The following is a 272,111-nucleotide window of genomic DNA, read 5'->3' on the forward strand; positions in this document are numbered from 1 at the left end:
CACAACTGGCTGATTAGATTGGAGATGGATGCTTTTCAGAAATGCAGCATGGTTTAGTGGAGCAATGAATGCCAACAGATGTGATGTAAAGAAGATAACAGTTAAAGAAACACAAACTTAATTTACAATTACAGAACGAAGCCAAATATTACAACATTGGATATACTGAAGGATATTTTTGAACAGTGGACTCAGAATTTAATTTTAATACAGGAAGTCCTTGACTTACGACCACAATTGAGCCCAAAATTTATGTTGTTAAGTAAGAAATTTGTTAAGTGAGTTTTCCCCATTTTACGACTTTTCTTGTCACAGTTGTTAAGTGAATCACTGCAGTTGTTAAATTAGTAATACAGTTGTTAAGTGAATCTGGCTTGCCCATTGACTTTCCTTGTCAGAAGGCTGCAAAAGGGGATCACATGACCCAGGACACTACAACCGTAATAAATATGAGTCATTTGCCAAGCATTTAAATTTTGATCACATGATCAGAGCATTGCTGCAAATGATCATAAGTGTTAAAAATGATCATGTCACTTTTTAAAGTGCTGTTGTAAGTTTGAAAGGTGACTAAATGAACTGTTGTAAGTTGAAGACTACCTGTATAAGGGATCCATAGCTATGTATTTCTTTCTCATTGTGTACCGCACAGTGAATGCTGATTCCCTTGTTACACAATTCCAAGTCAATACAGTTATTCTCACATTTGGAAGAAAAAATAAATGAGTTTGTAATAATGAAGAAAATCCAAATGGAAACTTAAGTTATTAATAAATAATAGCCATTTATTTGTCCAACGTTTATCATATTACTAATTAATAATCAACATCTCCTCTCTGTCCCGGTTCTCATTTACCAAATTAGTAATATTCTTCAGGAACTTCACGAATTCCATTCGAACATCTTCAGGATCTTCTTCAAGGCTGGAGTGTATCAATGTCAGCCTGTTCAATGGTGAAGCTTTGAAGTTGAAGAGAGAAAACAGTGAATCAGGTTTGTAATTTGAGAAAGATTACACAAAAGTGGGGAAATAAAATTTATGGTCTTACGCAAAGTGAGATTGTCTACATCTCCTGGAGTGCCTGGTTTGTGATGTGCAATGAGCAAGCACTGATTCTCAAGCAACTGCTGCTGTTGGACAAAACAGGAGTACCACATTTCAATTTCCTTCACATGGCTTGGCAAGTCTGGATTAAAAATAATGACGACACCATGGGAATCTTTCATCAGGGCAGGCCAGCAAGTCTCAAATCTAGAAGTGCAAAAGAAAAAGAATGTGGCTGGAAACAGTATTGTTTGATAAGAAATTATGCAACCCAGTTGCAGATAATAACTGGTTTCACACTGCTTCAAGCCACAGTTTTTCAACTACTTAATATGCAGCCCATCTCGCTATCAAAAGTATAAATATTAATGTAAAATGTCAAGCATAGTTTGCTAATCACATCAGTTGGGTTCATATAACACAGTATTTCTCAGCCTTAGCAATTTTAAGATGAGTGGACTTCAACTCCCATAATTGCTGCCTGGGGAATTTTGGGAGTTAAAAGTCCACATATTTTAAAGTTGATGAGAAACATTGACATGTTGTATAACCAGCAAGCCAAATTATAATTTAATTAAGCCTTAGTGTTATATGTGAAATTCCTATATGGCTACAGATGTGCATATCTCAGTTTCTCTTACAGCCCAACATAATTCACAGGGTGGTTGTAGCTTGAATGATGGGAGAGAAACTCTCATGTATAACATTTTAAATTCCCCCCAAATAAGAAGCATACTGTAATTGCAATAATAAATAATAAAAACATTATGTGCCTTGAGCATATCCTCTTTCAGAATCTAATTTACATCAGTTTATGCCATAATGCAAATACCCACCAGACTACGGTACTTGCCTGCAACAAGGTGCGTCTTTATCTGTGGAGGCTTTCTATGTGATTTTAAAAAACTGGTTTTTTAATCGATGTATCATACCAAGGTGTAGGTACCAAATGTCATGGTGTTCAATCTCCCTTTCAAATCATAATTTCTAGCTCTATTTTGCTAGCTGATTACAAATCATCAATTCAGCTACCATGCCAAATCATAGTTAAGGTTCCTTAGCTTAACGGTCTGGCCCAGGTTATGAATGGACCTACACTGAGAAAGCTGGCAAGATATATAAGAAACTTGCTCACTTTTGATCACCTCCACAATCCCACAGTTCAAACCGACATCCAGGTCCTTTGCTGTTTCCATTGAAATGTGGCTTCTCATATTCTAAAATCCTAAAATGTAAAATAGGTACTACATTTGAGTAAATAAAGCAGGCGTGCTAGAGAAAAAGGAATCCTGATCTGGATACTGACAGAATATTTTTCAAATGAACTGTACTGTATCATATTACTTGCCATGGTTAATTTCTCTTCTTTCCAATCAAAGTCTAGTTAGAACTCTCTCAGACATTCAATCTTCTCTGCCCACTGGCTAATATCAGCCACTACTACCGCTTGTTTCAACAGAAAGAGGCACTCATAATCTTGGATTTATGCATTAGCCTGTCAGTCAAAAACTACATGTTGACAAATGTACTGCATGGAATTTGAATGAAAAGGGGAATGGAAAGCTATTCCCTGCATCCTGAGATTAACAAATCAAACAGGTTGCCAGAGAATGAAACTCCTTGTTCTGTTCTCAGCAGAAAAATGCAGCTATCTCATCTGAGCCACACATTTAGCAAACCTTTTTGCAGGATAGTAAGCTTTGGGAGAGTTATGTACAAGCAAGATAATCACATTCATTTCTGCAGTGATCCACATGTATTAGACTGGGTATGTACTAAATGTCAAGATTTCATTATTGAAGAAGTAAGTTAGTACAGGTAGTCCTCAACTTACAATTATTCATTTAGGCACTGTTCAAAGTTACAGTGACACTGAAAAAAGTAAGTGATTTAATAACTGCCTTGTTTAACAATGGAAATTTCTGGTCCCAATTGTGTTATAAATCAAGGACTGCCTGTAAATCAGTATGATCTAAGTTGTTTCCAGACAGGGAGAAATTACTAACAATGATTTTAATGAATGGTTTCAGACATTTTAAAGTTTGCTTGTTTAATCAGGTGCACAGTAAATAAGTCTATTCCTCCTCACCTTACTCCTTGTGTGGGGATGTAACTGCCAATACCTTCAATGGTCTCTGACAAGAAGTTTGCCAAGACAGATTTTCCAGCCTATCACAAACAAATTCAGAAACAAAATTACCTAAGCATCAGCAGGAATTAAATTACAACAAAAGTATTATGATGCACCCGACAAAACTATACCTTTTCATGGCTGCTCTGACAAGTTTGGAACAGAGGTATTTTTTAATACTGGTTGCAGCTTAAAGAAGATCCCACCTGGAATTCTTCCCCACAGTGACTGATATATTTTTAAATAGTTTTGAAATGTGATGCATGAATGAGTGCACACAACTGGGATTAGTTTCAAGGAACATTTTGACATTGTTTTCCCCATCCAAGGTGAGAGGATATTTTGGACTCCAATTCCCACCTGCCTCAACCCAAATTGGCAACGATTAGGCATCTTGAGAATAAAGTAGCAGGTAGTTCTCAATTTACGACCACAATTGAGGCCAACATTTCTGTCATTAAGTGAGTTTGCTCCATTTTTACAACCTTTCTTGCCACAGTTGTTAAACAAATCACTGCTGTTGTTAAGTTAGTAACACAATTGTTAAGTAAATATAGCTTCCCCATTGACATTGCTTGTCAGAAGGACGCAAAAGGTGTTCGATCACATGACCCCAGGACACTGCAACCGTCATAAATATGAAGCATCTGAATTTTGAACTCATGACCATCCATGCAACGATCATAAGTGTGTGTCACTTTTTTTAGTGCCATTGTCACTTCGAACCGTCACTAAAGGAATGGTTGTAAGTCAAGGACTACCTGTAATAAGTAGAAACTTGCTGGATCAGACTATCTAGGAAACCAGAGAAGAAAGACGCAGCAGAATACTAAGGAATGGGATCTCTTGTTCGCAAAGATAGACTGTTTCTTAACATGAAGGTTCTACAGTACTGTTTTAATGGCCGTTGTCAGTAGGAATAGAAAATGCATTGCTCGATTATGCCAAGCTGGCATCCAGTTCTTCAGCATCCTGTTTCTCACCCTTAGGCAACCCGATGCCTTTGGGAGTCCACCGAGGCAAGTGAAGGCAACAGAGCTCCATCCTTCCCCACCTGGCGATCTTCGGAGGAGTTTAGTAGGCTGTAACTCCGGTTTGCCTCGCAGCCTTTCCCGTCCGATTTTAGAAAAGGACGAGGAGTCAAGAGACAAGACCGTGAGAGGTTTCCTTTCTTTGAGAAGGTCTTGGAAGCACACACTCACCTCGCTGGGGCCTACGAAAAGGAGTTTTACTTTTAGCATCCCTTTCGGACTAGGCCATGCAGCCTCGGCCTTGCATAGAAAGCCGACCCGACGCTCCAAAGGACCGAAGATCCAGACAGCTCCGCCCAATCCAGCCACGCGCGTGTTGCTAAGGGCGGTTGCTATGGGCGGGAGAAGGAGAGGCTGCCCTGACAGGCTCTGTTTGCAGGTCTCTCAGGGCGGGGCGGAGAAGACTTTCTTTATCTTTGTCTGTAATTAAATTGTTTGCTTCTGTTGCAGATCGTAAAAAAAACAACCATTCGTTAGACTTTTGGTTTAAAGGCAACAGAGTATATTCTGGCAACTTGAAGTTGTTTCCTGCTTGCCTAAATCACAGAATCGCACTGCACTAGTTGCAAGGAATACGCTCCTAAGACAACGTTTTCTTTATTTTCTTTTCCTTTTCTCATGACTTTATCCCTGCTTTTGCTGAACCAGGCTGTGATCCATGAAAGCCTAATGGAATAAGTTGCCAGAAGGATTTGCAAATTGAATTCAGTGGGATATTGCATCCAAACAAATATATTTTCTTTCTATTCCCAAATCCAAATCTATTTTTCAAAACAGTGCCCAAATTTCCTGATTCTTCCCCCCCCTCCCAAAAAAATCAGATAAATTGATAAAGGAGAAAAACCTTTTTAAAAGGTTTCTCATTGAAAATTTTTGGGTGAACTAAGCAGTGATGAGAATCCAGACGGAGTCCTCTGATGGGTTAAAGTTTGGCGAAGAACTGAAAATAATAAGAATAAATGCACAATATTCGCAATGAAGGGAGATAAGAAACAAAGACTCATTTGTAGGGATTGAGATGACAACAGGGCTATGTAAGTATACCTATGAGAGTCTGATTGCATCTTTTTCAGTTCTGAAAATTGGTCTGCCCCTCTGTAAGGTACCTTAAGTAGAGGAAGAACACAATTGTTATTACTGTTACTAAGAAATATTTAATCCACAGTAATTACATTTCTGTGGACAGTTTACACAATGATTTCAATCATAAAACAGTAAAATGATAAAACTGTAAATCATCGAAAAAGAATCTATAGGATTATCATCTTAACCTTTAACCACAAGTGTTGTTAGGGCAGGAAACAAAAAATGAGATGGTAGATTTGTTTACTGCTCAGAAACTGAGAACAACCTTTGGACAAATGTAATAACAGGCAGCACTCTTCTAGATAGATCTATATATACAGTATATATAGATATATCAGTATACATAGTGATGATATCAGTTCTAGTTTCCCAAAACTGGGAGATGCTTGCAGCAAGGCAATCAGAGAGCAGACAAAATTGACTTTGCTTTCATATTCATATTTATATATTGTGTATGTTTTTACATCATTTTACTCTTTTTTGGATTTATTGTTTGCTTTTTGTTGTTGCACACCACCCTAGAGTCACATTGAATTGGGCAGCCTTATAAATCTACTGAATACGTAAATAAATGTCATTTAGGAAGATTACTCTTGCACTCTCAAACGAATTCTGTTTTTTTAAAAAGAACAAAAACAAAATCTGTGTTTTATTTTACTTGTGTTTATAGAACTGGCTCAGAGAGCATGCTGTTTCTTCTCAAGTGAATATTTCACTGAATTGATTCTTTCTTGGAAACACAGGTCTGCAGTGTGAATACTGCAGATTTTGATTTCTCCAAAATGTTGTCCAGATTTCTCTCTATCACAAGGGTCGGTGATAAAGAAATGGCAGAAAAATTAAAACCGTGATTGCATCTGAAGCGGTAAAAGTTTTCAGCTGAAAACCTAGAAAGAGGGTACCCAAGAGGACACTAAGAGCAGTTTCCCTTTCTTAATAAAGCCATTCTAATCTAAAAATAGATAGAGCAACAGTAACCTCTAGTGGCTGAGTGTATTTAAATTAATTTCCTTTCTCTCTGTTTTCCTTAACTTAATACCACTGACAGGTTTTCATTGTGTGTAGCAGCCCCCACTTTTTCTCCAGTCCTCTCCTGTGTTCTGTTTTTGTTAGGATAAAAAGTATCCCATCCAACTGACTCTCTCTCTCTCTCTCTCTCTCTCTCTCTCTCTCTCTCTCTCTCTCCCTCCCTCCCTCCCTCCCCCCACCCACCCATTATCTGGTTCAGCAAGCAGAATGCTGGATTGGTTGCTGATTTAGCCTGTGAGTGGGTGGGCTACACACTTCAGTGACCTGCTGGCACTCTGATTTCCAGTACACTTTCTCTCTTTTTCTTTTAAAGGAGAAAGTCATCTCACTGGCGACAAGATGGTGACTTCATTACATTCGAAAACCTGACCCTTGTCTGTGCAACTCAATACTTCCTCAGGAATAACACTTCTTCGAGTTTAGCTCCAGGGTGGTTTGTGCAGTTATTTACTTCTGGAGCAAATCACTCATCAGGTAGCTAATTCATAGATCATTCCCTTGAAATCCTGTTGGCTTGAGTGGAATAGTGTGGAAGGGATTCTCAAACTCTTCTTGGCAAAATGGCCTCATTCTTACTGTGAACCTGGTGGAGTCTTTGAGGGTGGACGGCAAAAAAAGTCAAGATGGCAGCTGCCAAATTGAAGTCCTGCCCTTTTTTCATGTAAAAATGGGCAAAGCTTCAGTTATGATTACCATCTTGACAAACCTTGTTCTTCAGTTTGAATTTGATAGGCCATCATGGGTTTTACGATGCCGCATCGCCCCACAGTCCATGTGACTACATTTTGGGTGCATGGTAACCAGCTCACTCTTACAACATCATGTGACCATGATTTTTGATATTTTGGCTAGTTTTGGGCATTTACTTTTTTTTTTTTTTTGCAAAAAACCCCACCCATTGGGTAGTATGGATTTGCTCAGTGATAACAGTATTTGCATAATAATAAAAAAAAATCAGGTCTAGCCATGTGATGCCTTGACTTACAACCATAACAACCTACAACTGTAATTCCAGGCTCAATAATGGTCTTAAGTCGAGGACTACCTATACTCTGAGAGATTCCAGGATGTAGCCACCTGAGCCTCTTCTTCACTCCCTTCCCCATCCAGTTTGGGACTTGTTCAGGAAGTATTCAGAATAGTCACTTATTTGGGGTTTCTCTCTGGAACTTTCTGCCCCCCTCCCCCCTCCACATTTCTTCTCTAAATGCACATTGCATGACACTAGTAATTACTACTCGTGGTTTATGCTTCTTGTCCGAATAACCTCCAAGGGATAACAATTCCCTAGAACCCGAGTCTGTTCCAAGTCTCCTTTATTTCTATTTATTGACATAGTTACATAAACCTTTTTCCCAATTCAGATCTCACAAGGGTCCCTAAAATGTGGGAGTAGATTGCTAGAGGTTGGAGCTACTGCCCTCTCTTCTGTCTGTTTCTATGTCACATTGTACAAAATCAAAACACAAGTGGATGGTTGGGAAGATTTCTTTCTTTTGGCTCACATCTCCTGTGCCTAAAATACTGGCAAGTGGACAAGATGATAAAATTCTGCTTAGGCTTGTAAAAGCCTGGTCTGTTAAGCTGCAGGTCCCTGTTTGCTGCCTGAGTTACATTTTTTCCCCTATCTTCGCCTGTGGTCTAAGAGAGCCCTGGCTGACATCTGGGCTTGGAGACTAATAATACATTAAAAAAAAAAAGTTGACAGTGATTGGGACGATATTTTGCTTGCAACCCAGGCATACCTAACTTTTTCTTTGTTCACTGCTCTGTCTGGCAAATTACATTTGCAAACCGTTGTACGTATTGCTTGTGTTTTTGGAACAGAAAATAATAAAATCTGATTACTGGAAGTAAAATATTATGTCTACTTGTAACTAACTCATGTTCTCTTCAGTTTCCAACTAGCTGCACTCATACGTGGTGCTAAAACAATAATGTGGTATGTCTGATTTGGCTTAGCACACAAGGTAGATCCTAACCATTATTGAGATGGTTATCATCAAACCATGGTTAGCCCACAAATTTGAAACTGGATGCTTACATTAATCAAAATAAAAATGTCTAATGCAGCATCTCAGCAGCTGGCTTCCAATTATTTAGCAATTATGTTTCTCACTCCTAATTATTTAACAATAGTTACAGTAAAAGTCAAGCTGCTTAAACTTTTGATCTGTAGTCACTCAAATGTTTACAGCCAAGTAGGCCATAGTTTGTTTAATAAAGATTGGATGAATAAACCAATGGCTGGGCTCATACAGCATATTAAATGTAACCTAAATAAACCGACTTCATACAGCATGTTTAATGAGAGCAGAGGAGATAGCGGCTGCATTCCTTCAACATGCTAACAAGTAATAATCTTGGTTATTTTTGGTTGTGGTTGAGTGGGTAAGCACAGTCTTCATACCTGTGTGTGCGTGTGTGATCCTAGTTACTCCAACTTCTTTTTCCATAAAGTTAACAGCCCACACAATATTTATTCCTCACTTCTGGTTTGTTTCATATCATGGTCAACCACCAGTTGGCAGAAAAGATGTGCTTTTATTGCCTCTTGGCTGTCATCTAATGGTTATTTGGCTTTTTGCATCCAACATATTATAATCTTAAACTGGATACTATTTTGAAGCAGACAAATTGTGTTCTAGAAACATTAAATCCTGAGTGAGCAGGTTATTGTTTTTTAAAAAATAAAAAATATATAGTACTGTGTGAAGGGATAGACTGTATACTGTTGAGGATTTAAGAAAACAGCTGGATTCACACATTGTGAATTTAGCCATAATCTGGTTTGAAAACCACAGTCTACAGTATGTATGGCTTAGCAGGTGGAAGTCTATGGACATTTTTAGTCATCCAGGTCATGATTGTCCCAAAGGTGTTTTTTCAAGAAGCAATTGGACTTTCTTGTTTTTCTTTGAAGACGTTCTGCTTCCACCATCCAGTCAGAGCTGAAGAAGTTTCTTAGATGAGAAGATCAGACGGGCCCTGACCCTTGGCATCCTCAAACCCTTGAAGATGTGGCTGTGTCACCAGACATGGAAACCCAGGTGTGTGGTAGAGCCTGTGCAGTAGCTTTGTTGAAAGTTGTTGTTTTTATTTTATTTTATTTTATTTTATTTTATTTTATTTTATTTTATTTTATTTTATTTTATTTTATTTTATTTTATTTTATTTTATTTTATTTTATTTTATTTTATTTTATTTTATTTTATTTTATTTTATTATTTAATTAATTAATTAATTTTTATACTGCCCCCTCTCCGGAAGGACTCGGGGCAGTGAACAGCCAAAATTTAAAAACATACAATATAAACATTAAAATACTATAAAACAGAATTAAATTTATCTTCGGCTCCCCCCAATTTAAAAACCCCTTACCCATAAAATTCACCAATTAAAAGATTTTTAACCCAGCCCGGCTTGCTGAAATAAAAAAGTCTTCAGAGCCCGGCGGAAGGTCCGGAGGTCCGGGATCAGTCGTATCCCTGGGTGTGGCTCATTCCAGAGGGCAGGTGCCCCCACAGAGAAGGCTCTTCCCCGGGGGGGTCGCCAGCCGACATTGCCTGACAGACGGCACCCTGGGGAGGCCCTCTCTGTGGGAGCGTATTGGCCAGTGGGAGGTTATCGGTGGCAGAAGGTGGTCTCGTAAATAACTGGGCCCTAAGCCATAGAGCGCTTTGAAGATGAGAACCAATACCTTTTATGCCTTGGTTGCCAATTATATATTTTATATGGTTTTTAATGCTTTTATATATTTACATTTCTTTCTTTTTTTTCCCAATTATTTTAAGCCACCCAGAGCCATGTATTTAGAATGGGTAGGTGTGTAAATTGAACAGACAAATGAATGAATGAATGAATGAATTTCAGAGCTTCAGAATGTCTATGGAGATTCTCAGTCATCCAGGTCATGGTTTTTCTTTGAAGACATTTTGCTTCTCATCCAAGAAGCTTCTTCAGCTCTGAGGTTGGAAGGGGATGTTTTGGCACTGGCGAGAGCTGCAGATACCTTCATCCTTAATTGTTCTGCTTCTGGTTCTGCCAGTTTATTGTTCCTGATGGCTGACTCTGTGGCTGTGAGGAGATCTACAGCTGTTACTGCGAAATTTGCAGCTGTTACTGCAAAATTCAGTCCTTTGGCGAAAACATTATTTTCTGCCGAAGAAGCTTCTTGGATGAGAAGCGAAACATCTTCAAAGAAAAACGAGAAAGTCCAGTTGCCTCTTGAAAAATCACCTTTGGGAGAGCTTCAGAATGTCACCAGCCAAGCTGTATTTTAGCTGAAAGATAAAAAAGAGGGAGGAAAGATTCTGGCATCTGACTTAATTTGCTCAGAGAATTCTCTGGGGCTCAGTCATGATACCGCTCAGACCGGTGAGGGGAATGAATCAAATTGATTTGGACAAAGCTTATGAAAACAAGACAAGATCCTCCGTTGGGAATAATAAGTATGAGAAAGAAACAGAAAAGCAAAGGGTGGTGAAGGTGGAAGGACTGATCTGGCAAAGCTGTTTCAGTCCCCATGTGAAGTGAGTTACTGGAGGGGGAGAATCAGGGAGAACCCTGAGAATCTAGCCAAGCTGGATGCCTGAAATGAAGTGATGGCAGATGGGCAGGGAATGGAGTGGAAGAGGCCCGACCTGGAATAGCAAGCAAGACAGCATCAGCAGCTGAAGAAAACAATTTATAAGCCACCCAGAGTTGCTTGACAATGAGGTGGGTAACATACAAACTTAAGAAATAAGTTTAAGAGGGCCACTCTGGAAACAGCGAAGGACCGGTCTGTAGTGCCTCTGTGTTCTGCCCCAGCTACGGACCCCAAAGAACACGGCACACACAAAGTCTGTACAAACCTTAGTTTACTAAATTAAATCAGTCTTTTTCAAACAAAGGCTGTTAATTAACTGTCTTAACAGCCTACAAGAATCCAAAGAATAAATAATCATAATCTTACTATGGTTGGCAGAAAACCCAGAAGCAATTTGCAGGTATCTGATAAGAGAACTAGGATCCAGACGCGAAGGAGAGTGAACGAAGTTGTTCCCTGCAAATTGCTTCAGTTGTCCTTCCTTAAATAGGCTAAGGGAGTGGCCAATTAGCCCCAAGCCTTACTCTCGAGGAGACCTCCTCCTGAGGAGCCACTCCTGCCTTTTGGCAGCTCTGCGCGCCCGTGCATCGAGAAGAGGCTCCTCCTCTTCTTCCTCTTCACTTATGGGAGCTTCTGGAGGTTCTGAAGGCCCTGGCTGAATCCCCGCTTCTGGCACCACATCTTCTCCAGCCTCCTCATTGTCTGACTCGAGTGCCAGCTGCACAGGCTGCTGGCGCAGCACCACACCAGCCTCCTCGCTGTCGGAATCAGCTACTAGCTGCACAGGCCGCTGACGGGCCACAACACTCTGCCAGCGAAAACTGACCCCTCCCAAGCTCCGTTTTCAGCTGCAATGGCCTCCTGCAGCCCTCTGACAGTGAGAACGGAGTTTGGGAGGGTTGCGCGCGGCTCTCCTGACCTCTGTTTTCGCTGGCAGAGCGCTTGGGCCACCACAGGTGCTCCCAACACGAGTGATGTCAAGCTGGCCACACACACCCTGGCCATGCCCCCCCCAGCGCCCCCCCAAGGTCAAATTCAACCCTGATGCGGCCCTCAATGAAGTCGAGTTTGACACCCCTGACCTAGAATAAACCCAATAAGTGCTCAGAAGAACGGTAACATCTCAAGGGTCATCTAACCATCATCTACAATATGGTAAATTAAATAAGCTCCTTAGGCCTTAGGCCTTGGAGCACATCCAGATCTTTAGTGCTTTGCAAACAGCTGGCAGAATCAACGACAATCTAATTTTGTGGGGTGTGGTCTTCTGGAAGGCAGACCTGCAAGAGAAAAGGAGCACTGGTATCTCCTGCCTAAATTTAAAAAAAAAAAAAAATCCGCCTGTAGGCAGAATTATGTTATTCATTGGAGTTTCAAAGATTTTCTTTTTTAACTTTTTTAAACTACATTTTACTTATTTAAAAAGTGCTTTTTCAAATTTAATTTAAAAAATTATTTATTAATAGTACTAATGTAATTTAGTACTGATTTTTTAAAAAGCTACTTTTTACTAATTTAAGTTTTTAACTAATTTTTTTTTTTTTTTACTACTTACGGGCTTATAACTGTCAGCCACTCTAGTCAGCCAACTCTCAGCTCCCCAATGCACAATTGAGATGAATACCAGTACAAATCTAATTTAAAAATAAAACCATATATTATAATAACATAAAACTGAGAGAGACACTCAGGAGAATAAAATCCATTCATCTGCAGGAGGGGTATACTACACTTACTCTCAAAACAGGAAGCATGGACAGAAGGCTGCGAAGAGGGGATAGGCACCATGTAGCTGCACACTCAGCCATCCCTGAAGTAAGCCATGTTTTGTGTTGCAAGCCATTAAACCAAAGATAAAATGAATCACCTTTTGGCTCAGCATGGTATGTGAACCCAGACACAGAAAGCAGCAGTAGCTACTTTTCATCCAATGAAAAGGTTGTCTGCATGGTTATTGTGTAGCAAATATTTAATCAATACACTTAAAATACATTTATTTATTATTTATTTACTCGTTGTCCAAGGTGACTCTTCAAATTAGTAGAAAAACTCTCCCTTTTGTTTCTGTTACCTTATTAGTATACAATGTTTTTTATGAATTGGCCTGTTCATATTTCTAGGTTGCTCTTCTTTAAACACAGAAAAGAAATCTTCCTGATAAATGGAATGAATGGGTATTTTTGTTGGCTGCTTCTGCTTCCAAACTGTGCTGCATCCAATTTATCAACATAGCTTTAAGAAATTGTTCCGATAGACAGTTTTGAAAGACACCTTAGGGGGAAAGAGGGAATCCATTTATTACTCCTGATATAAGTCATTATATGACATATCTCAAAAAGACTAAAGAATGTATGTCATCTTCAATTTTCCACTTCTAAAAGGATCATGCTGCTTTCTTTCTCTTCTCCAAAACCAACCCATGTTACCTTGAAAAACAGGTAAGTTGCACTTAGATTTTCTTATAAAGTTTTTTTTTTTTTAAAAAAAATCTATTTACTGTCATCATTTTCTTAGCCCAATATCTTACTTCTCATACTGTGCAGGATATCAGAATCTATAACCTGTTTTCCCCAAAATAAGACATCCCCTGATAACAAGACCAATCGGGCTTTTGAGCGCATGGCAATAAGGCCAAGCGCTTATTTTAGGGTTCAAAAAAATATAAGACAGGGTCTTATTTTTGGGAAAACACGGTATTCTATATTCATCCCCCAATGGAGCTTGGAGCAGTTTAATTAAACTTGGTTATTTTCCTGTCAGAAGCAACCAGAGCCACTCATGAATAATAAAAGTCAGTAACTTTATTATATACCACTTATGTTACAAGAATCTTACCAGATTGCTTGCCTTCCCCTGGGAACAACCAGCTAAGGCTTCGTGGATCATGGGGGAAGTTAAGTTTATCCTGCTTGTGGCTGTGTGAAGATTTCAAGCTAGGCCCTTGCTTGACCCTCCTTCCAGCTTGGCTGGCAGTTTCCCAATATCCCAGTGGTGAAATCCTGCCGGTTCTGTCTGGCTCATGCGAACTGGTAATGAACGGTAGTGCGTGGTTTGGCGAACTGGTAACAGCAGCAGTGTGAGGCTCCGCCCACCCGCCTGGATGTAGTCACTTCCTGGTTGGAACCCATTTTTGACCCTCTGCACATGCGCAGGCAGCTTTGCGCATGCGCAGAGGGTCAAAAATAGGACATGATGATGGCACGCGCACTTCCGAACAGGTAGGGAAGGTAAGTAGATTTTACCCCTGCAATATCCCCAAACCCATTGAGTGCAACTCTTATAATTCCCATTGCCTATCCTGACTAGAAATTGCATTCGGAATATATGTGATCTTCAATGCCATTCATTTGAGATGACCAGTTAGGTTTCAGGGATAAGCAGTTAAAGAAAAAAAATTGGGATTTTTGTTTCTATAGATGATAACTGCAGCAAGATTTTTGTGTGCTCAGAGATGGAAAGACTTAGAGTGTCCCACAATGGAAGAATGGATGCCGAAGATAATGGAACTGACTGAGATGGCAAAATTTACTACCTTTTTTTTTAAAATGTCTAACTTTGTTTCCACGTGGGAACTGCTTTTTGACTTTTTGTTAGAAACTGAAATGCTACATTAATTTTAAGATTGACAAATAGAAGTGTTTATGATGATAGAAATACAGGTATTACTGAATTTTAGATCAAAAGTTCAATGCATTATATATTTATAACTATCTTGAAAGTTTAATTCTTTATTTCTTCTTGTTTTACTTTATTTCTTTACACCTTCCCTTAACCTATCTTTTTCCTTCTTAATATTTTGTTTGTTTGCATTTTATATTTTAGCTTTTATAAAATTTTAATGAAGTATATAAAAAAGAAAAAAATTGGGATGACCAGTGGTAAACATAGAGACCAGGATCTTTCAAGCTGTTGAGGTTCCCTGAGACATCACAGGGAAATAAAGAGTTCAGATGTAAACATCAAATTTCTATTACTAGAACTTTGCCTGCTGATCAAGATTTATGAGATATTTTTAAATTAAAATTTCCATAGTTGAGATTTGAAAACTCCTGGTATTGACCAATGCCTAACATCTCAGCCTGGCTCAGATTTAATCTGTAAGTCTCCAAAATAATTTGTTGATTTCCCTTATCCCATTCATCATTATTTTCTGCTGTCTTCCCCTTTTTCTATTTCCCCAATTTGACAAAGTATATTAAAGTCCATCATCCATTTACAACAATCACATAATTAGCTAGTTCTTCTTCTAACCCATGATACTTCAGTACATAACTAACTTTAAATCTATAATTCGGAAGCTTTTATTTTCTTTCTCTTGTTCTTTTTCAATATCCATGTCAGATGTAAATGCCTTATTCCCTAATGTGTAAATAATGTATATATGGGATATCAGGGGTTAACTTATTCTTTGACTCTTAATGTATTCATAATTCACCACTCCCACTCTTGGCTCCACCCTTTGTATATATAAGGAGCCACCTTCACCATTTTCTTTGCTTCTATCTGTGAATATTCAGTGAATATAGAATGCCTATTATAATTAAAGAGAAATATATTTAAACCTCTAACTCTTATTATTATTATTGAGTCTGATCCTGAAAATATTGCAACAAGCTGGTAGCAGAGGATGGTTGATTGACTCAATAAATACCTAAAAATGTCTAAGAAAGATAGGCCCAACACCAGGGCCTACAGCAAAGAAATAGAAACTGAACAAGAAATAATCAACGAATCCACAAACGCGATTTCGAGAGAATCCGGAGAATACACCACTGAAGAAGAAGAATTAATAAATGAAAATGATGGCCAGGAGGAAATCGAAATAGAAAATAACGAACTCAGGTCAGAGATATTGAAGTTATTAAAAAGCCAGAAGAATGATGAAAGCCTCATCGCGAACCTCCAAGAAATGCTGAAGAACAGCGGAGCAGCGAGAGAGAAAAACATCGCTAAAGAGAAACCCAAAGACCAAAAAACTGTGAGTGATATGACTACAGAGAAAGTCGTTATGAAAAAGAAAAAATGTGATCCCGCGCGAAATTTTGAATGGCAGCCATCTTGGTTTCAACAAGCCTCCAAAGTGAGCGAAGCAGAGCCAATCAAAATGCTCAGTTCAAAATTTCTGGCGCGAAAAACGTTATCAGACAACGAAAGTGAAAAGGAGGATTCAAACTCTTCGGAAGAGCCAGAATCAGAAAGTGAAGACGACTTAACGAAATCCCAAGTAAAGTCAGCAATGAAGACGCTTTTTGCTGCATTTGGGCCAAAATTAAAAATTTCCAAAGCGCCAACGAAGAAGCAAGCGAACAAGCCGATACTTCAAGACCTGCACGCTCCCATCCTGACTTCGAGAGCGACGACGCCCGAGCCCAGAGAGCCATGTCGATTCCGCCCTACACCGCAGACCGAAGCAAGTGCCAACGCACCCAAAAGAAAGAGAAGAACAGTCGCCGCCATCAGAACTCCTAAGACCGAGCCAGAGACCGACTCGTCTGAAGAGGAGCGGAGCGAGCGAGCTACAATGGAGAGAACCTTCCACGACGACGCCAAAGAAGAAATGAACAACGCGCATGTGCGAAACTACGTAGACGGTCCGGAAAGACTTGAACTGGCCAGAGAACCGCGCAGACTCGTTGCGAGCATCCCCATGCCGTTTTGCAATTTCCTACACTTGCGAGACCACGGACTACCTCAGGTTGTAAGTAATGGACAAAATAATGTGGGAAACTTACCCAGTGACTTCCCAAAACTTAGGGTTGATGGCATTAATTTGCAAGAATGGTATCAACAGCTCCAGGTTGTCTTTATGAAAGAAAATTTATTATTTTTTATCACTAGTCCCCCAAGAAGACCTTGGACTTTAAAAATAGATTGTTTACACCATAAGGCATTTTTCTTAATAATATCTAGCGTGTCTCCTGCAATGTATCATAGCATCAAACCAAATCTAACTGTTTCAGAAATAATTCAATGCATGTTTAATTTGTTTCACAGCGATAGTGTAGCTACCACCACAAGAATGTCTAAGGACTTCTTTTCTTCCAGAGTAAAACCAGGGGTTTCCATAAGTGAGCATTTAATATCTTTAAACAAAATAAGAGCTGAGCTGCATTTGAGGGGGGAAGTGATTTCAGATCAAACAATGAAAAGTGTTATTATCAACTCACTTGATTCATCATGGGATAGTTTTATGTCACACTTAGACACCATCAATCTAGGATATTTATCAATAGAAAGTCTGTCTAACAAATTGATAGCAGAAGACAATTCAAGAAAAAATCGTTATAGCAATCATACAGAACACAAATCTTTTAGGAAGGTAGCTTTCCAAGAAAAATATAATGAAACTTTTAAATGCCACAATTGTGGGTCCAGGGAACACAATAGAAGAGATTGTCCCAAAATTTCAAAGGAAAGACATAGGTCAGAATATAGGAATAAATACAATTATAGACAGTCTTCCACAGATAGACATAAATATAGAAGCCCACCAAATTACAGAGAAAGTAGAGGGGGCAGAGAAAATTCAAAAGAGAGAAAATCTGGTTCACTGAATGGACTAAATAAACAAGACAGCACTAAAACGCAACAAAATGAGAACAATAATTGGCTTATTGATTCTGGGGCAACTAATCACACCACTAATAACAAAAATATATTGTCTTCATTTACAGAAGATAAGTTTGTAATAAAGGTAGCTAATCAAGAAAAAGTTCAAGTATTAGGCAGAGGGAATGTGACCTTGCCTGGTCTAGGAAAAATAGAGGGGGTATTGTTAATACCAGAAATACCTCATAACATACTAAGTGCCATAAAACTAAGCAGAGATTCTGACATCAATATAGTTTTCTCAAAGGGAAAAGCAACTTTAGAGAAGAATAAAACAAATGTAGGCACTGTGATGATTAAAGGAGGCCTACCCTATCTGATAACAAAAGAAAGATGGTTACATAACATTGATTCAAATATGGAAGATTGTATTGAGGCAGATGATGAAAATATTAGTAACAGTGACAATGATGAATGTAAAATATCTCATGATCACACAGATACACACAATGAAAAGAAACCAAAAATAGGTAAACCAATTCATGACGAGTGTGCTCACATCTTACATAGGAAGTTAGGACATGCAAGTTTTCCTGTAGTACAAAAAATGACTGAACACGCAGAAGGTGTCAAAATAAAAAATTGTGAAAATTATTTGGAATGCTCAGTATGTAAATCTACTAAACTAAAAACTAGTCCCAGGCCAAAAAAATCCACCAGATCAACTAACAAAATTTTTGACTTAGTACACATGGACTTAGTTGGCCCATTAACTCCATCGATCACTTATAGAAAACGTTACTTCCTAACAATAGTAGACGATTACAGTCGCTATGGTTTTGTTTACACATTAAAACACAAGGATGAAACCTTTCAAAAATTTAAGGAATTTTACAAACGCATAGAAACACAACATAATATCAGAATAAAACAAATTATGACAGATAGGGGATGTGAATTCATGTCTAAAGAATTCTCCCAATGGTTAAAGGATAGAGGAATGCTACATTACACGTCTAGTCCATTTTCTGCGTTCCAGAACGGGATTGCAGAGAGAAAGAATTCCACATTACAAACCATGATTAGGTGCACATTAGAGGATGCTGGTTTAGGCAAACAATTTTGGTCAGAAGCCTTACATTATTCAAATTACACTCAAAATAGAACCTGGTCCAGTATTGTGAATAAGACACCATATGAGGTGATGTATAATAGGAAACCAAAATTAGCACACATGCACATATTTGGGGTCACTGCAGACGTACACATACCTAAACAGTTGAGAAGAAAGGGAGAAAACGTATCCAGAAGACTAAGATTTATGGGATATGAAACTGGCACCAAAGGGTACAGATTCATTGATAATAATAACAAATTTATAGTTTCCAGAACAGCTGTGTTCCATGAACAGGCCAACTGGTCTAAATTACATCTTAATGAAATATTTCCAAATAAATGCAAAGATACAAAATCTCGTGAGGAAGGGACAATAGAAAATCAAAATATCAACAAAAATAAAAACAAAACCAAAACATGGACAAATAGTCAACACAAAATAAAGACAGACACATTAACAAAAAAGGAAGCAAGATATTTGCATGACTACCATAGCAAACCTGAAAGAGCTATTAGGAACAACAGAAATCAAATACCAAATAAATACAGAGATTACATAATGCATATGGATGGTGAACAAATAACACCTAATACATATGAGGAAGTATTAAAACTCCCTCGTGAAGAAAAGGAAAAATGGGAACTAGCTATGAAAAAAGAGATGGAAAGTTTGCAAGGATTAAATGTATTCACACCTGCGATTGCACCTAAAGATAAAACAATTATTGGTACCAGGTGGATTTATAAAATTAAGAACCTAGAAGGAGGCAATACCCTATACAAAGCTAGATTGGTTGCACAAGGTTATGCACAAAAATATCCGGAGGACTATACTGACACGTACTCCCCCACAGTAAGAACAGAGAGTGTTAAAACAGCTCTAGTAGTAGCATCCGCACTCAATCTTGATGTATTTCAATATGACATACAGACTGCGTATCTACACGCAAAACTAGATAAGGAAATATATGTAAGAGCACCTCACAGTCAATACACTAATAAAAATGAAATTTGGCTATTGAACAAGAGTTTATACGGATTAAAGCAATCTGGCAAAAGATGGTACGATTGCTTGGTAAAAGTACTTAAGACCATGGATTTCAACGCTACCACTGCTGATAACTGTTTCTTTGTCAAAAAGAGTGATGATTACATTGAATTTGTATTGATTTATGTAGATGATATTTTATATATAGGAAAACACAAAGAGAGAAGAGAAATCTTTGTAAACAAGCTAAATGAACATTTCTCGTTGAAATCTCTAGGTAAAGTAAACAAATACCTTGGTGTACAAATTAACAAAACTAGAAAGGGATTCAAACTTACTCAGAAAGATAAGATTATTGAACTTCTAAACAAATGCAATTTAAACAATGCCAAACCCTGTGACACTCCTATGCAAACTGATTTCCTTAGAAATACTGATGAATCTTCCCCTGAATTCAAGGATAATACATTTTATAGATCAGTCATAGGTTCACTTCTTTATATATCTAATTGGACTAGGCCAGATATTGCATTACCACTCAATTTATTATCAAGGCACGTTAGCAAACCAACAATGTATCACTGGGAAGCTGTCAAAAGAATTTTAAGATATCTGAAAAGTACATTAGACTTTTGCCTAGTATTAGAACCTAGTGATAATAAAGAACCAAAACTTACATGTTACGCAGATGCGGATTGGGCTGGAGATATATCATGCAGAAAAAGTACTTCTGGTTATATTTTTCTGTTAAATGACTGTCCAGTTTACTGGTACACTGGTAAACAAGAACTGGTAGCCACTTCAACCACAGAAGCGGAATATGTTTGTTTATCCAAAGCTGCAAATAACCTTGTATGGTTTAATGATTTAATTTCAGATGTTTGGAAAAAACCTACTTTGCCTTTTGTTATGCATGAAGACAATAAAGCAGCCATTGAAATATCTAGATCCGATGCCATTGGACAAAGATCCAGGCATATAGATATAAAATTTAAGCATGTGAGACAATTGTCTCAAGATGGATTTATCAAAGCAGTGCATTGTGATACCTCTGAACAATTAGCTGACATATTGACGAAGCCTTTACCTTCTAAACAGCACAAATACTTAACTTCCAAATTGTATGTCTTATATTGTCCTGAATCTGAATGTAATTGGTGTTGTATAGCGAACCGGCATTTAGAGGGGGATTTGTCAGATGTAAATGCCTTATTCCCTAATGTGTAAATAATGTATATATGGGATATCAGGGGTTAACTTATTCTTTGACTCTTAATGTATTCATAATTCACCACTCCCACTCTTGGCTCCACCCTTTGTATATATAAGGAGCCACCTTCACCATTTTCTTTGCTTCTATCTGTGAATATTCAGTGAATATAGAATGCCTATTATAATTAAAGAGAAATATATTTAAACCTCTAACTCTTATTATTATTATTGAGTCTGATCCTGAAAATATTGCAACAATCCAGCTTTCATCCAGCTGCCTATTATCACTGAAAAAAACATTTTCTTTAACAATTCTAACTTTGTCACAGAAATATTCTTCATGATCTTGCCCAAGTTTGTAATTCTTCCCCTGAATTGATCTCTTTGCTTCTCCATTATATAGTCCACCTTTATCTATTCTTGAGTCTATAAGAAAACAAAACTATTTATACCTTAATATCTTTCCCATTAACTGGGAATGAACCAAGTCTGCAGGTTGACATTCCCTTTGTCATCTTCTTAATTTTTAACATTAACAAAGATTTGTTATTTTCATAATAAGCTTTTCTATGTCTTTGCTATTATTCATTAAAGTGGTGTCATGTATGTTTCTCAAACTTACTTAAAGATCTAGGTGAAACCAAAACCGTGCTTACTATCTTACTTCAGCTTTCCTGTCACTAAATGAGGACTACCTGTATTGTATTAACTGGATAAATTAAACAGATATAGGGCATAATTTATTTTCCTTTTCTTGTTATTTTCCACTATTTGTTGACTTTCCTGAGATATTTTCCTTGCCTGTTTCTTTCCTTGATTGATGTTAAAAGTCTTGAGTCATTTTATGTTCTTTTTGGCCAGGCCTTTCATCCTTCATCGTATGAGCTTTTCTTGAAATTTGGAGAACTTTCTCCTACTTTTTCACAATGCTTAACTCTTCCCATTGTGCTTCAGATTTTTTTATGTATCAGTACTGAATCTCTTCCATTCCCTTCCCTTCCTGTACCACTCAGCTCCCAAGAATCCAGGAATATCCTCCATATGTAATCTTCCTGGCAAATCTACTCTTTAATACTCTAATCTTATCCTTTACATATGAAACAATAATTCATAGTCTGTTCCAAACCTTGCACCTAGAAATGTTTTGGCTGACTAGAATGCAATATCTTCTGTTTTGTATTATGTATTTAAATTTACTCCAAAGTCTGCTGGTAATTTATGATGCTTGAAGCAACTATTGGTAATGAACAATGAACTCTTTTTACAATACCCTATGAACCCAGGATATTTCCCGCCCCCTGAATTACAGCTCTTATATTTGTATCAGCTGAGTAGACAGAACACACTAAATTCTAAGACAGGTTAAGAAAACAAGATTGCTGCCTTTGTGTAAGATGCTATGCCCTCCAAAAATAAAGTACTACGGTATAAGCAATATTGCTTAAATAATGCTCTTACACAACGTAATAAGATAGTGGCTGGTTTACTACAGCTATTTAAAGTAGCCATATACCTCAACCAAGGGTGAAATCCAGCAGGTTCTGGAGAACCGGTAGTGGAAACTTTGAGCAGTTCGGAGAACCGGCAAATACCACCTCTGGCTGGCCTCCAAGTGGAGAGGGAATGGGGATTTTGCAACATCCTTCCTCTGGAGTGGAGTGGGAATGGAGATTTTGCAGTATCCTTCCCCTTCCATGCCCACCAAGCCACATCCACCAAGCCACACCACACCACACCATGCCCACCAAGCCACACAGATCTGGCCTGTGGGGCCACTCTGGAAACAGCGAGGGACTGACCCGCAGTGCCTCTGCCAGCAAAAATGGAACTCATGAGGGCTCTGTTTTCGCTGACAGAGGGTTGCAGGAGGCCGTTGCAGCTGAAAACAGAGCTCACGCAGGCCTCTGAGCTCTGTTTTCGGTGGCAGAGGGTTGCAGGAAGCCATCGCAGCTGAAAACGGAGCTTGGGAGCCTGTTTTTGCTGGGAGAGCGCTCGGGCCACCACAGGCATCCCCAATACAAGTGATGTCAAGATGGCCATGCCCACCCCAGCCGCCTGAGGTCAAACACAACCCTCATGCGGCCTCAATGAAATTGAGTTTGACACCCCTGCTCTATAGCAACTATTACTAAGGACACCTTTTACCTTTGAACATGAAGGTTCCATATTACCATCAGAACTAATTACCTTTACTGTAAACTGTTTGGGAATACTCACTTGCATATTAATTCTCCAGCCAAAAGAATAAACCCAGCATCAAAAAGAATGTCTCATATTTCATATTTAACTTGTGGTCAACAAAGAAAAGAGCCAGTTTGGTGTAGTGGTTAAGGTACCAGGCTACAAACAGGGAAACCATGAGATCTTCTCTCACTTTAAGCACAAAGGCAGCCGAGTGACCTCGGGCCAGTCATTCTCTCTAAGCCCTAGAAAGCAAACAGTGGCAAACCATTCTGAAATCTTGCCAGAAAAACCTGCACAAACTTGCCCAGGCAGTCACCAGGAGCCAACATTTACTCAAAGGCTACACACACCTTTCATACATATTACTGCCAATGCCAGTCTCCCTCATTCTATACTTGTCTTTAGTTTTTCTTTCTCAGATGAAGAACATTGCGTTTTTCCCTGTTAAATTCCATAATCTTTATTTCAATCCAGTGTTCAAATTCTGTTTAGATGTTTCTGAATCTTCCCTCTTTTATCTAAGGCATTAGCAACAGCTGACAGCTTTGTGTCATTTACAAACTTGATAAGCATCCCCTCAGCACCTTTGTCCAAGTCATGGTTAAAAATGTTGAACAGCAGAGCACCTAGGAAAGAGTTCTATGACATTTCCCTCTAACATCTCTGCAAGCTGGAGCCATTATGAAGCATTTTTGTGGTATGGTTACATCAGCCAGCTGTGAGTTCATCTAACACAGTATCATTTAGCCCATATTTTATCATTTTATGAAAGGAGAATATCATGAGGCATTCACTAAAAATGTTAATACGCTATATCTAAATGATTTCTTTGATCTACTGAACTACTAACTTTATTAAAGGAGTTGAGGTTATGATAGTGGGTTGTCCCATTCCATATGATAATCTGCACAATTCATTTGCGACAAATCTATGCTGGGCCTATTAATTGTCACAGATCTATCCAAATCTTAAGAAACATCACCAGTAAAGGAACCAGCAATCAAAAAAGGTGCCACAAATTAGCTCTCGGCAGAATAGCAATGAAGACATTTGAAAGATTTTTAGATGCTGTGATGTGTGACACCTACAAAGTTCAGAATCATGCAGGCAATGGCTTCCCTTAAAATACTCTGTGGCAGAAGTCTCCTGAGATTACCATTGATAATCTGGAAAATGAATATATGGATCCTAGAACAAATCAATACAGAGTGTTCACTTGAGGCACAAATCACCAGGTTAAAATTATCCTATTTTGGTACATTATGAAAAGATCCAGTTCTCTGGAGAAAATTCCAATGCTGGGAAAGATGGAAAGGAGGAGGAGGAGGAGGAGGAGAGGATGACCGGCAGCAAGATGGATGGCCCCAAATACAGTGGAACTGAGTGCACTATTGGACGATGTGAAGGGCCAGTTTGGCGTCCACTGTTTGAAGACCACAATTGAGAAGAGAACTTCCATTGCTAGGCAAGGTGTTTGTTAAGTGAGTTGCACTCAGTTTTAGAATAGCTTTTTGCAATGGTTGTTAAATTAACAGATTAACAGAGTTGGAAGGGACCTTGTAGGTCATCTAGTCCAACCCCCCCACCCCCGCCCAAGCAGGAGACCCTACACCATTTCTGACAAATGGCAGTCCAATCTTTTCTTGAAAGTCTCCGTTGGTTGATTGTTCTCACTGTCAGAAAATTTCTCCTCATTTCCAGGTTTATTTATTTATTTTATTTTATATCCAATTTATATACCGCCCTTCTCCCTGAGGACTCAGGGCAGTGTACAGCCGAATAAAAACATAAAGTACAAACATTAAAATAGTATTAAAAGAATATATATAAATTTGGCCCCGTAATTTAAGAACAATAACAAACCCATTTAAAACATTTAAAGAATTAAGAAAAAAAGTTAAGCCAGCCCGGCTTGCTGAAAAAAGAGGGTTTTAAGGGCACCGTGGAAGGCACCGAGGTCTTGGATTCTCCTAATCTCTGGGGGCAGTTGGTTCCAGAGGGTGGGTGCCCCCACAGAGAAGGCCCTCCCCCTGGAGGGTCACCAGCCTACATTGTTTGGCTGATGGCACCCCGAGGAGGCCCGCTCTGTTGGAGCGCACAGGTCGATGGGAGGCCGTCGGTAGCAGCTTGAATCTCTCCTTGTCCAGTTTCCATCCATTATTCCTTGCCTGGCCTTCAGGTGCTTTGGAAAACAGCTTGACCTCTTCCCTCTCTGTGGCAGCAGCTCCTCAAATATTGGAAGACTGCTATCATGTCTCTCCCCTGGTCCTTCTCTTCACTAGAGCAGCCATGCCCATTACCTTTACTCCAGTCTGCAGCCAAACCACCAAGCTCAGAGAGCACCAAGGACTCCACCGTTCAATCCTGAATTGCACGTATACTCTCTTCTACGGGAACAATGACATCTGCAGCAGCAGCAGCAGCAGCAGCCTCGTTCCTGAAGGGTTAAACCGGCGCCCCCCACCCACCCCACGCCCCCTTTTGCAGAATGCTGCTGAACCAACCTCGCTTGAAAAAGCACCCTCAAAGCACTTGTGCGCCTACAGCGCACGTACCTCTCCTTAAAGGCGGGGTGGCTTTAAACCCAGTTTTTCTTCAGCTCCTTTCTTTTTTTAAATAATAATAATCCAGCATTAGTTCCCCCCCCCCCACTTCTCCCCCCTGCATTTGGCCTTAGCCCCGGAGGATGAGTCTCTAAGTCTCTCCTGGGGTCCTTCCCGCGTCTCCTCCGCGTCCTGTTCGTTGCACTCCGAAGCGCCAGTCCAGACTTCGTTCCCCAAAATGTATCTGGTTTTCTTGTGGTGCTCCTGCTGCCTTTGGAGATGTTCCTTCGGGACCGGATTTCTCTATCAGTTCCCGGCATCGACTCTGCAACACAATTATCCCGAGCAGAGCTCCGGGGGACCGGCGGCGGGCAATGCCTTCGCCAATCGTCGGTGAGTAAGCCAGACCCCCTCCGTCGCTGGGAACGGCCCGGCGCCTCTTAAGAACGAATGGCTACCTTAGAGCTAATGGGACCAACAGCCGGGGGGGGGGGCTCCGTTTCTGAGGAAGAAAAAAAAAATAGAAGTGGGGTTTTTAATTTTGCCTGCACATTTCTTCGGTCGAGCGGCGAAAGTCGTTGCCCTCCACGCCTCCCTCCTCCTTTTCCAGTCAGTAATGGGATTTTTGGTTTGTGGTTATCCTGGATTGATCCACTATAAGTTACATACATGGACTATTGCAGATTTCCTTCCTTCACTTTTCCCTTGTTTTTTGCTCCTTAAGTTTTGTCTCCCTTTTTATCCCTAGTTTGTATTAATCTTCTTTCTTCAAAAGGAAAAGGTGTGAGGGACTATAAGGGAGAAAGGCCAAGCCATAGTTAGTTAGACTGCACCAAAGGAGATGTGATGCCAGAAAGCCGGACCCAAATTGTTCTGTTTTCAAGTTTCTTTTGTACAGCTTTTCTCTCATTGAATGTGTGAATGCATCTACAGTTAGGTGGTAAGGTTTGCACATAGTGCGCTTCACTAACCCAATTAAAGTCCCAAATGGTTGTTGCATTTGCATAATATATGCAAGCTTTGTTAATTCATAGAGTTCATAGAATAATTTAAACCTTGGTGCTTGGCTTTCATTTTGTATTTTAATTTTAATAATGTTGCTTAGCGAGTTCTGTTTGATTTAGTTAGTGGTTCAGTGTGGACCAGAAAGCATTAGTTCAGTAGCCTACTTAAACTAATTTAGTATTTCAAGCATCAATATTTGTCTGCCAGCTTCGGAACTTGGGGTCATTTTTGAGAACTCAAATGATTGCAGTGCAAGGTGAACCTGCCCTGGAGATTTGCTTCAGGTGTTCTATATTTCATACATTACCAGCAGTGTGAAGAAGAGGGTTTATAAGGTGTTTGCCTATGAATCATGGGTTTTTGCTTTTCTACCATCATCCTATATAGTCCCAAAGGTGCTTTTTCAGGAGGCAACTGGACTTTCTTGTTTTTTCTTCAAAGACATTTTGCTTCTCATCCAAAGAAGCTTCTTCAGTTCTGACAGGATAGTGGGGACTCTACGGACTTTTAGCTATACAGTTTGGGATGAACACCCTTTGAATGGTGTGGGAGTAGGAATGGATTTCCAGAGGAAAAGAAAAAGAAAAAAAAATTGCTGACTACAGGAACCAGGGGCACTACTCAGGTGACCCTGAGGACACAGATAAACCTCCAAGTACTTCAAGGACCTTCTAAAAGGATGCAAATTACCAGCTGTCTGCAAAGAATATAAATCCTTCCATCCCCCACTATCCTGTTAGAGCTGAAGAAGCTTCTTGGATGAGAAACGAAACGTCTTCAAAAGAAAAAACAAGAAAGTCCAGTTGCCTCCTAAAAAAGCACCTTTGGGACAACCATGACCTGGATGACTGAGAATCTCTGCAGACTATCATCCTATATACTTGGCTGCATACATAATCAGGTCTGTGCTCCTATGAAGTTTAAAATCTAAAAGCAGACAAAAAGGACGTTGAGGGAGAAGTAGAAGTACGTTCTACAAAGGTTGGTTGCAACTGAGGTGCAGTCATTTCACGCTAGTGATTAGTAATGTCCTCATAGCATCATCCAGCCATCTTTGAAGTCTGACCACATTGCTATTCTTCTGGGAGAGTGATGGTTGGATGACACCAGAAAATATTGTGAATTGCTAACCAAGTGCCATAAAAAAGCCAAGTGCCATATAAAAAAGAAGCATTTTGAGAAGGGATTTGAAGTAGCGGAAATGGAGATAGCCTATGCATGTCAAAGGGCAGTCCCAGGGAATTTGCTGTAAGTAACCTGGATCCCCACCATGGCAATCATGGATACCCACCTTGGAAGCCATTAGGCTACATGCTTCACATGCTTTCATTTCATTAGTTTTAGATTATTGTAATTAAAAACATAAAATGGGACTAAATCTCTGCACAGCAGAGGTTTAGTTACAGGCATACCATTTTCTGGAATTTTTTTGAGTTTGCATATACTTCAGATATATTCCTAGAGAGCCAGAGTTATAAGAAATTGCAGTCTAATGTTTTGTATGGATGTGTGTCCATTAACTCAGAAAAAAAGATCCAGAGATGTTTATATTAATTATTTATTTATGGAAATTGCCAATGGTGGCTCCCTTGGCCGAGAAACAGAGATGAGCACCGTGCCCCAGAGTCAGACACGACTGACAGGGGAAAAAATCTTTACCTTTTTTATTTATTAAACACATGTAAATCAGAGGTGGGTTTCAGGAGGTTCTGACCAGTTCTGGAGAACCGGCAGTGGAAACTTTGAGTTCAGAAAACAGGTAGTAAAAATGCTGACTGGCCTCGCCCCCATCTATTCTCTGCCTCCCAAGACCCAGCTGATTGGGAGGAAATGGGGATTTTGCAGTAACTTTCCTCTGGAGTGGGGAGCGAATGGAGATTTTACAGTACCCTTCCCCTGCCACACCTACCAAGCCACGCCCACCAAGCAATGCCACGCCCACCAAGCCACGCCCACAGAACCGGTAGTAAAAATTTTTGAAACCCACCACTGATGTATATGCCCATCCAATTCACATATGGTAACTTCAAGATATAGTGAAGTATCTTCCAGAAAAGCTAGAGTAAGCGATGAGGACCAACCTCACCATTTTGCCTTCTGGAAAAGTGACTGGATTGGCAATCTGGCAGTCGTTTTGTGAGAGCCACAGCATGCTTTTAAATTCTGAATGTATCTGCTAGCCTAAAAGGATAAGGAATGTTAACATTGCAAGCCACCCAGGGTCACTTTGTGGTTGAGGTGGGCAGCAGATAAATTTAATAAACAAACTTCTCTGTGTCATTCTTCTAGATTTGTCCCTGCTGAGAACAACTTGCTACTTGTAGCATTGTAATGTTCAAGATGCAGAAACTTAATTTAACAGAATAATAGAGCTTGAAGGGACCTTGGAGGTCTACTAGTCCAACCCTCTGCTGAAGCAGGAAGCCCTATACCCGTGGTGGCGAACCTATGGCATGTGTGCCACAGGTGGCATATGTAGCCATATCAGTGGGCACGCGAGCTCAGCACCAGCTCATTTTCGGGCCTTCTGGGCCCACCAGAAGTAGGGAAACAGGTTGTTTCTGCCTCCGGAGGGCCTCGGTGGTGGGGTGGGTGGGGAAGGCCCTTTTTTTGCTGTCCCCAGCCTCCAGAGCCTCTCTAGAGTCTGGGGAGGTTGAAAACGGCCTTCCCCATCCCCCCAGAGGTCCTCCGGAGGCCGAAAATGGCCCATTGGCAAACAGGCCATTTCTGGCCTCCAGGGGGATGGAGAAGGCCGTTTTTGCCCTCCTGAGACTCCTAGAGAGGCTCTGAAGCCAGGTGAGAGAGAAAAACAGGCCTATCAGGCCATTGCGTGCCAGGAGCGGGGTGAGGGGGGGTCGTGTACGCATGCACAGGGGGAGGGCTCACAGAATTATGGGTGTGGGCACGGACGCGCGTGACCCCCCTCCCCCCCCTCCTGGCACGCGATGGCAAAAAGGTTAGCCATCACTGTCCTATATCATTTCAGAAAACTGGCTGTCCAGGCTCTGTCCAGAGCTATGGTGGCTCAATGGTTAGAATGCAATACTGCAGGCTGTTTCTGCTGACTGCTGGTTGCCTGCAATTTGGTAGTTCAAATCTCACCAGGCACAAGGATGAGTCAGCCTTCCATCCTTCTGAGGTTGGTAAAATGAGAACACAAATTGTTGGGGACAATATGCTGACTCTGTAAACCGCTTAGAGAGGGTTGGAAAGTACTGAAGTGGTACCGTGTTTCCCTGAAAATAAGACCCTGTCTTATATTTTTTTGAACCCTGAAATAAGCACGTGGCCTTATTTTTGGGGAGGTCTTATTATTTTGGGGCCTGTGGAGCAAGACGTCTTACCTGATTTCTAGTTCTGTCTCCCTAACCCTAACCAAAGGAAATGGCGGGGACTGGCTGCGCATGCATTTAAATATTTTCGGGAAGGGTTTATTTTCAGGGAAGGGCTTATTTTTGGGAAAACCCAGTATATAAGTCTAAGTGCTATTGCTATTGAATTTCAATCTGATATTGTGTCAGGCCTGGAAGCCATCTTTTGCATTGGGCTTTCAGGCCTGCCACACTTCCTACTGTGGAAAGCTGGGAGGGGGGGATTGTATGGAGCATGACTGATATATAGTCATAATATTCTTTTCTCAGAGAGTCAAGGACATCTTGCCCTGCACCTGGAGGGTTGGAATTGGGAGGCCTCTGTAGTTGGGACGGTGCTTTGATTGGGCCATGTGATGGACTTGTGGGTGTTGGGCAGGGACCTGGACTTTCCTATGGGCGGGGAAAACCTAGAAGCTTTCAGATTTGGGTTTTCACAGATGTACCAATATGACATTTCTAATAAAATGGAACTTTGAGGAATTTCAAGCCTCAGAGTCTTCTTTCGTTGGGGGTGTTACTTGGAACCCTGACATATTGAGGATTTGTTTTTTGGAATAAACCAAATAGAAGCAGATCCATAGCTCTTTCTAAGTGCAACATCTCTGTTTCTGAGTTCCTTTTCATTACTGAGTTGAGTGATGCTCTAGAGAAGATCTCTGTGTGGTCTTGGGGAGAATCAAAGATCCAGAACTTCCTGTCATCCATAGAAGCAACTGAAAATGAATAAATAATGGTTGTAGCATCCAGTTAGAGAATTATACCCCATTAAAGCAGAAAGCAAACGTAGATGTACCCAATTCTAATTAGAATTCAGATAAAAAGTAATCTAATGCTTATTATTTTAAAACTAATTTGATGTCCTCCAAAATTACAGGACTTCAAGTACTTTTGACAGTGTTGTCCGGAGGTTATAGAAGATGAGGTCCAATATATGTAAAGGACAACAAATTGAGGCAGGATCATTTCCAAGAGACAGGGTCTTTCAGAAAGAGTAGGCTTTCAACAAAGCTTGAAGTAGTTAAGAGGGGTAGACATGACAGCTGATAGTAGCAGAGATGGAAAAGCAAATCCCTGTTGGAGATGTAGCAAATACATAATATTCATGACACAATATGACAATAATAAGTCTGCATTTCTATTGCATGGGGTCCAACTTATATGGCTTATTTGTTTAACGTTTATTTGGTACTCCACTCCAAAATGATTCCAAATGGCTCATTAAAGTAATGAGGTCAAATTAAAGTTAAATCAATATTATTGAAACCAAATGGCAGAGGCAGCAACTCTCATTTCAACACAGCCATACCTGTCAAACCACAACAGTCACTTAGTGTTAGTTCTGTAGGAGCCACCTAATATTCCTCCATTCCCAAGTGCTCTGAGGAAGCTCTTAATTGCATTATGGAAAAAAACATCTTGGATGGGGCTGATTTTAATCCTTGTGGATTGTTCAAGAGGAGATCTCTTTCCAGTCCTTCAAGGTACTGTGGTCCAGACAAGAAGCACATGTTTTTCTTTGATATCAAACACATTAAACATTATATATGTATGCAATGGAAAAATAATGTCAAATCAAGGCTGGCTTCAGAAAAGGCAGAAGGACACACGATCAGAGAGCTACAATATCATGTAACGGGTAATGGAGAAGGAAGAGAATGGAGAAGGTTTACCTTTGCCTTTTTGACTATAGCAAGTTTTTTTTTTTATTCTTCCACAACATGGAACACATTAAAGCTAAGGGGAATGCCAAAACTTGTGATAATTCATCTAGGAACCATTACAATGAATAAGTAGCTACTGCAAAAGGATTAAGTTTGGAGAGACAGAGTGATTCAGAATAGAGAAGAAGTAAAACGAGGATGTGTGTGGTTACAATTCTATTTAACTTAAGCAGAGAATATGGTATGTTATAAGAATGACAGGCTGGGAATAAAAATGGGAGGTCAACATGGTAATAATTTGAGATTTTCCCATGGTTCCACTTGGATAGATGAAAGTAAAGAAGGATTAGAAGAGCTCATTATGAAAGTAAAAATAGAAAGTGAAAAATCTTGGTTAATGTTAAATGTTAAAAGGATAAAATATACTCTGTCAACCAGCACATTTACTTTACCCGCTATTGATGACAAAGAACTGATTGGGGGGGGGAAGGGGCAATAATTTTGTTAACATTAACTAAGATCGCTGAAGTTCAAGAATAGATAAAGATGGATACTAGAGGTCTTTGTGCCATGAGAAAATGTTTTGTTTTCAAACTAAAGCAAACCTTCAGGTTTCAAGTTGTGTACTGTATTTCAAGACAAATTTCAAGAGACATTTTTGGCCAGGCATAGTTTGGCATAACTGAAACATTGATTGTTCCTGGTTTCAAACAAAATCTAGAAGGGTGAGTGGGCGAGATTGATGCTGATCTCGTCTTCTCTTCCACCCCTCAATATTTGTTTGTCTGTTTATAAGATTTGTAGGGCTGCCCATCTTGGAGTTCAACTATGGGCACACACAATAACAATAAAACCACAAAACAATAAAACCATAAAAACTACAAAAGCCAAGACTAAAACCCTACATCTCAAACATCCTCTTGGGATGTCCCATCAACCATCTGAAGGCTTCTCTCACACTTTACCCCCAGTGTGAGGAGAGGGGAGGAAGGGCCAGGTCTTATGGCCTTCCAGAAGGCCAAAAGAATGGAGGCTACCTTGTGATATTTCACAAGGTAGGGGCCATCATGGAGAAGGCATGCTTCCTAGGAATCACTATATGGCAGCATTTCAGGGAAAGGACCTCCCTATCTGACCTGGTTGGATGAACAGATACTGTCAAAAAGAGACAGTTCTGCAAATAATCTGGCTCTATTCCATGTAGGTCTCTAAAGGCCATAACCTACACCCATGATGGCAAATCTATGGCATGCATGCCAGAGGTGGCACGCAGAGCCCTCTCTGCTGGTATGTGTGCCGTCGTCCCAGGTTCAGATCTCTGTGGCATTTCTTTTGTGAGCTTCTGTTTCCCTGCAAATGATGAAACAGAAGCTCGCGAAAGAAGAAGATCTTACCTCTTACTGCGCTGCCAGTGTTGGGATGCCCCACCTCCCGCTGACCAGCTGGTCTTCGGGTCTCTGCTGCGCATGTCCGCACATGTCGCATTCACATATGTGTGTGCACACACCTTTCAGTTTGGGCATGCGCACGCACAGTTTGGGCACTTGGTGTCTAAAAGGTTCACCATCACTTACCTACACTTTGAATGTATCTGAAAAGAAATAGGCAGCTCGTGCAACGATGGTGTGACACGGGAAAACTGAAGGGTGCACAATAGTGGTGCACCATCACATTCTCTGCCAACTGTAACTTCCAGATGATCTTTAAGAATAACCCATGTAGTGTTGCAATAGTCCAACCTAGAAGTGAATAGGGCATGAAACTCCACTGCCCCTGGTTTTCTCAACACCTTCCTTCCCTCCTCTTAATTGTTGCACTCTTGCACACCCCCTGAGCATCTGCTCCCCTTCTTCCCAGCCTTTTTCCTCCATCACCACTGCACCAGATATTTCAGTGTGGCATATCTTAGCAGCCATCACTCATTTTCCAGGCATCTTCTGACATCGTCCCCCCACCCCACTGCTTCTGCTACCACCGCCATTGCCATCATCAGAATGTTCTTCTGCATACAGAAGAAAGGGTGATAAAGAAATTGTATAGCTATTTATTGAGTATTAAACCTGAAGAGGAACAAGTGAAGGAGATAATGATAGCATGGGCAAAAAATTTTGGTTATACAATAGAACTAGAAAAATGGCAGCAATTATGGGATAGAAACTATAAATTAACAATGTCAACCGCATATAAAGAAAACTTGTATAAGATGTTTTATAGTTGGCATTTTTCACCAGCAAGACTGGCAAAGATGTTTAAAGACAAATCAGCTAAGTGTTGGAAATGTCACCAGACACTGGGTCATATTATCATATGTGGTGGAAATGCACAGAAGCCAAAAAATACTGGACAAAAATACATACGTGGTTGGAGAAGATGATACAACAACATATTGATCTGAAACCTGAAATATTTTTGTTGGGGATTTGTCCAGAAACTTATAGTAAAGAGAATGTATATTTGATTATTCATGTAATAACTGCAGCTAGGATTGTATTTCCACAAAACTGGAAAAGTGAAGAGATTCCTATAGATGAGAATGTGATTAGGAAAATATTAGAATATGCAGAAATGAATAGGTTAACACTTGCAATTAAAGAGAAGGAACAAACTGAATATTATAATGTATGGGAACTATTTTACCGATGGCTAGAGATTAAATATGAAAGTTAAAAATAAAAGTAGATTAGTGAAATATAGAAATAAGTTAAGTGAATTGTTACAGTATTAGGCATGCAATGTATATCAGTATTAAGTTAAGGATAGATAAATAATCAATATGGCTGTAAATTTTAATTGTTATTGCGCAAGACATTTGTACCCAGATGACACACTGTTTAATGGAAGATGGATTGTATTAAAATAAAATAAATTTTGTTAAAAAAAATGTTCTTCTCCATACAGAAGACGTTCTACATACCTACAGAACATACAGTGTTCTGTTGTATATCATTTGCCACCTGCCCTGTATTTTTCAAGCATCTTCCCTTCTTTCCCTACTTTCCATGGGTAGAAACACCCTGGTCAAAATAGCCTCATGTAATTCTATGCATGGACCAAAATACTCCAAACTTTAATTTAGGCATAGACCTACTGAGATCCATAGTAATGTGCACCAAACATTTTGTGCATGCAATATTTTGCACCTCTCTAATGGGCAGTAGATAGCCAATTTGCTATAGTATTAAGACATTGGGGCAGAACCTGGGAGACTGTGAGTTCTAGTTCCCGTCTTAGGGACAAAGCCAACTGGATGACCTTAGGCCAGTCACTCTGTCTCAGCTCTAGGAAGAAGGCGGCAATGGCAAACCACTTCCAAAAATTTTGCCAAGATAATTGCAGGGACTAGTCCAAGCAGACATCAGGAATCAACACTGACTAGAAGGCACCCCAAAAAAATCTCCTGACAAAACCACAGAAAATAGAAAAATTCCACTACGTTCGATTTATGGCCATATTGCAGCTTCCTACTAAGGCAGCATTTAACATCCAGCTGCCTGCAATTACTGCGAGTTCAATTCTCACCAGGCTCAAGGTCGACTCAGCCTTCCATCCTTTCTAAGGTGGGTAAAATGAGGACCCGGTTTGTGGGGGCAATAAGCTGACTTTATATAAAATATACAAAAGTATGAAGGCTATTGCTTAACGCATTGTAAGCTGCCCTGAGTCTCCGGAGAAGGGCGGCATATAAAAATAAATAAAAAATAAAAAATAAAAAAATAAATATTGCAGCCTGCTTATCATTTTTTTTTAAAAAAATTTTTTTTGATTTATATGCCGCCCTTCTCCGGAGACTCAGGGCGGCTTACAATGCGTTAAGCATGGTCTTACATCATGATGGCTGCAAAACAGATCACTGACAGTACATCACTGACCTGATTTTATGAACTTTTTTTTTGCAGTGGCCATTAAGTGATTGCTAAGATCGTAAAATGAACCCATTGTGTGCTATGGGCTGGTTTTAGGCAAAAACATTGTAAAATGTGGTCACACAACTACAGAATGCTAAAAATGGCCATAAATGCAGGTTAGTTGCTGAGCACCTGAAGAGTGGTCACATAAGAAGGGAGACTGACCATTGGAACTTTGGAATCAGGTTGTAGGTATCCCCAGGAAGAAATGTAAGTTCAAACGATGTAAATGATTAGTCATAAATCAAGGACTAACTGTATACTGGAGAAGAGATTAATTCTAGGGTGGAAACAATTACTAACTCAAACAAGATCATAAAGAATATTTCTTGGATAGCAAAGAATAACAGAATAACAGAGTTGGACGGCACCTTGGAGGTCTTCTAGTCCACCCTTTGCTCAAGCAGGAAACCCTATACCATTTCAGACAAATGGTTGTCCAATCTCTTCTTAAAAACCCCCAGTGTTGGAGCACATAGAAATTCTGGAGGCAGGTTGTTCCACTAACTAATACCGTGTTTTCCCGAAAATAAGCCCTCCCCTGGATAATAAGCCCTCCCCCAAAAATAAGCCCTCCCCCAAAATATTTAAACGCATGTGTGGCCGGTCCCTGCCATTTCCTCCGGTTAGGGTTAGGGAGACAGAGTTGGAAATCAGGTAAGACAGCAAGAGGATCCCCGTCTTGCCCCAAAATAATAAGACCTCCCCCAAAATAAGGCCAAGCGCTTATTTCGGGGTTCAAAAAAATAAGACAGGGTCTTATTTTCAGGGAAACACGGTAGTTCTAACTGTTAGGAAATTTCTCCTTAGTTCTTGGTTGGTTTTCTTCTTGATTAGTTTCAATATCCAATATCTAATCTCCTTGATTTGATCCAAACATTAGAATATTTTTTCCCCCTGTGGTAACGTATAGTTGTGAAAGCAGGATATTGAGGTAGAAGTAAGAGAGGAAAAAAGTAATTCCTTTGAATAATGAATTTGGAAGAATACAGTGGATTGCCAAAAGAAGCAGACTTGGAGCAAGCAGACTGACCGCCTCGCAGAAACTTGCATATTTGGGGTGTATGATGCAAATAGATGATGCGCTAGAAGCAAATGAAAGTTAGCAAAATTTATTGTTTGTCTTGTTCTTGTGAAACCAGGTCAGAGCAGAGAAGCCATCCAACGCACAAGATTTATCAGGAATCCTAATTTTATAGCAGAATTTTACAGCTTGAAAATTGGGCCAGTCCTCGCTTAAAATGAAGACATTTATCAACGGTGCAAAAACGAGGCATGGTGTGCTGATGTAATTATTTTATAATCAGGCTTATTTTGCTCCGTTGGATTTACCACCGAAATGGGTACAATACAGAATTGTTGCCTGGCAATTTTACTTTATGTAAGAATAACAGATGCTGAATTAAGTCTCAGTGTCCCCAGCGTCGGTCAAAAGGACAAAAGCAACGTTGTGTCACCAGTGCTACCCTTTGCGATGAGCGTGTGATGAAGGAGGCATGTGGAAAAGGGATGGGGGCTTGCAATCACAACGATGCAGTGCTGCTTTCATCAGACTGGTCAGTTTGACACAGACACACATGCCACCACACAGTTGGAGTTAAGGCTAGTTCACTGGGAACAGTTGACAAAATGGTTGGATTCACACATCACACTAAACCAGAGGACTTCAAACTTGGCAGCTTTAAGACTTGTGGACTTCAACTCCCATAGCTGGCTGGAGAATTCTGGGAGTTGAAGTCCACAAGTCTTAAAGCTGCCAAGTTTGAAGAGTTCTGCACCAGGGGTGAAATGCTCCTGGTTCGGACCGGATCACCCGACCCGGTAGCGATAGCGGGTGGTTCAGAGAACCGGTAGCAAAAATCCCTGCGCGCCCCCCCCCATGCCCAGCTGAGCCGCACAATCATCAGAGACTGTTTTTTTAACTTTTAAAAGCATTTTTTCTACAACCTCTTCGGCTGAAAAAATGCTTTTAAAAGTAAAAAAAAAAAAAAGCCTCTGATGATTGTGCGGCTCAGCTGGGATCGTCAGAGGCTTTTAAAAGCATTTTTTAACAACCTCTTCGGCCGAAGAGGTTGTAGAAAAAATGCTTTTAAAAGTAAAAAAAAAAAAAAAGTTGGCCATGCCCACCCAGTTACATTACCCCCCCAAGCCACGCCCACAGAACTGGTAGTAACAAATTTTACATTTCACACTGCTCTGCGCTAAATCAAACCGCAGTTTGTTTGCCATGAGCTTAGCATGTTCATGGACCCCAGGGTTTTGGTTTGCAAACTGTCGTCATCTGGGAACCCAGCTTAATGTCGGTTGTTTATCAAAGCACGATTAAAGAAGTCATGATGCCGCATAATAGGTTGCTGTGTACTATTGTGTAATTTGCTTTTCTCCTAATTGCTATGCTGCCTCTGGTGAAATCCTGTGCATGCATTTGAGGGTAAGTCTCATTGAATGCAGTGCGCCTTTCTCTTTGAGGTCCATTTGTATTTCTCTTTTCTCCTCTTGACTTTATGGTGAGAAGCCTGTCTTGCAGAAAGCCATGCAAAACTGCTGGCTAGTTCAGTTAAAGAAAAGGTAAAGAAATACAACTTGCCAAGTGTTCGAAAGAAATGGATTTTGGCAAGTCTTCAGAAGGTCATCAGGGTTAAATGTAAATTTCTTGCAAAGAGAATTCTCTGAATTAAATAATTCTGGGAACTGTTCATCGTGCCTAGTGGCATCATTAAAACTCAAAAAATAAAGGGATTTGAACAAAAGCAGCAGAGGAAGGAGAATTCCTTGGGATAAGAGAAATTGGAAGGATGCCATTCTTCCTTTGAAATGCAACAGGGTGTAATCTCATCTTGCAGACTATCAACTGTGTCTGGCAAAGGCAAGGCAGAACTAGACACCAAGATACTCCTGGAAGTTTGTAGGGAGTAGATAGATGGAGTAGAATGGAAAAGAGGGAGTTTGTGATGGTTCAAATACTTTCATTTCTTTGACTGGCTTCTATGCACAGGCCCCTGTTGCTGGCTTGCCTTCACCAACTCCTCCTCCTCTCCCTCCCTCAGTTCCTTCTGCAAGATATTTGGAAGGCATCTCTGTGCATTATTTGGATGGCATTTCTTTCATTTGATGTCACTATTGTTCATTATCTTCCATTGTGCTTTGGAATCTTTCATTAGGGCTTCCATTCACCCCCTGCGGTGTCTGCAGGACAGAGTCCACATTGGCAAGCTGCTGACATTGGCAAGAGTCAGCGATGGCAAGATGGACAAGCCCCAAGCGTGGATGTTCAGGGCCTTCATAGCAAAGCTTTGGGGCCAAACTATTTGAAGGTTCGTTTCTCCCCCATTGCATCTACCCAGCCCATCAGGATGGGAAGGCAGGGCACGTTGCAGGTCCCATTTATTATGGGACCACCAAGAAGGGCCTTCTCGGTGGTGGCCCCTTTCCTATGAAATATCATTCTCAATGAGATACAATTGGCCCCCATCCTGTTGCTTTTCCAAAGGGCCCTGTAGGTAATGGTTTTGTCAGTGAGCCTGGAAGCCCCAAATGGAGATAGAGCCAATGAAATGATTGGTCTGATTGTGTTGCTTCTGCCATGGGGGTGTGGGTGGAGTTTTATGGTTTTTAATGCTCTGAATAATTAATGTTGTTAAGCTACCCAGCATCACTTGAGTGTGAGTTTGGCGGCCATGTACATTTGTTTAATAAATAAAAGGTACACCTCCCCAGGGGTGAAATGTAAAATTTGTTACTACTGGTTCTGTGGGTGTGGCTTGGTGGGGGGGGGGTAATGTGAGTGGGTGGGCGTGGCCAACTTTTTTTTTTTTAACTTTGCAAAGCATTTTTTCTAATGCTTTGAAAAGCCTCTGCCGATCAGGCAACTCAGCTGGGATCGTCAGAGACTTTTCAAAGCATTTTTTTTACCATCTCTTCGGCCAAGAGGTTGCAGAAAAAAATGCTTTGAAAAGCCTCTGACAATCCCAGCTGAGCCGCGCGATCATCACAGGCTTTTTTTTTAACTTTTAAAAGCATTTTTTCGTGGGAAGAGGTTGTAGAAAAAATGCTTTTAAAAGAAAAAAAAAAGCCTCTGATGATCGTGCGGCTCAGCTGGGCATGGTGGGGGGGGGTGTGCAGGGATTTTTGCTACCAGTTCTCCGAACCACCCGCCACCATCACTACCGGATTGGGCGATCCGGTCCGAACCGGGGGCATTTCACCCCTGCACCTCCCCCTCTTGCAGACACCACTGTTCCCCCTCTGGTCTTTGGCCCCCATAGTCAAAAAGGAGTTTTATGAAATCTGAATCTTTTGCCCCAAGGAGCATTCCTAATAATTCCAGTGTGTAAGATGTAAAGTTCAAAAGAAGGAACAAGGTGAGTGCATTTCAGACAAGGAATTTGTTTTCAGTATCAGAAGTGAGATGATGAAGATTATTGTACTGTAGTGGTTACTTTTTATTTCACAAAGCAAAACAATCTCTAGGCTAAAAACTTACTAGTGCATGAAATTTAGTTGAGCATGGATTCTGGAGAATGCCAAAGCAACGGAAATGTGGGATCATATTTTATAGAGGGAAAAAAAGTTGTCTTTTTAAAACTGCTTTCCCTAACTTAGCATACTCCAGATGTGCTGAAATCCCACAATTCCCAAGCAAGATGACAGTCCTGGAAAGGAATTTTGGGAGTTACAGACTTGACATATCTGGAGGGCAGCAAGTTAAGAGAGACTGTTCTAGTTTATGTTAACATAAAGACCCCCTCCCATCTTTCTTTAAGATTAGTGCTGTTCAGGCTGTTGTAAAATGAATGAATGAAACGGAACGGAATGGAATGAAAAGATAAGATAAAGCAAGATAAGATAAGATAAATAGAGCTGTTAGAAATAGTCTGGCTGATCAGAGATTTGGGAGGCTTATTTTAAAAAGGAATTCCACCATATGCCCCTTTTCATCTGTGAAATATTAATGGGTGGGTTTACATATAGTCACACACATAAAAAAGGCCTCTGGAGATCCCATTACTCAGTGATGGAAGAGGGCAGCTTTGCTTCTTTTAAATGCAATCCCTGCATCTTCTGCTAGCCTAGTAGGAGGTCTTGAGAAAGACCCCCAAGAGCCACTGGGGTCTGTTTTAAAATAAACAGTAATGGACTCAGTGACCTGGAGGCTTCACTTCATATAAGGCAGTTTCCTATGGTGTTGAATAAATAAATGATTGCTTATCAGCAAAAAAAAAATGCACATAACCACTTTAGTATATGTAAGGAGCTGGTTTGAGCAGAACAGCAGCCTGCTGCTTTTAGTTCAACATCCTGTTTTTGTTTTTTGTTTTTTTGTGCCACCAAGGTCTGCCAGAGGCTTCTGGGATGCCCACAGGTAGCTAGAGTGGCTCAAGTGCACTCCCTGAGAGAGGGGAATTGCATAGTACAGAAGAGAAGCCAGAGATTTGCATAACTATTGTGCTTGTTAATGCATTAGTTTGATTCAGTCCTGTTGATTAACGCATGGAGGGCAATTTGGAAGTCATCGTAACAGAAACACAACGCATTGTAAGCTGCCCTGAGTCTCCGGAGAAGGGCGGCATATAAATCAAATTAAATATATATATATATATATATATATATCGTGCTATAATGGGGAAAGGTACAGCCACCAGGCATTGTGCAGTTGTTAATTCCATTTGATTAATGGAATCCCTTGTTTCCTAAAGCTGATTGGGCAGAATTTCACATAGAAATAAAGTTTCAAGAAGGGCTAAGGAATTGCTGATTTCAAGGACACATTCATGTAATTTTCTTGGCAGCAAGACAGACGTGATTTGCTGCAAACTGCCTTCTTCTAGAAATGTTTGCCCAACTTCCTGGTCTGGCCTATAAACTGGGATTCCCTGGAGTGCTAACTAGGCTTGACCTTGTTTAGCTTGTGAGCCTAGATAAGCTTGGCCAGGATCTCCCACCTGTTTCAAATATTGTAGAAAATCCCTTCAGACAGAGGTTAAAGGAAAGTAGAGCACATGGCTAACTGGGAATAGAACTCTCTCATAGCTGCTGCTATTTGTTGCTGAACTTGGAGATTCTAGTTTTATTTATTTATATTTATTTATTTATTAGTTTGTCAAATATGTACAAGATGGCAGGTATGAATATGAACATGGACATGAATGAAGGAAATTAATATAGATAAATGGGGACAGTAGGACAGAGACGGTAGGCACGCTGGTGTGCTTATGCATGCCCCCTTTACTGACCTCTTAGGAATGGGGTGAGGTCCACGCTAGAGAGTTTAAGACTGAAGCTGTGGGGGTTTGAGGTTGTAACAACGGAGTTGGGTAGAGCATTCCAGGTGTTGACCACTCTGTTGCTGAAGTCGTATTTCCTGCAATCGAGTTTGGAGCGGTTTACCTTGAGTTTGTATCGATTGAGCCGAGGTGGCGCAGTGGTTAGAGTGCAGTACTGCAGCTACTTCAGCTGACTGCTAGTTCAGCAGATCAGGGGATCAAATCTCATTGGCTCAAGGTTGACTCAGCCTTCCATCCTTCTGAGGTGGGTAGAATGAGGACCCAGATTGTTGGGGGCAATATGCTATTTAGTATACTGCCTTTGGTGTAAGCCACCCGGAGTCCTCGGAGAGTGGGCGGCATAGAAATATGAATAATAAAATAAAAATAAAATAAAATAGATTGTTTGCCTATGTATTATTGCGGTTGAAGCTGAAGAAGTCGTAGACAGGTTTAGATGTTGTAGCAGACAATTTTGTGTACTGTGCTTAGATCAGACCGCAGTTCCAGATTGTCCAAGCCCAAAATTTCAAGCCTAGTGGCATAAGAGATTCTATTGTGAGCAGAGGAATGGAGTACTCCAGTTGTGGGTTGCCCCTGGTTTGGACCGGTTCTATAGAACCAGTAGTATAACCGGTGGGAGGCTCCGCCCACCGACCCTGACATCATCAGGAAGCTTCTGTGCATGTGCAGAAGTGCGCGCAGCTCCGTTGCGAACTGGTAGTAAAGGTAAGTAGAACTCACCCCTGGAGTACTTTTCTCGTGAAATACCTCTGGACCCACTCAATCGTATTAACGTCCAATATACAGTGTGGATTAATTAATTATCCCTAAGAATTATTAGTTTGGTTTGGATGATCATATCTTGATTTCTTACGATGAGATAGGATACCTTCTTTTGCCCACGCTTATAACCCTTTCAAGTCAGAACTCAGCCAAGAGTTAATCATAATCTCTGCAGCTGACCATGGCTTTCTTGTTTAAGTCAGCCAAAAAAACTATAATCATCAGCTCAGGAGTAAACCAGGATCTTAAACTAGCATCATACCATAATTTGGGACGCAGTTCCCAAATGGTCAGCAAAGTTCAAAAGAAGGAATAAGGGGAGTGCATTTCAGACTAGGAATTTGTTTTCAGTATCAGAAGTTTCAGGTGTAAGAAATGGAAATATGATAGTTTCCCCCACACAAACATTATTCAATATCTGGGCCCAATAGCACTATCTGTATTGAAAGAACTACATGCTCTACAGAGCAAGGATCCCCAACCCATGTGTTATGGACTGCTACCGGTCTGCAGCCCATTGGGAACCAGCCATGCAAGCAAGCAAAGCTTCATCGGCGCATGCATAGGATCTAGGTTGCGTGTGAAACCATTCCCTGGTCTGTTTTTTGGGGGGAAATTGTTTTCCACCGAACCAGTCCCTGTTGCCCAAAAGCAGGGGTGAAATGCTCCTGGTTCGGACCAGATCACATAATACAGTAGCGATGGCGGCGGGTGGTTCGGAGAACCAGTAGCAAAAATCCCTGCCCCCCCCATGCCCAGCTGAGCCAAGCGATCATCAGAGGCTTTTTTGTTTACTTTTAAAAGCATTTTTTCTACAACCTCTTCGGCCGAAAAAATGCTTTTAAAAATAAAACAAAGAAGCCTCTGATGATTGCATGGCTTCGCATGCAACCTCTTAAGGTTGTAGAAAAAATGCTTTTAAAAGTAAAAAAAAAAAAGTTGGCCATGCCCACCCAGTCACATTAACCCCCCCCCACCAAGCCACGCCCACAGAACTGGTAGTAACAAATTTTACATTTCACCACTGCCCAAAAGATTGAGGACCACTGCTCTACAGCAAGGGTGTCAAACTCGATTTCATTGAGGGCCGCATCAGGGTTGTGTTTGACCTTGGGGGCTGGGGCGGGCGTGGCCAGGGTGGGCAGGGCCAGCTTGACATCACTTGTGTCAAGGGCACCTGTGGTGGCCTGAGTGCTCTTCCAGCGAAAACGGGCTCCCAATCTCCATTTTCAGCTGGGACGGCTTCCTGCAATCCTCTGCCAGTGAACTCCATTTTCACTGGCAGAGGGATTGCAGCAGTGGTGGGTTCCTCCTGGTTCGATCAGGTTCGGCCGAGCCGGTAGCGGTGACGATATGACGTCACCGAACCGGTTCTCCCCCCCGCTCCCCACCCCCCATGTTATTCTTACCTTTTATTTGGTCCCACCCCCAATCTATTGCTGCCTGCTGAGTCCCAGCTGATGACTAGAGGGGAAAAAACTGTTTAAACTCTTGCCGCGGGGCTTCAAAGGGCCGTCCTACAGCTGATCAGTGTTAAAAGCAAACAAATGAGTTGGGTCGTAAGTGCGAGGACTGGTCATAAGTGCGAGGACCTTCCAGAAATGACTCTGACCAGCTAGCCACGCCCACCTAGTCACATGACCTCCAAGCCCCACCCACAAAATAAGCCACACCCACAGAACCGGTAGTAAAAAAATTTAGAACCCACCCCTGGATTGCAGGAGGGCGTCCCAGCTGAAAACGGAGATCAGAAGCCTGTTTTCGCTGCAGAGGCACTATGGGCCGGTCCTTTGCTGTTTCAAGAGCAGCCCCGTGGGCCAGATCTAAGCATCCCGCAGGCTGGATCCGGCCCACGGGCCTTGAGTTTGACATCCCTGCTCTACAGAGTGTGTTCCCCTACTCAATGCTTGGCAGTTACACCTTTTCTGAGCCTGTCAGCCCACTTCGCCGGGGCTGCCATTCCAGTGGGGACGGAGGCAAACAGGTTGCGTCACTCCACATTTCAGCTGCCTGGGAAGCCTTGCCTTGTCTCCGCCTGCTTTCTCCTGATGACAGCTGGTAGTTCCCTCTTCTGCTCACTGTTCCCGAGGCCACCATCCTCTCCATTACCACCGGACGCACTACCGCCCCTCAGCTAAGAGGTGGACAGGACCACACCTGCGCAGAGGCCAAGCCAGCCAAAATAGCCAGCATTAATCGGGGCTTGCCGAGAATATCTACGGTTCAATGGCCCCGACGGCCCAGGACTGATTGTGGCTTGCTAGCCCAGAAAGTATTGTAGCCCGTCACCGGCCTGTGAAGTTAGTAGTTGATTCCGACAGCGAGGAGGCTGGTGTGGTGCTGAGCCAGCAGCCTGTGCAGTTGGCACTCGAGTTGGACAATGAGGAGGCTAGAGAAGATGTGGTGCCAGAGGCGGGGATTCAGCCAGGGCCTTCAGAACCTCCAGAAGCTCCCATAAGTGAAGAGGAGGAAGAGGAGGAGCCTCTTCTTGATGCACGAGTGCACAGAGCTGCAAAAAGGCAGGACTGGCTCCTCAGAGAGTAAGGCTTGGGGCTAATTGGCCACTCCCCTAGCCTATTTAAGGAAGGAGGACAACTGATGCAATTTGCAAGAAACAACTTCGTTCAAATTCTTAGGCATCTTGATTCCAGAAAACATTTGATTTGGCTCTTGTTTCTCTCTTATCAGTTTTCCTGCAAATTGTTTCTGGGTATTCTGCCAACCACAGTAAGATTATGGTTATCTGAAATACTATGCCTCAGAACTGAGTTATTATTCTTTGAATTCTTGTCAGCTATTAATGAAGTTAAATTAACAGCCCTTGTTCAGAAAAGATTGGTTTATTGTATTTGTGTTCAAACAACTACTAAGAAAGCTCATTAGAAGTCTTTAATTAGTAAATTAAGGTTCGTATGGACTTTGTGTGTGCTGCGTTCTTTGGGGTCTGTAGCTGGGGCAGAACAGAAGGGATGCAGCTGGAGCCCTCCATCGGAAGCAGGGTTTGGGGGTGGAGTCGGGGTGGAGTAGCAGGGTGGGCCCCAATTGGTTTAAAATGGTGGTAGGAGCACGAAGAGGCTAGAGCTGACAATATTTCACTGAAACTGCACTGGGTGATTATTGGAGCGTGCTGGATCGCAGAAGGTAAAGCTTTCCTTTCCCGTCCTGATCCGGAACCTGACACAGCCTTGCTGCACAGAGCCATGGGAGTCTTCCAGCTTCAGAAACAACACTGTCTACTAATCCCACAGGGAAAAAGCAGATTTTAGGCTTGCAAGTTCAGGAACATGGCTGAGATGCACCAACTAGACCCCAATGCCGAAAGCTTGCTCAGAAAAGATCAGTGTGTAATTGTAGACCAAGTTGTCTTCAAGCAGATGCACAGCTCAGCAGGGATTTATGTTCATTCCAGAACTACAGCCTGCATACACGTATTTCCATCCATGAATCTGTTTCTGCTTTCTCCCACTATTTCTTGGTTAGGCATCCTAATTTAAGAGAGTGAAGTAAGGTTATTTACTGCTGCTACTAAACAACTGGGAGTGGAAAATGCATGCTAATCTTCCGCAAAGTATCTTGAGATTTACCTTCCTCTGCTGTACAGAACCGAAAAGACCTCCTTGGTCCTTGACTCAGAAAACTTAGGTGATTTCATTGCGTCTTGTTTTATTCCAGTGCGGAGTAGAATTAACATATGTAGTGCATTAACTCAGAGGGAACCAGATGTTTCAAAACTAGAGTTTCAAGTTTAGCTAACAGATCACTCAACTTTGGGTAGGGAAGGATTAAAGACACACATGTGTAATTTTTTAAAGACTTGTTGGTTCTTCTAACAGTGAATGTGATTTTAATTATGGCCTTTTTCATTCTTTCAGCAGAGGCCACCATTTGCAAAGTGATAAATCACAATGAACAGGTACTTCGTTTATGCCCCAAATTACAAGCACTCGTACTTTGATTTTCTAACATGTAGGAGCTCTAGTCCTACTTTGCTCTAAACCAAAAAAATGATTTGCTTCTATGTATTTTAGCTTGCTGCACAAACCCAGCCATTGTTTTAAACCACAATTTTCAGCACACAGCAATTCAGTGAGGTCTATACAATAAACCATGATAAAAAAAAAACCACGACAAGGCAATGCATAAATTCAACCATTATTTAAAATCAGAGTTCACAGCATGTTGCATACATGCAGCTGATTTTAATTTACTCAACAAATCATGATGCAAATTCCATTACTTACATATTTGTATCTGACGTTGGATTGCAAATAAATGAAGATTTGCTCAATGACTCATGTTTTCTTTTTTGTCCCCATTTGATATCTATGGTATTCTGATATACATGGATTGATTGATTGATTGATTGATTGATTGATTGATTATGTGCTATCAAGTCATTTTCATCTTCTGCTAACCACATAGATAGATTTTCTCCATGACGATCTATCCCTAATCTGTTCTTTCAAGTACAAACTGATACGGAAAGGATTCCTGAAGCAGGAAAATTCAGACTCTTGTACTGTATAACACAAGAGCATTAAATCCTGTTTCTGCCAGTAGAGGGAGCATGTCTATTTTTAGTTCCCAAAATCGAGGAGAAAATTGAGTTCTCAGTTCTTAATTTAACCAACTTAATGATTTACCACCTAATTTGTTTCAAAGAAATCAAGACTGAGCACTTTGGAAGTAAAATATATTGCTCTGAATTAAGCTAGCCTAAGCCCATGTAATTATGAAATTAAAAGGGAATGAAACCAAGCAAAAGAACTGTTAGTTACACAGAAAAAAAATGATAAGAAAATGCAGTGCTGACAAGAAGTGGAAGTATGATAGGGCAGAAAACAAAGTGTATTCAACTGTAGTTAATAGGATTTTGGTCATTTCTAATACAAATATAGCAGTCCTATTAATAGCGTTGAAATAATCATATCCAAGGGGAAGATGATCCAACAATACATGTAGCACAGTGTTGTGATTAAGCAGATAACACATATTTGGATTGCTAGTAGAAGAAAGTTAGTTTTGGGTGTTCACCACTTAGAGCAGTGATGGCTAACCTTTTTGCCATCGCGTGCCAGGAGCGGGGGGGGGGGGTGTCGCGCGCATGTGTGCCCACACCCATAATTCTATGTGCCCTGCCCCCTTCATGTGCGTGCGACACCCCCCACTACTCCTGGCACATGATGGCAGGGTAGGCCCGTTTTCTAGCATTTCTAGGAGTCTGCGGAGGGCAAAAACAGCCTTCCCCACCCCCCTGGAGGCCATCCGGAGGCAGGAAACAGACTGTTTCCCTTCTTCTGGTGGGCCGAGAAGGCCTGAAAATCAGGTGGCTGGCACGCACATGCGCACCAGAGCTGAGCTTGTGTGCCCACCGATATAGATATGCATGCCACAGGTTTGCCATCACAGACTTAGAGAAACAAATACAGCTAGTCTTCGATTTACAACAGTTTGTTTAGTGATTGTTCAAAGTTGCAACATCACTGGAAAAAGTGACTTATGACGGTTTTTCTCACAACAGTTACAGTATCCCCATGGCCATGCGATCAAATTTCAGATGCTTGGTAACTGACTCATATTTATGACCGTCGCAGTGTCCCAGGGCCATGGGATCCCCTTTTCCAACCTTCTGATAAGCAAAGTCAATGGGGAAGGAATAAGAGTCACTTAACAATCATATTATTAATTTTCAGAAGTGCAGTGATTCACTTAACTGTGGATAGAAAGATCGTAAAATGAGATAAAATTCACAAATGTGTCACTTAGCAAGAGAAATTTGGGGCTCCATTGTGGACGTAAATCGAGGGCTACCTCTAACTTCCTAATAAAGACTGAATATTCTCTGATCGTTTCAACTGTTGGGCTCCACAAACCAGAAATGGTGCGGAGAGTTTTGGAGGCCCCTAGGGTGGCACATGTAACACTACTATTACATGAGCTACACTGTCTGCTTCTGGGTGCAATTCAGTATGTTGGTTATCACCTTTAATACTTTCTATGGATATCTGTGAAACTGTCTTCCCCCAATGGGATTAGCCCACCCCGCTTGTGCTGGCAGAAGGGGCTGCCTACTGCAGACCTCAGCCAAGGAATTTTGGCTGGTGGGATCCAGGAGAAGAGTCCTTTCTGTCAAGGCCCTTGCCCTTTGGAACATCTTGCCACTGAATGTGAGATCTGCCCCCTCTCTTAGACTTCAGGAAAAGCCTTAAAACTTGACTAGGCCATGTCTTGGAGCAGGGATCGGCAACCTTAAACCCTCAAAGAGCCACAAAGGTCCTAACCGGAAGCCCCCCGTTCAATTCTGGAGCCAACAGGAAGTCCGGTTCCCCCACCATAGAGTCTCCTCCTAATGCGGTGTTCTTTTTCCTCTACTTGTCCTAACCAAAAGCCCTATCAATTGTGGAGCCGACCAGAAAACCTGCCCCTTGCCATAGAGTCTCCTTCTGGGACGCCATGCTTTTCCCCCCTTAACCAGAAGCTCCTCTCCACATTGTGGTGCCGACCAGCGACAGGGAGCCGCAACAGAGGGATGAAAGAGCCACATGTGGCTCCAGAGCCGTGGGTTGCTGACCCCTGTCTTGGAATCTGGAAGAAACTGTTGGTTGGAAGGCGGTTGGTGCAGTAATAGAGACGGCACCAGCACCTCTCCACACTAAACCTAGGGCTTTTAGTTTGTTTGATTATTTTGTAATTTTAATCTGTGGCAAAGCTTGCCTTCAGAAATTGTGAGTGCTTCATCACTGGAGGCTTTCAAGAAGAGCCACTTGTCGGAAATGGTACTATAGGGTCTCCTGTTTGAGCAGCAGGTTGGACTAGATGACCCACAAGGTCCCTTTTTCTGTAATTCTAATTCTCCATTTGGTAGCAACATGGCCAATTGCAAAGCAACAATATTAATGAAGGAAAGGGATCAGTGATGGGTTGCTACTGATTTGCCCGAACCAGGGCGAACCGGTAGCGGGAGCTCCACCCACCCGCCCGGACGTCATCAAATACGATCTGCACATGTGAGCGAACTGGTAGCAAAGGTAAGTGAAACCTACCCCTGAAAGGGATGCATTAAGCTGCTTTGAGACAAAACATTCCCATTTCAATCACTGAAATTCCTGACACTCCTGGAATTTTGTTTTTCCTAATTAGATTTAAAATAATTTCCCCTCTTTGCAATGTGTTGTGCAAACTTTGTCAGGAAAGGATGTCACCTTACTTTATGAAATCCATGTTATGTCGTCCTGAAGGCACCCATCTACCTGGAGTTTTTGTTCTTGTTCAGTCGCTAAGAGCCTTGATAGTACAGTGGTTTAGTGCACCCTGTTATTAACACAGCTGCCTGCAATTTCTGCTGGTTCGAATCTCTCCAAGGCTCAAGGTTGACTCAGCCTTCCATCCTTTCTAAGGTAGGTGAAATGAGGACCCAGTTTGTGGGGGCAATAAGCTGACTTTGTATAAAATATACAAAAAAATGAAGGCTATTGCTTAACGCATTGTAAGCCGCCCTGAGTCTCCGGAGAAGGGCGGCATATAAATCAAATTAAAAAAAAAAAAAAAAGTTGTATCTGACTCTTCACAACCCCATGGACAGAGAACACCAGGTCCCTCGTTCTCCATTGTCTCTCTGAGTCTGCCCAAACTATGCCCACTACATCGATGACACGATCTAACCAGCTCCTCCTCTGCCATCCCCTTCTGCTTTTGCCATCTGTCTTTCCCAACATCAGGGTCCTTTCCAATGAGGCTGGGACTGCTTTATCCTTTTCCTTAGGACACCTTTTCCCAGGGGTGGGCTTCAAAAATTTTAGCAAGGGATTCTCTGCTCGGTTGCTGGATGGGCGTGGCCATGGTGGGCGTGGCCTAGTCTGCTTCCTGCACCATGGGCTCTGGAGTCTTTCCTTGAGCCTCAGGGAGGGCAAAAATGGTCTCCCCAAGCTCCGGAGGCCATCTGGAGGCTGGAAATGGGACCATTTCTGCCCTTCCCGAACTTCCGGTAGGCCCGTTTTTGCCCCCCCCCCAAGCCTCCGCGTGCACCCTGCATCCAAAACGGGCCATGTGGGGACTCCTGGGAGGGGCGGGGTGGGGGTGGGTGGGGCCAGCCAGGAGTGGGATTTGGGGGTTCTCCAAACTGCACAGAATCTTAGCTAGAGGTTTTCCCGAACCCCTGCGAACCCCCAGCAGCCCACCCCTGCCTTTTCCCCATCATGTAAAAAGGATAGATGCTTAAAATTGTCCCTTGCCTTGAGGCAATACTGTTTAAGACAAAGAGATCTAGAAGCTTGTATTTGTGTATGTATTTGCATGCATGTGCCTGTTTGTATTCATAAGTGTATGGGTGGATGGAACATCCCTACCTAATTGAGAGCCTTTGAGGTTTTTTTTTTGCTGGTATATAAGATTGTGTTGGCTTCCTCTCAAGTCTAGCTCCAGAATAAATAAACGTAAAGCCATCCTGATTTCCGTCTGTGCAGATTTGAAGTGTGTGTGTGTGTGTAATGGAACTTGCTTTTCTTTTCTTTTTCTTTTCTTTTCCTTTTAATTCCTTGATGCGGTTTATCCTCCTGGGAGTTAGTCTTTCTATTTGACCTTTCCGCAGAAGGCTTAAGTTAGGAGGTCAGGTTGAGCCTGTCAGAAGAGGGAGAAGGAAATTGGGGAGGGGATGGAATGGAGAAAGTCTGGAGCTTCTGCCTGGAGGGATAACAGCAAGCCACGTTCAAGCCAGGCGAGCTCCTTCTGGGATTCAATAGCTTTTTTGTCTGGATCTGAAATCTGCACTAGTTTCCTGTATCCCTGAGGCTTTCTTTGGTCATGCTTGATAGTGAGTCTAAGTGGAAGTTGGATCCTTCATTTCTTCCTTGTTAGCTCTGAATAACGACAGCAACAAAGCCTCTTAATGATATTCAGCCATCTTTCACATTTTATAGTCAAGTGAGGGAGCTTCTATGTAGAAGACAGTACAGTAGCATCATTACTCAGAAGATGAATTTATTTCACACAGTCCAAGCTAAAGATCCTGATTAAGAGGCACATAAGCGCACGTGGTGCCATCCCTCCCAATTGTGGTCGTAAGTTAAGGCCTACCTGTATAACATACCGGGTACCATAAATAAGGTGACCAACTTTTTTACAATGAGAAGGAGGACGTGTGTGTGTGCCGTGTCGTGTTTCGTTAAGAAGTAAACAAAGCCACTTGCGTGCAGCGCACTCTCTCAAAACAATTCTCCTGTGCGGAGCGCATGCGTCTCATAATTGCGTCTCGCTGCACTGTACCGAGCCTTGACGAATCGTCATGTCAAATACAAATACGTCACATCACACGCAACGGATCGGATCAGATCGGCATCGATCGAATACGGAGATTTACAGATTAGTCTTCAAATATCGAAAAGGAGGACATGTAGGAGGGCACTTTTCGAGAGAGGACAGAACTTACAAAAGAAGGACGGTCCTCCCTAAAGGAAGATGATTGGTCACCTCACCATAAATGCAAACCAATCATATTTGGACATTGTGCGATGTTTGAATAGAGATGTGCTGAATTACATTTTCTGATTGTTTTCTCCAATTAAACTTTCATGGACATAATGTTAGAGTGAAAGCAAGAGTAATGATGTACACTGAAAGTAGACAGAACTAAGCCAACTAAGACAGAACTTTATCTTGTTTAAACTAGTATTTGGGCTTTCCAGTTTGTAGAAATGGAAGGCTGATTTGCTTCCTCATTTATAACTGAGCCATTTCAATTGAGTACGGGTGGTGGTGGTTTGAAAACATTTCCATGCATTTTTGTCTGCGTGTGTTAACACCCAGGCTTTTGGAGAAGGTGCTCTATTTCTTCAAACAGTCACTCCATTTTCTCTCTTTTCTGGCCACGTTTCTGCATCTATTGTCCAGCTCACATTCTGCACTATCTAATAAATACATTTTTGTAAAAGAAATTCCTGTCCGCCCCTTTAAATTTAAGAGTACTTATATCTTAACAGCAGTCAAAACTAGCTTATCTCTGCAAATGGAAGTTAAAGGCGCTGGCTTGTGTATGCCAAGTTCAAATAATGAATTTCCTCTCTCTTTCTCTTTTTTAAAAATGAGTTATGAGGTGTTTTGGTTCACAAGCTCATAGCGACTTTGAGGTTAAGTGCTTTGGGGGTTCTTTTTTAAAGTTTTGTTTAAATTAACTTCAGTATTCAGTAAGAATAAGTACCTTATGTTTAAAATAAGTTCAGTATTTACCAGAAATGCCTTAGAAGTGGCAAAGGACAATAGCAATACTTAGTACTAATGCAATAGTTTTTGAGTGCTCGTTGCTGGCTTGAGTGGAAACATTATGGTTTGAAGAGCCTTCCTGCTTAGCTCAGAATTATTACTGCGTATTTGGTGGTGAAGAGAGTTAGGTCCAAATCAGAACCGAGAAACAGTCAGACTATAAGTAAATGGCAATAACGGGTACAGTGGCCTAGCGGTTAAGTCGCTGGGCTTGTCAAACAGAAGGTTGGCAGTTTGAGACCCAAACACCACATGATGGGTTGAGCTTCTATTCTTGCCCCAGCTCCTGCCAACCTAATAATTCGAAAGCAAACAGATAGATATCACTTCAATGGGAAGATAACAATGTTTCATGCACCTGGGCGTAAAGGTAGAATAGAATAGAATAGAATAGAATAGAATAGAATAGAATAGAATAGAATAGAATAGAATAGAATAGAATAACAGAGTTGGACCTTGGAGGTCTTCTAGTCCAACTGTGGACAGGGCAAGAGGTTCAGAAGAAACCTCCCTAACTCTTCAAGATGTAAAGGCAATAGGGGGAGAATTGTACATTCAGACTTGCAAGATTCTCTTAAGGAAGCCTTACAATAAAGTAGAATTAGCTCATCTGGTTATGTTTCCTATCTGGTCCATCTAGGTAGGCTGACAGTGATTCGTTGGAGTAGAGAAGACTGAATGACCCTTAGATGTCAGCAAAGCATTTTCTGCCTTCCTTTGCTGCTATAGAGTGAATTGGCATATTGTTTGCCCTTTTTGAATATGAGCCGTGGTGGTGCAGTGGTTAGAATGAAGTACTCAGCAAGACTACTGTATGCACACCATGGACAAATGGCTACAGAAGTTGATGGAACTGGCAGAGATGGATAAATCGACTGTTTGGATTAAAGAAAAGAATATAAGCAGTGGTGGGATTCAGCCGGTTGAGACCGGTTCGGGCAAATCGGTTGTTAAATTGCTGGCTGGCCCTTTCCCTCCCCTTCCCTCCCCTTCCAGAAGTCCCCACATGCCCCATTTTGGCTCCCAGGTAAGTGCAGGGAGGCCTACTAGGCCCAAAACAGGGCGTGGGGGGGAGGGTGTGCCCCCCCAGCCTTTTTTTGCTCCCAGGAGGCTGCAGAGAGGCCTATTAGGGCCAAAACGGGGCACGGGGGGGGGCGCGGCACGGCCTCCCCGCAGCCCATTTTTGCTCCCAGGGAGATGCAAAGTGCTGCCTGTCACACCTCCTGGCCATACCCACCATGGCCATGCCCACCCAGCCAGTCATTAGGGCAGAGAACCGGTTGTTAAATTATTTGAATCCCACCACTGAATATAAGCACTTTTGTTGCTACATGGAGACCACTTCTGGACTTTGTGCTTGAGGTGGAAAAAAAAATGAAACTTTGAATTTTGGGTTTTACTGATTAGATTCATTTGTCGTTATAGAAATGGCTAGTTTATATTATTTTGGAAAAGTAAAAAGTTGAGGTTCGATGTTAGTGCTTTATTCTACTGCAACAGAGGGAGTTGGCAGTCAACACTTTTTCTTTTTCTTTTATTTTCTTCCTCCCTGCCTCACTTTTCTTTTCCCCTTTCCTCCTCATTTTGTCCTATTATTTGCTTTCATATTTTTTGTAGTTTATTCTATAATCTAATAAAAAATGTTTTTTGTTTTTTTTAAAAAAAAAGAATGCAGTACTGCAGGCTACTTCTGACTGTTGGCTGCTGACAGTTTGGTTCTCACCAGGCTCAAGGTTGACTCAGCCTTTCATCTTTTAGGGGGTCAGTTAAATGAGGATCCAGGGGGCACTAGGTTGACTCTGTAAACTGCTTAGAGAGAGCTGGAATGCACTGTGAAGCAGTATATAAGTCTTAAGTGCTATTGCTATTGAAGCAAGTTTAAAGAAGCAGGATAGGAAGAGTACTGACACCTTTGAACTTTGGTGTTGGAGAAGACTTCTGAGAATATCATTTATTTTATTTTATTTTATTTTATTTATTTTGTTTGTCAAACATATACAAGATAGCAGGTATAGGTATAAACATAAACATAAACAAAGGAAGTAAGTACAGATAAATGGGGACAGTAGGACAGGGACGGTAGGCACACTGATGTGCTTATGCATGCCCTCTTTGTGGACTTCTTATTTTCCTCCCCAAAAACTAAGGTGCGTCATATACTCCGAAAAATACGATAATAGTTCTCTCCCCCTTTTCAAATGAGGATAAGATTTGTCTGTCTTTCTTTTTTTTTTTTTTGTTTGCAGAATTCATGTCTTTTGTTAATTCCTAAAGCATTTTATACACCTACCATTTATCCCTTTGCAAGGTTGTTTATTAACATTTAGCATTGATTTGAATATCTTTTTTAATCTAAAAAAATTCCCAATTGCGAGGAAGGTATATGAGGGGTATATACGGGTTACTGATTTCCGGGGCCTTTCCCTACCCTGCAGGATCCTTTCTGAAAAGTTACAGGTTTCCCTTTTTTGCTTTCTAGCACCTGATATTTGAAATAAAACACTTGCTTACCTTAGGAATGCTATGCTCCCTGGTGCGTCTCAGATATTGCAAGGAATAATTGTGTTTCCCATTTCCTGCAGGACCTTCCACCCATTCCCTCCTTGGCGAGCATTGCTGCGCTTTGGCCAAATACCTCGCTATTATATTTCTCTGCAGGGGAAGCCTGAGTTATGCAGCAACCCTAACCTTTCCATTCAATGCCATGGTACTTTGTGTGGGTGGCAGCCATCTTTTGTAATGAGCATTTGGAAAAGGATTGACTCGCTTGGCCGTCTCAGCCGGATTTGGAGTGGGGGGGCAGGGGGGGGAACAGCTTGGATGCAAGGCTGGCTCTCGCTTGAGGCAGGATGAGTCTCTTGCTTCAAGCGGTGGGTCTGGACTGGACCCCAGTCCATTGCAGCATCTGCTGTAGCTCTCCCACCTTGCACTGCCTCGGAGACAAATCTTGCTTCCATACTTCCCACTTATTGCTACTTGTCCAGCCCAACAACTGTTTACTACTGTGATTTTGCCACCATGGGAACAAGGGCACATGAAGCTGCCCAAAACCCTATGTAGACTAGACTAGACTAGACTAGAATTTATATATATAAAAGCGAAAACCACTCATGCATTAATCATGAAATCTCCAGAACCATAAAGCCTACAAACTTGAAATTTGCCACGTATGTTCCTCTAAGTGCTCACTAAGAAAGGATTTTTCGAAATGACCATCAGAGCATTAGTATTTCCTATATTATTATAACACGCTCTGATGCTAATTAGTTAGACGTTCTACTCCCCACCCCCAACTTGAAAATAACTCTGGAGAGAATGGGATAGCATAGGACAGGCTTCTGTGGGGCAAGCCTCATGGAGAGAAGGGGTTAGAAAGCCTGAGGGAGAGAAGGGGGATAGGATAGGAGACGTTTCTGTGGGGCAAGGCTGAGGGAGAGAAGAGGAGAGGCTTCTATGGGGCAAGCCCAGAGGTGGGTTTCAGCAGGTTCTGACCAGTTCTGGAGAACCGGTAGCGGAAATTTTGAGTAGTTCGGAGAACCAGTAGTAAAAATTCTGACTGGCCCCACCCCCATCTATTCTCTGCCTCCCAAGTCCCAGCGATTTTACAGTATCCTTCCCCTGTCACGCCCAGTAAGCCATGGCACACCCAACAAGCCATGCCACGCCCAACAAGCCACACCCACAGAACCGGTAGCAAAAATTTTTGAAACCCACCACTGGGCAAGCCTGAGGGAGAGAAAGGGAGAGGAGAGGACAGGAGAGGCTTCTATGGGGCCAGCCTGAGGAACAGAAGGGGAGAGGAGAGGATCTATGGGGCAAGCCTGAGGGAGAGAAGGGGATAGAGAGGAGAGGCTTTTGTGGGGCTAGCTTGAGGGAGAGGAGAGGCTGATCATAACTACTCATTAATTTTCAAACTCTAAGTGTCGATTTATCAAGCCCGATCAAATAGTTTCGTAGTGGAGCATGAGTATTCAGCGAATGGAACGGAACGGAACGGAACGGAACGGAACGGAACGGAACGGAACAGAACAGAACAGAACAGAACAGAACAGAACAGAACAGAACAGAACAGAACAGAACAGAATAACTTTATTGTCACTTTGAATGTACACTAACCAGCATATGTTAAAGTGAAATTTCATTACATACAGCTCTCAAAGGGCACCACCTCCAGTATACACTACATAATATAAATAAATACAGATAAATACAGAATTAGGCATATATACCCACATATATGTCACAGAGAAACAACTCCAAGGACCCTTCCAACTCTGTTATTCTAAGTGAGCTTCCTATGATCTTCTTGGCTGTCCTTACTGTATGAGCTTTCTGTCTGAGGCACTGCTGCCACCAAACCAAACAGTGATGCAGTTTGTTAAAACACTCTCAATTGTGCCTCTGTAAAAAGTGGCCAGGACAGAAGGAGAAAGATGTGCTCTCCTCATCCGACGCAGGAAATGCAGACGCTGGTTTGCATGCTTCACTAAGGATGACCTGTGGAGAGAACATTTCAGATTGTCTCTATGTCTGAGAAAGGACTCATTTGGTGCAAACTGGCATAAAGCCTAGTCTTTGATGCAGTTCACATGACATGCTGAGTCAAAAGCAAACACATTGTACCAGTGGTGGGTTTCAAATTTTTTTACTACCGGTTCTGTGGGTGTGGCTTGGTGGGCATGGCAGGGGAAGAATACTATAAAATCTCCATTCCCACCCCAATCCAGGGGAAGGTTACTGCAAAATCCCCATTTCCTCCTGATCAGCTGGGACTTGGGAGGCAGAGAATAGATGGGGGCGGGGCCAGTCAGAATTTTTAATACCAGTTCTCTGAACTACTCAAAATTTCTGCTACCGGTTCTCCAGAACTGGTCAGAACCTGCTGAAACCCACCTCTGCATTGTACTATGCTTTAGCACAGCGTTTTTCTAAACTTGTCAACTTTAAGAGGTGTGGACTTTAATTCCCAGAATTCCCCAATCAGCTTTAGCATAACGTGAAGTTCCTTCTAGCACTTCCTTTTTCCTTATTTAGAAATTCTTGAAAGGGTGCATCTTGTTATCATAGCAATACAACGGTAGTGCAAGAAATAGCTAGGGTCAATATTCACAGTAGTGATGTTCTTCCTCCTAGTAAGCTATTGGTAGCTAACATTGCTGGCTTGCTATCAATAATGCAACGGCCATATCACCTAAAACAAAGAAAAGAGGGGAAAGCAGCTAGTCCTCATTCCTTACACTTCCTCATTTCTATAAGTACCACCATCTTCACAATCCACTCCTCTGTTGTGCGTATTTTAATATTTTTTCCATCTTTGTGCATATAATAGTCTTGCTGCAGTTATCATATATATACAAAATCATTTTTCCGTAAGTCTTATCCAAAAAGTTCTGTTTTCATCTGAATATTGATCTTTAAAACTTAATCATTGTTTGTACGTGAATCTGATTTTCATTTGGTTTTTTGCAAATCTACTATGCATAATAAAATGCCTCTTCATCTTCTTCACATTTCCAGCATAGATTAGAAGTAATTTTATACGTCTGATTGTTTCTCTGGAGTCATATACTGATGGTACATCATTTCATAAAAGTTCTCTTTTAAGTTGGAACACAATGTGAATTTCTGTCCTTTTTTCTACATTCTCTCCCGTTGGTCCATCTGTATGTTATAACCAAAATTCTTCGCCTATTTTATCATGCACTCTTTAACTTGTTCCTCTTCTGTTTCAAATCTCAATAAAAGTGTATACATTTTAGCAATAACATGTTCATCATTTGTACATAATTCAGTTTCAAACTTTTTTCTTCCTTTTGGCCCTCCCCCAAAGTCTTGCTTATATCTTTTTTTGGAATGTGGGTTTTGATTATTGGGCAAAATCTAAAATGGTTCTCAACTTGATGGAAGTGGGGCACAAATCCATCCGAAAAAGCAGACAAGGCTGCTGCACTTAACTCTCTTCAGGCTAAAGGAACAGGTATGAAGATATGTACAGTATACAGGTCGTCCTTGACTTACATCCACAGTTGAGCCCAAAATTTCTCTTCCTAAGTGTTGTGGCCCATCAGCGGCCTGTGCAGATTGTAGCTGATTCTGACAACGAGGAGACTGGTGTGGTGCTGCGTCAGCAGCTTGTGCAGCTGGCGCTTGAGTCGGACAGTGAGGAGGCTGGAGAAGATGTGGTGCCAGAGGCAGGGATTCAGCCAGGGCCTTCAGAACCTCCAGAAGCTCCCATAAGTGAAGAGGACAAAGAGGAGGAGCCTCTTCTCAATGCACGGGCGCGCAGAGCTGCCAAAAGGCAGGAGTGGCTCCTCAGGAGGAGGTCTCCTCGAGAGTAAGGCTTGGGGCTAATTGGCCACTCCCTTAGCCTATTTAAGAAGGAACGCCACTTGCAACAAGCTGTAAATAACAACTTTAGTTCACTCTCCTTCCTGTCTGCAAAATTGCTTCTGGGCTTTCTGCCAACTCTAGTAAAACTGTGATTATCTTATCTTAGAATTCTGGTAGGCTGTTAAGAAAGTTCATTAACAGGCTTTGAATGATAAAGACTAAGTTATTTGAATAAAATAAGCTTTGTATAGAGTTTGTGTGTGCTGCGTTCTTTGGGGTCCGTAGCTGGGGCAGAACACTTAAGTGAGATAGTTGTTAAGTGAATTTTGCCCCATTTTATGACTTTTCTTGCCCCATTTCTTAAGTGAATCAGTGCAGTTGTTAAGTTAGTCACATAGTTGTTAAGTGAATCTGGCTTCCCCATTGAGCTTGCTTGCCACAAGGTCGCAAAAGGTGATCACATGACCCCAGGACACCGCAACCGTCATAAACATGAACCAGTTGCTAAGCATCCAAATTTTGATCATGTGACTGTGGGGAAGCTGCAATGCTCATAAGTCACTTTTTTCAGTGACATCAAGCAGTCGCTAAATGAACTGTTGTAAGTCGAGGACTATCTGCAATAGCAATCCTCACAAGTTGGTGAGCAGTTTGATTTATGAAACGAATGACCTCCACACCCTTTTTTAATTTTAAAGTTCTTGATGGCTTTTGTTGATCATCCCCTTTCCCATTCTGAGTCCATGACCTTTTGAGTTTTTATTGAAATTCCAGTCCTCCCTTACAGAGAAACCAGATATTTCTGCAATGAAACACCAGGGAGTAACTCAAGAGGGAATAAAAGACAGACACTGGCCTTAGCAAAATGCTCCTACCATTTTTTTCCTGTTCTCAAATATTGCTCTCAGTTGGGTATTGTACAGAGAACTTTTATCTTTAGGAAAACAAGAAGATAATTCAATGCAGTAGTTTGTGCTGATAACATGCTTTTAAGATACCCTGCTATTAAATTTTCAGAGCTAAGGATCCTTCTATTCCTAGATTCCTAAATGCCAGGGCCATGATCATTTATTTATATAAAGTACTTTCATCTGCATCTAGATCTGAAAAAGCTCCCTGAGCGGCATACTTAAAATCACTAGCAAATAAGATGTACAGATTAGTGGTGGGTTTCAATTTTTTTTTCTACCGGTTCTGTACTGGCTTGGTGGGCATGGCAGGGGATACTGTAAAATCTCCATTCCCTCCCCAATCCAGGGGAAGGTTATTGCAAAATCCCCATTTCCTCCCGATCAGCTGGGACTTGGGAGGCAGAGAATAGATGAGGCGGGGCCAGTTAGAATTTTTATTACTGGTTCTCCAAACTACTCAAAATTTCCACTACTGGTTCTCCAGAACTGGTCAGAACCTGCTGAAACCCACCTCTGGTACAGAGCTGATGGGGCCTGGATCAGATTTTGAATACAGGTAGTCCTTGACTTACAACAGTTCCTTTGGTGACCATTTGAAGTTATAGCAGCACTGAAAAATAGTGACTTACAAACATTTTTCACATTTATGAGTGTTGCAGTATTTCCCGTGGTCAAAATTCGGACACTTGGCCACTGACTCATATTTAGGATGGTTGCAGGGTCCCAGGGTCATATGATCCCCTTTTGCGACTTTCTGACAAGTAAAGTCAATGGGGAAGCCAGATTCATTTAAAAACTGTGTCACTAACTTAACAACTGTAGGGATTCACTCAACAGCTGTGGCGAGAAATGGAGCAGAACTCACTTAACAAATGTTTCGCTTAGCAACAGAAATTTTGGGCTCAATTGTGGTCGTAAGTCGAGGACTACCTGTATATCATGATACTGACAGAAATCTTTCACATCCCAGTAGAGTGGAGAGCGGTGAAGTCTTGGGGAAGGGCGGGTTGGTGGGTAGGTGGGTTGGCCACTTCACGATTGCAAAAGTAAGGCCATTTTCTTTATTCATTTATTGGACTTCTAAGCTGTTCCAATCACAGCTGGCTCTGAGTGGGGTATGTATTGAATGAGGTTATATGTAATCCTTGACTTAATAATGGCAATAGAACTTGGAATTTCTGTCGTAAGTCATAACAATCATAAATTGAAGACCAGACCAGATCTAATTTTATGAGTTTTTTACAGCATGCCACACTCGTTGAATGAATCCATGTATTCTTAGGGCCGTTTTTTTTTTTTACTGGAAATTGTCACATACAAGAGCTGACACACACATATTTGGGGGTCATCATAGTACCACCCAAACTGTATCATCAAGACTGTTTCATAGAAGGACATTTAGCATTTATAAGGATCAGCTCCACCTCCAAATTCACAGGACAATGATCTCTTAAGCTTTCCAAACTGAATTGGCTCATTAGTTTGAACAAAACTGTTGAATTATTCTTAACAAAAGAAAAGCTACTTATATGTTTGGACAGAAATAATTCAACTTAGCAGAAGACCACTAATGAGATTGCTCCCCACCATTCCTTCCAGTTTTCCAGAATGTTCTCTGCTTCCGTAATATAGCCCCTAATTTTGATTTTCTAAGGATGCCAGGTAGGGATTATTGAAGGTTTCGAAGTATGCTTGAAATAAATGATCTGGAGACTGGCCCTGTGTTTCATATCCTGTCAGATTCCCAAAGAAGGTGTTGGCAGGCAACGTAGTAGCCTTGGAGATGAGGGATCTTTTTGTGGTGATGTTAAATAATGGGAAAAGCCTTCTCAATTTGCCCCAAATCTTCCTTGCTCTTGTTTTAGATATTTGGCAAAGAAAGCCTGAAGAAATTTAGAACTAATTATTTTTTATTTGCTCTATCTGCTTTTTAAAAATCTGGATTTTATTTTCTGGCTGTGTTGTTTAATTCGCTCTTCTCGTTTTATTGTTCTGATTTTAAATCCTTGGGGTGACGGTCCAAAAAATGGGCTTTTGTGAAATTCTGTGTACTCACTGAAGTATGTCCATTGTATGATCACTTATCTCTTTTGCAACCACTGGTTTTAGCTGGATGCACATGACTGACTTTACACTCAGAAGTTAAGCAGGACTGGCCTGATGAGTATGTGAATGTGAAATTGTTAGGAAATTCCAGGGGTATAGTCTAGACTGGGAAGTCAAAAAAGCATTATGAAAGAAGACAGTGGCCAACCATTTTCTCACTTTTGCTGAGAAATTGCATGGCAAATCAAGAGGCATCTAGTTCAACACAAAGAAGACCTGAAATCAGGAGACTGTGAGTTCTAGTTCTGCCTTGGGCATGAAAACTTACTGGGTGACTTTGGGCCAGTCAATGTCTCTCAACCAACTCACCTCACAGGTTTGTTGTTGTGGGGAAAACAGGAAACAGGAGGAGGTAGCAGTACTAGGCATGTTCACCATTCTGAGTTATTTAAAAAAAAACACAATAAAAGGTGGGATATAAATAATAAATAATTAAAAATAAATAAATGGTACCTGGAATTTTGAAGTACTTTTCTCCCACAACATCTGTGACAGGCAGGTTGCTTACTGCATTCTAGCTGCGATGTCAGGGGTGTCAAACACGATTTCATTGAGGGCTGCATCAGGGTTGTGTTGACCTCAGGGGGCTGGGGTGGGCATGGCCAGGGTAGGTGTGGCCAGCTTGATATCACTTATGTCGGGGCGCCTGTGGTGGCCCAAGCTCTCTGCCAACGAAAACAGGCTCCCGAGCTCCGTTTTCGGCTGGGATGGCCGCCTGCAATCCTCTGCCAGTGAAAATGGAGCTTGGGAGGGCCGCATGCGAGACTCCCAAGCTTTGTTTTCACTAGCAGAGGCACCATGGGCCGGTCCTTCACTGTTTCCAGGATGGCCCCATGGGCCAGATCTAAGCACCCCACGGGCTGGTTCCATCCCACGGGCCTTGAGTTTGACACCCCTGTGCTATGTGAAAAATCATGACAGGTAATTCTTAACCTCTCAGTGCTTGCTTAGCGACAGTTCAGAGGCATGACTGACCTCCCCAGGGCTACTTATGACCCAATTCAAATTACCCCTCACAGTCACTTGATCACATTTTTTTGCCCCTGGCCAGCATTTACATTTACAGCATCCCAAAATCAAGTGACCTTGATTTATGATTCCCCCCCACCCCTGGAAACCAGCATTTATTTCCAGTTTCCGGCAAAATAAACACCTATTGTGGACAATGGATTATGTTAATGACTGTGCCCCTTGTTTAACAATCACTGCAAAAATGGCCATAAAATTGGGCGCAGTCGTATGATCTGCTTAAAACAGGCAGATTATGACCATAATTCTGGGCTCAAGTATACGTAGTTGTAAGTTGAGGACATCCTGTATTGTCTTTCTACAATAGTGCCAAAAGAACAATGTTTTTGAATATTTTGCTCAACAGTCAAAAACCTATTTTGATGGTTGTTTTGAAATTTCATATTTTGTGCAATCAGCTTCACTAGCCCAGCTGAACCCTCCAGATTTGTGAACTTCAATTCCCAGAATTCTCACTAGTGACCATGCTGTTAATGGGAAATTGGGGAGCTGAAATCCATATGTCCATATAGCAATAGCACTTAGACTTATATACCGCTTTACAGTGCTTTACAGCCCTCTCGAAGCAGTTTACAGAGTCAGCATATCGCCTCCAACAATCTGGGTCCTCATTTTACCCACCTCGGAAGGATGGAAGGCTGAGTCAACCTTCAGCCTGGTGAGATTTGAACTGCCAAATTGCAGGTAGCCGGCAGTCAGCAGAAGTATCCTGTAGTACTGCACTCTAACCACTGCACCACCGTGGCTCATATCTATTATAGAAGTTGCCTAGATTAGGCAAAGCTATTCTACAGCCATTCAGGAGGCGCCAACGTGTTGCAGTAGTTATTACGACATTTATGATATCTCTCCAATATTCCAATATTCCTGTGCTGTAAAGAGGTCATTGACAAATTAAACTTGAAATGTGATAAATAACATAAATATGTATAGCGATAAGAAATTGTATTTGTTGCAAGGTAAAAATTGATGAAAATGTCTAAACCGGAGAAGTCAAACCATGTCCAATGTTTTTAAATTTGTATTATTAATAAAAAACTTTTTTTAAAAAAAGACAAATTAAACTTGATCTGCTCAGCACAGGTGGAATTCTATATGTTTAAGACAGTTGCTGAACCTTGTTCAGGCAAACAAGCAGCTATGAGCACTAGCGCAGGGGTCTCCAACCTTGGCAACTTTAAGACTTGTGGACTTCAACTCATAGAGTCTTTCCCAACCACAGCAACTTCCAGATGTGTGGCTTGCAATGGCAAAGCTGGCTGAGGAATTCTGGGAGCTGAAGTCCACAAGTCTTAAATTTGCCAAGGTTGGAGACCCCTGCACTGGAGACTTAAAACATGAATCAGTACATTTTTCTCCACATGGAGAAGCAGCGCTATATCTATTGCTATAATCTGGGTTTGTGCCAATTGCATTTTTAACGATGTCTTGCACTGGGACATCTGTATGTAATGCTGATGGTAGAACATTTGTGAAGTCTGGAATTTAAGATGGTGGTATTTTATTGCCTTTTGATGAAAAGCTTTGGAATCTCATAAGAACAGTTAAGATATTGGTTTACAGAAAGGATAGCAAATAATTTTTGTTGCTTTTAATGCATATGGATAGGCTAGTTTGTATTTAGGATGTCCACTTGCATTTTGTTAAATAAGATAATACACTGGTATGTGAATGCTGTGCAGATCTGCTCTCTTTTCAATCTTTCTCGCTTAGCATGCAGTATCCCATAGTACTTGTTACATTTCCCAAATATATGTGTGGGAATAATATCTGCCAAAATAAAGAACCTTAATATATTTAGTACTATTGGGGAAGTCTGTCTCCAGTAGTTAAAGTAAAGAAAAAGCCTTGAAGAAATATTGGGTGGGTATTCCTATACTCCTATACTCCTTCTTGTTTTCAGAATAATTGAAATTACAGGTAGTTCTCGACGTACCACAGTTCATTTAGTAACCGTTCAAAGTTGCAGTGGCACTGAAAAAAGTGGCTTATGACCATTTTTCACACTTATGACCGTTGCAGCATCCCCACAGTCACGTGGTCGAAATTCAGATGCTTGGCAACTGACTCATCATGGTTGCAGTGTCCCGGGATCATGTGATCATCTTTTGCAACCTTCCAACAAGCAAAGTTAATGGATAAACCCAGGGGTGGGCTGCTGGGGGTTTGCAGGGGTTCGGGAGAACCTCTAGCTAAGATTCTGTGCAGTTCAGAGAACCCCCAAATCCCACTCCTGGCTGGCCCCACCCACCCCTCCCCTCCCCTCCCAGGTGTCCCCACGCAGCCTGTTTTGGATGCAGGTAAGTGCAGGGCACACGCGGAGGCTCAGGAAGGGCGGAAAATGGGCCTACTGGAAGTTCAGGAAGTCCTCCATAGCCTGGGGAGGCCGTTCTCACCCTCCCAGAGGCTCGAGGAAAGCCTCTGGAGCCCGGCGAGGGCAAAACCCTCCCCCCACCACCACCATGGTGCAGGAGACTGACTAGGCTACATCCACCATGGCCATGTCCATCCAGCAACCAGGCAGAGAACCTCTTGCTAAAATTTTTGAAGCCTACCCCTGGATAAACCAGATTCACTTAACAACCATGTTACTAACTTAACAACTGCAGTGATTCACTTAGCAACTGTGGCAAGAAAGGTTGTAAAATGGGGCAAAAGTCACTTAACAAATGTCTTGCTTAGCAACAGAAATTTGGGGCTTAATTGTGGCCGTAGGTTGAAGACTACCAATACTTGTTACACTTCCCAAGTACAGACTTGGCAATAATAGCTAAGAATCCTAATATATTTAATATTATTGGGGAAGTCCATGTCCAGTAGCTGGAATGTTAAGAGTGCAGAAAAATTGGGTGGGTATTTCTGTACTGCTTTTTGTTTTCATAATGATTGATATTACCTCCTCATATTTTGTTTTAAAATGGCAAGTTAAAATGTTTAAGAAATGGGTTAATCTTTTATTAGTGTTTACTCCTCAATTTTATTTCCAAAAGCTATGGAATAGGAGGTTTGTATAAGGCTAATCACACAGTTAAATCTTTACAGTTCCTGCATGCAGAGGACAAGTTAAATAATACAGTTCTCAGGAGCAACATAATACCACTCTTTCTCCAAAGAAACATAGCATTCATTTTCACAAGAGGAGGTCTTGGTTTCTAAGCTCATGGCCTTGCTTGCTTTTGTTAACTTTTGATGTAGAACAGTCTTTCCCAACCACAGCAACTTCCAGATGTGTGGCTTTTAGCCCCCAGAATTCTCCACAATGGCCAAACCGGCTAGGGAATTCTGGGAGTTGAAGTTACACATCTGGAAGTTCTCCTGATTGGGAAATACATATGTAGAGATAGGTCAATATGTTCCTGTCTTATACTGAATCTCCAGGCACTGGGAAATGGGATAGGCCTTGGCAATAGCATCCATTTATTTAGAAGTGTAAAGCAGTGTTTCTCAACCTTAGCAACTCGAGGATGCATGGAATTCTGGGAGTTATAGTCCATTTATCTTCAAGTTACTAAGGTTGAGAAGCAGTGCTTGCTGGCTGGGGGATTCTGGAAGCTGAAATCCACGCATCTTAAAACTGCTAGGATTGAAAATCACTGCTATAAAGGGTACTTTAAAAAGTAAGTACAGTATTGCATATATTTCATTTTGTCCCAATGTTTTCAAGAAAAATACAGTGATACCTCGGTACTCATCCTTAATTGGTTCCGGGAGGTGCGATGGGTACCAAAAACAATGAGTACCAAACAAATTTTTCCTGTAAGGAATAATGTAGTGAATCACAAGGCAGCTGACACCGATAAGTTCTAGCTTGTGCATTGAGTACCAAAACAAACAATGAGTAGTGGGTCAAAAATGTTATATCAAAATATGTTCAGTATTAAATTTGACGAGTTTCAAAGCAGTTGAGTACCAAGGGACCAAAGTAAGAGGATTTCCCCCCTTATTCCTGAAATTTTACATTTTTATTTAGTAACCTGTGAGTCTATCAGTGTTGTGGTGTGCCGGCGGTCTGCGGAGCTGGCAGCAGAGTCGGACAGTGAGGAGGTTGGGGAGGAATATGGGCCAATCTTGGAGTCTGGGGAAGGCTCGGGCGAGGGCTCTGCGCCAGAGGCAGAGAAGGGGCCAGGGCCATCTGGGAGTTATGTGCTGCCTCTGGAGCCTCCAGAGTCAGACATCAGCGAGGCAGAGGAACAGGGGGAACCTGTTCCCAGTGCACACATGCGCAGAGCTGTCAGAAGGCAAGAACAGTTAAGACAAAAGGGATAACTTGGGAGTATCTGAGGGGCTTGGAGATGATTGGCCCCTCCCATAAGACATAAAGGAGGAGCAAAGGCACTTGAGACTTTGCAGGAAGCAACTTTGTTCGTTCTGGTTGGTTTGAATTCTGAAGCTCTGTTTTGACTGCTCCGTGTGGCCTTGCAAAGCTAATTGCCAATTAGGTCTTTGGCAGCGTGTCAAGGGAGATAAAGGTGGGTGCTTTTCAGCCTTATCCTGAAAGACTGTGGCAGACTTCTGTTGGATTCTTTACAAAATATTTCTGACTCATTATGGGCTGTGAATGAACAGAATTCACAGCAGTTGAAATAAAAAGAGGGTTTTTAGGACTAAGCGTGTGCTTTTTACTGTCCCAGGAAGCTTGGCTCAGAACAATCAGTATGTTAATTTTCAACAGTTTAAAAAGATAGAAAAATATTGGCATCCTTTTTTATGTTTTGATAATGGTTTTTCTCTCTTTAGACATCATTTAAACAGTTATCTTAAGTGTAACTTTTGAGGAAATCTTTCTTGTCCCATCATAAATTTTCCTCATTCACTTTATATGGAGCAGAAGAAACATCTGCCCTGCCCACCATCAGAAATGGGCCTAGTTTTGTTTGTTTTTTAGCATTTAACTATGATATGACCTTTTCTTACATTTAGCTGTGTTTGGAATTGTGAAATTATTGCTTCCATTCTTCATTTTTGCTTATTCTTTTTTAAGGTGATATTTAACAGATAATAAATTAGTAATTTTCCTTCACCATTATCTATTCTTAGATGTCTCTGTGAAGCATGGAATAATACATTTTAAAATCTCCTTTTGTATTTTTTTTTAAACTTTAATGTCACTACATTAGAATCCATTTAGGGTAAATTTAGAATCTAACTATAAGTGCTGTATTAAAAAAAAGGTGTTCAAATAGAGAAGGTTGAAGTGAACTGGGCATTTTTGTCTTGGATGTTGCAGATTTTTTTTTCTGCACAAGTCCTCATTCACTTGAAATATTTTTTTTAAAATGCATCTTCCTTTGTCATAAAATTACAGTCCCATGAGGTCAAAGCCATGAGTCATTCCCTTAAAGATGAGAAGATGCATCCAAGGGACCGAGAGAAGCTTTTAATTATCTTGTTTGTTTTATTGCTAGGAAATCCTTCATCCCAGGATGCAAAATTTTAACTGCGTTGGGTAATGTAAACACAGCTAGGGTCTCCTCCTCAGTGTCAAAACTTTATAAAGTTTAATCCTCCTGTAGTATACTTTCTACTTCATCTTCCTATCTCAGTGTTTCCTGGCAAGGAAAAGATGGCCAGCTAGTCAGGCTCATGTCTGAGCCAGCGATATTGAAGGCTTCCTGTAATGCCATACATTTACTAAATGTAGCTCAGGGATGGCCAACATTACATTTATCTGGATATATGTGTCAACCCTGAAGCTGACCTGACCGAAGCCATCTTGGATTCTTCAGTGTTGCCACACTGGAGCTGAGGGATAGGGAGGGTGGATTTTAGATAGCTGGGATTTTGTAGCCAAAACAAAATACTTTCTCTTGGGAACCAAGGATATTCTCACACCTGGCAGAGGAAGGCGGAGTGATGTTATCAGACAACCAGACAGCGCCGTGATTGGACCATGTGACTGATTGTTTTGAGAAAGTGACAAACTTTTAATTAGGAGGAAACCGCTGTTGAATCTACCTGCCTTGGAGTTTTGCTTGCTATGGGTCTATTATTTGGAACCCTGACAATATGCTCAAGATGACAAGAGCATAAGAAATATTAGCAGAGAAATGTTAGCAGACCAACCACCATCTACAGATAAACCTTTATTTCCGTTGCTGGGTAAGGCAGGTATTAAATGAGTTGACCCCAATTTTACAACATTTTTGCCACAGTTGTTAAGCAACTGTGCTTAACAACACAGTTGTTAAGGGCAGAGAAATGTCAATATTTCTCTGCCCTTATTACATCTCCAGATAGCTGTCCAGTGGCCTGGTTTGTGTGACCTCATGCCTTCTGGGTGGAAATGATTCTAAGATTCACTAACAGGACTATGTAAAGAATATGTTAGGCTAATGGACAAAGTTGATCAGATCTGCTCTGAGCTGGTCTCTGGCCTTGAGGCAGGTTGTGTGGAAGTTACTTTGGCTGGTTCTAGCTTGGCTATCTTTGATCCTGTTGAGACTGAGAAAGTGAACATGGTCCTTGAGGCTGTTAATGCAGATACCTCCGTTAGATCCATGTCCCTCCTGGCTGGCTGAGGCTTCTTAGGAAGGGACATGTGATTAGGTTCCAGTGGTGATTAACTGCCCCTCGAAGGAGAGGGTAGTTCTATCTCTTAAGAAGGCAATGGTTTGCCCCCTCCTCAAGGAGCTATTACTAAACTCCACCATCCTGTACAATTTTAATCCAGTTTCCGCTTTTCCCTTTCTAGGAAATGTTGTAGAGAAAATAGATGCATTGAAGCTTCAGAGGAAGAAGTGGGTTATCGGGAGCATTTTCAATGATGGTTCAGGCTTAGGTATGGGACTCAAATGGCCTTGATCATGCTTTTCGATGACCTTTGCCGGGAGCAGGATGGGGGTAGTGTGTCCATTTTTGCTCTTCTTGACCTCTCAGTGGCCTTTGATGATTATGATAGTCTTCTGGACCAGCTCTAGGAGTGGGAGTGGGTGTCAGGGTGTTGTGTTGATTCTCCTCCTCCTTTTGGAATTGGTTCCAGTAAGTGTTAATGGGGGAGAGATCCCGCTGGCCACGCCTCCTTTGTGGGCTGCTTCAGGGCCCTTGGTACTCTCTCTATTTAATATCTGCACGAAGCTGCTGGTTGAGGTCATCCAAAGTTTGGGGTTATATCTCTACCTCAGGCTGCCTGAGTGATACTATCAAGGTTCAGAGCTTGGAGCCTGTGGGGGCCTGGATAGGGTATAACAAGCTTCAGCTCAGCCCAAGGAAAACTGAATGGCTCTAGGTTGCAGGTGCTGTCATGTGATGTTTTGTGTCATTTTTTCTCTTCGCGGAGCTGGGATGGCCGTGGCCTGTGCTTGACGCATCCGACCTGTGGGCTGCCAGTTTGACACCCCTGCTCTAAGTTTTTGGACCTTCTGGTTTCAGGGACCTTTCATCTTTGGTTCTGGATGGGGTGGCACTGCCCCAGACAGACGTGATGTTCAGTCTGGGGGGTCTCCTGGACTCAGATGATAGCCATGGCCAGGAGGTCCTTTACAGAGCTTAGGCTTTGGGCCAATTCACTCATTCCTGGATCAGGGAGCCCTGTTTAAAGTCATTCATGTGCTTACGACCTCCAGATAGGACTGCTGCAATGTGCTTTACATGGGACTGCTCTTGAGGAATATTCTGAAGTTTGAACTGATGCAAAATGTGGCGGCTTGTGGTATATTGGTGCCCAAGTGTGCTTATGGGTGCAACCTTTAAGTCTTAGTTTAGGACTGAGTCATTTATGGGACTTTTTCTCTCTATCCTATCTAATCTGGCAGGAAGGAAGGGCATGCTCTGGGAAACATCCAATAGGGAGTGTTGGCTGGCAGGGCCCAGAAATCAGCCTTTTTTTGCAACAGCCACCCTTGCCCCTTGGAATATCATCACTACCACCTCCCCTCCCCAATATTATATTGGCCCCATTCCTGTTGGCCTTTAATAAAGGTAAAGGTTCCCCTTGCACATACGTGCTAGTCGTTCCCAACTCTAGGGGGCAGTGCTCATCTCCGTTTCTAAGTCGAAGAGCCAGCACTGTCTAATGACAATTCCATGGTCATGTAGCCGGCATGACTAAACTCCGAAGGAGCACAGAACGCTGTTACCTTCCCACCAAAGTGGTCCCTATTTTTCTACTTGCATTTTTATGTGCATTTTTACATGCTTTCTACCTGCATTTTTATGTGCTTTCAAACTGCTAGGTTGGCAGAAGCTGGGGCAAGTAACGGGAGCTCACTCCATTATGCGGTGCTAGGGATATGAACAGCCTAACTGCCAACCTTTCTGATCGACAAGCTCAGCATCTTAGCCACTGAGCCACCGCGTCCCCTTTTTAATAAGGACTTGTAAACCTGACTTTGTGCTGAAGCTTTGGACCCTGGGCATGCATTCAATCTTAGTCTGGTAATTGGTACTTGTTGACTTGTCTTTGGAATTTGCAGCGAACTACAGCTAAAACAAATAATTAAACTTGAATAACAGAATTTGTCTTCTGTTCTATTCCGCAGTCATTGGTGCCACTACACAGTCACCCGGACAGTTTCCTGTCAAGTGCAGAATGGCTCGGAGACAGTGATCCAAAGGGTTTATCAGAGCTGCCGGTGGCCGGGACCTTGTGCCAACTTAGTGAGGTAATGGACTGTGTTTTAGACCTGTTTTTTTGATCCAAGCCACAGAGAAATAGCGTTGGATAAATACTCTACTGTGTTGACAGAAGCCAACGGTTGGCAAGACTGCAGCCCATTTGAATGATCTGCTGAATCTGTATAGTTGTTTGGAAATGGTTTCATTCTTTGACATCATCTACACTTCCGTTCAGAGACATCTGTAAACATGTGAATTGAGGTCTACCTGAAAACCGGAGCAATTCTTGTGTTATTACCTGGTCAGCTTGAATTGCAGTGATCCCCAACCTTTCTGGCTTGGCGGCCCAGTGAGGGATTCTGTGTGAGCGGCAGGCAGGCGCACAGGTCCATTTGCACGAGCGTCTACCGCTCACAGAGCTGGAGTTATGGGCGAGCGTGAGTGCCTGCCACTCGTGCAAATGGAGCTGCCTGTGCGCACGTGTTCACTCACCACTTGGGGTCCCCTGGTATACGTTATAATGTTGTTAGTTTCTTTTAATTCATTCCTAAAAGTATACTGTAGTGAAAGTGATTACCTTCTGAAGGTGATTCAGCAGAACTGAAAAGTGTGCTGGTTCCTAAAGGCCATAGAGTTCAGAAGTCTATCATACTCCACAACTCTCAAAATATTATCTTTCTTTTTTTACACAAAACATCAATGCAGATGCTGCAGATATAAACGTGTCAATACATGTCCTTGAGATCCACAGCAAAAGTGTACACAGAGATCCTTCTATGTTTGTGCAGAGAAGAGCAACAAAGATGATTAGGGGACTGGAGGCTAAAACATATAAAGAATGATTGCTGGAATTGGGTATGTCTAGTTTAATGAAAAGAAGGACTAGGGCTGACATGATAGCAGTGTTCCAATATCTCAGGGGCTGCCACAAAGAAGAGGGAGTCAAGCTATTCTCCAAAGCACCTGAGGGTAGAACAAGAAGCAATGGGTGGAAATTAATCAAGGAGAGAAGCAACCTAGAACTAAGAAGAAATTTCCTGACAGTTAGAACAATTAAACAGTGGAATAACTTGCCTCCAGAAGTTGTGAATGCTCTAACACTGGAAATTTTTAAGAAGAGATTGGATAACTATTTGTCTGAAATGGTTTCCTGCCTAAGCAGGGGGTTGGATTAGAAGACCTCAATGGTCCCTACCAACTCTGTTATTCTATTCTATTCTATTCTATTCTATTCTATTCTATTCTATTCTATTCTATTCTATTCTATTCTATTCTATTCTATTCTATTCTATTCTATTCTATTCTCTATGGCAGATGAGGGTCTCTTCATCAACCATATTTGCCTGGCTTCTATGAGGTTGTTGTCCAATGAGGTCAGAGGGAGGGGGCGTGGAATTACAAATAGTAGTAAAATCTCCTCCTCCTATTATTTCCTTCGTGCCTCAACTCCTCAATCATCTGCTGATTAACACTCTTATCAGAAAGTCTTTCCCAAACTGGTCAGGCTAAGATCGTTCTAAAGACCACATCTCTGGCGAACAACAGGAAATCACCTCTAGATAATCCTTGAGTTATTACTAGTCACTTAACAACTGTTTGAAGTTATGATAGATCTTGTCAGAGCCACTTATCACCCATTTTCTGAATTACAATGTCCCCCCTGAATCACGTGATTGCAATTTGGGCAGTTGACGTTTGACGTTATGTCCCTTTGTGGCAGGAGTGAAATGCTCCTGGTTCAGACCAGATTGCCCAATCCGGTAACGATGGCGGTGGGTGGTTCAGAGAACCGGTAGCAAACATCCATGCACTCCCCCCATGTCCAGCTGAGCCGCGCGATCATCAGAGGCTTTTTATTTTACTTTTAAAAGCATTTTTTCTACAACCTCTTCGGCCTTCAAAAGACTCTGGCGATCCCAGCTGAGCTGCCTGATCATCAGAGGCTTTTAAAAGCATTTTTTCTTCAACCTCTTAAGGTTGTAGAAAAAATGCTTTTAAAAGTAAAAAAATAAAAGTTGGCCACGCCCACCCAGTCACATGAACCTCCTCCACCAAGCCATGCCCACAGAACCTGTAGTAACAAATTTTACATTTCACCACTGCTTTGCGGTGTCCTGTGGTCACATGAACATGATTTATGATTTATTTATTTTTTTGCTGGTTTGTGGAGTTTATGTCCAGTTTCCAGCAAAAAAACCCCAACCATTGGTGAAAAAGGATTTACTTAACAACCACATTTGTTTAAAAAGACCATCATAAAAATAGTTGTAACTTTGAATCTGGTTACGTGATGCCTCTGACAAGGTCATCTCCTACAGCCTCAACGTATGACCGCAACAACTTACAATCGTAATTCTAGGTTCAAACCAGTGGTGGGTTTCATTTTTTTTTACTACCGGTTCTGTGGGTGTGGCATGGCTTGGTGGGCATGGCTTGGTGGGCGTGGCAGGGGAAGGATGCTGTAAAATCTCCATTCCCACCCCAATCCAGGGGAAGGTTACTGCAAAATCCCCATTTCCTCCCGATCAGCTGGGATAGATGGGGGCATGGCCAGTCAGAATTTTTTCTACCGGTTCTCTGAACTACTCAAAATTTCCGCTACCGGTTCTCCAGAACTGGTCAGAACCTGCTGAAACCAGTTAAAGACTGCCTGTACTCCCAAATTTGGCAATTTCCATGCTTCAGTTAGTGACTCAATTTTCTGTAGTTCTCCTGGCTGAAAAAGCAGCTCTAAATCTTTGCATGAAGTTGTGGCAATTACCCACCAATGCATCATTGCCCTCAAGGAATGGCATATCTCATTTGACTGCCCCTTCTTTTAGCAGGCTAGGAACAGAGCCCACCTTGGACCAGTCTGTAGGCAATTCCACTGGTTGGCCTGTCCGAAACAATTCCCACTGCATAATGATATTCAGGAATTGATTGTGAGCTCTTCCCCCCACCCCCTCCCCAATTTTTCTGGTAGGTTTCCCAGAGAATGGAGACTGGGTGTACAGCTTCTTGTGTAGTTGCTCCAGTCTTTGGAGAACTTTATAACTGTATTTCAGTAGATGAAGGTAAGAAACAGGAATGGCAGAGTTTCTAGGAATGATCTTTATAGTTATAGGGCAGAATAACACAATTTGCCTATCAATATTCCTCTCTTCCACATCTTATACCAAACAAATTCAAGGCAGGGTTATTTTGAGGTTCTTTCTCACATTTGCCTCTTTCTCTGGAAATATTTTTTTGAATGTCTCCCTTCAATGGCTTGCTTATCTCTTCTATGAGAGAAAGTCCACTTGAGTTCTGTTTTCTAGCTCGAGGGGATACAACTAATGTGTTATGCCACATCAAAATGAAAAAAATAAAAGGTGCTGAGTTCTGACAAAAATGCCATCATTCTGATGAGTGGCCTTGCAACTTTCATGGATTGGGACAGTGTACTGGAAAATGTCCAGGGCCAGAAAAAGTTGCTGTTCTTTTTGGATAAGTGAAAAAACATCCATACTGACAGCTATATACCCTCCTGAGTATGAAGAAAAAATAGCGAAAAAGGAGATTAGGTTGCAACGTTAATGCAGTTATATGGCTAAAGATTAAATACACAAACACACACACACACTATGCTTTTGGTTTTTTTAACTGTTTCCAGAGAGTTACCATATTTTTCGGAGTATAAGACGCACCTACCTTTTTGGGTGAGGAAAAGCAGAAAAAGAAATCTCCCTCTGCCTCTGAGCATTTTTTTTTTAAATTTGATTTATATGCCGCCCTTCTCCGGAGACTCAGGGCAGCTTACAATGCGCTAAGCAATAGCCTTCATTTTGCCTCCTTGCAGCAAACAGCAAACAGCCTGTTTCAGTTTCGTTTTCAGCATAGCTTGATTAGCACAAGGAAAAAAAAAATCTGCTCCAGCAATTTACCTCTATGCAGCAAGCAGCAGAGACCTGTGCAAAACAGCTGAGAGTTGGGAGGCCGATCTAATCAACTTGTGCTAATTAGACTGTGCTGAAGCTGAAAGGAATGGTTTTTTCTTGCTGTTTGCTTGCAAGGAGGTAACTGCTGCAAGGCAGAGGCCAAAGGGTGGGGGCCAGTGGGTGGGCGGGGCTACATTCGATATATAAGACGCAGCTAGATTTTCACCCCCTTTTAGGGGGGAAAAAGGTGCGTCTTATGCTCCGAAAAATATGGTAGTTGTTTCATTTTCTTGCAGCAAAAAGAAAGAGAAAAATTTACATATTAAAAAAAAATTGGCTAATGTTTTTTATTCTATGAAAAATTACAGTACATTTTGCCACGAGTTTGTTGCATAATGTATGTAATTGTGACATTTTGTGGCCATGTACTGTTGATAATGTAAGCTAGGCTTCTCATCTAGTAATGCACATGCCTTTTGGTAATTTATCCTGAGCGTAGAGCTCAGAAACAGCCCTGCATGTGACTGTATTTCATTTAGTAGATTTCTAAAAAAAAGTAAAATGCAGGGAAAATCCATTTGAGAGCATCAGCATAAGAAAACCATGGAGATTATTTTAGTCTAACCAGAAATACCCAGGAGGCTTCATTCAGATGTTGAACTTGAAACAGATACTGTAGTGCTTGACTTACATTCATTCATTCAGTGACTGTTTGAAAATACTATAGTGTTGAATGAAGGAATGTATAACCCCTGACCGAAGTTATGGATCACCTTTGGAAAGGAGAACTGGGAAATTTGCTCATCAGTCTATGGAAGTCATGTGGTATCGTCCTAGAAGCTGACGCCATTTTGGAATAGACACAATGAATTGTCACTGGTCCCAAAACCACGTGGTGGATCAGCTGCTTCTAGAAAGAGATCTATGGAAAAGGTGAGTAGACCAAGCTGTGACAGGTGGGGTTGAGAGTGTGGGTCCCAGCGGGGCCAGAAGCAGGCCCAAATCCTGGGGGACCCATGTGGCAGGAAGTGGAACATGGGTTGCCTTATGGAGTCTGGGGGGCTCTGGGAGGCCCAGGGCAGACATAAGCGGTGTGGGCCTGGACCTGTGCTAAGCTTCTTAGTGTCTCTCCCATCCAAGACACCTTGTGCTCTGCATAATGACCTGTGCAGTCACTTAATAACTGCAATGGGGAGAGCAGGAATTTTGGTTATTAAATTAGGTCACATGGGCAACTCATTTAATGACTGCCATGACTTAACGACTGTAATGGAGCCTGCCCTGTCATAAGCCAAGGACTACTTGTATTAGTACGCTTATATGTATTTTCCAAAGTATGCAGTGGCTCAGTGGCTAAGATGCTGAGCTTGTTGATCGAAAGGTCGGCAGTTCAGCGGTTCGAATCCCTAGTGCCGCGTAATGGGGTGAGCTCCCGCTACTTGTCCCAGCTTCTGCCAACCTAGCAGTTCGAAAGCACGTAAAAAATGCAAGTAGAAAAATAGGGACTATATTTGGTGGGAAGGTAACAGCGTTCCATGTGCCTTTGGCATTTAGTCATGCCGGCCACATGACCACGGAGATGTCTTCGGACAGCGCTGGCTCTTCGGCTTTGAAACGGAGATGAGCACCGCCCCCTAGAGTTGGGAACGAGAAGCACATATGTGCGAGGGGAACCTTTACCTATGTATTTCCCATCATGCCTAGCTCCAACTGCTTATATGCAACTCCCATCATATCCAACTCTCACCAGTCAAGTTGATACTGACTCTTAGTAGCTATATAGACAGAGCTTCTCCAGAGTGACCGCTCAGGAAGATGAACAGCTGATGCTGGAGGAAACACCACAGGTGCTGCTAGATAAGAAATCTGGTTTGATGTATTGTCTTAGCAGCCTTTTTTTTTTTACATTTCATCTCTAATGGCCCATTTGGGTTATCCAATAAGCCCCTGATGTACTATATTCAGATGTAATTTTTACACATGCTTAAAAAGTATATTTGGAGAAGCTTAAGGAGAATATAGTGTTGCTCTCAGTGCTTAGGAAATAACTGTGTGAGCTGTGCCAGACACATTTGTTATGGTTACCCAGTGTAACACTCACTCTAGCCTTCCCAGTTTGATATCCTCCATATGTGTCAGCCTGCAATTTCCAAATTTCCCAGCTAGCATATGCAGCCCAGACATATTTGGATCCACGTTTTCCTTGGCAACATTTTTCTAGCACAATAGTCGATGTACAATATTGCCACAATTTGAAATTGTAGGCATGGGGTTTCATCTCTCTGCTGAGGATGGGGCTCACTGCAAACATAAAACAGAAGCCCTGATTCTTTCTCCATAGCAAGGGAAGTAAGAAAGTTCCTGGTATAGACTTAAATTTCAATTAGTCCCTAAATTGATCATTTAAGTAAAGCTTGAAAAAAACTCCTATGTGTAATAGAAACTTTATGTGTGTCAGAGTGGTGGTGGTACAGTATGAATATGTATGCTGAGAGCTATATTTGTTTGAGGAATTTGTCAATAGGGAGTGAAGCCAGAGTTAACAATGGAAGAACTATTTTGTTTCTACCATCTTCTTTGTCTGTCTCCCTTTCTCTTTTTTCCACATGCATGCATATGTAATCAGATCAGGGGTGGTATATCATTTACCTTCGCTACCGGTTCGCAAATGTGAGTGTGCGCGCACAGGGCCTTCTGCGCATGCGCAGAGAGTCAAAAACGGGACGGATGACGGGATGACATCCGGGCAGGTGGGTTCTTGCCTGAACCGGATAGAACTGGCTGAATACCACCACTGAATCAGATTTAGAAACCATCCATCTCCCTAACAGAGCAACAAGTCTCCCTTTCCTTTTCCTTTCCCCTTTTCCCTTTTCCCTTTTCCTTTTCTTTTTCTTCCCTTCCCTTCTCTTCCCTTCTCTTCCTTTCCTTTCCTTTCCTTTCCCTTCCCTTCCCTTCCTTTCCTTTTCCTTTTCCCTTCCTTTCTCTTTCCCTTTTCCTTCCTATTCCTTTTCCTCCCCACCCCTCCCCTCCCCTCCCCTCCCCTCTCCTCTCCTCTCCTCTCCTTTCCTTTCCTTTCCTTTCCCTTCCCTTCCTTTCCTTTCCTTTTCCTTTCCTTTCCCTTCCCTTCCTTTCCTTTTCCTTTTCCCTTCCTTTCTCTTTCCCTTTTCCTTCCTATTCCTTTTCCTCCCCACCCCTCCCCTCCCCTCCCCTCCCCTCTCCTCTCCTTTCCTTTCCTTTCCCTTCCCTTCCTTTCCTTTCCTTTTCCTTTCCTTGTCGGCTGGCGACACCCAGGGGGAGGGCCTTCTCTGTGGGAGCCCCAACCCTGTGGAATGAACTGCCCCCGGAAATACGTAAGATCTCCGACCTCCGGGTGTTCTGCTGCGCACTGAAGACCCTGTTGTTCTGCCAGGCAGGGCTGTCAATATAATAATTTTAAATTGGGGTATTTTAATTTTTTGGGTTTTAAATCGGCCAAATCTATTTAATTATTTTAATTTTTAATTATTGTTGTGTCTTGTGTTTTTAAATTGGCTGTACACCGCCCTGAGTCCTTCGGGAGAAGGGCGGTATAGAAATAAAATTATTATTATTATTATTTATTATTATTTCCTTTTCCTTCCCTTCCCTTCCCTTCCCTTCCCTTCCCTTCCCTTCCTTTCCTTTCCCTTCCTTTTCCTTTTCCTTCCCTTCCCTTCCTTTCCTTTTCCTTCCTTTTCCTTCCCTTCCCTTCCTTTCCTTTCCCTTCCTTTTCCTTTTCCTTTTCCTTTTCCTTCCCTTCCCTTCCCTTCCCTTTCCTTTCTCTTTCCCTTTCCCTTTCCCTTTTCTTTTCCCTTTTCCTTCCTTTTCCTTTTCCTTCCCTCCCCTCCCCTCCCCTCCCCTCCCCTTCCTTTCCTTTCCTTTCCTTTCCTTTCCTTTCCTTTCCTTTCCTTTCCTTTCTCTTTCCCCTTCCCTTTCCCTTTTCTTTTCCCTTTTCCTTCCTTTTCCTTTTCCTTCCCTCCCCTCCCCTCCCCTCCCTTTCCTTTCCTTTCCTTTCCTTTCCTTTCCTTTCCTTTCCTTTCCTTTCCTTTCCTTTCCTTTCCCTTTCCCTTTCCCTTTCCCTTTCCCTTTCCCTTCCTTTCCTTTCCTTTCCTTTCCTTTCCTTTCCCTTTCCCTTTCCCTTTCCCTTTCCCTTCCTTTCCTTTCCTTTCCTTTTCCTTTCCTTTCCTTTCCTTTCCTTTCCTTTCCTTTCCTTTCCTTTCCTTCCCTTCCCTTCCCTTCCTTTCCTTTCCTTTCCTTTCCTTTCCCTTCCCTTCCCTTCCCTTCCCTTCCCTTCCCTTTCCTTTCCTTTTCTTTCCCTTCCTTTTTCCTTTCCCTTTCCCTTTCCCTTTCCCTTCCTTTTCCTTTTCCTTCCCTTTTCTTTTCCTTCCCTCCCCTCCCCTCCCCTCCCCTTCCTTTCCTTTCCTTTCCTTTCCTTTCCTTTCCTTTCCTTTCCTTTCCTTTCTCTTTCCCCTTCCCTTTCCCTTTTCTTTTCCCTTTTCCTTCCTTTTCCTTTTCCTTTTCCTTCCCTCCCCTCCCCTCCCCTCCCCTCCCCTCCCTTTCCTTTCCTTTCCTTTCCTTTCCTTTCCTTTCCTTTCCTTTCTCTTTCCCCTTCCCTTTCCCTTTTCTTTTCCCTTTTCCTTCCTTTTCCTTTTCCTTCCCTCCCCTCCCCTCCCCTCCCCTCCCCTCCCTTTCCTTTCCTTTCCTTTCCTTTCCTTTCCTTTCCTTTCCTTTCCTTTCTCTTTCCCCTTCCCTTTCCCTTTTCTTTTCCCTTTTCCTTCCTTTTCCTTTTCCTTTTCCTTCCCTCCCCTCCCCTCCCCTCCCCTCCCTTTCCTTTCCTTTCCTTTCCTTTCCTTTCCTTTCCTTTCCCTTTCCCTTTCCCTTTCCCTTTCCTTTCCTTTCCTTTCCTTTCCTTTCCTTTCCTTTCCTTTTCCTTCCCTTCCCTTCCCTTCCCTTCCCTTCCCTTCCTTTCCTTTCCTTTCCTTTCCTTTCCTTTCCTTTCCTTTCCTTTCCTTTCCTTTCTCTTCCTTTTTCCTTTCCCTTTCCCTTTCCCTTTCCCTTTCCCTTCCTTTTCCTTTTCCTTCCCTTCCCTTCATGCATCTTCAGAAATACATTCCAATGAGGTGTCTCCCAAGCAGACAAACAAACAAGGTGAATGAATAAAGAATAATAGAATAACAGAATAACAGAGTTGGAAGGGACCTTGGAGGTCTTCTAGTCCAACCCCCTGCTCAGGCAGGAAACCCTACATCACTTCAGACAAATGGTTGTCCAATCTCTTCTTAAAATCTTCCAGTGTTGGGGCATTCACAACTTCTGCAGGCAAGTTGTTCCACTGATTAATTGTTCTAACTGTCAAGAAATTTCTCCTGAGTTCTAGGTTGTTTCTCTCCTTGATTAGTTTCCACCCATTGCTTCTTGTTTTACCCTCAGGTGCTTTGGAGAATAGTTTGACTCCCTCTTCTTTGTGGCAACCCCTGAGGGTATTGGAACACTGCTATCATGTCTCTCCTTCTTTTCCTTAAACTAGACATACCCAGTTCCTGCAACCGTTCTTCATATGTGTTAGTTTCCAGTCCCCTAATAATCTTTGTTGCTCTTCTCTGCACTCTTTCTAGAGCAGCAGTTCTCAACCTGGGGGTCACAACCCCTTTGGGGGTCGAACGGCGATTTCACAGGGGTTGCCAAAGCCCTCTCTCGCCCCCCCACACCTTCACTCACCCTCACTCTCTGCTCTGTTGGATCGCCGGCCGTTCGCTTACCCTGCCCACTCTCAATCTATTGCTGCCTCCTGAGTCCCAGCTGATGGCTAGAGGAAAAAAAACTGTTTAAATTCTTGCCGCGGGGCTTCAAAGGGCCACCCTAGAGCCAGTGGTGAGATTCTGTGTTTGTTAAATTGCTGGCTTGCCCTGCCCCTCCACACCACTATTTATTGCCAATAAATAGTGGTGGGCGAGAGGCGGGCGAGCCAGCAATTTAACAAATGGTTCGGTGTTTTTTTGTAATTTTATTGGCCCGCGGAGCTTCAACATAGGCTAATTAGCCCTTGATTAGATCGGCTCCCGACTCTCAGCTAATTTGCTCTCAGCTGTTTTGCTCAGGGCTCTGCTGCTTGCTTGCAAAGAGTGCTGATTTTTTTCCCCCTAACTATGCTGAAAAACGAAATGGAAAGTAAAGCAGGCTGTTGGCTTTGCTGTTGTTGCAACGTGGCAAAATGAGGCAGAGAGAGATTTCTTTTTCTTTTTCCTCACCAAAAAAGGTAGGTGCAAACAATGGGAAATTTAGGGGAAAAGAGGAGAGTTCAAGATTTTAAAACACTATTAAAATACTATTAATTGTATATTGTGTTGAAAGCAGAAATGGTTAAGTTGTGGTTTGGAGGAATATATGGGGGAAATTATTTGGTTTATTATTATTGGTAAATATAATTAATTGATTTGTAAGAAATTGGATTGTATGGAAATAATAATAATAATAATAATAACCCCGTAGGGCCTCCAAGGGAGTGGGAAAGGCTGTTTTCGCCGTTCCCAGATACACAGAGAGGATCTGAAACCAGGTAAGAAAGAAAAACGGGCCTACCAGGCCATCATGTGCCAGGAGCGGGGGGGGGGGAGAGGGGGTTGTACACACATGCGCGTGGGCACGTGCGCGCACGACCCTCCCCTGCCCCCCCCTCTCCTGGCACGCGATGGCAAAAAGGTTAGCCATCACTGTTCTATACCATTTCTGACAGATGGCAGTCCAGTCTCTTCTATATATATATAATATAGAGTGCAATTTTTTAGTCACCTCGGAATAATCCCATTGAATTCTATCTGTAGACGTATATTGAACTGGGCTGCTTAAAACTGTACAGGTAGTCCTTGACTTACAAACATTCATTTAGTGGCCATTCAAAGTTGCAATGGCACGGAAAAAAATTCCTTATTTTGTTTTTCACACAATAGTTGCAGCATGATCATATGATCAGAATATGGACGCTTGGCAACTGGCATGTATTTATGACGGTTGCAGTGTCCTGGGGTCATGTGATCACTTTTTGCAACCTTCTGGCAAGCAAAGGCAGATTCCGTTCACAAAAGTGTTACTAACTTAACAACCGCAGTGATTCACTTAACGACTGTGGTGAAAAAAGGTCATAAAATGGGGCAAAACTCACTGAGCAACTGTCTTGATGAGCAATGGAAATTTTGGGCTCAGTTGTGATTGTTAATCAAGGACTCCCTGGATTTGACCTTGTTCCTATGAGCAGCTACTGATGTTGGCAGGTTTGGACTGAATATTGTGGATGACGTGTTGCTTGTGTTAGTTACAGGACCCTCATCCGACCCACGTACAAGATAGCTTACCGAACAGTAACTGCTCTTGAATGGCGATGCTGCCCTGGTTTCACTGGAAGCAACTGTGAGGAAGGTAAGACTCCTGCATACTTGACAGACACTGCCCATCAAGAGGCTGTGTCTATGAAGCTGTGAGTATATACATCCAGCCTTCTCCCATTTGGTGTCCTCTAGTTGTGTTGACTTGGATTCTTACAACCCTATTCAGCATGAATCTCAGCATGGAGACTATGGATGTAGGCCCACCTTCTATGGACCATGGGAGACTGGAATATGCTAGTAGTTAGAAATGGGAGGATTTACTGGTTTAGATTAGAAATACTGGACTGTGATCCTATGAGAGTTTCATCTGTGTTTACCCTTAAGCAAGAGTTAAATTTCTGAGGATTTCATAGATGTATGCTTTTATGGCTTGTAAGCCATACTAATTTTAAGTGATGTATCATGTGCTATTTAGATTTTTTTTCTCCCATGTTGCATTAGTCTACAACTAATTAGGAAATCTCAGTACATGGCACTGAAATTGAACTATCTTTATTGTAACTCCCATGGCAATGGACAGAAGCACTATGCATCTCATGTTCTATACACATTTCCACCATGTTAGTCTCTGTTATATGACCAAATATGTTACAAGATGGCTCCTAGCAACTCACATGTGGTCAAACAGATAGTAGATGTATGCCACTAAACACCCTGACCAAACAGTGACCTATAGTAACTACTGAATATTTTTATATTTCTGTATTCTATAGATCTACATGCCTATTTTCTTAATATGTATATCCTTTATTGCAAATGTCTATGAAGATTCTCAATTATCCAGATCAGTGATGGCTAACCTTTTTGCCATCGCGTGCCAGGAGACGGGGGAGCGGGGGGAGGGTCGCGCATACACGTGCCCACGCGCATGCGCACGCAACCCCACCCACCCCCGCTCCTGGCACATGATGGCCTGGTAGGCCCATTTTTCTTTCTTACCTGATTCCAGATCCTTTCTATGCATCTGGGAAGGTCGAAAACAGCCTTTCCCACTCCCTTGGAGGCCCTACGGAGGCTGAAAGGGCCCATTTCCCAACTCTTGGTGGGACAGAAAGTGATGTTTTTTGCTGTCCCCAGCCTCCAGAACCTCTCTAGGAGTCTGTAGGAGCCTCTCTAGGAGTCTCTGGAGGCTGGGGACAGGAAAAAAGTCACTTCCTGTTCCACCGGGAGTCGGGAAATGGGCCCTTTCAGCCTCCGTAGGGCCTCCAAGGGAGTGGGAAAGGCTGTTTTCGCCCTTCCCATATCCATAGAAAGGATCTGGAGCCAGGTAAGAAAGAAAAACGGGCCTTCCCCACCTCCCACCAGGCCTCCAGAGGCAGGAAACAGCCTGTTTCCCTACTTCTGGTGGGCCCAGAAGGCCCAAAAATCAGCTGTCCGGCGCACGCATGCGCCCCAGAGCTGAGCTGGCGTGCCCACTAATATGGCTCCGTGTGCCACCTGTGGCACGCGTGCCATAGGTTCGCCAGCACGGATCCAGATCATCATCATAATAATAATAACTTTATTGTCATTGTACGTGTATACACAGTATACCCATACAACGAAATTCACTTAACACCCAAAGACCAGGTCCAACACACATAACAATCCCCAAACACCCCCCCCCACCATAATTCCCCACCCCTAAATCACCCAAACATCCACACAACAGACTAAGTAATGCTGTCCAACAGCTCACTGATAGTGGCCCTTTAGTTCATTGTTAAGTGCAATTATAGTTGTATCAAAAGTGGATTTTATTTTGAAAAGGCAACTGGCCTGATTTTTTGAGAAAAAAACAAGACGTTTCGCTTTCTATTCTGGAAGCTTCATCAGTTGTATCGGATGCTGTGGGAGATGGAAGGACAGTTATTGACAATTATTAGTTAGATTAGTTGGTGGGAGGGAGAATGATAGGTTCTAACAGGATGGTGATTGTGGGGAAATGGAAATGGAAAGATTGTGTTTTCTTTGCAACTAATCTTAACTGTCAATAATTATGCTTAAAGGTTGCCTCAGCTTTCCAAGGTCGGTAAAATGAGGTCCCAGATTGTTGGGGGCAATATGCTGACTCTGTAAACTGCTTAGAGAGGGCTGTAAAGCACTGTGAAGTGGTATATACCGTAAGTCTAAGTGCTATTACTGTTGCTTCTATCTCCCACAGCATTCAATTCAACTGATGAAGCTTCCAGAATAGGAAACGAAATATCTTGTCTTTTTCCTCAAAAAATCAGCCCAGTTGCCTTTTCAAAATAAAAACCACTTTTGATTCATCTATTATTACAGTTATAATTGCATAATTATTAAAATACACAAGAGGAAAACCCACTGTTTTTCAGTAAAGGTTGCTCTGCTATGAATTTTAAGGGTGAGACTTGCAATAAAACCCATTGATTTGCTATTTCTCAATTCTCTTCTCTCTCTTGTTGCTGTTTTTTTTTTTTCTGTCAACCCTCTTCTTGGTTCTTGGTTTTTCCATTGTTTGTTCATTTGTTTATTAGTTTCTAAATGGCTGCAATCATGCCACTCTTGGCAGGGTATGAAAATAATTACAAAATGTCTAATCATAAAAATACCAAATAATAGTACAATACCAAAATTAAAAACAGCAACTTAGAGCAATATAAACACACATGTTGCGTTCCCTCATTACATCAAATTTAAAAAGACTTTCAGAAGATTTTTGTTTTATCTTGTTTCCAGAAAGGCAAATAACGTCAAGGCTTATCTAGTTTCTTGGGTGAAGCTGTTCCATAATGTAAGACCATTAGCTGCCCAGAGTCAGTGATTGAGATGAACAGCCATAAAAATTGAACAAATAAATAAAAATGCATTATTGTACTGAGAAATAGCTTCTCCTAGCCTCGGCTCACCACCCATTTAAGATAAGGTAACAGGTAAAAGTCTAAACATAATTTGAATACATGAAAAGAGTAAGTAAAAAGGAATATTAGGACAGGGATGGTAGGCACACTGGTGCACTTATGCACACCCCTTACAGACCTCTTAGGAATGGGGTGAGGTCAACAGTAGACAGTTTAAGGTTAAAGTTTTGGGGGTTTGGGGAAGAAACTACAGAGTCAGGTAGTGCATTCCAGGCATTGACCACACTGTTACTGATAGACATTACTAATTTTTTCTGAGTTGTCTTTAGGTTGGTGGGTTCTATTTGAAAAAAGTAGTCTTGAAGATGCTGTAGCATCAAACCATGTAAGGTTTTATAAATTAAATTCACTCCTTTAAATTGCATCTAGAAACATATTGACAACCAGTGAAAGACCCCTAACACAGAGGGATGTGTGTCCAGAACCCATTAATATATGAGCTGTTCTGTTTTGGATGAAGTGCGATTTGTGAGTGGTAGTTACGCAATATGAGTTACAAAGTCCTCTCACTCCAAGTCGGGCCACAACTGATGTATCAGCCAAAGCTAGATGACAGCCTTCCTAGCTAGATTTTCACCCATCCATCTGGAAATTGCTTTTTTTTTTTTAAATTTGATTTATATGCCGCCCTTCTCTGGAGACTCAAGGCGGCTTACAATGCGTTAAGCAATAGCCTTCATACTTTTGTATATTTATACAAAGTCAGCTTATTGCCCCCACAAACTGGGTCCTCATTTAACCTACCTTAGAAAGGATGGAAGGCTGAGTCAACCTTGAGCCTGGTAAGATTCGAACCTGCAGTAATTGCAGGCAGCTGTATTAATAACAGGATGCTTTAGACCACTGTACTACCAAGGCTTTCAGTTCAGGAGGAGCCCCAGTTCATGTAACTGCTCCCTCAAGGACAATGGTACCTATTTGAAGGATAATACTGGAGTTGACAGAGAACCTTGCTGAATAAACTCACCTTATTTACCCTGCTGTCAACAAGAGCAAGGTCTAAGACAACTCAGTGCGGGCCGACTTGTTGCAGGACAACTCATTGTCACCGACTTGCTGCGGGACAACATGCCGTGGCCAACGCACCATACTACTCACTTCAGGACCAGAGTTACACTACTATTGATGAAACGGTGGGACAGAATCATTAAAGAAAGGACGCAAAAGGAGGGACAAAATGAAATGTGAATGACAAAAATTAAAATAATTTTAAATATTTAAATTGAATTATTGAGCTGCCCCACAGTGAGTTGTCCTACAGTGAGTTGGCTGTGGCGAGTTGGCCTCACCAAGTTGTCCCATTCTGACAAGAGCATGCTTCTAGTTCTTTCCCTTTTTTTTTGCTTCTGTCAAGTCCCATGCAGCACATCAAAACATAATGAGATTTCGGTATATTAGGTAAATACATAATATTGGAAACTATAAGAAGAATTTCCCATCTTCTTTTATAGTGAGTTAATTGAAGTACTGTAGAGACTGTTTGAGTACAGTAATTTAAATGTTCCTTCCAAAATATCTTACTATCTAGGCTAGCTTGCCATTTATGAGATAAGCTGCCTGAGGATTTTCATTCTCTCTCTCGAATGTTTATGTCTACTCTCCCTTTGTTGTGGCCCTCCAGCGGCCTGCGCGGATCGTGGCTGATCCCGACGATGAGGAGGCTGGTGTGGGGTTGTGCTAGCAGCCTGCGCAGCCGGTGCTCACGTTGGACAGCGAGGAGGCTGAAGAGGATGTGGTGCCAGAGGCAGAGACTCAGCCAGGGCCTTCAGAACCTCAGAGGTTCCTTCAAGTGGAGAGAGTGAAGTGGAGGAGCCTCTCCTCAATGCTCGAGCACGCAGGGCTGCCAGAAGGCAGGAGTGGCTACTTAGGAGGAGGAGGAGGTCTCCTCAAGAGTAAGGCTTGAGGATAATTAGCCACTCCCTTAACCTATTTAAGTCGCATGCAGCTAGTGCGTTCTTGCTGAAAACAACTCGTATTATTATCAGAGTATTTTGGTTTATCATATCTTGTTTTCTGGGCTGGTTGCCAACCTTTGCCGGTCTTGTTTATTCTTGCTACTTAATATATTTGATAAGGACCGTTGGTGTGTGTCAATATTCTCAGAAATCCGGAGCTGGGGCAGAACACCCTTCCATCCTTTTCCCAGCCTCCTCACAATCTTTCGCAGCTTCCCCACAAGGCATAGATCAAAAGAATTTCATCTCTGTTGTTCTCTCCCATATATGTTTCCCCTGGCATCACCACCACCACCACCACCACTACTCACTTCTTGACCTAACAGGCTACCTATAGGAAGTGATGGCTAATCTTTTTCTCGTCATGTGCCGAAAGCGTGTGCACGTGCGACAGCACATGTGTGTGCTGGCACCCACAGAGAGGGGCTCCTCAGGGTTCCGTTGGCCAAACAATGTCGGCTGGCGGCCCCCAGGGGGAGAGCCTTCTCTGTGGGGGCACCGACCCTCTGGAACGAGTTGCCCCCGGAGATACGGCGGATCCCGGATCTACGCACTTTCTGCCGTGCCTTAAAGACTTTTTTGTTTCATCAAGATGGGCTGACCTGACCATATTTTTTAAATTGCTTTAATTATGGGTTTTTAATATGGGGGTGTTTTAACTGTGGGCCAAATTAATTTAATTGGTTTTTTTAATATGTTTTAATTTTTGTATTTTCTGTATTTTATCTGCTGGCTGTTCACCGCCCCGAGTCCTTCGGGAGAAGGGCGGTATATAAAATTAATAATAATAATAATAATAATAATAATAATAATAATAATGATGATGATGATGATGATGCAATGCGCCCCCCTGCGCATGTGCCCATGTGACCCCTCATGGGTCCCCCCGCCCTTCACACATGCGCACGTGACACCCCCCATGCTCCCCTCACCCGCCGTGTATACGCACGCGACCCCCCAGTCCCCATTTTTGGACTAGCAGGCCTCCCTGTAACCTCCTGGGCCCAAAAATGGGCTGTGAGGGGGCTCGTCACATCCCCTGTGCTCCACCCCCACGCATGCACCTGTGACCACCGCTCCACCCAACAGAAATGGAATTTCTGTTGGAATACAAAGTCTGCCAAGCACAATCCTTCCAGTGATTTCATGAAAAAACAAACATACCATGGAATAGCAGATGAAATCTCAATACAAGATTCCATTGCAGGATTCCATGGCAGGTATGTTAATGGGAAAAGATCTCAGAATTTGGTGGGACATCCTCAAAAAGGAAATACTGAAAACATAATTGCAAACAATTCCACAGAGGATAAAAAAGAGAATAACAGAAAAAGCTAATATGGCTTCACAAAATATTAGTGGAGATTTGAAAGCCAAAAAGATACATAAAGAGGGATAGATCACTTAATATAAGAGATTATAGGGAAGCTGAGAAAGAAATGGAAGGGAAAGCAGATCTAATGAAGAGATAAAAGGTGAGGCCATTGGCAGTTTATCTTACAAATGGCAACTCAGCCCAGATGCCCGAAAATTCAGACTCTCTTTTGAGTCGGACATTTCAGACTCTAAAGCTAGCATAATAAATTCACTCTGTTTTTCACATTTGGTAACTTCAAGCTGTGTGGATGTCGTTAATTCCCAGAACTCCCCAGCCAACCTAAAGGAGGGTTGGAAATTCCTCTTGTGGTTTCAAGACTCTGTGTTTACCTCAGGACTACCATTAAAGGTACTTTACTGAAATTGATGTAGTTCTGGCTTTCTTAAACTTGCCCAGGTGTGTGGGAATTGACCCTGAGCATACTGCATGCATACGGATGGATGAAAACTACAGAAATGGTGTAAGAAATGTGAGAATGAGCTAAAATTGACAAAGGATGCTAAAAACAATAAAAAAGGCTTTTATAAAGGTTTGTAATATTAGAGTTGTTGAAACCATTATAAGTGTGAAAGCTTTTGAGTTTGAAAGTTGTTTCAAGTTTAAAAATGGGCTGTTCCATCCTGACAGGAAGCCTTCCAACTTTCCTGGAAACATTCTGAGCTTGAAATGGCTCCGATAAATATTTTAAGTTTGGAATAACCAATCCTGATCTTGAAACAGCTGTTTTGAATTCAAGAAGTTTGCTCTCGACTATCTAAAATAAAAAGAGAAAAGAATCAATAAACCAACAACTCAATGAAGACATAAAAATGTTAACAGGGTACAAAGAAAAGCCAGAGCTCTTATTTTGATTCTGTTGTCGCCAATAAGAGCAGGCCTGTCAAACTTGCGACCCGCTGGTCAGATGCGTCATGCGTTGACCACGCCCATGCCCGGTTTAGCGAAGGGGGAAAAAGTCCCGTATGTCACATGGCACCACCATGATGCCGCGAGTTTGACTCCCCTGAATGTAATGTGTTTCACCAGGTAATTGTGAAGAGCAAGATTAAAGAACAGAAAGGAAGTTTGGGATTACCTGATATATAGCAATAGCACTTAGACTTATATACCGCTTCATAGTGGTTTTACAGCCATCTCTAAGTGGTTTACAGAATCAGCCTATTGCCCCCAATAATCTGGGTCCTCATTTTACCTACCTGGAAGGATGGAAGGCTGAGTCAACCTTGAGTTGGTGAGATTTGAACTGCCGAACTGCAGCTAGCAATCAGCTGAAGTAGCATGCAGCACTGCACTTTAACCACTGCGCCATCTCAGTTCAAATAGAATATAGTAGAATAAAATAGAATTTTTTATTGGCCAAGTGTGATTGGACACACAAGGAATTTGTACTTGGTGCATATGCCCTCAGTGTACATAAAAGAAATATGATTGGGGAATACCTAAATCTCCAGAGGAATTGAACTGAAGGAACCAGCTAATGGTCTACCTTTTTATTTACATCAAACAATCAATTTATATGTCACTTGTAGTATCTTTGAGAAATTGTTGAAACTGATGAAGGGTCAGGCAACTGGAGGAATATTGTCTCTTCCTTTCAGAAAGGAGGAGATAAGGGTGTGGGGAAAGGAAAAGAAAATCATTGGAACTAGACTAGCCAGCCTAAAATCAATAGCTTTTAGATCGAATCAAAAGTGTTTTTTTTCCTGGTTTGTTCTGAGGATGAGATAAAACCAATATAGAGCTCCAATAAAAACTGTAAGCCTTGGAATTACAAATCCCATCTTGAAATGTTCTAAGATTGGAAAACATTACACATCATATTATTTTTCTCTGGTAAATTGTGATTTGCTGAAATGACCTCCCCGCTCCCCTTTGAGTAGAGTAGAGTAGAACAGAACAGAACAGAACAGAACAGAACAGAACAGAACAGAATTCTTTATTGGCCAAGTGTGATTGAACACACAAGGAATTTGTCTCTGGTGCATATGCACTCAGTGTATATAAAAAAATACATTCATCAAGAATCATAAGATACAACATTTAGTGATAGTCATAGAATATGTAGGCCAGCAGTGCAAATCTCAATAGCCTGTAGAACACTTATGGCTGCCACATTTTTCTTTTGGGCCTGTTGGATCAGCCTAATTGTTTGGTGAACAATCCCCCTCACAAATACCATTAAGAAGAAAATTACATATCTAGGTTTGTGGGGAGGAAGCAGGTCAAGATTCTCTCCTCATTAACTCGGCTCATCTGCTTTATTACTGGAAAAGGTATCTGTGCAACCATTAAGTAAGCAGTGACTGAGGTCTTTGGATCTTAAAGATGGCCCCCAGAGTTTACTTATCATTCAATTATTAATTCATAAATGTGTTCTCTTTTTGCATTAGTGAATGGATTTTTTTAAAGTGATAATTTTATTAAAATGTATAGACCACATTCTTATAAGTTGCACATTTAGAGAGAGCCATAGAGGCACAATTGTTAGAATGCAGCATTGCAGGCAAACTCTGCTCACAGCCAGCAGTTCAATCCTGACTGACTCAAAGTTGACTCAGCCTTCCATCCTTTCGAAGTTGGTAAAATGAGGACTCAGACTGTTGGGGGCAATATGCTGACACTGTAAACTGCTTAAAGAGGGCTGTAAAGCACTGTGAAGCAATATATACCGTAAGTCTAAGTGCTGTTGCTATTGCTATTTAGATGAGGATTTTACTTCAACATATACTTTTCTAGATATCTTTATACTGAATTATGTATTTTGAAAAATTGCTATATATTTGAAGTCAAAGTGCTTCACAGAATTTGGAGAAAGACCACTATGATCCACATATAAGATGCGAAACAAATCAGCATGAATTAAAGTTTGTTTAATTGATTTCTCAATTTACTTTCTTACGCTTCCCTAGTTGGCCCTTTAGTGATTTATTTTCTGAACCTCCTTGTCATGGTTTGAATGGGTATACATAATTTTTTAGGTTAGCATTAAAATGGGGTTGGATTGTTTTCAGTTCAGTATGTTGTGAAAACCTAGCTATTTTCTTAGTCTATTGTATGTATTAAAGTCTTGTGTTACTCCAGGCTTGTTTGGTGCAACTTATTGTATGAGTGCAGCAATTGTATATATTTTTTTTACTTAAGTTTAGCGTGAGCACCAAACTGGTCCAACATCATGCCTTTTTTTACCTTTTCAAGACTTATTATTGGGTGAGACCTAATAATTAGGAACTCAAAATAAGAATTGGGAACCCCAGAAGTTCAGCTGCATAATTTTAGTTTATAGCCTGTCCCATTCTAAAGGTAAAGGTTCCCCTCGCACATATGTGCTAGTCGTTCCCAACTCTAGGGGGAGTTCCAAAGTCAAAAAGCCAGCGCTGTCCAAAGACGTCTCCATGGTCATGTGGCCGGCATGACTAAACGCCAAAGGCGCATGGAACGCTGTTACCTTCCCACCAAAGATAGTCCCTATTTTTCTACTTGCATTTTTTTTACGTGCTTTCGAACTGCTAGGTTGGCAGAAGCTGGGACAAGTAACGGGAGCTCACCCCATTACGTAGCACTAGGGATTTGAACCGCTGAATTGCCGACCTTTCGATTGACAAGCTCAGCATCTTAGCCACTGAGCCACCATGTCCCCATCCCGTTCTAGTAAATTGTAATAGAATGTGGGAAAGAGAGGAAGAGATTTGCTTAGGAAAATCAGCTAAAAGAGGCAGGAGCCCCAGTGGCTTAACAGTCAGAAAAAGAAACTTAGAAAGGATCCTCCCTAACGGACCAAGCAGTTAAAAGTGGTAACAGGAAGTTTTGTTCTTTCAGATTTGCAAAATTCTGTCGATGTATCTTACTTTAAAGTAAGAATTACCTCATCTAATTGTATTTCCTGTCTGGTTTAACCAGGAAGCCTGAGATAAGCATGGAGAGATAAACTGCCCAAACTCACTTAGGTGAGATTGGGGGGGGGGGGGTTATAGAAATGTGATAGACAACCAACACTTGCATTAAAGTAGGATATTATAGAATTAATGGACATTTGCTTCTCTTTTGTTGAGGGCCCAGTTCTGGTGCAATTCAACTAAGAACAAAAGCAAAAGAAGGATCGGCCCATAGTTTAGAAGGCCAGGAAAAAAAAAGTCTCCTAGAGTGGGATTTCAGAAAATAGCTCTGTGAAATTGCCGTGTGTCAACACAGACATGACATATTCCATAGGAAGGAGAACATCTCATGAATATAGAGGGAACTCTTTCCCTAAAGAGGAAAACGTGATGATTTAAAGCTCACATATGACATAGAGTTGAGTGAACTGCCAGAAAGATTTCTTCACAGGCTGGAGGTTTTTTTTTTTTTGTCAGCTGCCTGGTTAAGAATTAAAATTCCTGAGATAATTATAATCTAAACAATCTGTAGCCTTTAGCATTAAGGAGGTGCCCACCAGCTGGTGATGGTTAAGTGGTTACTTTTCTCAAAACCTGAACCTATTAACAAAGGGTCAAGACTTTCTGTTTTACTCTAAAATGAGATTCAACAACGTTCAACTCTACAAAGCATAAAAAAAAAAAGAGTCACTGGAATGGGGAGAAACAGATTTTTTTTCAACAACAAAAAATAGGATAAAAAAAAAAGGAATGCCAGAGAATCCAGTCCATGGGAACAAAATCCATATGAAGTAGATAAATAAATACACTCAGGCAATAGGCATGGGGTCTGGTTATTTGAGGAACTGCCTATCTTTCATCATTTGGGAGGCAGGGAGATACACCTGGTGGGACCCAGAAGAAGGGTGTTCTCCGTGGTGGCTCCCTTTCTCTGGAACATTATTTCCCCAGAGATTCCCCCCACTCTAACACTCTTCCGGAAGGCGCTGAAGACCTGGTTATACCAGCAGGATGGAGCCCATTAAATGGCTCGTGTGATCTGCTGTTGCTGGGCCAGGGGGTGGGGGCGGGGGGTGATTATATTATATTACATTACATTACATTACATCAATTTATTTGATCCTTTTTATTAGTTTTATTCTTTTAAATGAAGTTTTATATTCTCTAAGACGCCTTGAGTTGCCCTGTGTGAATAGGCGGCAATATAAATTCAATAAATAAATAAATAAATAAATTTTTGCCCAACTGATAAGATTCAGCCCAGTTTTGTGAATGTTGTGCCAAGTGACCCACCGCTCTCCTAGACCCACCGCTCTCCTAGAAAAATGAAATATTCTAGGAAATAATAAAAAGGCAGAATATTATACCTTCCTGGATGAGAAAAGGAGAAACATGCTCTTGGAAAGCAGACCCCACCTTTGTTAATAGCCCCAGAAAGACAAAAGACCTTCAGCTCCAGGGTGATGGGATTAAGACATGGCCCTCAGGATATGATAGGATTAGCTCTCTATGGCACCTGGGAAGATTACATCACCCAGCAAGGTTAACCAAGCTTGGGACTCAGGACAGTCTACAGAGTTGCCCCTGCATGGCTCCATGGAAGTCTGACAACCAATCAGAATACAAGCTCAAATTCAAAGCCCAACAGAGGGCATAAAACCAAGGCAATCTCAGCATCTCTGCCCTTTTCTGCTCAGGAACTCAAGCCATGTGATCTTTTTCATCAATAAACCTTTCCAAGCAACTTCCATGAATCCAGTGTCCTTTTTCCCACTCGGAACTGAACCCAGAAGCAGTGGTGAAATGTAAAATTTGTTACTACCAGTTCTGTGGGCATGGCTTGGTGGGGAGTAATATGACTGGGTGGGCCTGGCCAACTTCTTTTTTTTTTTACTTTTAAAAGCATTTTTTCTACAACCTCTTCAGCCGAAGAGGTTGTAAAAAAAATGCTTTTAAAAGGCTCTGATGATCCCAGCTGAGCCGCGCGATCATCAGAGGCTTTTTTTTTCTTTTAAAAGCATTTGTAGAAAAAATGCTTTTAAAAGTAAAAAAAAAAAAAGCCTCTCATGATTGTGCGGCTCAGCTGGGCATGGGGGTGGGAGGGATTTCTGCTACCGATTCTCCAAACCATTCACTACCATTGTTACCGGATCGGGCAATCTGGTCCGAACTGGGAGCATTTCACCCCTGCCCAGAAGGATATTTCTTCCAACAGTGCATCACAAACTTGTACCTGTAATCATCTGCAGGAAATTACCTGTGAAGCTTGTGTTAGAGGAGAGACAGTTATGTCCAATTAAACTAATTTTAGATAACAGATTGATATATTCTTTTTCATCTTTCCAGGTACTGACACAAATTACAGATTGGCTGTAGTTTTGTCTTTTGGCCTTAACTCCTGAAAAGTTTTAGGATGTGATGGCAGAAAAAGTAATTAGCATAGCAGCTACAAGACCGATTTGCAAATAAAATAGATTGACTCATATTCTTCGTTTTGCATTAGGTAGCTTCACATAAGCAAATCCTTCTCAATCCCTCAAGCCTGCAAATCTAAGTCTAATTTAAGGTTAATTTTGTTTGCAGGGTTATGGCCAGATAGAAAAATATCATCCATATATGAAGCAGAAGCTTTATAAAGGGAAGGGGTTTTGAAGAAAGAAGAGAGATTGTTTGTTTTGACATAGCTTCCTGTCCCTAGTGAAATTTTATTTTGAGTGCATTTGGAACTTAAAAGGATATATATTTTAAACATTCAAGTGATTTAATTTTTCATTCACTTATGTTTGCTTTCGGTTCCCTTTATTTTTCTTTTATTTTTGACATCAGTTTTAATAGAAAACTGAGCCAGAACTTTGGAACTTTTTAACTTTGATGTTTTTCACTCACAGTATGCAAATGATTTTGGAGTTACTAATTTAATATCTTCCAGCATAATAAAAGGAAAGGGCCAATCTTTCTCATGTTGGTGCCTTCCAGCTATGTTAGATGATGGCTCCCAGTATTCTGCTCCAGTAAGAGCATTCATTATACACTTTGTCGGGGAAGGCTGCCATAGGCATGAAGAAAGATACCCGAAACGTAAAATTTATCTGCTTCCTCCTTCCCCCAAACCTTGAAAGTAGTATTTTTTTCCTTATGCTCAGCAAATCTCTTGAGATAGTAGAAAGACCTTGGGATCAAAAGAACTTGTCTAGCCGAACCTGGAGAGAGCTTTACTGATTTTGTCTCGTGTCAGAAATGCAGGAACTAGAAAGGGGAAAAATATTAATTACATTTAAAAACATTAAAAGCTTTAATAAAAGCATAGAATTATATAGTTCTAGCCCAGTGCCTGGCTACATTAATGGCAAGGATATTTGTGACCAGCAAATGTTATGTATGTTGGTCCCAGGAGGCACTGTAAAAGATGGATAGTTGTTTGAATATGTGACATTTATTGCCACATTCGCACTAAATGTCCTGTGAGAGAAGCCCCCATTTTTCCAGGTGGTCTTTAGTCCTAGCCAAACCAGTGTTCAGTCTATTTAAACATCTCCAAAACGTCCATTTCTCTTCCAAACCTCCAGGCAACTCCTTAAGCGGTTCTATCCAATTACGAAGATTTTTTAACTTGAAGTTTCCATCTTTTTAATCGTTCTTTTTGAGGTGTAAGAACAATCTTACATGGGCTTAGGGCCCGGGTATTTACGAGACCACCTTCTGCCACCGATAACCTCCCACCGGCCAATCCGCTCCCACAGAGAGGGTCTCCTCAGGGTGCCGTCGGTCAAGCAATGTCGACTGACGACCCCCAGGGGGAGAGCCTTCTCTGTGGGGGCACCCGCCCTCTGGAATGAGCTACCCCCAGGAATACGACTGATCCCGGACCTCCGTACTTTCTGCCGAGCTTTGAAGACCTTCTTATTTCAGCAAGCCGGGCTGGCTTAAAATTTTAATGGGCTATTTTATGGGTAAAAGGTTTTAAAATTTGGGGAAGCCAAACTTATCTAATTCTGTCTTAATTTATTTTAATTTTTATACTGTATGTATTTTAATTTTGGCTGTTCACTGCCCTGAGTCCTTCGGGAGAAGGGCGGTATACAAATTTAATCATCATCATCATCATCATCATCATCATCATCTCCTTGGGGCAATCTAAAGAGCTCCTTCTTAATTTCCATCTTTTTGTGGGGAAGACTTGGCCAATTAATGGGTGTGCTGAATCATGTAACCCCTTTTCATATTCCATGTCTTGTGCTCCTCCTAACGCATGTAAGAACTTTATTTACAGTATAAGGATACAAAATTAGTTAAATTCCTAAGAAAATTTCTCCATGTTTTTCTCTGTTATGCTCCTTATTTTGTGATGATGTATCATTGTTGTTGTTGTTTTTTAAATTATTTATTTATTTAAGAAAATTTATATGGCCACACAACTCACTGGGCTTACAAAAGCCTTTTCTTTAGCAGTTTGTCAAATAAATGATTGTTTTGTTTGAAAGCTGTGCAGTCATAGACCCTGAAACCTCATCCCCTTGGATTAGGGGTGGGTTCTACTTACCTTTACTACCGGTTCGCAACGGGAAGCTTCTGCGCATGACAACATCCGGGGCGCTGGGTGGAGCGTCCAGCCGGTTTTACTACCGGTTCTTGCGAATCGGTCCAAACCGGGGGCAACCCACCACTGCCTTGGATGGTAGCTATCCTAATTGTTTTCTCCTGCCTTGTCGGAGTTGTTCTGACCCAGCCATAGCAGAAGCAAGAAACAGACTCCTTGTCACGAAAAAAACCCTCTTTATTTACCTCTTGTGAATTAATTGCATTCACCCACTGAAAAGTCCAGGCAATAGTTCTTCAAGGAGTTAACTGCAGTAACAGACCTTATCAGTTCCTTGCGATAATTGCAAGGCCGTGAGCTGCAAATTTGTGGCACAAAACACAATGAGCAAAATCTTCAGAAATATGAACTGTTGTCTCCTACGACAACCACTCCCCTTTCCTTCTATTTATTCCCCAGCCAGGGAGGGGACATTCAGAGTCCATGTGTCCTTTGCTTCCCGAGTCGACGCCTTGTCCTCCATTGTTTACCTCTCCTAACTGCTCTGCACATAAGTGCATCTGGAACAGGCCCTAGCTGTTCTTCCTCCTCACTCATCTCAGCCTCCAAAGGCAGCTGCCTCTGCCTTTGGTGGCTGGGAAATGTCGGACAGCCCTGGCTCTATCTCTGCGTCCGATGCAGAGCATCCATTAGAGCCTTCCCCAGACTCCAGAACTGGCCTAAGTTCCTCCCCAACCTCCTCATTGTCCGAGTCTGCCGCCAGCTCCGCTGGCATCTGGCAGGCCACAACAGGAGTCTTACAAAAAAGAGTTCAGAAGCCAGCAAGCAGGAAAAGGGCATCCAGACCAGACCAGGCTTCTTACTGGTAAAATGTTCTCTGTACCATGCAGTGGTGTTGTATGACCACATTTGTTATTTTAATAAAACATTAATGGTTCAATGATTTTTTTAAAGGACAGCAGGTAGCGAAAGGAACTGGGGAGGAAAAAAAATAGTTGGAGGCTGCACATTTGAAATCTTAAGGAGAGATGCAAAGTTTTAAGTATATCAGCATGACATCTCGGATCCAATTCAAAGTGCTGGTTTTGACCTTTAAAGCCCTTCATGGTATGAGGTCAGGTTATCTGAGGAACCACCTCTGCCCGATTACATCTGTTTGTTTCAAAAGAATCCACTGGTTCTTGTCCCTCGGGAAATTACATTCAGCGAGTCCAAGGAGGCGAGCCTTCTCTGCCATGGCACTTGCCTTATATGGAACATTCTCTTCCTTGAAGTGAGAACAGTTCCATCCCTCCTTATTTTTGAGAAGTCCCTCAAGACCTGGCTTTGTCATCAACCTTAAGGGTCGCGGGACCGGTCAGATCTTGAAGTGACTCCATTGCTGAACAAATCTTGTTAGTGTGGGTTTAATATAACTGCAGTTGACATATTTATACTTTTTTTTTTTTTTGTTATATGTTGCCCACTGTCATGTCTTGTGAGATGAGTGGCCATATAAATTTGGTAAGTAAATAAGTAAATAAAGCTATTAAGCAGTGGAACAGCCTCCTTGTCGGATTTGCAGTAATTCTATCAATATTTTTAAACAAAGGCTAGATAGCCAATTGCCTGGGATGAGGATTCCTATCTTGGGCAAAGAGTTGGACTAGATCAGGGGTGTCAAACTCAAGGTCTGCGGGCTAGATTCGGCCCACGGAGTGCTTAAATCTGGCCCATGGGGCCGGCCTGGAAATATCAAAGGACCGGCCTGGGTGCCTCTGGCAGCTAAATTGGGCCTTGTGCAGCCTCCCCGCGCCTCGTTGTCAACCTGCATGGCCTCCTGCAGTACTCTGCTGGCCAAAAATGGGGGGCCAAAAATGGCTCCATGGGGGCCTTGTGGCCCATTTTTGGCCAGTAGAGTGCTGCTGGAGGCCGGGGATGGCAAAAACGAGGCTCAGGGGAGCCACACATGCACCCCCACATCCCTTTTTGGTCAGCAGGGTGCTGCAGGAGGCATCTGTCCCGTCTCCCTGCCGCCCCCTCTCCCCACCAGCCCATGACACCCTGGTCTAGATGATCTCCAAGATCCCTTCCAGTCCTGATTCTATGATATTCAGTATTTTTAACCAGAGATCTTATAAATAATCTGTTAAAAATAGTTTGTTCATGAGAGCTAAACACTGAAGGCCAAATTTGAATAAATCAATCTTTACTTAGCAAACTCCTTGCTATTGTATAAATTTCAGCCATACTAATTACCAACCTCTTTAATTACTACTGATCCAAGGAGAATTGCTCTTTCTAATAATTATAATAATAAAACTGGCAGCTAGCAGCAACAAATAAAAGTTTGAGTGGGCAATGTGTAATGGGACAATTCACCCCGGCCAGCTAGCCCCAGTCAACCTGCCCCAATGTCTCGCTGCAGCCAACTCACTGTGAGACATCTCGCTGTGGCATAATTCATTTGTCCTTGTCTTGAGTTATCCTGCGTTGAATTGTCCCATGGTGAGTTATCCTGCAGTGAGTTAGCCACGGGGAGTCAGCCATGGCAAGTTGTCCTAGACCCTGGGTAATGAGTAGGCAGTGTAAGATGTAGCCTGTCAAATGTCTTCTTAAGTTGGCCACAGTTGGATGGGATAGAGAATTTTGGACTGTCTTCAGTTAGAAGAAAGAAATCTAACCAATTTCTTTATGTGGAAGGAGATTACTATTTATCTTTCACCTTTGATAGCAAAATATCTGGACAGTTTCTTTGCTACTTAAAGGAATTATTTGATTCCAGCTGCCTGAATCCTAGATTCAATATTTCTAGCATCCTTCAATTTGGGGACCTGGATCATGGAAGATGCTGCAAATTAATCTGTGTAATGAAACGTGTGAGGCATACTAGCCTTGGGGACTCATCAGTATTTATTTGTTTATTCCTTTTGCTTGTATCTAGTTAGGTTGGTAAGATAATGAAGAACTTAGCAGGAATTGTTTTTTTGGCTTTGAAGGCCTTTATTCAAACAATTCTGCTGTATAATAAGCTTGACTTTATTTCTCTCTCTCTCTCTTTCTCTCTCTCTCTGTTTGGAGCAAAAGGAGTTTTTAGCTAGAACAGGAAATGAGCCTATTCAGCCACCCAGACTGCTAAATCCTAATATAAAGACCATATGGAAGGGGGCAGCCCAGAGGTGATGTGCACTAATTATTGCAACATGCATCAACTTGATTGATTTGAATCCAAGATAATGCTGACACCTCAACCTAGTCTGTTTCCCTTCTCCCATGTGCTTAGAAGTTCAAAGACGAGGATCTTCTCTGGGGAGGCTAAAATGTCCCCGATCAACTTGGAATCTTGGCACCAATTTGATGCAGCCAGCTAATGACAACTGTTTTACGTTTGCTCATATAAATGTCAACCCTGTCTTCTGTCCTTTTTAGATACAGATTCTTTTTATGTTTTAAAGGAATAGTAGCAATTCACCAAGGACGACAATTGCTCTACCTGGTTATTCTGGGAAGGGTTGTTTGCAAGCTGTGACTTTGTGGTAATTCAGGATATATATATATATGTCAAATGTACTTTCCTTAGCATATTTTTTTTTCTAGAATGAAGCATCTAGCTTTTATGAAGGTATGCTTAAGGGTACGTCCATATTACCTGCAGTTTCACGTAATACAAAAAACATCAAGAGAACTGATTTAAGTGGTTCTGCTTAAGGATGTTCCTGCTACCACTATTTGCTTCTTCTCATAGAAACTGGTCTTCATAGCTATTCTTCAGTTTCTCTAATAATTGTTTAGGAAAACAATCCGTGTTTCGGAAACATGAAAATGTTTAGGCCTGTCTTTTAGACATGTATTTTTCATTGACTACCTAAGCCAGGGGTGTCAAACTCAAGTCCCGCAGGCTGGATCCGGCCCGCGGGGTGCTTAGATCTGGCCCATGGGGCTGCCTTGGAAACAATGAAGGACCGGCACGCTGCACGCTCTCCTCCCCAGCTCCATTTTCAGCTGCAATGGCCTCCTGCAACCCTCTGCCAGAGAAAATGGAGCTCCCCTTTTTACTGGCAGAGCGCTTGGGCCACCACAGGTGCCCCTGACACGAGTGATGTTGAGCTGGCCACGCTCACCCTGGCCATACCCACCCAGCCAGGGGTGGAATGCAGCAGGTTCTGACAGGTTCTGGGGAACCGGTAGCAGAAATTTTGAGCAGTTCGGAGAACCAGTAGTGGAAATTTTGAGTAGTTCAGAGAGCCGGCAAATACTACCTCTGGCTGGCCCCAGAGTGGGGAGGGAATGGAGATTTTGCAATATCCTTCCCCTAGGAGTGGGGTGGGAATGGAGATTTTGCAGTATCCTTCCCCTGCCACGCTCACCAAGCCATGCCCACCAAACAACACCGCGCCCACCAAGCCATGCCCACAGAACTGGTAGTAAAAAAATGTGGATTTCACCACTGCACCCAGCACCCCAAGGTAAAACACAACCCTGATGTGGCCCTCAATGAAATCGAGTTTGACACTCCTGACCTAAGTTAAATACAGATTCATATTAAACATGAATATAGCATAATTTTGGATGCCCTTCACTTTCTTTGGCACACTTTCTTTGGAAACAATAACAGCTTGCAGATATGTCTTGTAGTCCGCTAGGCTAAATTCTTGCTTTTGGAGTTTTTTCTTACTCCTTCTTGCCCAATTTTTCTTGCCCAGAATTATTGCCAAGTTTCTTTGCATGCATTGTTTTTTTGAGATTTCCCATTATGCTCAATTCTGGGTACTGTGAAAGGCATTCCAAAAACCTTTACCTTTCTCCTCTCTAATTAAAGAATTTCAGACATTAGCTTTTTGGATATGTTTATATTTAGCTGAATGCATTCTGTCTTCTACCTGCAAAATGTTTCCTCTGCCACTGGTTACTACAACATAATCTCAAAGCATAATAGAACCACCCCCGTTCTTAATGCTTAAGTGCAAGGAGAAGTGAAAAAATTCCACAAGCAAGCATATAAGGGGTTCATTAAACATATACTTTGATCAGAATTTATAAGCCTATGTAAACAACTGTAGCTTTTATAGCTAATTGTTTCTAGATCAATCCTGTGTGAATATATCTTAGTTCCTTCTAAGAATCCAAGAAACCAGAAATGTTGAAAATATCTATTTTTGAATATATCAAATAGTATACATATTTAAAATTGGGTGGAATTTTCGTGTCACTTTCGGCATCTTTGTCCTGCTTGTGATTATTTCTGCATTTATTTACCGCATTTTATGCTGCTCATTCATATATTTATGGAATGTATGCATCTCAATTTCAAGACCTTTAGGCAGTATACAAGCACAAGATAACATAGCCAATAAAATAACACAATAATACAACAAACCCAAAGGATAACCATATATAATTACAGTAATGCTTGCATTTGTTGCCAGTAAATATAAAACAGCAAATTCCAAAGATCTGTCAGAACAGTTAAATTTATACAGACTCTCAGAATGCTATTGGGAGGGGGGGGGTCACTTAAGCCTTTGGGGGTGAGTCATTCCAGGAAGGGTGGTGGTGGCTGCCACACAGGTTGCCTTTTTTTAGGCCCCCTCCTTTCTAACCTCTCAGCAAGTGTTCTCTGGCTGGGAATCTTGGCACTGTATACTCACTTTTCTCTTTCAGACAATATTGTAGAGCAGGGAGATAAAAACTGCATGGGATACCAAGATGCATCAGTCCCTGGATCCATCCAGTTTAGTAATTTATATTTTGCAGAGCTCAGCTATAGTCGTCTATTCTGGCACAGCATGCTAATTATCAGTGGATTAAACTGACCTCGCTTAGTTGATATTTTGATTTAGGTATTTATTTCCTCCATTATCTTTGTAAAAAGAAACATTTTTTTTTTTACATTATTTATTTTGGAATCTTATTGCCTGGCCTTTTGCCTATTTCTCCATTTTGGTCAACATTTGATTGTGTTCCTTGCCTACTAGATAATCCCAGTTTTCTTATCATGCAAAATTTCATTTAGCATTTCCCCATTTTCAGCCACCAATCTGGAAAGAAGAGCTTTTATATGGTTGGGTATCCAAATCATAGTTCCTTTGCTTTTTCAGCTTCATTACTTTGCCTGCACTGCAAATTACAATAGCTATCAGGCTCTCAAAAGAGGATTTTACAAGAAAGAGAAAAAAGATCTGGAATTCATTTCCAAGTGCTTGACACAAAGTTGGAGCATTTGGCACAACAGATGTTTAATTCAACTAGCATGGGCAGTGGTCTTGAATGCTCTGGCTTGTAGTTCTATAAATATTTAAAGGCCGTATCCTCTTAAGCCTTGGCTTACAAAAGTGGCCATGATACCTTGCCATTCTCATGAACAATATTTCAACTTTGGATTCAGTTAAATGTACATCATGCTTTGTTCATTTTATTGAGAGGCTTCACAAATGTCAATTATACTTTATGACCATTCCCAGCACAGTACATGTAATGAAACTTCCTCCCATCTATTATCTGCAACCTAAGGTTTATTTATTGATTTATTATATAGAATAGAATAGAATAGAATAGAATAGAATAGAATAGAATAGAATAGAATAGAATAGAATAGAATAGAATTCTTTATTGGCCAAGTGTGATTGGACACACAAGGAATTTGTCTTTGGTGCATATGCTCTCAGTGTACATAAAAAGACAAGATACACTCGTCAAGAATCACAAGGCACAACATCCAGTGACAGTCATATGGTACAATAAGCAATCAAATCATACTAGGAAACAATCAATATCAATATAAATCGCAAGGATACAAGCAGCAAAGTTACAGTCATGCAGTCACAAGTGGGAGGAGATGGGCGATAGGAACGATGAGAAGACCAATAGCAATAGTAATGCAGCTTAGTGTGAATAGTTTGACAGTGTTGAGGGAATTATTTGTGTAGCAGAGTGATGGCGTTTGGGAAAAAAACTGTTCTTGTGTCTAGTTGTTCTGGTGTGCAGTGCTCTATAACGTTGTTTTGAGGGTAGGAGTTAAAACAATTTATGCCTTAGGCTTAGGACCTGGTTATCTACAGGATCGCCTACTACCACCAATAGCCTCCCACCGGCTGGTACGCTCTCATAGAGGGGGGCTCCTCCGGGTGCCGTCGGCCAAACAATGTCAACTGGCGGCCCCTAGGGGGAGAGCCTTCTCTGTGGGGGCATCTACTATCTGGAATGAGTTCCCCCCAGAGATACGGAGGATCCCAGATCTGCGCATCTTCCGCCGTGCTCTTAAGACCTTTTTATTCCACCAGGCGGGCCTGGCCTAATCTTTTCCCTTTTTCTTTTTAATATGAAAATTTTAATCTGTTTTTAAATGATTGGGGTGTTTTAAATCTGTCTGGGCCAAATTGTTTAATTCAGTTTTATTCTGTTTTTTAAATTTTGTAAATATGTATTTTATCATTTGGCTGTTCACCGCCCTGAGTCCTTCGGGAGTAGGGCGGTATATAAATCAAATAAAGATAAAGAAAGAAGATGTCCAGGATGCGAGGGGTCTGTAAATATTTTTACAGCCCTGTTTTTGATTCGTGCAGTATACAGGTCCTCAATGGAAGGCAGGTTGGTAGTAATTTTTTTTTCTGCAGTTCTAATTATCCCCTGAAGTCTGTGTCTGTCTTGTTGGGTTGCAGGACCAAACCAGATAGTTATAGAGGTGCATATGACAGACCCAATAATTCCTCTGTAGAAGGAATATGTAGAATATGAAGAACAGTATGCACATGCTTCTGGCCGAGATCATTGTTGGAAATTCGGCTACACGTAATTCTCGTAGTAACATATAATGGGTAACTTCATAGGAACAAGTTTACTTAGTGGGTGCGCCCAACCTTGGAATGCCCTCTGGTAGTGAGATAGCCTTAGACCTTATTTTAGTATCTTTTTAGCATCAGGGAAAGGCACTTTTATTCTTCCATGACTTCTACTGTAACTTTAATGCTTTAATATTCATACAGCAATGGAGTTTTTAAGTTTATTTTCTTTCTGCTGTTTACCACTTCATTTATTTTTATTTTATTTTTATTTATTTATTTATTTGTCAAGCATGTATGAGAAAATAAGTATAAGAATAAACATAACATATAAACATGTAAGTATAAACAGGTATAAGTATAAACGTAAGAAATGAGTATGAATAAACGGGGACAGTAGGACAGGGATGGTAGGCACGCTGGTGCACTTATGCACGCCCCCTTTACGGACCTCTTAGGAATGGGGTGAAGTCCACGCTAGACAGTTTAAGGTTAAAGTTATGGGGGTTTGAGGATGTAACAACAGAGTCAGGTAGGGCATTCCAGGCATTGACCACTCTGTTGTCGAAGTCGTATTTTCTGCAATCAAGTTTGGAGCGGTTTACTATGAGTTTGTATCTATTGTTTGCCCGTTTATTATTGCGGTTGAAGTTGAAGTAGTCATTGACAGGTAGGACGTTGTAGCAGACAATTTTATGTATTTTTGTATTTATGTTTATATGCTTTTATATCAATTTTGAGAGCCAATATCATGTAATAGTTAATAGACCATTCCTAGTCCAGTTAAGGTGCTGGACTAGGAATGGGTCGAACTTCAGCCATGGAAGCCAGCTGGATGGTTTTGAGCCAATCAACTCTACTCTGGGAAGTAAAAACCATCTATCTACTAACTTGCCCTGGACCAATATGGTAGCTTACTCTTCGAAACCATTAATGAAGTATATAAGATTAGGATCAGGGTTTTTTAAACATTATAAACATTAAGCTATATTAATATAGCTTAAGAAAGCTATATTATGAAGTACAATGTGTACATTTTTCAAATAAATAATGCAGAATGCTAGAAAATTACAGTGGGAAAAAAAATAGAAAACCAAGGAAGGGTTTGAGACTCTTGAAAGAGATATGACTGGGTGGCGGAAATCTTGCATAATGTATTAGGTTAAAAGTCCCATTTTTAACTGTATTACCTAGGTTTTTCTCCTTCTCCTACCCTGAATTAAGGGATTACAGAGTCATAAAAGCTTGATCACAGAATATCAGAGGTAAATGAATCTCTCTCTCTCTGTATGTATGTCTGTGTGATGTGTAGGGAAGAAGCAGGACTGAAGATCAATAAAGTATTTTCATGGAATTTGCCATAAATTCTAACAGTTTCAAACAGTCTAAACAAATGGTTGTAAGTTGAGGACTACCTGTATCTTCACACAGTCCTTGGCATACTAGGAAATACTGTAGCAGGGATATCTGATGGAATCATTTGAACCATGCTAAAGCAGAAATCTGCTTCCACGAGCAGCGTGACTGGTTGGGAAAATACCAGGCTCCAAAGACGAATCGTCTCTGGGGGAGGGGTTTTTGGACCGGATCTGTCCTGTAGGGACAGTGAAGAAGGAGAGGCAGCTCGGTAGCTATAGAGGAACAGGCAAGTTCCTTGGAAAGCCCAAGAAAACTCTTCGATCCGGCAATGGGGGGCGGCAATCAGTGCGAATCGCCATGAAGCCGGAGCATCCGGAATAAGTGTTGTGCAGGAGTGAAGATTTGGACAGAGTACTGGTACCGGATGAGTGATTGGTCAACTCACTGGTAATAAAAGAAAAATTGGAAAATTTTAGAATTACCCCAGTGTGGAAATAGCGGCTAAATAGCGACAGGGGAGACAACTGATAGAGAAAAAATATGGAAGTGACAAGCGCGACTAAAGATTTAAAGTTGAATATGAATGAAAATGTGAAGTTGGAATTTGGACTTTTCAGGTTTGGATTGGATTATAAACAGATTGGTTGGATATAAAAATTAAAGGAGAAATGAAAGGGGGAATAAATTTAGAATTGTAAGATTTAACAGATAAGATGAGTGTTAGAAAAAAGATAAAAGTGATACTAATTAAGTGATTTAAAATAATGGGAAATTATAGAGATGTATGAAGTAAATGAAATAAGATTTATGTTTGATGTTTTATGTTTTAAACATGCTCTATTGAAAATTTGAGAAATTGAAAGAATTGTCAAAGTTTTAAGTGCAGTGTTAGAGGTTTATAAAATGATAAGTTGTAATAATATGAATAAATTTAATTGGAGGAATTGTAATAAATTGGAATATTTTAAACTATATATTTGAAATGTAATCAAAAAAAGAAAGAAGGCAAATTAAGATTAAAATAAGAAGTAATTAGATTGGGGGCAATTAGAAATGATTAAGCTGTGAATTATAAATATATATTGTTAACAATTAAAAAAATAAGAATTTTGAGAAAGATATTTAATAAATGAAAGAAAGGTCGGGGTTGCCTGACACCATAGTGAAAATATTAAATTGAAAATCTATACAGCAATAGAGAGAGATGGAAGAAGAAGTAGAGAGATGGGAGAGAAGGGGAGAGAGGGATAGAAGAGGGGGAGGAAGAAAAGGAAGGGGAAATCAGAGTAGGAGAGAGGGTTAGTCAGGGAGGAAGAAAGGAGGAGAAGGAGAAAGGAAGGGGAAGTAGTAAGGAGCAGGAGAAGAGGGAAAGAAAGTAAGAAGGAAGTGAGGGAGAGGGAAGAGACTGAGAAGAAAGATTGTTGTATAACAAAAAAGAGGAAATGGAAGAAAGGCAACCCCAAACACACATATGAATATATGAAGATAAAGAAGAAATTGTTAAAAAATAAAAGAGAATAAATGTGAACAAACAGGAAAATTAGAATTTGAGAGCGAATGAAGACGTTGTTTATATAAATAAATATAGAAATATTGAGATATGAATTAAAGAAAAAATAGGGAAAAAAGGAAGATTTTGGCAAAAATTGTAATTGAGTAAAATGTATTTGAACTTGAAAAATTGTATAAGATAAGAAATGGCCAATACTCTGTTCAAAAAAAGATGCGGGGGGGGGGGATCAATAAAACTTGATTAAAAAAAAGAAAGAAAGAAAGAAAGAAATCTGCTTCCAGCTTTCCCTCTTAGAGAATACAGGTTGACCTCAGATTACAACCACTTATTCAGCGGCTGTTCAAAGTTACAACAGAGTGATGAATGAAGGAGACTTATGACCAATCCATAAAGTTGTGACTGTTTACAACATCCCTGCGGTCATGTGATTGGAATTTTAGCATTTGACATCCAACTCACAATTACTATAGTTGCAGCATCCTGCAGTGATATCAACGCCATTGGTTACCTTCCATTCTGTCTTCGCACAAGCAACTGGGAAACTGGCAGAAGATGGGTCTTGCTGTTTTTTTGCCTGCCTCTATAGTCCCTGCCTGCAGCACCTGCCCACCCACCCACCCACTTCATAGCACCTATAGCACTTGCTCATCTGCCCACCCATGCCTCTGCTTGCCAGCACCCATTCATAGCACTCATCCCACTGCCTGCTGGGTTGCTTGCCTGGGAATCCCACTTCTTCCCACACTGTTATGTGAGGGCCTTGTTTAATGACCTCCATATTCCTGGGGCTTTGACCGCAATTGGGATGGTTGTTGCTAAGCAATTCAGTCACATGACATCAAGCTTTACAACCACATCCCAATTGCCTTTGTAATTTGAGGACTGCTTGTAAGGATGGGGAGTGAAACTAAGTGGATGGAGAGCATTTGTATGTGGGCATGCTCTCCTCTTCCTCATGATTATTGTTGATGTTATTTGTGAATTTATATGACCATCTATTTGAAATGATTTTTAGCCTATTGGAATCTGCTGTATCTAAGTTGCACCTGTTTGAGGAGTATTTTGGAACAAAGGCCTGAAACACGCTTAAGCTTTTAACGAGAAACTCAGCCTGGTAATCAGGGGTTGTTTTCTCTCTCTCTCTCTCTCTCTCTCTCTCTCCCTCCCTCCCTCCCTCCCTGTTTGTAGGTCTGTCTGTCTGCCTGCCTGTCTTGTTTTCAGATGTGGAAATTAGGGGGAGAAAACCCATGTGCTTCCCGAAGTCCTTGGAGAAACAGTCAAATACAGGGGTGCTATTCAGCAGGTTCTAACCGGTTCTGGAGAACCGGTAGCGGAAATTCTGAGTAGTTCGGAGAACTGGCAAATACCACCTCTGGCTGGCCCCAGAGTGGGGTGGGAATGGAGATTTTGCAATATCCTTCCCCCAGGAGTGGGGTGGGAATGGGGATTTTGCAGTATCCTTCCCCTGCCACACCCACCAAGCTACACCATGCCCACCAAGCCATGCCAACCATGCCACGCCCACAGAACCGGTAGTAAAAAAAATTGAATTCCACCACTGGTCAAATCAAAATGTCTTTAGTAAAATTATTCAGTAATGTGGGATTGGCTTAAAGCTTCTACACAGTAGCTCCTGGGGCTTTCTTAGATGAGATCTGGATCTCTTGACTATGCTAGTGAGAATTAAAAATAGAATTATTTTTAATTGTCTGGAATGAAACTATGTACAGAAACGAATGTATTAATTTAGATGGAAGAAAACATATTGACAACTATTCTAAATCCTGTATTGCTTGCTTTTCTCCTCTTGCTTTATTTCTGTGTCCCAGTATGGGTAAAGAAGATTCCGCCAGGTGAGAAACCCAGCTTTGGAAACTCGGATGTTAAAATGGCCTCATTTTATTTATTTATTTATTTATTTTATTTAACTTTGTATACCACCCTTCTCCTGGTGGACTCAGGGCGGTGCACAGCCAAGTAAAAAACATCCAATACAAAAGTTAAAAATTTAAAAGAAATATATCCTTTGGCTGAAAAATTAAGAACCTTACAACTAAAACCCATGAAACAATTAAAAATCTAATATCTCAAAAACGGGGGGGGGGGGTGTTCACGCCAGCCCTGCCTGATGGAAGAGAAAAGTTTTTAGGGTGCAGCGAAAAGCCCGGAGATCTGATATCCTCCGTATCTCTGGGGGCAAATCGTTCCAGAGGGCAGGTGCTGCCACAGAGAAGGCCCTCCCCCTGGGGGTCGCCAGCCGACACTGCCTAGCTGACGGCACCTACAATTGACATTGTAGTGTTCTAAGTTGCATCCCAGGCTTTCCCTCCAAGTTTCCTTACCTGAGGTAATAAACCTGCAGTCCTTGGCCTAACATTATCAGCCTTGGGGTGGTGGTGGTGGTGAGTTAAGATTTATAACAAAAGAAATTTGTCTCTTTTCCAGCAAACTGCAGGGCTGAAAGGAAAAAAGTATCGGTAAAACAAAAGTGGTGAGGAGATGAGGATGAGAAAAAGGCAGAGAAAAAATGGAAAAAGAGAATAAAAATGGTTATTTATTCCTCTCTATATAAGGGATGACCACTTTTATGCCCCAGGGCCACATATGGACTTAGAAAACCTTGTGTGTGGCCCCTTGTACAAGCATACCTCATTTTATTGCATTATACTTTATTGTGCTTTGCAGATACTGTCTCTCCCTCCCTCCCTCCTTCCCTCCCTCTCTCTCTTTCTATGTGTGTGTGTGTGTGTGTTTTACGAGACCCTCCACCAACAAAATAATTATGGCTTTGAAGGCTCAAATGATGATTAGCACTGTTTAGCAATAAAGTCATTTTTTAATTAAGGTATCCACATTGGTGGTTTTTTTTAGACATAATGCTATTGCTCACTTAATAGTCTACAGTTCATTGTAAACATCATTTTTATATGCCCTTGGAAACCCAACACATTTCTGTGACTCACTTTATTGCGATATTTGCTTTATTGCAGTGGTCTGGAATTGAACCCACAATATCCCCAAGGTATGCTTGTACTTCTTCAAAAGTCACCCTCCCCAACTGTAATGCTTAATGGAAGAGAAGAGGAAAATAATTCAGACAGGGAATACTATTAACCACATTTATTGAAGATTTACAAATTAACATTAACTCAAATTTAAAATTACTCCTCCTTGCTCACCCACTCCTTTGGACCTGTCTGCTTTCAAAATGGCATGAAACTCTGCTTTCAAAGTAGCACAACCCTGGCATGCCAGTCTGTGGCCGGTTACAGTCTTCAGCTTGAAAAAAGCCGCCCTGTTTATTACTTGGCATGGCAAAGACAATGTGCACCCAAGATTTGATAGAAAACATTATTTACGTCTGGCAGCAAGGGGACCAAAGGCAATCCAAGTTGTAACTGAGGCAAAGCAAAATCCCAGAACTGCCTCTTCTTGAGAATAAAACCAAGGAAACAACGGTTTGCTGCATTTTTAAGCTGCTACCTTACTCCGTCCAACGGTAGAGCTGGCTCTGACAGGAAATTCCCCATGGAAGCCCAGTGGTCCATTGCCTTGGCAACCTGGTGGTCCTTTTTCTCAACAAGGGACTTGTCGTTGTCGTGGCAACAGCTCTGCCAACCTCAGCCGGTTTCCTTTTCGTTGCAGGTTAATAGCAAGGAAATGGTGTCCGTCTCCGCCCATGCTTGCCTGCTATATCTTTCTCTGGAAATAGTAATTCAATTCCACCTCAAGATACTTGTCTACACTTTGAAAGTGTTTAATGATGATGCTGGGTATTCTCCTGTGTGCCTCCAAAGGACACGTCCATTGAGACTGACCTGCAGGGAACCCATTGTGTTGTTCAGAAAGGGACATTTCTTTTTCTCCTGGTTGTGCCAAGCAAGAATTTTGAGTAGAAAGTTCTGTTGCTCTTTTCCTTCTTCTTTACTTTCTTCAGTTCCCTTTTGCTCTCAGGTAGTCTGCTAGTTTCTCCACTGCCTCGACGCAGACACTGGGGTACATGCCTTGGCAATATGTTCCGACCAGGACAAAGCTTGCTGTTTTAACTAGTATCACTCCCTCTTCTTTTGCTTTAAGGTAGATGGAGTTGCCATCTGCTCGGAAGCATTTATAATACCGGTCATAAAAGTACTGCCCTTCCTTTCGCATTTGGGCCGGGTTGTTGAAGAAGGCTTGGACAATGACTGAGGCCCAGTTCTGAATACCAAAGCCTTGTGTTGATGTCATCACATTCATGTCGGATAGTCTGATAAGGGCAGCTTTGTGGACATGCTTTGTCTTGATGAGACCATCAAGCAGCAGAGTTTGTGCCTGGTTCATCTCCCTCTGAGTTTAGTAACTAAGGCTTTGGCTTCTCCCTGGAGAATGTAAACAGTTTAGTTGCCCTGGTTTCTCCCAAGGGATTCTGGGAGCTGTAGTTTATGAAGAATGCTGAGCTCACATGCTCAGCCATAGACTAGGTAAGGAGTAGAGTTAAGCCCCGCCTCTTCTATGAAATTGTAAAGTTTGTTTTATTTTTAAATCTCTTTCCTTTTTAAAGATAGAGACCCAGAGCAAAGTGTGCAAGGAGAATTTTTTCTAACAGATTGAAAAGAGAGTGGAAAATCACCCTGTGTTCTAACCTCCGTCTCTTAACCTTGTATTGACTGCACTGATGCTTGAATATAACTCCTACACTCCTTCTAATCCTGACTTAAATACCAATTGCATCTCAAAGAAAAATGACACTGAAGATGTCAAACAAAAAATAGACCACAGGGATCTATTACTTCCCTTATTGGATTTTTAGCAAAAGTAAAATGACTTATAAATTTAATTTTGGGGAGGGCATAGTTTTCCTTTCGGGTAGATATAAAGTCAGAAATAAAGAATTAAGAATGATACCTCTATTAATCTTGGATCTTTTATACTGGTTCAAAAATCTGCAGAATTTATTTGATTAAAGATAAAAATGAAATACAGTAAAATTGTTCTGATTTTCTTTAATACTTCAATTATTGGTCCTTAGAAGTGCCATCCACCAAATAGACATTTCACAGTGTTTGTTCTTAAATAAAGCCATTGACATTTCTAAGCAATCTTTCTGAAACCTGTAAATAGACCAGTTGAGAAGTGCTTATTAAACAACATCAGATAGGTTTCCACAAAATTTCTGAAACCATTAGGTAGACAGATTCCCAGATGAGTCTGCCTCTGCCTGTGCAGCTTTCAAAAACAGAGTTTTTCCTTTTATATTTGAGAAAAATCTAATTTCTTGCACTCAATATATTGATTTGGCCAAAAATATGCAATTATTGCCTTTTTGGGAGGTTAGTAGCAATAGCACTTACTTATATACCGCTTCACAGCGTTTTTTACAGCCCTCTCTAAGCAGTTTACAGACTCAGCCTATTACCCCCAACAATCTGGGTCCTCCTGGTTGGCTGAGTCACCCTTTAGAGCGCTCCATGGCTTAGGACCTGGTTACTTTCGGGACCGCCTACTACCACCAATAGCCTCCCACCGGCCGGTACGCTCTCATAGAGAGGGGCTCCTCCGGGTGCCATCAGCCAAACAATGTCGACTGGCAGCCCCTAGGGGGAGAACCTTCTCTGTGGGGGCACCTACTATCTGGAATGAGCTCCCCCCGGAGATATGGGGGATCCCGGATCTGCGCACCTTCCACAGCGCTTTGAAGACCTTTTTATTCCACCAGGCGGGCCTGGCCTAATCTTTTTCCCTCTTTTCTTTCTAAACATGTAAATTTTAATCTGTTTTTAAAATGACTGGGGTGTTTTAATTTGTCTGGGCCAAATTGTTTAATTTGATTTTATCCTGTTTTTAAATTTTATATTTATGTATTTTACTGTTTGGCTGTTCACTGCCCTGAGTCCTTCGGGAGTAGGGCGGTATACAAATCAAATAAAGAGAAAGAGAAAGATTCAGAAAAAAACGTTTTTGTGTCTAGTTGTTCTGGTGTGCAGTGCTGTATAGCGTCGTTTTGAGGGTAGGAGTTGAAACAGTTTATGTCCAGGATGTGAGGGGTTTGTAAATATTTTCACAGACCTCTTTTTGACTCGTGCAGTATACAGATCCTCAATGGAAGGCAGGTTGGTAGCAATTGTTTTTTCTGCAGTTCTAATTATCCTCTGAAGTCTGTGTCTGTCTTGCTGGGTTGCAGAACCAAACCAGACAGTTATAGAGGTGCAGATGACAGACTCAGTAATTCCTCTGTAGAACTGTATCAGCAGCTCCTTGGGCAGTTTGAGCTTTCTGAGTTGGTGCAGAAAGAACTTTCTTTGTTGGGCTTTTTTAATGACATTTTTGATGTTAGGTGTCCATTTTAGGTCTTGAGATATGGTAGAATCTAGAAGGTCTCTACTGTTGATACTGTCTTGTCTAGTATTGTATTAACTATTATTATTATTATTGTCATCATCATCTTATCCCACTTTTTTAAAATACTTGGTCAACTCAAGAAAGTGAACATACCTTATTGAATAAATATAATACAATACAAATACCTTGACTAGCTTTTTGCCATTTATGTATAACTTGGATTTGTTTGCTCTTCCCCCCACCCACATACAGCTACCTTCATCTTCACTATATTAATTTTCAAATCTGTGCTCCTTCCTGTGACATTTGACATGACTGACATTTGCCGCAAAATCATTTGAGCTGTCAGCAAAATGATGACTTCATCTGTGTACAAAAATGCACACCCATTCCTGTCACCAGCAACTGCACTGCACCTCTAACATCACAGCAAATATTCCTTATATGTAAGCTGGCTGAGGAACTCTGGGAGTTGAAGTCCACAAGTCTTAAAGTTGCCAAGGTTGGAGACCCCTGACCTAAGGGGACTTTATACCTTGTCTTGCTCCCTGCTCAAAGGCAAATCTTCCTTTCTTTTCTTTCTTTCTTTTATTAGATTTATATACCGCCCTACTCACGAAGGACTCAGGGTGGTGAACAGGCACAGAATAAAATACATAAATACAAAAGTTAAAAGATATAATTAAAACCAGATTAAATAATTTAGCCCAAGACAATTAAAAAATCCCAATAATTTAAAACAAATTAAAATTTCGATTTAAAAGAATTTTAAAATAGGGGAGAAAATTAGGCCAGGCCAGCTTGCTGGAATAGAAGAATCTTAAGAGCACGGCGGAAAGTGCGTAGATCCGGGATCCTCCCTATCTCTGGGGGGAGCTCGTTCCAGATAGTGGGTGCCCCCACAGAGAAGGCCCTCCCCTTGGGGGCCGCCAGTTGACATTGTTTAGCTGACGGCACCCGAAGGAGCCCCTCTCTATGAGAGCGTACCGGCCGGTGGGAGGCTGCTTGTGGTAGTAGGCGGTCCCGTAAATAACCAGGTCCTAAGCCATGGAGCGCTCTAAAGGTGGTAACCAGAACCTTGAAGCACACCCAGAAGACCACCGGGAGCCAGTGCAGCTCGCGCAGGAAAGGTGTCACACGGGAGCGCCATGTTGCTCCCATAACTACCCACGCGGCCGCACTCTGCGCCAGTTGGAGCCTCCGGGTGCTCCTCAAGGGGAGCCCCATGTAGAGAGCGTTGCAGTAGTCCAGGCGGGAAGTGATGAGGGCATGAGTGACTGTGTGTAGGGAGTCCCGATCCAGAAAGGGACGCAACTGGCGAATCAGGTGAACCTGATGAAAAATCCTCCCAGTCACGGCCGTCAAGTGCTCTTCTAAAGACAGCTGTGAATCCAGGAGGACACCCAAGTTGCGAGCCCTCTCCGTGGGGGCCAGCGATTCGCCCCCAATAGTCAGCGATGGCGTCAACTGACTATATCGGGACATCAGAAACCACAGCCACTCGGTCTTGGATGGGTTGAGCCTGAGCCTGTTCTTCCCCATCCAGATCCGCACGGAAAGATCGAAAAGCATAACGTACTTGAAAAGATCATGTTTTATAAATACGTTCAGGATCTTGTCCTTGCCGTGTCAGTCTGTCTACACCCATACACATAGATATTATACATTAACCACAACTGGCTTGCTTTCATGACTTTAATGGAAACCATCCACAAGAAACTACTTACGAATTGGAGATTATCTGCGGTATTTGCCGTCCCTCCTTACTGCAAAGAATACTGATTCAATGGGGATTCTAACATTTGTGGCCTGCCTCCTTGACAGAGAACAACAGCCTTTAAAAGCCATTCCCTAAAACAGCTGTTATGCGGTTTTTGATTTTTCTCCACCACTCCTTAACCCACTAATCACCCCCTTTTGCTGACCTGAATGAAAGCAATTATACATCCTGGTTATTGTAAATAGACCACAAAAACATCAGGCATATCTTAAAATGATGTCATGTCTAGACACACCATTCAGGTATAAATTATTGAAAAAGTAGCTTGTTTAGCGGTTAAGGCTATAAAAAATTAACAAGATAGTTTTGCATCTCTCTTGTAAGAAGACTTTCATATGCAGGCTTGTACTTGAAAGAATTTTCACTGACCTCCTGATTTGGGAGGAAGAGTTGGTTTTGGGAACTGGAATTCTCATCTCCCCTCTCTCCAACAGCTGTTTCATTTCATATTTAGTGCAGTGTTCCTCAAATGGAGATGAGGGAAGTATGAGAAACTCATACAGGTAGTCCTTGATTTACAGCCATTCATTTAGTGATTGTTCAGAGTTATAGTGACACTGAAAATATGACTTACAGCCAGTTCTCCAGTGATGACTACAACATCCACAGCAGGGGTGGGTTCTACTTACCTTTACTACCGGTTCGCAACGGGGCTGCGTGCGCTTCTGCGCATGCACAGAAGCTTCCTTTAAAAAAAAAATTAAAAGTTTTTTATTAATAATACAAAATTAAAAAACATTGGACATAGATATGACATCACTGGTTCCAAACACATTCCGTCACTTTACAATAATATTAGTACTCATATAAACATATGGTTCTTAAGTTTTGTTCACTATTTAAGCATAATATATGATATTAATACTTTTTCCCTTATTTCTGTATATTTATTTATCTCTTAAACATACATTTATCTATAACATCTATATCTGTGTTCTAATACTATACATTTGTCTTGGCTACCCTCTTGTTATCTATCCAATCATAAAATTGTTTCCAGATTTTGTAGTACTTAGTTTCGCTTTTATCCTTGAGTTCCAAAGTGAGTCTGTCCATTTCTGCGCAGTTAAAGATCTTCAGTAATATTTCCTCTTCAGTTGGAATATCTTTCTCTTTCCATTTTTGAGCGAAGGCTATTCGTGCCACTGTGAGTATATGCAGTAATAAATAATTTGTATCTTTCTTATATTTTCTTTCTATAATTCCCAATAAGAAAAATTCTGGTTTGACCTCTATATCTGTTAGCAAAATTTCTTCCAGCCAGTTCTTTAGAAAATTCCAAAATTTTTGCGCCTTTGGGCATTCCCACCACATGTGGTAATAATTCCCAACGGTCTCTCCACACTTCCAGCATATTGAGGATTTCCCCTTATTCATTCGTGCTAATCTTGTGGGGGGGGGGAGGTGCCACCTATAGAACATCTTATAGAGGTTTTCCTTGTAGGAAGTTGCTAGTGTGATTTTTAATTTTTTTCCCCATAAACTTTGCCAATTGTTCAAATCGATATTTTGCCCAAAATATTTACACCAAATTATCATAGTTTCTTTCACCTGTTCCTCAATCATATCTTGTTCTAATAAATATCGATATAGTTTACTTATGGTCTTGCCTCCCCTGCTAAATAAAATTTTATCTAATTCTGATGATTCTTGCTTTATGCCCCATTCCTTTTTATCTTTGCTAAATTTAGATTGAATTTGGAGATATACCCACCATTCCAATTCGATTCCTTCTTCCTTTAAAGTATTTCTCGCTTTTAATTCTCCTTTCTCATTCAAAATATCTTTATAGGTGACAGCTCCCCCTCTTTTTGTCAAATTTGGATGCATGTACATTTCTACTGTTGACACCCAATTAGGAATTTCCATATAATTATTTCTTTTTGTTTTTTTTCAAATATCCAATAGTGCTCTCCCAATATGATGCCTCCGGAAGTACTGATGGACTAAATGTTTTTCCTCCCATAGAATACCGGTTCGCAACGGGATCGCATGTGCAGAAGCTTCCTGATGACATCAGGGTCGGTGGGTGGAGCCTTCCACCGGTTTTACTACCGGTTCTATAGAACCGGTCCGACCCGGGGGCAATCCACCACTGATCCCCAGGCAGCGATGGGATGTAACCGGTTTAACAACCGGTTCAGTGAGTGCGTGCTTTGCCTAACGCACTTGCGTGCAGCATTCAAAATACAGCAATTTGAAGCTCAGCTGCTTACCTTCTAAGGCAGCCCTGGTATGTAGAACAGCAGAGGCGCGGAAATCAGCTGTGAATCAGCTGAGCCAGAAAGAAGGAAATATAGGATAGGATAGGGTGGGGGTGGAGGGGCGGGGACAGCTGATCGTCGGAGCTACCGATTCTCACGAACCGGTCCAAACTGGCTGAATCCCACCCCTGTCCTCAGGTCACATGATTTGGTTGCTTGACATATGGCATGTATTTAATTTAATTAATCATATTTCTATGCCGCCCAATTCCCAAGGGACTCTGGGTTACAATGGTTGCAGCATCCTGGGGTCATGTGATCATCATTTATGACCTTCTGATCTGGCTTCTGGCAAGCTAAGTCAATGGAAAAGCTGGATTTGTTTGAAGATCATATTATCCACTTAACAACTGCAATGATTCCCTTAACAACTGTGGCAAAAAAGATTGTAATATTGGATTTGATTCACTTAATAACTGCTTTGCTTAACAACATAAATTCTAGCCTCAGTATGGCCGTAAGTTGAGAACTACATATATGCCTTCCCAGAGTTTTAATTGTCGTTGATGAAAAAGCATGAAAAACCAAAACGTTGATTTTCCAAATGGGAATCAGTGTCAAGAGAGGATAGGAATGTATAAGCTACTGACTTATTTTCCTCTGGTAGGAGGAAGAAGTAGGGGACATACGTTCTCCAACTCAAGCTGCAGAAGTCTCTTGTCCTGCTGGAGAATTCTTTAAAGAGTAAGCTATGGGTTTGTCTGAATTCTTGGCCATTGCCTGAATTACAGTAATCTCTATAATTTACTTGGCAACATTTTCAGAAGTGGCTTCCCAGAATAACAGAGTTGGAAGGACTTGGAGGTCTTCTAGTCCAACCCCCTGCTCAAGCAGGAAACTCTATACATTTCAGGAAAATGGTTGTCCAATCTCTTAAAACCTGGAGCACTCACAACTTCTGGAAGGAAGCCATTCCATTGATTAATTATTAGCTATAATAATAGAATCTTGCAAGTCTGATTGTGTTGTAGTTCCTCACCCTTCATATGTTCCATTGAACTAGAGATGTGTCTGCCTGTGTAATTTCTGGGCATTAAAAATGCTTTTATTTAGGTTAGGGTTCTTGTATATTTCTATATGGAGAGTTAGTTTGGGGTAGGGCCTGGTAGCTCAGCAGACTGATAGCATTGTGATTAACACCAGCTGTCTCCAATTACTGTAAGTTTGAATCTCACCAGGCTCAAGGTTGACTCAGCCTTCCATCCTTTCTAAGGTAGGTAAATTGAGGACCCAGTTTGTGGGGGCAATAAGCTGACTTTGTATAAATATACAAAAGTATGAAGGCTATTGCTTAACGCATTGTAAGCCGCCCTGAGTCCCCGGAGAAGGGCGGCATATAAATCAAATTTAAAAAAAAAGTCACCAGAAATCAGGAGACTGTGAGTTCTAGTCCTGCCTTTGGAACAAAGCCAGCTAGGTGATCTTGGCCTAGTCACTTTCTCTCCAGCCCTAGGAAGGAGGCAATGACAAACCACTTCTGAAAAACCTTACTAAGAAAACTGTTAAGGCAGTTTCCGATTGAATGGAAGAAAAAAAAAAATTCTATCCTAAATCTCTACACCAGGGGTGTCAAAACTCGATTTTATTGAGGGCTGCATCAGGATTGTGTTTGACTTTTTGGGGGAGGCATGGCCAGGGTGGGTGTGGCCACTTTATGTCACTCGTGTCGGGGGCACCTGTGGTGGCCCGAGCACTCAGGCAGCGAAAATGAGCTCTGTTTTCAGCTGGGACGGCCTCCTGCAACCCTCTTCCAGCGAAAACGGAGCTTGTGAGGGCTGTGCGTGGCCTCCTGAGCTCCATTTTCACTGGCAGAGGCACCTCCGCTATTTCCAGGGCAGCCCCACTGGCCACATCTAAGTAACCCGTGGGCCGAATCCGGCCCGTGGACCTTTTGACACTCTTGCTCTACACAAAAATTCTGGATAATCTTGAGATTTCCTCATATAACAAGAGTTGCACTCTGCCAATCAGTTTCTGTATACAATTTAAAGTACTGGTGATCACTTTGTAAAATCTGTATGGTTCAGGGCGTGTCAGCACTTCAAGGTAGTCTAGAACAGGAAACCAAAACCAAAAATACTACTGTATCTTTATGGTAAGGTTAAAGTAATAGAAACTTGCAAGTCTGAAAGCATTTCCCACCTCCCGTGTTTTTACATACCAGAAAACTAGAGAGGGTCTCTTCTGAGATGCTTTCTCCATCCCCTTTCCTGCTTTGGAATCAGATCATTGTCTAGGCCAGTGATGGCTAACCTTTTCTGGACCAAGTGCCCAAAGTGTGGACACGAGCGAATGCGTGCATGCCGGAACCCCCAAAATGCAATGTGTGTGCGGCCCCATGCACGCACCCTACCCCCCACGCATGCACGTGTACCCCATGTGGCCTCCTTGCACGTGCCTTGCCCCCCATGCATGCGGGTGCGCCCCCCGCATGCACCACACACCCCATGCGGCCCCTGCATGCGTGCTGCCCCCACACATGCACACACACACCCTGCACGCATCCCACCCCCCCAAGCATGTGTGGCAGAGACCCGAAGACCAGCTGGCCTGCGGGAGGCACATGTGCATGCGTGACATAGTTGAACTTGGGCGACGGCTCGTGTGCCATCAGAGTGTGCTGTGTGCCACCTCTGGCACGCGTGCCACAGGTTCACCATCATGGGTCTAGGCTGTGGCTCTCTCACTTTTCACTCAAGGTTGTTCTCACAGCCTATTATAAGGCCTGGCTATTTTCATACCATGTGTTTCAAAGCGAATCTGCGTGCCATGTGAGTTCATGGAAAGCTGCTCTGCTGAGGCTCCCATTTGAAGAAATTCTCTCTATAAGGGACCAAGAGCAGGGCCTTCTCAATGGTAGCACCCATCTGGTAGAATAACTTGCTATTTACATGTAAGAATTGCCTCCTCTCCTTCTGAGTTTCCAATATGAGATGAAAATCTCACTCTGGAAGAGACCATTTGGGGGATGTTAAGTTTCTGTTTATGATATGAAATACCTCCACTATTTAGTGCAATCATAACACATACATTGCCTCTGTTTGATGTATTTAACCTTTTTTTTCTGTTGTATGCTGTTCAGTGTCATTTTGAAATATAGCCGCACAGAAATCCTAGTCATAAATATGTAAATAAATAAACAGAGTTGGTCTTGCCGTACCTCTTCATCCTTCTTTCCCTCTCCCAAGTTTTTTTTTATTGTCTGTCTGCAAGTAATTCTGTGGGACAGCTGTGAGGAAAAGCAGGAAATGGGAGAAAAAGGAATTGCATTACAACATGGACCAATAGCCCCTAAGATGAAATGTGATACTTCCTGCAATATTAAAAAAAAAAAAAAAAAAACACCTATTGGACTCTAGTGACAAGTACCTTGGTTTCTAGATAGGCATAGTTTTATTGTAATTGGTTTTATTTGAAATTGATTACCTGCCCTGGAAAATGGAAAGAACAACTATGATTTGACTTTGTGTAGTGTATACATATATAACTTATCTTGGAATACTGTGTACAGTCAGGAATCCATGATTTGCTCTGAATGCCCAATCTCTGAAAGGATTTCCTTTGTTTTATCTAAAAGGATAAACTCTACACAGATAACTTATATAGGTATACCTGAATGGAGTTCTACAAATCAACAAAGGAAAAACCTTTCCAGAGTGGAAAAGTAATTATTTTTCTCTAGAGATATCAGAGAAAATCTTGCTCATCTTAAACTTACAGTTGGAACAGGAGGCACCTTTATCTTTCCTGGATTTTCAGGGAGGCTTTTACTATAGTATAAAATTTAACAAGCTTTACTTATTATCCTAACTTCTACCTTATCACTTATTACTAAGCCTATACTATATTATCACTATACCAGGGGTCAGCAACCCGTGACTCTGGAGCCGCATGTGGCTCTTTCATCCCTCTGCTGCAGCTCCCTGTCGCTCAAAATATGTGTCACAACCACCAATGTGCGATACCTGCTGGCATGCGATTTATTAAGCTTTTTGACTCCCGGTAGGCCAACCATGGATAAATCCAAGAAAAGAAAAGTTTCTGAAGAAAACAGAACATTTAATTCAATTACATATGCTAGTTTTGTGGCCACTTGGGAAATAGTCAGGCACGGGAAGGGTTTTGTGGCTCCCGGTGTTTTCTTTTCTGTGGGAAACGGGTCCAAATGGCTCTTTGAGCATTTAAGGTTGCCGACCCCTGTCCTATACAGATAGTCCTCATTTAATAACCCTAATTGGGACAGGCAATTGCACCACTAAGTGGTTTAAATGAGAAATCACATGGCCCTGACTGTACTTTCAGACTGGAAAGAGACGAAACTAATCAGTTTCACACCTTCAGCTTTTCTTTGCCTCCCAACTGCCCTTTGGAATGATCCAGTGCCTGCTTCAAAAGCAATGTGGTCAGGCTGGCAGCTTTGGCCTGGGACCACGAGGGTGTTATGTGAACAGTTTACTCTCTTGCAAGCCCTTCCTCTCCAATCTCTCCATTCTTCAAAGATGAGACAGAAAGCAATCTGTTTATATGGGCAATCTCTCCTTTGTTTGACTTTTTTTTTGGTTTAATTTAATTTAATTTAATTTGGTTGCTGGTGCAACTGCATTTTTTTTTCAATGTATAGCAATTAGCTTACTCTCTTGAAATCTCTTCCTCTCCAATCTCTCTGCTCTATAAAAGGAGGGAAGGGCCAAGCAAAGGAGAGATTTCCTACAGAAATCTCTTCCCATGTTTTCTCCAGTCCTGCACAAAGCCTCCCCCAGCCTTCCCAAGACATCCCCCCCCATTCCTTATGCACCTACGTGGTGCCCCCATGTTTCTTACTTGGGACTACAACCTCTTTCTGCTTAATGACCTGCACATCTTGGGGTTACAATAGCAACTGCCAGGATTGGATTCCTAAGCGATGTGGTCACATGATGCCACATTTTATGATCACACCAATAGCAATAGTATCCTAGTCCCAATTTCTGTCACAACCCAAAGACTACCTACATGTAGAACCACAACCCCATCCCTTGACAATTAGGTCAGTGCCACTGGAGGATGTTGGCTGTGGAAGATAGAGCCTAACACCTTTGGCTGTAATCATTGAGCATCTCACACTGAACACCTACAAGATCTAATGAATACATGTGCACAATCAAGTTTAATTGAGTAGTCTTGTTCTTGGTTTTGTATGTTTGCTTTTAGTGGTTTAGTATCTTGATTCAAACCAGCCTATTTGATTGCTTTACAATTCAGCAAACTGGGTAAATTCCAAGTTAAATGAGTTAGATCAGGGGTGTCAAACTTGTGGCCCATGGGCCAGATGCGTCATGCACAGGCCACGCTCACCCCAGCTCCGCAAAGGGAAAAACCGCTGTGATACGTCACATGATGGCAACGTGATGCCACGGGTTTGACACCCCGTGAGTTAAATGAATGAAGTTAGTTACCTTCTAAGAAGGCCCCAGCTGTTAATTAGAAATGTCTTCTTGGCTTTACTGTTAACTGGGTTAATAGTATTGGAGTTAGTTGTGCTGGAAATCTTAATGTAACCTCCTGCAAGGGAATTCTGGCTGTAGTATTCCTAATGTATCTAGAAGGCACCAGGCTGGAGAAAGTTGCTCTGATAGTCTAACCTGGGAGAATTATCTGTGAAATGTGATCCTGCTAATTATACTTTAGAGTCCGTGTGTGATTCTAGAAGCAAGATTTATATGGACTAGACACCTAGTTAATCTACTTTATTGTCATGAATTCATATTCCAAAATAAAAAAATTAAATAGTATCACTATATTAAAAAAAACAAGAATCAGGATGTTATGTAAATCTTAATGTAAATAAAGCAGGGCGGGAGGAGGTTTGAATACTTTGGTTCCAAACTACTTAGGGCTGTTTCCACTTATATCTTGTTTATTGACTTTTCATTGGGACATCAGGTTGGCCACTATGAAAACAAGATGCTTCAAAAGATGGATTTATGGTTTGACCCAGCATTTCTTGTTATATGTTATCAAAGCATTACAGTAAATATGAAGTAGCATTTCTATTTATTCTTTTATATAAAAACCAAACAAGGACCAAAAAAATAAAATGCTATGCATTGCAATTTTGAACTAAATCACTCAAAATTGTTCCAATTTTCCCAACGTGATTGCATTTGTATTTTAGAGAGGGCTAAGTACAAATAGCAAGAGACCTTATATATATAATATATATATATGGAATCCATTATATCTTGCTCTGTTTGATGGGAGGAAACATGGTCTATACTGTGAAACAAAAGACATCCTGGAATCTATTATGCTCTCTGAGAAAAAGACAAAAGGAACATGAGGAAGGACATTATAGCATCAACGGATCTAATAAATGATGTGTTGGCATTTCTCTTCCACCAAGTTGTGAATTAACAACAGATGTTTTACACTTAGGACTGAAGGATACATTAAGTTAAAACAGCCTTCTTCAATTTGGCAATTTTCTGATGTGCTGGGACTGCAAATCCCAGAATTCCCAACCAGAATGGTCTTGAGCCATGCTGGCTGGCAATTCTAGGAGCTGCTTTCCAACACATCTGGAAAACACCAAATTGAGGGAGACTGATTTAAAACATTCTTACTGTTAAAGACAGGAATTCTATAAGTGCAAGTACCCAGTCTAGTGTCTAGAATATGCTGCTAAACTCAAGAAATACAGCAAAAGAGTTTTCTCTTAAGCAAAAAAGTAACAAAAAATTTGTGCATGAGAGAAGTATGGTTTCCCTGTGAGGTTTCTTACCTTGTGTAACTAAGAAGTTACATTTCCCTGACTATGGCATATACCAGTGATGGCTAACCATTTTGCCATCGCGTGCCAAAAGCTTGGAGAGCGTGGGGGGTCGTGGGCATGTGTACCCACATTCATAATTCAATGCGCCCCCCTGCTTCCCCCTGCTTATGGCACACGATAGCACGATGGGCCCAGTAGGCCCATTTTTCACCCTCCCCAGGCTCCAGAGGCTTTCTAGGAGCCTGGGGAGGGTGAAAATGGCTTTCCCCATCCCCCCGGAGGCCCTCCGGAGGCTGGAAACGGCCTGTTTCCCAAATTCCGGTGCGACCGGAAGGCCCAAAAATCAGCTGGCCAGCACCCACATGTGTGCTGGAGCTGAGTGAGGGCAACACTCATGTGCCCACCAATATGGCTCCACGTGCCACCTATGGTGTGCCATAGGTTTGCCATCACGGGCATATACGGTACCAGTTGTTCTGCCCAGCTCCGGATTTCCGAAGATATTGACACACACCAACAGTCCTTATCAAATTTATTAAGTAGCAAGAATAAACAAGACCAGCAAACGTTGGCAACCAGCCCAGAAAACAAGATACGATAAACCAAAATACTCTGATAATAAATATGAATTGTTTCCAGCAAGAAAGCACTAGCTGCATGTGACTTAAATAGGCTAAGGGAGTGGCCAATTATCCTCAAGCCCTACTCTCGAGTAGACCTCCTCCTCCTGAGTAGCCACTCTGCCTTTTGGCAGCCCTGCGTGCTCGAGCATTGAGGAGAGGCTCCTCCACTTCTCTCTCTCCACTTGAAGGAGCCTCTGGAGCTTCTGAAGGCCCTGGCTGAGTCTCTGCCTCTGGCACCACATCCTCTTCAGCCTTCTCGTTGTCCGATGCGAGCGCTGGCTGCACAGGCTGCTGGCACAACACCACACCAGCCTCCTTGTCGTCAGGATCAGCCACGATCCGTGCAGGCCGCTGATGGGCCACAACACCAGTATTTCTACTTTGACAATTTTAAGATGTGTGAACGTCTTGATTTCCTGTGGGGGGCTTCAAGAGATGAGGCAGCAGAAGCAATGTCTCCATCATTGGTGGAAAAAGATAAATACTGTATCTGGCCAAGCCCTGATAGATGCTTCCAGCCCTTCAAAGTAGGCTTAGTCAACAAATGGGATATTGTTTGTTGAAAAAAGAGATTCCAGGAATGTATTGTTGCAAGGTAGAAGGATAGGAAATTGTCAGTTCCTCATTTTGAAGAGATTATTGCTTGTAGTCTTAAAGGAGACCTTGGTCAGCCCTTTGCTTAAGATGCCTTCTTGGGATGCAAAAGTATTAGACAACGGCCACATTATTAGAGAAGGTTTTTGAAACGTTGGTGGGGCAACAACTACAGAGCACCCAGAAATGAATGCTAGATATCTGGCTGCTCTTCCATTAGACTTCAGGTTTGGGGGCATAGAACACAACATTCGCTAATCGATGGCTATTGTTGAGATCTGGAATGGAGAAATGTGCCTATTGTATCCTTCTAGACCACATAGCAGTCTTTTGTAACATTAACTATTATGTGCTTCTGGACCATCTGTGGGGCTTGTATTTGGAAGCACTGTTTTATAATAGCTCCATTCCTTTGTCCGTGGATGGTTACAGTTGCAAGGCAGGAAGGAGAGGTTGGGCCAGTGACTGCTCCCTTGTAGGATGCTGCAGAGTTTGGTCTTCTCACTCTGGAAAGTTCATCCAATGGTTTGGGGTTTGGTTATCAACATTATAGAGATGAAAGGGGAGACTAGGCTGCAGTAGGACATGGTCTGATGTTAACATCACTCATTTGACTGGTTTGTATTTCAGTCAACTCTGCAAACCTAGAAAATAGGTTGAATGATAAAATACCATATGACCCAGCCTCTGGATGGAACCAATGTTCTTCTTTATAAGATTTGCAGCCCAGTAGCAAGCACTTAGGGTTACCTTTGAACTGCAGAATCCTGGGTTATTATTTGGAAGACCCCATGTTAAAAAACATGAACTGGGCTAAGAAGATTCACCCAAAAGTATAGGCCTTGGTTTTGTGAAACTTGCTCTCTGCGCCTCCCCTTTCAGATCTAAAAGGTTTAAGGAATGTCTGTTGTCTTAAGACATGTCATAGATATAATAGGCAAAGAGACTATTGATGGTATTCTGGAGACATGCCAAATGCTGAAATAGGAAAAAAAATAGTCTTTGCTATGTATACCATGCTAAGCATTAACCTTGGATTTTTAAAAAGGCTTTTAGGCCATTTAGTTATGAATGAAGGCAAATATACATGTCCCAGGATAATGTTGTAAGATCCGATCGTGATTGGTCACTGGGACCAGAGGTTTACTCTTCTGAGCTTTTGGACTCATCCAGTAGTGGTATTCAAATTTTTTTACTACTGGTTCTGTGGGCGTGGCTTGGTGGGCGTAGTGTGGCTTGGTGGGTGTGGCGTGGCATGGCGGGCGTGGCAGGGGAATGATACTGTAAAATCTCCATTTCTACCCCACTCCAGGGAAGGATACTGTAAAAATGCCCATTCCCTCCCCACCCCATTAACCTGCTTTCCAGCTCCGTTCTCCTGTGCAGGGCAACAAAAGAAGACCCAGCCAATCAGCTGAGACTCCGATCAGCTGGCACTCGGGAGGCAGTGAATAGATTGGGGGCGGGGCCAGCCAGAGGCGGTATTTACCGGTTTTCTGAACTACTCAAAATTTCCTCTACCGGTTCTTCAGAACCTGTCAGAACTGGCTGAATACCACCTCTGAGCCCATCTTCAGGGAACTTCTTTCTACTGGAATACAGTATGTGCTTTGAGCTAGTCGTATTTATGTGGTGCCTTCCTGTTGGTTGATTGGTGTGTTGATGGCAGTGATTGGCTATTGTTTCGTTGTGCTGCCAAGCCTTTGGCTCCTAAGTATCTGATACACTGGTGGTAAATAAATACTTCTGTTGATTGACAAGAGGCCCGTTTTCCCAGGCTTCAGTCATTTCCCTGGCTATCTTTGTACCTGCGTGGCCAACAATCTTAGTAGCTGCAAGTTCAGCAAGCTCAGAGAGCACCAAGGATCCCTCATTTCAACCCTGAGCAGAGGTGAAATCCAGCAGGTTCTGACAGAGAACCAGTAGTGGAAATTTTGAATAGTTTGGAGAACCGGCAAATACCACCTCTGGCTGGCTCCAGAGTGGGGTGGGAATGGAGATTTTGCAATATCCTTCCCCCAGAAGTGAAGAGGGAATGGGGATTTTGCAGTATCCTTCCCCTGGAGTGGGGTGGGAATGGAGATTTTGCAGTATCCTTCCCTTGCCACACCCACCAAGCCACACCACGCCCACAGAACCGGTAGTAAAATAAATTGGATTTCACCCCTGACTCCAAACTAGATTTTTTGAAAAATACAATACTCATCGAAACATTTTAAAGATACAATATCTACATGTAAAACACTTAAAATGTAAACACAACTCTCTTGCCTATTCTTCTTTACTACCTCCCTCCCTGTCTGGGAGCTCTGTTTGACTTTTATCTTAAAAGGAGTTGCAGCTGGGAATGTAACTTAATTCATCTCATACTGTTTCCTTTCCATCTTCACCTGAATTGTGAGATATTAAGGAAACAAGGCCAGATGGGAAAAATGGTGCTGAAAAAGCATGCCCCCATTTTATTTTCTTTTGGGTTCTACTTATTGCTTCATCAATGTTTAAAATTTCAAACACACACTCCATTAACTCCTCTTCTTTGAAGCTGCAACTTTAGCTAAGAACCCCAAAACTTCAACATTTGATCTCTTGATGGAGTTCATGAACTGGTTGCTAATGGTTACTAGGATGTTAGACATCTGGGAATAACTCTAATCAAATAAACTGCTGACTCAGCCTGGATAAACCCAGACTAGTGAATTATTAGGTTTGACATAATGTTATATTTATTTTTTCCTTGTGTTTGGCTGTCTCCAGTGAAATGGCTATGTCTGACAGAGGAGTATGTGTTTCTTAATGCAGGCAGATAACAGGCCCATATTGCTGACATAGGAGACTTTCGCTCAATGAACTGCCTGGAGATGCACTGGGACTTTGTGTTCATGTAGTTGTTGCAACATGCATGGGTGCAGCAGCGACCACACACATACTAACAAGGTGCTTGCTGCTGTATATACATGCCAAACTCTTAATATTATGAGATATGACCTCAGATGTCCCAATGCTCAAGACAAGATAAATGCCTACTAGTGATATGTTTGTACTTGGTTTATGGTGATGCCACCATTCTGTGGAGATGTTTCTCCTCCAGAGTGTGTCCCATTGGTGATGGCTCTCCTCCATTTGGTGCATGTATTTTCATGGTAAGTCAGATTTCCCATGAATTCTGCGTGACTGTGATGTGCAATTCCTTCTGTATACACCGTCTAGGTTACTAAAAGAGCCTCAAGAAACAGATTAGAGAGTGGTGTGACACATTATCTTGGCATGACCTAGTTGTTTTGCTTAATAGGTTGGAAGTGATTTAATCTTAGAGACTAATTGAATTGAAAGTGTCATTTGAAAAAGATAACAGTCAGAGTGCACTGCATTAGCTTGATTAAAGACTTGGCACGGTTGCGTAGAAGCAGAAATATTTATTTGAGGGATGGTGCGAGTGATTAAATAAGAAATAAAGTAGTAGCATAATTAGATCACCAGGTTAGGTTCATTTTCCAAACATATGTGTGAAATCAGTTGTGCCTGCTAATTGAATTTCTGAGGAATCAAAGAGATGGAAGGGGCAACTTTCTCAGTATAGGAATCCAAATGAAAGTGTCTGAAACAGATGATCCTCCAACCTGCAAAGGGGAGCTCACTGCTCTACTTACGGGACCGCCTGCTACCACCAATAGCCTCCCACCGACCAGTACGCTCCCATAGAGAGGGGCTCCTCCGGGTGCCGTCGGCCAAACAATGTCGACTGGCGGCCCCCAGGGGGAGAGCCTTCTCTGTGGGGGCACCTACTATCTGGAACGAGCTCCCCCCGGAGATACGGAGGATTCCGGATCTGCGTACCTTCCGTCGCGCGCTTAAGACGTTCCTATTCCAGCAAGCCGGCCTGACCTAAACTTTTCCTCTTTTAAATGGGAATTTTAAATTTGGTTTTAAATTATTGGGGTTTTAAAATGGTTTTAAAATGGTTCAGCCAAATTTTTTTAATTTGTTTTATCTCTATTTTAAATTTTATATTTATATTTTATGGCTGTTCACCGCCCTGAGTCCTTCGGGAGTAGGGCGGTATACAAATTTAATAAAATGCTAAAGTGCTAAATGCTAATCAAACTGCTGCCTTCTATAAATTAAACCATCATTCTGATTCCTGTGCTTTGGGACAGTTCAGAAGAGAGCTTGATCTTCTTTTAAGTGACACTCCTTCAGGTCCTGGAAGAATGCTATCATATTCTTCTATTTCCACCCGCATCTCTGTCGTTGTTTTTTCAAGGCTAAACATACCCAGATTACACTATTTCTATTTCCATACCCCCTAATCGCTACTCCCTTTCTTTGAACTTATCCAAGATCAATATAGTTCACATGCAGAAGAATCCTATTTCAATCCCTGAAGCATATGGACTAATGGTTTATGTCATTTGTTGGAAAGACACTTCTGAAACGTCATGCCCACTTGCTATCTCGGATGCATTTTGAGCTCAGTGGGCTCGTGGTTTTTTTTTTTTTTGCATTCCTTCAACAGTAGTTGCATGTGGCTGCGCTTCATTGCTCTTTACCTTGGTTTGCCAGTTCCCTGTGCAGACTTCCAGAGGATGCAGCAATCGGGATTGCCTGAATGCCAGTAACTGCTCACCTGCTCTGACCAAAATTGCTCCTCAGTGGTGTGGAGAAGGACAGCCAATTCCTTCTCTTTGGACATCTGTTGTCTGGTCTTTTTGGAGTTGCTGTTTTTCGGTTTCTGTCATTTCTCTTTCTCTTTGAATTAGCTTTGGAAACCGGTGCCAGCTGGAGGCCACTGCTCTCAACGAAAGGCACAGCCAAAAATTGAAGGCATTCTCCCAAGGGATAGGAAGAGACATAAATGTTTTTGGCTCTGCATTTTCAAAACACAGGGAATTCATCCCTGTTCTTCATTTATCTTCATTTAGTAACCAAACAGTATCTTTCCAGCATCTCTCCAGCAAACACAAGCAATCATTGCAAGTCCCCTTCTGAAGACAGTATTGGCCTGCTGAATCCCTGGGAGTCAGGTGTCTTGTTGAACCTTTCTCCCTTGTATCTATAAGGGAAATGGGATGGAAGAGCAAGCGATCACAGGTGTCATCAATATTTATTAAATGTGTTGGCTGACATCTCACCCCAAGATGACTTTGGGCAGCTTAGAGCAATAAAAACAACAAAACCATACAAAATTTCTAATAACAATAAAAATACAAACTATAATTAAATTATAATTAAAAGATGGGGAAGGATAGAGCAGGATGTGCAGTGGGTGGTACTGGGATCTTCTGTTGGTCCATCAACCACCTCCGGCATAATACTCTCCCGTTGGGGCCACAAGCCCGCTGGCAGAGCCAGGTCTTCAGGGTCTTATGTGCTGGAAGAAATATTGATCTGGTTCAATTCCAAGCTGGGAGAAAGAGACTGGAAACATGGAGGTTGATTGGAAAGGGGGTCCATTTATTGATGAAGCAGAACCATCAAGCACATGGTTCTCGGTAGCTGACCACATGGAGTTGTGAGCAAGGGCTATTTATACCTTCTCTTGGGCTTTGAATTTAAGCTTCCTGTTCCTGTGCAAGAACATGTATTCTATTGGCTGCTGTCCGACTCCCATAGGGCTATGCAAGGGTCATAGCTGAGGTTGTCTGAGCTCCCAGGTTTGGTTAAAGCTTGCTGGGTGATGCAATGTCTCCAGTGATTGTGCCATGTGGTGAGCTCTGCTGCTAGACGGGTTAATCTTATTACGTCCTGGAGGGTCATGTCTTAATCCCATCACCCTGGAGCTGAAGGTCTTTTATCGTGTAGATAGGCTGGCCCAGTCCTGCTTGGGGCTATTAAGAAAGGTGGGGGGCTGCTTTCTAAGAGCATATTTCTCCTTTAGGGAAATACAATATCCTGCCTTTTTAATATTTCTCAAAATATTTCATTCTTCTAGGAGAGGGGTGGGTGCTAACCTTGTACATATGGAAGGTCAGGAGGGTGGGACCAGTGGTGGGTTTCAATTTTTTTTACTACCGGTTCTGTGGGTGTGGCTTGGTGGGTGTGGCTTGGTGGGCGTAGCAAGGGAAGGATACTGTAAAATCTCCATTCCCTCCCCAATCCAGGGGAAGGTTACTGCAAAATCCCTATTTCCTCCCAATCAGCTGGGACTTGGGAGGCAGAGAATAGATGGGGGTGGGGCCAGTCAGAATTTTTACTTCTGGTTCTCCGAACTACTCAAAATTTCCACTACTGGTTCTCCAGAACTTGTCAGAACCTGCTGAAACCCACCTCTGGGTGGGACCAACATGTTCCAAAAGGCAGGAGCTACAGCAGAAAAGGCTCTTCTCCTGTACCTTGCCAGCTGGAATTCCTTGACCGATGGGATCTGCAGCATGCCTCCCCTGCCAGCATAAGCGGGGTATATTAACTACCCATCTGAAGAAAGTGGCAGCAGCAATTGGACAGCCCCATTCACTTAAGAAGAGGGAAAGAAAGGCTACTGCTGCCTCCCTTTTCCAAGGCAGAGATTGCGTGAAAGAAAAAATGGATAACCCATCTGGCCAATTTCAAAAACAAAGGATAGACAGTAAATAGAGATCCAGTATATGCACCAACAAGACAGTATTATAGGCACACATGTTCTAACTATCCTGTAGACCCTTCATACATTTCCAATGATGTCATTTATCTTTCTTCAACTGCACCTAGAGAAGCCACCTCTTCCATGAAGCCTTTGGCACGTTCCCCAGTCTTAAAGTGGTGGCTGTGGATTTACAGCAACCAGCGTTCTTGTATTTCTTCACTGCTCTTACAAAGTCTATTTCACTCAGACTGTAGCCACATGAATTTCATCACTGTTTATTCTGGCACATGCGTCTATTCCATAGAAAGGGAGTGAGCTTTCTAATAGGCTTTTAAGTGGAGATACCATAGCTTTCACTGGAGAGCTGTGGCATGCAAGACACCTCTTCTCCCAGCTACTATGAGTTTAGCTTAATATAGGTAGACCAGAAGTTATGTTTGAACTTGTAGTTCTTTTTTAAAAAATATACTTTTATTGTTTACATATAAAATATATTGAATACAGTGTAATTGTCCTGGCATTCCACTTGCCACAAAACAAAGGTAAAAACAAATAACATGTATACTATTTTAAACAGTGCTAGTGTTGTACATTTATTTTTGACCATCATATTCTAGAATGTCAATTTATCTATCATTCTAATATCTACATTCTAATACCTACATAGTATCTCTTTCCATGACCACCTAACCTGATTCTTTCGCAATCCAAATTCTACCTTGTGTTTCTAACCATCGATAGAATCTATTCCAGTGGTGGGTTAAAAATTTTTTACTACCGGTTCTGTGGGTGTAGCTTGGTGGGCGTGGCTAGGCTTGGTGGGCGTGGCAGAGGAAGGATACTGCAAAATCTCCATTCCCACCCCACTCCAGGGGAAGGTTACTGCAAAATCCCCATTTCCTCCCAATCAGCTGGGACTCGGGAGGCAGATAAAAGATGGGGGCGGGGCCAGTCAGAGGTGGTGTGATGGTATAACAATTATGACGTGTTTATTTCTAACAAAAAAAGACATGTTAGCACAATAAAACCCAACTCGAATCAAGAAACTTGGTGTAAAATTTGCCATTTCTACCTGATAAGATTTTTTTAAAAAAAAGAAAGCATGTAACCTAGGGATAACAATAGGAGTAGGACCTCTCAGTCCTCAAATTTCAATTTTTAAAACAATGCTTCAGAACTCGTCGCATGCTGTAATGAAGGGATGTTATCTTCACATATAGTTTCACCCGCATAATTCATCTTTTCTGAGAATATAGTACCCAGAAAGGTAATGATTCTTGTGAAATCAAATCAACAGCGAATCTTCCACACCAGTAGTGGGATTCAAAAATTTTTACTACTGGTTCTGTGGGCATGGCTTGGTGGGCGTGGCAGGGGAAGGATACTGTAAAATCTCCATTCCCTCCCCACTCTAGGGGAAGGTTACTGCAAAATCCCCATTTCCTCCCAATCAGCTGGGACTCGGGAGGCAGAGAATAGATGGGGGCGGGGCCAGTCAGAGGTGGTATTTACCGGTTCTCCGAACTACCCAAAATTTCTGCTACCGGTTCTTCAGAACTGGTCAGAACCTGCTGAAACCCACATCTGATCTATTCCATGTAGCATAGTATTCTGTATCTCCTTTACCTTTTATTTTTAGCGTTAGTCTGTCCATTTCCGCACAGATTAGTATCTTCCTTATCGTCTCCTCCCTCGGAGGGGGTATTTTCATACTTCCACTGCTGCACATACACAATTCTTGCTGCTGTGAAGATGTGTAGTTCTGATGTTTCTCAAATAAGCCAATTATATTGAAATGTATTAAATCTTGATTTATAGAATCTTGGTTTATAATTTTGTGTTTTTTTTAAAGGGAGCAATAAATAAGAATCATAGGCGGAGATGACATGCTAAATAAATAATATTTTGGCAGACTGTACAATCAGGAAGAACCACATAGGAGCCAACATGTTTTGGATTGTTCCATGGGGATGTATTCCAATGTAAGCCTTACAATTTATACATTAGGGTACCTTATGACGGGTCCTTGGTGCTCTCTGAGCTTGGTTGTTTTCTTGCAGACATTTCATTACTCAAACTAGGTAACATCATCAGAGCGCTGATGATGTTCCTAGTTTGAGTAATGAAACAGAGCACGATATGTTGATTCCAACAGTCCAAATATCACTAGAGAAAAGTATAGATTCTTCTGCATCTCCATTCATCCATCTATAGATTCATCTGGATTTTTGCAGCCTGGATATGATAGTCTTGGTGTTGTGACCTAGGCTTCCTGAGTCATTAAAACACACGAGTACTCCCAAAAACCTCTTTTATTGCAACAGCTGTGAATTACGTTCATTCACAGCTGAGTCCCAATTAGTTGCAAAAAGTCCTTTGGGAGAAGTCCCTCGGGATAATCACCAACCTTTATTTCCCTTGACACTCTGCCAAACACCTACTTGGCAAAGCCACATGGAGTCCAGAATCAAACAGAGATGCCAACTGGGAACAGAATTAACAATGTTGCTTTCCTGCAAAGGGCCCACATGCCTTTGCTCCTCTTTTAAGCCTTATGAGAGGGGTCAATCGTCTCCAGGCTTTACTCCCGAGTTGTCCCTTTAGTTTTAACTGTTCTTGCCTTCTGGCAGCTCTGCGCATGCGTGCACTAAGAACAGGCTCCTCTTGTTCCTCTGCCTCTCTGATATCCGACTCTGGAGTCTCCGGAGTTGGCGCATAACTCCCAGATGGCCCTGGTCCTATCTCTGCCTCCAACGCAGAGCCCTTGTCCGAGCCTTCCCCAGACTCCAGGACTGGCCCTTGTTCCTCCCCAGCCTCCTCACTGTCCGACTCCGCTGCCAGCTCCGCAGGCTGCTGGAGGACCACAACACTTGGTGCAAATAGGATTGCTATAAGAGCCGTGGTGGCGCAGTGGTTAGAGTGCAACACTGCAGGTTACTTCTGCTGATCACCGCCTGCCAGCACTTTGGCAGATTGAATCTCACTAGGCTTAAGGTTGGCTCAGCCTTCCATCCTTCCGAGGTGGGTAAAATGAGAACCCAGATTTTTGGGGGCCGTAGGCTGACTCTGTTAACCACTTAGAGAGGGGCTGTAAAGCACTGTGAAGCGGTATATAAGTCTAAGTGCTATTGCTATTGCTAACAGCCAACAGCACAGCAGTACAGCAAGATAAATGAATTTAAAATATTTTTGATGATGATTAAATGATTCATTGGACTAATGACTCAGACAATGAGTTTAAAAAACAATTATGTTGAAATACGTGTATCAAAATGTTGTGTTTGTCCTTGCCATTCTGGACATGTTGCTCCAACCATTCTGAGTTCTAAATGTTTTAGTTTCGATAGTACTGTGCTGGAGGCAATTACTAACATAATGGAGATAATCCCTGCTGTTTTGTTTAGAAAGGCTGCTTTTTCATGTTTCGTTTATTTTGCTGTCTTTCATTCAGCTCCTTTAGATTGGAGTTCAAAATTATTTAACTTGGGATATGTTCCCAAAGTGTAAACCGGGCATTAGCAACTCTCTGCTCTTCCATTTCTCAATTTTCAGATATTATACCAACACTTCCCCAGGATGCTTTGCGGCGGATTTTATTTCTTTTAGTTAATTTATTATCTTTATCTCATCTATTTATTGATTGGCACTGATCTTTCCATTCAGAAGCAGTCAGGAATATATTACTATCACATTTATCCTTGTTTTAAACATGCATTCTTTATCCAGTTACAATAACAGGGAAAGTAAGAACACAAATGGAATTAAGTAAAATCAGCAGAAAACCTACAGTGATCCAATACTGGAACTGTATTTATGTCTTTATTTGATTTTTTATCATACCTTTATAGATAATCCTCAATTTACAACAGTTCATTTAGTGACCGTTCAAAGTTAGAATGGCACTGAAAAAAATGACTTCCACTATGACCGTTTTTCACACTTACAACCTTTACAGCATCCCCATCAGTGGTGGGTTTCAAACTTTTTTACTACCGGCTCTGTGGGCGTGGCTTGGTGGGCGTGATGTGGCTTGGTGGGTGTGACGTGGCTTGGTGGGCGTGGCAAGGGAAGGAAATTGTAAAATCTCCATTCCCTCCCCAATCCAGGGGAAGGTTACTGCAAAATCCCCATTTCCTCCCGATCAGCTGGGACTTGGGAGGCAGAGAATAGATAGGGGCGGGGCCAGTCAGAATTTTTACTACCGGTTCTCCGAACTACTCAAAATTTCCACTACCGGTTCTTCAGAACTGGTCAGAACCTGCTGAAACCCACCTCTGATCCCCATGCTGTAATGGTCAAAATTGGGATACTTGGCAACTGGCTCATATTTATGATGCTAGCAGTGTCCTGTGGTCATGTGATTCCCTTTTATGACCTTCTGATAAGCAGAGTTATTGGGGAAGCCAGATTCACTTAACAACTCTGTTACCAACTTAACAACTGCAGCGATTCACTTAACAACTACAAGAAGAGAGGTCGTAAAATCAGGTAAAATTCACTTAAAAACTATCTCACTTAGCAACAGAAATTTTAGGCTCAATTGTGGTCGTAAGCGAGGACTACCTGGATTATTTTATAGGTAACACAAGGCAGTGAACAACTCCTTCCTCCTCCTATTTTTCCCACCACAACAACCTTGTGAAGTGGGTTGGGCACAGTGAGAGTGATTGGTCCAACTTCACCCAACTTTCTTTTATGCATAAGGCAGAAATAGAATAGTCTAAATTTTAGAAATTCAAGGAGATTAAGATGCATGTCTGATAAAACTGATAGAAGAATAAAGGAATCAGATGGGGAATTTTGCTCCCTCAAGAAACTAAAGGAGAGAGTTAAGAAGAAGAAACATCCGGGAGAATTTCCTTAGGCGATGAAAAAGGAAAATGCAATTAATCTGTTTGCTACTTTGCTGAAAATGGCAATTTTCTAGCTCCACTTCCCAAAGGAGAATTTCAAAAGAAAATGTGCTTTCATCCTTATTCTCGGCATATAATCAACTTTTGCTGGCCTAATCCCAATTTCCTGGATTAGCTTGGTTTGCAGACATGTACTGTAAGATAAAAATGATGGTGATGATACATGCCCACACAGAATAGCAAATTGCTTTTTCTGAAAAAAGAAAGCCAGACTTCCAAGAATGTTTGGCTCGGTTCTAAAGCTTGACTCAAAAGAGTATCTTTTCCCAAGTCAACAGGTGGTTTCTTCCCTATCCATCTACGAAGACAGAAAAAGAAATCTCTTGTGTAATCTGTGATATGAATCATGGATCTCTTTGGAAATAGAAGTATAATCCAAGGTCAACATAATGTTCAATGAACCAAAACCATTTGAGGGTAGAGTTTAAGTTTACAGTATTTATTTCTATGGTTATTTCTTTGATGTATTTGCATACTATCATTATTATGAATTTGCAAAGCTTGCTATTAACAATTAAAATAAGACAATAGAGCATTCCAGAATAATAGCGCCAAAACCAAGAAGGCTTACTGATGAATCATTGCAAGATGATATCCTATAGTTCTTAGTACACATAGGGAGGACCTTCTTTTCCAGACTATTTTAGCAGTTGATCTCAGATTGTAATCATGGTGATAGTCTGCCAAGAATCTTAGTCCCAAATTATTTAGAGCCGTCTCAGAAGCTATTTGGCAGCTAGTCTAGTTACTTCAGTAATAATGTAATGCACACAGCCATATTGGCTGATTCATGGGGTATTCCCCTTTCACCAGCAGCTGGTGCATTGCCTCAAACAAAATGAAAGAAGTACAGTATCTATGACTTTGCTGATTCAGGAGATGTGTGACAAAAGGATGTTTTAGTTTAGTCTTTCAAAACTTTTCTAACTTAGATCACTTCATCAGTTTCCAATTCTTTGCACTGGGTCTAGTTTTTATTCTTTAAAAATTCCCATAACGTCTTCACCGTTTACTATTCTGAGTATGGTATTTGTAGTCCAACACATCTAGACGGCTGCAATGTGGAGAAAATGGGGAAGGCCAGTCTACGAATCAGTTGGCGTAATTAATATAAAAAATTAGGTCGACGAAAGCTGTTTCCCTGTTTTTATGTTCAGATTACAAAATGCTGGTCCAAGTTTTGTCTCCTCTTCATTTTCCTTCTCCTCTTCCTTCTGGGTAACCTTCTATACAGTGGTGGGTTTCAAATTTTTTTACTACCGGTTCTGTGGGTGTGGTTTGGTGGGCGTGGCATGGCATGGCATGGCTTGGTGGGTGTGGCTTGGTGGGCGTGGCAGAGGAAAGATACTCCAAAATCTCCATTCCCACCCACTCCAGGGGAAGGATACTGCAAAATCCCCATTTCCTCCCGATCAGCTGGGACTTGAGAGGCAGAGAATAGATGGGGGCAGGGCCAGTCAGAATTTTTACTATCGGTTCTCCGAACTACTCAAAATTTCCACTACCGGTTCTCCAGAACTGGTCAGAACCTGCTGAAACCCACCTCTGGTTCTATGGATATCTGTTATCATTAGAAGACTAAATTACTATATTATATTCTTACTGCACAGTAAAATTCCTTTTGTAAGCCAATGGTACGCAGACCTTGCCTTCTTGCTATTTTTATTCATAAATTTGGTTATATATCGTCTTTGCTTAATTGGCTTTAATTCCTTCATGCTTCAGATGGATCAACTGCCCAGGCTGACCCCATAGATAGACTTCCTTTTTTGCTTTGCCTTTTAAGTGAAATGGGCACAGTCTACCTTTGGAAACTGGAAATATGTAGATATATTGCAAACATATGGTCTTGGCATGGGGAAATGTTGGGGGAAAAAATCTCACCGTGCATAACAATAAACCTAATACTGAAAACCACATTAAAATGAGGGGGGGAAATAGCTTTTGCTATATATTTTAGGATTTTTTTAAGAGCTAGAAAAAAGACAGGCTATAAATTAGATCTCTGTCATGCTCTTAATCACAGAAATATATAGTCTTCCCTCTGTAAGCACAAACTAAGGAAATGTGTTTAATAACATAAAAATGGTTAGAGAAGATAAGGAGATAAAAAGGCATAAATATTTATCTCAATTACATCCAGCAAGTAATCACAGATTATTGGAGCGTAAGTGCAAAGACATTTCTTGATACCATCCTAGCTCACTAAGTATTATTTTAAATTCCTTTAATTAAAAGTTTGAGAAATTGACACATTACAAAATGTTGTATTGGTTTCCAGCATCTTGTTTCCCAAAATGTCTTTAAGTTTCATACAGAGGCAGAACAACTAGACACAAGAACAGATTTTCCGGAACGCCATCACTCTGCTAAACAAATAGTTCCTTCAACACTTTCAAACTATTTACTAAGTCTGCACTACTATTAATCTTCTCATTGTTCCCACCTTATGATTCTTGATGAACGTATCTTTTCTTTTATGTACACTGAGAGCTTATGCACCAAGACAAATTCCTTGTGTGTCTAATCACACTTAGCCAATAAAGAATTCTATTCTATTCTATTCTATTCTATTCTATTCTATTCTATTCTATTCTATTCTATTCTATTCTATTCTATTCTATTCTATTCTATTCTATTTTAAACAATGCTTACAAGATAAAAAGATAGGTGAGTGCACCTTAGTATTTTGTTTAAAATATTGTCCTCTGTGGCACATAAAATAGATTGGTAGGAGATTAATTGTGGATCCAGAGGTGATGGTAGGAAGCAACCTCATTAGTTTTGTAATTGGCCATGCTCTCCATGGTGGCATTTTGAGAATAGGTGAAGCATAGTGAGAACACTTCTAATTTACCCAATATTTCAACGTATCTAAAAAAGTTTGGATTCCAAACAGTTGCTTTGGAATCACTGGACATCTTCTTAGTGTCTACCAGGAATAATTTCTCATGGCCACTTAGCTCAGTTCACATAACATATTTAAGGTTAACTAAAGTTGGGCTATCATATCCGGACATCTGCAGGTGACTTGAAGTTGCTAGCAAGGTCTTATGTTTTGGGATTCCTTTATTGTCTACTGCATGGTGGTGCATTGAATTTTTGCAGTTCAGATATGATAGCTCCAAAACCTCAGTTGGTTATGTTTGTACAGTATATGTAGCTTGATTATTTTTAAATTATTTTTGTGTGTGCCTTAGTCTGCTGTGTCTATGGAGATTCTCAGTCATCCAGGTCATTGCTGTCCCAAAGGTGCTTTTTCAAGAGGCAGCTGGACTTTCTGGTTTTGCTTTCAGCTTTGGCTGAAGAAGCTTCTTGGATGAGAAGGGAAACATCTTCAACGAAAAACCAGAAAGTCCAGTTGCCTGTTGAAAAAGCACCTTTGGGACTTAGTCTGCTGTGTGAATCCAGTTTACAGTACTTGTGTGTGGTTCAGTGTATTGTGCTAACCCAAAAAAAGGTTGATTCTGTAACCAGTAACTAGAGCTTTCAAAAATAGCAGGGCCTGGAAAAATGATTAACTATTGATTGCAGCATGTATAAAAATAAGTACTGTAACGTGTTTCATCTAGGAAACAAAGTTGTATGAAGTCGTAGCGAATTTGCTGGGTCTGGGTAGCACAGAAAGCAGCCTTGACTGCAGCTAAAACCCATCCAGAAAAATTATCAAATTATGTTGATAATGCGCTGGCTGAATTCACACCGTTTGCTTCAAAAAGACTTAGAATTCCATCCAATGCTGTATCAGCAGGGAGAGATTCGGAACAAGGAGGGGGAAGAGGAATAGATCAGCTGCTCTCCAACAATTCACAAAGAGGAACATCTTTGTAACTTGTTTGGAAGTTGAGTCATGGCAACTGGACCTCTTTTCCTGTTGGTGTGAAACATTTTGCATTCTTTGTTTTAGCGTTCAGTTCTCATGCTTGTCATCGACTCAGGCTGGTCACAACAAAGAATAGAATAGAATAGAATAGAATAGAATAGAATAGAATAGAATAGAATAGAATAGAATAGAATAGAATAGAATAGAATAGAGAGTTAACATTCGGCCCGATAGATTAAAGCAGGGGTCCCCAAATCTGTCAGCTTTAAGACTTGTGGACTTCAACTCCCAGAATTCTCCAGCCTAGCTGGCTGGAGAATTCTGGGAGCTGAAGTCCACAAGTCTTAAAGCTGCCAAGTTTGAAGACCTCTGGATTAAAGGGATGCAGATATCAGCTATTTGAAGCTAACCAGCTTGCTTATTCCTGCTCCTTGCTTCAGTGCTTCAGACTGAATAAGCTACAGGTAGTCGACCAAAATTGGGCCAAAAAAATTCTGTTGTTAGGTGAGATATTTGTTAAGTGAGTTTTGCCCCATTTTACGACTTTTCTTGCCATCGTTGTTAAGTGAATCCCTGCAGTTGATAAGTTAACAATCTGGTGGCTGTCGATCTGGCTTCCCCATTGACTTTGTTTGTCAGAAGGTTGCAAAAGATGGTCCGATGACTGTCAGCGTTCCAAGTAATGCACCCATAGAAAGCAAAACTCTGAGGTAGGCAAGTTCCTCAAAGAACGGTTTATTGGATACATCATATTAGCACAACTGGTGAAAGCCAACTCTGAAATTTCACCTGATCAAAAGTAAAAGTTTTTCTTCCTCACCCCCCCCCCCCCAAGTCACTGGTCATGCTGTCCAATCCCAGTGCTGGCTGATTGCTCAGTTACTGGCTCCTCCTCTGGCCAACCACCTGTGTGAATGTCCTTGGTTCCCACAGGAAAACTTTATTGTTTTGGCTACAAGACTCCATCTAACTGTTTTTCTCCTCCCACCGATGTGTGGCAACCCAGCATAGCTGGCTGGAGAATTCTGGGAATTGAAGTCCACAAAGCTGCCAAGTTTGAAGACCTCTGAGTTAGAGTCTGGTTTGTTGAAATCTTGGCTTTGAGTATGTTTCTCAAACCAGCCTATTGGCTTGATTGGTTCATTGCATTATACAAATGTAGACAAGAAGTTCCATAGCCAAGTTATGCCCATTGATACAAAGGCAAGAACCAAGGAACAGAAGTAAGCAAGCTGGCAGATTCAAATTTCTGATGTCTGTATCCCATTATTGGGACCAACCTGAGTAGGTGACAAGCATGAGGCCTGAATGCTAAAAGAAGATCCCATATAGTGGTTCAGAAAGGACTATATATCTGGTTTTACATATACTAACTGCAACTAGAATTGTATTTGCACAGCAATGAAAAAGCGATGAGATTCCGTCAGAGGAGAAGGTAATTAAGAAAATATTAGAATGCGCAGAAATGAATAGATTAACGCTCACTGTTAAGGATAAAAAAGAAACTGAATATTTTTTTGATATGGGATTTATTTTATCAATGGCTAGACAATAGAAACAGAAGTTAGAAAGGATGAGACATAAAAAGAGGAAATATTAATGTGGAGAGTTTGTTTAAGAAGATGACGTTAAGTATTATTGTTATTATATTATCATATTATCAATATTATTGTGATGCATACTACAACAAATATGTGGATTATGACTGTTTAAAAAAAACTGTACCCAGATCACACACTGTTCGATGGAAATTGAATGTTATATAAATAAATGAAACATGAAAAAAAAAGAGAAAGAAATGTTGTAAACTCAGATCACACAACCCCACACCCTCTCAGCCTTTCAGGGGTTCTGCTTGTTGCTTTTCTCCACTAGTGCTAGATGGCATTAGGTCCCTCCTGTGTTGCTGTGAAAGGACTCATGGATGGGAAGGAGCTCTGATGAAGCTTTCCTCTGGAAGAACTTCAGGACCTCTGAAAGAATCATCGATCCTAGAATTCAGCTCTGGTTTGGTGTTCTGCTGTAGTTTCAGTTTTGATGTTAAATATACTTGGAGTTCTTCCAGAAATCTCTTCATGCTGTTCCTCGTGCGCTGCTGGTTTAATTGAGGGCTTTCCTTCAATTCCCTCAATCTCTGCTCTTATTTTACGAACTTGCCTTCTTCCTCCTCTGGAGTGCTCTTGACAGGCCTCCAGATTGTGGAGTGCCGGGCCCAGGTGTCTGGAATGAATGCAAACTTTGTATAAGTCAAATGGGTGTGTGTGTGTTACACTTTTACTGGTTTTTCTTCTTTTAATGCTTTCAAGACAAGAAGTTCCCAAAGAGATGTCTGGACAGTATATCACTCCAGGTTCACATCTGACATTGACTCAGCATGTTTGTGATGAATCCATGGCTTTTGTCTGCTTCAGAAGGAAGAAATAATATCTTTCAATCGCAGGTGTTTGGGGGATGGGGTGCCCTGTGAATGGGCATCCCAGCTGTATGTGACAATGGGTTGGTGCCAACATGTCTCCTGTACAAACTGCCCATTCCTCTTTTCTCCAGTTCTCTGTAATTGGATTTAACTGTTTCATTTCTTCTGATTAATGCACATGTTCCAGCTGTCCACAGTTATCAGCAAAGCGGCGAAGATTCAAAGCTCTTAAAACTCTGCTTAGTTAAATGTCTATGGAGATTCTCAGTCATCCAGGCCATGGTTGTTCCAAAGGTGCTTTTTTTCCCAAGAGGCAACTGGACTCTCTGGTTTTTCTTTCTAGACATTTCGCTTCTCATCCAAGAAGCTTCTTTAGCACGAGCTGAAGAAGCTTCTTGAATGAGAAGCGAAACGTCTTCAAAGAAAAATCAGAAAATCCTATTCCCTCTTGAAAAAAAAGCACTTTTGGGACCCTGCTTAGTTACGTTTTCTTAAGGACCACAAAATAGAGTTAAGGCAAGCTTTTTGGAATGCATTTGCCCAATCTCAATCATGTACATTTATGTACCGATAGTCCTTAACTTATGATCATAATAGGGACCAGAATTTCCATGGCTGAATAACGTGGTTAAATGAGTTAAGTGTTAAGTGAGTTGCACCCAATTTCACAACCTTTTCTGTCATGGTTGTTAAGCAGATCACTGCAGTTGTTAAGGGCCAGTTGCAGCTTGGAGAATCTTGAGCCTCTAGCATAGTGATGCTGAATCTATGGTATGGTACACGCATCAAAGGTAACACACCACAATGTTTTGGTGAATGGGGTGTGCTCTTGCATGACCCTCTGGGAAGTCATACTAGAACAGGTTGTGGTTTTGTGTGCTTTTCAGAGATTGCAGAGGTTTTCGAAACCACTTCAAGAATGAAGGTCTCATATAACCCAGAGTAGCCTCAGGTAGGTCACAGAGGCCTGTCAACAGAAACAACCTCAAAGGAAGCAGCATATGGCAGATCCTGGGGAGTACTGGTACTGGAAGTGGGGGGGGGGCAGAATTAGGTGGCCTTTTGGAATAGCAGTGGTGGCACTAGAGCTGAATTTGAGGCCTGGGCCTTTACTTCAGGCCCAGACAAGTGCTGCTGTTCAGGTCCAGAATTTGTGAATGCTCCAACACTGGAGGTGTTTAAGAAGAGATTGGACAACCATTTGTCTGAAATAGTATTGGGTCTCCTGCTTGAGCAAGGGGTTGGACTAGAAGACCTTCAAAGTCCCTTCTCACTATGTTACTCTGTTAAAAGCTATGTTGGCTGGAATTTGCAGAGATCTGCCTTTTTTCCCCTTGAATGACATCACAGAGAAGGAAGAGTTGTATGGTTAGTAGCTTAGACAAAGATCAGACTTCATTTCAAGGACAGGAAGGGTTTTACCTCATGGCATGTTTTTATTATATTCTTGATTGAACAAGAGATCTGGTTAATATTGCTCAAGATGTCTGCCATTTCCACCACCACCATTTTCATGTACATTGAATTTGGAACATGATTGGGATAAAAGATGAGGGGGCAAGCATAGTCACTGAAAGAAAACAGATACCACCAGATAGTTCACAAGGTCTAATTTATTATGTCCCATGACATAAACATCTGCTTAAAATAACATTCTACCATGGAGAGAATTAAAACGAGGGATTAAAAATTGACTTTGTCTGCAATAGCTGTATGTTTGTCAGCTGGAAATTTGATACACCAGGCAAATATTATCCCTTGTAATTGCTGGCTTGGATATGATTTTGAGGGTCCAGTGGGAAGAAAAACAATTGCTATGGTTTTTGTTTCCAGATTTTGAAGCATGGTTAACGTTTTGAAAGTTTACACTCCATTGATTTCAATGGGATATGTTGGTGTAAAGTTACTCAATGGGAATATTTTGGCTTCACTCAGAACATGAAAATAGTTGTTTAGTTTTCCATATGCTTATAAAACTCTTGGTGAGGTGAAATGGAGGAATTTGGGCTATAGTTTTCATATCTAAAAGAAAATGCAACATTTTGTCTGTGACTTATAACCATCCACTTAGTGACCATTTGAAAGTACAACAGCACTGGAAAAAGTGATTTATGACCATTTTTCACACTTACTACTGTTGCTCCATTGAGAAGCCAAGTCAATGGGGAAACCAGATTCACTTAACAATCGTGTTACTAACTTAACAACTGCATGATTCACTTAACCATTGTGGCAAGGAAAGTTGTAGAATGGGGCAAAACTAAACATAATTGCTGTCTTGCTTAGCAACTGAATTGTGGCTGTAAGTCGAGGATTACCTATAAAGACTATTACTCTGTTGCCCCCCACCCCCACCCCAGGAAACATTTTCATTTACAGCTATACAACAAATATCCAGGAGAAATATTAAATTTTTTACATTGCTCTAGAACCGTGTCAACAGCAGGAGGAGCTATTAACACTCATCTATATTCCATGAAGGAAATAAGTTTAGCTCCAAATAATGCTACTTCCTTGGTTTGATGTTTGCTCAACACATTAACAACCTTATCCCTTGACTCAGTGAAGGTTGTCATGTGAGCAGGGTTCAGACTGGTCTGGATGTCTATAAACCTCTCAATATTGTGATCCAAATTTAACTCCCTGTAATTGGTTAATTTAGGGTAGAATTGGGACGACTGGATGGAGCTCAGCGTTTACTGGCTGGATGCCCTTCCTGATGCCACACGGAGTTTGCAGCAGATATTTTTTTCTTTGCGCCCTAGGAGAGAAACATCTGCCACTACCTAGGATTGAACTTTAAACCTTCCAAGTGGGAGGTGAGAGTCTTCACCACTAGGCCACCACACTGCTCATTTGTTATCACTAAAACTTTGATAAATGGCAACACTGATAGATTTAACTGTAGTAGCTAATGTATCCACTAATGGGATGAAAAGAAATTCTCCAAAGAATTTCCAAACTGGGTGAATGACTTCATTAAAAAATAAAGGATGGAGGATGGAGCCTGAACTAGAGATGAGTGGCCAAGAAAAGTGGTAAAATGGTGTTACATAAAATTGCCAAAGTTGAGAAACACTGCTCTAAAAGGGTTAAAGAATAATAGTTTTTGGAAAGGTAGAGCCTTTGTGCTCTGAATTATTCTACTCTTGAAATAGGTATTTGGTCCCATAGAGCAGAGATTCCTTTCTTTCTATCTATCTATCTATCTATCTATCTATCTATCTATCTATCTATCTATCTATCTATCTCTATCTCTATATCATCTATATCTATCTATCTATCTCTATCTATCTATCTATCTATCTATCTATCTATCTATCTATCTATCTATCTATCTATGCGAAAACACAATGCCGTGATTGTGATGCCGTAATCACAAAATCTCCAGAACTGTAAAGCCTACAAACTTGAAATTTGCCACGTATGTTCCTTTTGGCTTCTAGGTGCTCACTAAGAAAGAATTTTTCGAAATGACCATCAGAGCATTAGTATTTTCTATATTATTATTATTAACATGCTCTGATGCTAAGGAGTTTTACTCCCCCTCCCCACCTGAAAAGAAATTTGTTCCAAATGCAAAACACAAGCAGAGGAGAGGAATTTCACTTTCAGTTTTACTTTCACAAGAGGAAGCAGCTTTAATACAGAACACTTGAGCTAAGCCACAGCCAGGCTCCTTCCTGTCTCCTTCTTGATCACACAGCAAATACTGTTTCACTTTCCAAACAGTCTCTGACTGTTAAGGAGTTCTACTCCCCCTCTCCCCCTCAAAAGAAATCTGTTCCAAATGCAAAACGCAAGCAGAGGAGAAGAGTTTCAGTTTCAGTTTTACTTTCACAGCAGCAACCAGGGATAGGATAGGGGAGGGTTCTGTGGGGCAAGTCTGAGGGAGAGAAGGGGATAGGACAGAAGACGTTTCTGTGGGGCAAGGCTGATGGAGAGAAGGGGGATAGGATAGGAGACGTTTCTGTGGGGCAAGGCTGAAGGAGAGAAAGGGAGAGGAGAGGCCGATCATAACTACTAATTAATTTTTAAGCTGTAAGTATCGATTTATCAAGCCCCATCACATAGTTACATAGCGAAGCACAGGTATCCAGTTAGTATTCGTATAAAAAAAATCAATTCCCTTTTCAAGCTATCTAAATTAATGACCAACTATTGGCAATTGTTGCACTGAGTTTTTGTGTTCGTAAAGTTCGAGACATTTTCCCTGAGTTGCCAGGGGTTACGTTTTGTTATGGGAGAAGAGGGCTAATTACAAATAAAAATAAATCTCTTGGCCACACACTAATCTACAGGTGTGCACAACTTTTTTGAGTTGAAGAATGCCTTTGTTTCTCTAATAAGCTTACCATATCTAGGTTTGCAATATCCAGACTAGAAATATGAACTGCTAGAGCAGGGGTGCCAAACTCAAGGCCCGTGGGCCGAATCTGGCCCGCAGGGTGCTTAGATCTGGCTCGCGGGGCTGCCCTAGAAACAGTGAAGGATTGGTCTACGGTGCCTCTGCCAGCAAAAACAGAGCTCGGGGTGGGGGGCTCCATTTTCGCTGGCAGAGGGCTGCAGGAGGCCATCGCAGCAGAAATTGAAGCCTCGACAATTGATGTCGAGCTGGCCACACCCACCCTGGCCACGCCCCCTTCCCCCGAGGTCAAACACAACCCTGATGTGGCCCTCAATGAAATCGAGTTTGGCACCCCTCTGCTAGAGATACAGAAAACTCCTATGCGGGTCCTCTGTACTTTTTCACTAAACATGACACTCAAAAACATAATGGCCTTGGTCAGTCGAAAGCAAAAATTGACTTATTTCATTTACACTGAAATGTAATCAAAAGTTAAATACATTTAATATGACTGTTTGCAAGCCATGCCTTTAATAATTTCCCCTTTCTGTAATGATTGCTTTTATGATTTCGTAACCACAATGGGAGGTCTCTGAAGACGACAGTTATAGATTTTGAGCTTATGCATCCTTGGAACCTCCAGTTGCAAACCGGGAATATTCCAGTGCATTGTTACATTGGAAAAAGTAGAATGTTTTCCTGATTATGATGCTATCGAAATAGGCAGCAGCATGTGGGACATCTGCTCCTTCCCTTGACTGGTTCTGGAAAAAACATCATAATAAAACCGTGGTGTTTCTCTACATTGTTCAAAGTGCATTGTTTATTTGTTTGTTGATCTGTTTCAATGAGAAAAGACATTTGCAGACGTAATCTTCCCCGGATGACCTGAGATTTTTTAAAGCAGAAAACAATCTCTTTTGGAAAGTGATGAAGGAGGAAGTTCCACTGCAGCAGCTGTTTGAAAATTTGGTCCAAAGAAAAACCATTACAATTTGCTCAAGTTAAGAGATTATCAAACTTCCAGGGATGGCCTCTCAAGGATTATTCTTTCCGATGCAGCAGAAGGTCAAAGGTCAAAGAGAGATTAATTTAAACTTTGCATGTATTTTGTCTTTGGAAGATTCAGTTACTTTAACTGCTTTTACGGGCCTGCTCATTTTCCTCCTCAAAGTCTAGTTAATCTTCAGCTATAATTTGATGCAACACTGTTCCCATCCAGGCTCAGTCAAAGTTACTGATTGACTGTGTTCATGTATTTATCTTAAATTAATTAACACATTACCTGGTCTATACAACAGAGTGAATAATCAATGAACCAAAACAGGCCAATTTCACACAAGGCAACAAGCCACAAAAATCTAATATAGGTTACCCCGAACTCAGATGAAGGGACGCTCAGTGGCTCAGTGGATAAGACGCTGAGCTTGTTGATCGAAAAGTCGGTAGTTCAGCGGTTTGAATCCCTAGTGCTGCGTAACGGGGTGAGTTCCCGTTACTTGTCCCAGCTTCTGCCAACCTAGCAGTTTGAAAGCACGTAAAAAATGCAAGTAGAAAAATAGGGACCACCTTTGGTGGGAAGGTAATTCTAGAGGGATAGAAAGAAAGACAGTCCACAGGACAAACCACCTGTGACTTGATTTAAAGTTCTGCTGACGTCTCAGCCAGCAATTTTCCTTTTCTAGGGGATTTTTTTTTTTTTTTGCCTTTTTAATGGCTGAATGAATATTACTTCAGTGCTTCGTGCTTATCTCTGTGAAGGAGAGCGTCTTGCAATGATTAACAATTACTTCAAAGCACAGACCCAGAACGCTCCCTTTTCAAGAGGGGGAAAAGTATATCCGTGTGGAAAACAGTTGTAGAGCAGATTTTGGCAAATGGGGGTTGAGGTGGGAGCAGGGGCACGGAACAGAGTGACTAAGATAAATTACAATCCTTATGTTATTGCTCAATTTTCAAACAGGAAACTCTGAAATCAGTGAACCCAATGAAAGAAGAACTCTTATAAGAGACACGTTGTAATTTGCTCTGGGTTCTATCTTTTCCCTTTCACCACAAACATTCTAGTGTTTGTATTTCCACCATTTTCTCTTAATGTAGAATCAGAAAACAGCCCCTTCTCCCCTCCCTCACCAAAGTGAAAGAAACTGTTTGCAACATATGATGAAGTACAGCAGTACATGACCTAGTATACATGCAACATGCCTTCAGCTTTACCCTTGCTCACATACTTTCAGGTAGAGCGAGGAAAAACTCCTAGAAAGAGTGCAGAGAAGAGCAACAAAGATGATTAGGGGACTGTAGCCTAAAACTACAGGTAGTTTTTTGTTTTGTTTTTTGCTTTAATTTATATCCCGCCCTTCTCTGGAGACTCAGGGCGGCTTACAATGCGTTAAGCAATAGCCTTCATACTTTTGTATATTTTATACAAAGTCAGCTTATTGCCCCCACATTGGGTCCTCATTTTACCTACCTTTGAAAGGATGGAAGGCTGAGTCAACCTTGAGCCTGGTGAGATTTGAACTTGCAGTAATTGCAAGCAGCAGATGTTAATAACAGTGCTTTAGTCCACTGTACTACAGGCTCTTAGTTGGCAACCTACCCACCCACCAGTAGTGGGTTCCTCCCGGTTTGGCCCGGTTTGGCCGAGCCGGTAGCGGTGACAATATGACATCACCGACCCGGTTCTCTTTGTTCGGGAGCTGCCCCCCCCGTGTTATTCTTACCTTTTATTTGGCCCTGCCCCCAATCTATTCGCTGCCTCCCGAGTCCAAGCTGATTGGCTAGAAAGAGAAAAATTGTTTAAACTCTTGCCGCAGGGCTTCAAAGGGCCGCCCTACAGCTGCTCAGTGTTAAAAGGCAGTGTGGTGGTAGACCAGTGTGCTCAAAAAACAAATGGGTAGACTGGTGCCTCCAAAAATAAATGAGTAGACCGGAACTCTCCAAGAACAAATGGGTAGACCGGTACAGCTCTGCAAGCAGTTAAAAGCCTGGTAGACCAGTATCTCTGCTAAATCCTAAAGAATTGTCACATGACCATCAAGCCACACCCACAAAATAAGCCACGCCCACAGAACCGGTAGTAAAAAAATTTAAAACCCACCCCTGCCACCCACCTACCTTCCTCCCTCCCTCCCTCCCTCCCTCCCTCCCTTCCTTCCTTCCTTCCTTCCTTCCTTTCTTCCTTGCATTCCAATCTACAGAAACATTGAAAATACAGTTTTTCTATGCATCTTCTATGAAAACATGCATGAGGAACTCATTCTATGTGATCTTTGTTCTATAGATTTTTTAGAATAGTGGAGGCTGTGTGGCTTGGCAATATGCTATGTTTCTCTTGTAAGGCAAAAATGAGGAAAGGTTCTATTTTGATCCCTGGGAAACACTCTGTGGGAGTGAGCAAGTACGCTCATCCATATTCAGGCAACCATTAGAGGGCAGCAAACGCTAGGCTTTTCAGGAACTCCTCGTTGCTCCCTAGTGGTCATTCAGATTTTTGCAGCCCAGATTGGATACTTCTCGCCCATACTTTTTCTATTCTTTCTTATACAATATACAGGTAGCCCTTGATTTACAATCATAGTAGCTACTATTATTGTCATAAGTCATGACGGTTTTAAATTGAGTCATCTACATGACTCACTCAATTTTACAACTGTTTTTGCAGCGATCATTAAGCCAATGCCTTGATTACTTGAACGACATGATCGTTAAATGAACCAATGATTCACTGCAGTCCAGTTCGAAGTAGATACCAGGTTTTGGCAAAACTGTTGCAAAATGTGGTCAGATGACTGTGGGGCACTACGAATGGCCGTAAATGCAGACCAGTTTCTGAGTGCCCAAAGTGCAGTCATGTGACCACGGGGGGGACAGCCTGTACTATCTGCAATAGTGGTGGAATCCCATTTTTTTTACTACCGGTTCTGTGGGCGTGGCTAGGTGGGCGTGGTGTGGCTTGGTGGGCGTGGCTTGGTGGGCATGGCAGGGGAAGGATACTGCAAAATCCCCATTCCCTCCCCATTCTGGGGCCAGTCAGAGGTGGTATTTGCTGGTTCTCCGAACTACTCAAAATTTCTGCTACCAGTTCTCCAGAACCTGCTGGATTTCACCCCTGTCTGGAATGCTTTTGACTCATTTGTTTAATTGGCTTCTCTATATCTAGTTTTAGGACTTGTGTAGAAAACTGATCATGGTTTAGGTTATATTTATGCAGAAATATTGAAAATCCAAAATGGTTCACAAACTTTTAAGCATCGCTGTATGTGTTTCAATACAGATTGATTGGAGTACCTAATGTAAAGTTTTATATGAAACTCAAACTAGTAATATTAATTTGCACAAATAACCTCTTGTTAGACTTCCCCAGAGTCCATTTGCCTTTCAAAGTATGTTATGGCTCCAACTCCCTAACTTTCCAATCACGAATAGCCAGGCAGGTTGAAAATTTGTCTCCCTAGTATACTTGAAGAATACTCACCTACATCAACCTTTTTTCTTACCCACACAAAGGTGACTTTTTCTCCTCCTCTAAAAATCCAACCATCACATTTTACACTTTTGTAATTTTCTGCTTATATGTTTTGGCTTTAGACCAGAACTTGAAACTGGGTATTCATATGGTTTCGATAAAATCCCCCCGAACACAGACCATACATCTTCTTAAGTACGTCTTCCTGTAAGATTGGAGGGTGATATCAAATAACTAATATTTTCTTGGTGGTAGATACTGTAGGTATCTGGAAAAGATATGGCTGGGAATCTCCATAAGGTAGAAAGGAATTGTAGGCACCACAGTTTACAGGACAAGCTTGCAAATGTTTCAAAAACAGGGAGATATTTTTTAAATTTTTATTTTATTTATTTATTTATTTTCGTCAAGCAGGTATTAGATAACAGATATAAGTATAAACATAATTATGAATACATGAAATGGATACGAATAAAAGGGAACATTAGGATAGGGATAGTAGGCACGCTGGTGCGCTTATGCACGCCTCTTACAAACCTCTTAAGAGTGGGGTGAGGTCGACAGTAGCCAGTCTAAGGGTAAAGTTTTGGGGGTTTGGGGAAGAAACCAAAGAGTCAGGTAGTGCATTCCAGGCATTAACAACTCTGTTACTGAAGTCGTATTTTCTGCAATCGAGTTTGGCGCAGTTTACCATAAGTTTGTATCTATTATGTGCTTGTGTATTGTTGTGGTTGAAGCTGAAGTAATCATTGACAGGTAGGACATTGTAGCAAATAATTTTATGTACTACACTTAGGTCGGACCGAAGAAGAGTAGTTCTAAGTTGTCTAAGCCCAAAATTTCAAGTCTGGTGGCATAAGGTATTCTATTGCGGGTAGAGGACAGTGGTGGGTTCTTCCCGGTTCGGCCCGGTTCTCCTGAGCTGGTAGCGGTGACGATATGATGTCACCGAACTGGTTCTGCCCACCCCCACCCCCCTGAGATATCTTAGGACTCTCTCAATTGTATTAATGTCCAATATGCAATAGAATAAAATAGAATAAAATAGAAAGAAAGGAAAAACTAAGGAAGTCCATTTGCCTTTTGAAAGAGCGCCTTTGAGACAACCATGACATGGATGACTGAGCATCTCCATAGACATTTGAAATACAAAAAGTTTAGGTTGAGAAGGTCCAGTTTTTGTCAGATGTAAATGCCTTATTCCCTAATGTGTAAATAATGTATATATGGGATATCGGGGGTTAACTTATTCTTTGTTTCCTAATGTATTCATAATTCACCACTCCCATCCTTGACTCCGCCCTTTGTATATATAAGGAGCCACCCTCACCATTTTCCTTGCTTCTATCTGTGAATATTCAGTGAATATAGAATGCCTGTTATGATTAAAGAGAAATATATTTGAACCTCTAATCATTATTATCATTATTGAGTCTGATCCTAAAAATATTGCAACAAACTGGTAGCAGAGGATGGTTAATTGACTCAATAAATAATTAAAAATGTCTAAGAAAGATAGGCCCAACACCAGGGCCTACAGCAAAGAAATAGAAACTGAACAAGAAATAATCAACGAATCCACAAACGCGATTTCGAGAGAATCCGAAGAGTACACCACAGAAGAAGAAGAACTAATAAATGAAAATAATGACCACGAGGAAATCGAAATAGAAAATAACGAACTCAGGTCAGAAATATTAAAGCTATTAAAAAGCCAGAAAAATGATGAAAGTCTCATCGCGAATCTCCAAGAAATGCTGAAAAACAGCGGAGCAGCGAGAGAGAAAAACATCGTCAAAGAGAAACCCAAAGACCAAAAAACTGTGAGTGATATGACTACAGAGAAAGTCATTATGAAAAAGAAAAGATGTGATACCGCGCGAAATTTTGAATGGCAGCCATCTTGGTTTCAACAAGCCTCCAAAGGGAGCGAAGCAGAGCCAATCAAAATGCTCAGTTCAAAATTTCTGGCGCGAAAAACGTTATCAGACAACGAAAGTGAAAAGGAAGATTCGAAATCTCCAGAAGAACCCGAATCAGAAAGCGAAGACGATTTAACCAAATCCCAAATAAAATCAGCAATGAAGACGCTTTTTGCTGCATTTGGGCCAAAATTAAAAATTTCCAAAGCGCCAACGAAGAAGCGAGAGAACAAGCCGATACCTCAAGACCTACACGCTCCCATCCTGACTTCGAGAGCGACGACGCCAGAGCCCAGAGAGCCATGCCGATTCCGCCCCACGCCGCAGACCGGATCAAATATCAACGCACACAAGAGAAAGAGAAGAACAGTCGCCGCCATCAGAACTCCTAAAACCGAGCCAGAGACCGACTCGTCTGAAGAGGAGCAGAGCGAACGAGCTGAAATGGAGAGAACCTTCCACGACGATGCCAAAGAAGAAATGAGCAACGCGCATGTGCGAAACCACGTAGACGGTCCGGAAAGACTTGAACTGGCCAGAGAACCACGCAGACTCGTTGCGAGCATCCCCATGCCGTTTTGCAATTTCCTGCACTTGCGAGATCACGGACTACCTCAGGTTGTAAGTAATGGACAAAATAATGTGGGAAACTTACCCAGTGACTTCCCAAAACTTAGAGTTGATGGCATTAATTTGCAAGAGTGGTATCAACAGCTCCAGGTTGTCTTTATGAAAGAAAATTTACTATTCTTTATCACTAGTCCTCCAAGAAGACCTTGGACTTTAAAAATAGATTGTTTACATCATAGAGCATTCTTCTTAATAATATCTAGCGTATCTCCTGCAATGTATCATAGTATCAAACCAAACCTAACTGTTTCAGAAATAATTCAATGCATGTTTAATCTGTTTCACAGCGACAGTGTAGCTACCACTACAAGAATGTCTAAGGATTTCTTTTCTTCTAGAGTAAAACCAGGGGTTTCCATAAGTGAGCATTTGATATCTCTAAACAAAATAAGAGCTGAGCTGCATCTGAGGGGGGAAGTGATTTCAGATCAAACAATGAAAAGTGTTATTATCAATTCACTTGATTCATCATGGGATAGTTTTATGTCACACTTAGACACCATCAATCTAGGATATTTATCCATAGAGAGTCTATCTAACAAATTGATAGCTGAAGACAATTCAAGAAAAAATCGTTCTAGCAATCACACAGAACACAAATCCTTTAGGAAGGTAGCTTTCCAAGAAAAATACAATGAAACTTTTAAATGCCACAATTGTGGGTCCAGGGAACACAATAGAAGAGACTGTCCCAAAATATCAAAGGAGAGACATAGGCCAGAATATAGAAGCAGATACAATTATAGACAGTCTTCCACAGATAGATATAAATATAGAAGCCCACCAAATTACAGAGAAAGTAGAGGGGGTAGAGAAAATTCAAAAGAGAGAAAATCTGGTTCACTGAATGGACTAAATAAACAAGACAGCACTAAAACACAACAAAATGAGAACAATAATTGGCTTATCGATTCTGGGGCAACCAATCACACCACTAATAACAAAAATATTCTGTCTTCATTTACAGAAGATAAGTTTGTAATAAAGGTAGCTAATCAAGAAAAGGTTCAAGTATTAGGCAGAGGAAACATAACATTGCCTGGTCTAGGAAAAATAGAGGGGGTATTGTTAATTCCTGAAATACCTCATAACATACTAAGTGTCATAAAACTAAGTAGAGATTCTGATATCAATATAGTTTTCTCAAAGGGGAAAGCAACTTTAGAGAAGGACAAAACAAATGTAGGTACTGTGATGATTAAAGGAGGCCTACCCTATCTGGTAACAAAAGAAAGATGGTTACATAACATTGACTCAAATATGGAAGATTGTATTGAGGCAGATGATGAAAATGTTAGTAACAGTGACAATGATGAATGTGAAATATCTCATGATCACACAAATACACACAAAGAGAAGAAACCAAGAATAGGTAAACCAATTCATGATGAGTGTGCTCACATCTTACATAGGAAGTTAGGACATGCAAGTTTTCCTGTAGTACAAAAAATGACTGAACACGCAGAAGGTGTCAAAATAAAAAATTGTGAAAATTATTTGGAATGCTCAGTATGTAAATCCACTAAACTAAAAACTAGTCCCAGGCCAAAAAAATCCAACAGATCAACTAACAAAATTTTTGACTTAGTACATATGGACTTAGTTGGTCCATTAACTCCATCAATCACTTATAGAAAACGTTACTTCCTAACAATAGTAGATGACTACAGTCGCTATGGTTTTGTTTACACATTAAAACACAAGGATGAAACCTTTCAGAAATTTAAGGAATTCTACAAACGCATAGAAACACAACATAATATCAGAATAAAACAAATTATGACAGATAGGGGATGTGAATTCATGTCTAAAGAATTCTCCCAATGGTTAAAGGATAGAGGAATGCTACATTTCACGTCTAGTCCATTTTCTGCATTCCAAAACGGGATTGCAGAGAGAAAGAATTCCACACTACAAACCATGATTAGGTGCACATTAGAGGATGCTGGTTTAGGCAAACAATTTTGGTCAGAAGCCTTACATTATTCAAATTACACTCAAAATAGAACCTGGTCCAGTATTGTGAATAAAACACCATATGAGGTGATGTATAATAGGAAACCCAAATTAGCACACATGCACATATTTGGAGTCACTGCAGACGTACACATACCTAAGCAGTTGAGAAGAAAGGGAGAAAACGTATCCAGAAGATTAAGATTTATGGGATATGAAACTGGCACCAAAGGGTACAGATTCATTGATAATAATAACAAATTTATAGTCTCCAGAACAGCTGTGTTCCATGAACAAGCCAATTGGTCTAAATTACATCTTAATGAAATATTTCCAGATAAATGCAAAGATACAAAATCTTGTGAGGAAGGAACAATAGAAAATCGAAATATCAACAAAAATACAAACAAAACCAAAACTTGGACAAATAGTCAGCACAAAATAAAGACAGACACATTAACTAAAAAGGAAGCAAGATATTTGCATGACAACCATAGCAAACCTGAAAGAGCTATTAGAAACAATAGAAATCAAATACCAGGTAAATACAGAGATTACATAATGCATATGGATGGTGAACAAATAACACCTAATACATATGAGGAAGTATTAAAACTCCCTTATGAAGAAAAGGAAAAATGGGAACTAGCTATGAAAAAAGAGATGGAAAGTTTGCAAGGATTAAATGTATTCACACCTGCGACTGCACCTAAAGATAAAACAATCATAGGTACTAGGTGGATTTATAAAATCAAGAATCTAGAAGGAGGCAATACTCTATACAAAGCCAGATTAGTTGCACAAGGTTATGCACAAAAATATCCGGAGGACTATACTGACACATACTCTCCTACAGTGAGAACAGAGAGTGTTAAAACAGCTCTGGTAGTGGCATCTGCACTCAATCTTGATGTATTTCAATATGACATACAGACTGCGTACTTACACGCAAAACTAGATAAGGAAATATATGTAAGGGCACCACACAGTCAATACACTAATAAGAATGAAATCTGGCTATTGAACAAGAGTCTATACGGGTTAAAACAATCTGGCAAAAGATGGTATGATTGTTTGGTAAAAGTACTTAAGACCATGGATTTTAACGCTACCACCGCTGATAACTGTTTCTTTGTAAAAAAAAGTGATGATCACATTGAATTCGTGTTAATTTATGTAGATGATATTTTATATATAGGAAAACACAAGGAGAGAAGAGAAACCTTTGTGAATAAGCTAAACGAACATTTTTCGTTGAAATCTCTAGGTAAAGTAAACAAATACCTTGGTGTACAAATTAACAAAACTAGAAGGGGATTCAAACTTACTCAGAAAGATAAGATTATTGAACTTTTAAACAAATGCAATTTAAACAATGCTAAACCATGTGACACTCCTATGCAAACTGATTTCCTTAGAAACACTGATGAGTCTTCCCCTGAATTCAAAGATAATACATTTTATAGATCAGTCATAGGTTCACTTCTTTATATATCTAATTGGACCAGGCCAGATATTGCATTACCTCTCAATTTATTGTCAAGACATGTTAGTAAACCAACTATGTATCATTGGGAAGCTGTCAAAAGAATTCTAAGATATCTAAAAAGTACATTAGACTTTTGTTTAGTATTAGAACCTAGTAATGACAAAGAACCAAAACTTACTTGTTACGCAGATGCGGATTGGGCTGGAGATATATCATGCAGAAAGAGCACTTCTGGTTATATTTTTCTATTAAATAACTGTCCAGTTTACTGGTACACTGGTAAACAAGAACTGGTAGCCACTTCAACCACAGAAGCGGAATATGTTTGTTTATCCAAAGCTGCAAATAACCTTGTATGGTTTAATGATTTGATTTCAGATGTCTGGAAAAAACCTGCTTTACCTTTTGTTATGCATGAAGATAATAAAGCAGCCATTGAAATATCCAGATCCGATGCCATTGGACAAAGATCCAGGCATATAGATATAAAATTTAAACATGTGAGACAATTGTCTCAAGATGGATTTATCAAAGCAGTGCATTGTGATACCTCTGAACAATTAGCTGACATATTAACGAAGCCTTTACCTTCTAAACAGCACAAATATTTAACTTCAAAATTATATGTCTTATATTGTCCTGAATCTGAATGTAATTGGTGTTGTATAGCGAACCGGCATTTAGAGGGGGATTTGTCAGATGTAAATGCCTTATTCCCTAATGTGTAAATAATGTATATATGGGATATCGGGGGTTAACTTATTCTTTGTTTCCTAATGTATTCATAATTCACCACTCCCATCCTTGACTCCGCCCTTTGTATATATAAGGAGCCACCCTCACCATTTTCCTTGCTTCTATCTGTGAATATTCAGTGAATATAGAATGCCTGTTATGATTAAAGAGAAATATATTTGAACCTCTAATCATTATTATCATTATTGAGTCTGATCCTAAAAATATTGCAACAGTTTTTTTTACTAATTAAGAGGACACCTAATGTATCTAGATTCAAGATACAAGAAAGAGATCAAGCAATGAGAGATGGAACCTTTTAACATCCATGGGGAACAGGTGTGTGGATATTTTCCCCTTACTTGAAACTCTTATTGAAAAACCAACAAGTTCCAGACAGCATTTGGCTGAAACCTGTATATCTTAAGTTTGCAGAAATATTAGCCTGGTGGGAGAGGTCCAGGGATCTGAACTGACAGCAGTGTGAAAGCAAGAAAGGAAATAAATCAGCTGCCAGAGAGATGGAAGGCCTCTGTAGGTTATTAAACAAAGAAAAATAAGAATGAGGAAAACGGAGGGTTCTTCTTTGTTCAAAATTATGCTAGTGTTGATACAGGAGTAGTAGCATGATTTTTTTTTTTTTGGTACTTTAATATAATTGGTCATGGGAAAGGAACAGGATAAAATAAGGATTGTTTTGCTGGATTGATTCATATTGCTTTTTTTCATCTAAATTTCCAGTTGAGCCTAGTATTCTGTTTCTACAAGTGGGCGAGATAATCTTTCAGTTTGAAAAAGTTCATCTTGTTTGTTTAATAAAACCTTCCTGACCTTTGACCTCCAGATATCTGGGACTCCAGTCATTAGGTTTCTCAGCCAATAAGACAAACTTTTTTTTTTACATCTTTCTTTTTCTTAAAAATAACATAACCCAAAGCAACGTACACTGACAAGCTGTAGCACAATAAAAACAACAATATTAACCTCAGATTAGTTTTAATACTTGCAGTCCAATGCCAAAGAACTTGGTGATTAGCAGAATGTCAAAGGTTAAGCTGCAGTACTTCTGTGTAACTAAGTACAACATGGAGCCAAGGCAAGGTTGCTGCTTTCTCAAAAATTGCAGTTTGATCAGGCATAGCAAAGAATAAAAAGTTAGAGACAAACAAGCCTTCTCTGGGAAGGACAGGCTATGGTGTGGACCAGGGATGGGTTTTACTTACCTTTATTACTGGTTCGCAACGGGGCTGCGCGCAGAAGCATTTTGATGACGTCGGGGTTGGTGGGCAGAGCCTCCCGCCAGTTTTACTACCGGTTCTATAGAACCGGTGCGAACCGGGGGGCAACCCACCCCTGGTGTGGACTGAAGTGGTATCTAGTCTAGAGAAAAGAAGGACTTGGGTTGACATGATAGCACTTATTCCAGCATTTGAGGGGCTGCCACAAAGAAGAGGGAGTCCATTTATTTTCCAAAGCACCCGAAGGCAAGACAAGAAACAATGGATGGAAAGTAATCAAAGAGAGAAGCAACCTGGAATAGTGGAGAAACTTCCTAACAGTGAGAACAATTAGCCAGTGAAAGAACTTGCCTTCAGAAGTTGTGGGTGCTCCATCACTGGAGGTTTTTAAGAAGAGACTGGACAGCCACTTGTCTGAAATGGTATAGGGCCGTGATGGCGAACCTATGGCATGCGTTGCCAGAGGTGGCACGCAGAGCCCTTTCTGTGGGCACAAGTGCCATCGCCAGCTGGTCTTCAGGTTTCTGGGGCGCACGCACATGCACACGTTCCAGTTTGGGCACTTGGTGCCGAAAAGGTTCGCCATCACTGGTATAGGGTCTCCTGCTTGAGCAGAGCGTTTGACTAGAAGACCTTCAAGGTCCCTTCCAGATCTATTCAGATTGAAGTTTAGTAGGTCATTGGGATTTAATCAGTTTGAAGATTAAAAGTCTGTTTATTGCATATTTGGATATTTTGGTTTTTATTGGGTTTTTTAGCTGCCACAATCTTAAGACTTTATTGATACCGGGAATGGCGGTTTTAGTAAAGAATGGGCAACAGAATCATATAAAAGCAGAAACTTAATAAAGTGAGAACTGTAGAACTTTGTACAATAAATTTCTTCTGGAGGCAAGTGGAAGGATGTAAGAAAAGGCTGGGGTTCCTTTGTCACACAGCTGGCTGTCCCTCTCTGAATTACAGGTAGCCCTTGTTTAGTGACAGCCTTGTTTAGCGATTGTTATATGACTGTTATGACAGTGATGAAAATGTAACTAAATGACCAGTCCTCACATTTATGATTATTAGCCGGTCTGTAAAACAATGGTAAGATGAATTAAGATCTTAACATTATGATCTTTCATTTAGCAATTGCTTCACTCAATGACCACGTTGGCTGTTCCAGTTGTGGTTGGCTAGACAAGGATTACCCCAGGGGTGAAATGTAAAATTTGTTACTACTAGTTCTGTGGGCGTGACTTGGTGGGGGTGGGGGTGGTAATGTGATTGGGTGGGCGTGGCCAACTTTTTTAAAAAAAAACTTTTCAAAGCATTTTTTCTAATGCTTTGAAAAGCCTCTGCCGATCAGGCAACTCAGCTGGGATCATCAGAGACTTTTCAAAGCATTTTTTTACCACCTCTCTGGCCAAGAGGTTGCAGGAAAAAAATGCTTTGAAAAGCCTCTGAGGATCCCAGCTGAGCCGCGCGATCATCAGAGGCTTTTTTTTTACTTTTAAAACATTTTTTCGTGGGAAGAGGTTGTAGAAAAAATGCTTTTAAAAGTAAAAAAAAAAAGCCTCTGATGATCGCGTGGCTCAGCTGGGCATGGGTGGGGCGTGCCGAGATTTTTGCTACCGGTTCTCCGAACCACCCGCCACTATTGCTACCGGATTGGGTGATCCGGTCCGAACCGGGAGCATTTCACCCCTGGATTACCTATATAAGACTTCTGCACTAAGCAGAATGCTATAGTCAAAGGTCCCTATTGATATATCACACTCCAAGTCAGAGTGTAGTATATTGAATATGTCTTGTGTGTTGTTTGTGAACACAAGAGACACTAAGCTAAATTTGTAGATTAGCATGTTGTTTGAACCCAACAGTTTTTGCAGTAAACTGTAATTAAACAAACAGTGTAAGACACAGTGAACTTAGTCCTCTCTTTTGCTTGCTCTTTGCTTTATATCAGGGTTGCCCAACCTTAGCAACTTTAAGACTCGTGGACTTCAGCTCTCAGATTCTCCATGTTGTCTGGGGAATTCTGGGAGCTGAAGTCCACAAGTCTTAAAGTTGCCAAGTTTGGACCATTCGCTCAATTGCTTGGCTCTCTGTGATTTATGTGAAGCTGTATAATTTCCAAAATGTAGTCTATGACACTAAAGTATTGAGTTTCAAAGGAATATTTTTTTTTCCCCAGCAAGGGTGCAGGTGTAGAAAAATAAGTCAGCCTGAGAGATTTCTGCAGAGCAGAGAGCAAATTTGAAAAATACTTTGGGGGGGGGAAATAACATCTTTGAATTTATGTAAAAAAATTGCTTTGTTTCCCCTTTTCAACTGTGTTTGGGAGGTGGAGGAAAGACCAGCTCATCTGGCTCCGCTTAGAATAAAATTTGCTCCAAGTCAGAAATTCAGGAGATGATAATGTGCTCAGAGACCTTTGAGATAGATCCCTGGATTGTATCCACACTTTGATCGTATACTGGAACTGCTGCATTAAGTGGATTGTGTGTGGGGGATGGGGAGGGTAGATCAGTGAAACAGAATCTCCTCTTTTTACCATTGCTTGCAACTGTGAAATTGGAAATCTACAGAACTGGCCATTTTATTAATTTCAAATGTTTATACACTCAAACACCTCGTATGTAAACTTAGAGAGTCCCATGTCAGAGATGCTTACCGATCCTGTAAGGAGCAGGACATTGTACCTGATCAAGAAGAGACTCATATACAGGTAGTCCTCGAATTATGTCCACAACTGAGCCAGTGGTGAAATTCAAAAATTTTCCCTATTGGTTCTGTGGGCGTGGCTTGGTGGGCGTGGCTTGGTGCATGTGGCTTGGGGGTCATGTGACCGGGAAAACCAACTATCACACTTTACACAAAAATAACACAAAAGCTACACAATTGACCCACACACAATGCAAAAGCAGCTGGACTTCACACAAAATGGCCCCTGCAAACAAGCAGGAACCTCACAGAGTCACAGCTCAAAAACAAACTATCACACTTTACACAAAAATACCGGTTCAGGCAATAGGTAGTAAAAAAATGCTTTAAAAAATAAAAAAAAAAAAGTTCAGAGGATGGCATGGCATAGCTGATTGTCACAGCTGATTGTCGGAACCTTTTTTTCCTCTTTTCTTAGCATTTTTTACTACCTATTGCCCGAAATGGTAGTAAAAAAATGCTTTAAAAAAGTTTAAAAAACGTTCAGACAATCAGCTGTGCTGCGCCATCGTCGGAACTTTTTAAAAAACTTTTTAAAGCATTTTTTTTACTACCGGTTCGGGCGAACCAGTAGCATTTTCACTACCGGTTCGGGCGAACTGCCCCGAACCGGTAGCATTTCACCCCTGAACTGAGGCCAAAATTTTTGTTGCTAAGCGAGACAGCTTTAAAATGAATTTTGCCTCATTTTACGACCTTTCTTGCCACAGTTGTTAAGCAAATCACTGCAGTTGTTAAGTTAATAGCCCAGCTGTTAAGTGAATCTGGCTTCCCCATTGACTTTGCTTGTCAGAAGGTCGCAAAACGGAATCACATGACTATGGGACACTGCAACCGTCATAACTATGACTCAGTTGCCAAGTGTCCCAATTTTGATCACATGACCATGGGGATTCTGCAGTGATTATAAGTTGAAAAATGGTCATAAGTGACCTTGCAACTTTGAACAGTCACTAAATGAATGGTTGTAAGTCAAGGACTACCCGTAATTAGTCATTCCTGAAGACAGGACAAAAAACCCACCATGGGTTGAAATTACAAGAAAGTAGATCTTTCGCTAGAAAAGTTTATGAGAGCCGGGATCAATTTCTGTTGGGATCCTGTGATCATGGATTCCTGCAGTAGGCAGAGATGAATTAGATGATCGCAAAAGTCATTTCCAACCTTTCCATTCTTGTATTCAAGGAATTCTCATTGCTTTCCAAAATAAATCTATTGGGAAAATTACAAAATGAGCGTACAAACGATGTATGCCAGGAAAAGGTGCATTTATTTATTTATTTATTATAATTTTATTTATATACCGTCCATTCTCCCGAAGGACTCAGGGCGGTGTACAGCCAGAATTAAAATACAAATATACAATATCCTAGTTAAAAATTAATTAAAATCATTAAATAGTTTTGGCCGGATTTTAAAACCCAAAATTAAAACCCAATTTAAAATCATTCAATTTGACAATATTGCATTTGACAATAATTGTGATTTTTTTTTTTTTTTTTTTTTAGGATTTAAAAATAACAAGAAATTTGAAAGAATGCTCTAACGGCATAGTGGCCTGCATTAAATGTAGATTGATTCGCTCACCCATCACTGATTATTCTTCAAATTTGCGGTAGTTAAAATAGACTGGGCCTTGGAAGTGCCCCAGCTCCATGGAGCAAGGGTGGGGATAGAAATATAGGAAATGTTTACATCTTTTATAGGGATGCGGTGACTCAGTGGCTAAGATGCTGAGCTTGTCGATCGAAAGGTCGGCAGTTCAGCGGTTCGAATCCCTAGTGCCGCGTAATGGGGAGAGCTCCCGTTACTTGTCCCAGCTTCTGCCAACCTAACAGTTCAAAAGCACGTAAAAAAATGCAAGTAGAAAAATAGGGACCAGCTTTGGTGGGAAGGTAACAGCGTTCCGGGCGACTTTGGCATTTAGTCATGCCAGCCCCATGACCACGGAGACATCTTCAGACAGCGCTGGCTCTTCGGCTTTGAAACGGAAATGAGCACTGCCCCCTAGAGTAGGGAACGACTAGCACATATGTGTGAGGGGAACCTTTACTTTTACCTTTATACATCTTTTAGCCTTTTTTCACTTTCTTTCTGAAACATCATCTCTTCACAAGTCACTCATTTTCACTTAAAGGAAGTTGCTTTAATGTAAATCAAGGATTAAAATAGTAGTTGTCCTGAGCAGGTGGAATTCAGTTCTCAAGTCAAAACTTACAACTTTGGCACTTGTTTCACAGCGTTCCTTCATAATCTAGGATTCCTTTTTCTTTTAAGGAAATATTACTGAAACATAATACTCTCTTTCTAGCCATCTTATATATTTTGCCAAGTGTATATTATATGGGATGTACTTTTTTTTTTTTTTTGGGGTATCTCTGTCCAGGATACATTTCTTTCCAGATCTATACAATCCAGTGAGGGGAAAATGTTTTAGCTATAAAAATATGTTTATAAACTCCTTTTTAGCCAATTAGAGTTTTCAAAAGGGATATTTAAAATAAAAACTAAAACACATTAAGCTGGAAGCCATGTTGAAGTCTCCACTATTAATAGAGTATTGGAAACCTGTCATCTTAAATTAAAAACTAAGCAAAATCAAAATTGTTTATTTGTCTGCTTGATGCTAAAGAAAGTAGATGCTTGTCTAACCAGCATTCCAGAGAAAGAATGCTTAACCACTCTTAGTTTGTGGGAACAATCTACCAGTATTTTATTTATCCGTTTATCTTTGTAAGCTGCCTGGAGTGATTGTGAGTGAGTTGGGCAGCCATAGAAATGTTTGTTCATTCATTCATTCATTCATTCATTCATTCATTCATTCATTCATTCATTCATTCATACATGCATGCATGCATGCATACATACATACATATAGTGGTGAAATCCTCCATGGATTGCCACCATTTCGCTGCCCATGCATGTGCAATGCGTGCCAAAAGCACACTGTGCACACATGTCAGTGCGTGCCAAATGCGCACTTCGCACAGAAAAAGGAGGCTTAAGGTAAGTAGAACAACGGGTGGGGGAGAACAGCTGTACCGCATGATTTAGATTTTCTAGAAAGCAGGATTTCCTGCTTTCTAGCAAATATAAATCGCACGGCACAGCTGATCATTGGAAATACCAGTTCAGACGAACTGATAGCTTTTTTTTACTATCGGTTCGCTGAACTGGTAGCTTTTATCACTATCGGTTCACCCAAACCGGTGCGAACCGGTAGCATTTCACCCCTGCCTACATACATATTAATAGGGGAAGAAACAATTTTCAAATATGGGTAGTCCTCGACTTATGCCCACAATTGGGTCTAGAATTTCCATTGCAACAAAGGTGGTTATTAAGTGAGTCATACCCAATTTTATGTGAATCACTGCAGCTTTAAGTGAACCATGCTGTTGTTAAGAGAATCCAGATTCCCAAATTGACTTGTCAGAAACCGGCTGGGAAGGTAGCAATTGGTGATTACATGAGGCCAGGTTTTTGCAAGTATTGTAAATAAATGCCAGTTACCAAGTGCCCGAATTTTGATCACATGACCATGGGAATGCTGTGACAATTCTAAGTATGGGGACTAGTTGCAAATTGCTTTTTTTTGGTGCTGTTGTAACTTTCAAATGGTCACTAAACAAATGGTTGTAAGTGGAGGACTACCTATACCTTGGTTCCACCGCATTATGCATTATAACCCCAAGAGTGATAGAAAATAGAACTCTTTGGTGGCAGAAGAAGGTGAAACTAGAGGAAGAAAGGTTAAAGCTTCTGGATGGTGGAGATAAGAAAGAGCAAATCCAAGAGTAAAGATGAATGAATTGCCCTGCAATTTTTCCAGAAGAGCGACCAAATAACTTAAGTGTAGGATAAGATTGCAATTTTGGCACTTGGCACATCCCAATGACACAAGCATAAGCCTGGAACAGGGGTGTCAAACTGGCGGCATGTGCAGGCCACGCCCACCCCAGCTCCGTGAATGGGAAGAACATCGTGAAACATCACATGACGGCAACATGACACGGTAAATTTGACACCCGTGGCCTAGAAGAACTCAAAGAATCATTTACCAACAGCAACCTGGAGAAAAGGAAAGATGGTGTGGTAGAATGTAGTCTGGATTCCCAGGAGGGAGGGGCTGCATTCCAAAGGACCAAGAGACAGCGAAATTTAGATAGTTTGGTTGAGAGAAAGAGAGTCAAGATGGCTCCTCCTTAAAAATTCTCAGGTTATATCCCTAAAAATTCTCAGGGTATATCTTTAATGACGCAAGTAGTTGCTTTAATTTGGAGATTTCTGTCTATAGGTGAGGAACAGAAAGGAAACTGCTTCGAAGTAACTCTGTGTGCCTTTCTTGGTTTGGGGAAGCTGACAGATGGTGACAAGAAAACGCCTCCTTTATTGCCTTACATCTTTTATACTCTTCTATTTTACTTTTTTCTTTTTTTTTTAACTGTGCTATGTTTTGTTAGTGACGCAGTGGCTCAGTGGCTAAGACGCTGAGCTTGTCGATCGAAAGGTCGGCAGTTCAGCGGTTCGAATCCCTAGTGCCGCATAATGGGGTGAGCTCCCATTACTTGTCCCAGCTTCTGCCAACCTAGCAGTTCGAAAGCTCGTAAAAAATGCAAGTAGAAAAAAAGGGACCACTTTTGGTGGGAAGGTAACAGCGTTCCTTGCGCCTTTGGCATTTAGTCATGCTGGCCACATGACCATGGAGACATCTTCGGACAGTGCTGGCTCTTCGGCTTTGAAACGGAGATGAGCACCGCCCCCTAGAAGGACTAGCACATATGTGCGAGGGGAACCTTTCCCATTACCTTATGTTTTGTTAAAATCTTGATTTTTAAAACTCCACACCACTTGCCTGAACCTTCTGGCACATTGAGCAATCAGATTGGAGAAAAGGAATGCTGCCAACACGGGCTGGAGGGGGAAAAAAAGGCAGGCTACATCCAGACCTCCGAAACAGCTGAAAGTTGACCAATATAGTCCAACAAGAAAGTTCAGTCTGTAAGTAATGCAATATCTCTCTTTGATATTTTAGAACAGGCTCTCCAGGGAGAGATTGAAAGTCCACAACTTGCAGATCTTACAAAAGAACGCCCCCTGCTCACAGAGAGCTGTCGTCGGTTTAGCGGCAACATAGCATATTCAAGGGTAGGCCAAGAATCTAGATTTGAAATAGAGTACAGATTACAGTTAGAAGGGATCTTGGAGGTCTTCTAGTCCAACCCCCTGTTCGAGCAGGAGACCCTATGGCTGTGATGGCGAACCTACGGCACGAGTGCCAAAGATGGCACGCAGCACCCTCTCTGTCGGCACGTGAGCTATTGCCCCAGTTCAGCTCTGCTGCGCATGCGCGCTGGGCTCCTGCCGTCCAGCTGGTCTTTGGGTCTTTGCCACGCATGCTGCGCGGGGGCATGTGGCACGTGTGCACATGCATGGGGGGCAAGGGGCATGCACGGGCCATGTACACATTGCATTTTGGGGGTTTGGGCTTGCACTTGCGCATTCACGCATGTGCACTTTGGGCACTCGGTCCGGAAAAGGTTAGCCATTACTGCTCTATGCCATTCTGGACAAAACCTTCAATGATGGAATACCCACAACTTCTGAAGATAAGCCATTCCACTGATTAATTGTTTTCACTTTCAGGAAATTTCTCCTTAATTCTAATTGGGTCTGTCTTTGATCATCTTTCATCCGTTACTTCTTGTCGTGCCTTCAGGTGCTTTTTTTTTTTTAATTTGATTTATATGCCGCCCTTCTCCGGAGACTCAGGGAGGCTTACAATGCGTTAAGCAATAGCCTTCATACTTTTGTATATTTATACAAAGTCAGCTTATTGCCCCCACAAACTGGGTCCTCAATTTACCTACCTTAGAAAGGATGGAAGGCTGAGTCAACTTTGAGCCTGGGGAGATTCGAACTTGCAGTAATTGGAGGCAGCTGAATGTTAATAACAGGCTATTAGTCTGCTGTGCCACCAGGCTCTTATTTGGAGAAGAGTTCAATCCCCTCTTCTCTGTGGCAGCCCCTCAGACATTGGAAGACTGCTATGATGTCGCCCTAGTTCTTCTCAAATGTTTAAAAGATGGCAATGCAGCTAACTTCATAGCCAGATGTAGTCTGCTGACTGCTCAATTTTTCTACTTGTGGATCCCAGTTAAAAATAAAATAAATAATTTAAAGACTCTCTAAGGGAGCCTTTTGCAAAATTTTACAGAGAATCTGCCAAACAAGCCCCTGGAAATTCTCAAAGCCCAAGTTTCCATCTTAGTCCTTGCTTACTGTCCACACATTCAGCAACCATTCAAAGTTTCAGCTGTGTTGACAACAAGACTTATGACAGGAACTCAAATTTGCAGCCATCACAACATCCGTTTGGTCACTTGATTGCCAATTGTAACCTTCATAGCTGTCTTATGACAAGCAAAGTTGATTAAGGCAGCCATTATGAAAAATCAGGTCATATGTTTAACAACCACAGCCACAACCAACAGAACTGATGGAGTAAGTCAGCAGGGTCATGAGACCCCACACTTAACAACTGCGCGGCTTAACAAAAGAATTATTGGTTTCTATTGGGGTTAGCAGGGTCCAACCTCTGTGCAAGGAAGACAAGGTACTGCTCACTCCCAACCTTAATAAGAGAAGAAGAGATGAGAGGGACAAACAAAATGAAAGAAAAGAATTGAAAGCTTAGGCAGGGATGGGTATCAATCCACAGGAGCCAAGGTGGCACAGTGGTTAAAATGCAGTATTGTAGGCTAATTCACTGCTCACTGCCAGAAATTCGATTCTGACAGCTCAAGGTTAACTCAGCCTTCCATCCTTCCGAGGTCGGTAAAATGAGGGCCGAGATTGTTGGGGGGCAATGTGCTGACTCTGTAAACTTCTTAGAGAGGGTATATAAGCATCATGAAGCGGTATATAAATCTAAGTACTATTGCTACTTGGTTAAGTACTTACAACCGTTAAGGATGTGAGGCAAGTCAATCATGAACTCCATTTACATGGAAATCCTATTATTTTACACATTTTAAAAACAGATAAAAAGGGACAACAGGAATTTTAACAAAATGGCTATTCCATCCTTGAGTCGGCTTCTATGTTGTAAAAGCCCTTTGATAGGTTGACAGGCAGCCATGGCAAAATGATGACATCAAAGACTTAGAAGACAGAGATTGAATGACAAAAATATCATGGTGGTCTTTTTGACTGTAATAAATCTAACTTAACTTTTTTTCTTAAGAAACTTACATATGCACACTCCATAATGCGGGGTTGTTATAAAACACTCATGTGTCACATCTAACAAGGGTGAATAACAAGAAGAACTGGCTTTCTTAAGCACTCTCCTGATTGTGCCTATACATGCAACCCTAACCTAACCTATTGTTCTGCCCCATCTCCGGATTTCCGAGGATATTGACACACAACAACGGTCCTTATCAAATTGATTAAGTAGCAAGAATAAACCAAAGTCCGGCAAAGGTTGGCTACCAGCCCAGAAAACAAAATACGATAAGACTTTTCCAAAAACAGCATTGCCAAAAAGGCATTAAGAGTTGTTAACCTAATTTTGCTAAACTTCTTCTCTGGTAACATTGTACTGCTAACTAGGGCATACAAAACCTTTGCCAGACCAATTCTCAAATACAGCTTGTCTGCCTGGAATCCACACTGTATATCAGACATTAATACAGTTGAACTGGTCTAGAGCTATTTCACGAGAAGAGTACTCCACTCCTCTGCTCACAATAGAATCCCTTATGTCACCAGGCTCGAAATTATGGGCCTGGACAACCTGGAACTATGCTGCCTATAGTCTGACCTAAGCATAGTACACAAAATTGTCTGCTACAACATCCTACCTGTCAACGACTACTTCAGCTTCAACCTCAATAATACTCAGGCAAACAATAAATACAAACTCAAGGTAAACCGCTTCAAACTCGATTGCAGAAAATACGATTTCAGCAACAGAATGGTCAACACCTGGAATGCTCTACCTAACTCCATTGTTACATCCTCAAACCCCCACAGCTTCAACCTTAAACTGTCTACCGTGGATCTCATCCCATTCCTAAGAGGTCCGTAAAGGGGGCGTACATAAATGCACCATCGTGCCTACCGTCCCTGTCCTACTGTCCTCATTTATTTGTACTAATTTCCTATGTTTATGACCATGTTCATATCTATACCTGTTATCTTGTACATGTTGAATGAATGAATGAATGAAATATGCTCTTTGATGATTCAGAGACTTTGAAAAATCATCAGTTTTTACAAGTAGGATTTGAAGTAGACATTACAGAACTCGGGTTTGGGTTTTTTTTTAAATTGTTATTACCACCCTCTCCCAGTTATAGTTAAACTGGGTTTGTTTTTTACCCCACCTTAAAGAAATAGTAATCCCTTGCCTTAGAGGAGCTAAGAAAATAAAATTAACTAGAAACTGATTTCTCCAGGATGTGTACTATGTCAGTGTGAGGAAAAGGGGTTAAAATTGCTCTCTAAGCTAAGAAAAAACTGCTCTGAAAATGCTGACAGAAGTGCCCTCCTCCCCATCCTTTCCCAAGGCAACACTCAGCTCATCCCCTTTCCCACAGGGACATAAACATTTACAAGCTTGGAAACCTGAGAGAGGAAGTGCTCAATTCCCTCCCAGCTTGTTGAGAGAGACAGACTGATCACCACACACTCACTCGCCCATCCACACCGGTATCCCAGCCATTTGACTGGTGTAACAACAACCCCAGCTGGCTAACTGTGGCACAACCTGGCTTTTTAAAGGAAGATACCAATGCTTATAAGCAGCACACCCATGCCAATAGGAAAAGCCAATGTATATGCATGAGGAAGAGGGGATACAAGCAGGTATAAGAATGGAAGTTGGATTAGAAATTTACTGAAGGATAGAGTGGAATGGAATGGAATAGTTGATTTATTGGCCAACTGTGATTGGCCAATAAATTTCTCTCTGGTGCATTAGCTCTCAGCGTATGTTGTTGGAAGAAATGTCCATCTGGGTTCAGTTCCAAGTGGGAAGAAAGACACTGGAAACATGGAGGCTGATTGGAAAGATGGTTTAATGGTGGACAGGACCACATGGTTTGAGGTCCTGGGCAATTGAGTACATGAGTAAGAAAGAGAGAGAGAGAGATTTATACCCTCTCTTGGGCTTTGAACTTGCTTCCTGTTCCTGTGAAAGAAATGTATTCTGATTGGTTGTCAGACTCCCATGGGGCCATGCAGGGGTAACTTTGTAGATTGTCTCGAGTCCCAGGCTTAGTTGAATCTTGCTGGGTGATGTAATGAAGGGGCTTTGAGCAATTCCTATTATGGCTTAATGGCTTTGTCCTGGTTTGGATCTTGAGTGTGGGCTAATCCTAACCCTGCCGGGAGCCAAAGGTCTTTTGTCTTGTAGATAAGATGGCCCAGTCTTTTGTCTTGTAGATAAACTGGCACAAAAATATCTGCTGGGGCTGAGTTTCTGTGTCCCTTAAGATTTCTATTTCTCTTTTAGGGGAAATATTCTGCCTTTTTAATATTTCCTAGAATATTTCATTCTTCTAGGAGAGGGGTGGGTGCTAATTTTCTACAACATACAAACAGCAAGACAATATAATCAATATACATACAAACAACATGTATGTACAAACAACAAGGTGATATAATCATACTAATAGGAGAAAGTAATAGAAAATATGAGAAGGATAATACAGGGGTCAGGGGCCTGTAGATATTTTCTCAGCCCTCCTTCTGACCTGTGCAATATACAAGTCCTCAATAGAAGGCAGTCTGGTTGCAACTGCTGGCTGCAGTCCTAACTATCCATTGATGGGTTAAATTAGAATAAAAATATGAATAAAGCAAAGGTAAAGCAGGAAGCAATGCCTTGATAAGTTATAGGGTAACAAGAGGGCTGACAGTCAACTGCTAAGACTTCAAGCCATAGTAAGCAGCCCATCTTGGCTTGATCCCTTGGAAATTAGCACCCAAGCTACTTTTGGGTGTTCAAGAGAAGAGCCTGGAGCATGGCCTGGAGCTTTTGCATCCCCAACGAATGCAAAAACTTATGAAAGGAGGCAAGGACCGTATGTCGCTTTAAAACCTTTAAAACTTTTAATTATTTTAAAACTTACTTATGTGGCTAAGCCAACCTGTAAGTGCTACAAGAGTAGAGTTAACCTTGTTCTAGCAAAGTTATTAGCCAATTGCTGGGGTATGTATGTGCTAAATAAAGCACAGGTACAGTAATATTCAGCATATGACCATAAAGGAGCCAGCCTGATTTTATTACCTTTTTTTGTAGTAGTTGTCAAGTCTCTGTGGTGGTCATTAAACAAACTGCAGTTGTTAAATGAACCGGTAATTAGCTATGGGTGTAGGTTTGGTGAAACATTTTTGCTGAACACTGAAAGTGCGGGTTTTGGGCAAAATGATTGTGAAATGTGATCATGTGACTGTGGGATGCTACAAACAGCCCTAAATATGGTTATTTACTGAATACCTGAAGTTCAGTCCCATGTCCTCAGAGGTAGCCCAACCTTTGGAACAGTTGTAAGTTGAGGGCTATCTGCATTGTGTGGAAATTTCATCTCTGCTGTAGTGTGTGTCCAGTCATTGCCAAGAAGAATCCCTCATAGCCAGCCACTCATTGCTAGGATATTTCATTCAACACTGCAAAGCTATAGCAGATCCTACAAAAGTAGAGAATTGTAATTACTTGATTTGTCCCATAACTCGTTGTCTGGAAGGGCTAGAAGTTGTAGAAGAGATCAGGGATCTTCTGGTTGAGGTGACTGATTCTACTTTCCTTGGAAGGAGCTTTTAGCCATATGCAGAAAGGAGAGGAAGTCAGATTTTCAGGAGGAATTATCAGAATTACAATGATGAATAAAAACCAGGCCCTGATTAAAATCAGGTAAATCTGCCAAAGGACCAGATACACTTGTTTTGGCAGCCATCTCTCTTTTTCTATCTGAAGCCAGATTAGTGTTGGGTCATTTCTACTCCAGGGAGCCGGGTCAAATTCTTTTTCTGAAAACAATTCTTTTTCTCTTTGAGAGAAAGGTTTCGTTCTTCTCGAAGCAAAAATCCAACTACTTTCTTTCCGTCTATATGCCAAAGCCCAGTATTATATTTAGCTGTACATAGACAAAGGAATAGAAGAATGTTGAAATGTTAAAAATGGAAGGTTGGAACTGACATTTTGCAGTATATGTATGGTGGCTGGTTTCTTTTATAATCTAAAGAAAGACATGCACTAATTTAATATTCTGGCAAATTAAAATTGGTCAGACGCCCCCTCCCCCCCCAGTGTATTACGCCACACTGTGGGCAATTTATATCACCTTTCACAGTCAACCTGAAAAGAACAGTGCAGTGCCCAATAGTATACAAAAGAAAATTAGGACTCTGCATGTTTCAAAAACAATTTGAAAGATGTGTTTCAGATCTCCTAACTGTAACACTTCTCTGCTTTTCATTAAAAAGGCTTCTTTCTATTCCTCCTCCCCTCCACTCCCCCAAAAGTCTTCCAAGGGATCCTGGAAAAAGATGCTGCTCTTTTAGAAGTCATGCAAATGAGTCCGCTCATTAAAGCAGTGGCATCTTTTTCTGAGAAAACAGGCATTGTGGTTGAATTTATGCCGGGTGCACAGTATTTCTTGTTAATCACTTCTGAACTGCATACAAGTCATGCTCGCTTAATGCCTGCCTTGTTTAGCGACTGATGATGAAAAAATAACTTCGCAACCAATCATTGTATCTGCAACCTTCCAAAATTCCATATATAAAATCACAGTCTAAAATAGTTTCAAATATAACTGAATTCTACATCAGATTTATTTTCTAAATACGAAGTTATACCAGACCTTGAAGCATATTCCCACGGTTTGGTTAGCCATTCTTCCATGGAGGGAATCAAAGTTGTTTTCCAATAAAAAGCATGTAATCTTTAATATACACAATGCCAATTCAATATATTTTAAAGGAATATATGATTTCATGAAATGTAATAAAAATATCTCAGGATGGAATAGGAGTACATCTTTCTGAATTGTTCCATTCTACGGTGGATTGTTTTCTAGTGTTGTTGAGCTTTACAACATTGCCACCACATATGGAAAAAGGATCCAATCTGTTAAGTATATTTCCAGCATTTCACTGTTGGATAATTTCATGATGCCATGAAATGATAACAAAAAGCAGAATATTTATAGTAACTCCCCCCGCCCACTCATCCAACTCTGAAAAGCTTTCCAGATTTTCTTTGTGCAGTGAAGTAGTAATATTGGGAAAAGGCATTTTGGTTTAACATTTTAAATCAGTTTGTTGCCTCTTTAGGTTAGACCATAATAGAGCCAATCAATGTACAATGGTTATATTTCTATTTTCATGATATTGTAAACTGCTGTTCAAGGCAATGCTAGGCCCTAGCATTGCCTTGAAAATGAGATAGGTGGTAGATAAATTTAAGCTTCCAATTTGGAGTTTTCTTAAATAAACTTCTAGTTTAGCTGTAATAAGGGTATCCCTCTTTAAAGGATTGCTTGCCAGAAAGTCACAGAATAAGTTGAATATGCGTATTTCTTAATATAAAAGTATAAAGAAACTATAATATTGATCTTAGTTTGGCTGAATTCAAGCAGTTTTCATGGCAGTGATGGAGAAGTGGTTTGCCTTTGGCTACTCCAGAATGTTTTACTGACTTCTCTGTGTATCGTAGTCCTCCACTTCAGTGGTGGGATTCTACTGGTTCAGACCAGTTCGGCTGAACCGGTAGTTCCCACTTCCTGCCGAGAGCGAACCAGTTCTCTGTTGCCTGGAAAGTGGGCCTGCCCACCCATCCCCGGGTTATACTGACTTCTGAAGCCCAGCTGATCAGGGGTGGCAGATTGAATTGGCCCTCCTCAGTTGTTTCCCTTGCTCCTTTCTTTGTTTGCAATGCGGAAGTTCAATTTTATGGCAACTGCACACACGCATGCAGCGTGTGTCTGGCACGCGTGCAAAGTGTGTGTTTGGCATGCATATGAAGTGCATGCGAAGTACGTGTGAAGTGTGTGTGAAGCGTGGGCTCGGCAAACCGGTTGTTCGACCAGTAGGATCCCACCCCTGCTCCACCTACGACTACAATCAGAACCAGAACTTCTGTTGCTAAACAAGGTGGTTGTCAAGTGAGCTGTGCCCAACTTTACAACTTGTTTTGCCACAGTTGTTAAGCAAATTACTGCAGTAGCTAAGTAAATCACATGTGTAGAAGGTTAGCACCCACCCTTCTCCTAGAAGAATGAAATAATAATATTTTGAGGAATATTTTAAAAAGGCAGGATAAAATGTTTCCCCTAAAAGAGAAATAAAAATCTTAAGGAAGACAGAAACTCAGCGTCCCAGCTCCCTGCCCCCAAGCAGATACTAAACTGAGGCCAGCTTTTAGAACTGCAGATTTGGTAATCCTGTAGCAAGGTCTGAACAAAGGTAGGGTTAGCCCTCAGCCACAATAGGAATTGCCCAACAAGCTCTTTCATTGCATCACCTCCAAACCTCAACCAAACGTAGCTCAGACAACCTACAGAGCCAGCTATGACCCCTATAACAGCCAATAGAATACATGTTCTTGCACAGGAACAGGAAGTTCAAGGGCAAAGCCCAAGAAAAGGTATAAATACCCCCCTCTCTCAACTCCTTGTCGTCGGCTGCACCAGAACCACCCATGTGGTTGTGCTTCATCATTAAACCATCTTTCCAATCAGCCTCCATGTTTCCAGTGTTTTTCTCCAGGCTTAGAACTGAACTAGATGGATATTTCTTCCAACACATGGTTGTTAAGCAAATCTGGCTTTCCCCCCTTGACTTAGCTTGTCCCAAACCAGTTGGAAAGGTCACAAATAATTATCACATGGCCCTGGGGTGCTTCAACTATTATAAATACAAGCCAAGCATCTGAATTTTGAATATATGATCATGGGGATGCTACAATGATTGTAAGATGGTCATAAAGTCACTTTTTAAAGCACCATTGTAATTCTGAATGGTTGCTAAATGTATCATCATAAGCAGTGGTGAAATCCAATTTTTTTTACTACCGGTTCTGTGGGCGTGGCTTGGTGGGTGTGGCGGGGAAGGATATTGCAAAATCTCCATTCCCACCCCACTCCAGAGGAAGGATACTGCAAAATCCCCATTCCCTCCCCACTCCTGGGGGAAGGATATTGCAAAATCTCCATTCCCACCCCACTCTGGGGCCAGCCAGAGGTGGTATTTGCCGGTTCTCTGAACTACTCAAAATTTCCGCTACCGGTTCTCCAGAACCTGTCAGAACCTCCTGGATTTCACCCCCTGATCATTAGTCAAGGACTATCTGTACAATGCAGCTCAGCAAGCCTCTTTTCGCATAAAAGAAAATCTGATTCTGTAATCTGACTCCTTGTGTCATGCATTCTGTCTTTTCTCGGCTAACAATTACTAAGGTTTAAAAACACCTTAGGTTGAAAGCACTCATCATCGTCACGTTGTGTCCCTGCTTAGAACTGAAAATAGATTTCAGGATCCCAGCAGGAGGTGATCAGAGAGTCTAGAAGCTTCCAGGGAAGTAAAATGTTGTTTAGGAAAAGGTATACCTCAGTGAACATCTGTAGATTTGTTCTAGGGGAAAAACTTGGGAGTCATAGAAGCGGCACATCTGCTACGCAGATGAGCTGCCCAAAACCACAGAGGGGTTTTGTGAAGGAAGCAATGGCACATCTGGGGATAAAAGGGCTCAGGCCTAGATGTCTTATCTTTTGCCACCCTGGCAAAAACCAGCAGGCTCAGTAGAAACCCAATGCCGGCTTGCAGTAGAAACCTGAGTAATTTGCTCCAGAGTAGAACCTCTTGACGAGGACAAGACGTTGTTTTAGCAAAACCGGAGGTGCAAAGCCAGGTCTCTGGAGATGAATTTGGGGGCTGCTGAGAAGAGATTTATCTTCCTCTCTCTCTCTCAAAGTGGGATGCTTTTAACTGCTTTCCTGCAAATTGGGGGTGGGGGTGGGGTACTTGTAGAAATGGCAGTGGTTGTCATCATTGATAATGGATGCCTGGGCAGAAAGGAATCGGAAGTTGTAGGCCCTGTAATTTCTGGATGAACTTCCTTAGTTTCTGGTGTCCGAGGCTTCCTATTGAGGCATCAGGAGATGGCAAAAGGAAATGGGAACTTTCTCCAAGACTCAGCTGGGGAGTTTTCCGTTCTAAAAGATGGTCCACACAAGGACAAAGCAGCTGAAAAGAGAAGGCCAGATTGCTGTCTGGGGAAACCTTATTTGAATACAGGCCAACATTTTAAAAAAGAACTCCCAAGTAGAAAACCAGCAGAGTAGGCAAAAGGTGGATTAAATCTTTTCTTGAATTGCTTGTTTTTCTACTGGTGAGAGGCCATGTTTTTATATCATTCGGTCAGGGAGCTTCAGGGGTGAAATGCTCCCAGTTCGGACCGATTCGATCGAACTGGTAGCAATGGCGGCTGGTGGTTCGGAGAACCAGTAGCGATTGTGGCATGAGGCTCCGCCCACCCACTCAGTTGTTGTTACTTCGTGGTTTTAACCAGGAAATAACCTGTTTTTTACCCTCTGCACATGCGCAGAAAAGTTTGCGCATGCACAGAGGATCTGTGCGTGCACCTGACGCGCACCATGTGCACTTCTGAACCGGTTGGGAAGGTAAGTAGATTTCACCCCTGGGGAGCTTATTAGATAGGCTTCAAATGAGTTGGAAGGGTCCTTGGAGGTCTTCTAGTCCAACGCCCTGCCCATGCAGGAGACCCTAAACCAGGGGTGGGCAATTGTGGCTCTTTTACAACCTGTGGACTTCAACTCTCAGAATTCCTGAGACAGCTGTCTCAGGAATTCTGGGAGTTGAAGTCCACAGGTTGTAAAAGAGTCACAATTGCCCACCCCTGCCATAAACCATTCTGGATGTGGCTGTCCGGTCTCTTCGTAAAAACCTCTAGTGTTGGAGCACCCACAACTTCTGAAGGCAAAGTGTTCCACTGATTGTTTTCACTGTCAGGAAATTCCTCCTTAGTTGTAGGTTGGATCTCTTTGATAAGTTTCCATCTGTTACTTCTTGCCTTGCCTCAGGTGCTTTGGAGAATAGGTTGACCTCCCCCCCGCCCGCCTCAGATATTGGAATTATTATTATTTCACTCCTTGTCCTTCTCTTCGTTAGACTAGACATATCCAATTCCTGCAACTGTTTATTGTATATTTTATCATATGTTTATTATTGAACCAAAATAAGCCAGCTTCTAATCAGATTTAAGTCAGGATTTGACTTAATCCTAGATTATTAGCCACCATCTGGAATGTTCTGAACTTGAGGAATCAACATCTTTTATTGGTGTAAACCTGCAAATAATGAAACAATAAGATTAAAAATCCTGTACAAGGATTGTAAAGTTATTTTATGTATAGTTGCTGTTAGTTCTCCACCTTCCCTTTCTTTTCTGTATGGAAGATCTCTGATTTATATATGATACTCTGGAGGATCATTTTCACAATATTTATCCAAATCTATGAAAAGACTTAGAAGCTGCTGCTCTCTAACATTAACCCTAAACTAGATTAATACCAACTTTAGTTGGGGTAGTAGGAGTATTTGATAGTTTCTATTTTTGAACCTTACTGTAAATTATGAACTGAGAAAATGGATTAATTCAGGAACTGGATTATGAATGTGAACAGACTCAATGTTTAATAGAGGGGTGGGACTGGTGGCCCCTTCATGTGGAGAGGCCAGCCCACAATGCTCTAGCTCAGGGGTGTCAAACTCAAAGCCTGGGGGCCGGACCTGTGGGGTGCTTAGATCCGGCCCGCAGGGCCACCCTAGAAACAGCAAAGGACTGGCTTCCTGCCGCCCTCTGCCAGTGAAAACGGAGCTTTGTTTTCAGTGGCAGAAGGTGGCAGGAGGCTGTCATGGCGGAAAATGGAGCTCGGGAGCCTGTTTTCGCTGGCAGAGGAATTGGGCCACCACAGACACCCCCAACATGAGTGATGCTAAGATAGCCACGCCCACCCTGGCCACGCCCACCCTGGCCCCTGAGATCAAACACAACCCTGATGCGGCCCTAATTGAAATCAAGTTTGACTCCCCTGCTCTAGCTCTTCGCCATCTGTTTTCTTTCAAACATGAGCCATTTTCTGAGTTTCTAATAAATGGCCATTTCCTGAATTCAGCGGTATGTCAGTATGGGTTTGTCCCTATTAAAACATTCATTTGTATCAAAGGGAGCTGCAGTATTTTATGTAAAACATTTTATGAGCTTGTCATGTGCAAAAGAAAAAAAAATGAATATCCTACCTTCTTCTTAAAAGCTTTATTTTCTTGAAAACCTCCAGCAACGGAGCATCCACAAGTCCAGGGGGCAAAGTATTCCATTGCTTAGTAGTTCTTACTGTCAAATAAGTGAGCTATTTTGCAGTGGGCATTTACTTATTGGGATCTTGTATTGTGAGTTAACACTAAACACATTAGGGACATTTCTTTCCATAGTAAATTGATTCAAATTCATTCATACTGTCAACCCTGAAGCGAACCTGACTGAGGCCATCTTTGAGGCTTCAGGGTTGCCACAAGGAGAAAGAGGGGACAGGGAGGGGGAAAAAAAGATAGCTGGGGTTTTGTAATCAAAACAAAAAGTTTTCCTGTGGGAACCAAGGACATTCCAACAGGTGGCCGAGGAGAGGAGGAGTGGAGTAACCAAGCAACCGGCCAGCACCTCGATTGGACAATATGACTGATGACTTGGTGGGAAAGGGGAAACTTCTACTTTTATTTAGGTGAAAACTGAGGAAACTTTCAGAGTCGGTTTTTACCAGTTGTGCCAATATGATATATCCAATAAATTGATCTTTGAGGAATCTATCTGCCTCGGAGTTCTGTTTTCTATGTGTGCATTGTTTGGAACATTGACTCATTCATTCATTCATTCATTCATTCATTCATTCATTCATTCATTCATTCATTCATTCATCTTTCAACAAGTAAGTCTGGTGGTTGGTGTGTGTAACGAGTCCTTTCCATTGTAAACTATTTTACTGCTGTTAAAATAACATTCTAATGAGACAAGATCCATCTGTCCCTCACCTTTCCTTTTCCTTTCCCCCCTTCCTTTTCCTAGTTTCCTTCCAAGATGTTGCTTTGTCAGTACTGCCACCTAGTGTCTTATTTTAGTTTATAGATTTTAAAATTTATTTTACATATTGGTTGTTATTACCTTGGGACAAAAGCTGATTAAGATGCATTGAAAAATTATGTATCAGGTTCAGCAACTTTTTTCCAACAGCAGGCAGCCCAGACCACAAACAGGGCATCAATTCCTATGGCTTTTTATTGGTTTTCAAGTTTGTAGCAACTGGTACTTAGGAAAAAAAAACTGTTTATGCAGCTGGAAGTACTGTGCCTAATAGGAAATGGTGGCTTCTTATCAGCAGTTTTGGAATCTAAATGGATCTACTACAAATGCAAGATGAGTCAGCTCATGCTTAAAAATGCTTGCAAAAGAGTGAAAAAGATAATGTATATAGTACGGAGACTACCCCAGTAGAGATTTTGCAAGCTCTTTCTTTAATTTCTTCCAGTCTGAAAAGTTCAGGTAGGTCTCTCAGTAATTTCATAGACAAATTAAAGGAAGGCAGGATTTGACTCCAATGGGATTTGATGGCCCCAGATAGTGAGATGTAAAAACGCGAGAACCAATTGATATAGCCGTTACGGTGCTGAATTAGAAAGTGAGACATTGTGAGTTTTAGTCTCCCTTAGGCATAAGTTTATTTGTCAAGCATATTATATAAGATAACAGGTAAAAGTATAAACATAATTTGAATACATGAAAAGAGTAAGTAAAAAGGAGCACGCTCCTTACAGACCTCTTAGGAATGGGGTGAGGTCAACAGGAGACAGCTTAAGGTTAAAGTTTTTGGGGTTTGGGGAAGAAACTACAGAGTCAGGTAGTGCATTCCAGGCATTGACCACTCTGTTACTGAAGTCATATTTTCTGCATTCGAGTTTGGAACCGTTTACCTTGAGTTTGTATCTATTATTTGCTTGTGTATTGTTGTGGTTGAAGCTGAAGTAGTCATTGACAGGAAGGACATTGTGGCAGATAATTTTATGACCTATGTGATTTGGGACCAATGACACTATGTCAATCCAAGCCACCTCGCAGGATTGTTGTTATGAGAAAAATGGAGCATTAGGAGCCATGGTGGTGCAGTATTGGTTAGAATGCACTATCGCAAGCTAACTCTGCCCATTGTCAGGAGTTCGATTTTGAACGGCTCAAGGTTGACTCAGCATTCCATTCTTCTGAGGTCAGTAAAATTAGGGCCCAAATTGTTGGTGGCCATATGCTGACGTTTGTAAACCTCTCAGACAGTGCTGTCAAGCACTGTGATGTGGTATATGCATCTAAGTGCTGTTGCTATTATATTTGCTGCCTTGAATTGTACAAAATAAGGTCAGGATATATATCTAATAAATAAATGTGTATTTCACAACAATTGTGTAAAAAGGTTATGGGCCTTTCAAGTTCAGAAAGACTTGACATCTAAAACAGAACACAATTTATGTCATAGTAGCTGAAGCTGTACATATACTGTAGATGTGGCACTACCAAGCAAAGAGTAGCTTAAAAGCAAGCGGAAAGGATTGTAAATATTGGTACTGAATACTTAGATGACAGAGTAAACTGGAAAGATTTTCTCCATAGTTTTTGGAACATTAGGAGCTTTGACAGTAGAATTCTCAAAAGAGCTCAAAAATCATATTCATCCTCAAAACATTTAGCTTAAATAAAACATAGTTTTGTTTGGAATTGCTTCTCAAAGCAAACACAATATGAGAAGAGAACAGAGACACATCTCAGAGTTGGGACATCTCAGAGATGGGACACATTACTTGGTTTCTCCTTAAGGAACCGTGGTAGCACAGTGGTTAGAATGCATATTGCAGGCTGACTCTGCCCACTGCCAGAAGTTCGATCCTGATGGGCTCAAGATTGACTCAGACTTCCATCCTTCGGAGGTCAGTAAAATGAGGACCCGGGTCGTTGGAGACAAAATGCTGACTCCGTAAACTGCTAAGAGAGGGCTGTAAAGCAGTATGAAGCAGTAAATAAGTCTTAAGTGCTATTGCTATTGTTTCACAAAAGAAAATACACCTCCTATAGCCAGTGCTAGTTAATGGGTTGGACAGGGTTCCAGAAAATGTGTTCTGAATGCTTTGTTCTATTGTTGACATTGGACCATCTGATGACTGGGTTCCAGGTGATGCTGTTTTTCCCCTCTATTACAGGAAATCCTTGACTTAAGATTGTAAAGTGACCCTGGCAATTACATTTGTAATTTGTGATGATTTTAAGCAAACCTATTGATTGCTATGGGCAGTTTTTGCTGAAAACTGGAAGTAAATGTTGATTTCCAGCAGTTTTTTTAAAAAATGTATTGCTGTTTTATTGCATTGTAAACTGCCCAGAATTGCCTCAGATTGCAAGATGGGAAGTGTATACATTTAAATAAATGGGTAAATTGCAGTCCTATGACCTTGTAAACATTGTAAATGCAGGCCAGTATGCAGTGGTGAGATCATGGGGCGGGTGGGGGTGGGGTGGCCGTCCGAACTTCAGAATCAGGTTGTAAGTTTTGAGGGCTTTGTTGTAACTTGACAATTGCTAAATCACTGGTTGAGGACCATCTGTAGTTCCATCCAATGATCTTCACAGAGGAGGCGGAATATGTGTTCAGAACTCCCAAGCCTCCATGCAATTCCGTTGCAGATTTGTAAGGAAATTTGCTTTTCCCCATCCCTTACTTAGGATGGGGATAAGCAACCGAAGACTTCTGAACAACAAGTTACTAGAATCCTTATTCATTGGCCTTTTTTTGTTTGGTGCTAAATGGGAACCGTAGTCCAAATCATCTACCACCCTGTTGTCTAATCCTTGTTCTCCAGCAAGTAAATTGGGTTAAAACATTTCTCATTGTTTTATCATTATTGTTTCCAGGCCACCTTGATTTATAGACCCCTCTTTAAATGTTACAAGGATCATCCATCTGCTTCTTTTATGAAACTAATCATCTATTTATTTGCATTCAACATAGGAATGTGTACTGTTTTTGAAATGTTATTGTGTTAATAAATCATTACAATTTCCCCCCAGGGATTTTTTTTTTAAAAAAAATTGAAAAGCTAAGCACAAACAGTACATTGCAGTAATTAAAATAAAATTAAAACATGATCAATATGAATTACTCATTTATTTTAACCATATGTTGTAACAGACTCAATGTTTTTCTTTCTTCTAGAATGTATGAATTGCACAAAGCTCACAGATATGACTGAAAGGCTGAATATCTTGGAAGCCAAAGTAAGTAAATTATTCGGGAAACCATTTGGATGGCTGAGAATTCTCCTTGCCTTTGGCCTTCATCTACCTGACTTCATTGATCTCAGCTGTTCTAAAATATCCCATCCCATATTTCTGGAGCATCTCCCAGAGCCTCATTTGAAAGACTTCAATCATTCTCCTTTAATGTATGAGTAGAAAAAATGCTCAGAATCATAGAATTGGACAAGATTTCAGAAGGCATCTAGTTCAGTCCACTGCTTAATGTAGGATCTGAGAAAACATTTTAAACAAATGGCTATCCAGTATCTATCTCAGGGGTGTCAAACTCAATTTCATTGAGGGCTGCATCAGAGTTGTGTTTGACCTCGGGGGGCTGGGGGGGTTGAAATGGCCAGGCTGGGCATGGCCAGCTCAATGTCACTCATGTCGGGGGCCCTTGTGGTGGCCTGAGCACCTGCGGCCCTCCCGAGCTCTGTTTTCGCTACCAAAGGGTTGCAGGAGGCCGTTGCAGCCAAAAATGGAGCTCAGGAGTGCTGCAAGCTCCATTTTTGCTGGCAGAGGCACTGCAGGCCAGTCCTTCACTGTTTCCAGGGCAGCCCTGTGGGCCAGATTTAAGCACCCTGTGGGCCGGAACCGGCCCCTGGGCCTTGAGTTTGATACCCCTGGTCTATCTGAAAATAACCACTAAGCAAAAGGAATAGGCCACTTTATCATTGAAGGTGTGAATTGAATGGCATTGATTCTTTAATGCCTCTTGGCCTACTGATATCAAATAGGCAGTGGGATATAGATAGCATTAAGGATTGATTGCCCACTTTTTATCTGTCAGGTTCCTAATTTATGGACACTTCCTTCTGCTTTTTCCCCCCAAAATACAGATGCAAGAACATATGTTCATTGATTCTTCTCCTAGTAAATTATAGTTAGCTAGGTGCTTGTTGTTGTTAGTTGCGAAGTCGTGTCCGACCCATCGCGACCCCATGGGCAACATTCCTCCAGGCCTTCCTGTCCTCTACCATCCTCTGGAGTCCATTTAAGCTGCTTCAGTGACTCCATCCAGCCACCTCGTTCTCTGTCGTCCCCTTCTTCTTTTGCCCTCAATCTTTCCCAGCATTAGGCTCTTCTCCAGTGAGTCCTTCCTTCTCATTAGTATTTGAGTTTCATCTTCAGGATCTGGCCTTCTAAAGAGCAGTCAGGGTTGATCTCCTCTAGGACTGACTGGTTTGATCGCCTTGAAGTCCAAGGGACTTGCAGGAGTCTTCTCCAGCACCATAGTTCAAAGGCCTCAATTCTATTCCCATAACCTACTTCCTGTTATAGTTATATCCTGCTTGACTAATAATAGTTCAAGTTAGAGTTCTCTCAAGAATGTTCACACATGCTCATAGAATATTTTAAATCTCCAACATTCATGAATCAATCTCTTATCATCAAGAAATTTCCTCCTAATATCTCATCTGAATCTACTACCATGAAGTTTCAACCCATCAGTACTGGTCTTGTATGATGCTGGCTTCCTTTCTTAAAATTGTAACACTGCATGTTATCAAGATTACTGTGGGCTGGGCAGAAGAAACCACTATTTATTTGTACCACAAGCTACGGACCTTTTTCACAGATGGGGAGATGAATGTATATTAGCCCTAGATATTGATGGAGGTGGGAAAAATAACATTTTTAAGGAAACTAAGAGAATCTGAAAAGTCGAGAAGCAACATTTTCTCTACATCTGCCACTAACTAAAATTCATCCAATAAAGAAATGAAAAATAGGCCTTATCTTCAAGTTGACAGGGAATTCCTGAAATCTCAGTCCTAGATTTGTGGGCATCTTGCTTAGGTATTCTTAGGAGGCATCTGGGTTCACAGTCCATTTCCATGAACTTGTTCGCTCTGAGAAATTAAGCTTCTTTCGTTATTTCTCCCTCATTATTATAGTGTCCAGACGCTCCTAGATTGATTGTCCCCACCCAAAAATGGAAGGATTTTTTAATGTTAGGTTGGTTAATGCAATTCTCAAGTTATTCTCTTTCTCATGCACAGTTCTTGTCCTCAACTCCTTAGGAGTTGTCCTCAACATTTCCTGCCTAGTATATTCCCTTTGATTCTTTATGGCACAGTAAGTAGTGTTAATAGCTTGGCTTTCCCTGCTACACTACATTTCCCATTCAACCTAGGTGCTAACTGGCTGAGGATAGGTTGATTGAGAATTTTCTTTTATATGAGAGTTCCTAGACCAATTCAGTTGAGCTGATCCTACCACATAATGTAGGCATTATCCCAAGTGAGAAGTCACCAAACGAGATAAGGCTGTTTCTGCCTTAGGCCAGGAGATTTGGTCTTTCGAAGTTCAACTTCAGGGAAGTGGAATGTAGGAAGAATATACTATGTGCATAGATTTTTTTAAGATCATTCATTTTTTTCATTAAGCTAGAAATATTCAATTCCTGCAACCGTTCTTCATGTGTTTTAGCCTCTAGCCTCTTAAACATCTTTGTTCTTCTTCTCTTCTTTTTGGTTATTGTGGATCTTTGTTTCAAGGCCACCAGCATTTGACCAAGCATGAAGCCTTGCACGTACATGGCTGCATATACTGCATAAAGTATAAAACTATATTTAAGTATTAGATTTCACAATGTATAATCTGTCCAGAACTATAAATATTTGCCAGGTTCTCTGGAGCCTAGGTATGGGGGGTTTTTTGGTCCTATCTGCCAATGTCTTTTAGCAAAATCCATGGTGGATTATGAATAGTCTGTTAGAAATCTAAGGTTTGGATCGCTCCTTGAAAACTTGCAGTTATCTGATCTGAGCTTATATCATGCATCCCAGTGGAGGGCATAGGCTATGGTGTCCTGGATGTGAGGACATAAGAGTACACAAATGCTAGTTATGATTGATTCCGTGTGTGATAGCTAAAGGACCACATAGTTTTTGCATGATCGCTATTTTTTGTAATATAATTATTTTTCTCTGCCAGGCTCCAAATTATATCTTTTCCCCATATCATTAAAAGGCTTGTGCTTATTTATTTAAAGGAAAATAGAGTTTTTGTTCCACGCATTTAATTTAAACACATTTTTTCTTAATAACTGTTAACAGCTTATATGAGATGAAATGCAGTCTTAACCACATCTAATCAGAAATAAGTCCTAGTGAATTAAATCATGCTTTCTCATAGATAAATGTGCCTACAGATTCAGACTTAATTCAATAAGGAGTCTGGAGGCTAAACCACGTGATGAATGGTTGAGGGAGCTAGATATGTCTAGCCTATAGAGGAGAAGGACTGGGGCAGTGGTGGGTTGCCCCTGGTTCGGACCGGTTCGCAAGAACCGGTAGTAAAACCGGCGGGAGGCTCTGCCCACCGAACCGGATGTCATCAGGAAGCTTCTGCACATGCACAAAAGCTTCTGCGCATGCACAGAAGCGCACATGCACAGAAGCAAACTTGGCTGAGGAATTCTGGGAGTTGAAGTTCACAAATCTTAAAGTTGCCAAGGTTGGAGACCCCTGTCCTAGTGTATGTAAGATACAATATACTGACTTTAGACTTGTGGTTTAAATGTGGTTCTAGGAAATAGACTCCCTTGCCCTCCAGATGACTTCAACAATATGTTTTCCAAAAATATTCTTCTTAGTTTTTGCAAGGCGCAGCCCATCTGTTCCAGAAGCTCTTTCTATAGGTACTAAAGAGTGTGTTCCAGGAATCCAAAGTTTTCTCAAGGACACCATCCCTTGAGCCAATGGTTCAGAATCCTATTCCAGAGAAATTCCGGCTGTTCCAGCCCTCAAGGACCAATTAGGAGCTGTTCGTGGTCCTGATTTTCATTTAAACACCATGTCCTATTCAAAAAGACTTAGTATGATTGTCTCCATGTAACTTTCATGTAGTATACAATTTGTTTTGACCATTATGTTTTCCATCCAGATCCTTTTGCTTGAGGCTGCAGAACGAGCTTCACCTTCAGACAATGATCTTCCAATGACAAGAACTACAGCCACTTGGTATGATGATGTGGTGCCTGATGCTATTCCACTGGCTAATCCAGGAACAGCCCTGAGGAAACCAATGGGACCTGTTGGTGAGCAGATTGCCTTGTGTTCTCATCCTGGGCATTTGGTTTTCATAAAAATGGGAAGTGCCATGTATTTCTTCATAGGCCAATTCTGTCTTTTTTCTGCATTGAACTTGTGGTTCATTATTTCAACCAAATAACATTAAGTCTGGACTCAGGCCAAGTAATGTAATCATTAGTTAAAGCATTATCATTTGCTATAGAAGCATCTTATTTATTTAAGAAAGTAAGTGAGGACCCAGTTGTGGGGGCAATAAGCTGACTTTGTATAAATATACAAAAGGATGAAGGCTATTGCTGAGCACATTGTAAGCCGCCCTGAGTCTTCGGAGAAGGGCGGCATATAAATCAAATTAAAAAAAAAAAAAGTAACCAGCCATTTGTAAAAAAAAAAAGGTATATCTAGACCAGTGGTGGGTTTCAATATTTTTTACTACCAGTTCTGTGGGCGTGGCTTGGTGGGCATGGCATGGCTTGGTGGGCGTGGCTTGGTGGGTGTGGCAGGGGAAGGATACTGTAAAATCTCCATCCCCACCCCCCTCCAGGGGAAGGATACTGCAAAATCCCCATTTCCTCCCAATCAGTTGGGACTCGGGAGGCAGAGAATAGATTGGGACAGGGCCAGTCAGAGATGGTATTTACCGGTTCTCCAGAACTGGTTAAAACCTGCTGAAACCTACCTCTGATCTAGACACTTTCCAAGAAAAGTGGAAATCCTGTTGGATCTCCATAAAGAGAGAATTCTTTCCCTATGCAGTTAACTCTTCAAGTAAACCGTTTCCAACATTCGCTAATCCACAATGTCTAGAGACATGGCTTTCTACAACTTCAGCCACTTTTATCAGAAAGCAGCATCACACTGATTGTGGACGTCTGCATAACATCATGAGCGTGACATCATTATGATGTCTTCATAAAAGACATGAGGCTTGTGTCATGGGAGTGTGAGGTTGCTTTTATCCAAATGACAAATGATACTCCACTTCTTTTACCAACTTCCCTTGGTTGAAATAGTAATGGATAGGTTGCAATGGTATGACCATCACTTCCCTGCCACTATTTCTCTCTCTGTGTGTCTCTCTCTTTGTCTCTCTGTCTCTGTCTCTGTCTCTGTCTCTGTCCCCCCCCCACCTCTGTCTGATACACAGAATGATAAAAGACTGAGGAAGTCTTTCTTTAAAGCTTTCCTTCCACCAGTACCAAATTCATGGTAATTTCTCATGATATATGCAATAGCTCTCTCTTTCCATCCTCTGGTAGAAGAAGATTGTCCGAGTGACAGGGAATGGGTGGAAAAGGAAAGAGAAAGGGGTAAAATTATTTGAGTGAAAAATGGTTCTCGGGGAGAAATGCTCCAGGGAAGGCAGTACAGAAAGAAAAGTGTAAAAGAGCAGGTGTTCTTTGGGAGAAAAGATTCAAGGATGATTAAGATGGCAACATGTACATTCTCCGTGCCAAACATACCCAATTTTTTCAAGCTTTTCCTTTTTTTCTCACATTATCGCTTAGACTCAAATATGCTTTGGAGCCGCTGTAATTTTGTGAGAGTGGTGTGAGAAAGAGGCTTGTCTTAGACTTGATCTGGGTCATGTTAAAAATAGTTGCAGGCAGATCTCATGCTGAATATGTAACGTGTTTGTTTTGTGACAGAAATTTCAAGGAGACCCCTGCTGCAGCTGAATTTTTGGCAGTGCTTATCAATTAAGAACACAGCTTGTGAATCAATTAGGAAGGTGTCAATTATTATTCTTGCTGCGTTATGAGCGGTTTCCTATTAATGAATATTTTATGTTAGTTAGTTAGACTGCTTAATTAGGCAAGTTGTATTCACATTCTACTTTTTTTGACTGTAATAAAGATACATACAGACACATAACTAGAGTATTTGTAAACATAGCAATAGCGCTTGGACTTATATACTGCTTCACAATGCTTTACAGCCCTCTCTAAGCAATTTACAGAGTCAGCATATTGCCCCCAACAATCTGGGTCCTCATTTTACCAACCTTGAAAGGATGGAAGGCTAAGTCAATCTTGAGCCAGTGAGGATTGAACTGCTGGCAGTCAGCAGAATTAGCCTGCAGTACTGCATTCTAACCAGTGCGCCAAAAGGAAAAATATTCCCCCAATGACCCCTATTGTTTGATACTGTAGTTTACCCTTTGAACCAAAATGTTTATGTTTCTATTTTTAGGGCTTCCAGGACCAACTGGGAGACCAGGATTGCAAGGGCCAAAGGGGGAAAAGGGAGAGATTGGTGAAAAAGGACCGACTGGACCACCAGGTGAGTGGAGTGAGGAGAGAAGCAGCTACACTTATGGGAGGACAATATGGAGCCCAAGTTGGCCGATTCCATGATGATACTTGGAGTTGGGCTACATGTTATGTGGCAATTCTACAACTTCCAGATGAACCATATTCCCATAGTCCCCATCAGTACAGTGATTTAGATTACAGGAAGGGACTTCTGGGACCTGGAACCCTGCACACTCAAACACAAATCTTCAGTCTTGATGGCTAAAATTGAGTTTTCTTCTTGGCTATTTTTCCTAATCCCAATGCTTAACTCTTTATTAAAGCAGCTTGTTTCCAAAACTTAAAAACAAGTCTCGGTAATTTATTCCATTTGAGAATGTTTGTGTGATTTGTCCTAGGTCCTCATTTTATTGATGAACATCACATGTGCCATCAAAGGCAACATTTTCTCATCAGTAGTAGTATACTTTTTTTTTTTTTTTAGAACAATTTTGCCCTTAAAATCTGTATGGCACTCAATACATACGATAGAAGTTGTGGGGGGGAGCCATTGATTGTTTTTAATATTACTTCGAATCATATTTCTAAACTATTGGGATGTAAGCAATTCTATTACATGGGAAAGATTCCCTTGGTTTTTAGACTATGATGCCTGGCCTGGGGAGGTAGAAGTTGTATCTGGAGAACACTAGGTTGTAGAACAATGGTGCCATGTAAATAAACATTCTAATTCATCAATTGACTTGTTCCCAGATATGTGACAGCATAAGCATGCCTAGAAATTGGACAGAAAACATGTCCCCAAAATTTGAGAGGTATTGTATGGCCTCTTCTTACTTGGTATATTCCAGTTGTTTACACTTCGCAGTCTAAACAACTGGAATATAGAAAGAATTCATGAGTAAACCTCGTATACAGTTTTTGCAATTCCAGAGACCAGGGCTTCTAGATCTTAGCTCATCCAGGGTTTTTATCTGAACAGTTCAGAACCAGTCATTACATTTTTTTCCCCCTAGGATGGAGTGCTTCTCTACTTCGGGCAAAGAAGGGTGAAGGGGTAGTGGGGCAGGGCAATCTCACTAAAGGTTTTTGACCATATCATCTCAGAAGCTGCAGGGAATTAGCATGAAACAAGATCACCTCGACCACCTGGAGCACTAACCAGGAGAAGTATAATGAGCTGTGAGAATAACCTTGAGGAATAAGAGCAACCAAGGCAACTGTCAGAGAGATCTGAGTCCAAACCAGAAATATAATTTGAAAAAAAGTCTCAGACTTGACCCTCCCTAAATCTTTTATAGATAAAGATAGGAAAGGGGAGGTGGTTTCAGACAGTAACCAAAGTACTGTAACCAAAGTTATAAATTAGAATTAGAATAACAGAGTTAGAAGGGACCTTGGAGGTCTTCTAGTCCAACCCCATGCCTAGGCAGAAACCCTACACCACTTCAGACAAATGGTTATCCAATCTCTTCTTAAAAACGTCCAGTGTTGGAGCATTTACAACTTCTGGAGGCAAGTTGTTCCACTGATTAATTGTTCTAACTGTCAGGAAATTTCTCCTTAGTTCTAAATTGCTTTTCGCCTTGATTAGTTTCCACCCATTGTTTCTTCTCCTGCCTTCAGGTGCTTTGGAGAATAGTTTGACTCCCTCTTCTTTCTGGCAGCCCCTGAGATATTGGAACACTGCTATCATGTCACCCGTGGTCCTTCTTTTCATTAAACTAGACATACCCAGTTCCTGCAACGGTTCTTCATATGTTTTAGCCTCCAGTCCCCTAATCATCTTTGTTGCTCTTCTTTGCACTCTTTCTAGAGTCTCCCCATCTTTTTTACATCGTGGCAACCAAAACTGAATGCAATATTCCCAGTGTGGCCTTACTAAGGCATAAAGTGGTATAGATCACCACTTTATAGATCTTTATAGATCTTCACGTGATCTTGATTCTATCCCTCTGTTTATGCAGCCCAGAACTGTGTTGGGTTTTTTGGCAGCTGCTGCACACTGCTGGCTCATATTTAAATGGTTGTCCACTAGGACTCCAAGATCCTTCTCACAGTTACTACTATATACTGAATACTAAAATTACTTTTATCACAGGGTTACAGTAATAGAATTTTGCAAATCTGAATGTGTCTTCCCTCTGTCTGTTAAATATCTTCAGCCATCTTTGAAGTCCATTCCTCCAGCATAAGTGAGGATTTTGTCTCCTTGCATGATAACATGGCACTTAGCAACCAGATGTAAATGCGAACAAGTTGCCAAGCACCCAAAATGTGGTCATGTGACTGGGTGGGTGGGGAAGAGCAACACAACTTTTTACAATGGCTGGAAGTGCTTTATGGGCTGAAAAGCTCCTCTTTCGAGACTGCAAATGATCATTAAAGACAAAGGTTGACCTTTATAGTGCTTTGTAACCTTCCATGCTGGACTGAGGATGCTTCCCCATCCAGGCCAGCCATTCAGTCTTTCTGGAGAGGATTAAGAAAACGTCCCCTTCAAATTGAAGCTCACTTGAGCAACCTATTCTCCTCAAGTTGGTATATACCGTATTTTTCAGAGTATAAGACAAACCGGAGTATAAAATGCACCTTAGTTTTTGGGGAGGAAAATAAGAAAAAAGCTGATTGGCAGGTGGATTGGCCTCCCGAAATACCCCCAATCAGCTGTTCCCAGAGGTGAATTTTAGCAACAGGTTCCTTGGTTGTGAGCTCTGCGCCTTGCTTTTTTTTTCTGCCTGTGAAACTTCTGGAACTCTATTTCTGAAAAAACTTTTTCCTGCCTCTGAAAGCCTCCGAAACAGAGCTTCAGAAAAAAAGCCTCTGAAGCTCTGTTTGGGGGCTTCTTTTCTGAAGCTTCGTTTCTGATGCTTTTTTTCAGCTTCTGAAACCTGGTTTGAGAAGCTGGGCGGGGCTACATTTGGAATATAAGACGCATCCAGATTTTCACCCTCTTTTTTGGGGAAAAACGGTGCGTCTTATACTCTGAAAAATACAGTACTCCTGTACCATTTGGACCTTTTTTTTTTTTAAACAAGCTGTCTTATTTCTTGATTCTTAGTTGCTTTGTAGCTCAACTGGATGCACTAATACCCTTTTGCTCTGGTCTCCTGCTCACAGCCAGGACTTTCTCCACCAAGGTCTAGAATTGGCATGCAAAATATTTATGCTTGATAATCCAATGTTGGGAGGAAGTGGTTTGATAGACTGGGTGGGTGGGGGGAGCTGAATCATGCTTGGCCATGCCTTAGTTGTGACAGAAAGCTGTCCTTCCTTTATCAATGTTTCACATATCTCAGGCAAGATTTTTTTTGCATTAAGGAATAGGCTCTCTGACAGATGCCTTCAGGCTCAGCTTAATCCTCAGCAAAGCCAATGCGCTTCCAGTGCTCTGAGGAATCCTGACTCTTTCTTTGCTCTGAATTCTAGGACAACTTGGACCTCCAGGACCTAGAGGCTATCCTGGTGAGACAGGGATTCCTGGTCCACCGGGCCCACCGGGACCTCCAGCATCTCCAAATCTCCCATTAACATTTCAACAAGGAGTTCTTTACTCACTGCAGCCCAGTGGTGAAAAAGAAAGTAGGTCTACACATGGTTTGAAAATGAAATGCGTACCCAGTACACTGTATATGCATGTAAAGAGCTGTTGAGGCAGGGGTGGGCTGCTGGGGGTTCGCAGGGGTTTGGGAGAACCTCTAGCTAAGATTCTGTGCAGTTCGGAGAAACCCCAAATCCCACTCCTGGCTGGCCCCACCCACCCCTCCCCTCCCCTCCTAGGAGTCCCCACGCGGCCCGTTTTGGTTGCAGGTAAGTGCAGGGTGCGTGTGGAGGCTCGGGGAGAGTGAAAAATGGGCCGACTGGAAGTTCGGGAAGGCCAGAAACGGGCCTGTTTCTGGCCTCCAGAGGGCCTCCAGAGCCTGGGGAGGCTGTTTTCACCCTCCTGGAGGCTCAAGGAAAACCTCCGGAGCTTGGGGAGGGCAACCCCCCTACCATGGTGCAGGAGGCTGACTAGGTCACGCCCACCATGGCCACACCCACCCAGCAACCGGGCAGAGAACCCCTTGCTAAAATTTTTGAATCCCACCCCTGTGTTGAGGTATACTGGTGAAAGTCCTGAACTAGGAGGGAGGAGATCCAGGTTTGAGCCCTTCCTCAGCCACGGAAGCTCCTTGGTACCGGTTATTCATTGTCAACCCAATCTCCCTTACAGGGCTGCTGTAGGGAGAAACAGGAGGAAGAAATGTGTTGTGCTCCTGAATAAAAAAAAATCCCAGGAACTTTATAAATAATAACAAAGAAACAAATACATGAAACCTACTATTGCAAATAATAATAATAATTGTTGAACCAGAGATGGCCACCTAGGTAGTTATTGAGGGGTGAATGTTGAAGTTCTTGTTATTATTGCCCATTCTGGCATTTCCCTGCCATCTTGCTTTATGCCATCCCTCTTGCTTCCAACAATCCTGTCTTCTCTAAGTTTCTGCAAGCAGAACAAGAATGAAGAGATGGAAGAATATCCTTAATTTCTTTTGATTCCCCTCCCCCTTCCTCTGTGTGTGACCTGAACCTAGAGAAAGAGCAAAGAAGCGAGCTCTGTGCAGAGAGTAAGGAAGATGACCTTGAGGCAGAAGTGGTATTCAGCCGGTTCTGACCGGTTCTGGAAAACCGGTAGCGGAAATTGTGAGTAGTTCAGAAAACCGGCAAATACCACCTCTGATTGGCCCCACCCCCATCTACGCCCACCAAGCCACACCCACAGAACCGGTAGTAACAAATTTTGAATCCCACCACTGCCTTGATGAAGATATGCAAGATGCATTGCCAGGGTCAAGATCAACCACCCTTACTCTCTACATCAGTGTTTTTCAACCTTGGCAACTTTAAGATGTGTGGACAGCTAGGCGATTCTGGGAGTTGAAGTCCACCCATCTTAAAGCTGCCAAGGTTGAAAAATATTGCTCTGCATTATGGTGCCTTGAAGACTTCTCTTCCAAGCATTCTCTTTCAAAAAAAAAAAAAAAATCTCCCAGTGGTTTCTGAAATGAAAAAAAAGTGTTGGGATAGGGGAGCTAAAATGATCAAGAGACTGGATAAAGGTGATCCCCATTCTAAAAGCAAAAAAATGTTCAGGACTGTTTAGAAGGGCAAGGAAAGAAAACCATGATGGAGGGGACAGTGGCCATCCCCAAAATGTTGGGCTAGAATGCTTGTCTTGCTGCCCACTGATTGACAGAAATGTGGGTATGCCTGGATGTTAAAATGGAGAATTTTGTAGGAGCTTCAACATATTTATTCTTAACTATAAATTGGCATTTTATTTTTTATCATTGCTTGCTGCCCAGAGTTCCTTTGGCAGATGGGAAGCTATATACATTTGATTAATATATTAATTAATAAGCAACCTGGATTTCAAGGTTGTCTTGAGGGCAAGATGTTCTCAATCTCCGTGACCGAAGGGTGGTGAAGGTATGACAGAGAGGGAAAGAGAGAGAGCAATTGAGACGGAGACTATGTAACATATTTATTTCAATATTGGTCATTTGGGACAAATACAAAAAATATGATTGTAGTTATAATTTATGCCTTAAGGGTTACTGGAGAGAACACATGGGTGGGAGAAGGACCTGACATAATTCCCCTTTTTCCTCCCATTCAGGAAGACCACTTTTATCCTCTAGATTTAACAGTTTAACAGATTATCAGAGTTGGAAGGGATCTTGTAGGTCATCTAGTCCAGGGGTCACCAACCTTTCGGACCTCAGGGCCACTAAATTCATAATTTTAAATCCCACGGACCACTAATATGATCTGCCTAATGACCGGCTGGGTGGGCGTGGCTAGATGGTCATGTGGCTGGGTGGGCGTGGCTAGATGGTCATGTGGCTGGGTGGGCGTGGCCAACTCGATGTCATTCACACCGAGGGGCGCCTTGCCAGCCTCTACCTGCCCCTCCTCTCCCTTCCCCTCCCTTCTCGGGCTTCTTAGGGCCCCAACAGGAAGCAGTTGTTGGAGCTAAGCAGCCACCATGAGAAAGAGTTGGCAAAAGAGCTCAGTTCAAATTGGATCTGACCGAGAAGGAGGCTCAGTAGAAGTACCTCACTGAGGACTAGGAGCATAGGCTTTCCAAGCAGAGGGAAGACTATGGGAGTGCAAGGCCAGGTACAGGTGCCTGGAGGCTCAGCAGACTGAGATGGTCAGCCAGTTCCAGGCCGTGATGCAGTCCCACTGGAACAAGGCCCTTCAGCTCTTTGCCACCAACGGCACTTCCCTCCAGCCTTTGCCCAAAGCCCCGCATCAGGAGGCCAAAGCAGACCTCAAGTCAGAATTTCTCCCCCCTCTCTCTGATCCACACAAAAAGACCCCAAAGGGAGAGACTCTCTGCAGCAACACAAATGTTTGTTGCATGTATCCAGTCCAGAGGCCGTAGTTTGAGGACCCCTGATTTAGTGCAATACAAAAAATACAAATAATTTTTCTGCAGACCACCAAAATTTTCTTGCAGACCACTAGTGGTCCACAGACCACCAGTTGGTGACTGCTGATCTAGTCCAACCTCCCGCCCAAGCAGACCCTACACCATTTTTGACAGTGGCAATCCAGTCTCTTCTTGAAAGCTTCATCACTGGATAAAACTCCCACAATTTCCGAAGGCAAGATGTTCCATTGGTTGATTGTTCTCACTGTCAGAAAATTTCTCTTCATTTCCAGGTTGAATCTCTCCTTGTTCAGTTTCCATCCATTATTCCTTGTCTGGCCTTCAGGTGCCTTGGAAAATAGCTTGACCCCCTCCTCTCTGTGGCAGCCCCTCAAATATTGGAACACTGCTATCCTGTCTCCCCTGGTCCTTCTCTTCACTAGACTAGCCATGCCCAGTTCCTGTAACTTTTCTTCATATGTTTTAGCCTCCAGTCATCTAATCATCCTGGTTGCTCTTCTGTGCACTTTTTCTAGAGTCTCAACATCTTTTTTTTATAGTGTGGTGACCAAAACTGGATGCAGTATTCTAGATGTGGTCTTACTAAGGCTTTATAGGGTGGTATTAGTACCTCAGTTGGTCTTGATTGTATCCCACTGTTAATGTAATTTAGGATTGCATTGACTTTTTTGGCTGCCGCTGCACACTGCTGGCTCATATTTAATTGGTTGTCAACGAAGACTCCAAGATCCCTCTCGCAGTCATTGCTATTAAGCTTGGTTTCACCCAGTTTATATGTGTGCTTTTGGTTTTTCTTGCCTAAGACTTTACTTTTCTCTACATTGAATTTCATTTTGTTAGATAGGGGTTAGATAGATCAGTTGACCTCTGAGAGCTCCCTCTGAAGCACATCTTTGTGAGGCTTCCAGAATGGCTGCCTTTGTAGGTACATGTGATAGCCACCTCCCAAAGCATTTCTAGAAGGATCATCTCAGACCAAATGGCTTGGGCAAGCTATTCTAGAAAGCCTTGAACATTACCTTGAGTGCAGTAAAGCATTGGCTGCAGATTAGGAAGATAGAACTTGCCCTAACTCACTGTCTGTCCCTGTCTACCTCTTGAGAGTAGAGGCTAAGGAAGATGTTTGGCCACTTCAGCTTCATGGCCTTTTGTCCGCACAGTTAGTCCTTAGTTGTCACCTTCATCAATTTCCAGATTAACTCTTCTCAGAGAGGTGAAACCAACTTTTGGGATGCAATATGCTTTACAGAAGGGACGTGGTGGCTCAATGGCTAAGATGCTGAGCTTGTCGATCGAAAGGTCGGCAGTTCAGCAGTTCGAATCCCTAGTGCCGCGTAACGGGGTGAGCTCCTGTTACTTGTCCCAGCTTCTGCCAACCTAGCAGTTCAAAAGCACGTAAAAAATGCAAGTAGAAAAATAGGGACCACCTTTGGTGAGAAGGTAATGGCGTTCCAGGCGCCTTTGGCGTTTAGTCATGCCAGCCATATGACCACGGAGACGTCTTCGGACAGCGCTGGTTCTTCGGCTTTGAAACAGAGATGAGCACCACCCCCTAGAGTCAGGAACGACTAGCACATATGTGCGAGGGGAACCTTTACCTTTACCTTTTATGCTTTACAGAACCTGTTGCAAAACTTTAAGCTGCAGCTCCAGATTACTAACAGCAGAGGGAGGCAGAACCTAGGTAATGATGAAAAGGGTACTGCTAGTGGCAAACCATTGGTGACTCTGATTATGTGCTGTGATGATTATTATCAAGTTAGTTTTGGTTCTTAGCAACCACATGGATAGATTTCCCCCTCCATGATGTTCCTATCCTAGTCTTCTAGATCTTCCAATGGAGCATAACTGAGTCTTAACATTTTGCTGTTGGTGGTCTCTTCCTTCTACTTTCCCCAACATTGTGGACTTCTCAAGGGAGTAGATATTTGCATAAGGTATCTGAAGTATGATCATTTGAGCCTGTCATTTGTGCCTCAAATGAGAACTCTGGATTCATTAGTTTGTTTTCTTGGCTGCCTATGGTATTCTCAAGAATCTTTTCCAACCATCAAAAAACATCAATAGTTTTTCTCTCTTCCTAACCCTGGACCAACCTGTTTTTCAGAGGTTTTCGGCATGAAGCTGGTTTTTGCTTTCTCCTTTCGTCAGGAGAGCTCCGGGTGCATTGAGGCCATATCTCCCATCATTCTGAGCCATCACGGTGAAAGGTTTCTACTATCAAGGAATTCCAGGGCATCCCTTATGAGAAGGCCAGTCTAGCAAAAAGGACTTTTAAGCTATCTTGGGCAGCTTTTTGATGACAGCTGTAACTGGAAGGGTACCAACCTTAAGTCACATCACTTTACAGGATTTTATAGTTCTTTGGCTTAAATCATTGCTTCTTTCTGTTGTTGGGAGAAACCCAAAGAGAAAACGTTATTTTTAATAACTCAAATAGTTTAACTTGCTCTTTAACTTGGCTTCAATACTTTGCAGTATTCTTCTTTTTATTTGCACTTGTTGACCTGTTCTATTCTGCTTCATAATCCTCAATACATAAAACGTTGAAATTGGGATGTTTCCATCAGTATTGGTACATTCCTCTTTCATTACTTAGGAGCAGGAAGAAAAAGTTGATTTTGCAGCAGCTGCAGGGACACTAGGTGGTAGTCAAGGACCATGATGTAATGATCTTGGTGATGACAATAATAATATTGCAGTATCCACTTTCACCTGATAAACCAAATCTTGAAAAGTCTTAGTTCAAACACGAGATCTTGTAAGAGTTTGGCAATTTTTAAAATTAAGAGAAGCACAATACTGTGTGCTTTTTGAAGAAGTTGTTGACTCCTGGTTTAAGTCAGTGTGCCCAAAGGCTGGGAGAATTGTGGGAGTTGTTGTTCCAATACATCTGAAGCAGGGGTGGGTTCTACTTACCTTTACTACCTGTTCGCACCGGGATCACGCGCACCTTGCTTCTGTGCATGTGCAGAAGCTTCTGCACATGCACAGATCGCTGATGACAACATCCGGGGCAGTGGGCGGGGCCTCCCGCCGGTTTTACTACCGGTTCTTGTGAACCGGTCCGAACCAGGGGCAATCCACCACTGATCTGAAGGGAAAGTTGGGAAAGTTGAATCTAGGAATTGTTGGACTGTATATGGCAGGGGTGTCAAACTTGAGGCCCAGGGGTTGGATCTGGCTCGCGGGGTGTTTAGTTCTGGCCCGCGGGGCTGCCCTGGAAACAGCGAAGGACTGGCCCGCAGTGCCTCTGCCAGAGAACACGCACCTCGGGACAGCTGCATGTGGCACTCCCAAGCTCCGTCTTCGCTGGCACAGGGTTGCAGGAGGCTATTGCAGTCGAAAATGGAGCTCGCAAGGCAGGGGTGGGTTCTACTTACCTTTACTACTGGTTTGCAGCAGGAGCGCGCAGGCGTGCTCTCTTTGCTCGTGCGCACGCTTCTGCGCGTGTGCAGATGACCCATGATGACATGGCAGGTGGGCGGAGCCTCCTGCCAGTTTTACTACCGGTTCTATAGAACCAGACAGAACCGGGAGCAACCTACCACTGTCGCAAGGGCCGTGGGCGGCACTCCCAAGCTCCATTTTCGCTGCCAGTGGATTGTAGGAGGCCATCGCAGCCAAAATGGAACTTGGGAGCCCGTTTTCGCTGGCAGGATGCTCGGGCCACCACGGGCACCCCCGACACGAGTGACGTCGAACTCGCCACACACCCCTGGTCCCTCGAAGGTCAAACACAACCCTGATGTGGCCCTCAATGCAGGGGTGAAATGCTACTGGTTTGGACCGGTTCAGCTGAACTGGTAGTGGTGGTGGCGGGTGGTTCAGAGAACTGGTAGCGGCGGCCGCGCGAGGCTCTGCCCACCCGCCTGGACGTCATTACTTCTTGATTTTAATCCCTGCCTCAATGAAATTGAGTTTGAAACCCCTGGTATATGGCCTGACCATCTCAGTATACATCTCTTGGCCCAGACCTTTGTTTTACTTTGCACTTCAGGCCCTATAAATTCTTCTCTTTGATCCATGATCTATATGCCTGCTTCTCTTCACATACCCATTTCATTATTTTATTTTCTGCTGTTGACTTTAGCTTATCTCTCTCCGATGCTCTTTTTCCAACATTATTGAAGATTTCATTCTGGAAAGGAGAGAGGAGGGGGGAAAAATATTTTCTCTGAATGTTCATGGTTGGTTTTAAAAAGGAGAAACAAATAAGGGAAAACACCAAAGTAATACTCCTGTTTCCAGCCTGTTTGCTTTTTGATATGACTATTCCCTCTTTCAGTCATTCTTAGTTTCCCTACCAAGGGAAGGGAAGGTCCAAGACAGGAGGAAGATATTCAGAAGGACAAGGGAGAATAGCAAGATTGGGTGCTCTTTCAGAATTTATTGGCTTCAACACCTAAACACATACACATTACAGATAGTCCTCGACTTACAGTCGTAATTGAGCCCAGAATTATGGTCGTAAATTATGGTTGTAAAATCACTGCCTGCACCCAATTTTACAACTTTTTTTCCCCCAGCAAGCCCATTTTCCCCAAGTGGCTGGTTTTTGCTAGAAATAGGAAATCAGGAAAATCTGCTAAAAATTGCAGTCATGTGACCACGAAATCCTGCAAATGGCTGTAAATGCAAGCCAGCTGCCAACCGCCCAAAATGCAGTCATGTGACTACAGGTGTCTGTGTGTAGCTATCAGAACTTTGAAAATGGGTTATAAATAGCTCTGGGGAGGAGTCTGTCTTAACTTCAAACAGTTTCTAAGTCATTAAGCAAGGACTGCCTGTATTAAAATATAAAATTGGAACGCCCTCCAACAATAAGGTTCTTTTTGTTCATATTTTTTTTTTAAAAAAATGGGCCCGTTTTACACTTTCATAAAGTGCGGTAGAAGCCAGCAGTCTTAACATGATAGTACAAAAGTATAAGTCAGTTCAATATTATGGTAAAACATGGGAGCTGTGGAGTATATTACTTGGATACTGCATTAAAACAAAACTTTGGTACCATCACATAGGATTGCAGAGGAAAATCACTGTTTCGAAATCTTTTATTAACGGATAACAGCAGATCCATAACAAAAGGATGGAGAAAAGCTGCAGATGGGTCAAAGGGACTATTGCCTACCTGGGCTAATTTTGGAAATGAACGTTGGGTGTTCTTTTTAAGCCAGAATTCAGAAAGAGCAGAATGAAGATGGGGTGAATTTGCAGGACAGTGAACGAATGGAAAAAATGGAAAAAGAAGCATGCTAGTAATTATTCCGGTATTGTTCAGACTTGTTTTTTGTTTCACCAGAGGGCAGGGCTAGAAGCAATTAAAGGCAAATTACAGGGAACAGATTTTGGCTCAACTGTTAGGAGAAATTCTTACTCTAATGGTAAGAGATGATCGACAATGCAAATAACTGTCTGAAGACGTAAAGGGCTTCTTCCTCTCCTTGGAGGCTAGACAGCAAACAGTCAGGATTCTTTGGCTGCATCTTGTATTATACTATAAAACGTGGACTGAAAGGAAATAGAACTAAAGGACTGTCCAGCTCTGCCTTTCTATTTGTCTGCAGGGGAAATCACCAGATGGCACAAAATACAGTAACATGCATTTCATAATTTAGCACGTGCAATGACGTCTCGCCTCTTTTTCTTGCTAATACAGATGGAGAGCCACAGTTAGCCTCTACTGTCATTGACACTATATTGGCTGGTTTGCCAGGACCTCGTGGGGCACCAGGACCCATAGGGCTGCCAGGTAAGACAGATGGATTGATAGAAACAGAGGAATAAAGCAATAACTGTGTTTGAGACGCTCCAAGATAATCACTTCTAGAACCTGTTTACTTGACACACTTTATTATTATTATTTTTTAACATCCAACCCTCGATCTTTCCATCTGTATTCCATTTCGGAAAAATAAATGGGAAGCAAACAAAGTGGCAGCTTGAACAATCATCTTTATTTTCAAGAATGTTTCTGGGACTCAACAAGATTGCATAAGTGTTTTTGGAGGATAAGAATATGACAGCTGCAACTTGGAGCTTTGTTTCACAAAGAGGCAAGGTTAAGCAGAGAAAGGAAACATCCATCCTAGTAGAGAAGTGGTGCAGGAGGCTGACTAGGCCACGCCTACCATGGCCACGCCCACCCAGCAACCGGGCAGAGAACCCCGTGCTAAAATTTTTGAAGCCCACCCCTGAGCGTAGCCATTCGTATTCCTGTGGCACAGGGGCGGGTTCTACTTACCTTTACTACCAGTTTGCAGCAGGGCCGCGCGTGCTGTGAAGCGTTTTGATGATGTCGGGGTCAGTGGGCGGAGTCTCCCGCCGGTTTTACTAGCGGTTCTATAGAACCGGTGCGAACCGGGGGCAACCCACCACTGCTGTGGCAGCAACTTTATAAGTTATGCCCATGCGCTGTGAATGTACTGCACAGAACATTCCCACTCCCGGTTTTACAATAAGGGTGAATAAATTTCTTCTGCAATTTCCTTTGAGAGGTTGACATGGGCGGTGGGGGAGAAAAGAGGGCTTTCTTTTATCAGTTTGGAGGGATTCTTGTACAAAGCGTGTGCTTTAAGCCTACCAGAAGCGTAAACAACCTATTTGAGGTCTTAATTTAGTTAAAAAAGAAAGAAAAAGAAACAGTAAAATGCCGAAGTAAAGTGCATTTTACTGCCAAATTTCAGTAGTATAATCTTGGAGGGGTGGATGTCTACAAAATGGGTCTGCAGGAATCGTATGCAGCTGTGGCCTACGGATTGCCCGTGATTGTTTTACATATAGAAAAGAAAAACTCTCAATTTCCTAAAGACTGCAATTCCCAATCACACCCTTTGCCCTGTGTCAAAGAAGACTCCATCACCCAGGCCAAAAGTATTTTTTTTAAAAAAAAGTTAAATCAAGGCAACTTTATATACTTTGGCCCAGTTGCCCTCATTTGACTTTTTTTAAAAACGCCCTTTGCCCTCTTACCAGGGATGAGCTTCAGATTCTTTAGCAATGAGTTCGCTGCCCCGTTGCTGGATGGGCATTCCCATGGTAGGTGTGGCCTAATTGCCTGCACTATGGGGGGGAGGGTTGCCCTCCCCAGGCTCCAGGGGCTTTCCTTGAGCCCCTGGAAGGGTGAAAATAGCTTCCCCCGGAGGCCCTCCGGAGACCAGAAACGGGCCCATTTCTGGACTTCCAGAACCTCCGGTAAGCCTGTTTTTTGCCCTCCCAGACTCTCCACATGGCCCCTGCACTTACCTGGAATGATGAACGGGCCGCGTGGAGACTCCTGGGAGGGGAGGGGTGGGAGGGACGGGGTGGGCATGGCCAGCCAGGGGTGGCATTTGGGGGTTTGCCAAACCCCAGCGATCCTTGGCTAGAGGATCGCCCAAACCCTGCCCAACCCCTAGGAGCCCACCCCTGCATCTTACCCAACTACTGAAACTATCACTCCCACTAAACGGTAACAATTGTGAATTGTCTCCGGCTACCCAAAAGATGCCTAGCCCTCAAATCAAAAAAAAAAAAGGGGGGGGGCACAGAATCATAGAGCCACAGATGACAGCAATCTTTTCAGTCCACCCAACAATCAGGAATGAAATCACGATAGTTTAAAAAGCTCTTCCTTCCATTAGACTGGCCTGTAACTTCTAACTGTAATGTTCATTTCTTTCTTTTTGCTTTTTTGTTTTTTTGTTTTAAAAAAAAAAGAAATTGTCTTAAGTGATTTGTCTATGGCAGAGGCACTCAAAAGTGACCTCCCATCAGGATGACAAGACGTCCTTTCTCTTATTACCGCATTCCTACATTGAGCCTTCAGCTCATTTCATCCCAGACTTTGATATATGAGGGCTGCATTAATTATGGAGGCAGATTCAATTGCCCTGGTGAGCTGTCTGGAGCTCTTGGGGGTTTCAACTGAAACAATTAAGGCTAAGTTTGGAAGGAGCCCATGCCGGTCCCTCCCTCCTCCCCAAAGATTGGCAAGTGTAATTAATAGTCGGCGTCTGGAAGAAATTATATCACTCCTGTCCCCCCCCACCCCCTTTTTTTTTTCTTCAGGTAGGGTGAAGCCATTTGAAGGCAATCCCTTTACGATGCAGGCAGCATTAACAAGCAGATCAGTCCAAATGAGTCTTCTCCTTCTGCCAAGCAGTGAGCTTGCTGCATGCCAGGAAGAACTCAACGCTTGTTAGGAAAGAGACGGCGGGAAGTTCTCGCCTGTCTGGAGTCACAAGAATTCTCTAGGGCAGAGATTTGGAAGCTGGATCCAAAATTATGCCTGGCAAGTTATGTAGGTGGAGTCTAGATCTGTCACCAGTTCAAGGAAAGAGCACCTGCTTTGCTTGCAGAAACACTTAAGTTTCAGTTCTTGGCACTGCTTCCTAAAAGCAAGGAAGGTGTGCAGGCAACCTAAACCGCTCAGATTTCAGTAGAAAATTTGCACAGAAATCGCAAGCCATTTCCTGCTGCTTTCCAGGCATAAATCAAAACAAATTGGAGGGGTAAACTTTTCTTCAGGTTTAATACTACCCCTAGCCCAGGGGTCTGCAACCTTAAACACTCAAAGAGCCATTTGGACCCGTTTCCCACAGAAAAGAAAACACCGGGAGCCACAAAATCCTTCCTGTGCCTGACTATTTCTTGAGCAGCCACAAATCTAGCATATGTAGTTGAATTAAATGTTCTGTTTTCTTCTGAAACTTTTCTTTTCTTGGATTTCTCCCTGGTTGGCCTACCGGGGGTTGAAAAGCTCAATAAGTTGCACTTTTACCGGTGGGTGTTGCACATTGGCGGTTGTAACATATATTTTGAGTGACAGGGAGCCGCAGCAGAGGGGTGAAAGAGCCACATGCGGCTCCAGAGCCGCAGGTTGCTGACCCTTGCCCTAGCCCCTGTAATACCTTTAGATTTCCCAGTAAACCTCCTTAACCCTATCTAATTCAGAGGTCCTTACTGTATCACTGCTTGTTTTTATTCAGGCTGATTTAAAAATAAAATAAAATGAATCTTGCCTGCTCTATTACATCTTGCCAAAACTTGTTGCAGAATGGCAGAAATAAATAGACTTTTCAAATTGGTTTATTTTATTTTATTTTATTTGCAAATGAGCGAAATTAAAAGTTTGAGAGTTGATTATCCATCATTTAAATTTCTCCAGTCCCACGTATCAGCCATAAATAGGTTTCCTAGAGTGAAATTGCCAAACGCCACTTATATGAGAGCAGGGTCTGGTCTTTAAATGGGAAATACCATTGTATGGTATCTCTGTATTGTTACAAGCTTCCGAACTTTGCATGTCAAGCTCTAAATCCTATTTGCTCTTGACGGCTCAAACGATATGGAATGCCAAGTGTTATTAAATGTAAATATCAAGTGTGAAATAGGACTGGGATATTAACCTGAAGTTCTGACCATCAAAAGGCGAATCCAGTTCCTTGATGGGTAGGAACAGCCTATCAAAGTAAGCCTTTTTCTATCCGCCTCTTAGCTACAAACAAGCAGCAACTCTGTTTGGTTGTCTATCATTTGGATTTCTCCATTCCTGCATATCAGCCATCAATGGATATTCCAGAAGTGGTGTGTGAAATTTAAAGCTTCTAATGACTCTTTGGTGAAAGCTGAAAGGAAGTACCGACAATGGCAAAACAGATCCTTATAATAGAAAGATAGCACATCAAGATCATTGTCTATCCTTTTCCCTACACTGGTGTTGTTGTTGTTGTTGTTGTTGTTGTTAGTTGTGAAGTCGTGTCCGACCCATTGCAACCCCATGGACAACATTCCTTCAGGCCTTCCTGTCCTCTACCATCCTCTGGAGTCCATTTAAGCTCACGCCTATTGCTTCAGTGACTCCATCCAGCCACCTCGTTCTCTGTCGTCCCCTTCTTCTTTTGCCGTCAATCTTTCCCAGCATTAGGCTCTTCTCCAGTGAGTCCTTCCTTCTCATTAGGTGGCCAAAGTATTTGAGTTTCATTTTAATGAGACCCAAAGACCACTTTTTTAGATCCTCTGCACTTCTCCTCCAACAAAAAGGAACAGATAGATGAACCCTAGATGATGCTCTAACGCTTTCTTCAGAGTGGTGCCTTCAAATATATTAGACAAAAGGGGTTAATTAAATCATTTAAGACACTCAGGGCAGTTGGGAATGACAGAATTTGTAATCCAACCATATCAGGATATCGTTGGCTCAAGGAAAGCCTGGAATCTTGCAACTTAGTATTTGCATCAGAATACAGATGTGTGTTAAGTAATATGCAAATCCTTAAAATACATTAATACATTTTTTTCACCAGGCCCACCTGGATCTTCAGGCCCCAAGGGAGCACCAGGGCCAATGGGAGCACCTGGACTACAGGTAGGCAAACCATTTTCACCCACCTGTTGAGCCTTTTTGAGGTCAAATTAAAGTGATTTTTTTTTCTACTAAGCTTAACAAAAATTATTATTCATATTTCTTTTATTTGTTTTTTAAAGAGGCATGGTCGTAATAGCTTGATCTCCCTGATTCTGCCTTTCTGTACCAGACACGTGATAGTTTAACATTTTAAACTATGTACAATTTAGGAGTCATTAATCTCTGATACAACCCATATAGTTACAAGTATAGTTACAGGTATAGTTACCTATGACCACCTCTGAGTCCGTTGCGGCCAACCTTTCCAAAAGAGCACCCAGTCAATGTGCAATGTGTGGCCTTGTTACAGAGGCCACCTCGTGCCATTCTGAAAATGGGCATCGTTAGGGCCATCTCAGAAGAGCGTAATTTTCCAATTGGAGTGATTTGGAAAATCATGTCTTTTGAGAGATTGTAAGTGAGAATGGTCGTTGCTTACCTGAACGACCCTTTTGTACACGCTGTGAGGACACTCCTCAGAATGGGATGCGATCACTCCTATTCGCACAGCTGAGTGTCAATCAAATCCCTCTGGAGCTGCATCCACCTCACTTCCTGCTTCCTCCTCAGACTTTTCACGAAGACAACTTGGTTCAATAGCAGCAGGATCGACCGCGAGAAACTCCATAAGGAAGACCCACAGGAAGCAGACAGCTACAGAGGGAGAAAAAGCAGACCTCCACCAAAGCCAGGCACGGCCAAGAAAAAGGGAGGGACGGAGTGTCCTCACAGCGTGTACAAAAGGGTCGTTCAGGTAAGCAACGACCATTTTCCTACACGCTGCTCGGACACTCCTCAGAATGGGACATACCCAAGTTAGAGAAGAAGGGGGGGGGACTTAAGCCGTAGACTGGACTTGGGGAGAGATTACAGCCTGTAATACCCGTCTGCCAAAGGCAGCATCTGCAGAAGCAAACTTATCCAGCCTATAGTGACTTACAAAGGATGAAAGGGAAGACCATGTGGCCGCCCGGCAAATATCATCTACTGAAGCCTGGGTAGCCCAAGCTGCAGAGGTTGCGGCGCTACAAGTAGAATGGGGCAGTATACCACCCGGGACAGGGGCCTCTCTTAAGCCATATGCCTTGGATATACAGGCTTTGAGCCACCTGCCTACTGTAGCTGAAGAAACCTTCTGGCCCAGGGAAGAGGGAAGGAAGGACACCAACAGAGCCTCAGTCTTTCGAAAAGGGGCAGTCCTTTTAAGATATCTTCTCAATGCCTGTCGCATATCCAAAGTATGCCACCGCTTTTCAGCAGGATGACGCGGGTTCGGGCAAAAGTTAGGCAAGACAAGTTCTTGGGCTCGATGAAAGCGAGTATTCACTTTAGGAACAAAAGCCGGGTCAAGGCGTAGGACAACCCGGTCAGGATAGAAGATGCAGAGATCACTCCTCATGGACAAGGCAGCAATTTCGGATACTCTGCGCGCTGAAGTTATTGCCAACAAAAAGGCCGTCTTTAAGGACAAGTAGCGTAGACTGGACGAAGCGATGGGTTCGAACGGTGGACCCGTCAGGGCCTGCAACACCAAAGTAAGGTCCCAAGTGGGGTAGCGGTGAATCGGCGGAGGCCGCAAGTTTGAGACCCCTTGGAGGAAGGAACGGATCCTGGGGTCCTGAGACAAAGGAACACGAGAGTCTCCTGACAGGACAGTCGCCAGAGCCGCCACCTGTCGGCGTAGAGTCGCGGGAGCCAAGCCCTTGGAGAATCCCGCATGCAGAAAACACAGAATGTCCGGAACAGAAGCTGTTGTGGGATCTACGTGATGATCCCCGCACCATCTCGTGAAGGCAGTCCATGAGGCGTTATAAATACGAATTGTTGATGGCCTTCGAGCTGCCTGAATAATGGAAATAACGTCGTCAGACAGATTGTCCTTGATGAGCTTTATGCGCTCAAATGCCATACGGCTAATCGAAGCCATTCTGGTTCCGGATGACGGATGGCTCCTTGAGTTAGTACTATTTTGTCGGGTGGAATCCTCCACGGTGGCTCGACCGATAAGTTCTTGAGGTCGGCGAACCACTCTCGACGGGGCCAATACGGTGCTACCAGTAGAAGGTTCGCCCGTTCGTGAATGACCTTCCGCACGACCTTGGAGATGACAGGAAGGGGAGGGAAGGCATAAAGAAGGCCCCGGGGCCACTGACTCCGAAGAGCATCCAGCCCCTCCGCTGCTGGACATGGATAGCGGGAGAAGAATCTCGGCAATTGGGTGTTCTGAGCCGTCGCAAACAGGTCCACTAGGGGAAGGCCGAACCTCCTGGACAGGTCCTGGAACAAGCTGGGGTCCAACTTCCACTCGGCGTGATCTATTTGGTCTCTGCTGAGCCAATCTGCCTCTCGATTGAGAGTCCCCGAGATGTGTTCGGCTTTTATTGACGAGAGGTGGAGCTCCACCCATGACAGAAGACGCTCCGCCTCCTGCATTAGTGTCCAGGAGCGGGTCCCCCCTTGTTTGTTGATATGGGCCTTGGTGGCCACATTGTCCGTTAGAATCAGGAGGTCCTGGCGATATACAAGGCGTTTGAAGTGTATCAGGGCGAGTCGGACCGCTCTGAGCTCTAGCCAATTTATATTGTGCAGCTTTTCCGCCGACGACCAGGCGCCTTGGGCCAGCTGACGGTCGAGGTGAGCCCCCCAGCCTCGCAGACTTGCGTCCGTGGTCAACACCATCCGAGCTGGTTCCAGAAAGGGGGAACCCTTGTTGAGGGCCGGAGACAGCCACCACCTCAGGGAAAGGCGAACATGAGCTGGAACCTTTACCTTGAGAAGAGACTCCGCTCGACCCTGTCTCTGGTAAGGGAGCAGGAACCATTGGAGGTGACGAAGATGGAAACGCGCCCACGGAATAATGTCTATGCAAGATATCAACTTTCCCAGAAGCTGGGAGAGAGACAGTAAGGTCACAGTCCGGTGTAGTAAACCTTGAGATGTCAGGTCCCGAATGCTGGCTTGTCTGTCGGGAGATAGGGAGACCACACACAGCGTCGAATCTATCGTTGCTCCGAGATGAAGGATACTCGATGTGGGAACAAGATGGCTTTTGGCAAGATTCAAAGTGAACCCGTGGTCTTGAAGGAACTGAAGTACCAGCTCCCGGTCCTGGGTCGCCTGTTCGGGAGAAGACGACAGGATCAAAATGTCGTCGAGGTAACATGCCAGACGAACCGGAACCTCTCTGAGCGACGCCGCTACTGCTGCTAGCAACTTTGTAAACGTCCTCGGAGCGGACGAAAGGCCGAATGGCATAGCCCGATATTGAAAGTGGTGGTCTCCAAATGCAAACCGGAGGAACTTCCTGTGCGACTGATGAATGGGGATGTGCAAGTACGCTTCCTTGAGATCTACAGATTGCATCAGATCTCCCCGACGAATGCAGCCCAGCAGAGACTTGAGGGAATGCATTTTGAACCGGCGGTACAAGATGTGTTGATTGAGACGTCGAAGGTTCAAAATGCCTCTCCAATCGCCCGAGGATTTCGGCACCAGGAATAGTGTTGAATAAAAGCCGGTTTTGAGTTGACCTAATGGAACCTGTTCTATGGCCTGGATTTGCAACAGATGGTGAATCTCGAGCAACAGAAGAGATCGCTTCTCCGGCTGAAGTGGCCAAGGGCATTGAAAGTAAAAGTCCTGTGGCATGGTGGTGAATTCCAAACGTAACCCTTCGGTGACAGTTTGGACAATCCAGGCATCCGAGGTGGTAGTTGGCCACAGGTGAGAGAATGCCTGGAGCCTGCCCCCGATTGGGACCGGAGGCGGCGAGTCACTTACCGCGCCTGGAAAAACGGCCCGCCGACTGTCTGAAAGGTCGCCTGAAGTTGGATTGTTGGCGACCGCGGTCACGAAAGGGCGCCCTGTCCGAAGTTGACTGGTACTGAGATTGCGAAGATCTGTAGTAAGAGGCGCCCCCGGCGCCTTGCTCTTGACGAAAGGGCAGTCGATTATAAGGTACATAGCGCCTCTCCTGGCGTCGGAAAGACGTGGGTAACACCTTCTTCTTATCCCTATTCTCGACCAACACAGAGTCCAGGGATGAGCCAAATAAGGCAGGGCCTTTGTAAGGGGCCGCAGTCAAGCGCCACTTGGACTTGGCGTCAGCTCTCCAGTTACGAAGCCACAAGAGACGTCTAGAAGATACTGTCGAAGCTAAGGCCCGGGAAGCGAATTTGGCTGTGTCCAAGGACGCATCGGCTGAATATTCAGCAGCCGCGACCAGTTTGGCCAGGTCCTGCTGTAATCGTGCATCCTCCGGGGGAAGTCTGTCCTTCAATTGACGTAACCACACCAGCGACGCCCGATTAAAAAATGATGAAGAGGTTGCAGCACGAATGGCCCAAGCCGCCGCTTGGTGTGTTTTACGAAAACCCATTTCGGCCCGTTTGTCCTCAAACTTGAGGCCATCCCCCGCTTCACCTACCAGGATGGAAGACGATGTGAGACTCGCCACCGGATCATCAATTGTAGGCAACTGCAAAAGGGCATCCAGCGCAGGAGCCGAAGCATAGAGCTTTCGATCAAATGAATTCGGACCTGACGACGAGGCGGGGCGGTCCCAAGGCTTTTGAACAACCTGGCAAAAAAGATCTGGACAGGGAACAAAATCCTCATCAGGTTGAGGTAAATTGAACAAGTTACTACTGGGACCAGATGGAGTAGAAGAAGAGGAACCCTGAAGAGGAGTGGACTCCATATTAGTGGCAGCTTTTGCCTTGCGTAGGAGAGAGCGAAACAAAGAAGGTTTAAATAGTCCCGGAAAGGCCGGCTTGTCCTGAATCTCTTCTTCATCCTCTGACATCTCATAATCTTCTAGGAAATCATCCTCCCGGGCTGATTCAGGCACAAGGCTACAGGCAACAGATTGCTGCTGATGTTGTGCACCAGGGGGATGCATGGAAAAGGCAGAAGTAGTAGGGCACATAGGAGCAGGGAAGGCACCAGTGGCTTGTTGCAACCCCATTTGATACATATGGGACATGGCCTGAGTAAAAAAGGACTGAAAATCCACAGGCTGAGGGAACCCTGGGCCCGCTTCAGGGCGGAGGCCTGCTGCAGTGGGTGTAAAGGTAGCTTCAGGGCCTGGCCTGGAAGCTTGAGAAAAATGGCTTGCAAAACTAGAGGAGCGGGACCTAACACTAGCCCTTGACTGATTAGTCGCAGACATTGGAGCCTCCTGAGAGGTTGATGGGCCATCCTCCCTCAGACCACTGACCAACAATTCTACATTATGAGAGGCCGAGGGCTCACAGGTCACCTCATGGCTCAAGCCTTCAGGAATTGGTCCTTGACCAGGGTCCTGGGCCCGTTGCCTAGCCTTAGCAAACTGCTTTTCTAATGCTTTATGCCTCCTTTGGGCATCTTTATCTGCTGTGGCAGATTTGGAGGACTTTGTCTGCTTGGAAGCCTTAGATTTCTTCCCCCTGAGCTGTCTAGGGGAAGGTACTGGGGAGGGAGAGGGACTCCTGTCCATATCAGAGGAAAGGGCACCTTCCTCCCTGTCATCCATGATCAATCACCCCAATGAATTATTAATTAATTAATTAATTGATTGTAAATAGAAAATTATCAATTTTATATATATGATTGAATATTAGTAATATAATTGTAATATATATATATATATATGCTCTGTTATTATTATTATTTCTTTTCTTTTTTTTTTTTTTTTGTAATAAATGCACTAAGTATCTACAACCAAACCAGTCTATCAATATAACAAGGCAACGGCCCTTTTTTTTTTTTTTTTAAATAAGAATGTAAATTAATTTAAGCAATATGTACTTCCCTGGAACTTTCAGGCACTCCTCTACAGGCCGTTGTGAAATGCAGGTACAAGCAGGACAGCGTCCCCACCTGCCAGTAATCTAGCGACCCTGGAAACCAAAGCCCAGGTCGCTATGGCCACGGAGATCCAAAAGCGGTGCCGATGATCAGGGCCCAAAATGGCGGCCCGCGAGGCGAATTTCCAGAAGTCCTGAGCCAGGCGAAACAAAGCACCTGCGGCCGGACTGAAGCTGCAGCAGAGGGAGCAGTCACAATTTTCAAGACAGCTGATGAGTATGCCAGCCGGCAGGGACTCAAGCCGATCGATCAAATGGCCACTAAGGCAAACCAGAGCCTCGCAAAGTGACTGGCAGCAAAATGGCGGCAATGGCGGCAAACGGCGGGAAAAAATAGCTAGAATTAAAGCGCCAGCCAAGCCAAGCCGCAAGCGGCGGCCGGAGCCCCGAACCGCCGCTACGCGCTTAAAACCTCTCCAAGCGAAGGCAAACGAAGCGCAGCACCTTTAAACAGTAAATAAATAATATTTAGCCAATTCAGTAAAGTAAAAAGTAATTTAGGAACGAAATGTAATCAAGAGAACAGACACTCGATGCTATTGCAATGGCTGAGTGAAAAAGTCTGAGGAGGAAGCAGGAAGTGAGGTGGATGCAGCTCCAGAGGGATTTGATTGACACTCAGCTGTGCGAATAGGAGTGATCGCATCCCATTCTGAGGAGTGTCCGAGCAGCGTGTAGGAAAATTAGAAGCAGCTGCTTCTGGAATGGCACGAGGTGGCCTCTGTAGGAAGGTCACACATCGCATTGACTTTCTCTTTTGGAAAGGCAACCTTCAAAGGAGGTCAGCGGAGCAATGCTGGGACAGGGAGGAGACCCAAGGCCTCTCAGGGGTCCTTCAAGGGAGGATGTGGGCAGTTGCAATGTCCCTATGGTCAGTCGTAAGGGCAGATGGAGTTGCTAAGTGCATGGATTTTCATCACGTGATTGCCGGAGTGCTGCAATGACTGTAACTTAAGAGTACAGGACATTTGTCCTTTCATTCAGCACCATTGTACAGATAGTTCTCGACTTACGACCACAATTGAGCCAAAATTTTCTGTTGTTAAGTGAGAGATTTGTTAAGTGAGTTTTGCCCCATTTTACAGCCTCAGTTGTTAAGTGAATCACTGCAATTGATAAGTTAGTAATCCAGTTGTTAAGTGAATCCATTGGCTAGCCTATTGACTTTGTAAAGTCAGAAACGTTGCAAAAAATGATCACATGACCCTGGGACACGGCAGCAGTCATAGATATGAACCAGTTGCCAAGCATCTGAATTTTGATCACATGATCATGGGAATGCTGCAAAGATCATAACTGTTTTTCAGTGCTGTTGTAAATGGACTGTTGTAAGTCAAGGACTACCTGTAATTTCACTCACTGAACAAATGGTTTTAAGTTGAGGACTACCTGAACTTTTTCAGCAATGCAGAAGTATTGCTAGTTATTTGGCTTAAAGACGGAGAAAAGCACCACATACTATGTAAAACCAGCATTTATAACATAGATGTCATAGGTAGGTGCAATTATATTTGCAGGGCATGGTAAAACCCAGGCAAGATAAGTGTGTGATTTTTCAAAAGGCAATATTTTTTACCTATAAAAAGATCCAGCACTATGCATTAATATGACAGAGTGATATTATCTGTGATAATACAACAATGTCTTGTATTGTTTATATTACAGTAGTGAATTCAACCAGTGACTGTTGATAAAACATAAGACATAATTATTGCTGAAGGAGCCATCAGAGATTACAGTTTTCCATAAGCAATGTATCTTTTAATGCAACATTTCTCAGTCTGGGCTGTTTTAAGATGTGTGGACTTCAGCTCCCAGAATTCATTCAGGCTGGGGAATTCTGGGAGTTGAAGTCCACACATCTTAAAACAGCCCAGGTTGACAAACGCAGTTCTAATGTCTTTGCTTTCCATCAGGGCACTCCTGGTTCTCCTGGACAGCCTGGGCTGAAGGGCCCAAAAGGTGATCGGGGCGAAAGGGTAAGCCAAGTTTTAGATTTGTGCCAGATCACCGGTGCGGATCAGCAGATCCCTTTTATGCATTAAAAATATGAATTATGAACTTCAGGGCAATGTTTATGTCAATGGACATAATTGGAATTTTGGAAGCATGTTTTAGGCATGCTCACATAGTGATTGTTTGGCTGGCTTGCTCACTTAAGAGTTCCTTCATCTACACCTTTGTTTCTCAATCTTGGCAACTTTAAGATATATGGATTTCAACTCTTAGGATTCAGCAGCAGACATGGCTGGCTGAGGAATTCTGGGAGTTGAAGTCCACACATCTGAAAGTTACTAATGTTGAGAAACAATGCTCTACCCTTTCTTCACAACTGACCTGTTAAAAGATACGGGCAACTAGATTTACCCCTGAATGAATCACAAAGCGCTAATTCTTTTTTTGTTTCCATTTCCTAAAAATTCAAGTGAGGCTCACATGAAGCCCAGAAATATTTATAGAAATACGGATTAAATTGGAGGCTATTGTTGATCTTGCAAAGAACTAGCTTGCCATCTTTTAATTAAAAGAGTGAGGAGGAAGTCTTGCTGCCATCAAAGATGTTTCCTGTAGGAACCTTCATGTTACATGATGCAATTGTGATATCAGGCTGACTAATTCCACACAGTGTTGGCATACGTCATAGGCTTGCATATTGCTTGCTATTTGGTAACTATACAATGCAGTAGTGGGTTCCACTTAACTTCGCTACTGGTTCGGAACTGTGAGCGTGCGTGCGTGTGTGCCTGCTTTGCCCGTGTGCACATGCACAGAGCATTCGTGATGATGTCTGGGTGGGTGGCGGAGCCTCCTGCTGCCGCCGCCGCCACCACTACCGGTTCGTCCAAACCGGGGCGAACCGGTATAAACCCACCACTGTCAACACCTCAACTCACAGCTCAACTCATTCTCATCGTTATCTTTTTTTTTTTTTGTAAAAAGTTTTTCTTTATTTTTTACACATACACACACACAAACATACAATGTATTTTTGCTGATCAGAGTATTTGGCCGGTTAACAAATTTAAACAATTTTTAATCTTTACAATTAAAATTACTGTTTCTAAACCTCCTTTTTGCATTTTCATCTATTTTTTACCAATTTTACCCTTCATTTTCATCTCTAACTTTAACCAAATTCCAATTTTCCCTTCTAGTCTATATTAAACTCCATCTTATTGTCATCTGTTTTTATATCCATCATCAGAATAATTAATTTTATGTTGTTACAATTGTTCAGTTCTTATAGGAATAATGAGCCCACTTGTTTTATAACTTACATTTTCTTAAGTAATACATCCAACATTTTAATATAATCAGTTACTTATATAAGTAATTTTTCTATTCATATATTCAAACACTTAAAGAAAAAAAAAAGAATATAAACATGGCTATTCCAATTAGTTCCATCTTCATTCATCAAATAATTTCACCATATGTTCCTCTGAACCACATCTTAATCATCGTTGTTATCTGTAGTGCAAGGGAAACTGTCATTTGTGATATCAGGAGCTCTAAATTCCCCTGCCTGCAGGGAGTCCTCGAGTTGTAACCGTAATGGACCCTGCCCATCACTGTCGTAAGACGCGACAGACATAAATCGGGTCAGCCATATGACTGACCCGATTTTATGAGCTTTTTTGCAATGGTTGTTAAGTGAACTCATAGCAATAGCAATATAATTTTAGGCCTATATACCACTCCATAGCTCTTTAGAGCAGTCTCTGAGCAGTTTAGATTTAGAATAACTTTATTGTCACTTTGAATGTACACTAATCGGCATACATTAAAATGAAATTTTGTTGCATACAGCTCTCAAAGGGACCACCTCCAATATGCACTACATAAACATGACTAAATAAATAAACGAATACAAAAGTATGCATATACTCACATATATTATATGACACAGAGAAACAGCACATTCTAGTTTGGATGTATACATGTACATGGCGAAAAAACGAATCTTTCGAGTTTACCAGACGGATGGCATAGGGAACAAAGCTGTTACAGAATCTGGTAGTCCTGCTAAAAATACTTCGAAACCTCCTCCCAGAGGGGAGCAACAGAAACAGACCCTGAAGTACAAGGTAAAAGCATTATTTGCATACTGCCCCCAACAACTTGACTCCTCATTTTACTGACCTTGGAAGGATGGAAGGCTGAGTCAACCTTGAGCCCCGTCAGGGTTGAACTCCAGGCTGTGGACAGAGTTTGCCTGCAATATTCCACTTACCCACTGCACCACCAGGGCAAACTCATGGTTTTCTATGAACTGGGGGAAAAAATGCTTTTAAAAGTCTCCGATGATCCCAGCTGAGTTGCCTGATCGTCAGAAGCTTTTAAAAGCATTTTTTTCTGCAACCTCTTCGGTCGAAGAGGTTATAGAAAAAATGTTTTTAAAAGTTTTAAAAAAAAAAAAAAGTTGGCCACGCCCACCCAGTCACATTACCCACCCCCCAAGCCATGCCCACAGAACCGGTAGTAACAAATTTTACATTTCACCACTGCTGCAAATGGCAGTAAATGTAACCCAGTTGCCAAGCTTCCAAAGTGCGGTCATGTGAATGCCGGGGATGTGCGTGTGTGACCTTTGGAACTTTGAAACTTGGTGTAAGTACCCCCATGTCAGAACTTTGGATGGTTGCTAAGCAACTGATCATAAGTCAAGGACTATCTGTATTCAACAGATAAAATGAAATGTTTAAAAGAGTATTAAATACTGAGGCAAAGCATCAATCCAGATTTAGAGGGGAAGAAGCAATCAGGCATTAACTGACCACCCATTCACTGAAGTGTACACTGTACTTATTGGCACCACATTAAATCAAATGCATCATCACTGGTGTAGCAAAAACCCAGAAAAAAAGTACACTTCTGTAAGGACTTACCAACTGGTATGAGGCCAATACTTCCATGCATACCAAATCACCATTTCCTCTTTGAATCTGGATTATAGCACAGTCTAAGGAAACTCGGTGGTATATTTACTGTCAAATATAATTTGGACCTATAATACACTTAATGACATATATAGTTTGGTATATCTGAGACGATTATAATATCAGGAGAAGGCCCTTAGATGAAAAATGGCACTTGAGGCAAATTCACGTGGAAAAAAGTTGTTCTCCAAGTAGGTGTGCCTTTACTATTCCATTCTTCAGTTCGGTAGATCTCTCCTGATTGACCAAAAAGGGAGTAGCTTCAGGACTTTCATAAGCTCTTGTGAAAGGAAATTAAGAAAATTTGTTTAACAATCAGGGGATGCTCAAAAGAAGATTCCAAACGGAAGAAATTCTGTTCTTCTTCCATTGGTCAACGTGGAAAAACAGCCAATGCCATTGGAATGTATTGATCCCCGTACACTTCAGAACAAAATACAATGTATATTAAAACCAATGTACATTAGGCCCAAGAACTGTACATTCTACTACACCAATTTTAGTGGTTGGGGTGCTGGTTTGGAAATCAGGAGACCATGAGTTCTAATTCTTCCTTAGGCATGAAAGCAAGCTGGGTGACTTTGGGCCAGTCACTCTCTCTCAGTCCAATCCACTTCACAATGTTCTTATGGGAAAAATAGAAGGCAGGAATATTTTATTTGCCATTTTGAATTTGATGTAAAAAAAAAAACGTTAAAACGCTGAGATAAAAAACTAATAAAGATAACATTTTTTCCAAGGATCACGAGGTAGCGAGCCATCTCTATAGTTCCTTTAGTGTCTGAACAGCATTGCCTCTTTAGATCTTGAAATCACCTTTGCTGGCATTTTAAAAAAGCCTTATAAATACACGTTTTGAGCGGACTTTTAATTTTTGTTGGATTTTAATGCTCACTTATAAATTTAGGATTTTTACTAACTGTTTGAAGTTTTTATTGAAAATTACCCTGAGGTATGGTAACTCACAGTTTAAAAAAAACATGAGAAGAACAATAATACAAATAAGCAAAAGGATCACAGAATTGGTTCCCAAAACCTTAGTTATTTCTTTTTCGAAAAGGTATCTCGGCTATCTCGTATCAAAACACTACATTTAATCAGTTTCATTTAATGTTGTTCGAAAGACTTTCGATTCTACATCCTGATGCTCATCTATCCCTTCTCTGATCTATCTTCTTCTCATGTAAACAAACAAAGAAACAAATTGCTTTAGCCACTAACCTAGCAGCTGGACTTTCCCATTAATTGATTTTACTTCTGACAGGGGCCAGCGGGGCAGACTGGTGAAAGAGGCATTAAGGGTTTTCCTGTAAGTGATTTATTTATGTGTGTCCATGTATGTTTTCGGCTTAATTTCACCCAAGGCATAAAGGTTGAGGTTCTACAGCACCCCACAGCTGAGATGACACCATAGCCAACCTTCCAATAAGCCAGGGATCTCCAAACGTGGTAACTTTAAGGCTTGTGGACTTCAACTCCCAAAATGCAGGCTGAGGAACTCTTGAGAGTTGAAGTCCACAAGCCTTAAATTTGCTGCATTTGGAGACCCCTGCAATAAGCTCCAGGGGATCAAATATGGACTGGGCCACACAACAAGATGAACATAAACAGGATCCTTCATTTGTCCCACTGCACAAGATCAGAAACAGGCTAGCACCCTCTATAGCAGGGGTGTCAAAGTCAATTTCATTGAGGGCCACATCAGAATTGTGTTTGACCTCGGGGGGCGAGAGGGCGGGATGGGCATGGCCAGCTCAATGTCTCTCATTGAGGCTCCATTTTTGGCCGTGACAGCCTCCTGCAGCTCTCTGCCAGCAAAAATGGAGCTCGGGGAGGCCGCTTCATTTTAGCTGGCAGAGGGCTGCAGGAGACCGTCACAGCCAAAAACAGAGCCTGGGAGGGCCGTGCACAGCCCTCCCGAGCTCCATTTTCACTGGCAAAGGTACCATAGGCCAGTCCTTTGCTGTTTCCAGGGCGGCCCTGCGGGCAAGATCTAAGCACCCCGCCAACCAGATCTGGCCCACAGGCCTTGAATTTGACATACCTGCTCTATAGCATGACCCTTGTTCACAGCTAATTTGTGCCAGGCAGTCTTTGCTTCCTCACTTCACAAACACTCAATGGGTAGGTTTCAGGGAGAAGTACATTGCCTCTTTTTCCAGCCAAATCTTGGTAATAAACGTCATAAACATGACTGTTATTCTTCTACATAGAACTGGCAACATCTTGATGCTGAGGGAAGCCACAATTCGGCCACTTAGGCACTGGGCTGAGGATGCTGAGCTGGGAGAGAGATGAGTGTCAAATTGCCTGTTACTTTTCTCCTCTAATAGTCTGCTCAGCTCTTATCTCCAACCCATTATTACTTCAACATTCACCCTCCACACTACCTCCTCTTAGTTCTTCCTTGTTTCCCCTATTAGCTGCAGGAGTCCCAAAAGCCATCCTCCCCTCCCAGCTCACATTCATCCCTCTTCCATTCACACATCTTTCCATTCCCACTCTATCCATATCTGATCTAACCACTCTGCCAATCCCTTGGTGTCAGGACTCTTCTGGTCCCAGAAGCAGAAGTGCCTCATCTCTTCCCTCTCATTCCGCCCATTATTTTTAAAATATCCTGTGACTTTATTCACTCACTACTCATAGTGAGGAGTCCATAGTGGGACACCAGGAGTCCCAGCCACCCCTTAGGTTCTCCCAGATTAGGTGTGCTAACCTCTTTCCTATCTCACCCAGGCCAGCATCTTTTTGATGTTAATTGATTATGCACAGATTATGTCACACCTGTTCCTCTGTGGCTCCATTCAGTCCCATCCTCATCATTATCATGACCCTCTTGAAGGACCCATAACAATTGCCCAAAGTCTCCTATTTAGTGTCTGTGGCTTGTATTTAATGACTGCTTGCAGCCTCAGGACAATGGTCTAGTCTTGGCATCCAAAATGGCCTCCTCTCTCCAAATTGGCCTCCAAAATGGCCTCCGCCCTGGGGCACTAATCTAAATCCCCATCATCCCCTTACTGTCCATAGACCACTTGTCAGGGTCCTCTACTGTCCCATCATTCACTTTCTGGATCACTGGATAGTCTTCATTGTCCCACATTGTTTCTCGTAGCACTAGATTTCATTCTCTAATCCCGTTTTACTTTCTGTCACATCCCTGTCCAGTACAGTTGGACAAATCTGTTCCTTTGTCCAGCTCCTCTGCACACTTATGTCACCACTATTGAAACTTTGAATCGGGGTCATAAGTATCTTTTGATGGGTCTGTTGTAACTTCCAATGGTTGCTAAGCAACCAGTCATAAATCAAGGACTACTTGTAATCAATGGTGATTTGAAGGCACGAAAAAGAGAAAAAAAATCTATTTATATCTACTTTTTCTCCTATCACTTTACTCAGATTTGTAGAGGCTGGAATTTTGGGATTTCTAGCTTAAATACATCCAGAGGACCTTAGATTAGAGAAACAACACAGAAAATCATGTAAAAGTGAATTCTTCCATTTTTTTAAAAAATAACCTCTACCCGTTTATTAACTTTCTGCCTCTTTTTTTTGTCACTGGCAAAATCTCTTTCCATCCTTCGCATTCGGAGTTTTTCCAAGGACAGCCATCGGAGCCAAGTTTCTTCTGGAACGTCCTGTTACTCAAGCCAGCCCTCTGTTTTTAATCCAATGCTTTTGTTTGTGGAGAGCTGCTTCTTGGGTGGTCCAGGAGATAATTTTAAAGTACACCACTAATGGATAGCGTATTTCAGGAAGAGATCAAAGCCGATGCGTATTGTTAATGGATTTCAGATCCCACACTTGTCCCTGGAGTGGTGTTTCAATAAGCCAGGTGTACCTGTGCTGAAGCAGCTGACCACAACCACTGTTGGCTCTAGAGGGAGCCTCCTAAATGTTATTGGCAAGCCCTATTATGGCTTGCTTGGTTTCATGGCTCTACCCATTAAGTTTGTAACCCCTGCCTTATTCAACAACCAATAAGCATTAACTAAGCTACTTAAGGGTTTCCTTGGAGAAGATAGACTAGCTTTCTCCAGCCAATGTTGTAGGAACAGCTGATGAAAGCGCTTCAGGAAGAGACAACATTGGGGAATGTGGAAGGAGACTAAGATCTTGAATCATAGCTCATAGCATGGATCTATCCCTCTTTACTACTGGAAAGACACTGTTGTCAGTTTGATATCAATATCTGTCTGCTTTTTTTTTAGGGTGAACCTGGTAAGAAAGGTGAAGAAGGAGACAGAGGTGCCGATGTAAGGATGCAATCAACTTTTCTGAATCATGTCAACAGTCTCTCCTTGTACTGCTGTGTAACATTTATCTAGCATTGATAGTATCTGCCTGACTAGGTGGCTTAGTGGCTAAGACACTGAACTTGTCAATCAGAAAGGTCGGCAGTTCAGCAGTTCGAATCCCTAGTACAGGTCTCCTGCGTGAGCAGGGGGTTGGACTAGATGACCTCCAAGGTCCCTTCCCACTCTGTTACTGTTAAACCTATCTAGTATCTAACATTATCTACTCTCTCAGGTTCAGAAGCCTGTTCTCGGCGTTCATCCAAAGGCCAGCATTTTAAGCCAAACTTCTCGGAAAGTAGGAGAGATTCTTTAATATTTCACATTCTGGAGGGCTTTCCTTGACAAGTGGTAAAGCAGCGCGTGCTTCTTTGTAAGAAACTAAATCTGACACCATTTGTGGTAAATGAGGTGACAGAGACCACCTCAGACTTGATGGCATTTGATGTAGGAGGTTCACTTCCTAAAAACTCTTCTTCACAATCATTGAAAACTCAGACTTCCCAGTTAATTCAGATTCAGTAAATTCCCTGATTGTGGAGTTGGCCACTCGGGGAAAGGCAAACATCTTAGAATTAAATATAAATCTGAGCAAGTGATAACTCTGTGTACACCATTTTTTGTTTTTGGATTAGGTTTTGGTTCAGTTTCAAGCAGTGGTGGGATTCAGCCGGTTCGGGCCAGTTCAGGCGAACTGGTTGTTAAATTGCTGGCAGGCCCTGCCCCATCACACCCTTTCCAGGAGTTCCCATGCGCCCCGTTTTTGTTACCAGGAGGTTGCAGAGAGGCCTACTAGGCCCAAAACGGGGCACGGGGGGAGGGGAGTTTGCGGTGCCCCCCCATGGCCTGTTTTTGCTCCCGGGGGGGGGGTGCAGGAGGCCGAGTGCTGCCTGCCACACCCCCTGGCCACGCCCACCATGGCACGCCCACCAGACAGTCATTAGGGCAGAGAACCGGTTGTTAAATTATTTGAATCCCACCACTGATTTCAAGTCACCTCCAGACACTAATTCAGAAGTTCCCGTCTCTGTGGAAGAAATAACTGGAAATGGGTGGGGGTGGGGGTGGGGGAGAGAATGGGTGCCCTCTGCATATTAATTGTAATTCATTTTGAGCCTCCAGTTGACCTTCTGTGCCTTAATTCAGGTAGAGGTTCAAAAACTGGTCAGACAGAATGGAAATTTGCAAGAGTTTGGAAGGTGTGAAGTGTAAAAAAAAATCTCCAAACACCACTGTATGAGATCAAGGTCTGGTCTTAAATGTGAAATACCATTGTATGATATCTCCATGTTGTTATTAGACCTTCCAGTCATTGCATGTCAGGCTTTAAATCCTATTTGCTCCCAATTGCTCTGATCCGAACAAGAGGAGATGAAATGCCAAATGTTAAATACGAACTGCTAAAGACTGCTAAAGACTAAAGACTGCTAACTGCTAACTGTAAATATCAAGTGAGAAATAGGATTAGAGTATTAATCTGAAGTTCTGACCCTCAAAGGTGAATCCAGTTTCTTGATGGGTAGGAGCAGCCTAGGCAAGTAAGCCTTTTTCTATCCTTGTGCTAGCCACAAACAAGCAGCAACTCTGTTTAGTTATCCATCATTTGGATTTCTCCAGACCTGCATATCAGCCATAAATGGATAATTCAGAGTGGTGTGTGAAATTTAAAGCTTCTAATCAACCTGTGGTAGAACCTGAGAGAAAGCACCAAGAATGGCAAAATGCTCCTTGTAATAGAAAGATAGCATGTGAAGGTCATCCTTATGCTGTCTTTTCAAATGCTGTGAAACTGTGTGCACAAATGTGTAGGTACAGGTGAATCCACCCATATTGTAAACCAGAGGTCCCCAACCCCTGGCTCAGTACCAGGCCATGGCTTGTTCGGAACTAGGTCACGGAAACGGTGGGCAAGTGTATGCGCACATGCAGCTCTATTTGCATGAGTAGCAACAAAACCATCCCTCTCCCCCTTCCTATCTGCAAAGCTAGGAAGCTTGGGAACTGCGATTGTAAGCTAAAAATAGATAGCCTTCACTTCATGTCCGATCACTTACCACTCAAAGTTATGACTGATCCAAAAAAGGGAATTCTGATGGTTGGGCCTTCTCTGCAGTCACATGACCAAATTTCAGGTTTGCAATAGTAGCAGATATCTGTAGCTTGGGTGTAGGATGAGGGTGAAGGTTCATTCTCTGAGCTTGTGGATTCCGAACATTTCATTACCAGGCTGGGTAACATCTTCAGTGGAGTTTAGGGGATATCAGTTTGAGTGTTCCTTTGTTTATAAGGCTTTCAGGTGTGGGTGTGTCAAGTGAGAGTCTTGTGATCTAATCCTAACCCATCAAAAGACCCTCACTTGACTCACCCACACCTGAAGCCCTTATAAACAGAGGAACACTGACATTGACATTCCCTAAACTCAGTGCTGGGTTCCTCCCGGTTCAGTCCAGTTCTCCTGAGCTGGTAGTGGTGACGATATGATGTCACCGAACCGGTTCAGCCCCCTGCCCCCCCACCCCCCTGTGCCCCCCGCCCTCCCATCCCCCACATTATTCTTACCTTTTATTTGGCCCCACCCCCAATCTATTGCTGCCTCCTGAGTCCCAGCTGATCGGCTAGAAGGAAGAAAACTGTTTAAACTCTTGCCGCAGGGCTTCAAAGGGTCGCCCTACAGTTGATCAGTGTTAAAAGAAAACAAATGAGTAGACCAGTGTCTGCAAAAATAAATGGGTAGATCAGTGCCTGCAAAAATACATGAGTAGATCAGGGCCTGCAAAAATACATGAGTAGATCAGGGCCTGCAAAAATAAATGGGTAGACCAGTGCCTGCAAAAATACATGAGTAGATCAGTGCCTGCAAAATTACATGAGTAGATCAGGGCCTGCAAAAATAAATGGGTAGACCAGTGCCTGCAAAAATACATGAGTAGATCAGGGCCTGCAAAAATACATGAGTAGATCAGGGCCTGCAAAAATAAATGGGTAGACCAGTGCCTGCAAAAATACATGAGTAGATCAGTGCCTGCAAAATTACGTGAGTAGATCAGTGCCTGCAAAAATAAATGGGTAGACCAGTGCTTGCAAAAATACATGAGTAGATCCAGTGCCTGCAAAAATACGTGAGTAGATCAGTGCTTGCAAAAATAAATGGGTAGATCCAGTGCCTGCAAAAAATACATGAGTAGATCAGTGCCTGCAAAAATACGTGAGTAGATCAGTGCTTGCAAAAATAAATGGGTAGACCAGTGCTTGCAAAAATACGTGAGTAGATCAGTGCTTGCAAAAATACATGAGTAGCTCCAGTGCCTGCAAAAAATACATGAGTAGATCAGTGCCTGCAAAAATACGTGAGTAGATCAGTGCCTGCAAAAATACATGAGTAGATCAGTGCCTGCAAAAATACGTGAGTAGATCAGTGCCTGCAAAAATAAATGGGTAGACCAGTGCTTGCAAAAATACATGAGTAGATCCAGTGCCTGCAAAAATACGTGAGTAGATCAGTGCCTGCAAAAATAAATGGGTAGACCAGTGCCTGCAAAAATACATGAGTAGATCAGTGCCTGCAAAATTACGTGAGTAGATCAGTGCCTGCAAAAATAAATGGGTAGACCAGTGCTTGCAAAAATACATGAGTAGATCCAGTGCCTGCAAAAATACGTGAGTAGATCAGTGCTTGCAAAAATAAATGGGTAGATCCAGTGCCTGCAAAAAATACATGAGTAGATCAGTGCCTGCAAAAATACGTGAGTAGATCAGTGCTTGCAAAAATACATGAGTAGATCCAGTGCCTGCAAAAAATACATGAGTAGATCAGTGCCTGCAAAAATACGTGAGTAGATCAGTGCTTGCAAAAATAAATGGGTAGACCAGTGCTTGCAAAAATATGTGAGTAGATCAGTGCTTGCAAAAATACATGAGTAGCTCCAGTGCCTGCAAAAAATACATGAGTAGATCAGTGCCTGCAAAAATACGTGAGTAGATCAGTGCCTGCAAAAATACATGAGTAGATCAGTGCCTGCAAAAATACGTGAGTAGATCAGTGCTTGCAAAAATACATGAGTAGATCCAGTGCCTGCAAAAAATACATGAGTAGATCAGTGCCTGCAAAAATACGTGAGTAGATCAGTGCTTGCAAAAATAAATGGGTAGACCAGTGCCTGCAAAAATACATGAGTAGATCAGGGCCTGCAAAAATACATGAGTAGATCAGGGCCTGCAAAAATAAATGGGTAGACCAGTGCCTGCAAAAATACATGAGTAGATCAGTGCCTGCAAAATTACGTGAGTAGATCAGTGCCTGCAAAAATAAATGGGTAGACCAGTGCTTGCAAAAATACATGAGTAGATCCAGTGCCTGCAAAAATACGTGAGTAGATCAGTGCTTGCAAAAATAAATGGGTAGATCCAGTGCCTGCAAAAAATACATGAGTAGATCAGTGCCTGCAAAAATACGTGAGTAGATCAGTGCTTGCAAAAATACATGAGTAGATCCAGTGCCTGCAAAAAATACATGAGTAGATCAGTGCCTGCAAAAATACGTGAGTAGATCAGTGCTTGCAAAAATAAATGGGTAGACCAGTGCTTGCAAAAATACGTGAGTAGATCAGTGCTTGCAAAAATACATGAGTAGCTCCAGTGCCTGCAAAAAATACATGAGTAGATCAGTGCCTGCAAAAATACGTGAGTAGATCAGTGCTTGCAAAAATAAATGGGTAGACCAGTGCTTGCAAAAATACGTGAGTAGATCAGTGCTTGCAAAAATACATGAGTAGCTCCAGTGCCTGCAAAAAATACATGAGTAGATCAGTGCCTGCAAAAATACGTGAGTAGATCAGTGCTTGCAAAAATACATGAGTAGATCAGTGCCTGCAAAAATACGTGAGTAGATCAGTGCTTGCAAAAATACATGAGTAGATCCAGTGCCTGCAAAAAATACATGAGTAGATCAGTGCCTGCAAAAATACGTGAGTAGATCAGTGCTTGCAAAAATAAATGGGTAGACCAGTGCTTGCAAAAATACGTGATTAGATCAGTGCTTGCAAAAATACATGAGTAGATCCAGTGCCTGCAAAAAATACATGAGTAGATCAGTGCCTGCAAAAATACGTGAGTAGATCAGTCCTTGCAAAAATACATGAGTAGATCAGTGCCTGCAAAAATACATGAGTAGATCAGTGCCTGCAAAAATAAATGGGTAGATCGGTACAGGTCGACAAGCAGTTAAAAGCCTGGTAGACCTGGTTTACCTCTGCTAAATCCTAAATAATTGTCACATGACCATCAAGCCACGCCCACAAAATAAGCCACGCCCACAGAACCAGTAGTAAAAAAATTTAGAACCTACCCCTGCCTAAACTCCACTGAAGATGTTACCTAGCCTGGTAATGAAACGTTCGGAAACCAACCCATAAACTTGGAGAACGAACCTTCACCCTCAAATTTCAGGTGCTCAGCAATATGGCTGTATTTACAGTTGTTTGCAACATCCCATGGTCACATGACTGCATTTTACGATAGTTTTATCGAACACTAACACTTCCAGGTTTTGGTACATACGTATCTTTTAGCAAACCCATAGCAAACCATTGATTTGCTTAATGACCACAGTGTTCGCTTAATGACTGCTGCAAGAAAGATCATAAAATTGGGTCAGTCACCTGATTGGCCCTGTTTTATGACCCTTACAACATAGGATTATAATGGGCAGGCTCCATTACAGTCGTAGGTCGAGGACTACCTATATCAACCATTTTGAAACAATGCAGCCAGTCCTTAAGAGGTTGAATGAGCTACTGAAATACTTCCCATTTGCTTTTAAAAAAGGAAAAGGGGAAATAGGAGTTTAACACCATGCACAAATTTCTTGTCTCTCCCTCACTTTTTCTCTCCTCTGTAGGGTGAAGGGGTCCAACAACTGCGAGAGGCCTTGAAGATTTTAGCAGAGAGAGTGCTAATTTTAGAACATATGATAGGGATTCATGGTGAGTGCTGGCAAACCTGGCTTTACTTCAAGGGACCTGCTTGCCTTATCGTGGAGGGGCAATGTGAAAGGTAGTTTGCCGGAAGTCCAGTTTAAAGACTTAAAGAAGGGACAGTTTATTGTTGTCTATTCAGAGGTGCCAACCCCTGGACATTTGATCATATATGCCAGGGGTGTCAAAACAGGCGTTGTCACAATGTCGTCACGTGACATATCGGGACTTTCTCCCCCTTTACTAAACTGGGCGGGGCCAGCATGTGACATATCTGGCCCACGGGCCGCGACTTTGACACCCCTGATATATGCACTTCAGCAACTCAGTTTCTCTTTTTATGAGAGGATGTGTTGCATTTTTGTCTAAATTTTAAAATGGATTTCTACATTTGTACCTGGATATTGAAATGAGCAGGTACACATTTTTAAGCAAAACCACGCCACGTTTCCCTTTTGGGTGATGTTATCTCTTTTTTTGGAAGGGCAAAAGGGCATTTTTGGAGTGGGCCCCTTAAAGTTTGGCTAAGTATAGCAATACAGCAAGAGCAGCCATATCAGTGGTGGAATTCAGCCGGTTCTGTCCGGTTCGGGCAAACCAGTAGCAGCGACTGCGGTTGGCCCCTCCCACCCGCTCTGACGTAATGTCGTCCTATTTAACCACATTTTGGAGGCCATTCGCATGCGGGGAAGGTGCGAGCATCGAGCATGCACGGACGGCACGCACGCTCACATTTGCGAACCGGTAGGGAAGGTAAGTGAATCCCACCTCTGAGCCACATGTCCAGAACACCATTCATTTATGATTTTTTATGGTTCTGTTCTGCCTATTTTCCCCACAACAAAGATGCCCCAGTGTGACAGGGTGGGTTGAGAGAAAATGTCTGCCCCAAAATCACTGACTAGAACTCACCGTCTCCCAGTTTCTACTGCGGCACTTTGACTGCTACGCGAAACCAGTTCTTGATTATTTGGATAGAAGTTGATTACAGTATTTATAATTTACTGCCATTGATCTTGTCTGCCTCTCTGGCAGCCAAAGCTTTCCGACTTTCTCTCTTTGCAGGGAGATGAGGGTCCTCCGTGGCCAGGGCATTTCCCATTGTCCCCTCCCTGTTTTTTAAACAATACCCCCCGTCCCGGTTTCCTTTGTTTTCAGATTCTTTGTCTTCCGTTGAACCAGGCTCAGGACAAGATGTGATCCTGGGCGCCCCGCTGCGAGCAAACACGAAAAACAAGCGGCACCATTCGAATCAGATCCTTTCTTCACTTCTGGATGACAGCAGACCCAGGGCGAAAAGTGACCAGAGGCAATAAAACTTTAGTAAGGTCCAGTGGTTGAATTCAATTTTTTTTACAACCAGTTCTGTGGGTGTGGCTTGGTGGGCGTGGCAAAGGAAGGATACTGCAAAATCTCCATTCTCACACCGCTCCAGGGGAAGGAAACTGCAAAATCTCCATTCCTACCCCACATGGGGCCAGCCAGAGGTGGTATTTGCTGGTTCTCTGAACTACTCAAAATTTTCGCTACTGGTTCTCCAGAACCTGTCAGAGCCTGCTGAATAGCACCCCTGGTAAGGTCCGTGTACTCCTCTCCCTTTCAGTTGTGCAAGGCAATGCCAATGTGTGCAGAAGTGTCGCCAGAAGATCCTCTCTTTTATTGGTCTTCCTACTCAACAATTGCTTTGGTACCACCTTGGCTGTGAACAGTGTTTTTCCAAAAGTAATTATTGGTTGGGAATTTGAGAAAGTTCTAACTCACTCACTTTTCCAGTGGCAAAAATATCAGAAGGAATTTGGTGGTGCCTTCTCTAACAGACAACATTTACCAAAAGGCATATAAGGTTTTTGATTTATCTATTTTTTTGGCCACATGGCTTTTTTTGCTACATTTCCATTTTTCACTCTGGGTGTTAGCCCGAAAAAAATACTTACACTGGAAAGTAGATTTGATTGTGAAATCCAATTTGTTTAAATGTCTAAAGTAGATTAACACTCCGTGGGTAGGTGCTACTTTTATTTATTATATATCTAAATAATGTATGGCTCACCCCTCAGCTTGAAAATTTCCAGAGCATCCTACACAGTAATTACATCCAAGCAGTTCTTGCATTTGGTGTTTCAAATGAAAAAAAAAAAGATGGCATAGAAGGAGAAACACAAGAAGAGGAAAAAGGAAAACAAAGTCATTGAAGCATGAATTAATGTGCCTCACTTTTTAATATTAAAAATGATCGACAAAAAACACTATTTTTCCTCTTTTGTGCATCACACATAGAAGCAGCCTGGTACCTCCCAGTTTGCTCCCCGAACAAGAATAGTGGTGGTTGGAATTGTAATTCTAGCCAGTTAGGATGCATCAGGTTAGGAAATGCTATCATACAGCAGACCTCAAATAGCTGAGTAATACAGAACAGAATAGAACCAAACAGAACAGAATGACAGAGTTGGAAGGGACCTTGGAGGTCTTCCAATCTAACCCCCTGCTCAAGCAGGAGATTCTATACCACAGGTGTCAAATTCTCGGCGTCACATTGCCATCATGTGATGTTTTGCAATGTTTTTCCCCTTCGCAGAGCTGGGGTGGGTGTGGCCTGCAGGTGACGCATCATGGGCCACCAGTTTGACACCCTGTCCTATACCATTTCAGACAAATGTCTGTCCAATTTCTTCTTAAAGTCCTCCAGTGATGGAGCACCCACAAGTTCTGAAGTATCCAGAAGCATTTAGCTAGCCTCTTTGGAAAAGCTGCCATTTTGTTACGCTTATTCTGGAATATTATTGTATATCAGCATTGTCTTCAGTAGTGAATTAAAATCAACAAAATGGTGGATGGAATAAGATTCAAGCCCCACCCTTAAGGGAGGGGCTTACATGTGATATTTCATCTGCCATCTTGCTGATTTTGACACACCTTCATACCCACCAGATGCTGCTGCTCTGTATTGATGAAGCATAATTTCCGAGACAACGAGACAAGGCTGGCACCACTATGAGCCTCAGGGAATCTACTTAGAATAGAAAATCCACCTGGCATCCATTCAACAATTTGTTAATTGAAATCCCTTCATCATCCAAACCTTTCCAGGATTCCCTTTGGGGGTAGATTTCTGCATAGTGGTTTGTTTTTTGCTTGTTTTAAGTCTGTAAAACAGGGGTGTAGATCTTTTTGTAAGTCAAGAACTGTCTTTGGCTTCTGTGTGATAAATTGCCTAAAAAACAGTGGGTGTTATTGGCGGGAAAGTCAAGCTTGGTTGGGTTTACATTAAATTAAAATTAAATAGAGTTAAAAAGATTAAATATTACATGAAAAGAAAGTAAAGACATGAAATTGAATTGGTTCCTCCTATGACAGTAACAACGGGAGTCCAAAAGTTAGATTTTGGATGTTAATGGATTCCTTTTCATTGGTAGGTCCAACAGCGAAGGCTTGAAGAGACCTCTGTTTATTCCTGTTGGGAAGTCCTGCAGGTCAGGAGGATGGAGCCATGTCCAATTGGAATACCTTCCTTGAACTTTCCATGATCTTTTAAAAATATCCTTCACATTTTACATACATGCTATTTTTGTTCTTGTTTTGGGGCCCGTCTCAGGTGATTACAATAAAGTTCCAATCCCAAGAAGTCTCATGTGATAAAGACACCAACATTTGTAGAGATGTCTGTATAACATCACTGATGTAACCTGTCTGCCATGGAGCCAGTGCTGCAGTCTAGAACATTCTGGGAATAACATTCTAGAGCACACACACCTGATCCACGAAGAGTGCGGAATGTGTTTATTGGCCCTACCATTGCTTTGAATGAATGGACTATGCACTGCAGAAAACAATCCAAGTTCATATTGCAAGGGAGGGGGGGCAATTAATAGAAGTAAGCTGTAGTTAATGATCGCTTCAAGACTCTTACTGATGTTCTAATTGTAGAACTCACACCAAGCATTCAAGAAACCTCAGTTACACAGTTGAGTTCGGTCTGAAAACCAATGTTCTATATAAATCTTCCTGTTATCCAGATTTGTAGTGCCTAGCCAAACTTGACTGATCTTGAGAAGCTAAACAGAATTGGTGAACATGTAGATTGGAGATAACCAGAAAATCTCAGAGCTGTAGGCTAGCTTGAGAAGTCAAACAAGCAACTGAGAAGAACGTAATAGCAATAGCACTTAGACTTATATAACGCTTCATAGTGCTTTTATAGCCCTCTCTAAGCAGTTTACAGAGTCAGCATATTGCCCCCAACAATCTGGGTCCTCATTTTACCCACCTCGAAAGGATGGAAGGCTGAGTCAACCTTGAGCCGGTGAGATTTGAACTGCCGAACTGCAGCTAGCAGTCAGCTGAAGTAGCCTGCAGTGCTGCACTCTAACCATTGCGCCACCTCAGCTCTAATGCCACCTCCTTAAATACTGTTGCCAAGAATATTATATATATATGGCTTATATATCCACAGAGCCAAGCTCTAGGGAATATACATACTTTCCTTTAATTTCCCCCCAAATCCAACTAGATTTTTGAGTAGTAACTTTGATGTTATAATCCAAAATTAAGGTCTATAAAACCAATAATGTTATCATTTTGCCAGAGTTTACCATCTGTGGTTATACTGTGGCTAATTTTTTACCTGTAAGGTGTTTTTTTAGATTCCTTCCTTATTTCACTTTTTACTAAAGTTCATTTGGACCTGTTATTGATGTATATATTGATAATGTTCCTATAACCTTCATAACTGAACAAATGAATGAAATTCCACAGGCAAAGTGTGGAGAATTGCCTCACCCATTGGATTTTAGTTCAACCATGAGATGTCAATGGCAGAGACAAGAATAGTGTGTCATTCCAGCATGTAAGGAAAAAAATGAAGTGTCTTATGGCATCTTAAATATTAATAAATTTATTGTCACATATGGTCCTGTATATCTCAGTCTGCTTCATTAGATGTGATCAGATTGTGATGAACAAAAGATTATACAATAGATTTTCTAAGTTGCTACTAGACATTTTTGGCTTGTTTGTTACAAAAGATGTAACATCACACCCATCCTTCTAGAATTGAAATATGTAGATTTTTGTCTCTGTATCTACTAGGAGGGACAGCTGAGGTGGTTTTAAGGCTTTCCAGTACTTAAGTAGAATTCACATAAAGTCTTGCAGCCATACAAATAGTTTGCTAACTGTATAGAAGATATACCTTAGTTCATTTACCGAAATTGAAATTCTTGCAACACAATTCAGTGCAGCTTATTAGATTTTTAAAATGTGTTTATCAACCTACAACTTGTTATAAGTTTGTCTTAGAGCAATAGAAGGGCCTCTTTTAATTAACAAGGATGAAAATTAAAGCACACTTGATCTTTTTTTTAATGCTACTTTGTTTAAGGTATATTATCATGGAAAATGAGAAAGAAAATAATTTTTATAAATGTAGCTTAAGGCTGTTTCAAGGTACCGTTCCTATATTCTCTTTACTAAAACTTGTTTAATATTTGAAAGCTATTAAAAATTACATTTATTTCACTTTCTCACAAGAGCCCCTATCTTGAAGGTTTGGAAAACATAATCCGAAGGCTTCTGCTGAATCGTTTATTCCTCTGTCATTTAGCTGTAAACCAAAAGAGGTTAAACAGCTAGAAATGATTTAGGTTTTATAATTTGATTGCAGATGGTCCTTTAAGATATGTACAATTTGTACATCTATAGTTTCTGATAATCAGCGGTCTTCTTGTATGTTACAAAATGAAATCATTTTGATAGGATCTACATTGCTGAACCGTACCATTTTGTTGCTCTTTGATTGCAAAATGAGATTATGGATACCTAAAAGGTACATATTGCAAGTTCCTGGATGATAAAGGCTAGGAGTAATTTGCAGAAACATGGCAGACAGAAGCCAGGTACTTAAGTCTTATTCAGGATGATTTCCCTTATCTTTTCCCCACCATTATACCCAAGATTTTTCTTCCCTATTGGGTTTCATATGTTTGAGTCTACCATAAAGAGGATGACAGGAAGTAGTGATTGGATGATAAAGAAAAATCTGACAAGCAAGAAAATAACTACCTGCCCACCTGCCTGCCCGCCTGCCTGCCTGCCTTTGTGTTGCATTGCACATGTTTCTCTTCTCCCTTCCTTGCCACTATCTGAAATGTAAAACAGAAGCAGTTGCAGAAATTTTCAGGGTTGCGACTGGGAACTAATGCAGAGTAATTCTACTGCGAAGTGGAATGGGACAACTCGCCACGGCCAACTTGCTATGGCCAACTCATCGTGGAACAACTCACTGCAGAACAATTGAACAATTCTATTTAATTATTTAAAATCAAAAAAATATTTTAATTTTTGCCATTCACATTTCATTCTGTCCCTCCTTTTGAATCCTTTCTTTAATAATTATATTCTACTATTTCTTTAATATTAATGTAACTCTTGTCCTGCAGCGGGTTTGCTGTGGTGAGTTGTCTTGCAGCAAGTTAGTTGTGGCAAGTTGACCACGGCAAGTTGGCTGTGATAAGTTGGCCATGGCAAGTTGGCTGTGATGAGTTGGCCATGGCAAGTTGGCTGTGATGAGTTGACCATGGCAAGTTGGCTATGATGAGTTGGCCATGGCAAGTTGGCTGTGATGAGTTGACCACAGCAAGTTGGCTGTGATGAGTTGGCCATGGCAAGTTGGCCATGCTGAAATGTCATAGACTCACTCCTAAGAGCTTCCTCAGACAGTAATCATTCATTGGCATCCTTCAGTCTCAAAAGACTATGGTATCGTGCTCTGGAAAGAGGTCCTAAAACAGCATCTAGTGTGACTAGCAGACAGCGGTATTGAAGTGCTTTTATACAGACTTTGAGGAGGTAGAAAAGTACACTGGCATACCTGGCACTGCCCTCACTGTAGATATGTATTTTGCCTTGATAAGGGTGTAAGGCTGTCCTTTATTGGCTTAATAGAGGACAAGTTAAAGAAATTGATTTGTGAATTCCATAAGCTTAGTTTCTACCAAATCTCACCAGCCAAAAGGGTTAACATCCACCATCATTCTCTTTAGCATAGACTGAGACTGGAGACTAGGCAAATTTTGATAGATGACCAGAGTGGTGGATTTAGCCATGTGTCATAATATGTTTGCTTTTTGACAAGTATGTATGTTCAAAAGAAGCCCAACTATTAGCTGGATATGGCTTTAACATCTTGAATAAGAAGAGTTGGAAGGGACCTTGAAGGTCTTCTAGTCCAACCCCCTGCTGAAGCAGGAGATCCTATACCATTCCCAACCAGTGGCTGTCTAGTTTCTTCTTAAAAGCCTCATGATGGAACACCCACAGCTTCTGAAGGCAAGCCATTCCACTGGTTGATTGTTCTCACTGTTAGGAAATTTCTCCTTAGTTCTAGGTTGTTTCTCTCCTTGATTAGTTTCCATCTGTTGGTTCTTGTCTTACCTTCTGGTGCTTGGGAGGACACTATTCCAAAAATAATGCTAAAATACCTTTTGTGGAATGGCTACTCCAGAATTGCATTATTTTGGAATGGCACTATATGTGTGCACATTGCAAAGCATGCTCTTTGTTTGTGAGAAGGAACTTTCTCCCCACCCCAATTTCTGCTGCTCAAGCCTGAGATCCAAATAAACACTTCAAAGTGTGAGCCCCTTTGAATTTCAGGAAGGATGGTTTCAGCAACAGAAAAACATCCCAAGGGTGTATAATTGCAAAACGAGCAAGAAACATGCATCTGCACACACATCTTTTTCTCCCTCTCCTTCCTTCCCTCTCTCTCATAAACAGATCATCTATTCTTTCAGGAAAGTGGTATACATGTGTTTATAAAGAGCCCATATAATACTGTGTGTCTCTATCTCTCTCTGTCTGTCTCTCTGTCTCTCTGCCTCTGTTTCTCTCTTATCTTTCTCTCTGTCTCTCTCTCTCTGTCTCTGTCTCCCTGCCTCTATTTCCCTCTATCTATCTCTCTGTCTCTGTCTCTGTCTCTGTGCCTCTGTTTCTCTCTGTCTCTGTCTCTGTCTCTCTTTCTCTTTCTGTCTCTTTCTCTCTCTGTGTCTCTCTGTGTCTCTCTCTCTCTTTGAGACAGGTCTAGTCAGACATTAAACAAGGACATCCCTTTGCAAATCCCAGGTATGTTTAACAGCCAAGCCAAAATAGCCACAGAAGGCAATATTCAGTGGCCAGAGAGGAGAAGGTATCTCTGCAGGACTCTTAAAGTAGTCAAAGGAAACTGGTCAGATCTCAACCGTTGATGGCATCATCCCCAACACTGTGAAGGTGGCATTGTATGCTGCTTTGTATAGCAAGGCTTGCTTTGGTAGAAGAGGGAAAACATTACAGTATTTAGGACTGGAACAGTTAAAGATGAAGTTAATCTGCTGGGGATGAAACCAAGCTAACATTGTGAAGATACGTCCTTCAGCAAAGCATCTTTGTTCCATGGTGGGGGGGTGGGGTGGGGGGCTGAGGATAAGTTGCTATCAAAGTCCGCAAAGCACACTTTAAGCAGGCATCTGAATTCGGTATGTTAGTTAAGACCGTATGTATTATATAAATATATATGTGAAATATTAAATATATCTATTTAAGTTATATCCATGCATTATGAACATTTGAAAATGTCCCAGGTTCTTTTGATACCTTACTCATTTATCTGCTCTCTTCCTAATGGAGGATGCCAATATGAATAAAGTTTTGGTCAGATCTTGTGAACTTCATGGATATATTAAGTGGTAAAGCAGTGTATCCAAACCAGCAACTGGATTTCAGTCAAACTACTTTAAAGATGAGTGGAAGGCTAATTTCAGAATCTTGCTACTTTCTCCTGTGGGCTGTCTCAGAAATTGTTTCGCCAGTGTTACTTGCTGCAAATTTTGCTTTAATTTTTACCTTTGATGTGGTAACTACTTAAGGGAATGGAAATAGGATTTGGAAGCTTTCTTTGGCCCAACTATTTCTAGATGCAGATCCTAAATGGAGTACCTGGGGGACATCTACCTACCCCTTCTCTGCAGCTTTTTTATTATTACTGTTCAGGTTCATAAATTTTTATTGAATTGCATCTACTTCTCTTCTTGCTTACTATAGGTTTCATTACTGTATATGGAATGTTTTGTATTCTCCTTTTTTTTGGGTGTTTGGGGTGTTCCCCCCCCCTCTACAGAACAGTGGGGGCAATATTAAAGAGCCCACAGATACCAAAGACATACTTATTTAATGCACTGACCAATAAAACATTCTGTATGTGAAAACAATCTCTTGTCTTTAAAATTGACTTTCTGCCTGCATTTGGCAACCCAAAATAAAATTGGACAAGTGTGTGGGGATATTACCTCTGCTTTTGGGAATTATCTTACTTCAAGTATTTGACTCTTACCACAAAAAATACAAAAACAAGAAGCTGCAAAGTGGATTTGAATGGCTCACAATAAGGTCAGAATGGGGATTTCTCTCTCATTCATGCATATTTTTTGCTGTCTTTAGCAGGGATTCCTCAATCAACTCAGCAAGTAAATGAAATGGACATATTTTGGACCCTCTCCAAAAAAAAAAAAAAAAGAATCTTTGAGGAAATTAATTGCCGTACAACTGGCGTTTTCAGCTTCTGCATGTTGTTATGCTGTACTCCAAAATTAGGACAAAACGTGGAACCCCTCCAAAAATGAAATTGAATTTGAATCAAACAATTATATGGAGTTAGCATTATTATTCCCTATATATTTTACATGAGTGGACAATGGAGCAGGATTTGAGAGATTTGAGGAATCCTAGCATCTAAGAATGTAGTCCTGAAATAAAAATTGTGTTTGGATATTAAAACTGGTTGACTAAAATCTGATTGATTAAGTCCAATACTCGGGAGGATGATAAGCAATCATTACCTGAGGTACAAAGCATGCTCCAGAAATATATTTATTAAATTTATATGCACTCCCCACCCCTATGTTGCAGTTCAAGTTTTATTATTGACAGGAGCAGAATTTGGGGTCAAAGTCTAGAGTTCCATTCAGGAAGATGTCCTCCAAAAAGAGCAGAGTTTGAGGTAAATCAATAAATACATACCCATGTCTTAAAAAGAGAGGGCTAGAAACCCATTATATCTACGTCCTTACATTACATAACTGCGTCGGTGTACCATCCCTCTTCTATTTTTACTTAATGGATTTTAGTATCCTTTTAAAACATAGAAGTCTGAGCCAGGAAGTCCTCATATCTGATCAGGGTGATGGCCATGGAAACAACACAAATATCTCACTGACTTGATGATTGTACAAAACTGTCAACCTGGATCCCTCAAGGATCACCTTTGCTTAGATGCCTTCTGACAACACCACTCTGGTTTCATTAACCATCAGTAGCCAATAATTATTTTGGAAAGCAAATCACATTGAGCTCCATTCTGTACTAACATTATGTTTTAAAGAGTCAACAATGAACAAATGAAGAACTGGTGTGGTCCCAATAACATAAGAGTTTGTTCACCTTTCTCTTCGTAGTTTTCACATTTATTTTATTTATTTATTTTATTTGTCAAGAACGTATTTGGTAATAAGTATAAGCATGGATTGGATACATAAAATAGGTACAAATATTTATTTATTTATTATTTATTAGTTCAATTTATATGCCGCCTTTCTCCGAAGACTCAGGGCGATTTACAATGCATTTAAAAAACCATTATAAAACATTTAAAAATTAAAACATTAAAACCCATTCACACCATTCATGGCCGGATCTCACAAGATCGCAACAGTGAGATCAATGGCCCCAGGCCTGCTGGAAAAGCCAGGTCTTCACTGCTTTTCAGAAGGCCAATAGGGTGGGGGTGGTCCGGACCTCAGGAGGTAACTGGTTCCAGAGAGCTGGGGCCAGAGAAGGCCCTCCCCCGTGGGCCCACCAGCCGGCATTGTTTAGCTGACGGGACCTGGAGGAGACCAACTCTGTGGGATCTTACCAGTCGCTGGGAGCTATGTGGTAGAAGGCGGTCTCGAAGATAACCTGGCCCTGAGCCATATAGGGCTTTAAAGGTAATAATCAACACTTTGAATTGTGCCTGGAGACCAATAGGGAGCTAGTGCAGCTCGCAGAGAATTGGTGTAATGTAGGTGTATCTAGGTGCACCCACGATAGCTCGCACGGCTGCATTCTGGACCAACTGTAGTCTCCGAACACTTTTCAAGGGTAGCCCCATGTAGAGCGCATTGCAATAATCTAACCATGAAGTGACAAGGGTATGAGTGACTGTGAGGAGAGCCTCCCGATCCAAGTAGGGTCGCAATTGGTGCACCAGGCGAACCTGTGCAAAGGTCCCCCTAGCCACAGCTGTCAGATGTTGCTCTAATCTTAGCTGTGAGTCTAGGAGGACACCCAAATTGCAAGCCTGTTCTGAGGGGGACAATTTCTCCCCCTCAGAACGGAATAGAAGAAACAGAATAGAAGAAACATTAGGACAGAGATGGTAGGCACACTGGTGCTCTTATGCACGCCCCTTACAGACCTCTTAGGAATGGGGTGAGGGCAACAGAAGACAGTCCTAGGTTAGGGTTGGGGGTTTGGGGATGAAACACAGAGTCAGGTAGTCCTCAATTCCAATTCCAGGCATTGACCACTGTTGCTGAAGTCATATTTTCTACAATTGAGTTTGGTGCGATTTACCTTAAGTTTGTATCTATTGTGTGCTCGTGTATTGAAGCTGAAGTAGTCATTGACAGGTAGGACATAGTAGCAGATAATTTTATGAGCTATGCTTAGGTCATACCGAAGGCAGCGTAGTTCTAAATTTTCTAAGCCCAACATTTCAAATCTGGTGGCATAAGGTATTTTGTTGCGAGCGGAGGAGTGGAGGACTCTTCTTGTGAAATATTTCTGGACACGTTCAATTGTATTAATGTCCGATATGCAGTGCGGGTTCCAGACAGATGAGCTGTATCATGCACAAAAAACCCCCAACCCAAATCTTTTGATTAGCAGAATTATTCTATAACCTTTAGCTATATATAGGAACATATAGTTGAAAAAATAATTGAAAATCAACAGGTTAAAATATAATCGGATAAGGTCTCGGTGCATAATGCAGCAGATTTAACTGTAGGTGAAAAGGAGAAAGCATGGACAATCGATGTGGCAATTGACAAAATTTCCATTTGTTAATTACAAAGGACTGCAACCGCTTGGATCTGCACACATACTACAAAGTTCTGGCAAAGAACTCAGTCTGAATGAAGGCAAACACCAGCTAAAGAACTGGCAGCTGTGATTTCAAATTGTGTATATAATGATATTAGAAGAGCGATGTAATAAAATGAGCAACATGAATTGGCACGGAGGCATAGGAATTAGTTATGCAGGGGGGAATTAGTTTGCTGACTACTTCATCTATTCCTCATTTATTAAAATGTTTGCCACAGTGGCAATCTGTGTGTCTACTTACAAGTAAGATTCATTAAGCTCCATTAAGTTTCCAGTCATCTGAGTATAAGAGTGCAGCCTAAATCTCCTATATCCTGTGTGTCCAACATTTTGGCTTGCCTGGGCTGCATTGAATGAAGAGGAATTGTCTTGGGCCATGTATAAATACAGGTAGTCCTCAACTTACAACAGTTCATTTAGTGACCAAAGTTACAACAGCAGTAAAAAAAAAAAAGGACTTATGAGACCACTTTTCACATGACCGTTGCAGCGTCCCTCCCCATGGTCATGTGATCAAAATTCAGATGCTTGGTAATTGACTCGTATTTATGAAAGTTGTAGTGTCCCAGGATCATGTGATCAGCTTTTGCGACTCCCTGACAAGCAAATTCAATAAATAACCAGGCTTAGGACCTGGTTATTTACGGGACCGCCTGCTACCACCAATAGCCTCCCACCAGCCAGTACGCTCTCATAGAGAGGGGCTCCTCCGGGTGCCGTCGGCCAAACAATGTCGGCTGTCAGCCCCTAGGGGGAGAGCCTTCTCTGTGGGGGCACCTACGATTTGGAACGAGCTCCCCCCGGAGATACGTAGGATCCCGGATCTGCGCACCTTCCGCCGCGTGCTTAAGACTTTTCTATTTTATCAAGCTGGCCTGGCCTAAATCTTCCCCCTTTTTTAAATGTGGAAATTTTAAATTTTAAATTCGTCTTATTTATAGGGTCATGGGTAAGGCGTTTTAAATTGGGGAGCCATTTTGGATTTAATTCTGTTTTAAACGTATTTTAATGTTTATATTGTATGTTTTTTAATTTTGGCTGTTCACCGCCCCGAGTCCTTCGGGAGAGGGGGCGGTATAAAAATCTAATAAATAATAAATAATAATAAAATAATAATGGGGAAGCCAATGTCAGGGTTCCAAGTAATACACCCATGGAAAATAAAACTCCGAGGTAGGCAAATTCCTCAAAGAACAGTTTTATTGGATACATCATATTGGCACGACTGGTGAAAGCCGACTCTAAAAGTTTCTGTGGCTTTCACCTAATTAAAAGTAAAAGTTTTACTTTCCCCCCTCAAGTCACTGGTCACGCTTTCCAATCCAGGAGCTGGATGGTTGCTTGGTTACTTCACTCCTCCTTTGGCCAGCCACCTGTGAGAATGTCCTTGGGTTCCCACAGGAAAGCTTCATTGTTTTGGCTACAAAACCCCATCTAACTATTTCCCCCCTCCCTCTGTTGTGTGGCAACCCTGAAACCTCCAAAATGGCCTCAGCTATGTTCACTTCAGGGTTAACAGCCAGGTTGTCTTAACAACAATGTTATTAACTTAACAACTGCAATGATTCACTTAACAACTGTGGCAAGAAAAGTCGTAAAATGGGACAAAACTCACTTAACAAATGTTTCACTTGCAATATAAATTTTGGGCTCAGTTGTAATTGTAAGTTGAGGACTACCTGTATATATAATATGGTTAATGTGTGTGTGTAACATACCTCTGTGTCTATATGTATATATAAATAATGTTGAAACTTGGTGATCTTGAAAAACAGTTAAAAAATTTAGAAGTGATTAAGAAATGAGACTTGGCTGAACTTTGTGTCCACATGAGCTACATTATGATTGTAAACTTAGTTGGAATCTCTTCACTCCCAGCAATGGTGGGTTTCAAAAATTTTTACCGCCGTTTCTGTGGGCGTGGCTTGGTGGGCATGGCATGGTGGGTATGGCTTGGTGGGCGTGGCAAGGGAAGGATACTGCAAAGTCCCCATCTCCTCCCAATCAGCTGGGACTTGGGAGGCAGAGAATAGATGGGGGCGGGGCAGTCAGAATTTTTACTACCGGTTCTCCAAACTACTCAAAATTTCCACTACCGGTTCTCTAGAACTGGTCAGAATCTGCTGAAACCCACCTCTGATTCCCAGCCACTTGACTCAAAAGCCAATCACAAAACCTTTAGCTCCTACACTCTACTCCTGAGTACATGTGGGCAATCTCATGATCTCTCCTTTCTCCGGAGAGATTTTGCTGGCCAGAATTCACCATCCAGCTGTCAATCTCTGCCATAATTCTGTCTTCAGGGATGTCTAGTTCTCCATGTTCTCACTGGAAGTCATTTGAAAAAAGGATTGCTTGAGAATTTGTTCTGAAAGATATTTTATTTGTCAGGTGCATGCCATCTTTACTCTTGGCAGACTTTTAAATCCCATGGTACATGGGGTTATGCTATTCTCCATCCAAACTCCCAACCTAATCTGCAACCTGTAAAAAAATGTCTGCTTTTGAAGAATGAGAGAACAAGAGCAAGCAAAGATCCTTTGTATGCAATTACTAATCAAAAAAGATTCAGCAGGTATTACAGCTTTTCCCCAAGGCCTTCACTCTATAATTGAATTTCATCCATACAAATTAAATCCAATCTCTACCCCTTAGTTAAGCCAAGTAGTAAGTACTTAATGCTAATATCTCTGACAACAACAAAAGGTAAGAAATACAAAGCCGGTTCATTTGGGAAATGTTCATTCCATATTCAGTTAATGTGAAGAAATTGCATCGCGAGTTTACAAACAAGATAATCGTCTTCTTTCACATCTGATCATTTTACTGTACTGGATTTCTGTCTTTGTCCATATTGTCAAATTTATGAATTTATTTCTTTTAAAAACATTCGGCCAATTCTATTTGGTAGCCATCTTGGTTGGGGATAATGGGTTAAGTACAGGGGTGGGCTCCTGGGGGTTCATCAGGGTTTGGGCGATCCTCTAGCCAAGGATCGCCAAGGTTCGGTGAACCCCCCAAATGCCATCCCTAGGTGGCCACGCTCACCCTGCCCCTCCCTTCCCTGCCCTCCCCGCCCAGGAGTCTCCATGCGGCCCATTCATCATTCCAGGTAAGTGCAGGGGCCACGCAGAGGGTCTGGGAGGGCAAAAAACGAGTCTACCGGAGGTTCCGGAAGTCCGGAAATGGGCCTGTTTCTGGCCTCCAGAGGGCCTCTGGAGCCTGGGGGAAGCAGTTTTCGCCCTCCCGGATGCTTAAGGAAAGCCTCTGGAGCCTGGGGAGGGTGAAAACACCCCTCCTCCTCCATGGTGCAGTCGGCCGACTAGGCCACGCCCACCATGGCCACACACCCAGCAATGGGGCAGCGAACCCATTGCTAAAGGATCTGAAGCCTACCTCTGGTTAAGTACTTCAATCATATGTACAGACCTCTAGTTGGGAATGTCCAGTTTTAGGCGAATGGGCAGTTAGCTGTCATTGGTACATGCATCATGATCAAGTTAGAGGCTAGGTTGATCCAAGTGGTGGTGGTGGTTGGGAATCACCAAATCACAGAACTGGAAAGTATGTTAAAGATAACTTAGGAAGCTAGCAACAAACGCAGATGTGGAACAGAGGTGTAGAATGTACCATTTTAGGAACACATGTAAATTACTTGCACTGCTTTGTTTTGCACCAGTTGGAGCTTTCGAATACTTCAAAGGCAGCCCCATGTAGAATGCATTACAGTAGTCTATTTGGGAGGTGACCAGGCCATGAGTAACTGTGAGCAGAGCTTCCTGATCCAGGAATGGGCACAACTGACACAAAGGCTTTCTCCTAGCCATGAGAAATATGCATAAGTCTAGAAGGACTGCTTGGGGCAGTGCCATTCCATCAAGTACTCAAGATGGTAAAGTCCCAGATCTGTGTTCTGACCTGACTCCCAAACATGACAAACCCTCTATTGTTAAACTAATGTTCCATTTCTTAAGAGCGCCAGCAGCCCCAGCAAAAAACTCTCTCTCACAGCAGGCTAACAAGTCTGTCTGGCAGGGAGATGAATAGTTGTCTGCCACACCTATTCATCTCTGCCCCCTGCCTTTTATCCCCAGAGCTAGGGTGGGGCTTCGCTAACAGCGGTGGCTCTTCTGTCACAAGGATCGGACCATAGATTTCCACTGCTCTCCTCTCCTCTCCCTTCTGTGCATCTGTGCATCAGGCACTGGACCCAGCTGTTCCTCCTCTTCCTCATCAGCCACCTCCAGACCTGGGGGCTGATGACTCTCTATCTGAGGGCTGATGGACGACCCAGGCTCCACCTCTGTCTTTTTCTCTGACAACTCCATTCCCTCTTCCCCCTCTGAGCTCTCAGGTTGCCTTGATGCTGGCCCTGACTCCCATGCCACCTTCTTATCTGATTTGGCTGCCGGAAGGGTCAGTGGCCGACTTCATCTGCTCCTCTGTCTGCTCCTAAAACTCAAAGCCACTCAGCCTTAACAGAATGCATCTTGATCCCCAACATCAGTTTTTATGCCAAATGTAACAGGGATATAGTCCTCAATTAACAGTAGTTCATTCAACAACCATTTGAGGTTCTGATGGTGCCGAACAAGGAGTCTTATGCTGGTCCTCAGTGTGGGTATCACACCATTTGTGACCTTCTGCTGGTTTCCATCAGACAAAGCCAGAGGGAAAGCTGTCAGGAGGTTGCAAATGGTGATCGTGTGATGTACTTAATGACGGTGTAGGATTCGCTCCACAGCCATACCTGGAATTGCCAGAATTGCTGTTGTAAGTCAGCATGAGCTCATGACATCACATTTTATGACCAGGTTACTTAGCGATGAAGTTCCTGGTCCCAATTATTGTTATTAAGTGAGGACCACCAGTAATCTATGGCTGATTTTGTTTGTTTGCTTAAGTATGGCACAATGACATTACCATCATGACATCATCAGTCATTTTTGTGATGATATGATGCGGATCACATCTGGTGGGTTCCCAAGCAACCAATCTTTGTTATATGGTATTTTCATATAGTTCAAGCTGGTATCATAGAAGTAAACATTTTATTTGGAAAGCAGGCATTTAAGGTTATTCACTATCCCTTGTTAGATTTATTTGTACATGTACAAACATAATGCATTAAACAGTAAACTAGAACAAATATACTTTGGGTATATGGAACAAGCCAATCTAATATTCAACACATTATCTGCTTTATCATGTACGTGGCTTTCAGCTACAACTTAACTGCTGAAGTTAAATATTTGATATTTTAATACCCTCACAAGGTAGTTAAAGATCAATTCCCTGCAGTTTTCACATTAAATTCCATTATCAATTTACCAGAAAATGCTTCACTAATAATTTACCAGGTTTTTTTATGGGACATCGACATAAAACTGCACATATATTGCTATGTGATTTTTCAGTTAATTGAATTCTAAAGAGATTTATCTCTAGGGTGATTAATAAATCTTACTACGGCCTATAATGTTCAATTGATATTTAATTAACCTGAGGAAACTGCCATCTAAAAAGGACAATTATATATTTCTACCCAACCAAGCATATCACAGTAGGGCAAAATAAATAAATAAATAAAAGTAACATTACATGTGAGGAAGAGAAGCAACACGTAAAGTGAAGACATAACATGGTTTAAGACCATGAATTGCTGTTATTGGCAATATTTTGGAATTCAAAAACTGAACTTTAAATTAAAGAAGGATCGGAGGGACAGAATAACTATCTTCCAGTACTTAAGAGTCTGTCACAGAGAAGTCAAACTATTCTCCACAGCACCTGAGGATAGGACAAGAACTAACAGATGGAAAAATCAGGGATCCATCTTAATATAATCAAACTATACAGGGCAGGAATACCCATAGATTGATTGATCAACTGGATGCTTGGTTAACTGATTATATGCCATCAAGTGATTTTCAGCTCCTAGCAACCTTATAGATCAGGGGTCACCAACCTTTCAGACCTCAGGGACGACTAAATTCATAATTTTAAATCCCGCGGACCACTAATATGATCTGCCTAATGACCAGCTGGGTGGAGGTGGCTAGGTGGTCATGTGACTGGGTGGGCGTGGCCAACTCAATCTTACTTACATCGAGAGGTGCCTCGCCAGTTTCTACTCGCCCCTCCCCTCCCAGCCACTCCTCACCTCCCCGCCCAGGCTCCTCAGGGCCCCAACAAGAAGCAGTTGTTGGACCTAAACAGCCACTGTGAGAAAGAGTTGGCAAAACAGCTCAGTTCAAATTGGATCTGACGGAGAAGGAGGCTCAGTAGAACCACCTCACTGAGGATTACAAGCATAGGCTTCCCAAACAGAGGGAAGACCTGCGTGAGTGCAAGACCAGGTACCAATGCCTGGAGGCTCAGCGGGCTGAGATGGTCAGGCAGCTCCAGGCCATGATGCAGTCCCACTGGAACAAGGTCGTCCGGCTCTTCGCCACCAGTGGTGCTTCCCTCCAGCCTTTGCCCAAAGCCCTGCACCAGGAGACTGAAGCAGACCCCAAGTCAGAATTTCTGCCCCCCTCCAACCCACACAAAAAGACCCCAAAGGGGGAGACTCTCTGCAGCAACACAAACGTTCATTGCACGTATCTGTCCCAGGAGCTGTAGTTTGAGGACCCCTGATTTAGTGCAATATAAAAAAAATGCAAATAATATTTCTGCGGACCACCAACATTTTCTTGCAGACCACCAGAGGTCCATGGACCACCAGTTGATAACCGGTGTTATAGATGGTGTTTCTCCACGATGAGAGAAAACTGTCTGTAATCTGGTCTTTCAGGTCTCCCAATGGTCATCACCTGAGTCCATCTATCTTGCTGCTGGGGAACTACTAGGAAACTCTAAGCCTGTAACTTAAGACAAGGAAATTGGGGAGGGAGGAAATTCATCCCCCACAGTGAAAAAAGCTACTAGGCTGTGTCATACATGACTCAAGCGCGTCTTTTTGTAAGCAGAATTATTGTTGTTCTTAAATATAAAGCAAATGAGAGAGAAAAAATTGTTATCTTTGGGGGTCGTTTTAAAAATATTGATTCAATGTGCTGTACATTTACAATTACAATGTCAGCCTTTAGTTAACCAACACTCTGGTTTTCAAAGAATACCAGGATCTGCGGGTTTGTTCAAATGAAATATCCATTAATTCCAGTTTAGAATGTTGTAGATTTGCTCTCCCGCCTCCCACCATTGCTTAAAAAGGGTCAGTTCTGTTATCTAAGAACTGCTAAGCGTGGGGAGAATAAAAACCTTGGCCCCAGGTTTTCATTTCTAACTTTGTAGAAGTAAACCAAATAGACATTTGCATCTAGATTAAGTTAATTGAACTTAGGTCTCACTGCAGCCAGAGGTACTTAAATCATAACTAAATTGCCACGTGAATTCCAATCCGATTTAAGTGCAATTAATTGACTACAGATTTTGTAGCAGTTCTCAGTTCCTTAATTCATTTGGGAACCTTTCGTTTTGTCAGTCAGCCAAATTCACAGTGTATTTCATCAATACAGGTGGCTGTGATATTCTACCACTATTTTCTGTGCACAAGTCAATCGTGACAGGATCAAGATTCTCACGAAACTTTATTGACTGATTGATCGATCACATTCATTCAGCTGCCCATCTCACCCATCTTTCTACTGCTATGGGGACTAAGCAGCAGGATGCAAAACGCAGAAATAGTAACTCCAAGAAATAAAGAAATGGTATTTGTTCAATTCAGAGGAAGAGTTTTGCATGTTAGATAAATGCAACAATAGGTGCAACATATTAAATAAATTACACCTTGTAATTAAGCACTGTAGAAAGTTAGCACCCACCCAGTGATGAAATCCAAATTTTTTTACTACTGGTTCTAAGGGCGTGGCTTGGTGGGCGTGGTGTGGCTTAGTGGGTGTGGCTTGGTGGGCATGGCAGGGGAAGGATACTGCAAAATCCCCATTCCCACCCCACTCCAGGGGAAGGATATCGCAAAATCTCCATTCCCACCCCACTCCAGGGGAAGGATATCGCAAAATCTCCATTCCCACCCCACTCTGGGGCTAGCCAGAGGTGGTATTTGCCAGTTCTCTGAACTACTCAAAATTTCCGCTACCGGTTCTCTGAACTGCTCAAAATTTCCGTTACTGGTTCTCCAGAACCTGTCAGAACCTGCTGGATTTCACCCCTGCACCCATCCCTCTCCTAGAAGAATGAAATATTTTGAGAAATTTTTAAAAAGGCAGATTATTATATCTCCCTGGATGAGAAACACTTTTTTTAGAGGTAGAAAGCAGCCCCCACCTTTCTTAACAGCCCTGAGCAGATGTCATCACTTAAGAGATAAAGAGCTTACTGAAAGAAGGTAGTTCTTTAGGCAAAAATAGGTAGGTAGGTAGTTCTAGGCAAAAATTCCCTGCAGCAAGGTCTGAACAAAGGTAGGATTAGCCCTCAGCCATAATAGGAATTGCCCAACACCCTTTCAGAACACAAGCTCCTTCATTGCGTCATCTCTGTTGCCCCACCCCCAGAAAACTTCAACCAAACTTAGCTCAGACAAACATAACCCCTACATGGCCCCTTGGGAGTCTGACAACAGCCAATAGAATACGTGTTCTTGCCCAGGAACAGGAAGCTCAAGTGCAAAGCCCAAGAGAAGGTATAAAAAAGCCTCACTCTCAACTCCATGTGGTCAGCTGGACCAGATCCACCCATGTGGTTCTGCTTCATCAATAAACCATCTTTCCAATCAGCCTCCATGTTTCCAGTGTCTTTCTCCCGGCTTGGAACTGAACCAGATGGATATTTCTTCCAACAGCACAAAGAGGTTTTCTGGTGCTTTATAACGTGACATCAAAATAGAGACAATCAAAACTAATTGTTTTCTGTGGTGTGAGGATGAAATGGGAAGGGTTTCGCTGAATTCCCTCTTCTTTGGACTGCTGCTTTCACATTGTCCATCTTTCTCCTTATATTAACAGATGGGACACCATGATTGCACTACAGGAGAAAAAGGAAGGGAACCAAAACAAACTATGCACATTTTTAATTAACTCTGTGCATATGGCATGCATGATTGCAGAGGCCAGTATCCACATGGAGGGAAATAACTCTTCAACGGTTAAGAAGTGTTGAAAAATGAGCCTCCAACCATTTCCCAGGAGCAGGAAAACACAAGTCTGTCTCTCTTTCTGTCTGCCTATTTTTTTTTTAAATTTGATTTACCGTATTTTCCGGCGTATAAGACGACTGGGCGTATAAGACGACCCCCAACTTTTCCTGTTAAAATATAGGGTTTGGGCTATACTCGCCATATAAGGGGTATAATGATATACCCCTCTTCCAATGCACACTAAATAAAAATTAAAAAATATCAACTGGCTCACCTACAATGTAAAAGCAGCTGTGCTAGACCCAAAATGGCCCCTGCAACAAGCAGGAACTTCACACAGCCACAAAAAGCCCCCCCAAAAAACTTTCACACTCTAAACACACACAACACAACACAACTGGCTCACCCACAATGTAAAAGCAGCTGTGCTAGTCCCAAAATGGCCCCTGCAACAAGCAGGAACCTCACACAGCCACAAAAAGCCCCCAAAAAACTTTCACACTCTACAAACACACAACACAACTGGCTCACCCACAATGTAAAAGCAGCTGTGCTAGACCCAAAATGGCCCCTGCAACAAGCAGGAACCTCACACAGCCACAAAAAGCCCCCCAAAAACTTTCACATTCTACAAACACACAACACAACTGGCTCACCCACAATGTAAAAGCAGCTGTGCTAGACCCAAAATGGCCTCTGCAACAAGCAGAAACCTCACACAGCCACAAAAAGTCCAAAAAACCAACTTTCACACTTTACACACACAAAATTCCACATACAGCTTTGTGAGATTTTGTGTGTTTGTGTAGTTAGAGTGAAACACTACAGAAACACACTAAATCTCAGAAAGCTGTACAAATATTATATTATTTTATTTTATTTTTATTTTTATATGAAAGCTAAATTTAAAACTTCCTAAACTTTAAATGGCTAGGTCTAAAAAAGAACAACTAAAAAAACCCCAATTGACTATTTTTTTTAAAGCTCCCAAAGGGGAAAAAAACTTACCCAATAGAACAGGGGTCTCTAACCTTGGCAACTTTAAGACTTGTAGACTTCAACTCCCAGAATTCCTCAGCCAGCTTTGCTTTGCTGGCTGAGGAATTCTGGGAGTTGAAGTCCACAACTCCCTGCTTGCTTGATTGCTGATTGCTGATGGAATAGATTCAGACAAGCGAAGCAAGGCAAGCGTTGGGACTAGCAGCTGAGGTAAGCAAGCTGGAGGGGGAAAACTTTTTATCCTTTACATGGTTCTGGCGATCCCAGCTGAGTTGCAGGGAACTCAGCTGGGATCGTCAGAGTAAAAGGGAAAAGACTTTTTTCCTTTTACATGGTTTCTGGCGATCCCAGCTGAGTTGCAGGGAACTCAGCTGGGATGGGATCGACTGTCAGAGCTGGGACCATCAGAGCCATGGTTCTGGCGATCCCAGCTGAGTTGCAGGGAACTCAGCTGGGATCGTCAGAGCTGGGATCGTCAGAGTAAAAGGGAAAAAACTTTTTTCCTTTTACGTGGTTTCTGGCGATCCCAGCTGAGTTGCAGGGAACTCAGCTGGGATCGTCAGAGCTGGGATCGCCAGAGCCATTTAAGGCTCGTCAGAGCCTTTCGGGCTGGTCTGCCTGGTTACAGGAGAACGACACCCGGCGTATAAGACGACCCCCGACTTTTGAGAAGATTTTCATGTGTTAAAAAGTCGTCTTATACGCCGGAAAATACGGTATATGCCGCCCTTCTCCGGAGACTCAGGGCGGTTTACAGTGCGTTAAGCAATAGCCTTCATACTTTTGTATATTTATACAAAGTCAGCTTATTGCCCCCACAATCTGGGTCCTCATTTCACCTACCTTTGAAAGGATGGAAGGCTGAGTCAACCTTGAGCCTGGCAAGATTCGATCTTACTTTAATTGTAGACAGCTGATGTTAAATTACAGAGCTCTGTCTGTTGAGCTATCCAGGCTCCTTCTATTTATCCATCTATAAATCTTTTTTAAGATTTACGTAGTGTGATCCTGGTGGAGTACAGCATAAAAACCAATAAATTAAAGGAGGAAAAAAATCCATATAGCAATAAAAAAACCTCTCCCTTTTTTATTTATTTATTTATTTATTTATTTATTTATTTATTTATTTATTTATTTATTCAATTTGTATGCCGCCCCTCTCCGAAGACTCAAGGCGGCTGAGTCTTACCTTACTTCAGGGTAGAGTTGGGGGTGACTCGATGAAGGTGAGCATTTACTAGCTGGATACCCTTCCTGATGCCACACGGAGTTCACAGCAGATATTTTTTCTTTGCCCCCTAGGAGATAAACATCTGCCGGCTACCTAGGATTTAACTCTCAAACTCCCGAGTGGTAGGCAAGTGTCTTCACCACTAGGCCACCAAACCTGTTGTATTGTTTATAGCAATAAACAATACAAATAAATAAATAAATGCAAAATAAAAGAAATACAGAATGGGTGATCAAGCATAATGATCCTCTACCACAGAGGTGTCGATCTCGACTTCATTGAGGGCCACATCAGGGTTGTATTTGACCTTGGGGGGCTGGGATGGGCATGGCCAGGATAGTGGTGGCCAGCTCGACATCACTTGTGTCGGGGGCACCTTTGGTGGCCCAAGTGCTCTGTCAATGAAAACGATCTCCTGAGCTCCATTTTCAGCTGTGACAGCCTCCTGCAACCCTCTGCCAGCGAAAACAGAGCTCGGGAGGGCTGCACACAGCCTGTTTGAGTTCTGTTTTCACTGGCAGAGGCATGGTGGGCCGGTCCTTCATTGTTTCCTGGTCAGCCCCACGGGCCAGATCTAAGCACCCCGTGGGCCAGATTCGGCCCGCAGGCCTTGAGTTTGACACCCCTGCTCTATCAGCATCTCTGCCTTCTTCTGAATTGGACTTTGAGTTCTGAACATATTTCTTCTCCTTCATTAATTATTGGTCCTTTTCTCTCCTGAGATGAAAGGCTGAGTTTCTGAAACGTTTTTTATTTTACAAGTTCAGTATTTAAACCAGTTGTTTCTTGAATTAGAAGTAATGAAGCAATTTGCAATTGCAATTTGCAATTTGCGTCTGGATTGCTGCTTGTGTAAAAGAAGAGTCTGGTTTTTATTTGTTGGTTGTTTTTGTAGAGGTAATGACATTATTCCAGGGCTGGAAAAGAGTAGAAGGGTCAAACTATTTAAGAAGCACTGTTTTAAAGGGTAAAATGGCAGAGCTTTCTTTTAACAAATTAACATTCTGCCAGTTTACCCTTTTGGTCAATTTGACCAGAAGAAGGATATAACAGTGGTCTTGTCTTCCTTCTTTTTTTCCTGGTCCAGTGCTGGCTGGGGAATTCTGGGAATTCAAATCTACACATCTCAAAGGTGCTTCAGTTCAAAACCACCATGATGGCACATTTATTTGTTTGCTTGCTTGTATCTGACTTTTATTATTTTTAGAAATAATAGGGTGGAGAACATATCCAATACACTTTCCTCCAGGGGTGAAATGCTCCCGGTTCAGACGGGATCGCCCGATCCGATAGCGATAGAGGCGGGTGGTTCGGAGAACCGGTAGCAAAAATCCCTGCGCCCCTCCTCCATGCCCAGCTGAGCTGCACAATCATCAGAGACTTTTTTTTTACTTTTAAAAGCATTTTTCTACAACCTCTTGGGCCGAAAAAATGCTTTTAAAAGTAAAAAAAAAAAGCCTCTGATAATCACGCGGCTCAGCTGGGATCATCAGAGGCTTTTAAAAACATTTTTTCTACAACCTCTTCAGCCGAAGAGGTTGTAGAAAAAATGCTTTTAAAAGCCTCTGACGATCCCAGCTGAGTTGCCTGATCGTCAGAAGCTTTTAAAAGCTTTTTTTAAACAACCTCTTTGGCCGAAGAGGTTGTAGAAAAAATGCTTTTAAAAATTAAAAAAAAAAAGTTGGCCATGCCACGGTAATGGCCAGTCACATTACTACACCCCCCCCCACCAAACCATGCCCACAGAACCGGTAGTACCGTAACAAATTTTACATTACTGCTTTACTGCTTTCCTCATCCTATTTTCCCCAATAATAACCGAGTGGGGGGATGGGAGAGAGAAAGAGAGGGGGGAGAGGGGGAGAGAGAGGGAGAGGGGAAGAGGGAGAGGGAGAGGGGGAAAGGGAGAGGGGGAGAAAGAGAGAGAGAGAGAGAGAGAGATTGAGACTGTAGGTCACCTAGACTGCTTTATTTATATATGAATCAATAAATGAATAAATTGCATTTTATAGTATCTCCAAAAAAAAAAAAATCCTATCAGACCTTGAGTGCTCACCTGTGTTTACTTTAAATGCAAGCAGTCAATTGAACCACTGAAGTTAATCAAGCATATATACGCTGCTATATGCTTTAAAAATGAGCAGCAATTGATCACATGCCATGCTGGGGAGAAAGGTGGAGATGGAACAAGGATTTAGCGATGGAAGAATTTCATTCTGCTTGAAAGGGGAAAGACATGTGGAATATCTCTATACTACTAAAACTCTTATGTCTTATTTGTCTGTTTGTAACCTTCAATTGGAGGAAACTGTGCTTCATAGGGCAACAATTTTTGAATCAATGCGCCTCAAATGGACTAATAGAAAGTGTTCAAAATCTAAGACCCATGACTCCTTTGGTAATTTTGAAATGAAATTTGGCAAAACTGTGATCAACGCAGTGCTCTCAGTCACACAATCATCGTTTCCAATGCTCCCTGCCAGCTTCCTACAAGGAAACTCAGTGGGGAAGCTGGCAGGAAGTCGGAAGTCACTCCTGCTCCCTCTGCTTTCTTTGCCCACCCTTGGTCATTCTATTTCTCTGTTTAGGTAAGAAATATCTCTGAAACGATAACCCAACAGTGCGTGGGTTGTATTTACAGTACAAGATTGACTATGGGCTTATGAATAATTCAACTTGTGTCATTATTATTTGCAAATAGTCTCCCCTTCCATAAAATAAAATCATATTGTTACAAAGCCAGTTCAGAGTGAGGGTTGGTCTCAGCAACAATTATTTTGTTCTTGTGATGGTATAACAATTATGACGTGTTTATTTCTAACAAAAAAAGACATGTTAGCACAATAAAACCCAACTCGAATCAAGAAACTTGGTGTAAAATTTGCCATTTCTACCTGATAAGATTTTTTTTAAAAAAAGAAAGCATGTTACCTAGGGATAACAATAGGAGTAGGACCTCTCAGTCCTCAAATTTCAATTTTTAAAACAATGCTTCAGAACTCGTCGCATGCTGTAATGAAGGGATGTTGTCTTCACATATAGTTTCACCCGCATTATTCATCTTTTCTGAGAATATAGTACCCAGAAAGGTAATGATTCTTGTGAAATCAAATCAACAGCGAATCTTCCACACCAGTAGTGGGATTCAAATTTTTTTACTACTGGTTCTGTGGGCGTGGCTTGGTGGGCGTGGCAGGGGAAGGATACTGTAAAATCTCCATTCCCTCCCCACTCCAGGGGAAGGTTACTGCAAAATCCCCATTTCCTCCCAATCAGCTGGGACTCGGGAGGCAGAGAATAGATGGGGGCAGGGCCAATCAGAGGTGGTATTTATTTGTTCTCTGAACTACTTAAAATTTCTGCTACCGCTTCTCCAGAACTGGTCAGAACTTGCTAAATACCATTTGAAAAATAATAAACCAAATGGTCAGAATTCCCCTAATCCTATTCCCCCAACCCTAAACAAAGTGAGCACAAAACAAGCTTTGCATGTCCTGTGAATGCAGCTCAGAGTCATCAACTGACCTGGTGAAGTTTAACCTAAGAATTCACCTGGCTAAGCCTAGTGTGAGAAACATTTTTGGCCAAGGAACTCTTGTGGTGAAGAAAAACTTGTGAACCAGGATGAAATGGAATGCCATCCCAACTCATTCAAATGACCCGTTGTTTGCCTCTGTCAAACAACGGATTGGACAACCATTTGTCTGAAATGGTATAAGATTTCCTGTTTGAGCAGGGCGTTGGACTAGAACAGGGGTCAGCAACCTGCGGCTCTGGAGCCGCATGTGGCTCTTTCACCCCTCTGCTGCAGCTCCCTGTCGCTCAAAATATGCATCACAACTTTTGAATTTAATAACAGTGCCAGGTTACTGGTGGCACAGTATTGGAAGAAGGAAGATCCACCTACTATTGAGGAATGGACACTAAAAGTCGTACATTTGGCAGAGATGGCAAAAATTTCAGCATATCTTAAAGACTATTCAAACAAAAGATACATAATGGAATGGACAAGATGGATTGACTATATTCAAAACAAGTATCCGACTAAGAAGATTCATATAGCTTATGAGTGAAACATTTTTAACTTTTAGCTTATGTTTATAGTGTTTTGAGTTATAAGGAGTTAAAGACCTAGAAAGAATTTGAAGTCAACAATTTGTTAGCATATTTTAGTTTTATGTTTGTGGATGCTATACCCTGTGCTTGTTCTGGGAAGTCAAGGGAGGGGGGTGGGGGGAAGGCTGAGGGGGGATGGGTGGGAGGGCAAGAGGGGAGGGAAGAGCTGAGGGGGGAAGGGCAGGGGGGAGAAAATGTTTGTATTTCTTATAAAATTTTTCAATAAAAAAAAATATGCATCACAACTGCCAATGCCAATTGCCAATTGCCACTGATGCGCAATTTATTAAGCTTTTCGACCCCTGGTAGGCCAACCATGGATAAATCCAAGAAAAGAAAAGTTTCAGAAGAAAACAGAATCTTTAATTCAACTATATATACTAGTTTTGTGGTCGCTCAGGAAGTAGCCAGGCACGGGAAGAGTTTTGTGGCTCCCAGTGTTTTCTTTTCTGTGGGTCCAAATGGCTCTCTAAGTGTTTAAGGTTGCTGACCACTAGACTAGAAGACCTCCAAGGTCCCTTCCAACTTGGTTATTTTGCTATTTTTGTCAGCATTGACTCCCAGCAACTGCCTGGAATATCCCTGTAGTTTTCTTAGTAAGTTTTTTTTTTAATGGGGGGGGGGAGATAGTTTGCTATTCTTCCTAGGGATCAGAGAGAGTGTTCAAGGTTACCCAGCTTACTTCATGCCTAAGGTGGGACTGGAACTCATGGTATCCCCAGTTTCTAGACTGATGGTGCCTTAACCAAGCTAGTTCTCTCACCCTTCACATTAACAGTTGGCAATTGAATAGCTCAGAAGCAGTTTAAAGAAAATCAGCTGGCTGGGAAGTCCAGTGCTGCCATTCATTTCACATCAGCCCTTAATGTGCCCACCTGTTAACTTTTCAAGATGGGTGGTACAGGAAACATCAGCTCTAATCGCTGGAAGAATGACTGCACCTGGATTTAATGTCTTTGCCGCCCAAGCCCTCCCTCTGCTGCTACCCATCCCACATCCTGACTTGCTCCAACTCAGTCCAAATACCTCTTGCTAATTATACCAACTTTCCTCCTTTAACTGCAATTACTCAGACGACTAATGGGTTGGGGAGAGGGGAGCAGAGAAAGAGAATTTGGAGTACTTTATATACTGTAGATATTCAGCAGAATGTACATGGAGTCAGAAACACAGAGGCTTTCAGGGCAAAAACCCTTCCTTCCTTCCTTCCTTCCCTCCCTCCCCCCCTTCCTTCCTCCCTTCCCTCCCTCCGTTCTTCCCTTCCTTCCTTCCCTCCCTCCTTCCTTCTTTCCTTCCTTCCTTCCCTCCCTCCCTCCTTCCTTCTTTCCTTCCCTCCCTCCCTCCCTCCTTCCTTCCTTCCCTCCCTCCCTCCTTCCTTCCTTCTTTCCTTCCTTCCTTCCCTCCTTCCCTCTTCCTTCCCTCCTTCCCTCTTCCTTCCTTCTTTCCTTCCTTCCTTCCCTCCTTCCCTCTTCCTTCCCTCCTTCCCTCTTCCTTCCTTCCCTCCCTCCCTCCTTCCTTCCTTCCTTCCCTCTCTCCCTTCCTTCCCTCCCTCCCTCCTTCCTTCTTTCCTTCCTTCCTTCCCTCCTTCCTTCCCTCCCTCCCTCCGTTCTTCCCTTCCTTCCTTCCTTCCCTCCCTCCCTCCTTCCTTCTTTCCTTCCTTCCTTCCCTCCTTCCCTCCTTCCTTCCCTCCCTCCCTCCTTCCTTCTTTCCTTCCTTCCTTCCCTCCTTCCCTCCTTCCTTCCCTCCCTCCCTCCTTCCTTCTTTCCTTCCCTCCCTCCCTCCCTCCTTCCTTCCTTCCCTCCCTCCCTCCTTCCTTCCTTCTTTCCTTCCTTCCCTCCTTCCCTCTTCCTTCCTTCCCTCCCTCCCTCCTTCCTTCTTTCCTTCCCTCCCTCCCTTCCTCCTTCCTTCCTTCCTTCCTTCCTTCCTTCCTTCCTTCCCTCCCTCCCTCCTTCCTTCCCTCCCTCCCTCCTTCCTTCTTTCCTTCCTTCCTTCCCTCCTTCCCTCTCCCTTCCCTCCTTCCCTCTTCCTTCCTTCCCTCCCTCCCTCCTTCCTTCCTTCCTTCCCTCCTTCCTTCCTTCCCTCCTTCCTTCTTTCCTTCCTTCCCTCCTTCCCTCTTCCTTCCTTCCTTCCCTCCCTTCCTCCTTCCCTCCCTCCCACTCTCCCTCCTTCCTTCCTTCCCACCCTCCCTCCTTCCTTCCCTCCCTTCCTCCCTTCCTTCCCTCCTTCACTCTTCCTTCCTTCTTTCTTTCCTTCCTTCCCTCCCTCCCTCCCTCCCTCCTTCCTTCCTTCCTTCCTTCCTTCCTTTTTTTCCTGAATTACTTAGTTGACATGTTTAGACATCTACAAATGGGAAACACAGTGAGCCTCACTCCAGAGTCAGCCATTTCTGTTGAGGGTGCAGGTAAAAACAACAACAACCCATAATGGATTAGAGGAGCATCTCCTTTGAATGCAACCGATCCTGAGATTAGATCCTGAAAGATCCAGGTGGCAGCAAAAGGCGTTCTCTTTACTAGAGAACAGTTGCCATGCCGGGTAGAGAAATTTGGTATCTGATGTAGGACAAGGCAGCTGTCCCCAAAGCCCCCTGCAGACGAGAAAGTTTGTTTATCAGAAAGATGGTATGTAATTTAGTCTTGGCCACTGCTCTGCAGGAGCTCTGCTTGCCCAGAAGGCTTCCCATGCAGGAAAAGGTGTGTTTGAAACTTTACACTTTGAAATGGTACCATCTGTTCTGATTTTCTTCTTCTCTAATATTATTATAAATGTTTTGGGACAAAGTAACGAAAGTCCACATCTAGAGATATGGGCCATTTAATAAGAGTGGGTGGGAGGCCACTGCAAGAAAGGAACGTGGCCTTTTTGATTATTACGGGTTGTGTTATAAATTATAGCTCATGCAGTAAGAAGCAGAAAGCTGGAGTCAAGGCTTATTTAGCTCAGCAGGTCCTCTTTCTATTTTATCCACCTATGTAACTGCTGAGAGTGGACACCAACGTACCGCCACTTAACCAGTCAATCAAAAGTTCATTTCATGGTGTTATTTCCCCAAGTACTGAAATCGTTCTCCCATATTTAGGACAGCTTACCCTGAAAATTTTGCCCTCTGTAGGTTTTCCATAGGCGTTTAGTTGACTGTGGAGTCCTTGGTGCTCTCAGTGCTTGGTTATTTTCCTGCAGACATTTCATTACCAAACTAGGTAATATCATCAGTGTTAGTCCTAGCACTGATGATGTTACTCAGTTTGGTAATGAAGCATCTGCAAGAAAACAACCAAGCTCAGAGGTCCCCAAGTCCCCACATTTCAGCCCTGAGCCACAAATATTCTCTGATGCCTGTGGGTCTAGATCAGCAGAGAAAGAGAGAGGTGAAGATATACAGAAGATACACATATTAGATGCAGATCAATTACCAGTGGGGCAGCAATTGTAAGAGGAAAGTCATGTTAGTCTCTGGTGCCAAAAAACTCAAACGCAGTTTAGTAGTATCAATTCTGAGTAATAAACGTTATTAAAAGGCAAAAGTGGTTGTGAGTAGCAGCTCACTTTAGCAACTCTGTTGCTAGAATTTACTTTAAACTTGCTTTGGCCCATCCAGTCCTGTACCGGTAATCCTTGACTTACAACAGTTTGTTTAGTGACCATTCAAAGTTACAATGGCACTAAAAAAGTGACCTATGACCCTTTTTCACACATATGACCATTGCAGCATTCCTATGGTCACGTGCAGGGCAGTGGGGTGTTGCTACCGGTTCTCCCCGGTTCGGGAGAGCCGGTAGCGAAAATCTTGATGTGAGAGCGAACCGGTTCGCTCCAACCGGCAGCTGGGTCCTCCCTCCCGCCCCCGCGTTAGACCTACCTTTATTCCTTCATTTTTAGCCCAGCTGTAAGGCACGGCACAGTGGATTGCCATGCCTCAGCTGTAATGTAATTCAATGTGCTTGTGTGAAGTGCAAGTTTGGTGTGCATGCGAGCAAAGCATGTATGCGCACGCCAATCACACACAAAGCACATGCGTGAAGCGAACTGGTGATAACACCAGTTAGAACCCACCACTGGTGCAGGGGTGCTATTCACTTACCGTCGCTACCAGTTCGCAGATGTGAGTGCGCAGAGTATCAAAAACGGGACGTGATGACATCCGGGCAGATAGACAGAGCTCCCCACAGCTGCCGCTACCGGTTTACCCGAACCGGATAGAACCGACTGAATACCACCACTGGTCACGTGATCAAAATTCAGATGCTTGGCAATTGATTCATATTTATGATGGTCACAATGTCCCTCCGGGGTCGTGTAATCCCCTTTTGCGACCTTCTGACAAGCAAAGTCAAGGGGAAAGCTGGATTCACTTAACAATCGTATTACTAACTTGACAACTGCAGTGATTCACTTAACAGCTGTGACAAGAAAGGTCGTAAAATGGGTCAAAATTCACCTAATAAATGCCTAACTTAGCAACAGGAATTTTGGGCTCAATTGTGGTCGTAAGTCGAGGATTACCTGTATTGCTTCCTGACACCAAGTAAGAACCTCCATAGGTTTTCAACATTTTCCCTTCTCAATTAGGTGAACTCAGTATATGTGCTTTAAAAGAAATCAATACAAACATTAATCAACAAGGAAGGAAGTAAACTCCAAAACGACTGTGCCAATTTGTCCTCATTTCCTTTTTGTTCTATTTATTCTTAGTGATCCTGGGGATGTCTTTAAAATCTATGGTGGATATAACTTTCTAAAATATTCATTTATAGCTCAGCTACCTAGCATAATATACACTGGAGCCAGTCTCAGCAGAAATACTTTGGATCATTGTGGGACAGCAGGAATAAATGTGAAGATATATTTTGATTCACAAGAGATTTTCTGATTCTCCGAGTCGCAAGATCAATGTCTGGAATTCAATACAGGTAGCTCTACAGGTAGTTATGATCAGTGGTGAAATCTGAACTGGTTTGCTACTGGTTCGCTGGCTGCACATGCGCCCTGCATGCCAAGAGCGTGCTGCATGTGCGCATGTGCATTGTGCAACAAACACGCACTGCACACGCATGCACAGTGCGCATCAAAAGGAGGCTTGGGAAGGTAAGTAGAACAGCGAGGGGTAGGATCAGCTGTGCTGCGCGATTTAGCTTCGCTAGAAAGCAGGATTTCCTGCTTTCTAACAAAGCTAAACTGTGCGGCACAGCTGATCGCCAGAAATACCGGTTCAGAGGAACCAGTATTTTTTTAAACTACTGGTTCAACCAAATTGGTAGCTTTTTTTTACTACCGGTTTGCCTGAACCGGTAGTTTTTATCACTACCAGTTCGCCCGAACTGAAGCGAACCAGTAGCATTTCACCCCTGGTTACGATCACAATTGAGCCTAAAATTTCTGTTGCTAAGCGAGACATTTGTTAAGTTAATTTTGCCCCGTTTCACAACCTTTCTTGCCAGAGTTGTTAAGTGAAACACTGCAGTTGTTAAATTAGTGATACGGTTGTTAAGAGAAGCTGGCTTCCCCATTGACTTTGCTTGTCAGAAAGTCACCAAAGGGCATGACCACGGGACACTGCCACCATCACAAATATGAGTCAGTTGTCAAGCGTCTGAATTTTGATCACGGGACCCTGGGGATGCCGTAAGAGTTGTTGAGTGTGAAAATGGTCATCACTAACTTTTTTCAGTGCCGTTGTAATGTTGAACCAAGAGCCTTGGTAGTACAGTAGTCTAAAGCACCCTGTTATTAAGACCAGTTGCCTGCAATTACTGCAGGTTCGAATCTCGCCAGGCTCAAGGTTGACTCAGCCTTCCATCCTTTCTAAGGTAGGTAAATTGAGGACCCAGTTGTGGGGGCAATAAGCTGACTTTGTATAAATATACAAAAGGATGACAGCTATTGTTTAACGCATTGTAAGCCGCCCTGAGTCTCCGGAGAAGGGCGGTGCATATATATATATATATAAGGGTCCTTCCAATTCCGTTGCTCTGTAATTCTTTTTATTGGAGGACTGAATGATACTGAGCAATTGTTATGGTATTCAACTTAGTTTACGGCCGGTGTTTATATAACATGGCTGATTACGGGAGGGCACCTTAACCCAAAACAGCCCTGGTGCTATTTTATGTTTGGTATTTGAATTCAGATATTTGCACAACCAGTGGGTCTGCCAGTAACCCAGTTCAGCTTGTTTAGCAAACAGCCACACCAGACAGGAGAAATAGCGATTCTGCCTTGCCGTACGAAACTGACATTGTTTAAAAAGCAATTGTTTCATGAAATGTTGTCGTTTCCCACCACACAACTGTAATTTAAATGATTTTTTTTTTTTAGCATGTTTACTTGGGATTTCGTATTGTCCAGTTGCGTGATCCTTCCACAAACTACTTCAAAGGAAGGCAGCATTTGCATAATATGTTTAATCCAGTTACTGCATTAACCCATTTTATGAGTTTGAATGATACACCGAACTCAAATATAGCCAATTGGACTACGTTTGCAAAAAAAACAAAAAAAACCCCATAGCCCCAGAAAGCTAACCAAGGTCAACACTAATCAAAGTTAACATTTTATGCAAACATAGCTGCTGGGGCTTTCCGTGACCCAGTTAAGCACACTGCAACCCAAAAGTAGCAACTGCAGAAAGCACAGATATTTGAAAAGTTTCAAAAGTAAGTCTGAACACTCCCCGCACCCGAAAAAGGGGACAGCGTGAGAAGAACTTCTGGAATGGCAGTTTTTAACTGTTCCATGCAAATGTACACATAGACCTAGTCCTCAACTTACCACCACAACTGAGCCCAAAATTTCTGTTGTTAAGTGAGACCTTTGTTAAGTGCCCCATTTTGCGACCTTCCTTGCTTCAGTTATTAAGTGAAACACTGCGGCTGCTAAGTTAGTAACCCCGGTTGTTAAGTGAATCTGGCTTCCCCATTGACTTTGCTTGTCAGAAGGTTGCAAAAGGTGATAAGGTGATTCTGGGTCGATATTGCAACCGTCATAAATATGAGTCAGTTGCCAAGTGTCTGAATTTTGATCACGTGAGCACGGAGATGCTGCAATGGTCTTAAGTGCGAAAATGGTCCTAAGTCACTTTTTTTTCAGTTTCGTTGTAACTTTGAACGGTCACTAAATGAACTGTTGTAAGTCGAGGACTACCTGTATGCATGGCCTTACTTCATGAGGGTGAATTATAAGGGTAAGTGTTGCCCTTTTTGAGAGATTCTGGGCAGCCTGGAGAAGAATGGATGAGAGCAGAATGCTAGCAGCTGGACAACAGTGGGCAAGAAGGCTGATATCTTATCACCTAAATCAGGGTTGTCAAACTGAAGGCCTGGGGGCCGGATCCAGCCCATGGGGTGCTTAGATCTCGCCTGTGGGGCTGCCCTAGAAACAGCAAAGGACCAGGGGTGAGATCTACTTACCTTCTCTACTGGTTTGGAAGTGCATGCACTGCGCACATGCGCTAACTCAGCTCATGCGGGCGCATGCATCACATGCATGAGCGGACCCTCTGCGCATGCGCAAACCCTTCTGCACATGCGCAGAGGGTAAAAAACAGGTTACTTCCTGGTTAAAACCAGGAAGTAATGATGACCGGGCAAGTGGGTGGAGCCTCGCGCTGCCATTGCTACCGGTTCTCCGAACCACCCGCCGCCATCTGAACCGGTAGCATTTCACCCCTGCAAAGGACCGGCCTGTGGTGCCTCTGCCAGCAAAAACGGCGCTCAGGAGGGCTGCGCACGGCCCCCTCAAGCTTTGTTTTCACTGACAGAGGGCGGTAGGAGGCCATCGTGGCTGAAAACGGAGCTCGGGAGCCCGTTTTCGCTGGCAGAATGCTCGGGCCACCACAGACCCCCCCCGACACAAGTGGTGTCAAGCTGGCCACGGCCACCTTGGCCACGGCCACCCCAGATCCCAAGGTCAAGCACAACCTTGATCTGATGCTCCATGAAATCAAGTTTGACACCACTGATCTAAATGAAAACTTAGCCCAAGTGGAGAAATATTTTCAAATATTAGTTTCCAAGATTCTGCCCAGTATTTACCCCCAGACTAGCTTTAAAAATAGCTCAAGGAAACTTGGGGAATTCAGGCTTTTTTGATCTTGCCTAAATGAGTGGAGTTTGACGCCTTCATCCTCTATGGGCTTTGCCTCCAAAGAAAAATCTTGTTCCAAAGCAAACACCTCTTCTCCTGCCTTGAAGTTTTTCTCCCAAACCGAAGATCAAGATATGTTCCTGCATTCTTGGTACTAATCTTTTTTAATTTAACCGCATCCTATTCTTAAATAATTTTAACACCACTGATTTAAGCATGCTCAGATTTAAGGGTTTTGCAGTGATGCACAAGAGCACCCCTTGTGCCGAGGTAGCCCATCTCCTGAACCACTATGGTCACACTTATATTGGCCAGCTATGGGCCTGACTTTTTCAAATTCAAATTCAGAATAGAGCTGGAAGGGACTTTGGAGGTCTTCTAGTCCAACCCCCTGCTCAAACAGGAGGCCTATATCATTTCAGACAAGAGGCTGTCCAGTCTTTTCTTGAAAACCTCCAGTGATGAAGCACCCACAACTTCTGAAGGCAAGCTGTTTCATTGGTTAATGTTGTGACCTAGGCTTACTGAGTCATTAAAACATATGAGTAGTCCCAAAAACCTCTTTTATTGCAACAGCAGTAAATTATTTTCATACACAGCTGAGTTCCAATTAGTTGCAAAAAGTCCTTCGGGAGAAGTCCTTCAGGATAATCACCAACCTTTATCTCCTTTGACACGTTGTCAAAGACCTACTTGGCAAAGTCACACGGAGTCCAGAATCAAACAGAGATGCCGACTGGGAACAGAATTAACAACGTTGCTTTCCTGCAAAGGGCCCACATGCCTTTACTCCTCTTTTAAGCCTTATGGGAGGGGCCAATCATCTCCAGGCCTTACTCCTGAGTCGTCCCTTTTGTTTTAACTGTTTGTGCCTTCTGACAGCTCTGTGCATGCACCCACTAGGAACAGGCTCCTCCTGTTCCTCTGCCTCTCTGCTGTCCGACTCTGGGGGCTCCGGAATCCACGCATCACTCCCAGATGGCCCTGGCCCCATCTCTACCTCCGACGCAGAGCCCTCGTCCGGGCCTTCCCCAGACTCCAGGACTGGCCCATGTTCCTCCCCAGCCTCCTCACTGTCCGACTCCACTGCCAGCTCTTCAGGCTGCTGGCGGACCACAACAATTAATTGTTCTCACTGTTAGGAAGTTTCTCCTTAATTCCAGGTTGCTTCTCTCCTTGATTAGTTCCCATCCATTGCTTCTTGTCCTGACCTCCGGTGCTTTGGAGAATAAGTTGACCCCTCTTCTTTGTGGCAGCCCCTCAAATACTGGAACACCTTTACCATGTCTCCCTTAGTTCTTGTCTTCTCCAGAGTAGCCAAACTCAACTCCTACAACCTTTTTTCATATGTTTTAGTTTCCAGGCCTTTAATCATCTTAGTTGCTCTTCTCTGTACTTTTTCCAAAGTCTCAACATCTTTTCCGTAATGTGGTGACCAAAACTGGATGCAGTTTTCCAGCTGTGGGCTTATTAAGGTTTTATAAAGCGGTATTAATACTTCACGTGATTTTGATTCGATGTCTCTGTTTATAACTTGAGAGCCCGTGGCAAAAATGGTAGGCTTCATGAGACCAATATGATAGCCTTTCTCATTTGGGCACTGCACTAGGTATGCTATGCTACATTGGACTATAATTCCCATTTTCCACACCTAGCTTTTTATGGGAGATGAGAGTTGTGCAAAAAATTCCAGATTGGGGAAAGGCTGCTCTAAGCATTTACAACTGTTTGCCATTTCCATAAAATCACGGCTCTTAGGCTTCCATCCATGTTGAAAGCTTCCCCCCCACCCCCATAATTTATACCTAATAATCCTAAACATATATAGCAATCATTTTGGTTGGTTTTATTTTATGGTGCCAATTCATGCAGATGGCTTTAGCAGCTTAGTCATCAACACACCTCCTGTTCCCACAAGGTTTGTTTGCTTCAAGCTGTGATTTTGCACTGGTATAACATCAACAATTCTGGGGTGCTATTATTTTGCTATGTTGCCTACCTTGTTATCCTGTTAACTGTAACATAATAATCATTAGCATTTTCAGCTCTGCAATGATATCTGGGCTCCAAACAGCCGGTCAACTGCTTAATAGCAGCAAAGAGGTTTTTTTTTTAATTGCTCTGCTGCCATATAAGGATTCCTTGAGTTTTGCAGCCCAGATATGGGAGCCTTATCATGCAGCTGCAGCGGGTTAAGCTGAAATCAAACGAACAAGGTTATAGCTTGGTCTGTCTTGCGAATCTAACGCTTGGCAAATATTATGATTCGTACAATCGAACGAGTCCAGAGATATTTCACAAGAAGAGTCCTCCACTCCTCTGCTCGCAACAGAGCCACCAGACTCGAAATTTTGGGCTTAGACAACTTAGAACTTTGCGGTCTTCGGTCTGACCTAAACATAGTACATAAAATCATCTGCTACAATGTCCTACCTGTCAATGACTACTTCAGCTTCAACCACAATACACGAGCACATAATAGATACAAACTCATGGTAAACCGATCCAAACTAGACTGCAGAAAATACGACTTCAGTAACAGAGTTGTCAACACCTGGAGTGCCCTACCTAACTCTGTGGTTTCTTCCCCAAAACTTTAACCTTAGACTGTCTACTGTAGACCTCACCCCACTCCTAAGAGGTTTGTAAGGGGCACGCACCAGCGTGCCTACTGTCCCTGTCCTAATGTTTTCTTTTATTCGTATCCATTTCATGTATTCATAATTATGTTTACACATGTATCTGTCATAAAATACATGCTTGATGAAATAAAATAAATAAAATAAAAATAAATAAAATACATCGATGATGGAGGGATGGAGCCTGAGAAACCTTTTGGTTGTGCAAGGTCTCCTACTGGCTGAGCCGAGATGTGTGAACATAGCCTTTTCCAAATAAATCAAGGGCATTTTAGGTGTTGATTGCGATGCTGAGCCACTGGATCAGAGGTTCTGACCAGTTCTGGAGAACCGGTAGCGGAAATTTTGAGTAGTTCGGAGAACCGGTAGTAAAAATTCTGACTGGCCCCATCCCCATCTATTCTCTGCCTCCCAAGGCCCAGCTGATCGGGAGAAAATGGGGATTTTGCAGTAACCTTCCCCTGGATTGGGGATGGAATTGAGATTTTACAGTATCCTTCCCCTGGAGTGGGGTGGGAATGGAGATTTTACAGTATCCTTCCCCTGCCACGCCCACCAAGCCACACCCATTAAGCTACGCCCATCAAGCCACACCCACAGAACCAGTAGTAAAAAATTTTTGAAACCCACCACTGCACTGGATGATGTTAGAAGCTCAGCCTTCCCAAGCCAAAACATTCCACGATTTCTATTCAGAATTGCCTAGAAGGCCAGGAAAAACTCTCCTTGGGGATTTCCTTTTATGAAGCCACGGGGTAGAATGTGTCATACTCATCTCCTCGCAAACCGTAAGGGTGCCAAAGTAGCAACATGCACGCGGTGATGTAATCGTGCCAACTCACAGTTGCAAACGTGTGTCAAGACATTTGGCTTAAACATGTGAGTCATAGCATTTGTATGATCGCATTGTCAACATACATTGTCACTTTCCCTTCTGGGGACACCCGTGATTTCTCCTCATATCTACATCCTGGGGGAGAATCAAACAGTTAAGATGGCTCCTGGAATGGTATGCTTCTTTTTAATGTGGTTTATGTGATCTCAGTAAGAAAGGAGCTAGGCTTTGTTTATGGGGCTGCTATGGGGTCATAGCAGCTATTTTTAACGCTTCCATCGCTCCCCACAAGTGTGGGCTCCTCTGAATTTGAGGAAAACTAATGTCAAAACTAGTTAGAACTGCAGAAAAAACAATTGCTACCAACCTGCCTTCCATTGAGGACCTGTATACTGCAGGAGTCAAAAAGATGGCTGTGAAAATATTTACAGACCCCTCACATCCTGGACATAAACTGTTTCGACTCCTACCCTCAAAATGACGCTATAGAGCACTGCACATCAGAACAACTAGGCACAAGAAGAGTTTTTTCCTGAACACCATCACTCTGCTAAACAAATAATTCCCTCCACACTGTCAAACTATTCACTAAGTCTGCACTACTATTAATCTTCTCATTGTTCCCACCACCCATCTCCTTCCACTTATGACTGTATGACTGTAATTTTGTTGCTTGTATCCTTACGATTTATATTGATATTGTTTCCTGATTGCTTATTTGTACCCTATGACTATCATTAAGTGTTGTACTTTATGATTCTTGATGAACGTATTTTTTCTTTTATGTACACTGAGAGCATATGCACCAAGACAAATTCCTTGTATGTCCAATCACACTTGGCCAATAAGAATTCTATTCTATTCTATTCTATTCTATTCTATTCTATTCTATTCTATTCTATTCTATTCTATTCTATTCTATTCTATTCTATTCTATTCTATTCAAAATGAGGGAAAAAAATATCCAGAGGCTGATCCTAATTTTCACAACTATCTTGGGCTGTTCATGTTAACTTTCGATCCACATAAGGTGGTGCAGTGGTTAGAATGCAGCATTGCAGCCTAACTCTGCCCACAGCCTGGAGTTCGATCTTGATGGAACTCAAGGTTGACTCAGCCTTCCATCCTTTCTAGATTAAGAGCTGTGGTGGCGCAGTGGTTAGAATGCTGTACTGCAGGCTACTTCTGCTGATTGCCAGCTGCCTGGAGTTTGTCAGTTCAAATCTCACCAGGTTCAAGGTTGACTCAGCCTTCCATCCTTCCGAGGTGGGTAAAATAAGGATCCAGATTGTTGGGGACAATAGGCTGACCCTGTAAATTGCTTAGAGATTGCGGTAAAGCCCTATCAAACCCTGGAGTGGGTTCGTAAGATGACTCAGTTAATCTTTGGTGCATCTATTCTTCTTCTTCTTTCTTGTGCCAAGTCTGTCATCGGACATTGGCGATCATGTTGGCAATCCTATTATATTATATATTATTATTATTATATATTATTATATTATGTTGACATCTATTATAGCTTAGAATCAGTCTTTCCACAATGCTGTACTCATGCTGATGCTAACTGCTCAATAAATCAATATTCTGTCATGCAATTTTTAGATGGCCTGACCTCTGGCCCGGGACCTCTCCACCTGTTGTGGATCTCTTTTTACAACCTTTGCTAGCATGGAAGGTGATAAATAATGCTGGGTGTTGTAATAGTTCAACTCAGGGGTGAAATCCAGCAGGTTCTGACAGGTTCTGGAGAACTGGTAGTGGAAATTTTGAGTAGTTCGGAGAACCGGCAAATACCACCTCTGGCTGGCCCCAGAGTGGGGTGGGAATGGGGATTTTGCAGTATCCTTCCCCTGGAGTGGAGAAGGAATGGAGATTTTGCAATATCCTTCCCCTGCCACGCCTACCAAGCCACGCCCATCAAGCCACACCCACAGAACCGGTAGTAAAAAAAATCTGGATTTCACCACTGGTTCAACTGCACCTAGAGGCAGGCAGAATCCTATCTTCTGTTTTTGAAAATCTAAATCCAACTAATCTCCCAGGTATCACCAGATTGGTAGATAGAATAAAGAATAATATAGAATAACGGAGCTGGAAGGGACCTTGGTGGTCTTCTAGTCCAACCCCCTGCTTGGGCAGGAAACCCTGCAGCACTTCGGACAAATGGTTATCCAATCTTTTCTTAGCTTCAGAGAGTTTGTAGATTACAAGATAGGTAGTCCTTCACTTACAACCATTTCTTTAGAGACCATTCAAAGTTACAAAAGCACTGGAAAAAGGGACATGACTGTTTTTCACATGACAGTTGCAGCATCCCCCATGGGCAAAGATCGAACTCTGGATGCTTGGCAACTGGGAGCCAGTTGCTCCCAGTTGCCTAGGGAGCCTGGATAGCTCAACAGACTAAGCACTGTAATTTAACACCAGCTGTCTGTAATTAAAGGAAGATCGAATCTTGCCAGGCTCAAGGTTGACTCAGCCTTCCATCCTTTCTAAGGTAGGTAAATTGAGGACCCAGTTTGTGGGGGCAATAAGCTGACTTTGTATAAATATACAAAGTATGAAGGCTATTGCTTAACGCATTGTAAGCCGCCCTGAATCTCCAGAGAAGGGCAGCATATAAATCAAATAAAAAAAAAAACCCTGACATGTATTTATGATGATTGCAGTATCCTGGAGTCCTATGATCACCTTTTGCAATCTTCTGACAAGTCAATGGAGAAGCCAGATTCACTTAATAACTGTGTTTCTAACTTAACAACTGCAGTGATTCGCTTAGCAATTGTGGCAAGAAAGGTTGTAAAATGCGCCAAAACTCACTTAATATCTTGGGGAACAATGGAAATTTTGGGGTCAGTTATGGTTGTAAGATGAGAACTAGCTGTAATACATTCTTGCCGTTTTAAAATCGTCCTTTGATGTGAAGGTTGTATTCTCCATACGATGTTCTGCAGTAGAATGGACAACCATTTGTCTGAAAGGGTATAGGATTTCCTGCTTGAGCAGAGGGTTGGACTAGAAGTCTTCCAAGTTCCAAGGACCTTTCCAACTCTGTTATTCTGTTAGACAGACTGAATTTAAAAACTGGGTCATTGTACTCTAGATGGGTAAAGGAAATGGGTCACTTGCTTTTTGCTTTCGGTAGCAGGAAGAAGCCACGTCTGCAGTGGGTTGCAGGAAGGAAGAAGGAAGTTCAGAAGCAGCCGTGGTGGTGCATTGGTTAGAATGCAGCATTGCAGGCTAACTCTGCCCACTGCCAGGAGTTCAAACCCGACTGGCTCAAGGTTGATTCAGCTTTCCATCCTTCCAAAGTTGGTAAAATGAGGCCCCAGATTGTCGGGGGCAATATGCTGACTCTGTAAACAGCTTAGAGAGGGCTGTAAAGCACTATGAAGTGGTATAAACATCTAAGTGCTATTGCTATTTGTATATTTCCTTTTGTTTTCTTCTGTTCATTGTACCAATTCTGTCTCGTTTATTTCTTATAATACTGTGAAGAGGAAACCTTGCTGCTTCTTACTTGGCAGCAACTCACTCAAGATGGTTGGAAGGAGGGAACAATGTATACACCTG

General features: G+C 42.1%; 3 protein-coding genes and 1 long non-coding RNA gene across 19 annotated transcripts; 2 read left to right on the forward strand and 2 right to left on the reverse strand.

Annotated features, from left to right (window-relative positions):
* Positions 1-764: 764 nt before the first annotated feature.
* IFT22 (intraflagellar transport 22) lies at positions 765-4,507 on the reverse strand. The gene is made up of 5 exons (XM_034420890.3): positions 4,379-4,507; positions 3,135-3,214; positions 2,181-2,270; positions 1,050-1,252; positions 765-960 (listed from the first exon to the last, which is right to left on the reverse strand). The coding sequence occupies exons 1-5, from the start codon at positions 4,415-4,417 to the stop codon at positions 812-814; spliced, it is 561 nt and encodes a 186-aa protein (XP_034276781.1). The 5' UTR covers positions 4,418-4,507; the 3' UTR covers positions 765-811.
* On the forward strand, positions 903-15,474 carry LOC117667742 (uncharacterized). The gene is made up of 4 exons (XR_015732999.1): positions 903-993; positions 4,166-6,796; positions 9,246-9,372; positions 13,295-15,474. It is a non-coding gene; the product is annotated as an uncharacterized LOC117667742 (long non-coding RNA).
* A 9,802-nt stretch (positions 15,475-25,276) lies between these two features.
* COL26A1 (collagen type XXVI alpha 1 chain) lies at positions 25,277-238,601 on the forward strand. 16 transcript variants are annotated; one of them, XM_034420886.3, is made up of 15 exons: positions 25,430-25,898; positions 71,607-71,729; positions 82,912-83,015; positions 185,094-185,155; positions 189,068-189,221; positions 191,410-191,499; positions 194,901-195,053; positions 203,573-203,665; positions 208,200-208,261; positions 216,063-216,125; positions 220,351-220,395; positions 223,304-223,348; positions 229,284-229,368; positions 230,542-230,682; positions 232,773-238,601. In XM_034420886.3, the coding sequence occupies exons 1-14, from the start codon at positions 25,744-25,746 to the stop codon at positions 230,673-230,675; spliced, it is 1,368 nt and encodes a 455-aa protein (XP_034276777.1). In that variant the 5' UTR covers positions 25,430-25,743; the 3' UTR covers positions 230,676-230,682; positions 232,773-238,601. The 16 variants fall into 16 exon arrangements, with proteins under 16 accessions (XP_087745305.1, XP_087745307.1, XP_034276777.1 ...); XM_034420885.3 differs by having other exon boundaries at positions 82,918-83,015; positions 230,518-230,682; XM_087889156.1 differs by having other exon boundaries at positions 82,918-83,015.
* On the reverse strand, positions 111,325-114,414 carry PFN4 (profilin family member 4). Its single transcript, XM_034420888.2, has one exon. It carries the CDS (start codon positions 112,537-112,539, stop codon positions 112,153-112,155), a length of 387 nt encoding a protein of 128 aa, XP_034276779.1. The 5' UTR covers positions 112,540-114,414; the 3' UTR covers positions 111,325-112,152.
* Positions 238,602-272,111: the final 33,510 nt, after the last annotated feature.

This window comes from Pantherophis guttatus, chromosome 1 (genome assembly GCF_059756535.1).
Source record: "Pantherophis guttatus breed Tessera chromosome 1, ASM5975653v1, whole genome shotgun sequence".
NCBI lineage: Eukaryota > Metazoa > Chordata > Lepidosauria > Squamata > Colubridae > Pantherophis > Pantherophis guttatus.

Excerpts from the sequence above, each read along its gene's own strand:
- IFT22 (XM_034420890.3), bottom strand. The coding sequence starts at position 4,417 with ATGCTAAAAGTAAAACTCCTTTTCGTAGGCCCCAGCGAG. Across the intron at positions 2,271-3,134 it reads ATCCCCACACAAGGAGTAAG|GATTTTAGAATATGAGAAGC; the intron begins GTGAGGAGGAAT and ends TTTACATTTTAG. Across the intron at positions 961-1,049 it reads TGTAGACAATCTCACTTTGC|CTTCACCATTGAACAGGCTG; the intron begins GTAAGACCATAA and ends TCAACTTCAAAG.
- COL26A1 (XM_034420884.3), top strand. The coding sequence starts at position 25,744 with ATGTATCTGGTTTTCTTGTGGTGCTCCTGCTGCCTTTGGAGATGTTCC. Across the intron at positions 220,396-223,303 it reads GAGGCATTAAGGGTTTTCCT|GGTGAACCTGGTAAGAAAGG; the intron begins GTAAGTGATTTA and ends CTTTTTTTTTAG. Across the intron at positions 229,369-230,517 it reads ACATATGATAGGGATTCATG|ATTCTTTGTCTTCCGTTGAA; the intron begins GTGAGTGCTGGC and ends CTTTGTTTTCAG.
- PFN4 (XM_034420888.2), bottom strand. The coding sequence starts at position 112,539 with ATGAACCAGGCACAAACTCTGCTGCTTGATGGTCTCATCAAGACAAAG.